General features: G+C 49.5%; 2 protein-coding genes and 1 non-coding gene across 8 annotated transcripts; 2 read left to right on the forward strand and 1 right to left on the reverse strand.

The window, feature by feature from the left end:
- Positions 1-36,986: 36,986 nt before the first annotated feature.
- Positions 36,987-208,176, forward strand: Megf11 (multiple EGF like domains 11). Of its 6 annotated transcripts, XM_048332641.1 has the most exons (25): positions 36,987-37,073; positions 41,977-42,078; positions 46,115-46,215; positions 67,266-67,358; positions 144,724-144,970; positions 146,454-146,574; positions 153,274-153,410; positions 156,638-156,850; positions 164,318-164,492; positions 175,573-175,693; positions 176,170-176,333; positions 177,820-177,922; positions 180,376-180,522; positions 182,844-182,978; positions 186,709-186,837; positions 187,959-188,087; positions 188,476-188,604; positions 189,375-189,503; positions 190,543-190,779; positions 191,786-191,904; positions 193,791-193,857; positions 194,447-194,548; positions 197,596-197,652; positions 204,405-204,611; positions 205,225-208,176. In XM_048332641.1, exons 1-25 carry the CDS (start codon positions 37,021-37,023, stop codon positions 205,383-205,385), a joined length of 3,378 nt encoding a protein of 1,125 aa, XP_048188598.1. In that variant the 5' UTR covers positions 36,987-37,020; the 3' UTR covers positions 205,386-208,176. The 6 variants fall into 6 exon arrangements, with proteins under 6 accessions (XP_048188598.1, XP_048188600.1, XP_048188599.1 ...); XM_048332643.1 differs by lacking the exon at positions 187,959-188,087; XM_048332642.1 differs by having other exon boundaries at positions 204,405-205,364.
- A 3,951-nt stretch (positions 208,177-212,127) lies between these two features.
- Positions 212,128-236,832, reverse strand: Rab11a (RAB11A, member RAS oncogene family). Its single transcript, XM_048332265.1, has 5 exons — positions 236,675-236,832; positions 227,244-227,439; positions 226,107-226,300; positions 224,350-224,430; positions 212,128-213,862 (listed from the first exon to the last, which is right to left on the reverse strand). The coding sequence occupies exons 1-5, from the start codon at positions 236,712-236,714 to the stop codon at positions 213,723-213,725; spliced, it is 651 nt and encodes a 216-aa protein (XP_048188222.1). The 5' UTR covers positions 236,715-236,832; the 3' UTR covers positions 212,128-213,722.
- Positions 236,833-237,154: 322 nt separating this feature from the next.
- Positions 237,155-237,226, forward strand: Trnaq-cug. Its single transcript has one exon. It is a non-coding gene; the product is annotated as a tRNA-Gln (tRNA).
- The last annotated feature ends 6,567 nt before the right edge of the window (positions 237,227-243,793 follow it).

The raw sequence follows: 243,793 nt of genomic DNA on the forward strand, positions 1-243,793 counted from the left end.
GAGGTCTGAAGATCAAAGTTCAAAGTCAGCCAGGGCAGGAAAAGACTCTTAGCTCCAATTAACCACCAAAAAAAAAAAAAACAAAGCCAGAAGTGACTGGGTGCTGGTGGCTCACACCTGTAATCCTAGCTACTCAGAAGGCTGAGATCTGAGGATCATAGTTCAAAGCCAATCTGGGCAGGAAGATCCATGAGACTCGCATCTCCAATTAACCACCAGAAAACAGGAATTGGTGCTGTGGCTCAAAATGGTAGAACTCAGGGACAGTGCCCAGGCCAGGAGTTCAGGCACCTCGACCAACAAGCAAAAATTAAAAAAAAAAAATTAAGAAGCCAGAAATGGAGGTGTGTCTCAAGTGGTAAGGCACTAGCCTTGAGAAAAAGCATCCCAGGAACAGCACCTAGACCCCGAGTTCAAGCGCCAGTACTGGCACCCCACCCCCACCCCAATCAAGTGATATATGCATTCCTAGATGGGTTAATCTATTGAGGAACTCATTGGCCCAAAGTCCCATCAACTGGCTAGCACAGCTTTGACACAGGAGTCCTTAGCACTTCTGGAGCGAAACAGGGAGATTTCCTCTGTTCTCACCTTCTTCTGTATTCCCCCATGTTTTTCTCCTGGCTTAAGCTGGTCCAGGGACATGGTGGAAAAGCAGGGTGACCAGAGGCTGAGAGAGAGAGAGAGAGAGAGAGAGAGAGAGAGAGAGAGAGAGAGTGTGTGTGTGTGTGTGTGTGTGTGTTGAGGGGAAGGTGACAAGCCGCTTGTTCTGCATTCTCGTCTCCTCTCTTTCCTCTTGTGGAAGAGGCTCTAGTCACCAGTACCACCCCCACACTTACATCCGGGGCTTTGATGGTTCATGAGACTGACAGATTGACCCTGGTTGGACATATCCCAAGAGTGAAAGTTCTGGAAAATTAATTAGTGGCAGTAGACATTGACTACCCAGAGGCTGTGGGAATTTATGGGGGTTTTGTTTCCTTTTTGTCATGAAATAAGTTATCAGCATGTGTGCTGATTGATTTCCTGCTAAATTCTCCCCTGTTTGAAACAAAAAGAACCCAGCTCTCTTGAGCTGGGAGCCCCCTGAAGCATTCCAGTGAACCCCCAACCCCTGACCGCTCTCAGTATCGGCATGGCTACTCTCCCCTGCTTCTGACTGACTTCCAGACCTACAAGGGGGCTGGGAAATTTAAGAAGGTGAAGCTTTTCCAGTATGTATGTACAGAGGGGTCACCAGAGATAAAGGGAGCCCTTCCATTCTGATGGCCCTGACCAGACCAGATGGCAAGGTCTTTTTGACCTTGACCTTGCTTTCCTGATAGCGGAGGGGGCCATTCTCCCTCAGAGGCAGCAGGAGGAGCTTCGGGTGCTTGAATCAGAATCCCAGCCCTGTGCCAGGCGTCGTGACACACACCTAGCATCCTAGCTACTCAGGAGGCTGAGATCTGAAGATGTAAGATTAAAGGCAGAAATGGCCACGTGATCCTTATCTCCAAGGAAGCCAGAAACAAGCTGAAAGTGGTGGTATGGATCAAGTGGCAGAGCACCGGCCTTGAGTGAAAAAGCTATTTCATAGTGCCTAGGCCCTGAGTTCAAGAAACACACACACACACACACACACACACACACACATGCACACACACTCTGAAAGAATCCGCTGCTTGGTGAGTGGGCAGAGTGTGAACAGGCCGCACCCTGCACTGTTTTGATAGGTAGAGGACACGGAGGCTGCGTGCTACATTGACCAAGATGGGATTGGACAGCCGTTCAGTGGCCACTTAATCTGACCTCTTTGGTCCCAGAGGGAGATTCTGTCCCCAGAGAAATGCCCGTAAAATGGAAGCTAAATTGGGGCCCAGATCGGGGCAGGCAGGGCTCCCTGCAATGATTTTTTTTTTTTTTGAGCCGATGATATTTACAGGACTTCAGGGGAGGTGAAATTGGAAAAACAAAAACACTGCTGTTGCTAATTTAAAAGGTGCTATTGCCTTCCTGCATCCCAGCCCCTGGAAATTGATGAGAGGCCTTATTGAATCTGTGATACAGGCGGAGAAACATTACTGTGCATATTTAGCAAAGACAAGAGTGATTACGAAATACAGGATGCAAGTAAGAGGAGACCATCACCACAGAATTAGATACAGAAAAATGCTGTGGAAAAACAATTATTGTCTATATGTTACAGGCATAACATATGATAAGTTTACTACTTTTAAAAGATTCTTGAGGGGCTGGGAATGTGGCATAGCAGTAGACTGCTTGCCTAGCAGGCATGAAGGCCTGGGTTCGATTCCTCAGCACCACATACACAGAAAAAGCCGGAAGTGGTGCTGTGGCTCAAGTGGTAAGAGTGTGTTAGCCTTGAGAGGAAAAAGCTAAGGGACAGCGCCCAGGTCCTGAGTTCAAGCCTCAGGACCAGCATATGCATGGGTGTGCATGTGCATGCATGAGCGCACACACACACACACACACACACACACACACACACACACACACACACACACCTTCCTGTAATGTTCTGGGTAATCCATTTAGCTGTCTGGTTAGGTAGGTAAGAAGACATTTTCTTAGCCTTCCACGCCTTGTAGACGTCCCCCAGCTATTCTAGGAATGGAATGATCTCTGTGAAGGTGAGGACTTTGTGAAGTGGTGAGGACTTTGAAGTGATCTCTTGGGTATTCTGAGTTTCCTTTGGTTGTGCTAGCAAAAGTCTCCCAGATTCAGAATGTTCTCTGTGTTTTTCTTTTCCCTCCATTTAGCTGTGACATGGTGGGTGTAGCCAGGGGCAGATCAAATGGGGGACGGGACATATGAGGAGGTGACTTTTCTTATTGTCCAGAACAACCTCTTTCTCCCTGGTGCTGGTGATTTCTGGCACCATTGTGTCCTTTCTATGCTCTGGGGGACACTGAAGTGACCCGAATCCCTGTCTCACTTGGGGCTAGGCGCCTTCTAAAATCCCTTGGAGTTTTCCCAGAGCAGTGGGATGGAGAAAATGGGCTTTCACCATGAGAGAGCAATAGAGGACAGAAACTTAGCTTCCAGGCAGCTCTTTCCTGTGTTTCTCTCTCTCTCTCTCTTCCTTTCTTTATTTCCTTCTTTCCTTCCTTCCTTCCTTCCTTCCTTCCTTCCTTCCTTCCTTCCTTCCTTCCTTCCTTCCTTCCTTCCTTCCTTCTTTCCTTCTGCAGATCCTGGGACTTGAACTCAGGACCTGGGCACTGTCCTTGAGCTTCTGAGGCTCAAGGCCAGCACTCCACCAACTTGAGCCACAGCACTACTTCCGGCTTTTTGTTAGTAGTTTATAGGAGATTAGAGTCTCAAGAACTTTCCTGCCTCAGCTGGCTTGGAACCATGATCCTCAGATCTCAGGCTCCTGGCTTCCTAGGATTGCAGGTGCGAGCCACGAGGGCGTGAAGAAGATGTCATGGCTGTGCCAGTCGTGGTGTCGACGACGGCGGCGGCGAGTCCGTGTCCTGTGCCACCACCGTGCACTGCAGGGCCGGTGTGACAGGATCTGAGGCTTCAGTTTTATTGCTCTGATCACTTTAAAGAGCCACCACCGAGGGCTACAGCTTGAAAGAAGGTGGCCTCCGGGAGGGAGGAGGGGGGCAGGGGGAGAGGCCTCATCTGCAGGATTGGGGCCTTTGTCTCCCTTTGAGCAGCTCCTCCCACAGCTCTGGGGCCCAGGAGGGGGGCAAGGCTTCCAGTCCTGCGCAGGTGGAGGGGCCAAGCCAGCTGAGGCAGGAAAGTTCTTGAGGCTTTGTGGGGTTATGCGCTTCCAGAGTGCAGGGCCTGGGCCTAAGATGACTCTTGTCCTTCTCCCTGAAAAAGCAGCCACTTGAGCCAGCTCCGCCCTTCACAGCATGGGGGGGTGGGGTGGGGTGGGGAACGCTCTGGAGTTATGTCTCCCAACTCCCAAGCCAAAGGTCCCCACATATAAGGCCTCAGTTCACCAGGTAAACCCCTTTCTCCTCCCTCCTCTCCTCTCCCCTCTCCCTTTCCTTCCCTTCTATTTTTTCTCCTCTTCTTCCTTTTGTTTTTGTGCCAGTCAAGCCCCAGGATCTGGATACTGTCCCTTAGCTTTTTCATTCAAGGCTGTCCCTCTACCACTTCCAGCTTTTTGCTGGTTCACTGGAGATAAGAGTCTCATGGACTTGCCCGCCTGAGCTGGCTTTGGACTGCGATCCTCCCATCTCAGCCTCCTGAGTAGCTAGGATGACAGGCGTGAGCCACCCGTGCCCAGCTTACCCTTGGGGTTTTTTCCTGGGTTGCCAGTCTTTGTGGAATCACTGAGACCACGTCAGGAGGGGATGCCAAGGACAGACACGAAGCCCTGAGTGGGATGACCTGCCCGGCAGCAGGGAGATGAAACATGAGAGCCAGGGTCTCAGGCCACAGGGGAGGATGTTGTGTTCTATGCCCAGAGAGAAGCCTCAAGCCATCCCAAGAATGTGGGCTGGGAGGTTGGTTTGTGAGAAACTGCCATCACCAGATGTCTGCAGAACTGTCCAGGGCTCTCTCTGCTGAGTGATGGCTCCGTGAGTCTGGGGGCTTGGGCCTGACAGGTCTTGAGTTATCCTAGTAGTCCCGATGGCCTCTTCCTGAGGACTGGGAGAGGGGGAGAGGGCAGGGCAGGGAGTGGTTCAGGAATGAGATAATCTTTCCTTGTGTAGGATTTCACAAAATCCTTTTGGTAGAGAATTTAGGACCCCAAAAGCACTGATTCAGTTGGGATTTGCTTGTGACCTAACACTTGGCCTGTTCAATAGGAGGGAGCCGTATGTTGGCTCTAGGAAAACAAACAAACAAAAAGTCCCACCAGGTACTAGTCACTCACGCCTAGCTGCTCAGGAGGCTGAGATCTGAGGATCACAGTTCAAAGCCAGCCCAGGCAGGAAAGTCTGTTGAGATTCTTATCTCCAATGAACCACTAGAAAACTGCAAGGGGCGCTGTGGTTCAAAGTGGTAGAGCACTAGCTTTGAGCAAAAGAGTTCAGGGACAGCGCCCAGGCTATGAGTTCAAGCCCCATGACCACCAAAACAAACACGTATCCCAGGTCACAGAGCAGGCTTCAGGCAGACACCCTAATATCTGGAAGATGCGCTGCAGAGGGAGCAAGCGGTTGAGGCACCCCGATTGGTCGCTGGGCAGAGTGAGTTCTCTGAGCCCCAAGGGCACCTGGTCGGTGAGTCATGTCTGTGGTTAGGTAGTTATACACGCAAGATCTGGAGCCAGCCCTGCCATGACCTGGTGTGATGCTGGTCAAGCGCCATGTCCCCTGGGACACAGGTGGCACACTGGAGCTAGGCTATTTGAAAGGAGTTGGATAAAGAGATGGTTAAAAAGGTATGGCAGAGGGTAAGGGGAGCACATAGGGGGCTGCCTTCAGTCCTGAGCTGAAAGGGTAGAAGAAGGAGCATTAGAAAAGAAAAGGACAGGGCTGGGAATGTGGCCTAGCGGCAGCGTGCTTGCCTAGTATACATGAAGCCCTGGGTTTGATTCCTCAGCACCACATATATAGAAAAGGCCAGAAGTGGTACTGTGGCTCAAGTGGTCAAGTGCTAGCCTTGAGCAAAAAAGAAGCCAGGGACAGTGCTCAGGCCTTGAGTTCGAGCCCAGGACTGGCAAAAAGAAAAGAAAAGGACAAGCCAGGTGCCACAAGAGTGCCTGTAATCCCAGCTACTCAGGAGGCTGAGATCTGAGGATCAGAGTTCAAAGCCAGCCTGGGCAGGAAAGTCTGTGAGACGCTTCAATGCAATTAACCACCAAAAAGCCAGAAGTGGAGCAGTGGTTCAGCTAGTAGAGCACTAGCCTTGAGCAGAAGGAGCTCACAGATAGTGTTCAAACCTTGAGTTCAAGCTCCAGGACTGCCACACACAAAACAGAGCATTGCCAGCCCACAGTGGCCCCTCCAAGCAAAGCTAGTGCACCAATCAGCCAGCCTCACTGCTCCCCTCTGGCTGAACGCAGACAGCATCAGAGGACCAGCCTGCCCCTTCTGCTGTCTGCACTGATCTGCACCCAGGTGGTAAGATGGGAGACGGCATCATGGAGTCCCCAAACCAGTGGACCAGGTGTCTGTCCAGTCCCAGGCTGGCAGGGCCAGGCAGGCCTTCTTTGATTTCCTGCTTGGTGTCCTGGGTGTCTCTGATTAGAGGTGGTGGTCATTCTCCCTCATGGGCAACTTGTGAGTCCAGTGCAGTCCTGGAGGACGGTGAGGGCCGTGTCTCTCCCTCACCATGCGGTCCACCCCTGCCATCCGTCACTCTGCCAGCCGCGTGCAGTAATGATAGATTAGTGTGCATTAGGCCTCCCATCCTGCAGGCCTAAAAGCCAGGGCCTTAACCAATCAGTGTGGGGTGCGGCAGGGGTGAGGGAAGTGGGGTTCACACGGGGAGCTGGAGGGACTGGGGAATTAATAAGCACTTGGAGACAGCCGGGATATTGAACTCATTCCTTAAATCAATCCTTAACCAAGAAGGATGAGGGAATGAAATTTTGGACAATTAGTGGGTAATGATGATCTTGTGAGGAAAGCTATCGATGGAGCAGGGTGGGGAGAACTGGAGAAACTCAGATGGCTGCTGAGGGGGGTGGGGGAAGGAGATGTATGTGTGTGTGCGTGTGCGCGTGCGTGCACACTCATGTACAGGTGTGTGTTGTTTTTTGTTTTTGTTTTTGCCAGTCCTGGGGCTGAACTCAGGGCCTGAGCACTGTCCCTGGCTTCCTTTTTGCTCAAGGCTAGCACTCTACCACTTGAGCCACAGCACCACTTCTGGCCGTTTTCTCTATATGTGGTACTGGGGACTTGAACACGGGGCTTCATGTATGGGAGGCAAGCATCAGCCCCTCACGTACAGGTTAATTGGAGACAAGAGTCTCTGAGTTTTGTCTGCCTGGGCTAGCTTCAAACTGCAGTCAGCAGATCTCAGCCTCCTGAGATTATAGAGGTGGGCCACTGGCTCCTTTCCTTCCCTCCCTCCCTAGTCCCTCTTCTCCCTTCCCCCTCTCTCCTTCGTTCCTTTGCTTCCCCTCCCTTTCTCTTTGTGCTGGTATTGAGGCTTGGATTTTATATATATTTTACGTAGAATATCCACAACAGGGCAAGCCAATAACTGCTCTAAAAAACTCCTGTAAGCCTATCATATGCAGTATAGATTTTTGGTATTGTGGCTTGGAAGGCAGGGCCCCCTGCTCTTGTATGGCTTTTTTGCTTATGGTTGGTACTCTGCCACTTGAACCACACCTCTAGCCCCCACTTCAGTTTTTTGTTTTTTTTTCACTTCAGTTCTTTTTTTGGTAAGTTGTAGGGCTTGAACTCAGAGCCTGGCCACTGTCCCTGAGCTCTTTTGCTCAAGGTTAGCACTCTACCACTTTCAGCCACAGTGCCATTTCTGGTTTTCTGGTGGTTAATTGGACATAAGAGTCTCACAGACTTTCCTGCCCAGGCTGGCTTTGAACCATGATCCTCAGCTCTCGGCCTCCTGAGTAGCTAGGATGACAGTCCTGAGCCACCAGTACCTGGCTCCCACCGCATTTCTTGACTCCCCACTGCTCCCTTATCCCCGCTGAGTTGTTCCTTTGATTGTGGCCGGCACACTGCTGTGTCTTAATGCAGCTTTCCTTTTCCTTTTCTGGCAGACAAGGAAAGGAGCCATTTGTAATTTAAAATGACAACTTCACTTTCTTTCTGGATTTGTTGGGGATGGGCAGACGATCTAGTAGCAAATTTCCATTTGACGACCCCAAATACATGGAGCCTAAGATGTGTGTGATGGGGAGGGGGCACAGGGAGCTTGGCTGCAGATGGGCTAATGGCAGGAACTGGTGGGGTGCAGCTCACGCAGGGAGCGGGGGGGGGGGGGTTGCCACCTGTCACATCCCCGTGGCCTATGGCTAGGGAGATACCAGGCGGCCCCTGCGGAGCCCAGGAATCTGTGTGGGGTCGGGATGGAACTCTGCTGGCCTCCAATGCTGTTTTAATGTGAATCTCAACCTGAAAGGACATAGAATGGGCCAGGAGGCTTCCGATAAGGAAGCAAGGACGGGGCCTCTTTGAAAGTTTTCCCAAAGGAGCTGTCAGTGCCGGCTGAGGCCACCGCGATTTACTTTAGCTATTACTATGGGTGAATAATTACAGGCAAGGTAGTTGAACGGTGGGTTCACAGCAGGTTAATTGGGAATAATGGGTTTCATTCCCAACCGTGAAAAATGATATTTCACAGAATGAGAGAGAGAGAGAGACTGACTCTGCTGTCGTGCCTGAGAGCCAGGGCCGGTCTCTTCATGGTGCACGGGGCCCCGGCTGGCCATAGCCAGGCCCTTGCAGGACAGCCATCGGGACTGGGTCTTTGTTAGGCGGGGGATGGTGTAGTCAGGTGGCTCATTTATGCCACTTGCCCTCCCTGAAGCCAGGCTGGGCAGCCTGGCCTGGGAGTCTTCCAGAAACATTCATTGGGTAAGGCGTGATGGGCAAGGGGGGAGAAGAAGACGCCCCCCCTTAGTGCCGTAGGTCCTCTCCAAGGTGTATGGGGTGAGCGTGCACAGGAACTGTGGCATAGCCCTGCAGACTTACAATACCAGCCACATATGTAAGTCATGTGTCACCAGCCACAAATGCAAGCCACGTGTCACTTTAAAGTTTCGAATAGATACATTAAAACAACAACAACAAAAAAGAAAAAGTCGAAGCTTGGTACCGGTGGCTCCTACCTGTCATCCTCACCATACAGGAGGCTGAGGTCTGAGGATCGTGGTTTGAAGCCAATCTGGGCAGGAAAGTCCTGCGAGACTCTTATCTCCAACTCACCAGCAAAATGGAAAAAAAAAAAAAAAGTTCGAAAGTGGAACTGTGGCTCAAGTGGTAGAGTGTTAAAAAAAAAAAAAAAAGTTAAGAGAGAGTGCCCAGGCCCTGAGTTCAAACCCCAGGACTGGCACTAAATTGAATAAATAAATGTTAGAGAAGCTAGGTCTGTGTGCAGTGGTTGTTGCCTGTAATCCCAGCCAGGTGGGAAGCCAGAAGTAGGAGCGTAATAGTCTAGGCTAGCTGTAGACAGAAATCCTATCACTCAAATATCAAATTTCCAAAGGTCTGGAGGTGTGGCGTAAGTGATAGAACCCCTGTCTAGGAGATACAAGGTGCTGAGTTCAAGCTCTAGTACTGCTACCTTTCCCCCTAAATGCTGTTCGTCTGCAAGAAGTTTTTAATTAGTTGTGTGGCTTGAACTCATGGCCTGAGAGCTGTCCCTGAGCTCTTTAGCTCAAGGCTAGCGCTCTGCCACTTTGAGCCACAGCGCCACTTCTGGTTTTCTAGTGGTTCATTGGAGATACAAGTCTCACGGACTTTCCTACCCTGGCTGGCTTTGAACGGCAATCCTCAGATCTCAGATCTCCTCAGTAGCTAGGATGGCAGGCATGAGCCATCGGCACCTGGCTAAATTTCCATTTTTAATATGATATCTTGTTTTGCTCAGTACATCAAAGATGAAGGGACAGAGGAGGCGCTCTAGAACATTAAGGGTTTCTTTCGCTGTGTCTTAGGGCCTGATATCCTTGCCCCTGCCCGTGGTAGGAGTCATGAACCTGTTTGCCCCTCTAGAACCTCCAGCTCCTCTGTGACTCTGTTCACTGGAGCCACATGGCCGAGAAGGTGTCGGGTTTTATAAATCGTGGGGGACACTCGGCTCTACGCGCTTCTCCCTCCGGCAGGAGACCAGAGCGTGTCCCGATTGAGACTAAGTGGAGATGGGGATCGAGCTGGCGAAACCACCCATCCCCCAACCCCCCTTTTGTTTAAGAGCAGACACTGGACACGGAGGTTTCGGGGAGCTGTGTGGTGGACTTCTGTTTATTTAGGGGGAGGGCAATTGCATTTATTACAGTGATGACGGCGGGAAGGAGAGGGACTTGGGGCGCCTAACTAGGTACTAGCAATTGGCTGACGAGCTGCTCATCATAGTGATGTCACAGAACTTCCTCTATGGGCGGAGATCATGGCCCACAGAACCGCCTCCCCTGGGCTCGGCTGGCGCCATGGTGGCACACGTGCTTACAGATGGAGGGTAGGAGTGGATAACAGCCAAGCAGCCCCAGGGCAGGAGAAGGAGCCTGTCTCTTAGGTATAGCCAGACTCCGACAAGAAGGGACCAGAGCATTGACTGTGGCTGCTTAGGGCTGTGTCCAGTTCCGGGTTGCATTAAGAAGGGTAAGATCACACCTTCTTTAGGTACACATTTATCCAGGCGGCCTTTTATCAGTGGCATGCCAGGCAGTAGGATTCTGACAGGATGAGGAAACAACTTGGGGGAAACAACTTGAATGATAAGGAGCCAGGCATCGGTGGACCCGGGAAAGTTTTGCAAGCTGAGTGGGAAGCATGCGCAAAGGTCCTGAGATGGAAATGGCCGCACGTGGAAGGCCTTCTTGGCTTTTATTTCATGTGAATGGAAGACACTGGGAAGTTGGCTGTCCAGCAGTGTCTTCGGCAATGTCCTACAAGGACGGGGGATACGATGCTATCCCAGCTAACACCAAGGATGATCCCTGGGGTCTGGGTTCAGCCAAGGGCCTTGCTGGGGCCCTGCAGAGTTCACCTGGCAGGGCACCTCACATCTGGTACAGTTGTGTGAGGGAACATCATCCTGGGATCCCCTTCTTGATGTTTGGTCTTGAGACCAACCTCCCCCGCCCCCCACCCCGGCCTACTCTGCAGGCAGGCTCAGTCCCAACCCAGGAAACAAAACCAACGTTGTTTCTAACATGAAGGGGTCCTGGTTTGCAAGGCTGAGCCTGGCATGCTCAGAGAGGGAGCTCAGCGCCCCTGGCAGCCCCCCACCTGCCGAGATACACTCGCCACGCTGCATCTCCCCCCGCAGGTGCCCTCCCCGGTGGCCCCGGCTGTGGGCGCCATGGCTCCTTTCCGGCAGGAGCAGATGGCCTTGAGTTTCAAGAGCAGCTCCAGTTTCAAGTAGTCCCTTTGGTAACCAGATAAATACACTGCTCTTTAGCTAAGAATTGCAGAACGCTCGATGAGGAGCCACTCAAATTCTGTCCATCTCCAAAGCTCCGGGCGCTCCCCCCAAAAGAAGGGTGGCCATTATTTCAAAGGACTGGCGCAGAAATGAAGCTGGGGTCTGGGTGGACCCTGGAAGAGCCCTGGATAGAGACTGTTCTCTGTCTAAAACCCACCAAGTTCCCAGGAGACATGGCCGGCCGGTGCATCTGCATAACGAAGGCTTTGAGAAATGGAACACTTGGCCAGGGATCTTGGCAGGACAGAGGTGGAAGCTTGAATCTGAGCCTGGGGCCCCTAACTCTTTGCTCTTCGTGTTGTGTGCGTGCGTGCATGTGTGAATATGTACACATGTGTGTTAATACTGGGATCTGATAGTAGGACCTGGGCGATGTCCCTGAGCTTCTTTGCTAAAGGCTAGTGTCCATGACTTCTGGCTTTTTGTTGCTTCATTGGAGTGAAGAGTCTCATGGACTTTCCTGCCCAGGCTGGCTTTGAACCCCCATTCTTCAGATCTCAGCCTCCTGAGTAGCTAGGATTACAGGTGTGAGCCACTGGTGCCTGGCTCAGAGCGACATTTGAAATATGAGTGACTTTTGTGCATCGACAAGGAATCTTTGGGCTCTGCCACCACGCGCACCGTCAGCGCATTTGTACGTCTGTCACACCAGCCAGCAGCATCTCATCAGCCCCGTGGACGGGCTGCTTTCCCCTAGAATAGATCCACACAATTCAGAGGTGCGTCAGCGGCAGGTACATCCGGAGATTAATTTACAATCAAATCCTCTTCCCACATTCTGATTGCCAACTACCCGTAGAGCTGGGCGTCTATGCACAACCTCCCATCATTCTTTTCTTTAACATTAAGAAATAAATAAACTTCCATACGTTGCAGCAATCGTTTCACCTTGGCTTTAGAAATGAGCCCCCAAAGGGTCAAGGGCTGCTGGCCCGTCCATTTCCTGGGCTTAGCTGGAGTGGAGAGAAGCAGACTGGCCCTGGCTTGTCAGCTTTGCCTAGACAATTCTATAAGTTTCTTTGTTATGCAGGTTGCTGTGTAGTCTAAATATATTTATCTTCCTCCGTCAGGCATCTGGGAGGGTGGGTGCCTGCGGGGGGGAGGGGCTGCAGTCTTACTCTTGTACCTACGACAGCGTAGGAGACTGACACGAAGGCAGCGGGTGGAGGCTGGGCACTGGTGCCTCATGCCTGTCATCCTAGCTACTCAGGAAAGCCTTGGAGACTCGTATCTCCAATGGATCACCCAAAAGCCAGAAGTAGAGGGTGTGGCTCAAGTGGTAGAGTACCAGCCTTGAGCAAAAAAAAAAAAAAAAAAAAGGTAAGGGACAGTGCCAAGGCCCTCAGTTCACACACACACACACACACACACACACACACACACACTCATGGGGCACAAAGCCTTATACCCAACTGTGGCTCAAGCCCTGCCCTGAGAGGTGACTTCCTGTGTGACCAGCTGCAAGCCCGAGGTGGCCTCTGGGCCCTGTGGGTGGGGACTAGCAGCGGTTAGGACACCGGAAATGTGAGAGGATGGGGGCGGGCCCGGCTCTTGTACTTCCTTACTTAATTTGACCAATTAAAGCAGAGTGGGTTTTTCTCTCCTCTGAAAGGAGGAATACCTTCCTCCTGCCAGTTGTGAACCAGAAAGTGTAGAGGCTGGATGGTCCCTTGGAACAGAAGAAGGAGGGAGGAGGGGCGAGGGATGAGGGAGGAGAGAGGAGGGAGAGGGAGGCCGGCCAAGCTGGCTCTAGAGAGGTCGATGTGTATGTATGTGTCTCGTGCCATATGGTATGGGAATACAGCCTGTTTGCTAGTAGCCTGTCTGTGGACCCATTTATTCCCCTCTAAGGACTGAGATGCAGGGCTGGGAACGTGGCTTAGTGGTAGAGTGCTTGCCTAGCATGCATGAAACCCTGGGTTCGATTCCTCAGTACCATATACACAGAAACAGCCAGAAATGGTGCTGTGGTTCAAGTGGTAGAGTGCTAGCCTTGAGCAAAAAGAAGCTCAGGGACAGTGCCTAGGCCCTTAGTTCTGGCAAAATAAATAAAGAGAAAGAAGGAAGGAAGGAAGGAAGGAAGGAAGGAAGGAAGGAAGGCAGGCTATGGGATTCATTGGTCCTTTCCACAAATGGAGGTGTGTGTGTGTGTGTGTGTGTGTGTGAGAGAGAGAGAGAGTGTGTGTGTTTGTGTGTGTGTGTGTGTGTGTGTGTGTGTGTATACTGGGCTTGAACTCAGGGTCTCTAGCTCTTGCTTGGCCTTTTCCCCTCAAGGCTTGTGTTCTACTGCTTGAGTCAAGCCACAGCTCTGCCTCTGGCTATTTACTGGTTAATTGGAGATAAGACTGTCATAGATTTTCCTATCTGGGCTGGCTTTGAACCTCAGTCCTTAGATCTCAGCTTCCTGTGTAGCTAGGATTACAAGCTTGAGCCACCTGTGCCTGGTCACAGGCATCCTGAGGCTCCGGGTCTCTCCCGTTGGGCTGGTGAGGAAGGAAGAGCTGAGTTGGCCCCCCTGCCACCCTGGCCTTTGTGGGACTGCCCCCACCACAGGGCACCAGGAGCCACTGGAGCTGTGACTCTAGTGACTCAGTCTTGAGAGGAAGAGTTAAGGGAGAGTGCCTAGGCCTTGAGTTCAGTACCGGTGCGCACGCACCTACATTTTAATTGTCATCCCAGCACTCATTTGGGGGGTACACCCATCTGCCCGGGCACTCAAGAGTGTTTATCAAAGCCAGGAGCCAGGTGCTCACCCCTGCAATCCTGGCTCTCTGGTTTGAAGCCAGCCCAGGCAGAGACATCCATGAGATGCCTATCGGCAATGGATCAGCAATACAAGTGGACCTGTGGCCAAGTGGTGGAGCACCAGCTCTGAGTGAAAAAGTCAAGCAAACAAGACCCCGAGTTCAAGCCCCAGTGCCAACCTTAAAAATAAAATAAAAAAACCCAACAGCAGTGCCAGGCCTGTGAGCCTGGGCCCTTCATGGGGGTTTAGAGCCTGGGTGGGAATCAAGGCAGGAAAGGTGGGGTGTGGCCCAGCTCCCACGAGAGGACTGAGGACGGGGAGGGAGGGCTGGACGCAGGAGGAGGATCCGGGGCGACTGACTGACAGCACCCCAGGCAGGGCAGTGGTGGGGTGATGTAAGAGCCCCGAGGGTTGCTGTGGGGGGGGGGGCTCAGGAGTCCCGCACCCCACTCACTGCTGTCCCCTGCACTGACCCCTGCTGCCAACCATGTCCTGTGCATCCACAGGCACCCCAGGAACAGGGGGGAACCCCCACCTGTGTGGGAAAGGCCCAGACAGAAGCAGGGTTGTGTCAACCACGCCGCTGGACTGAGGAGGGGGCTCTGAAGAGGGTGAACCCCACCCTGCAAATGGTTGGGGGGGGAGAACTCCAGGCAGGAGCCCTTCCTCCCCCTATAAATCAGGGCCCATTCTGGGGTTCTGAGTAACCAGGCTGTAGAATAGCTTCTCTTTCCTCCACCTCAGAAGGTGGTGCTATTTGAGCTGGAAGTGGGGGACCTGGGGGGCATGCCAGCTCCCCTCTCCACCAAGAAACCCTTCACACCCTCTTTCTCTGTGGAAAACTCTGTGCTCCTTTTTCCCTCTGTCCTTCCATACTTTCCCCCAGTGGCAGACCCATTGTGTTCTGGGACCCAGCCCTGCCTAGTCTGGACTGGAGCAGGTGACATGCAGGTACTGCTGAGCTGGCACCCCTGGGGTACCAATCCAGGAGGCCGTGGGGGGCCACTGAGCCTGGGGCAGTGGGAGAGGGAAGGCCATGGGGAACCCTGGCACCCCCCGGGCCTGTCTCTCAATGCCCGTGATTGCCTTCCGTTGCCAGCCTAGTGCTGATGAGCTCTCGGGCGGTGGGGGGTGGGAGGCGGCCAGGCCTGCTCCTTCCCCAGAGCCTGCTGGCACCCCTTGCTTCCCAGGAGAAGGGGAAGCGGGCTGACCCCCTCCCCCACCCCCAGCTGCAGGAGACCAGCTCAACCCGAGCAAATGGCCTGTACTCCAGGGCCCTGGTATTTGCTGTAGGATGTAGGGAATCAAGGGAAACTGAGGACCCCTCCAAAAATGAGGGGCCTGGGGGTTTCTCTCACTGCATCAAAATTCAGGGACTGACAGGATACGGATGGACGTGGCGGGGACTCTACTGGGCTGAGCTAGCTACCGTCACATGCCAAGAAACAAGGCTCCATAATGGATGTGGTGGTAGATGCCTGTGATCTTAGCTAGTGAAGGTAGAGACGGGAGGATCAAGATGGAAGGCCTACTCCAGGCAAAGTTAACTTGAGACCTTATCTGAAAAAGGAACTTAAAGCCAAAGATGTGAGGTCAGGGGTTCAATTCCCAGTATTTCAAGGAAGGGAGGGAGGCAGGGAGGGAGGGAAGAAAGAAGGAAGGACCGTCAGACAAGGGACGTGCAGCGACCTGCTGTTGGGCTCCAGGGTCCTGACCCCCATCCCAGGCCTGTGCTGTGTCAGCATCTGTTCTGGATCCCACAGGTGGGGGAGGGGCTCCCTATCCTTAGTGTCACCACAATTGGAGGGACCCTGTCCCAGCTCCGGGGCTCCTCAAACAGTATTAATTATTCTCCAAGGATGTCTTCCTTCCGAGTAGTTCCCTTTCTCTGGTAATTAACATTACATGTCATTAACAGTCAGGGAACATGGTCTGATCAAAGGCAGTATAATTCGTAGCAAGATTCAGAGGAACAGCATCATATTTGTTAATTATGTTATTGATTCTTATGGGTTTAGATTGCCCTAATTATTCTCCAATCCCAAGTGGACTGCTGCCACGCCTGCCAGGCTAGCTTTGAACCACCGCTCTCCCTCTGGGTGGCGCAGCCCCCTGCTCCATCAGTTCTACTGTAGCTTGTGAAGGAATTGGGGGGGGGGGTCTGTGTCTCCCCCAGGCCACATGAAAGCAGAGCCACTGGGATCCTGGGCTCCTCTCCAGCTCCCATGAGTCAAGGAGTAAGTGTAATGGGGCGCTTTAATTAGCCGGATGGTGTTAATTGGGGGGCTCAGCAGGCGCTTCCTTCTGAAGTGCAGGGCTGGGCCAGGCCGGGAGCATTTGGGTGACCTCCCCATGGGCTCCGGGCTGCTGCCGTGTGGGCCGGTGGCATCATGGCGAACAAAATAAAATAACACACCAATGCTGCGTCTTCATCTGCTCCCTGCGTGGGCCGGCTCCCGCCTTCTTGTTGAATCTCCTAATTAACCTTTCGTCCTCGCGTGACAGCCCACTTCCCACTCGGCAAGTCTCTGAGCCCCAGTGGGTTGCCTCCGAGGGGTCGCTGGCTGCAAGGAGCGTTGGGGAAGTGGGGAGACGAAACCACCCTGATGGTTAAACCATCGCTGCCCTGGGCGGGGTTGAGGGAGAACCCCAGCTCATCCTGCCCTCCCCCCTACAGCCCTCCCCCCGCCCCCACAGTAGAGGTTGTTAAGTGTTCCTCCACTTTGCAGATGGGGAAACCGAGGACCGAGCAAGCAAGTGATTGTCAAGGTTGAATGGCAAGGGAGAATCCAAAACCAAGCATAGCTAGCTGGGCTGTGTTGGGGGCCTGCTGGGCTCTGAGGGCTTTCCTCGGTGACCTTCAGGGACACCTCACTGCTGGGTTTATGATGCCACTGGATGACCAGGTTGGAAACAAGGACTGAAAGAGGGGAGAGGGAGGGAGAGAGGGGCTCCATCTTGGCCTGGCCTGGCACTCTTGCGTGCCTTTTATTGTTTTGCTTTTTGGTGCTCTTTTCTTCCCTTTTAAAAAAAAATTTTGGTCTTGGGGCTTGAACTCAAGGCCTGGGTGCTTCTCCTTGAATTTTCTATGCTCCTGGCTAGTGCTCTTCCACTTGAGTCACAGCTCTCCTTCCATCTTTCTGGTGGTTAATGGGAGATCAGAGTCTCACAGACTCTCCTGCCCTGGCTGACTTTTAACCGCAGATCTTCAGCTCTCCTGGGGAGTTAGGATTACAGGCGTGAGCCACGGTGCCCAGCTGTGTGCTTGCCTTCTCTGCTCAGTTTTCTTCTAGCATCTCATACAGCGCTAACACCCTGGTCCAGGAACCAATCACTATTCAGTGTCTTGGGGGAGGGGAGAGGTGGGACAGATGGTTCTCATCTTGAGCGGCCTTTACTCTAACCAGGGATGGCACCCTCAGACGGGACATTTGTGGAAAGAGACCATCCAAGGCTGTTCGAGTGGTGGCGGGGGAGGAGGGAGGGAAAGGAGCAGGACGCGGTGACTCGGTGCGTACCGGGTGCTGCTCAGACCCTAGCGTGGGTATGGGGCTGGGAATTTGAGCCCAGAGCAACACGATGCCCCAGGCTCCTGGAGGCAGACCCTCCATCGTGCTGCTCCAGTCAGCCCCATTGAATCCCTTCGCTCTGTGAGTCTGAAATGGTGGACATTCTGGGGCCACTGCAAAGGAGCCTGGGAATGGCTACCGTCCAGAGAATTCTAAACTGAGACCCGGAGGTTTCCACACAAATGATGGTAGCTCATAAATAAGATCAGCTCATACTCCATTTTTAGGGAACTTGTTGAAGGTTTTTCCCTCCACTCATGCTCTCTCTTCTTTCCTCTTCATTGTGCCCATCCACTCAGGGAATTCCTGCCAGCGTCTTTGTATAACATGCAGCTGCGCACATGGCCACACACACACACACACACATACACACACACGCGCACACACACAGAGGCAATTGTGAGCTTTGTAAAAGTAGGATTATTCACCTGGTACTGGTGACGAATGCTTGCAGTCCTAACTACTCAGGAGGATGAGATCTGAGGATCACAGTTCAAAGCCAGCCTGGGTAGGAGGGTCCTGGAGACTTTTACCTCCAGTGAATCAGCAAAATGATTAGGGGAAGGGCAAAGCATTTGTTTCTGGAAGGAGCCTGTTGGAGACCCTGGGCTGGGCCGCACGGAAGGTGCTAGTTGGAATGGAGACTATGTTAGAATTTAGGATCATGGCCAAGTTGAAGCCAGGTTGATGTGGGCTGCGGAGGGCCAAGTTTGACTGGGGACATAGAAAATACCTGAGGGTTGGGTCTCAGTGACAGCCAAAGAGACTCGTGGGCGGGAGGCATGAGGACCTCCAACCACCCCCAACCAGGAAGGGTGCCCACGTGATGCCCGCTTGGGGAAGGAGTGGGGTGAGTGTTCAGGAGGGCAGGGCACTCCATAGGAAGATGCCCAATGGTAGAATGGCATGGGGCCAAGGCCTGGGCTTGGGGCTGCCCCCCCCCCCACCTTCCAGCTACTCAGAATGCGCCTCCTAGCAGCAGATGCTGGGTCTGCACAGAGATGGGAAGGAAGGACCAGGCCCCTGTGGGAGAGTGCGGAAGCTGAGCCCCAAGGACCATGTGACAGAGTCCCCGAAGTCAGACTGAAGAGCAGGCCGGGTCTTACTGGAGATGAAAGACAACCTGTTGTTTGACAAGGGATGTACTCATTCCCTTACATATGTAACTGTAACCCCTCTGGACATCACCTTGACAATAAAATTAAATTAAAAAAAAAAGAAAGACAATCTGTTGTAGGATTTACCAGGAGTAGGAAGACTTGAATTAAAAGTGGTCACTTGTCCAGTGATGGTGGCTTTGAACCTCCATCCTCAGATCTCAGCCTCCTGAGCCAGCCCAGGCAAGAAAGTCTGTGAGACTCTTTTTATCTCCAATTAACCAGAAAAGAAAAAAAAAAAAGCTAGAAGTAGAGCTGTGGCTCAAGAGAGAGTGTTAGCCTTGAACACAAGAGCTCAGGGACAGTGGTCCTTAGTGCAAGCCTCAGTACTGGCACACACACACACACACACACACACACACACATACACACAGAGTCACTTGTGTACTCTTGTCTGAAAGAAATGTGGGCTTTTTCCTGCAAAGCATTGAGGAAGGCTATCTTCCCCTCAATGCCTTAGACAGAGCTAGCCAGAGCTTTAGCAGCCTGCTTTCTGGAGGTGAAATTGTACACACACACACACACACACACACACACACACACACACACAATTTTGTATACTCAGGTTATGTTTACTTGCATTGTCTTTTTGATCTTTATAACCACCCTAAAAGTCGATCAAAGTACCAAAGTTATGCCAATTTCCCCAAATTGCTCAGCAAGTTTTAAAAAAACAACAACAAACAACCCAAACAGCCAGGCTATAATGGCTCATGTTTGTAATCATAGCTACTCAGGAGGATATAAGATATAAGAATCCATGTTTGAAGCCAGCTGGGGGCAGAAAAGTCCTTAAGACTCTTATTTCCAGTTAACCAGCAAAAAAAAAAGCCATAGGTGGAGTTGTGGCTCAAATGGTAGAGCACCAGTCTTGAGTAAGAATGTAAGACCCTGAGTTCAAGTCCCAGTACCAGCAGAACAAAACAAACAAAATAGAAATGAGAGCAAGGGGGTGCTTTCCAGCGGCTAGAAAGAAGGGAACGAGGGAGCCCCAGAGATACTCAATAAATGATAGCCAGCTCTATTGGATGAGTTCCTAGAAGATAGGTTAGCGTGTATAATTATCTCCTCCTCCGATTTCTACCATGGATATCATTGTCATTCCCGCGCTCGGGTGAGGAAACGGAGCCTGTGAGAGACGAGCCGTCGTGAGCTGAGCTGGTGTTCCATTCAAACCAGCCGGGACTGCGGAGCGCATCTTCGAACCAAGCAGCACAGCTCTCTGCACATGGGAATCGCCCAGGTGGAAAGATTCCCCACCTTCTAGCCACACAGCGAGGGGAGCTTTGCTTTCCCTTCCTTCCCAGCCACGATTCTGTGGCCAGGCACCCCCCCCCCGTCCCCCGCCAGGCAGACAGGGTGTGCGAAGGAGGGAGCACCCACACACTGGACCTAGTTTGTATCTGCGTTCCCCCTCCCTCCTCCACACACACACACACACACACGCACACACACACACGTGCGCGCGCGCGCGCACACACACACACACACACACACACGGCTCCGCGGGCAGCGTCTCCAGTTCAGCACCTGCAATAGCTAATTACCAACATCCTGGCCGCCACCAGCTCCTTACTGTGTCATGCCACCGGGAAGATTTATGGCCACTTTGCAAGTGTTGAAATGAGACAGAACTCAATATTGAATTTTTTTTTCCCTCTGCTTTTCCCTCTGGGATGTTAAGGCCTATGAGATCAGCTTTCCCCCATTAGCATATTTCTAAGGAGGGCTTGGTAGGGCGAATGTCACATTGGAGTAAAGTTCAAGTTTTCATTAGAAGAGGGAGTAGAAGCTGAGGTGCTAGCCACTCAGGCGGCTGAGATGGTGGTTCGAGACCACCGTTTCCAATGAACCAGCAAAAAGCCGGAAAGCGGAGCTGTGCCTCAAGTGGTAGAGTGCTTTGAGCAGAAAAGCTCCGGGACAGGGCCCAGGTCTTGAGTTCAAACCCCACGACCGGCGCACACACACAGAAAAGGGGTGGGACAGAGGGCCTCCTGTGGGGACCCTGGGATTCTGAGGCCGTCTGTCCTTGGCTCTCGCCTCTGTCCTCTCGGTGGTGGGGTGTAGTTCCTTCTAACGCTGCTTTCTGCTGTGGGGCTGGCTCAGGGGAGCACAGAACACAGGCCCCATCCCGCACGCTTAGCAGGCCTGAAGGCCTGCCCACGCCAAGCAGCCGCAGTCCCCACCTCTGCAGGGGAAGACTCGAGAGACCCACTCAAACTCGGTGGGGAAGGGAGGTATCCCTTTGTATGTGTGTGTGGATGGGGGGGTGGGGTGGGGTGGACTTGGGCTTGAACTCAGGGCCTGGGCCCTGTCCCTTTGCTTTTGTGCTCAAGGCTAAGTGCCAGTTTGAGCCACAGCTCCACTTCTGCTCTGTTTTTGCTGGCTAGTTGCAGATGGAGTCTTGCAGGTTTTTCTGTCCAGGCTGGCTTTGAACTGTGATCCCCAGATCTCAACCTTCTGAGTAGCTGGGTAGCTGAGTAGCTGCGTGAGCCACCACACCGGGCTCTGGGGGGGGGGGGTCTCTCTCTGAACTGCTTCTCTCAGCGCTGGTCTGGGCACTGAGCTCCGGACATCCTCGGAGGCCCTGAACAGCCTTGTCAGCAGGCTCTGTCCTCTCAAGGCGGCTCCCTCCACAGCTGTGTCCAGCCAGCAGTCCTCTTCCCCCATTTACACACCACACCACATACACACGCAGCTCTACCATTTGGCTTTAGTGATTGCTCCGCGGTGGGTGAAATTGGCTTGAAATAAATGTCTCCTTTGCCTTCCCTTGGGCGATTTTATCCTCATCTGCACTCTGTAGAATGATCCAGAGGCTGGCGGGCGCGGACTGTCTAGCTCTGTCCTCTTTGATGCAGAGATGTTTTCATGGCCACTGCTGAGCAGAGATGTCCTGAGCCATGTGGACGGGCCCGGGCCCTCCACGACTTGCCTGGGGACCTGGCGCAGCATCTTGGGGCTCTGCGAGCCGAGTTTAAGGCTAAAAAGGGCTAGGAGGGCTCTTGCTTTGTAAGGGATCTGAGTATTTTCTTGCTGGGACCCAGAGTCCAGCATGGCTCATCATAGAAATGTACTAGCCCTCTAAAAATTTTTTATTGTTATTATAAAGGTGTGATGTACAGAGGTTAGAATTATATAAGCCAGGTAAAGAGCACATTTCTTTCTGTGTGTGTGTGTGTGTGTGTGTGTGTGTGTGTGTGTGTGTGTGTGTGTGAGAGAGAGAGAGAGAGAGAGAGAGAGATAGAGAGAGAGAGAGAGAGAGAGAGTATCCTGGGGCTTGAACTCAGGGCCAGGGCTCTGTCCCTGAGCTCCTTTAGCTCAAGGCTGGCACTCTACCACTTGAGCCACAGCTCCACTTCTGGCTTTTTCTGAGTAGTTTATTGGAGGTAAGAGTCTCACGACTTTCCTGTGTGGGCTGGCTTCAAACCACAATCCTCAGATCTCAGCCTTCTGAGTAACTAGGATTACAGGCACTCAGCTGAGTGCATTTCTTTTTGGATAATATCACCCCTTCCTTCATATTCTGGTTTTTCCATGGCCCTTTTATAATGAAATAAATTCCATCCTCTGACTGCAGGGGACAGACCAGGGACTATGCACTTAATTATTGAATGTTAGGTTCATTTTTCTTGATCTCTGGCTAGTTATTTGCCCCTGGCCTTCAGGAAGTGGCCCATTAGTCCCCCCAGCCTAACTTCTCAGAGCTCACTTGAAGTCCTCAAGACGGGCACCAGTGGCTCATGCTTAGAAACCTTAGCTACTCGGGAGGCTCCGATCTGAGAGAGGATCAAGGTTCAAAGCCAGTCAGGGCAGGACAGTTTGTAAGACTCTTATCTCCAATAAACCACCCAAAACCAGAAGTGGAGGCATGGCTCAAGTGGTAGAACACCAGCCTTGAGCCAAAAAGCTTAGGAACAATGCCCAGGTCCTGAGTTCAAGAAGCTCCAGGACCAATGCACGCACGCGCACGCGCACCCCCCCCCCCCCACAATGATTGGAGGGAAGCATACAGGCAGGATGAAATTCGTTAACCTGGTCCAAGAGGTGTAGCGTCCTCAGCCCTGCAGGACTGTGCTCAGACGGTCACCGTGCCCACTTCCTGCAGCCTCTCTGTTTCTTGAGGTCAGAGCCACAGGGACCTTGGAGACCTTCTAGTACTTTCTTAGTCAGGTTGGAGATTTTGTTGCCCTTCAGATCCAGGTTCTCTGCCACGTGGGAATCTTCGTGATACCAGTACAGCGCCCTTCACTGGAGTAGGATATAGGCACTGGATCACTTCCTGGCTTTTGGGGTTCAGGAAAGGGGCCTGGCTGGCAGACTTCCTCTTAGCTACCCTGGGACAGTGCAGCTTCAAGGAAGCCTCGAAGCTGATTGAAGCTGACCCGAGCTTGTTCCCTGAGGCTTTTTCTCTCCCCCTCAGACTTTTCTGTTTTCTCACGGTGGCACTGTCTTTCATCTGCTGCTCAGATCTTGTGAACTTGATGAAGCTCCGGATGGAGCTTCCCACAGCTACCCCAGTGCACACACGTGCACATGCGTGCATGCATATACAACGTGTGCATGTGTACATGGTGTGTGCACGCATGTACAATGTGTGCATGTGTGTATACACCAGCACACAGGGGCCTCTGAGCCCCAGAGGGCAGAGACCTATCTGGGAGCAGAGTGATGGACAAACAAGTAGGAAGTCCTGAGATTTTTATGGGGTCCTCCAGTCCTACCTATGAACCTCCATTTCTTCCCTCACAAATGGAGAACATGGCACCCACCTCCTGGAGTTATGGGAGGGTTGGGTGGGATGGGCCAACCCAGGAGCCCCACCCACTGCAGGCCTGTGGGTTACCCTCTGCCCTCCTGGACCCCTGGAGTTCCCTGAGATGCCAGGTGCCTGTGGTAAGGATGTTAGTGCAGTAGCCAGTGCCCACGTGGACTGGCAGCCGGGCTTCCTAGCCATCGGTGCGAACCTAGGGCAAGTGCCTGCTCTCCAGGCCTGGCTGGCACCTACCCCAGTTCCTTTGTCCTTTTTCTTCCCTCTCAGCACTAAGATCTGTGTCCGAGGCCTGTGGGGAATTCACAACTCTGGCCTGCCTCTTGCTCTCCCAACTCCACTGAGTCCCCCATTGTGTTCCTGACAAACTCAGACATCGGTGGGCATGCCACAGAATTAGACTGTGGGGGAAGGAAGGTTTAGACTTGGAGGAAGTTCCCTTTTCTATCTGCTGGTGATGCGGTGTTTCAAGGTTAGTGTCTCCTGGGCCAGGCCTGTCTGGGGAGGAGCTGGAATCTGGTAAGAAGCTGGCAGGAGAAGTGGGAGGCATGGCTCAGTGGGTAGAGCACCAGCCAGTGAGTGAAAGCATCAGGTACTGAGTCTGAGTCCCAGTCTCAGCCCTAAAGAAGAAAAACAGAATCACTGGCAAGAAACCGGAAGCTCTTGAGGAATGGGTGATTCAAATCACTGAATTTCCTATGGTGCTGGAAGTTACACTTAACGGAACTTCCCATGAGATTAAATCCCTTTGGATTTATTATGACATTAGAACCATTATGCCTAAAGGACTTAGGAGTGGGCTTGAGGCGGGGAAAGAATTAAGCTAATGAATGGTCAGCATAGAAAGCCAGCCTTGGAGAGAGAAAGAATGGCTCTTGCTGGCTTTCGGGGTGCAGGTGCACTGGTGAGATTCACCTGGCTCTCGTAGGCATGGCCAGCTACTCTGCCCCCCCCCACCTTTGGTTAATTGAAGGTTCTGGTTACCTGGGGGTGGACGTGTCGTTTTCTCTGAATCCAGGTACTCAGGATGGCTAGTGCCTTGCTGGGCCCAACTAGGAATATGGCTCCACCCCACCCTCGACCTGCCACGCCTCTTGCCCGCCTCCAAGTGCTTCCCTGGGCTCTGTGCCACATAGCAGTCAAAAGGAGCTCTCCTGACATACTTAGCTTTTTAACTTAGCACAACGTACGTAGATACCCCAGACAAAACAGAATTGATTTATAATCCTCTTAATGGAATCACAAGCTTTTGTTGCTTCAGGAGTAGATCATTACCTCTACCACCTTTTGGACATTTTCTCTCTCTCTCTCTCTCTCTCTCTCTGTGTCTCTGTCTCTGTCTCTCTCTCTCTCATCCTCACTGTGGTCTAATATATATATATAAAATATGTATATTATATATACATATATATGATGTTTCATTTCAGACTTTTCTCATAACCCACTAAATGCCAGGCGTTTCTCTTCAGACATTTAATTTATAGTGTGTTTGTTCAGGCTCTCTTCATTAATTAATGTTCTTCCTGGGCCCTGTGACAGGGGCTTTGTGTAATGCTCTCTTACTGTAAGCAGGTGCTTTTATCCTTAATGAACAATTTCCTGGAAAATACTGAAATAAACAACGAATAATCCAGCCAGGAAACACAATCTGGGACTTGTGTGCTATCAGGTGAATTAAACCTGGGGACGAGACTGAATGGTCTCGTGACACTGTTTTAGGGGGTCTCTTCTTGAGGAGGTCCCTCTAAAGCTAAGGCAGGAAGTTCTAGAAGGTCGGCCAGCTGCTTTGTTCCTCCTGGAAACCCGAGTTTGGCGCAGTGGTTTGATCACAAACGCTTGCAGCTGGAGAGAAGGCTGCAGGCGTGGCCTAGGCCAGAAACTCGGCCAAATTGGCCGTGGGTCCAGACTCAGTATCATCGCTGGCTCCCAGTGCGGGTCAGCAGGGCCTGGCCCGGGCAAACAGCAATCTCATTGAGATTCTTCTGCAGTCCTGTTGGCTCCCTCTGCCAGACTTGCCCCAGTCTAGGAAGGCAGCCCAGCTCAGGCCCCAGCCCCTCAGCCACTAGTTCTTCCCATGTACCCCCCCCCCCCAGAGTATTTGTACTGCCCTTGTCCCCTGATCTAGGGCAGCGTGCAGCTGGGCACTGGTGCTCACACCTGTAACCCTAGCTGCTCAGGAGGCTGAGATCTGAGGATCACAATTGGAAGCCAGCCTGGTCAGGAAATTCACAAGACTTCTATTTCCAGTTAATCAGCAAAAAGTAGAGATGTGGTTCAAATGGGGGGTGGGAGTGGGGATGAGCAGAAAAGCTAAGATACAGTGCCCAGGCCCTAGGTTCAAGCACGCACAGACACAGACACAGACACAAAATGGATGCCCAACCCAGGGAGGCTGAGAACTTACCTCATGCTCTACTGCTCAAAGGCTCCTGTCACAGTCCTCTTCCCTTTCCTTCCTCCCTCCCTCCCTCTCTCCCTCCCTCTCTCCCTCCCTTTTTCTTTCTTTCCTCCTTCCCTTTTTGGATCATATTAGAGTTTGCTATGCAAGCACTCTGTCATTTGAGCCACATGCCAACCTCTTCTTTGCTTTAATTATTTTTCAGTTATGGTCTCAATTTTTCCCTCCTAGGAGATACTTTTATCCTCTATAGCTGGGATTGCACACCTGAACCACCACGCTTGACTTGTTTTATTGAGGTAAGGTCTTACTAGCTTCCTGCCAAGGCTGGCCTTGAACCTTGAATCTCCCTCCCATCTTCTGTGTGAGGATTATAGGCATGAGCCACCACGCCCAACTCACAGCCTTATTTCTTTACCTTCTTGTGATCCTGTGAGTCCATTTTTGTTGTTGTTGTTTTTGCCAGTTCTAGAGCTTGAACTCAGGGCCCAAGCGCTGTCCCTGAGTGTCTTTTTGCTCAAGGCTAGCACTCTACCACTTGAGCCACAGCACCACTTCCGGCTTTTTCTGTGTACGTGGTGCTGAGGAATCGAACCCAGGGCTTCATGCGTGCTAGGGCAAGCACTCTACCCCTAATCCACATTCTTGGCATTCCCATATTCCAGTTGAGGAAGCCGGGCCTCTCAAGATGAAGCTACCTGCTCAAGGTGACAGTTGGTAGGAAACAGAGCTGGTTTGGGTGCAGTGTTGGCCTGGCTCCTGAGCAGAGGCCCGGGTGAGCCTGGAGAGAGGTAAAGTGACCAGCGGGGCCAGACTGGCCAGGCTCCGAGCCAGAATTCATCAGTGTCACACACAAAGGACCACAAGAAATGGCTTTAAAAACCCGAACACCTGATTCATTTATTAGAGCGAATAGAGCTGACAACAGCCCACATTATCCACTCCTTTTTCTGTGTGGGAAGATCATTCTGGGCTTTTGGAAATGACACAATGTTGTTCATCACAGGGCAGATAGCCTGCCAGCACGGACATATGCCATCCAATTTCAGGGCCAGGTGTCCCCCAGCTGGGGCGTCAAGGAGCTCCACAGTGGCTGGTGCCACGGGGGGGGGGGGTGGCAGGTTCAGGGCTGGGGCCCTGTCTAAACCCCTGTGCTTTGGGGAAAGGCGGTCCCGTGTCAGATCCATTCTCTGTGAGCTCACATCCACACTCAGTGCTTGATACACATGTGATCGCTTTTGTGCTGCTTTGTGAGCTGCGGCTTGGATGTAGTTAGACATCAGGGTCATCTTTCCATGCCAAGGGAGCATGTATGTAGAGGTTTTTGGTGGTGTGTGTGTGTGTGTGAGTACTGGGTTTGAATTCTAGGGTTTGTGTTCTTGCTTAGCTTACTTCCTCTAGTACTTTACCACTTGAGCCTAATCTCCTCTTAGTTTTTTGCTGGCTGTTTTGCTGGGGCACTCTACCACTTGAACCACACGTCTAGTCTGGCTTTTTGCTGGATGCTTTGGAAATCAAATCGAATGGCTTTTATGCCCAGCGGGCCTCAAACTTCAATTCTCAGGTTGCAGCCTCCTGAGTAGCAAGGATTACAGGCATAAGCCACTAGCACTTAGTTTTTATTTTGTTTTATTTATTTGTGGTTTTTTTTGGTTTTTGGTTTTTTTTTTGGCCAGTCCTGGGGCTTGGACTCAGGGCCTGAGCACTGTCCCTGGCTTCTTCTTGCTCAAGGCTAGCACTCTACCACTTGAGCCACAGAGCCACTTCTGGCTATTTTCTGTATATGTGGTGCTGGGGAATCGAACCCAGGGCCTCATGTATACGAGGCAAGCACTCTTGCCACTAGGCCATATCCCCAGCCCGTTTTATTTATTTGTTTTGCTAGTCCTGGGGCATGAATTCAGGGCCTAGGTGCTGTTCCTCTTTGTGCTCAAAGCTAGTGCTCTACCACTTGAGCCACAGCACCACTTCTGGCATTTCTAAGTTTATTGGGCTGGCTTAGGTTGGTGATCCTCAGATCTCAGCCTCCTGAGTAGATAGGATTACAGGGGTGAGCCACTAGCGCCTGGTGGCATTTAGCATTTATGTGTGTCATTTTATATGTCTCATTTGCTGACTGAATTGCTGATAATACTGACTGTAAGAAAAAGCTTCCCTCTGGCTTTTTTTTTTTTTTTTTTGCCAGTTCTGGGGCTTGAACTCAGGGCCTGGGCACTGTCCCTGGCTTCTTTTTTGCTCAAGGCTAGCACTCTACCACTTGAGCCACAGCGCCACTTCTGGCTTTTGAGAGGTTCATTGGAGGTAAGAGTCTCAATAATTTGTCTGCCCAAGCTGGCTTTCAACTTCAGTCTTCAGATCTCAGTCTCCTGAGTTCCTAACACTGCAAGTGTGAGCCACTGGCACCTAGAGAGAACTGTGTCATCCTCCCTCCCTCCCTCCTTCCTTCTTTTTCTTTAATATATATTTAAAATTATAAAGGTGATGTACAGAGGGGTTACAGTTTCATGAGTCAGGTAGAGTACATTTCGTTTTGGACAGTGGGCAGTATTGAGAACAGTCCCCAGGAGCCGTTGGGGGCCTGGGGGAACAGCGTACTTATTGAGAGTTTGTGAGTAGAGCCGGGATGGATGCTGGGACATGAGGGCCTGGTGGCTGGGGGCCGGGAGGGGAGCTGGGTGCGGTGGTAGTGCCGTGGTTGGGGCAGTAGCGAGAGTCCAGGCTGATCTCTGGGCTTGGCCAGGCTGTAGGCATGCTCCTGATTTGCAAAGAAATAGAAAGCTGGGCTGGGAATATGGCCTAGTGGCAAGAGTGCTTGCCTTGTATACATGAAGCCCTGGGTTCGATTCCTCAGCACCACATATATAGAAAATGGCCAGAAGTGGCGCTGTGGCTCAAGTGGCAGAGTGCTAGCCTTGAGCGGGAAGAAGCCAGGGACAGTGCTCAGGCCCTGAGTCCAAGCCCCAGGACTGGCAAAAAAAAAAAAAAAAAAAGAAAGAAAAAGAAAAGAAATAGAAAGCTGAGGATAATTGCAGTGTGAGAAATGGAAGGACCTAACAACACTGATCACTTGGGGCCTCCGTCTTTGTCTTGGGCAGGGCCAGAGGCTGGAAGGCCCATGCTGTGTGCCCGGCTGCACAAAACAACAGCGCAGGAGGAGAACACTTGATTAGTTTGGTGGCTTCTCACGGCCGCAGGGGATGTCAGTCCTCTCTCGCCTGGCCGAGGTCAGGGCTACTTGCTTTCAGCGAGGGGAAGGGGACAGGAAGCCTGTGGATCCTGATTAATGTCACTGCAGACCTCCACAGGAGCTAGTCTCAAGATTTGTAGCCAGAAGCTTCCGGCAAGGGAAAGCAGGATTGATCAGAGGAAGGCATTTAGCTCATTCTGCGATTCCCCATGATTTAGTTCTTGGGGCAGGTACCTAGCCGCGTGCTAAGACTCTCTGCCTCACTTCTGCAGGGAGAGGAGCACTCTTACAGAGATTAAAAGCCATGGGTCTATTATTTACTTAAATATTTATTTAGGATTGGTACTAGGGCTTGAATGCAGGGCTTGGGTGCTGTCCTTTAGCTTTTTTTTTTTAATGGCATAAATGTGAAATGTATGTTGTTCTATTCTGAAGGAAAAACAATTTCCATTTTTTTAATCACAGGGTAGATCACACACAAAGAAAGTAGTATCTCTTGACCACACTTAAACATTACAACAAAGAATTTAATTTAAAATTAAGTATTTGTATTATTACTACAAAGGTGGTGTACAGAGGGGTTAAGTCAGGTAAATAGTACATTTATTATTATTATTATTATTTGCCAGTCCTGGGTGTGGGCACTGTCCCTGAGCTTTTTTTTTTTTTTTTTTTTAAGAAAATTTATTGTAAAGGTAACGAACTGGGGGATTATCGTTACATAAGTAAGGTAATGAGTACATTTCTTTTTGAGTGTCACCCCCTCCCTCATGTTTTCCCATTTATCCCTCCCTAGTCCCTTCCCCCGCTCCTTTAGCTTTTTGTTCAGGGCTGGGAACTCTGCCACTTGAGCCACATCTCCCCTTTCAGATTTTTGGTAGCTAATGGGCCATAAGAATCTCTGGGACTTTCCTGCCTGGGGTGGCTTTGAACTGTGACCCTCAGATCTCAACCTCCTTAAGTGAGTAGAATTCCAGACGTGAGCCACTGGCTCCTGGCTGGTGGATTTGTCTCTTAAAGTCCATCCCCCTCCATTCACCCCCTTTAAGTGGAGGGAGATCACAAAGCATGGGACATCAACCCAGTTTCTGGTGGGCCTGCAGGGTGGCGGCTGGAGCATGGTGCCAGGCGTGTGTTTCATCATTATGGGGCCGTCCCAGCTCCTCTTCTCATGGTGCACTAATCAGACCCAGGCCAGGCCGGAGAGCAGACAGGGGCTGGGGGCCGGCTGAGAGCAGCGGGCAGAAGGCCAGCTAGATTGAATGATAACCTTGGCATTGACCACACGGTGTGGAAACTTGGCTTTTCAGCTTATTCAGAAAAAAGTTAATCTGTTTGTGTGTGTGCTCTATAAATAGAATAGAAATTCTCTCTCTCTCTCTTCTCTCTCTCTCTGTCATGTGCTCTCGCTCACTCTCTCTCACTCTCTCTCTACATCTCCACCACCTATGTTCTGGGAGGGATGTGAGGCGTTTCTATGGTCAGCCTGGGTTTGGGGTTTGGTTCTGCTACTTTCTGAGCTGAGAAAACGTTTTTTGGTGTGTGTGTGTGTGTCTGTCCTGGGGCTTGAACTCAATCCTTGGGTGCTGTCCCTGAGCTTTTTTCTTCCTCAAGGCGAGTGCTCTACCACTTGAGCTCCACTTCCAGCTTTTTGATGTTTCATTGGAAATAAGAGTCTCATGGTCTTTCCTGCTTGGGTTGGCTTTGAACCGAGATCCTTAGATTTCAGCCTCCTGAGTAGCTAGGATTACAGGCGCCTGGCTGAGAGATGGTTTTGTAAGCTGTTCGTTCTATTACAGCATGAACTGTTGCCTGGGCTTTGGTGCTTACCCTTGCAAGCTCCTGGATCAGACACGCCTGGTCCTGCTAGGGTCCTGGTGGGGAAGTCAAGGCAAGAGGCTGTGGATTATGCTCAGGACCTCAGGTGCCCATTGTATCGAATGTCAAGAGGTTGGGGTCCATGTGACTCAATGTTACTATGGTCCCAATGACCTGTGAAGTGTGATTTGCTGTCAGGATGGGGTTTTGGTATCAGGTGAGGCTCAAGCAATGTCACTGATACCAGGGTGTGGGTTGGAGGAGGCTGGTGGTAGAGGTGACACCTAAGCTGGGTGCTGGTGGCTCACTCTTGTAATCCTAGCTACTCAGGAAGCTGAGTTCTAAGGATCATGGTTCAAAATCAGCCTGGGCACAAAAATCTGGGAGACTTTTATCTCCAGTGAGCCACCAAAAAAGCTAGAAGTGGCGCTGTGGCACAAGTGGTAGAGCCATACCCTTGAGCACAAAAAAGCACCCAGGACAGCACCCAGGGTCTTAGTTCAAGTCCCAGGACCCTCACCAAAAAAAAAAAAAAGTTGACAAATATGTTACTACAGTGAACGCAGAGATGGCGTGAGGGTGAAATGGGAGGATCCTAGCTGGAAGCCAGCCCAGGGCAGGAAAGACTGGTGCCAGGATATAAAAGTGACTTACAGGTCTCAACACCCGAGGGAAGTCGAGGCCACAGCAGGTGTTCATTCTATGAAAGCTATTTCCAGAGTAGTGGCATCCCTAGGGGCCACAAGTGTACCGACCTCTGCTCTCCTTCTCTGGCCCAGAGGCTGTGACCACTGTCACCCGTCGACATAGCACGCTTTCCACTTGGCCCCGTTCCCAGCATGCATTGTGAGCGGCCACTGCAAGATATCCCCATGGTTGTAGGGCAGGAAACTCTCACTACCACCACCACCACACCTGTCACCAGAGCAAGTGTGTGGAGAAAGGGTGCACAGAGAGCCGGTGCCAAACACAGCTCAGGTTGCCTGTGGACTCCAAGATTCCGGCATGGTGCCGAGGGATGACAGGTCCCAGGCAGAGGCCATCTGCTTGCCAGTCTGCCCTCTGCCTGAGCGCCGTGTGCATGCTGGCTACGGTGAGCAGTTGGTGGTTGGCCAGAAGTGCTGCTCCCTGGGAGACAGCTGGCTGCTGGAGCCCTAGGGGGGAGGCAGGGCAGGGGTCTCCTGAAGTTGCCACTCTCTTCAGAGTCTGCTTCACTGCGGTACTAGCCCCGGCCAGAGCAGCAGCTCCAAGCTAGAAAGAGGAACCTAGGGGCCGGGGATATGGCCTAGTGGCAAGAGTGCCTGCCTCGGATACACGAGGCCCTAGGTTCGATTCCCCAGCACCACATATACAGAAAACGGCCAGAAGCGGTGCTGTGGCTCAAGCGGCAGAGTGCTAGCCTTGAGCGGGAAGAAGCCAGGGACAGTGCTCAGGCCCTGAGTCCAAGCCCCAGGACTGGCAAAAAAAAAAAAACAAAGAAAGAGGAACCTTGTTTTGGGGAGAGGAGGGGATGCTGGTGGTATTGGAGCTTGAACTCAGGGCCTGGGTGCTTGTCGTCCTTTAGCAGTTTTTCTTAAGGCTCTACTACTTGAGTCATAGCTCTTCCTCCTCCTCTTCCTCCTCCTCCTCCTCCTCCTCCTCCTCCTCCTCCTCCTCCTCCTCCTCCTCCTCCTCCTCCTCCTCCTTTTGGTGGTTAATTAGAGATAAGAATCTCATAGACTCTCCTGCTCAAGTTCAGTTCCTCCCCCCCACCCCCCCCCCCCCGAGCTAAAATGAGCCACTAGTGCCTGGCTAGTCTTGTGAACTTTTATGTCCAGACTAGCCTTGAACTGGGATCCCCAATCACTGCCTTCAAGGTAGTGAGGATTACAGGCTTTGCTGACTGTGCTGAGCTCTACTGGCTGCTTTTAGCTTCCCGCCTGGATGACAGCCAAAGTGTGTTGTTTTTCTGCATCTCCACAGCATGAAGGGGCTCACACGGGGTGCCCCAGGAGTGTGCCTCTGATTAGTTCAGGCCACAGCATGTGTGAGGCCAGACTTGGGGTGGGTAAGACTCCCTCCCCTTCCACACTGCCTCCAATCACTGCTAGCCCCCAATCCATCTGCTTCCTTCTTCAGTTCCTCAAGTGTGTAGAGAGGGCACAAGATGAAGAACCAATAGTGGGCTTATTTATATGCTCCCTTCCTCTCAAATGGTTTGGGGGCATGTTCTCAATTCATTAGTATTATCATTATCATCGTTATTATTACTGTTGTTTTTGTGCCCATCCTGGGGCTTGAACTAGGGCTTGGGAGCTCATCCCTGAGCTTTTGTGCTCAAGGCTAGTGCTCTACCACTTGAGCCACAGCTCCACTTCCACTAGTTTTGGTAGTTAATTGGGAGATACACGTCTCACAGTCTTTCCTGCCCGGGCTGGCTTTGAACTGTGATCCTCAGCTCTCACCCTCCTGAGTAGCTAGGATGACAGGTGTGAGCCACCAGCTCTGGCTCTTCATTCATTATTGGTGCTTCAAATGAGAGGGCATCTGAGATGTTCACCTCTGTCACTCCTGATAGAGTCAGCCTAATAACCAGGTGGCAGGATTGATTTTTCCCTCCGTCATCTCATCAGCATATGTCTTTGGAACCCATCGGTTCAAGAGAGCTGGGAAGTCCCATTGAAGTGACTGGGTGGCAGATGTCACCCTAAGGTGGTCACACCTCCTTTCTGATTGCTCCTGTCTCTTCCCCGGTAAAGTGTCTCTGACAAGCTGAAATGGTTTTTTGTCTAAGATCAGTTTCTGAAAGGGCAGCCTGGGGCTCGACCCCACCTCGGGGTGCTTACGACTGTGTCAGAAAGAAAAAGTAAGCCTACTGGGAAGGTGTCATGTAAGATGTCTGCTACAGCGGCCCAGGACACATCCTGTGCGTCCAGCCCTTTGCCAGTCCTTGCAGTTGAGTCGAAGGTATTTGGCTGCTCAGAGCTGAACACAGAAGCGCAGGGAATGGCGCGAGCCAGGCTTCAGGCGGATAGGGAGCAGGAGTGGAGCCCTGGCTGGTAGAAAGGTGGTGTTGCCCGGTGCTGGTGGCATTTGCCTGTAAATCCTAGCAATTTAGGGCGTGAACGCTGAGGTTTGACCAAAGTTCAAAGCCAGTTTGGGCAGAAAAGCTGAACGTGGAGCTATGGTTCAAGTGGAAAAGCACCAGCCTTGAGCAAAAAAAAAATGTTAAGGGAGAGCCATCCAGGTCCCGAGTTCAAGCCCCAGGACTGACTTTTGGAGGGTTCATTGGAGATAAGAGTCTCATGGACTTTACTAAGTGGTCTGGCTTTGAATCATGATCTCAGATCCACTGGTGCTGGGCTCTGTTGCTCATTTCTAAGTGTGATGCTTGAGCACCCTGACTTGAACCTCTCCTTGGAGATGGGGGTGGCTTGCTGACTCTCCCCAAACTCCATGCCCTGCGGTGGGCATGCAGCTTCTCCTCTTCTTGTTTCTCCTCCCAGAGGAGAATGGAGTGATGTAATTACTCTGGGGACTTCACTGGTGAAGGGAAACTGAGGTCTGGGGCAGCGTGAGTCCAGGCAGGGCTGGGGGCCCAAGAGTGGCCATGCTTTCTGGGCTCTGTGTGTTGGGTAGGAACTCTAGAATCTTTCTTTTCGTGTGTGTGTGTGTGCGCGCGCGCGCGCGCGCGTGCGCACATGCACACCAGTCCTGGGACTTGAACTCAGGGCCTGGTACTGTCCTTGAGCTTTTTTTTTGCTAAGGCTAGCCCTCTACCATTCGAGCCACTGCTACCCTTCTGGAGTTTTGGATACTTCATTGGAAGTCAGAGTCTCACAGACTTTCTTGCCTGGGTTGGCTTCGAACCTTGATCCTTAGGTCTCAGCTTCCTGAGTAGCCAGGCTTACAGGTGTAAGCCACCAGTGTTAGAATCTTCTTTCTTTCTTTCTTTCTTTTTTTTTTGGCCAGACCTGGGCCTTGGACTCAGGGCCTGAGCACCATCCCTGGCTTCTTCCCGCTCAAGGCTAGCACTCTGCCACCTGAGCCACAGCGCCCCTTCTGGCTGTTTTCCATATATGTGGTGCTGGGGAATCGAACCGAGAGCTTCATGTGTAGGAGGCAAGCACTCTTGCCACTAGGCCATATTCCCAGCCCTAGATTCTTCTTTCTTAATGGGCTGTAGAATGCATCTGAAATGGGGCAAAATATGCATTTAGCTAGCTAATTTCCAGATTTCCAATAGCAAGTAAAACCTCATTAATCATGAGTTTAGCCCCCCCATGGTTATACAAAATTTGTGACAATTTGTCTCTGATAGAGCAGCTCAAGAAAGAGTTTAACAAGGAAATTACTGGGGTGGGGAGGAGAGCAATTTAACCTTGCCGTTAAAGTGGTGCAATGTGTCTGGGCTCTAGGCATGTGTGCACACGCATGCATGTAACCTGTGCGTGTACATGTATGTGTATGAGAAATACATGCCCTATTATCCATCCCCCCAACAATGTGAGTATGCCTTATTTGGGAACTCGGGGGTCAATGGTCTAGGTTACCCATTTCAAACCCAAGATCTCTTTCCAGTGTCAAACTATTATCTCCAACACCCCCGGCCCCAGCCCCCATACAGAGATGGTGCTGCTTAGTTCCTTGGCTAAAGAGATAAGCCATTCTGACTTCCCTAAAGCTTTCAAGTAAATTAAAATAGCATCTAGGTACACAGGCAAAATCAGCACCATCTGGGCGGGTCGTGGTGTGTGTACATTCATTCTGTAGATGGCGTAGGGACTCCTGGGTCCCCTAGAGGGACCCCCTCCCCCACCCCCCTGCCCCTTGCAAGGAAAGCAGCCTAGCAGATGGGAATGCTTGGATTTGACACAACTCTCTGTGTGTGTGTGTGTGCATGTGCGCGTGTGCGCATACAGGTGTACCAATAGTGGGGCTTGAATTCAAGACCTGGGTGCTGTCCCTTAGCTTTTTCACTCCATGCTGGCACTCTACTACATGAGTCACAGCTCTTCTTCTGGCTTTTTGGTGGTGAATTGCAGATAAGAGACTCACAGACTTTCCTTCCTGGGCTGTCTTTGCACCGGGACCCTTCGATCTCAGTCTCCTGAGTAGCTAGGATGATGGGTGTGAGCCACTGGTTCCTGGCTTAGAATTTGTTATCTGAGCTGGAACCACAGGATCCCAGAGCCCTCGGTCACTGCCACCCGAATGATGCTCTGTCCTCTTTGAGGAATCCTAGGTCAGCGATCCCCCATTTAGGGAATGAGGTTAGCATGGCTGTGTGCGCACTGTGCATCTACCACATGCTGGCACTTCAAGGAATTGCACCGGACCCGAGGAGCCCCTTCCTGAGCTGTCTCAGCCTCCCGTGCCATCGTGGGGATAGTACATGGTGACACGCGGTGGCTGCGACGTTCTGAGTGTGGGTGGTTGATATCCCGCGGGAGGCAGCAAAGGCAGGGGCTAGTTTGCCCGGCAGCTAGCAACCAGCACCGCCTGGAAGGGGCAGATGCCCTTCTACTGTTCTTTGTGGCAAGAGGGAGCAGGGAGAGGAAGTGCAAGGTCAGGCTTGTCAAGGATGGGGGAGCCAAACAGGGGAGGGCTCTGCTTTTTAAGGTAGCCAGATTCAGGGTTTCTGGGTTGAGGATAGACGCAGAGTCAGTGCTGGTCGCTCACGCCTGTAATCCTAGCTACTCTCAAGAGGTTCTGAGGATCAAGGCTGGAAGCCAGCCTGGACAGGAAAATCTCAAGAGACTGTGATTTCCAATTAGCAACAGGCTAATGGGAGCGTGCTAACCTTTTGGGCATAGAAGCTCAGGGACAGTGCCCCAGCCCTGACTGAGTTCAAGCCCTGGGGCTGGCACCAAATAAAAAAAGAGAAAAAGCAAAAGCAAGATGGGTTCAAACTCTCTGAAACTATAGCCAGATTTGTGCATGTGGACATTTTCTTAATAAGGAGAAGCTCTATGGCTTGTGGTAGATTTCAAAGTAGTCAAAATGCTTTGGGCATCCTTGGCCTAGAATTCCTGACCCCCTCCACCTCCCCCGTGACCCCCTACCCCTGACCCCTGACTCCTGACCCCCACGTCCTACTCAAGCTTTCTCCTGTGCAGTTAGTTACTCAGAACTGGTGAGCCAGCAGATGTAGAAGAGCAAATGTGTGTGTTCCATCTCGGGGATGGGAAACTTTGTGTGCTTAGTGAGCCTGCCTCGCCTTACCCCAGGACAGGCCTTAGCATCCAGTAGCTGCCTGGACACGGGTCTGGTCTGAGTAAGACACTGTCTTCTTTCTCCTTCTCTACAGGCCCTGATGGCGCGCCCTGTGGCCAGCCCGCTTGTTGTCTTTTTCCTGCCAATGGTCCTCATGCTGAACCCCGAGGACCCCAATGTGTGCAGCCACTGGGAAAGGTAAGCTGTGGGCCTCAAGCTAGGAATCCCTAAGGGAGCTTGCATGGGCGTGGCCCTCTGGGGACAGAAGCAGAGTCTGGAGAGGAAGTGGGTGGCCTGCAGGGGCAGCTTAGATGCTAGAGGACAGGGCCAGGCCAGGAGCACTCGTCTGAGATCTGCAGTTGTTTCTACTCATTGAACTTGACCTGTGCCTGTGATCGTGCTAGTAACTCGGCCTTGAACTCGGGGCCTGGGTACCGTCCCTTAGCTTTTTCACTCAAGGCTGGTGTTCTACTACTGGAGCCACAATTCTGTTTCTGCCTTTTTTGCTGCTTAATTGGAGATAAGAGTCTCACTGACTTTTTTTTTGGGGGGGGGTGGCTTGGATTGGATTTGAACCATGATTCTCAGCTCTCAGCTTCCTGAGGATTACAGACATGGAGCCGCAGATGCCTGGCAGCTCGCTACCCATTTTACAGATGAGGAAGTAGAGGCCCCGCTCACTGTCAGATGAGGAGCAGAGGACTCGGGTCTCAGCGGTGCTCTCTGATGCTGGGATGCTGGTCCCTCACGTCTGGGATGGGCATCCACGTGGCAGCTTGGCTGAGATGGAGGGTGGAGGAGGGCTCTCCTGCTTCTGATCTGCTAGGCACTGGGCCCTAATCAAGGAAGGGGTCGTTGAGGCCGCAGCGGAAGGAGAATTTCCTGCATTCTGGCTGCGGCACTACGTCCTGTGGGAGGAGACTGGTGAGGTCCTTGCAGCTGGTCTGACTTTGAAGCACAAGGTGAAAGTATTGATTTTTGGTGAGCAGTAAGACAGTGACCAGAGACCCAATCAGAATAAAAAAGGAAAAAAAAAAAAAAACCCAAACCAATCAAACCCTGGAATTGATTGGCTATGCTGACCAAGATGACTCTGCCACTTAGATGCTAATAAATCGAATGAATAAAATTAAGTGAAGCCTTGATGGGGGGCAGGGGGAGGGCAAGGGGGTAGTAGAGGAGGAAGGCAAGTGGGGTCATCATCTATCATGCCCAAGAGGGCGAGTGGCCATCCCCATGGCAGAGAAAATACCTCATCCAGTCAGGACTGGCTCTGGGGGGTGGCCTGGACTCTCAGTGAAATTGCCCCCACTGGTGTGGTCTTTAGTGATTTTTGTGTTTTCTGGTGCTGGACCCGGGGCTTGCACTCAGGGCTTGAACACTGTACCTGAGCTTTTGTGTTCTAGGCTAGTAGCTCTACCACTTGACTCGCAGCTCTATTTCTAGCTTTTTGGTAGTTCATTGGAGATAACAGTCTCATGGGCTTTGCTGCCTGAGCTGGCTTTGAATCTTGATCCTCAGATCTCAGCCTCCTGAGTAGCAAGGATTACAGGCGTGAACCACTGGCTTCCCCTTTAAGTCAACTTCACATACAAACTTGTCCAACATGAATAGGCGTGGGACCTAAAATATCGGGGGAGAGCTGATCCTTCTTGGGGGCTGAGGGCCCTCGGCGGGGATTGTGGTTGAGATAAGAGGACTGAGAATAAAAAGACAGTAAAACCAAGATCTAGGGTCCTCTGGGCACCCCCTGCCTCAGAGAGGCCCCCGGGAGGCTGACAGATACCAGCTTCCTCCTCTTGCCTGGCTCTTCTAAGGGAATCCCTCTGCAAGTTGCACAAAGATGGATCTAGCTTTCGCCATTCACTCCCCATTTCAGAGACCCCCCATAGGGCAGAGTTCCTGGATGGATTTGCGCCTCTATGGCAGGCTCCTTGTTAATGATCCCCTGCCACCATAAAACCCAGCGCAGCCCCTTTCCTGGGATGGCAGATTCATCGGCCCCTCATTAGCATGTTGGCAAATGCGCAGTGTTAACTCACCCAGCCGTGAAATCGGGGCGCAGGCTCCAGGTCACAGACTTGCAGTTGGCACAGGGCCCAGTTGGCAGACTGGCTCCACCCAGGGAATCCTGCAGAAATAGGACCCTCAGGAGCCCGCCATCCCGTCGATGGACTGCCTCCTTTTCTAGGCACCCACTGTCCTTGCCAGTGGTAGACGTGGAGACCGAACCCCCTCAGTGCCTAACAAAGATGGGGAGCCCATTCTGTACACCAATCTTGCTCTCCCCTCCTTCCTTCCCTCCTTTCCTTCTGTCCTCTTTCCCTCTGTCCCTACATGGTTGGGAGGAAAAATCATGCAGTGCCTAGATGGCAGGTGAGCCTTGACCTGTCATCGAGTCACAATGGCCAGCATCTATTAGACACCTACTGAATGCTGGATAAGCACTTGATATCAAGTGCACTCTTTGGTCTTGCCGCCACTCTGACAGGTGTCTTAATTCTTGTGATAGCCACGTGAATCACCGGTCTTTATCATAGGTCTGCATGCGAGGACATGGGGGCTTAGAAAAGTTAAATAGCACATTTTAAGCCAAGGTGCCAGTGGCTCACGCCTGTAATCCTGACTGTTCAGGAGAATGAGATCTGAGGATTGCAGTTTGAAGCCAGCCAGGGCAGGAGAGTCCATGAGACTCTTATCTCCAATGTACCAGCAAAAAGATGGAAGTAGAGCTGTGGCTCAAGTGGTAGAGCACCAGCCTTCAGCAAAAAAGCTAAGGGACAGTGCCCAGGCTCAAGTTCAAGCCCTAGTAGTCACACACACACACACACACACACACACACACCCAAGTTATGTTCATAAGAGACAGGCTTCAATGTTGGCCCTGTGCTTTTGTATCCCAGGGCCGGGGCACTCTGATGAGCAGGCTTTGGGGCCCTCTCTGTGCCTCTGGGGTTCATCTCTGGTGTGCTTATGAATGGAGGTACCCCCAGAACTCTCCATCCATCCTTAGTGTCTCAGACAGAATTCTTCAAAACTTGGGTCCCTGAGTACCACTGATGGGTGTCCAGCCTCCTGCTGGACTCCAGGCCTCTGACCTTAGAGACTTCAGAGCGCCAGTGTGGACCCATGCATGCGCAGCTGCCTTGCCATCGAACCAACCCGTTCTCCAGGCACAGCAGATGGGCTTTTACAGCCTGGACCAGGCCATCTGGCCTAGGTCAGCCAGACAGCCTCCAGGGGGAAATAGAGCCAACCAGAAAATGACTTTCTGAGCCCGCAGCTGAGGTGCTGTTGAGTGTGCATGAGGGGGGCAGTGAGGTGGGCATGGGGGTTCACTCCCTGCTTTAGCCGTGCCCAGGCCTCTGCCAGCGCCCACCACCCTGCCGGGAAGCAAGGGGAGGCCCACGCGGTCACAGCTGAGCTCTGCTTCCCCAAGGCTACTCCCGGCCCGGTCAGCTGCCCAGCCAAACGTAGGATGGTCATTGTCCTTTCTGGGTTGTGTTGTTTATTTATTTTTGAAACTTGGACTCAAATTTGGTAGCTGATGCTTTCGCTCCTTAGCTGGCACTCTACCACCTGAGCCATGCCTTCAACCCCTGAAAGGTTGATTATTATTTGTGATGGTTGGTTGTTTTTGTTTTTGGCAGTCCTGGGGCTTGAACTCAGGCATTGTTCCCTGCGCCTCTTTGTGCTCAGGGTTAGCGCTCTACCACTTGAGCTACAGATCCACTTCGGCTTTTTGTGAGTAGTTTATCAGAGATAAGAGTCTCATGGACTTCCTGGGCTGGCTTTGAACCACAACCCTCAGACCTCAGCCTCCTGAGTAGCTAGGATTACAGGTGTGAGCCACTGGTACCCAGCTTGGTTTTTGTTGTTGTTGTTGTTGTTTGCTTATTTGTTTGTTTTTTTAAGGTAATTACTCTTTCTACCAGGAGGTCTGGGGCACATCCTCCATGCACCCCAATTGTACTAAGAAGCAGAACAGACCAGAAGGTTCTGGGGTGAGCTTAGGGAAGTCATTTATTCTATCGGATGCTCCATTTCCTCCTTTATAGAGTGAAAATAATAATCCCAGGACTTTATGAGATGGGCTGCAAATTAAAAGGAGCTAGACAAGCTGAATAAACATTAACAGTTCTAGATAGCAGCTGTGTGAGCCGGGCAAGCTGCCTCTCTCCGCCTTGGGTTCTTCATTCTTCACCTATAAAATGGGACTGTGTGACTCCATTTGAAGACCGTTAAGATCCAAACAAACAAAGTGGTGTGCCGGTGGCCTATACCTGCCATCTCAGCTATTTGGGAGACCGAGGATGGGAAGACTTCAGTTCAAGGCCAGCCCTGGCAGAAAAATCTGCGAGACCCCCCCCCCCCCTTCTAAATCTATACTTGAGTGCAATGGCACATTTGGTGGCTGGGGTTGGGAGGATCATGGTTCTAAGACAGCCAGGGCAGAAGAGCCTTCAAGATGTCCTCTCAGTGGAGGGAAGCCGGACACGGTGACATTTCATCTCGGTGGAGGGGAAGCCGGACATGGTGACATGTGTCAGTCCCCTGAGCAACTAGGAAACGCTTAAAGTTGGCATACTTCTATTCAGGAAGTCAGACCCTATCCAAATTAACCAGCAAAAAAAATTGGGCTGGAGGCGTGGCTTTGTGGTAGAGTACCTGCCTCGGTTGCCCAGGTTGAGACCGTGAGTCCACTTCTGAGCAGCAGGGACTATAGGGGTGTACTGCTGTGCTGGGCTAACATGATATATTTTAAAACTTGCCGGCGGTACCTTCAGAACCTACCTTCAGAACCACACAGCGGAAGCTTAAATCCTCCTTTACTTCCTCTCTGATAAATGAAGTAGAATTTCAGAAAATTAGCAAGATAGTGTCCCGAGTCCAGCCTGGGGTCAGGAAGGTCTTGTGCTTGGGAGTGTGGGGGGGGGTGTCTAGGGCAGGAAGTGGGCATCGTGGAGGAGGAGGACAGAGCCTGGTCTCCGAGCTGTGTCCTGGACGAGACTGGAGGGGGTGGGGTGGGGGGAGGCATGTCCTGCTGACCAGCTTGGCCTGTCTGGTGCTGACCGTCATTTCCATCTCCTCTGGCCCTCAGCTACGCCGTGACGGTTCAGGAGTCCTACGCTCACCCCTTCGACCAGATCTACTACACGAGATGCACGGATATCCTCAACTGGTTCAAGTGCACGCGGCACCGGTCAGTACCTGTGTCTAAAGATGGGGTGGAGGGTGCCAGGCCCCGGTGGCACAGGCCTGGAGCTAGGATCTTTGGGGTATCCTCCCCAGGTGACAGACGGGGAGTTGGTGAATGAGTACCCCACCTTCCTCATCTTCAAGGTGAGGCATTTTTGTTTTGGGTGCCAGTTCTGGGGCTTGAACTCAGGGCCTGGGTGCTGTCCCAGTGCTTTTTCACTCAAGGCTGGCGCTCTGCCATTTCAGCCACAGCTCCACGTCCAGCTTTTTTATTTTTTTTTTCCTGGTGGTTAATTGGAGATAAGAGTCTCACATACTTTCCTGCCAGGCTGGTTTTGAACCATGATCCTGACATCTCAGCCTCCTGAGTAGCTAGAATTATAGGTGTACCTTGGTCTGCAGCGCTCCTGAAAATCATGACATATTGTCATGGGGGTGGGGGGAAGGAAGAGAGGATATATCTGGAGGGATGATCCTGGACAGGTCAGTGTGTATGTGTGTGTGTGTGTGTGTGTGTGTGTGTGTGTGTGTGTGTGTGTGTGTACATGTATGTGTATGCACATCCTGGTCCTATGGCTTGAACTCAGGTGCTGTCCTTGAGCTTTTTTGCTCAAGGCTGGTGCTCTACCACTTGAGCCACACCTCCCCTTCCAGCTTTTTGCTGGCTAATTGGAGATAAGAATCTCGACATTCCTGCCCAAGCTGGTTTCCAAATGTGATCCTCAGGTCTCAGCCTGGTGGGTAACTAGTATCCCAGGTGTGAGCCACCAGCACCCTGCTAACTTTCTCATTTGCCTTCTTGTTAACTCAGCCCATTCCTGGGGGCTCGGGTGGCATTCATGGTGGACCTCACAGTGGACAAGGAAAGTTTCTTGGATATTTTCTGCTGGCTATCTGTGAGACATTATCATAGCTATAATAGTGTACTTTAAAATTCTTGTCTGCTAATTCCAGCATCTGGCTCTTCTCATGGTGGGTCTTCATAGACTTCCTTTTTCTGTTGTATAGTTAATATTTTCCACTTTCTTCATGTATCTAGTAATTGGGGATTATATTCTAGACATTGTAATATGACGTATGTAGATATGGGATGCTGTCATGTTCCTCCAGAAATTAACTTGGCTAGACTCAAACTCCGATCTGAAGGTTTAGGAGTTTGTTTTTTTCAGCTGTAGCTGGTGGTCTTGGGATCTGCCCCTCAGGCATGTAATTCAGGGGCTTGGGGATTCAGCCGATTTTTTGAAGAATTTAGGGATTTCTCTTCATGGCTCTCTGCTTTTTTTAGATTTCCCTTTCTGTTTGACCATTACTGGGTCCAGCCTCGATTTTTCCCTTGTTTCTTCAAACCAGGATGCTTTGTTGTTGTTGTTGTTGTTGTTTAATTTTGGTGTGTGTGTGTGTGTGTGTGTGTGTGTGTGTGTGTGTGTGTTGCCATTACTGGGACTTGAACTTGGGACCTTGTGCTCTCACTTGGCTTTTTCACTCAAGGATGGTACTCTACAACTTGAGCCACAGCTCCACTTCAGGCCTTTGGCTTGTTAATTAAATTTAAGAATCTCCCAGACTTTTCTGTCTGGGCTGGCTTCGAACTGTGATTCTCAGATCTCAGCCTCCGGAATAACTAGGATTACAGATAGGAGCTACCAGCACCCAGCTTGCTTGTGTTTTCTCTGAATGGCACCCACCCAGGGCATTGTTGGGTGACTCTGCCAGGGCCATCCCCTTCTTTTAAATACTTACTTTTCCCTACTGCCTGCCCATGTTCATTCCTTCTCTACTGCCTGCAGGGAATTACTGTGTGTCTTTTGCTCTAGGTTTTCATAGTTGTTGGAAGAGCCACTCAGCCCTCATTTCATCTTCCTCTCTTCCTCTGGTACAGAGCAGAGGTAGGGCCAGAGATTCCCTTCTCCCCTCCTCCAATTTTGCCAGCATTACTTGCCTATGTCCCTGGCTAGAGACAGCAGAAAGAAGCATGAATGCTGCCAGGGATGGGTGGCTCATGCTGGTAGCCCTAGCTTCTCAGGGGGCTGAGTTCTGAGGATCATGGTATGAAGCCAGCCTGGGCAGGAAAGTCTTGTTCTGAGGGATGACTACATTGGATTTTTTTTTTTTTTTTTGGAGATGCGAGCTGCCGTCCATCACCCCCCGGACTGGGAGAGTGCACGGCTGCTTATTAAAATATGCTGTATTCCTGGAACATGAGTTATTTGACTAAATTATTGAGTCTGTGCCGCTTTCCTGATGACCCAGGGAGAGCATTGCTGACAACACCGCCATCCGTCAGCGGCTTCTTTCAGCATCTTCCATCCTAGAGCCCAGAGCCCCGCCCTGCCTCCTTCTGCTTCCTGTACTGGGGGCCTGGGGTGGGGAACAAGGCTGGGTGAGCCAGAACAGGTGTGTGTGTGTGTGTGTGTGTGTGTGTGTGTGTGTGTGTGTATGTGTGTGTGCCATCTCTCTCCTGAACGATGCTTGGGATGCCAAGCCCACCTCCCCTGTTGGAAAACATGGGGGTGGTCCTGCGTAGTGCAGACAATGAATGGGCTGATGACCTCTGCGTCAACTCCAGTCATTCTTCACCCGAGAGGTGACCAGATTCCTGAGCGCAGGAAATAGCCTCTCAGCCAGGCCAGCTTCCCTGCCATTATGGGCTTTTGATGAAGTAGAATGACCTTCCCTTTCGTGACAACTGCCACACATAGCACCGATTTCCCCAGGGGCCTGTGCTGTCATTTGTCATGAGGGTGTTGAGGATGGGGAGGTGGCTCCAGCCTGTGCAGGAGGGTCTGCCCGCCCCCCACCCCCACCCCCATGACCTTCTCTGGGAGGCAGGGAGAGGCCCTCGGGCCCCAAACTGCTCCAGTGAGGGGAAGGAAAGAGCTCTTGCCTTCAAGGCAGAGAGGATTTGGGGAGCATGCTGGCTCTCACCTGGAGTCCTGGCTTCTCAGGAGGCTGAGACCTGAGGATCGTGGTTCAAAACCAGCCTGGGCAGGAAAAGTCCTTGAGACTTGTATCTCCAGTTAAACCAGCAAAAAGCCAGAAGTGGAAGTATGGCTTAACTGGAAGAGAAGCAACCTTGAGTGGAAAAGTTAAGAGACAGGGCTCAGACCCTGAATTTAAGCCCCAGTAGCAGCACCAATACAAAACAAAGCAATACAATACAATAAAAAAAAAAATACAGGGGGCGAGGCAGGGATGTGGAGAAATAATATAAAATAAGAAAAAAAAACCTTTCAAAATGCAATAAAAGAATATGGAATCCACAGAGCATAACAGTGGAGATTTCTGGGAGAATTTTGTTTTTGTTGGTCGTGGGGCTTGAACTTGGGGTCTGGGCACTGTTTCTGAGCTCTTTTGCTCAAGCCTAGCACTCTACCACTTGAGCCACAGCGCCACTTCTGGTTTTCTGGTGGTCAATTGGAGACAGAGTCCCACAGACTTTCCTGCCTAGGCTGGCTTCCAACCACGATCCTCAGATCTCAGCCTCCTCAGTAGCTAGGATTACAGGAGTGAGTTACCAGTACCCGGCAGGAGCCACTATTTTCTGGTGGGCGGAAGATTAATCTAGGATCAAATTGATTCAGAGGTTCTTTTCCTGCCTCTGCACCCCATTTTCAAGGGGGCAGCCAAATGCCCCCAGACTGGAAATGGTGGCTAGGTGGGGAATGGTTGGGGGGTGGGCGTAGAGCTCTTTACCCCAAAACCTGGTCATTCTAAGGACCCACACTGAAGCCCGCAGCCAGCCCCCCTCCCCCCCCCACACACACACCATGTTACCCCAGCTGGAATCTCCCTGAACCCTTCTCCCTGTAGGAGACTGGAAGTCAGCAGATTTCTCAAACCCCATGTTGGGTAATACATTCTGTGTCACAGCGGCCCACATCGATTTTTCTTTATTGTGCTCCTCCAAATTCAAAGGCGCCATGCATTTTCAAGTAATTATTGAATGGCATCCTCGATAGAGCTTAACACAAATATCATTCTAAACGGGACGGATTGATTTTCCAATATTTTTCAAGTGCCTCTCTCCCTTGTGTCTGTAGGATCAGCTATAAGACAGCGTATCGGCGCGGGCTTCGGACCATGTACCGGCGGCGGTCCCAGTGCTGCCCCGGCTACTACGAGAATGGAGACTTCTGCATTCGTATGTAGGGGCTGTCCCATCACAGGGTGGGGGGAGGGAGGGGACAGTGAATGGGGTGTAAGTGACAGTGATGTCATCCAGGTCCCCCTGTCCAGCTTCGGCTCACCCCAGATGTCTCTGCTCTTCCTGTACTCAGATGGAATCATGGGTTTGGGGAGGGTGGGGGGTGGAGGTGCAGTTCAGGTGGTAGAGCATCAACCAGTGAGTTTGAGCTGGGTTTGGGACAAACATGTTAGCTGGGGCCTGGGGGTAAGATCAACCTCTCCTGTCAGCAGGATGGGTAGGTAGCAGCTGGGGTCCTAGGGCCTGATGGGGGTGGGGAGACTCAGATGCTTCTGGAGAGGACTGTAAGGATCCAGGAGGAGAGGAGGAGGCTGCACCACGTGCCTGGATTGGGGCTCACCCACTGGGGCTGCTCTGGCGGGCTTGGCGGGGTGGAGACAGAAGAAGGAAGGCAGGCTGCATTGCAGGATGATAAAACCACACTCCTTGCGCAGGGAATGTGCGGGGAGGGAGGTCCTGGTAGGCAGGTCCGTGAGGTTGGTAGCTGAGTTGCCGGTGGCTGTAGGTCCTGTAGTCAGGGGGAGTAGGGGTGAGTAGGGACAGGGGAAGGGAAGCAGTATGGTACAGCAGGAGGCACCTCGGGACCTGGCCTCGCTTGCATTGGGCCAGTCACTGTGCCTCTTGTGGAACTCCACCTTGGAGGCCCTATTGGAGCCTGAGAGATCCCACTCACAGCAGATAGATGGAATTAGGCCCATGGGGACTTTGCCATGGACATTTTGTTGTTGTTGTTTTTTAGGGGTGTGTGTGTGTGTGTGTGTGTGTGTTTGTGTGTGTGTGCTTGTGCCAGTACTCAGGCTTGGCCTCAGGGCCTGTGCACTGTCTGTGAGCTTTTTTTTTTTTTTTTTTTTTTTTGGCTTAAGCTTGCTCTATCACTTGAGCCACAGCTCCACTTTTGGCTTTTGGCTGGTTCACTGGAGATAAGATTCTCAAATCTCATGGACTTTCCTGCTGGGCTGGGTTTGAATTGGGATCCTCAGATCTCAGTCTCCTGAGTAGCTAGGATTACAGGTGTGAGATAGGAATGCCCAGCTAATAGTGATGGTTTGTAGGCAAAATATAAAGAAAATCACCTATCGCTAATCCCAAAGGCTGTGGGGTCTTGGGCAGGATGGGTCTTGGTCACTGAGTAGCTAGGATTACAAGGTTACAGGTAGACTCTGGGCACCAGGGATGGAAACAAGGCCAGCACTGAACTAGCTAGCTAGCTTGCTTGCTTGCTTGCTTCCTTCATTCCTTCCATTTTTTTTTCCTTTTGGTTGGTTGTAGGGTTTGAACTCAGGGCCTGGGTGCTCCCCTCGAGCTCTTTATGCTCAAGGCTATCAATCTACCACTTTGAGCCACAGCACCACTTCTGGTTTTCTGATGGTTAGAGATAAGAGTCTCACAGACTTTGCTGCCCTGGCTGGCTTTGAACTGCTATCCTCAGATCTCAGCCTCCTGAGTAGCTAGGATGACAGGCGTGAGCCACTGGCTCTTGGCGCTCAGTCATGGCTATTAATTGCTCGAAGATGTCCATGCATACTTTCCCTGGGAAAATGCACACCTGTGCATACGAGTCTACGCACAGGCCTGTGCACGCACGCGCAGAGTCCTCCGCACGCGATTTGTTTTCAGTGTGCTCGTGGAGATCTTGAAACTCTGACGAGGTCCTTGGGCCCTGGTGAGTAATTTGTGCCATATGCTGGTGTTGCCCAGTCAGCATATATTTACTGCTCCCTCTGTGCAAGACGTAGGAGAACGCGCATACAGGTGATAGATGTGGCCGCCCTGGGGAAGCCTGCAGACCAGTGAGGGAAGAGCTTTGCTGTGTAAAGCATGCTTAAACCAGAAACAGAAAGGGGTGTGTGTGTGTGTGTGTGTGTGTGTGTGTGTGTGCACATTTATGCATGCATTTCGACTTTAAAAGAGCTTTTTGATGGTACTGGGGTTTGAACTCAGGGCCTGAAGCTTGCTAGGCAGGTGCTCTACCACTTAAGCTATACCCCCAGCCCTAAAGTTCCTTTTCTTCTTTTTGTGCTGGAACTGGGGCTTGGACTCAAGGTGTAGGCGCTGTCCCTGAGCTTTTTGTTTGCTCAAGGCTAGCGCTCTACCACTTGAGTTATAGCTCCACCTCCAGCTTTTTGATGGTTAACTGTAGAGAAGAGTCTCTTAGATTTGTCTACCATGGTTAGCTTTGAACCTGGAGCCTCACATCTCAGCCTCCTGAGTAGCTAGGATTACAAACATGAGCCACTGGCACCCAGCTAATGATAGATTTTAAATGATGCTCCTGCCATAAAACTTATAGTTCACTTATTCATATTTATTGCGTATCTATGCCAGGCGCCCGTCTAGGAATAGAGGTACCATTTATGACCCTATCTAAGTTCTGGCCCTAAATATTGGTACACGTGCGCATGCACACACACACACATATACACACACGCACACACATATGCACGCACACACACACGTTAGGGGGCCTTGCAAGGGGGCCTCTGTGGGGACTGGGCCACTGTCTGAAACCCTGAGGCTCTTTTTCTGGGGAAGTGCTGAGCTCTGGGCTGTGGAGTGAGCAAAGTGGGTGGAAAGAGGATTCCTCAGGCTGTGCAGGCTGGTGCACCATCCTTGGCTCTGGCCTCTGTAGCAGAGATGATTCTAAAGAACCACCATTAGCGGGGCTGCGTGGTGGATGGGCACATCAGACCCCAAGTCACCACTAATGCTTGCTCTTTGATTAAGGGCTGCTGAGTGGCTCCAGAAGGGAGACAATGACGGCTGTGAGCCTCCCTCTGCCTCCTGCTGGCCCTTTCAATGTCTTTGAAGAGTGGTCTGTGAAAGGCCTTGATCAGCTGCCCTCCTTCCCCAGATGTGGGGGTGAGGCCTAGTTGGGAGAGCGGTGCCTTCATGCCCTGTGAACCAGGCATTGCCAGAACCCGTGGAGAGCCTGAGAGCCACGTTGCCTGTTATAGGCACACATCCCATTGTCTCCATTTTGTCTTTACCCTAGGGTAAGGAGAAAAATGCCCAACTTCCTGTTTGGCCAGGAAGTGAGAGGGCAGTGGGGGCTGGAGGTTCCCTGGGATGTTGGATTATGGGGAGGGGTGGGCAGGTGCGGGGTGGCAATCACTCAGCAAGGAGAATTTCCATGCTTGAACACATACATAGCCTTCTTCTACCCAGTCTAAACCCTAGCTGAGTCAGGTACTGTCAGTGGCTCACACTTGTAATCCTAGCTACTCAGGAGGCTGAGATCTGGGGATAGTAGGTCAAAGCCAACCTCGGCCTGAAAGTCTGTGAGATGCTATCTCTAGGTAACTGCTAAAAAGCAGAAGTCGAGGTGAGGCTTCAGTCGTAGAGTATCAGCCTTGAGCGATAAAGCTAAGGGATAGCACCAGGCCTCGAATTCAAGCTCCAGAACTGGCACCTTCAAAAAAAAAACAAGCCTTAGTGAACTGGAACCCCCGGTTCTCCCTGATCACCTGAGGAAGGGCAGTCCCGTACCAGGTCTGGCTGTGTGTACCTGTGTGTGGACATGGGATAGAGGTTCATCTGGGCACATAGGTCATGTCAGATTACATGAAGGCCAGTAGCATAGCTGCCCACTGCCTGTGTGACTTTGGGCAAATCACTAAGTGCCTCTGTGTATACGCAACTGTAAAATCGGGTAGCAGAAGCACCTCCCTGGCATTGGTGATGGTGATTGGTGCAGACTGAATGAGAGAACGAATGCAGGCGAAGAGCTCAGGGCCAGGCACGTGTGCCAGGTGGGCATTCAGAATCATGCCCCTGTCTCTGTAGCTACTGGTGCTGGCAGTGTAGCAGGAGCCCCTCTGCTCCCATGTGAAAGCTGCAAGTCGGGTGTACGTAAGCAGCCTGCCGTATTCAGCAAGCCTCCTCCAATTCAATGAGTTCACTGAATTATATCACCCAGGGAGCCAGGTTAGTTCCTTTGCTCCTGGGGAAGAAGAGCAAAGAGCACCAATCCATCTCCTTCCCCAGAATGAAGCTGGGTTGGCACCCTGGGCAAAGCCAGACCGGAGGAAAGCTGCCCCTCTGCTCACCTTTGCCCTGCTCTGAACAGAAAAGACAGGATAAACTCCCAAAGCAGAGGGACAGTGTTCCCAACCTTCCCTCCCTTTGGTGTGGCTCCGCGGAGGGGATCCAGGCTCTGGCCTCTGTTTATTCATAAGATTCCATCTGCCAAACAAACTGTGGGAACCTGATAGTAAATCAGCCTGATTTAGAGCTCTCTGTTTGTTTGCTCAGCTAAGCCTTTGGCAAGGTAAATGCATAAGCTGCAGAAATCTCTTTGAAACAGCCTTAAAAGTTCAAACGCCCTTCAGTCCTCTATCAAGGGTTCTCCAAATTATATGGACTAGATTAATATCTCTGTTCCATAAAACCATTGTGGTGCCTGCTCGGGGGCTTTGAGAACAGAATCGCCAAGATGGGGCTTTTGTCCTGGTGGTCTTGCCAGTACATCCGTAATGGAAGATTCCCCTTTAAAAGTGTGTCAGGTGGAAAGACCTCCTAATTTACTAAGTGGAAAGGCCTTTGTTAGGGAGAGGATGCTTTGTTCTGCCCGTCCCTTTTAATCTTGTTTCTGCACAATGGACTGGCAGAAAGCACTATCAGTGCATGGATACTGAAGAGGAAGCAAGCCCTCCTTCCCCCCGCCCCCCACCTCCCTCCTCCTCTTCATCTCCTGTTTTCCCTCTCCTGTCTATCTGGGTTCTAGGACTACATACAGGTCAGGGGCAAGCCCTAGAGCAAACCATGCAGCTTGGTACAAATCCCAACCCCCACCCCCCCACTCCCGTTTTTTGTTGTTTCCAATCAGGACACCTGTGTCAGAAAGCCCTGGAGGCTGGATTCAGGTTTGGGGCTATGTTCTCTGCCAGTTGCCAGATTGGTGTCTCGCCGAGGTCTTCAGCCCCCAAAGTCAAATGCCATCTGGTGCCTGTCATGAAAAGTTTGGGAGTGGGGTTGGGGAGGAACCTCGGTGGTTCTGCTCAGGAAGCTTCACCAATGTTTATCCTTGGAGATAAGCACTTGGTGCCAGGAGGAGCCATTTTTTTCCAGGTGTTTGTTTCCCTAGGATATGTATCTTTGTGTGTGTATGTGTGTGTGTGTGTGTGTGTGTGTGTGTGTGTGTGTTGCTCATGGGGCTTGAATTCAGGGCCTGGGCGCTGTCCTTGAGCTTCTTGCTCAAGGTAGTGCTCTGTTACTTTTGAGCCACAGCTCCTCTTCTGGCTTTCTGGTGGTTAATTAGAGATCAGAGTCTAGAGGACATTCTCTTCTGGGCTGGCATTGAGCTGCGATGCTCAGATCCAAGCCTCCTGAGTAGTGTGAGCTGCTGCTACCTAGAAATGTATCTTTTGTTTGTTTGTTTGTTTACCGGCCCTGGGGCTTGAACTCAGAGCCTGGGTGCTGTCCCTGAGCCTCTTTGTGTTTAAGGCTAGTGCTCTGCCACTTGAGCCATAGCTCCTCTTCTGGCTTTTTCTGAGTAGTTTATTGGTGATAGGAATAGGAGTCTCACAGACTTTGCTGCCCAGGCTGGCTTTGAATTGTGATCCTCAGATCTCAGCCTCCTGAGTAGCTGGGATTACAAGCGTGAGCCGCTGTGCTTGGCCAATGAACCTATCTATCTATCAATCAATCAATCTATCTATCTATCTCCTTTCTCAGTTTTTCAGAGCAACTAATTGTTGGGGGCTAGCAGGCAAAGTCAGATGGAGAAAGCGGCTCTTCTTTTTCTTGTGCTGACTGGTAGATACTGCAGCTTTTGAAGGAGTGCAAGGGTTAAAACAAAGAGAGTGCTTCTATGTTTGTAAACACACCGTTTCTAAATTCCTGGCTGCCGTTCACCATGCCTTATTTCCCCTGACCTATCCTGCCTCATTTTCTTCAAAAACAACTTTGGTCCCTTAATCTTAAGGGAAGTTAACGGGTGAAAGATCAGTTGTTTCCCCTCCTCTATCCTGCCTCAGTCCTGGGCCAGGTCTGGCCTTTGTGGGTCTGACGGTGCAGACTTTGGATTTTGAGGAGTGAGGGCTGCCGGCGTTCTCATGGAAAGGACTTGGCTTTTGTCTCTGGCACAGAGCCACCCCCTTTGGGCTTGCGGCCACCTGCGGTGCTGTCTGCTGCAAGCCCTGGGCTGGCTGAGGGAGCGGTTGTTCAGCATTCCTGTGGCCGCTGGTCTCATGGAACTGATGCAGGTTCCCCTTCTCCGGGCCTCTGTCTCTCATCTATAAGGGGAAAACCTTGGGTTCAGAAGTTCTGGGACGTAAGCCAGGTGTTCATGCCTGCATTGCACTAATCAGGAGGCTAAGACCTGAAGACCATGGTTTCCTGGGAAGGAAAGTCAGTGAGACTCTCATCTCCAATTAACCAGTTTAAAAAACAACAACAACAACAAAAAAAAAAACAACCGGAGTGGAGGTTGTGGATCAAGTGGTAGGGTACATTGCTTGAGCTAAAAAACAAACAAACAAACAAAAAACCCAAGGGGCAGCACCTAGGCCTGGAGTTCAAGCCCCCAGCCCTGGCACATATATACACAAGAAATGTTCTGGGAAATGCATTCAAAGTACAGCTCCACTGTTGAGGACCATGGTAAAGGTCACAAGAACCCAAGGTGAGTGGAACGGTTCCATGGAGAGCTGCCTCGTGGGTCTTGTAGAAGGAGTTGGAGGCGCCCAGAGATGCAGAGGGAGAGAAAGGAATCCAGAGGCAGAGAAGTGTGTGCATACATAGGTGACGTGCTTCTTTAGGTTTCCTGTAGGTGGCGCTGTGCAGATCTGTAGCATTTCTTCATTAAGTGTCCTGAGCTACTTCCGGGCCCCAATTCCAGAATGGAATCACAGTGCAGAGCCAACCCTGGGTGGGGAATCTTGTACGGTACACAGGCTGGCAGATCTGGAACAGATTCAAATGTCCACCCGCCAGGAGGGAGTGGAAGAGACTCTGTTTGTGTCAGATCCTCATGGAGTGGTAGGATTGTTTTGTGTTTGTTTGTTTGTGCCTGTCCTGGGGCTTGAACTCAGGGCCTGGGCACCATCCTTGAGTGCTTAATACTCAAGGCTAGTGCTCCACCACTTGAGCCACAGCTTCACTTCTGCCTTTTTTTTTTTTTTTGATAGTTCATTGGAGAGAAGAGTCTCACAGACTTTACCTGCCTGGGCTGGCTTTGAACCACAATCCTCAGCTCTCGGCCTCCTGAGTAGCTAGGATTACAGGCTTGAGCCACCAGCACCTGGCTGGGACACATTCTTATAAGCTCGTAGGACGAGATCATACAGATGTGTCACTGCTGGGAAGGAGGCAGTTGTGGGAAGGGTCCCTGAACAAGCAGAAGGTTGGAAGGCGGACCCCATGGGCTCCTCTCTGCCTTCCTAAAGAAATGCTCAGAATGGAGCAAATAAATAAGACGCGGCTTGTAAGCAGTGGGTGACCTGTGCCCTTGACTTCCCACTACAGGTCAGTATTTGGAGGGCTTTTCTTCATGCTATTGCCTTCAATGAAGAGGTGTGTATAAGACTTATCCATCTCGGGTTGGACTGGTGGTCCAGTTGGTAGAGTACCAGCCAGTGAGCAAAAGCATCAGGTACTGAGTTCAAGTCCTGTTCTTGAACCTGAAACAAAGCTTTGTTCCTCTCGCATCTGTCTGGGAACACACAAATCCCTGGGAAGGTAGGAATGTTGGGTGTGTCTGGCTGAACACGGAAGTCTGGCTAGCTCACTAGGCCCTGCCATGGCAGAAGGCAGAGCCAGCCAGCCTCCTCCCGGTGCTCGGCCTGGGTCTAGATGGAGCTTTAAAACCCGGCTTCTGATGTGCGGACAAACCCCAGAGCAGCACTGTCACAGCTGGAGGTCTTAATTACTGCGCAGAACCCAGAGTTGGGTTCTGCGGGGTGGGCGAATTGCTGGCGGGAAGTGGTTTTATTTCCCAGGGTGGGGTGCAGAGCAAGGGGAGCATATGGCCCAGCGGTGGAACAGCTGTCTCTGGAGGAGGAGCCATGGGGGAGAGGGAGGACCCGGGGAGGTTCCCACCATCTGGGTGAATTACTAGGCTTGCAGTTCTCAGGCATATGTTACAGCAAATGAAGCATCCAGCAGTCAAGTAAATCTGAGAGGAAAAGAGAGGGAAGAGCCCCTGCTCCCCATCTGCCCCCAATACGGGGATCCCCACCCCCACCCCCTTCATGGCCATCCCAGCCCAAATCACCAGCCTCAGGATCACCTCTTGAGCCTCTCTGTCCAGATCAGGGCTTGGCTGTGGCTAGTACCCAGGCCAAGCCTCCTGTGGGACTCCTGCCTAGCAGGGGGTGAGGGGAAGGGGGAGGTGAGGGGGGAGGGGGAGGAGGAGGGGCTTCCGCTTCCTCCAGGAAATAGACTTGTTATTCCGTGAACCCGCAGCCTCTTTGGCAGGGCTGTGGGAAATGGAGTTGAAGAGCGCCTTGGTGGTTGAGGGGCTGTTATATGTTCTCTGCTCTATGATCCATGCTGGGTTCAAAGGGCCAGAGCAGCATCTCCTCCCCACTGAAGATAACTCATGCTGGACAGGCTCCCTGTGGGAGAATTAAAGGTGATAAGGGACTTCTCCTTCCCTGCAATTGATCTCCGCGTCCTCTCCCCCTCCCGGCTGCTGCGGGGACTAGTGGAGAGATTTGCAGCGAGCTCCCCCTGCACAGAGGGCGCCCCGCGGTGGGACTGTGACGTACCAGGCTCCTGTGAGGGTCGCTAGGGTCCCCCACCCCCACCCCCATCTCATTAGTGCTTTCTGGTGGGGGTTCTGTGAGTCTCCGTTCTCAAGTAAGGTAAGCAAAAAGATAAGCAAAGAGCAGAGAGATCAAGAAATAAGCTTAAACTGGGCGCTCACGTTTGTGAGCCTAACTACTTAGGAGGAGGAGAGCTGAGGATTGGGATTCAAAGCCAGCTGGTGCAAAAAAAAAAAGAGCTGGGAGACTCTCATCTCCAATGAACTACTCAAGGAAAAAACTAAACAACCCCACAAAGCTGGAATTAGAGCTTTGGCTCAAATGGTAGAGCATTAGCCTCGAGTAAAAGAAGTTCAGTCCTGAGTTCAAGTTCACTCAGGACTGGCACCAAAAATAAAGAAAGAGAGCGAGAGAGGACAAAAGCGTTAGAGGCCCACACTTACAAGCTGAGGCGCAGTTTTCTTTTCTTTCTTTCTTTTTTTTTTTTGTCAGTCATGGCGCTTGAACTCGGGGCCTGGGCACTGTCCGTGAGCTTCTTTTGCTCAAGGCTAGCACTCTACCACTTGAGCCACAGCACCACTTCTGGCCTTTTCTGTTTATGTGGTGCTGAGGAATCGAACCCAGGGCTTGATGCATGCTAGGCAAGCAGATCTACCGCTAAGCCACATTCCCAGCCCCTTCATCACAGTTTAAAAGGTATTCAAAGAATGGAATCCCTTTTCTCTTGCCCTCCAAAAATTCCTTTCCAGAATAAATATCATTTATTGACTTAGCAGTCGATTTCCAAGTACCTCTATGTATCAGTGTCTGGACTGAGGTGCTGGAGAGATAGGAACAAACACAATAGCTATTTCCCTTCCCCTTGGGTGCTCACAATCTAGTAAAGCCCCTACTTTCCTCTTCAGCACAGGAGTGGCTGCAGGTCTGGCTTGATCCAGGCAGATGATGACAACCCTGCTTTGATTTCCATACTTCTATGAATGTCGTGACGCTGGACAAATCCCTTAACCTTCCTGTGACTCCTGAGGCTAACCCTTGCCCGTGTATTCTCCTGGGATATATGGCTTCCCACATGGCCTGGATTCTCTCTGTGTCACACCACAGGCGGTCCCATGGGAGCTGAGCACAGGGAAAGAAAGGTGCTTATTCGGGTGGTGTTCATATGACAGTAATTACTCCCCCTTTCTACCCGTTCAGCAAATACACACAGGAGGCTAAGCAACAGATTCACTTACTTTTTGTTGGGGCCACATATTGAGTGGCTGCTATACTCTGGCTCTGTGCTAGGGTTGGAGGGGATAACACATCAGGGAGCAACAAAACGGGTAGGGTGTCTTGGGGTAGGGTGTCTCCCCCCATCAAGCTGACAGCCCATTGGGACCCAGGCTTGCCATAATTCTCCCCGGATAAATAAAAAACAAATGAGCCTTTTGTAAATGTGTTTCCTAGTTCTGGTGCTTGAAATTAGGGTTCTATATTCTCACTTGGCTTTTTCACTCAAGGCTGGCCCTCTACTCCTTGAGCTGTACCTCCGCTTCCAGCTTTTTGCTGGTCAGTTGGCTATAAGAATCTCACAGATTTGTCTGCCTGGGCTGGCTTTGAACTTTGATCCCCAGATCTCAGCCTCCTGAGTAGCTAGGATTATGGCATGAACCACTGGAACTGGGCTAAGAAGGACTGTTTCTTTGTGTGTGTGTTTTTCTTATTGGTCATAGGGCTTGAACTCAGGACCTGGGTGCTGTCCCTGAGCTCATTTGCTCAAGGCTAGTGCTCTACCACTTTGAACCATAGCTCCACTTCCAAGAATGACACTTTTGATAGTGGCCATAAGAGAAAAGAAGAGAAAGGGTACTGAGAGCTAATATTGGGGAGATTTCTGCCCACCCCCCATTTGAGATGGAACAATGGAGAAAGGCTATGGAGCTGAGGCACCCAGAATTTATAAGTGAGGGCCTGGTGGTGTATACCGGTGATCCCAGCTACGTGGGAGGCAGAGAGAGGAGGACTGTAGTTCAAGGCCAGTCAGAGCAAAGTTAGCTTAAGGCCCTATCTCAAATACAAAGGCAGAGCAAAGGGACTAGGTGTGGTGAAGCAGTCAAGAGACCCTGAGTTCAATTCCTAGAGGGTCAGGGTGGAACTTGGGGCAGAAAGGGAGATCCTGGCAGAACAGGCCCGATGGAAGAGGTGACTGTGGCTGAGCCCCAGGGGACTCTGTCTCCCTTCCTGCCAACAGGACTCGTGCTCTGAGCCTATCTCTGTGTAAACCCAAGGCCAGGCATACACCGGTCCCTTCTATTCTCCCTATAATACCAGCCAGGGCACTGGTAATCTCTTCCTGGGGGCCATTCCAAACTCTGGGAATTGAACTCAAGACCTCTTTCCCACTTAGTCCCCCAGCCCCAGCCCCCTCCAGTTCTTTTGCTTTTTCTATGGTTTTCAGATAAGGCTTTAAGCAGCCTTTCCCCAGATTGGCCTCAAACCGTGATCCTCCTATCTCTGCCTCCCAGTAAAATGAATACCTATGATGTTGGCATGTGACTTCAGACAACTCCCCTTACTCTTTTGAGCTGCTTGGGAGTCACACCCATCTGTGTTTATCCCCTGCCCTCTTTCCTTGTCCTCCTTTGCCTACTAAGCCACTTACATACAAGGGGAAAGGGGGTAACAACAAGGCACCCACAACACTGACTTGCCCTGGCAACTACTTACTGGTCACCAGGCTCCTAAGAGGTGGATCAGAATGAGCACCCTGGCTACTCAGGAGGCTGAGATCTGAGGATGGCGGTTGGAAGCCAGCCCAGGTAGAAAAATCTATGAGATTCTTATCTCCAATTAACCAGCAAAAGGCCAGAAGTAGAGATGTGGCTTCAATGGTAGAGCACCAGCCTTGAGTGGAAAAGCCAATCAAGAGTTGAAGGAGGCTGGGAATGTGGCTCAGTGGTAGAGCACTTGCCTTGCATGCATGAAGCCCTGGGTTCGATTCCTCAATGCCACATAAACAGAAAAGGCCAGAAGTAGCACTGTGGCTCAAATGGTAGAGTGCTAGCTTCAAGCAAAAGAAGCTCAGTGGCCAGGCCCTCAGTTCAAGTCTCAGGATTGGCAAAAGAAAAAAAAAAAGAGTTGAAGGCTCTGAGTTCAAGTCTCAGTACTGGCACACACACACACACACACACACACACACACACACACAGTTTGAACCCTGGAATCCCAACTGCTGATCGCCTGATCTAATCGCTTTCTTCTGCCTCCCTATGTACTGTTTGTGCAGAGCTGACGCGTGAGGCTCTCTGTGTGCCCGTGGCAGCCCGTGGCACATTCTCCACTCCCAGGTGGTGAAGCGGGCCCAGGCAAGGCCAGCTCACCCCAGGCTGCTTGGCCGGCTCTCTGCTCGGGACCTGTGATCTTTCTTGCCTTAGCTGTGGTCCTGGACGAGGCTGAGTGAGGCTCTGGGTACAGTGGTTCCACCGGGGGCGGGGGGGGGGGGGTAGACAGCCTGCAGACCATTGGACTACAGCGGATGGCTGGTTTCTAGGATGCTTCCAGAAACTCCATAGCAACCCACGGCATCCCTTTGGGGTCTGACTGTTGCTTTTGTAAAAGACTTTGTTCCCAGCCTGCCACGCGTGCTCTCTGGGGCAGCAAGGGGAAGAAGAAACAGCATTTGTAGTTAAGGGGTTCATTTACTTGTCACCTTAACTATTTTGTCTTCCCTTTGGTGGGGGGGATGAAAGAGCTCTTTACAGAATTTCTGGTTCATGGGACCATGGCTGCTCACTGGGGTGCCCTCTCCACAGGTGGGGTGGGGGGGGCTAGGCTGGCATCCCCCAGCCCAGCGTGCAATGATGAGGGGGTTTGGGCCGAGTGCCTCGGTGACCCCATCTGTAAGTGGGGATACTAACAAGCTTGTCGTGCCTGCTTGGAGACACTGGGGGAGTGAGTGAAATGAGAAATGCGCTTTAGATGCGCTTTAGATCTTCCAAAGCTTCCCGTGAATAGTGATTAACATGTGCTCGGGAAACAGGGGCAGAAAAGTGGTTTCTTTAAAAAAAACAAAAAACCTGTTAAAAATTGTTATTATAAAGGTAGTGGACAGAGGGGTGACAGTTACACAAGTCAGGTAAAGAGTCCACTTCTTTTGGGACCATGTCACCCCTTCCTTTACTCTCTCCCAGTTTTTCCTCTCCCATCCTTACCCACAAGCTGTATAGTTCATTTACCACACCTAGTGAGTACCACTGCTGCATTTGTTCAACCTCGCCCCTCCATTTCTGTGCCCCCACTTGCCCTCCCAAAGACAGAGAAATGAACAAACAAGACAGAAAGAAAAGAAAACCAGCAATAAAGAAATAAAAACACCAACCTCTTGTTTCCACTTCCTGGAGTTCATTTCATTACGTATTATTTTGTATGATCAGATGCACAAAGGCACTGCACCTCTGTTCCTCTCCTGAGCGAATGGTTTGGCCTTTCTTTCCTTCCTCCCTCCTTTCTTTTACCTCCTTCCTTTCCTTCCCCTTCCCTCCCTCCCTGCCCTGCCTCCCTTCCTTCCCTCCCTCCCGCCCGGCCCATAGCTGGGAGGTGTGGTAGCTACTTTGCCAGGCCCCCTGTGATGTTAACGTGAATTCACCACAGAGCCAGGCCACGGTTAGAGATGACATGCAACTCTGACCTTGGCAAGAAACCAGGGCAGCCTATGCTTGTGATTTGGAGGATCAGTCCACAAATGCAGACCCTCTGACAGTGCAAGGGCAGGTGCTGAGAAAGAACACAGCGGCCTCCTCTCATCCACTTTATTTATTTTTTTTTTGGTGCCTCCACTGGGCCTTGGACTCAGAACCTCCAGCTCTCCCTTGGCTTTTTCTGCTCAGAGTGTGAGCCACGCCTTTCCTTCTGGCTTGGGGCTGGTTAATTGGACATAAGAGTGTGTTGGGTTTGTCTGTCTGGACTGGCTTTGGAATAGTGATCCTCAGATCTCAGCCTCCCGAGTAGCTGGGATTGCAGCCACCCACCCTGGCCTAGCCTTGTTTTCCCATTGTTTTTTTTTCAGCATAGAGTCTCCCTCTTACGTTAAGGTTGGCGGGAATGTGACCCTTCTGTTTGTTTGCCCTTCCCTTTTCTGTTGAGATAGCAAGCAGGTGACACTATGCCCAACTATTGATTAAGATGGGGTCTGGTCTGGTGAACCTTTATGGCCTGCTGGTCTTGAACTGCCATCCTCTTATCACAAGTAGCCGGCATGACAGGCTTGAGCTACTGTGCCTGGCATTATTAGGAGGTGCCACCCCGGGTGTGTCCCACTGATATCCACATGTGTAAAGCATGTCCTATTGGTTGTGACAAGCGACCAGCTCCTTGGCTTAGGCGAAGGCAAGTCACCAGGCAGAGACGGGATGCATTTATTTTTATTTTATTTTTTACGCTTTACGTTGTTGGTTTTATGTTTTGACTTGAACTCAGTCCCTGAGCTGCTTTTGCTACCTCTTGAGCCACCCCGTCATTTCCAGTTTTCTGGTGGTTAAAAATCGGAGATGAGGGGCTGGGGATATAGCCTAGTGGCAAGAGTGCCTGCCTCGGATACACGAGGCCCTAGGTTCGATTCCCCAGCACCACATATACAGAAAAAACTGCCAGAAGCGGCGCTGTGGCTCACGTGGCAGAGTGCTAGCCTTGAGCGGGAAGAAGCCAGGGACAGTGCTCAGGCCCTGAGTCCAAGGCCCAGGACTGGCCAAAAAAAAACAAAAAACAAAAATCGGAGATGAGTCTCAGGGACTTTCCTGCCCAGGCTGGCTTTGAACCGGGATCCTCAGATCTCAGCCTCCTGAGTAACTAGGATGACAGGCGTGAGCCACCAGTGCCTGGTTTGGGGATGAGTTTCTAAAATCAAAGCATCAAAGGAAAGCTTGACAAGCCTTATGTTTTGCTTTCCTTGTAGGTGGTAAGGATCAATTTTCCAAAGGGGAGGGGGAAACAATCAATCAGTTGGAATGTGTCTTTCTGGAAAAAGTCTGGCATCTGTCAAATGGGAGGGGGGAACAAAAAAGCCCTAGAAAGAGATTTTTTTGGGTCGTGTGCTGCGGGCTGCTGACTCAGGCCGTATGTTCCAGCATCATTAACAAGTTGAAAAGCTGTTGCTCGTTGCAGGAGCATGGGATTGCTGTCTTGGTTTGAACAGCTCAGCTGGGGTAAGGGGAACAGAGCTGGGGGCCTGCTGCATTGACTCGAGGCATTGACTGCAACTCGGGGCTTTTATCAGGTCCCCTGGTCTGAATGATTGCTTTATGGGGGAGCCTGATAGGAAGGTTCTGATGCGTTGGCACTTTTAATTGGTAAACAATGATCACCAGTTAAGCGGTGCTGTGGCAAGTCAGGCAGATCGGAATACAAATGGACATTTCCCCAGTGGGGAGCTGTCACCTGTCACTGGCATAGCATGACAGATGATCCCCAGGTCCACATTTTTTGGGGGGTGAAAAGGTCCAAGAAACCCCAGAGGAGGGCTCTTCCTGTTGGGTTCTGTCAGCTTGGAAAGATACTGGCATCTTTCTGAAGGGAATTTTTCTGTCCCATCATGGAGAGGGATAGACTTAGGCGGGGGGTGGGGGGGTTGTTTACCCAAATTATGTACTGGGGCTCTGGATGGGGCGGGGGAGGGGAGAGAGCCTTTGCAGATCCACGTGTACTGGGTGGAGTTGCGGGGAGATGGGCTGTGGCCTGCGGGGCACGCCAGGTGTTGTGGAAGTAGGGAGGAGCCTGGGTCTACCCGGGTGGGGACAGGGCCCCCGGGGCCAGGAGGAAGTGGTATTTAAGGGAATGTGATAGAGAAGCCCAAGCCAATGGCATGTTATGGGAAGTCCAGGCAATATGGAGGCCCAGTGGGGGCGGAAGCGCACGGGCTCATCTGCAGTGCTACAGAGGAGAGGCTCAAGGAAGTAAAAGAGGCCAGGCTCTTGTTCTCACACAATCCTAAGAAGCTAAAGTTCCCTGGCCCAGTGGTACAAGGGGAACAGAAGGTTGGGTCTGTGGGTGGGGTGTCCAGGAAATAAACGGGACACCAAGCGGAGCGTCACCAGCTCCTTGAAGTCCTTTCTGTATTCTTTCATTTGTTGTTTTGCAAGTCATGGGGCTTGAACGCACACAGTGTGCGTCATAGTGAACAACTTGAAGCCAGCCTGGGCATGGGGACCATTGTACTGTGAGCTGCACTCATCTCGTAGGGGGTGGCCCTTTAGCAGGGGAACTCAGCACCCACCTCAGAGATCTAGACCCCAGCAAACTTGGGGTCAACCTTGGGGGCTTCTCTGCAAATAAACCAGTGCAACCCTCTAAGCTAGACTCCGCCAAAGGCTCCTGGGCAGACCCCGCCCCCCTTGTGGAGAACCCCTGAATCATTTCTTCCTTCTATTAGCATTCCGCACAAGACGACCCTCAAGTCCCCAAGGGTTCAGGGTAATATATTTTGCCTGGTGGCTTGCAAATGGTCTCACTAGTTAATGGAACTATAAAAATTACTCACATGGAAAGGTCAGGATAAATAAAAATGACACGGGTGCATGCTCCTTGTCAACAGGGAGAACAAAAGATGGGCTGGGATCTGGAGGGGGTGGAGCTTCTCCCCACCCCGCCCCCCCACTTCCTGTGATGTCAGGGTCACCTCAAACATGGCTTAAATGAGCCAGAAAGTCACCTGCCTGGAGCACATGGGGACATTCTCATCGTGTCACTTAGCCCTCCCCAAAATGGAGAAACCGAGGCTCAGAGGGTTCGGAAAGGGCAAGTCAGTGGCAGACCTGGCATTATGACCTGGATGGCAAGGCAGATCCGTTCTGCATCAAGCACCGGTGGGTTCAAACCTTCACAAGGCCCTGGGTCAGTTAGACTCCCAGCAAGAAATGAATGACACATCGGAGAGGTTTGAGAATTTAATAAAATGCTGATTTATAAAGGCAAAGGCACACAGTGTATCTGTGGTACATGATTTTTTTTTTCTTTTTTCTTTTTATACCATTACTAGGACTTGAACTCGGGGGCATAAGTGCTGTCCCTTAGTTTTTTGTTTTTTTTTTTTTTTTTGCCAGTCCTGGGCCTTGGACTCAGGGCCTGAGCACTGTCCCTGGCTTCTTTTTGCTCAAGGCTAGCACTCTGCCACTTGAGCCACAGCGCTGCTTCTGGCCGTTTTCTGTATATGTGGTGCTGGGGAATTGAACCCAGGGCCTCATGTATACGAGGCAAGCACTCTTGCCACTAGGCCATATCCCCAGCCCCCCCCCCCTTAGTTTTTTTGTTCAAGGCTAGCGCTCCACCACTTCAGTTACAGCGCCACTTCCTGTTTCTTGGTGGTTCATTGGCAATAAGAGTCTCACGGACTTTCTCGCCTGGGCTGGCTTTGAACCGTGATCCTCAGATCTCAAGTTTGTCCCGGTGAGGCCCTACATGAATTCCCTGAGGAAATAGGACACCAGTGCCCCTTTGGGTGGCATGAAGAGTCAACATCACTGGCTTTGATTGCATTCAGAGCCTTTTTCTTTTTTTAATTTAGCACCAGTACTGGGGTTTCAACCCAGGACCTTGTGCTACTCTTTAGCTTTTTTTTGCTCAAGGCTGGCACTTTACCACTTGAGCCACAGCTCCACTTCTGACTTTTTCATTGGTGAATTGGAGATAAAAGTCTCCTGGGTTGGCTTTGAACCACGACCCCCAGATCTCGGCTTCCTGAGTAGCTAGGATGACAGGCATGAGCCACCAGTGCCTGGTGCTATTCGATTTCCATGGGAAGTAAGGATGAGATAAAAATATCTCAAAAGGTTTCCGGGGATGAGGGCCTTTGAAAAAGAGCGGGGGGGGGGGGGGTAAGCACAGTCTCTTGTACTCATCACCTAGGCCTTGCTGAGGCCCATTCCCTGTGGCACAGGAACAGGCAAAGGATGTTCCAGAATGTTCCTCAGTGTCTAGTGAAGAGGAAGGACTTCTCACATGGCCTCCTTTCCTTTTTTAGCCACCTAGTGTCACCTGAGCAACTCATTGATTGCAGTGTGGAGTGCTCTGAATCCTTCTTCCCAGTCCTTGTCCTTGTCGGGGTTGGGGGGAGGGGGAGGGACGGGAGGCTGAAGCAAAGTGCCGAGTCAGCACCGTGGCTGCCGCAAGGTTCAAGACCCAGCCAGATCCCGGGTGGACCCGAAACACCACTGTAGAATGCAGGGCCGGCACATTTGGGGCCTGGTCTGACTGGAAAGCCAGCTGTCCTTGTCATCTAAAGACACATCCACCTCGGACACAGCAAGACCCCACCTTCTGGGCTCTCTCCTAGTATCTGCCATCTGTAACTTCCGTCTCCTAGAACCTCATCTTCAAGCTCCTGCCTTCCTAGCTACGGGGTCTCTCACCTCCGTTTCTCTGTGCACCAATCAAGTTAAAGGGGTTGGATGTGATTTTCTTTGAGGTCTCCTCTAGCTCTGACATTTTGCTCTGTTCTTTCACCATGGCAGACACACACACACACACACACACACACACACACACACACACACACACACACACACACACACACCCCAAGCTCTTGCAGTCAGAAAGTGAACCATTGGAGGTGTCACGGAGTGAATCTAATAAGCTGTAATGCAGACAGACCCAGCGAGGGAGTGTGCAGGGGTGGGGGCGGGGAAGAGGGAACAGCCGGGGTCAGGGCTGTTGCCGATGGGCCAGGATGCTGGCATCTGGTGGGAGAGAGAAGGTGGACACCTAGAATCCTAGGGGCACTGGCGCCTTTGGACTTACTTGGAAAGTCCAGTGGGAAGAGGGGCAGCCAGGGGTGTCTGGCTGGGGTCTTGCCAGCACTAAGTATTTTATTGTGGCCCCCGGTTCGAGACCAGGACTGGAACTCAGTTTTTGCCTCTATTTGTTCATTGGCTAGCACCCTACCAACTGAGCCACACATCCAATCCCAGTGGTGTGTGGCTCTGAAAAGCTACCCTTCTCCTCCCCACCCCCCCAAAGCACTTTGTATCAATGGCATATCTTTTTTGGTTTGTTTATATGTGTCTGAACTGGGGCTTGAACTCATGACTTCCCACTCTTGCTTCCCTTTTTCACCCAAGGCGGATGCTCTGCCACTTGAGCCATAGCTCTACTTTGGACTTTTGGGTTGGTTTGTTGGAGATAGGAGTCTCATAGATTTGTCTTTCCGGGCTGGCTTTGAACCACAATCCTCCCATCTCAGCCTCCTGAGTAGCTAAGGATTACAAACGTGAGCCACTGGTGCCTTCGGTCTCCAGCCCTTTTAGATCCACGAGACGGACTGGCTGGTGCATCTGAAATGGTTTGGGGGGTGGTCTGATCACCTGGGGGCCTGCATAAAGCCCAGGCAGCAGCTACAGGGGTGCTGTGATATGGGGGGGCACCTGGAGGGGGCTGAGGTCTCACCTGACTGTGGTGTCCCAGTGGGCTTGTTCAGCGAGGCAGGCACACTTTGGCACTGAGGCAGCCCTTCCAGGTGCACTCTGGTCGGGGGGGGGGGTGCTCCCCATCCAGGCCAGAATACACAGAGAAAAGGTCTCTAGATGCTTCATGAAAAAAAAAAAACAACCTCGCTGGAGATCCCATCTGAGGAACTGACCAGGCTAAGCTGGGGGCCGGTGGCTCGCACCTGTAATCCTAGCTACTCAGGAGGCTGAGATCTGACCACTGTGGTTCAAAGGGCAGGAAAGTCCGCGAGACTCTTATCTCCAATTAACCACCACGAAGCCAGAAGTGAACACGTGCCTCACGTGGCTGGAGTGCTAGCCTTGAGCACAAAAGCTCGGGGGACAGCGTCCAGGCCCTGAGTTCAAGCCTCAACGCTGGCCCAAACCGAAACAAAACAAAAACCTGACAGGGTTAATGGGAGCTGCCGATATCTTGAGTTTCCGAAGTTGTTGGGGGTGGAGGGTTGTAGTAATCCTTCACTGATGAATGAGATGGTGGGGGAGATCTCTCAGGAGTAAGGATGACCTTGAGAAAATGTGGATTCTGTCAAAAGAAGAGAGAAATAATCTCCCTTCCTCACCTTGCTGTCAATGCCTTCTCCGGAGCAAGGGAGCCAACAAGGTGCAGGGCGTGTGGGAACTTTGCTCATTGCTTAGCCTGCTGGCTCGGGAGGCTGTAGCATTTGACTGCATGATAAGAAATTGCCAGACGCTTTCTAATTACAATTATCATCATCGTGGATGTCTCTCTTAATTACTTTCTTATAATTAGCCTTGCCTTTTCCCTCAGCATTTGTATACTTTGCAGATTTGCTGACATTTACAAACCCCAAAATAGGGACCTTTGGGGAGGGGGTGGTAGGAAGGTAAGGGCAAGGGGCCTGTTCTTTTAAGGGAGGCTGGTACATTTTGGGGGGAGTAGGAGGGCTTTGTACAAGGAAAGTAGGGCAAGCAAAAGATGGGACACACAGGCAGATGGGACAAGAGCGTGTGGGGTTAGATGTGGGGGCTGTGGTTTACAGGGTGGGGGATACGGGTTTAAATATTGGTGGTAATTTCCTTTTATTTTCTTGTGCCGGGACTGGGGCTCAAACTTAGAGTGCTATCCCTTAGCTTTTTCCACTCGAGGCTGGTGTTCTACCACTTGAACCATAGGTCTATTTCTGGCTTTTTTTTTTTTGGCTGCTTCATTGGAGATAAGAATCTTTTTGGATTTATCTGCCCGGGGTTAGCTTTGAACTGTGTGTGACCCTCAGATCTCAGTCTCCTGGAGTAGCTAGGGTTCCAGGCGTGAGCCGCGGGTGCCTTGTAGATGGAATTATTCTTTTTTTTTTGGCCAGTCCTGGGCCTTGGACTCAGGGCCTGAGCACTGCCCCTGGCTTCTCTTTTGCTCAAGGCTAGCACTCTGCCACTTGAGCCACAGCGCCACTTCTGGCCTTTTCTGTATATGTGGTGCTGGGGAATCGAACCCAGGGCTTCAAGTATACAAGGCAAGTGCTCTTGCCACTAGGCCATATCCCCAGCCCTGGAGTTATTCTTGTATGCCACCCAAGCGGCCTTTCCTCCAGGCTGGATTTTGTTTTTAGGATGTCCAACCGGGACATCATACGTTTTGTTTTTGTCTTAAACCAGATCCAGTTCAGAGTGAATTGAGTTTTACCTCCCCTCCCCCGCCCCCGCCCACCCTGCAGGCCCTGTGTCCTGAGCAGCCTCAGCAAGGCGGGGGAAGCTGTGAAAAAGGGGGGCTTTCCTTCGTGCCCCATGGTGTGTCCTCACTGTTTGCCCTGTCTCTCTTCCTCCTGCCCTCCCCCACCCCCGCCCCCCTCAGCCCTGTGCACGGAAGAGTGCGTGCATGGCCGCTGCGTCTCGCCGGACACCTGCCTCTGCGAGCCAGGCTGGGGAGGCCCCGACTGCTCCAGCGGTGAGTTTTGGGGACTGGACTCTTTGGGGATCGAGGAGGGGGGGCGGTGTCTGTGGTTCCACTGGCCCTGACTTACCGTGGGCACCGGAAGCACTCACTTGGGGCACACCAGTGGGGAGGGATGGAGGCGGGTGGTGCGTGGGGGCGTGGCGTGTGCGCGGGCATCGTGGGATCTCTGCTGGTAGACGTGTCGATGGGGCCTTTGAGAGTGGACCGTGAACCTGAGATGCCACCCATGGGCTTGGGTCTGAAGGTGATGGTGGCGGTGGGTAGGCCTCGTCCTTCGCTCGGTTTCACGCATGCTCATCGAGACCGACCGTCCCCCCAAATGAAGAGCGTGGGGGCACTCCTGGGGACAGGGTACTGCACCCCTGCGTCTCTGAGCATGGTGGCTCATAGTCTCCAGAGCAGCCGTCCTGGTGTGTGTGGCGGGGGGCGGGGGGGTGTATACTCTGGACTGAGGCGTAGGGTGTCATCTTTACTGGGGGATGCTCGTCACGAGGGAGGTACAACTGCTAGCAGCTTGGGGAATTCTTTGCCAAATCCTTTCTCTCATGTGCAACTCATTTGCTCCAAATATTCTCAGGTGACCCCTTTGCGCGGGTAAGTTCTGGGCTGTTTCAGAGGTGTAGAGTGACATTTTGGGAGGGAAAGGGGGTAGGGGTGCCAGTCCTGGGGCTTGAACTTGTGAGCTAGAGGCGCGGCCCAAATGGTAGAATGTGCATCTAGCGAACAAGGTGGTGAGTTCAATCCCCAGTACCACTAAGAAACAAAGCAAAGCAAAATAAAAGGACCACCATTACTTCCCTTCCAAGCCTTACTCTTCTGAGTTTTTTCTTTTTGTCAGTCCTGGGTTTTGGACTCAGGGCCTGGGCACTGCCCCTGTGATCTTTTTGCTCAAGGCTAGTGCTCTACCGCTTGAACCACAGCTCCACTTCTGACATTTTGCTGGTTAATTGGAGATAAGACTCTCTCAGATTTACCGGCCTAGGTGGGCCTTGAACCAAGGTCCTTAGCTCTTGGTCTCCTGAGTAGCTAGGATTACAGGTGTGAGCCACCGGTGCCCAGGTTTGCATTGATCATTTTCAAGATAGGGTCTCACTTTAGGTTCAGGTAGGTCTGGACTGTGATCTGGACCTACTTGTGCTTCCCTTTGCCTAGCCATTGTGCTTCCTTGGTTTCTGGGATTGCAGACGTGTACCACTGCACCCAGCATTGATTGAGTTGGGGGTCTTACGTACTTCTTTTTGACCTGACTGGCCTCAAACTTGGATTTTCCTCAGCCTCCCCTCCTGGGTAGCAAGGACTACAGGCTTGAGCCACGATACCAAGCTTCTGATTCTTAAGTTATACCTGTTCATGTGAAAAAGAAAAGGCAGAGTGTACCAAGAGTATAGACAAAAAAGCTGGGGACGCCCCTCCCTGGCAGCGTTTCCCCCATGGCAGCGGGCCTCTGTTCTTCTGTCATTTTCTCTGCAGATTTTCAGGAGGAGCTGGCTTTGGACGAAACATGCTTGCCATAGCTAGTTTCTCAGTGTTTCCGTCAATACACTTTAATCTCTTTTTAGTGCTTCGTGGCCTGTAGAATTTCATTTTGTAGATTACCAAATGCATTTTGCTAGCCCTTGGTTGGTAAGCATTTAGGTTGTTTCTGAGTCTTCCCCCCCTTTATTATTATTATTATTATCTTATTGCCAGTACTGGGATTTGAACTCAGGGTCTTGGCCCTGTCTCTTAGCCTTTTCTTTTTTTTTTTATTTTATTTTTTTGTGGCCAGTCCTGGGCCTTGGACTCAGGGCCTGAGCACTGTCCCTGGCTTCTTCCCGCTCAAGGCTAGCACTCTGCCACCTGAGCCACAGCACCCCTTCTGGCCGTTTTCCATATATGTGGTGCTGGGGAATAGAACCGAGAGCTTCATGTGTAGGAGGCAAGCACTCTTGCCACTAGGCCATATTCCCAGCCCTCTCTTAGCCTTTTCAAGGCTGGTACTCTACTGCTGGAACCACAGCTCCATTTCTGGCTTTCTGGTAGTTGGAAAGAAGAGTTTCACAGACTTAGCTGTCCCAGCTGAACCGTGATCCTCAGATCTTAGACTCCTGAGTAACTGGATTACAGGCTGAGCCTTCCCTCTTTTTTTTTTTTTTTTTTGCCAGTCCTGGGGTTTGAACTCAAGGCCTGTGCACACTGTCCCTGAGCTTCTTTTGCTCAAAGCCTGTGCTCTACCACTTGAGCCACAGCACCACCTCTGGCTTTTTCTGTGTATGTGGTTACTGAGGAATCAAACCCAGGGCTTCTTGCATGCTAGGCAAGCACTGTACCACGAAGCCACGTTCCCAGCCTGAGCCTTCCCTCTTATGAGCCCATATCATCCTTTACCCAAGACCCTAGGAGGTGTTGCTTTCAGAATTCGCAATGTGTCACAGTTTAGAGAGCCTGCGAAGACAGTATGAAAGATCCGGGCAGCCCCGTGGGTCAAACAGTCATATTCTCAAGTGGCATAGGATGACATCTAGGGACATGAAGACAATGCACAGCCCCACAGCAGCACCTTACAGATTTACTTCCACGGGAATTGTGGCCCTCAACTGCACAGACATAGTTTTGGACCTTTTCCACAACTTTTGGGTTACAGATGTAGGCATGGGAGTCTGTGACCCTGAGGGAAAATGTGTTGGTCATTCTTCTTGCACGTATATCTTTCCTTGCTTGCCCCAATTTCTCATGAGGATAAATTCCTGGAAATGGAAGGATCTATCATACTGTTACCTGCTCGCCCAGGCCTTTGTAGTTGCCAAGGGATTTACAACTTGGACAGTCACGCATGAAGGGGACAAATGACTATGGGGGAAGGGAGAGGGGACTTTCCATTCTTTCAAAGACTTACGTGCCAAGCCAGGCCCCAGTGGCTCATGCCTGTAATCCTAGCTACCCAGGAGGCTGAGATCTGAGGATGGAGATTTGAAGCCAGGCCAGGCAGGAAAGTCCATGAGATTCTCATCTTCAAATAATCACTAGAAAACTGGAAGTGGCGCTGTGGCTCAAAGTGGTAGAGCGCGAGCCTTGAGTGAAAAAGCTCAGAAACAGCGCCCAGGCCCAGAGTTCAAGCCCCATGACTGACAAAAACAAAACAAAACATCCTTAAATCCTGTAGCCTAATTTCTTAAAAGCTGTCCCTGATTTCTTTCGTTCAATTAAGGCAGGATACACACATACTAGCTTGATAGTTCTGAGCTTTTTCTCTAAGTGATATGAGGAAATGGAACAGTTGTATGTTTGGTCATAAACCTTCCTTCATCCCATTGAATAATAAAGAGTAAAATGGATGAAATGTCAGTTTCTACTGAATAGAGACGAGAGTGACTCTTATTAAATTGCTCTAATCTCACAAGTGGAGATAAAAAGGCAAAAAAAAAGTTTCGTATATTGAATATCTAGCTTTTTAAAGTAATTAGGGATATTAAAACACTGACAATGATTGAGATAGAAACATTATTCATAACTTTTATTTCCGTCCTGGGCAACGATCCAGTATATTTCATTTATGAGGTTTGAGCTGTAAGGAGAAGGATGGGAGCCAATTCCTAAATTAAATATGCCCTGTTAACTTTTATAAATGATACCCAAGAATTAACTTGGAAAATTTAAGCTTTCATTGTATTGTTTAATTCGTGTGTTTCCTGGTTCTGCCTCCCTGCCCTCATGGGCCTTGATTGGATTTCAGGTTTGGTCTCAGGATACCACAAAAAGAGTGGAGTTGACCTGAGAATGCATCTCCTCTTACCATCCCCACACCCCCATCCTCCATTTTGTCTTCAAGCTCTCCAGACCTGTCCCATTCACGTGCACAGGAGGAATTGGCAGGGGGGGGGGGCGGGGCAGTGTCCCTGCTCAGCAAACCATGATCCTCAGATCCCACCCTCCTGAGTAGCTGGGATAACAGGCATGAGCTGCTGACGCCCGGCTTAGAGATGTCTTTTAAACTTGCGAAGCTTAGCGTGCACTTTCTGTCTTAGCCAGAAGTGTGTACTTTGGGGACATGAGTACCTTTGTGTTGTTGTATGGCCGTCACCATTACAGCGTTTCATCCTTCCCCAATGGAAACTCTGAATTCCTTAAACATGAACACCCCCCCCCCCCCCGCCCCTTCTAGCCCCGACCCTCAACAATGAATGTTCGGCTTTGTCATTGTGAATCTGACTACTCTGTACATCACAGAAATGGAATCGTCTATCCTTTAGTGGCTGGTATGGTTCACTTGCATGAGCTCTTCTAGGTTCATCCATGTGTAGCCTGGGTCACAAATTCTTTCCTTTTATAGGCTGTGTAATATTCTTTATGTTCAACTTACCTGGCAACCGATGCTTGAGCTGTTTTTCCTTTGGGCTATGGTGGATATGAACACAGGTGTACAAATGCTTTCATTTCTCTGCTGGACATAGGATAATTCTGTGTTTAATTATTAGGAATCCACTATGTAGTTCTCCATCAAGGCCATGCGTTTCACATTCTTGCCCACAATGCATGAGGATTCAGATTTCCCCATATTATCTCTAACACTTGCTATTTTTGTGCTAATTTGTGTGTGTGTGTGTGTGTGTGTGTGTGTGTGTGTGTGTGTGCATGCGTGCCTGCTTGCCAGTACTAGGGCTTGAACTCAGAGCCTCATACTCTTACTTGGCGTTAAAAAAATTGTTATGGGCTAGGAATGTGGCTTAGTGCGTAGAGTGTTTGCTTAGCATGCATGAAGCCCTGGGTTCGATTCCTTAGTACCACATAAACAGAAAAGGCCAATAGTGGAGCTGTAGCTCAAGTGGTAGAGTGCTAGCCTTGAGCAAAAGAGGCTCAGGGACAGTGACCAGGCCCTGAATTCAAGCCCTAGAACTGGCAAAAATAAATAAATAAATAGTTATTATAAAGTTAATGTCCAGAGGGTTACAGTTACATAAGTCAGGTAATGAGTACATTTCTTTTTGGACATTGTCCCCCTATGTGGCTTTTTTGCACAAGACTCTATCACTTGAGCCACGCTCCACTTCTAACTTTTTTGCTGGGTAATTGAAGGAGAAAATGAGTCTCACAGGGGTTGGAGATGTGGCTTAGTTGGTAGAGCATAAGCCAATGAACAAAAACATCAGATCAAGAGTTCAAAATTTTGGTTTCAAAACAAACAAACAAAACAGCAAAATCAGTCTCAGATGTGTGTGCTTCAAACCTCAATCTTCAGATCTGTCCCTTCCGAGTAGCTGAGATTACAGGCATGAGCACCAGCACCTGACTACCTATCCATTTGAAGAGTCACAGAGCCTGCTTTGGGATGCTGAGAAATGTGGTGTCGATTCTAGTCTCCAAGGTCTCAGCAGCTGGGCTTGGGTGGGGGGACTCAGGGCTTGTCTGGCCAACTTTATTTACAGATAGCAAATAGAGGCCCATGGAGGAGAAGGAAGTTTCCTGACATCAATCATGCAGGCAGGTAGCAGTGGAGCCAGAAGTAGATGGAGGGACCCTTTCATGGGGATAGGTGGCTATAACAAAGATCTTTCTTTCTTTTTTTTTTTTTGGCCAGTCCTGGGCCTTGGACTCGAGCTGAGCACTGTCCCTGGCTTCCTTTTGCTCAAGGCTAGCACTCTGCCACTTGAGCCACAGTGCCACCTCTGGCCATTTTCTGTATATGTGGTGCTGGGGAATCGAACCCAGGGCTTCATGTATACGAGGCGAGCACTCTTGCCACTAGGCCATATCCCCAGCCCACGAAGATCTTTCTTATCGGGCCTCAGTTTTCTCTTCTGTGAAGGGGGAAGGTTTAAAAACTGAATATCCCAACTTGAAAATTCCCTGTGAGCCAGGCACTGGCGGCTCCTGCCTGCAATCCTAGCTACTCAGGAGGCTGAGATCTGAGCATCAAAGTTTGAGGCCAGCCTGGGAGAGCGAGTCCATGAGGCGATTGGCAGTTAACCAGCAGAAGCCACAAGTGGAGCTGTGGCTTCCTTGCATGGCCCTTCCGGTGGTCTGTCTTTGTCCTCAAGCAGGAAGTGGGTGGGTGGCTCTGGTGGAGAAGCAGTCACGTGACACATTCTTCACTCCCCAAGGTAGGGGCTTCCAGGGCGCCCTTGTTGGCCTAGGCATCTTCTGGTGCTGGGGAGGGGTGGGGTGGGTTGGGGGAGGGGACACTGTCTCCAGGAGGCCACAGTCCTCTCCTGGGTTGTGTTTCTCATCTCACCGAGCTGCTGTCAAGGTTAAAGCAACTTTAGATAAATCACTGCGAAGCAATTACACTTGCTGTTGCTCACGCTGCGCTGCCCGGCCCGCGGCCCCGCGCAGACCCGCCAGGGCGGCCTTCTGCTGGCATCTGGTGCGCCTGGGGGCTGCCCCGGGAGGGAGGGCCCCGCGGTGGCCCCCCGCACTGGGGTGCAGCCACTGTAACGGGGACAGAAGGGAGCTGCAGATGCCTGGTAAATGCTTTTTCAAGGTCTGTGAGCAAGAGGCGCTCTCTTCTCCTTCCCCCCAGCCCCCCCGAAATTCCAATGTGGAACCAAAAAGGATTCTGGTCTTGACAGCAGGGCGTGTTCCAGCCTATAGTTCCATCTAATGCACAGCTGCTGAGCGCCGGCGGGCAGGGCTGGGGCTCAGGATGAGGAAGGTGCAGCCTTCATCATCATCATCATGGGGCAGGGGCGGGGGCGGGGGGGGGGAAGAGAGCATGAGAGCGTGCTTGGAGCTGAGGCAGAGCCCCCTGCACAGATAGGAAAGGGAAGGGAGAGCAGAAACAGAGTCTCTGACTTGGACTAGTGGGGGACCTTAAAACCGTCCTGGGGAGCTAGGAATGTGGCTTAGTGGTAGAGGGATTGCCTAGCATGCATGAAGCCCTGGGTTCAATTCTTTGGTTACCATATACACCAAACATAAATAAAATTGAAAAAAGCAAACCATCATGGGAAGCAGAAGGAAGCAGATGATAGAGGATCCAAGCACACGCTATAGTCTTCATTTTATTTTGTTATTTATTTAGTTTGTGCCAGCCCCAGGGCTTGAACTCAGGGCCTTGCACTCTTCCCTTGGGTGTTTTGTTGTTTTGTGTTTGTTTTTTTTTTTTCACTCAAGGCCAGGACTCTTCCACTTGAGCCACAGCCCCACTTCCGGCTTTTTTGGTGGTTAATAGGTGGTAAGACTCTCACGGACTCTCCTGCAGATCCTCAGATCTCAGCCTCCTGGGTAGCAAAGATGACAGGTGTGAGCCACAGGGCCGCTGCCAGGCATTATAGTTCTCATTTTAGAAGCAGAAATCGAGGCACAGAGAAGGTAGGCCCTGAGTTCAAGCCTCAGGACCAGTGCGTGCACCCACGCATGCGTGCACACGCACGCACACACTACACGCACACACACAAAGGGGGTGTTGTTGATGGCTCAGCTTTAGCCATCTGCTCCCTACGAATGGCATTCGTAAGAGAAATGACATGCAAAGAGGCTCAAGAACTGGCGAGGGGGCGGGACGCCAGCCTAGAAAGTGCAAGAAGCGGCCTGGCAGGCGCTGAGCTGGCAGCCTCACGGAGGGCTGGCAGCCGTGCCCGAGGTGGGCAGGGAAAGGACGTGACACCCCCAGCACGCTGGGCACCCAGGGGCGCGTGGGCGGGGCGCTGCGGGAAACGTTATTCCTCCAGGGTGGGAGTCACGAGCTAAGATGGGCGCCTGCCAGCCTGGCTTTGCCAGGGAAAGGAGAGGCGTGTGGGTTCCCCCTGCCAAGAGGAGCGGGGCATAAAGGATGGTACTGCCCCCCAAGAGTAGTGTTCAGAAGGGTGGGAAAACCCCAACTGCACCCACAAGAGTAGACCCTGGGCGCTGTCCCTGAGTTTCGTTTGCTCAAGGCTAACTCTCCACCACTTGAGCCACAGCGCCACTTCCGGCTTTTTTTGAGTAGTTTATTGGAGATCAGAGTCTCACAGACTTTCCTGTCCGCTCTGGCTTTGAACCTCAACCCTCAGATCTCAGTGTCCTGAGTAGCTAGGATTAGGATTACAGACCTTGAGCCACCGGCCCCTGGCTCCTGGGACTCCTGTGGTAAGGGCGCCAACCCGGGGTACTTGGCCATTATCCAGGTGCTTGGGTGTTCCAAGATGTGAGTTCTTTGGGTGGATTTTGGCTAGAACGCAGAACTGAAAGGAGAAGGGTGGACAGGTTGGGCTCCACCCGGGCTCCTCTGCCCTCTGCCTTCTTCCCTGACCTCCCTCCCCACGCTGTCAGGGTAACTCATCCCTGACACCCACATCTTTCAGACGGGGGACTGAGATCCAAGGTCATTATAGCTCATAAGTAGCAGAGCCAAGACTTGAACTAGGCGTCTGTCTCACACAGGTGACCCTCAGGTCAACGCCTGCTTGCTTGTAGCACGTTCTGAACGTTCTTCCTCAGTGGCTGCTCCCCTTAATCCATCGAGTCATGGCTCCTTTGTTCTCAGTGGCCGTCTCTGCTGGGAGGAGCCCTCCGGACTCCCCTAGGCCTCGGCTGGGCACACGGCCCCTCCGGCCCTCTCTTCCCCACAGGGCAATTGCTTGGTCACAGTTGCTCTCTTCCATCCTCGCCCACTGAGACCTTCTCCATGGCGGGCTCGGATCTTATTTGGCTCTGTGACTCTCAACTCCCTTCTGTGCCTGGCACATGGTGGTACTCGGTATGAAACCGGGTTTTTAAACCCCAGGCCTAAAGTCCAAGAGTCCCCAGTTAGGTCTGACCATTCACTCCCACAGGGCAAGTAAACAGACAGGGTGCAGGGCAGAGAATGGGGATTGTTGACGTGGCAGCCATGGGAAGACAGCACTTCGGCGCATCTTCAGGGGTTCAGGCATTGGCTTTAGGTTACTTGGGGGGAACTGAGGGCAGGGATGAGAAAGGCATGCAGAGTTTTAACAGTCCCAAATCACAGGTGAGGCCCGGTGCACCGTTAGCTCAGTCTCAGTTCCTGGAGTTCCGGAGTTACCACCTTACTACTGCAACAGACTGGGAACAAGATGGTCTCCTGCGTTTTGGGGTGTTTGCTTTAAGATGATAAGAAGAAGGCATCGCTGGTTTGAGGGGCAATTTGCTTTCTACACAAGATGGTTCTCACAGAATCGGTGGTCTTTCTTGGTGATTGCAAAGTTGACTGTATCAGAAAATAGTTCGTATGAAAAGGCACAGATAAAGCTCAGGGACAGCGCCTGTAGGCCCTGAGTTCAAGCTCCAGGACCAGCATCAAAAAAAAAAAAAAAGGCACAGATGCAAAGTTGGGGGACTTTTAGTGAATTCATAGGACCCAGCAAAAGCATCTTTCAGTGGCCTTTTACTAGCATAGGGTTATTGGGAACCAGCCATTTTGCTGTCGCTTCCGATCACGCCTCTTGTTCCTCCTTGATGGTGCCCTCGTGGTAGGCTGGTTCTGAGGGAGAGGCGGGGTCTCTATCGGACACAACTCAGAGCCTTGGTGCTTGATCTTCCGAAGTGTTACAACTTGACGCCCCAAGGTTGTCATGTGAGCAACAGTCACACTGACCTTTCAGAAGACGCAGAAATCACAGTGGTCTGGAGAGTTGGGAAAGATGCCAGGAAGGCGAGGAAGCCGCATGTCAGGACGGATGCAGTTTGCAGTGGCTGTAGCCAGAGACTGGAAGGAGAGAGAGGGCTGTCTTTGCAGGTAGACCCCAGAAACAAAGGTTGCGCTGAGTCGCGCACCCCAGTGTGGATGAAACAGGAGGTGCCAGAGGCCTGGGAGCCCCGTTGAAGAGGCAGGCCAGGCAGACCCAGATGGTATGGCTCTCTTACAATGGGAGCTTGGACATGGCTCCATGGGCCCCAGGTAGCCCTTGGTAGGTGCCTTTATTCATGAACTGAGTCTTCATTGTTTCCTGATGGGTGAAACCCCTCTCTCTTCTCCCTGGTAACACGTGATCAGATCTTTTTTTTTTTTTTTTTTTGGCCAGTCCTGGGGCTTGGACTCAGGGCCTGAGCACTGTCCCTGGCTTCTTTTTGCTCAAGGCTAGCACTCTGCCACTTGAGCCACAGCGCCACTTCTGGCCATTTTCTGTATATGTGGTGCTGGGGAATCGAACCCAGGGCCTCATGTATATGAGGCAGGCACTCTTGCCACTAGGCCATATCCCCAGCCCACGTGATCAGATCTTGACCCAGGTATGGGCAAAGGAGACTGCTGAAGGCTCTGATCCACCCCTGCGGTCCTGGCCCATCCTTTGAGTCCAGCTGGGCTATGTCCCCTTCCTCCAGTTCCTGATTGGAGGTGACTGAAGGACATATGGCAGGCTCTCTTGGCATTTGTCAGGTAGCAGATTGGATGAGAGGAGCCTGCTGTGATTAAGAGTTAGTGAATGGATCTGGGCAGGGGGTGACCTATAGAAGCCAAGCGGGCATGTCTTGGCCTGACACCCTTTTCCCTCCCTAGCTGGATGGACTAAGGAAGGCAGGCCTGACTGGCAGTGAGATGGCTAGGGGAGCACTTAGAATAGCCCTTCTATCTCCAGCCCACCTCTAGAGGTCAACCCTGTCCTCTACCCCTGGGCCTTAGACCACAGTGGGTCTCCTTAGCAGGCAGCTTCTACCCAAGAGTGCTACAGAGGCTGAGGCAGCCATAACATTGGGGAATCTGTTATGCTTTAATAAGGGATGCCCATTCTGGCAGGCTGGGTAATAGGCCTCAAATGGAATAATTAATAAAGTTATAAAAGTGTGTCTATGATATGACCAGAATAATTCAGTTCAATTAGAGGCAATTATTTCTTGTAGTTCTGCCACTTAGAATTTTTTTTATGAATAATTGTAGTACCCAAGATAAGATAGCCATGTTTGGCTGCCTGCTTGCAAAGTTCTATTGAAACCAACCCTTCTATAAGGCCTTATCCAGTTAGGAAATAGTCATCTACCCATCTATTATCCCAAATATCTGTTCAGCCAGCTATCGATCTAATCATTTATCATTTTATCCACCCACCTGCCCATCGTTTTGTCTGTCCATCCCTTTATCCATCATCCATCCATCTTAATCCATCCCCTAATCCAGCCATTCATCTGCCTGCTCATCCCTCTATCCATCTGAATTATCCATTCATCTACACACTCATCCATCCATCCATCCATTCACCCACCCACCCACCCACTCATCCACCATCCACCCATCTATCCACTCATCCATCAATCTTCCCATCCATTCATCCATCCACCCACCCACCCACACATCCATCCACCCCCTCATCCATCCACTCATCCATCCATCTGCCCACTCATCCATCCATCTTCCCATCCATCCATTCACCCACCCATGCATCCATTCACCCCCTCATCCATCCACCCATCCATCCATCTGCCCACTCATCTATCCATCTTCCCATCTTCCATCTTCCCATCCATCCATTCATCCACCCACCCACCCCCTCATCCATCCATCCATTCATCCATCCATTTAGACATTTCTTGAGTCCCTGCAGAACTAGGCTAGGTTCTGAACATAAGGAGATGAATGAGCCCTGTCCCTTCCCTCTCCCAAGGAGACTCCAGCCCAGGCAAAGTGACCTCTGAGTCACAGAAACTTGTTTCTGGTCCCTCATGACAAGTCCTGCTGAATGTGACTTTTTTTACCCTTCATCTATTCCCTTTCACTCCACAAATGTATAGGTAAATATTCAGGTTAAACCTGACCTTAAGCTAAGGAATAAACCACCTCTTCTTGAGGTGTCAGAAAGCTTAGGGATCTGCTGGCTTCAAAACACCCACTGTAGCCAGGTGCTGGTGGCTCATGCCTGCAATCCTAGCTACTCAGGAGGCTGAGATCTGAGGACCATAGTTCAAAGGCAGCCCAGGCAGGTAAGTCCATGAGACTCTTTGGTTAACCACCAGAAAACCAGAAGTGAAACTGGCTCAAAATGGTAGAGCAGTAGCCTCAAGCAAAAGAGCACGGGGACAGCAGGGACCAGGTTCTGAGTTCAAGCCCCACAACCCACAAAATAAACAAAAACACCCAGTGTTCTGGGCTTTGACTTTTTGTCAGGTGGTAGTCAGGGGATGAGGGATCTGACTCCTCCCAGGGACCAGGGAAAAGACATTTGACTTTTTCTTGGCTCATCTATAAAGTATAAACAATCACTGTTCCCATGGATGATGAGAATCAAGAGGCTTTGGGCTACTTGTGGGAAGCCAGTGATTGCTTCTAGAACATTGGATAGGAGTCTAATTCTGACTTAAGTAGGCATCCTGCATAAAATCTTCATCTGTGCTGGCCTAATCTGACGGAATGTTTTAGTGAGCTATTTAATGGGTCCCTTTGCCTCATGGTGGCCAAGGTCGTTTGACTCTATGCAGAGTGAAAAGAGAAATCACAGACTGGGAGAAGACATTTGCAGTATGCATACTATTTAAGGGTTAATTCCTGTAAATGAATACAATCAACCTAATTGAAATACTGGTTTAAAAAATATTGACATATAGCTGGATAGTGGTGGCTCATACCTGTAATACTAGCTACTCATGAGGCTGAGATCTGAGGATCCCCGTTTGAAACCAACCTGGGCACGAAAGTCCATGAGAAGCACTGGGAATGTGGCTTAGTGGTAGAGTGCTTGCCTAGCATGCGTGAAGCCCTGGGTTCGAGTCCTCAGTACCACATAAACAGAAAAGGCCAGGAGTGGTGCTATGGCTCAAGTGGTTAAGTGGTAGCCTTGAGGAAAAGAAGCCAGGGACAGTGATCAGGTCCTGAGTTCAGTTCCCAGGACTGGCAAAATGAAAGAAAGAAAGATAGAAAGAAAGACAGAAAGAAAGAAAGGAAGGGGGCTGGGAACATGGCCTAGTGGCAAGAGTGCTTGCCTCGTATATATGAAGCCCTGGGTTCGATTCCCCAGCACCACATATATAAAAAATGGCCAGAAGTGGCGCTGTGGCTCAAGTGACAGAGTGCTAGCCTTGAGCAAAAAGAAGCCAGGGACAGTGCTCAGGCCCTGAGTCCAAGGCCCAGGACTGGCCAAAAAAAAAAAAAAAAAAAAAAAAAAACAAGAAAGGAAGGAAGGAAGGAAGGAAGGAAGGAAGGAAGGAAGGAAGGAGAAAGTCCCTGAGACTCTTATCTTCAGTTAACCAAAAAAAAAAAAAAAAAAAAAAGCTGGAAATGAAGATGTGGCTCAAATGGTAGTGCTTCAGCCTGGAGTGAAAAAGCCAAATGAGAGTGTGAGGCCCCGAATTCAAGTCCTGGTATCAACACACATCCACACAAAACAACTCCCAGGAAAATAATATGTTGATAAGCAATAGCATGTATGCTCACCTCTCTCATAATCAGGGATATCCAAATTCAAACTGACAGATTCCCCCAGACCATATGCAACAGATTGGGGAAAATTGATTTCCAATCAAGCCATCATGCCAGTAAGGATACAGTCGATGGACAGTCTCACGAGGCTGGCGAGGGTCTGAGTTGGCAGCGTAAGTTTAGTCATCTGAAGCAATAAATATAAAAATACCAGCCCATAATGCCGCACTGGATGAATAAACACATTCTGTGGTATGTTCCAGCAGGTGTGGGCGCACGTGCATGCACACACACACACACACACACACACACATACACACACACACACACGACATTTAAAAGTCTCTTAAATTTGTAATCCTAGTTACTCAAGAGGCTGAGGGTCATGGTTGGAAGCCAGCCCTGGCAGGAAAGTCCTCATGAGACTCTTAAATCTAATTAACTACCAAAAGTCAGGAAGTAAGGAGTATGGCTCTGATTGGTAGGACCACCAGCCTTGATCAACACAGCTAAAGAATAGTGCCCAGGCCCTGAGCTCCTGCCTCATATAGTGACAGTGCTCTCTCTGTCTCTCTCTCTGTCACACACACACACACACACACACACACACACACAATCTCTTTAAGTTTTAAAATGGTTGTTTTTAACCTATGATATATTTTTTATGACGTTCCTCTGGGGTTAGAACCTGAAATTTGTTCAGAGACCCTCTCTCCCTCCCCAACACGCGCAGCCCTGAATCACTATTCAAATTGGGAAAATCTGCAGTAACATCTCGCGCTCCCTTCAGAGGGAAATGGATAAGTTGTAATCTATTCCCACGATGGCGTCTCCAGAGCTGTTACATAAATGAAGAAGTGCTGTACCTGTCTTGCAGGCTGAATCTCAAATACATCACAGCGGGTGGGAGCAGAGGGCTTCGATCATTTCATACAGTTCCGTCTGTGGACGATTACAGGCATAGGAAATAAGGGACGTGTTGTTTATCAGTATGTCTGTGTGTAGTACACAGCAAACAACAGACCCATACCCCCCCCCACCAAGTCAGGTTTAGCTCCCGCCTCCCAGGGGTGGGAGCCGTGGGACTCGAGGGGTACACTCACTGTGTGATGTTTACATCTGAAGCAACACAGCGATGCAGCTGTAGAGAGTGTGAGCCAGGCAACGCATGCCTGTAATCCCCAGCTACTCGGGAGGCTGAGATCTGAGGATCGAGGTTTCCAAGCCTGCCTGGGAGATCCATGAGACCCTTCGCTTTGATTACCCATCAGAAAAGTCACAAGTGGAGCTGTGGCTCCAGTGGTAGTGTGCTAGCCTTGAGCCCCACCGCCCTCCCCCACTAAAAGCCAAGTAGTAGTGTGAGGGCCTGAGTTCATGTCACAGCATACACACACAGAGAAAGAAAAAGCAGACAGCCATCTTTGTTATAGGGAGAAGGAGGAGGTTCTGAATCTGTCTCTCCAGGGAGGGGGACACCTGAGATGGGCCTTTGACAGATGGGTAGAGATCGATGTGTTAGAGCCGTTGGAAGAATTCGAACCTGGAGCTCCCTGGTGTGCTGGCAGAAAAGGGGACCAGGCAGTCTGAATTTCCAAGCTGAAAGACTGCAGTGGAGTTAGACACACCTGGAGGGAAGTGCCCACCGGAAGAGCAAAGAGGAGGGAGAGGGAGGCTCTAATAGAGATGAGCCTAATTGATCATGGACATTTAGAGGAGCTGGGAAGAAGCTGCAGGAGACTGGTGACCACCTGCCTGTCCAGGAAGTATCTTCCCCCACCCATCCTCACCCCACAGGGAGGAGAAGGTGACAAACGCTCGCTCAAACACCAGACTGCAAATTTATTTGACCAGCTCCCAATAAATTCCTCATGCCACAGGCCCGGCCATCCATCTCGGGGTGCGGCACGGAGGCGGCGGTGGGGTGGAGGGCAGAGGCGCTGTCTGTCTTCCATTGCTGGGGGACATGGCCACATGTCTTGCTAGGAGGCAAGCCCCTAAATCCTCCTCTGACTGGCTTCCCTCCTAGTAAATCTGAATAGTTTAAAATAACTCCTTCTGACCTTGAGGCTGGCGCCAACTTTCTGCCATCCATCAGCCCCGGCTGCTTTCTTATTAAAGTCCGGCTGTTGCCTGGGAAAAGTCGCCACCTTAAATCACGGGGCCGAGAGGGCAAAGGAGAGGCAGGACCTGCAGACAGGGGGGCGACGGCAAGGCAGGAAGATGAGGTCCCAGCGTGCTGCCGGGGTGAGCCTATGACCTTTGGGGGGCACCGGATCTGCAGAGCTGGCCCCCGGGGTGACGGGCAAGCTGCAGAGCGCTGAGACAGAACAGAACGCTCAGGAGAAAGGCTCCTAGGTGAGTCGTTTCCCTCCCCCCACCCCCCACCCCCAGCTCTTTCTGTCATCATCAGGGACGAGGGCTCGGGAAGGCGAACTCAGTACTGACAGCATCATTCATTCACTTAGTAACTCACCCTCTAGGGATTGCAGGCTACTGATGATAAAGTTTGGGTCTCCTTCCTTCCTTCCTCCCTCCCTCCCTCCCTCCCTCCCTCCCTCCCTCCCTTCCTTCCTTTCTTCCTAGCTCTTTTCTTTCTTTTTTTGTGCCAGGCCTGGGCCTGAACTCAGGGTCTGGGTGCTGTCCCTGAACTTTTGTCAAGGCTAGTGCTCTACCACTTGAGCCACACCTCTCCATGGCTTTTTTTGTTTTTGTTTTTGTTTGTTTGTTTGTTTGTGGTAGTTACTTGAAGAGGAGAGTCTTGTAGACTTTCCTGCTCCAGGCTGGCTTTGAACTGTGATCCTCACATCTCAACCTCCTTAGTAGCTAGGATTACAGGCTCCAGGCTCATGGAGTTTGGGGGAAGAGGATCTTTAGATCTCAGACTCCTGAGTCGCAAGGGTTACAGGTGTGAGGCACTGAGGCACCAGTGGAGATGGGCGAGAGAAGGTAGTGCTCCTACAGTGCTCCCGATCCGTACGAAAAGCAGGCAATTATCAAGCATGCAAAGGAACACCATCATTTCAGTGATGTAAGTGCTGGGGAGAAGCAAGACAGTGTGGCAGGGTAGAGTCAGTGACATGGACCCCAGCAACACACACACACACACACGCACGCACACACACACGCACGCGTGCGCACTTCCCCTGTCTCTTGATCTGCGCGTCCCTCTGCTCTGGGTCACAGTTTGCATATAGGAAGCAGGGCCCTGGGCACACAGGTGACAGGGGTGACAGGTCCCTGATGCCACTCAGGACGTCTTCCCGGGAGACCACACGCCAGCCTGCGGCAGGCCTGCTGCTGAAAAGAGCAAAGCCTCCTCCACCAGTCAATACAATTTGCTTAGCAAATAAAGATTAGCAGGGCTGACTCCTCCGGGCTTGCCCTCAGTGCTAAACTTGTCCTGATGTCAATCGCAGCAGCAGGGCAGAGGATACCAAAGAAATGCGGCGATGCTGCGTGCTTCAGGAGCTGGATGGTGGTTGTGTTCCCAGGTGGCCGTGTGGCTCAAAGAGTAGAGCAGTAGCCATGAGCACAAAAGCTCAGGGACACTGTCCAGGTCCCGAGTTCAAGCCCCAGGCCTGCACAAACACACAAGGGACCGAGGGAACCATAGAGAGGAAGCAGGAACACGAGAGCCTGAAGACACGGCTGGTGCTCTTCTCTTCTGAGTGCCGGGTGGGAGGGAGACTGGCGAGAGGGAATGGTTCTCTAACATGGATCTTTGGTGCATTTTTTCCTCTCTCCACACCTGTGCAGTGCCAGGCAGAGACCAGAATAAAGAATGCGGGTGCCTTGGTCACCAAGCTGGACCAAGAAAGGCTGAAATGAGTGACCCCATCTTTTCTTAGTTCCTTGGGGTAGGGAAGGGAGATCACGCCAAAGCTGATGGAAGTTTTCTCTCAATTTTCTTTATCTTTCTAAACCCTTCCTATAATCTTTGATTTCTGCAACTGCGTAACAGGGGATGGAAGTTCACAAAGCATCTCCTATATGGAAGGGTGGGGGCTGGGCACTAGGACATTGGCCTTATCTTATCCTCCCAATGTTCTTGCAATGTGTGTGTGTGTGTGTGTGTGTGTGTGTGTGTGTGTGTGTGTGTGTGTGATGTGGAAGTACTGGGCAGGGAGGAATGTGGAGTGGGAAACAACTTTCTGTTCAGAATTTAAGCCACACTGGTGGTTCATGCCAGTAATCCTAGCTATTCAGGAGACACGCACGCACCTACGCATGCACGCACACACATACATGCCAGTACTAGGCCTTGAATCCAGGGCCTGGGCACTGTCCCTTAGCTTTTTTTTTTTTTTTTTGCCAGTCCTGGGCCTTGGACTCAGGGCCTGAGCACTGTCCCTGGCTTCTTCCCGCTCAAGGCTAGCACTCTGCCACCTGAGCCACAGCGCCCCTTCTGGCCGTTTTCCATATATGTGGTGCTGGGGAATCGAACCGAGAGCTTCATGTGTAGGAGGCAAGCGCTCTTGCCACGAGGCCATATTCCCAGCCCTGTCCCTTAGCTTTTCTGTTCAAGCCTGGTGCTCTACCACTTGAACCACACCTCTACTTCCAGCTTTTTGCCGAGTAATTGGAGCTAAGCATCTCAAGGACTTTCCTGCCTGGGCTGGCTTTGAACCCTGATCCTCAGCTCTCAGCCTTCTGCATAGCTAGGATTACAGGAGTAAGCCACTGGCGCCCGGGCAAGGTGAACAGTTTTTTAATTAGAATACATGTGTAATGAGAATTGGAGATAAGAGTCTTATGGACTTTCTTGCTCAGGCTGGCTTTGAACCCCTGGCCCTAAGATCTCAGTCTCCTGAGTGAGATTACATGGTTGCCAGGCAGTATTTGTGATCTTTTGTTGTTCTTTTTCTTGTCTGAGATAGCGTCTCCTTGGATAGCCCAGACTGGTCTTGAACTCGCCTCGGCCTCTCAAATGGATTATAGGTGTGCACTACCATACCTGGCTTGCACTTGGGATCTTCAGGTAGCTGCTATTTTCGTCCCCATTTTACAGATTGAGGAGCTAAGGTTGAGAAACAGTTTCCAAGCACAGAGAGCAGGACTCAGGGCCAGACTGTCTGACCCTTGAGCGCCCAGTATTGGAGCACCCCGCCAGTCACTGGCTCCAAGTAGGTGCCCAGGCTTAGGAGAAGTCACGAGGGAGATGAACCTTCGGAGCCAGCCAGCGCTGGTCTTCACCCAGTCTGGGGCAGAGGTGGCGTGGCTTTGTCTCCTGGGTAGCAGCCTCCCTCCTGGCCAACCTCCCATTTCAGGATAGTTCCCCCCTGATTAAACGGACAGAGGGACAGAACAGGAACTGGGCGCTTGAAGGAGCCACGGCCCGAGGGGAGGGGCTCTGACAAGGAGCCACTGAAGACAAGGAAGGAATCAGGCCATGTGAGTTTGAATCCAGCTCTGCCACAAGCTTGCTGTGCGACTTCAGGCAAGTCGCTCCTCCTTCTCTGAGCCACAGCTTGCTCCTTTTTCCAACGAGGATATTCGATTTCAATGGCTAGGAAAGGCGCCCTACAGGGAGCATTTAATAATGAGAAAATTAATGAGAAAATGAAGATGATAATCAGCTGGGTGCCAGTGGCTCACACCTGTCATTCTAGCGATTCAGGAAGCCGAGATCTGAGGAACTCAGTTCAAAGCCAGTCTAGTACAAAGAGTCTATGAGACTCTTATCTCCAATTAATCACCAGGTTTGTTTTTTTTAAGCCAGACATGGAAGTATGGCTCAAAAGCCAAGAAAGTTCAAGGCCCTGAGTTCAAGCCCCAATGTTCTCTCTCTCTCTCTCTCTCTCTCTCTCTCTCTCTCTCTCTCTCTCTCTCTCTCTGTATTAGCCACCTGCTAGTAAATAGTTAATACACAGTCCTGGGGCTTGAATTCAGGACCGACCACTGTCCCTGGGTGTTGTTAGGCTGGTGCTCTACCACTTGAGTCACAGCTCCACTTCTGGCTTTCTAGTGGTTAATTGGAAATAAGAGTCTCATAGACTTGGCTGCTTAGGCGGGCTTTGAACCACGATCCTTGAATCTCAGCCTCCTGAGTAGCTGGGATGACAGGTGGTAGTGGTATTTTTTGTTTTGTTTTGTTACTGGGAGCCACGCCCACCCCTCCACATCTGCCCGCCACACAGGGAGACAGGCCAGACAGCGTGGATGGCTCCGGCCCTGTAGCCTCTTTGTCATTGGAACCATTTAGCGAACTGGAAAAGGGCCTCATGACTATAAACCAGCCGGTAATGACCTGACAGGCAAAGGGGGCTGAAGAAGTGTTAGGGCTACGGAGACATTAATCTGCTTCTAACCGCTGCTGCTTACAGACATTTGTTAGTGCAGTTCTGGGAGCCATAAAAGACTATTTGACCATGGTCCCCCCCCTACCACAGAGCCCCTAGGCAAGGAGGAAGGGGTTGTGGGGGGCTCAGGTGTTGGGAGTTTTACTAGCTGGAAATAAAAACTCCCACCTCAGGTAGGATGAAAGTGGGGCTGCAGCAGGAGGCCTGGATTCTGGTCCCCCCCGCCCCCACTTCTCTAAAACAGCCCCAAGGTCTCCAGCAAGTCCCACAATTACTCTGGGCCTCAGTTTATTCGGCTGTAAAATGGAGCTAGCCATGTGTATTTCCAAGGGCTGTTTTGAGGCTCTCTCTTCTACAGAGCAGTTAAACATTATTACCACTTATGGCCACCAAGAGAGGAAGAGAGGTTTATTCATTCATTCATTTATTTACTGTTGGGTTTAGTGTGTGTGTGTGTGTGTGTGTGTGTGTGTGTGTGTGTGTGTGTGTGTGTGTGTCAAGCCCCAGCTTGGGCCTCATACTCTCCCTTAGTTTTTTTTCACTCAGGGCTCTACCATTTGAGCCACAGCTCCACTTCCAGCTTTTTGGCTGGTTGGAGATCAGAGTCTCGTAGACTTTTCTGTTTGGGCTTTCAAACCTTGATCCTCAGATCTCAGCCTTCTGAGTAGCAGGGATTACAGGTGTGAGCCACCAGCACCTGGCTTGTTCTAAGTCTCTTCATCCTCACATCAAATCTGAATTAATGAAGTTGTGAGTGAGTGTGTGTGTGTATGTCCCAGAGCTTGAACTGAGGGCCTGGTGCTCTTGTTTTTTTTTTTTTTGCCAGTTTTGGGGCTTGAACTCAGGGCCTGAGCACTGTCCCTGGCTTCTTTTTGCTCAAGGCTAGCACTCTACCACTTGAGCCACAGCGCCACTTCTGGCCATTTTCTATATATGTGGTGGTGGGGAATTGAACCCAGGGCTTCATGTATACGAGGCAAGCACTCTTGCCACTAGGCCATATTCCCAGCCTGTGCTCTTGGTTTTTTGCTCAAGGCTGGTGCTCTACTGCTTGAGCCACACTTCAACTGAGTTGAGAATGAATTATTATTTGTTTTATGGAGGATGAAACTGAAGCCCAGAGACACAGGGTTGGCCGCTTGTGCTCTGCCCTCACACATCTGTGGGAACTAGAGTGGGTTGCGGAGTGGCTGGCAGACGGCACAGCTCCACTGTGCTCCAGATTGGGAGACAGGGGGTCTCCACGGCCCCCAGGCTTCCTCCAAGGAAATGGTGTTGTGCGCATGGGCTGGGGACCTTCCCTTTGGGAGCCAACGCCAAGCCCTAGTTCAAGTTGTGGATCCCAATAAGGGGACGTTCAGGTGACACCAGAGGAGACACACAGCCCCTCAGAGGCCTGGAGCTCAGTACAACCAAGGCCATGCGGTGGCGAAGGTCCCCACCTAAGAGCAGACTGGATGCGGGAGAGGGCAGCTCCTGCGTGGATCCTCTGTGGTCCACCGCACGGGGTGTCCATACTTCAGATTTGTCATTCTAGCTACTCAGGAGGCGGAGATCTGAGGATCGTGGTCTGAAGTCAGCCCAGGCAGGAAAGTCCATGAGACTCTTATCTCCAATGAAGCACCAAGACAGCCAGAAGTGGAGCTGTGGCTCAAGTGGTAGAGCACTAGTCTTTAACTCAGGGATAGCACCCAGGCCCTGAGTTCAAACCCAGGACTGGCACCCCCCAAAAAACAAACAAAAACAAAGGATTATCAATGAGACAGATAGTTTTAGAATTCTAGGGGGTCTCCTAGTCCCACTACAGACATGCTGTCTCAGGTGAATCCTGGTCCTGAGGGCCATGAAGAGACGTGGTGTTGGGGGAGGGGGAGGGTCGGCATCTGATTGGGGTCTCTGAGGTAGTGTTAGGGGTCTTAGGTGTACCCCCAACTCTGCGCCTCAAGGCCCTGGTGGCTCAGGGCCTCCTCTCCTGTCCCCTCGCCTACTTCTGTCTCCAGAGAAACGTCACCCCTCACGCTTTGCTTCTAGCATTCCAAAAGTGCCTAGGCCAAGGCCTTCCCTTCAAGTTCACTGTCCCTTCCGATCCTGCTCAGAACCTTCTGGAATGAGCATTGGATGAAATGGCCTCTGTCGTCCTCATCCTTGTGAATTTGGGGTATCTGTGGAAACAAAAGCCTTCTCCCCCTACCCCCAACACCCAAGGCAAGGTCCTAATCCCAGGCCCAAAGAAGGAGAAGAGGGGGCGCCCAGCTGCTCCCCCACTCACCTGGGCCCCCCTCCACCCCCCTCCACCAGTGAACCATGAAGGGAGATCTTGGTATTTGCCTAGTGGAAAAGATGGGAAAATCAATAAGGGGGGGTGGTGCTGATCTCATTTTCAGGCTTCTAAGCAGGGATTGCAATCAATAATGCAAAGAGCAGCAGGAGGCCATTAAGCCACATGGGGGACGGGACCAGATGTGGGTACACAGGAACAGGACCCCAAGGTGCTCAGCACCCCTAAGAGTTACCCCCAAGTGGACAGGACCTCTCTGGATTCTCCATGAGGAGAGCTAACCAGCCCCGGAGGGCCAACTGGGGTGTCCCCTGTGTCCCTAGCCCAACCTCCGAGTCCCCTACTCACTCTCTAAACCCCCGCCAACGCCATCCTTCTGACCCTGGTCCCACTTCTATCCCGGCCCTATCTGTCCCTGTCACCATCTTTCTCCCTCGTCCTCATCTCTCTGTCCCCTACCCTGTGTCTCTGTCCCTGTCCCATCTCCCTGACTCTGACGCCATCTTGTGATCCTTCCCCCACTCTTGGTCCTCGGTTCCATCTCTCTGTCCTCTTTCTTTGTGCCAGGGTCCCAAACCCCAACACCTCCACCCCCTCCACCCCCACCCCCACACCTGTCCCTGCTAGGTCCTCCCTCAGATTCCCCACAAGCCCGACTTCCCCTGTGTCGGGGCAGGGTGGCATGATCCCTTTTTGAACAAGAGAACAGGTCCGCCCCGTTTCCAGCCTGTTTGTTTTGCTGTAATTAGGTAAATAAATCAGCACGTTAGCTCCCCTGCTTGGGAACCGGGTGTCTTCTAGAAGGAGTTGCTTTGACACACATGCAGAGGGGATGGGGTGGGGGGGTGGGGGGTCCCAGCCCTCTCCCAGGCCTGGTGCATGGCTCCCACGGGTCTCCCTCCCCCATCCCCACCACCCTGAGCCCACACCCCATCCTCCAAGGGCCTGGGGGTCGCTCATCCTGCACTGCTCTGGACCTGAGCAAGGCGAGCCGCCGGTAATGAGGGGCAGGTGTTGTTCATTAAGCCACCCGCCCCTGACGTCCCCACCTAGAGTGGCGTCTGGTCTCCCCTGCCCAGGGCCATTAAAACCCAATTATCAGAACGAGGACTGCCAGGCAGAGCTTTGCCTTCCTCTATAGGGAAGCAGGGGTGGGGGTGGGGGTAGCTTTCCGAAGGGGTGGTGGGGCAAGATGGAACTTACCAGAAAGAGGAGTCCAGAAGCAGCAAAAACTTGGGTTAGAGCTGGGGAGGACTTCCTTGAGGTGAAGATGGTGGCTGGAGAATGGGAGTAGTTCCTGCTTGGGCTCATGTGACTGCCCCTCTCCCCCCCCCCACCCCAGATGAAGGGAGGAGCCTAGTCTGGTGCTGGCTCCTTCAAGGTCACTCAAGGTGATGGGCCTCATATCCATAATGGCAGGTAAGATGAGGGATTCTGACCTAGCCAAGGCCAAACCCCTTAGCTTGGCGTTGTGGAGGGGAAGGGACTGGCCAGCCCCACTGTGGGGCGGTGGCACTGGGATGGACGTCACTTAGGATTGTACCATGGACCAAGGTGAGCCACTCCTCCAAGCCCCACGGGAGATCAGAAGCAGCCACTGTCCCCTTCTCCTTGGCTGGGGGAGTCCCCGAGGCACCACGGAGCAGGAGACAGATGGAGTGACCTCTTGCAGAGATGGAGTGGTGGCTAGACACCCAGAGGCACTTCCCTCCCTTTCCCAGGGCCTCTGGAACTGCGGGAAAGTTGCAGGGGGATGTAGACAGCAGCACAGGCCAATCCTATCACCCATACCCCGCATCCGCCACCACCTGGCTAGAGCTGTCCCTCACCCCGTCGGAGGGCTGTTCCTGCATCGGCTTCGGAAACTGCCTTGTCAGCAGCAAGCTTGTCTTCACCTAAGTGGGCCTTTGGATTTATTCGTTCTGGTGGGGGAGAGTGGTGGGAAGCAAACAGCTTCTCGCAGAAGTATGTGTAATGCTACATTTCAGACCTGCAGGCTTGATTGAGATGGTAGTTAAAACATTTCCAGGCTCTTAGGGAAAGTTGCGTTTACCTTCAGTACCGCTTAGATTCCCCGGTAGTCTCCTTTTTATGGCGGTGCCCTGCAAAGATTGCTAGAAGTCATGCTGTATTGAGATTTGCAGGGATGGGGGCCTGTCCAGGAACCTATCCTATCAAAACCACCAGGAAGGAAGAATAGAAGAACCAGTGTGCTTTTTCTTTTCTTTTTCTTTTTTTGCTTTTGTTATTGTGCCGGTACTGGGGCTTGAACTCAGGACCTGGCTGCTCTTACTTATTTGCTCAAGGCTGATGCTCTGTCCCTTAGGTGACACCTCCACTTCTGGCTGGCTAATTGGAGATAAGAGTCTTAGATTTATCTACCCAGGCTGGTTTTGAACCGTGGTCTTCAGATCTCAGCCTCCTGAGCAGATTGGATGATAGGCACATGTGAGCCACCGGTGTCCCGCCTACACGTGCATTTTAATTAAACCTCTGCACACACAATCGTGAAGATGCTGATATTAAAAATCCTTTCCACTTTGTGGGAAGCTGGGGTATGTGTTTCCCATGTCGTTTTTATATTCCTTTTGTGCAGCAATTAATATTTAAACTCCTGGGAAATAAGGCTGCCACCTGATACCATTTTTATGGTCTTGCATTAAAACAACTGCTCCTGATAAACTATTGTAATAAAGTCTTGGGAAGACCCTGCTCCAAGAGGGTTTTACACAGGTATTAATTCTACTCAATGAGCTAGGTTCTAAATGGGTCTTTTTGTTGCTATTCTTCCAGTACTGGGGCTTGAACTCAGGGACTGGGCACTGTCCCTGAGCTTTTGTGCTCAGGGCTAGCATTCTACCTCTTGAGCCACAGCTCTTCTGGCTTTTTGGTGGTTAGCTGGAGATAAAAGTCTCACAAATGGTCCTGCCCAAGCTGACTTTGAACCTCAATCCTCAGATCTCAGCCTCCTGAGTAGCTAGGATGACCCCGCCCCCCCGGCACTCAGCTCAATGAGTGTTTTTCCTATCCAGGTAGCTGCAGTTGGCATGACCGCTGAGTGTCTATGGCACAAGAACTTGACCTTGCTCTAATACAGCCCCTGAAGCCACAGCAGCTCCTTGAAGGTGAAAAAACAACACATTTGTAGTCCAGTTGTACATGTTTAACGGAGAGACCTAACTTGAGTTTACACGTGATTACAAGCAGGCCCCACGGGACCCTGCTTACCAACAAATTCTCAAATACATTGCAAAACAGTGACGAATGAACTTGTTATGCTGTCAAAATCACTTATCCCCGAAGACAGCTTCACTTTCTTGGCTCTTTTCAGAGTCAGCCTGGCTACCCTGTACCCTGGAAGAACTGATCAAGGTGACCTGTTGGTCCCAGCCACCTGTTACCCATCCCCTGGGGCACCTAGTTTTGCTGAAGCATCTGTTTTGATTTGGGCAAAAGTGAGCACTCTGGAGCAAGGGGTGGAGTCAGGCTGAACCCCGCCCCTTCTCCTCATGCCACTCTCTCCCAAGAAAGCTGAAGGGAGAGGGAGGGGAGAGGGATTCTTGCTGTAACTTTAAGTAAGATAAACATCTGAAGCCCCCACCCCCACCCCAAATCTTGATTTTTGCAGTATTGAGTGGAAGAGACCATTTATAAATGTTGCCTTAATATTTCTGAGACAGATTGGCTGGTAATTTATAGACTGCAACAGTGAGGGCTGAAATCATTTTTCAGTGAGCAAAGTCTGGTACAGGCTTGGGATGAGAAAGCGCTTCCATTGGGCTGGGAGTATGGCTTAGGGAGTAGAGTGCTTGCCTAGCATGCATGAAGCCCTGGGTTCGATTCCTCAGCACCACATAAACAGAAAAAACCCGAAGTGGTGCTGTGGCTCAAGTGGCAGAGTGCTAGCCTTGAACAAAAGACGCTCAGGGACAGTGCTCATGCCCTGAGTCCAAACACCAGGGAAGGAAGGAAGTAAGGAAGGAAGGGAGGGAGGGAGGGAGGGAGGGAGGGAGGGAGGCAGACATCACCAGGGCACAGGCACAAGCAGTCATGTGTGGCTAGAAGAGTGAGCCCCACATGTGAACCTGGCACAAGAAAGGGGATAACCTTGTCACCTTTAGTACTGGGTGACCCAATGACACCCCCGTTCCTGAGGGTCAGCGTTAGCTCTGCTTGGCCCCAAGGCCTCCATCTTGAGGCCTCTGCCCAGGATTTTTCTTGACATCAGCTCAAAGCAGAGGAAAAAAAAATCCCCCATTTCACCAACACCCCCAGGCTGTCAGTCAGCCTAACATCTAGCCTGTACCCCAAATGAAGGCAAGCTGAATCCTTAGATACCCCCATACAACCCTACCCCCAAGAAGACCCCGCCTCACTTCCTGTCACCTGTGGGCAGTCAGTCCCCCTCCTTTATGCCCTTTCCATAACCCACTTGTCTTTCCTTATTAAACCCTATGGTGGGGGACTGGGAATATGGCCTAGTGGTAGAGTGCTTGATTCGTATACACAAAGCCCTGGGTTCAATTCCTCAGCACCACATATATAGAAAAAGGCAGAAGTAGCGCTTTGGCTCAAGTGGTAGAGTGCTAGCCTTGAGCAAAAAGAAGCCAGGGACAGTGCTCAGCCCTGAGTCCAAGCCCCAGGACTGGAGAAAGAGAGAGAGAGAGAGAGAGAGAGAGAGAGAGAGAGAGAGAGAGAGAGAGAGAGAGAGAGAGAGAGAGAGATGCTTGTTCTAAGAGATCCTATGAAGACTCAATCCAACCTAAAAGCTAGATAAGAAAGTAAGATCAGGGACCCCAACTCTTCTTTCTCACTGATGTTGTATGTCAAGGCTTTAGAAGGGAAATGACATTTAGCATACCCAAGGCTATGGTGTACTAGTACTATGGGGGGCGGGGAAATGAGTCATTGAAGTGAATTATTCCCTATGGGTTAAAAGAAAGTGGAAACATGTATCTGCTGCATTTTCTTTCTGCCCTTTCTCTCCATCTCTTTTTATTATGGTGCTGGGGATTAAACTTAGCACTCTACCATTTGAGCTGTGTTCCTGAGGCTTCTACTATCCTACATTAAGACAAAAACAGAAAAGAAAAAAAAAAAAAAGACAAAAACAGGGCTAAGGATATGGCCTAGTGGCAAGAGTGCTTGCCTTGTATACATGAAGCCCTGGGTTCAATTCCCCAGCACCACATATATAGAAAATGGCCAGAAGTGGCGCTGTGGCTCAAGTGGCAGAGTGCTAGCCTTGAGCAAAAAAGAAGCCAGGGACAGTGCTCAGGCCCTGAGTCCAAGCCCCAGGACTGGCCAAAAAAAAAAAAAAAAAAGACAAAAACAAAACTTGCTTCTTTTCCAGTATCTTTCAGTGTCATTGGTAAGATATTTTCCTTTGGTTCATAACAGATTATATGAAGGTAGTTCATTTCTTATATCCACTAGTAAAATAGCAATCCAGTTGCTAGCTAAACTCTTTTTTTTTAATTTTTATTTTATTTTTTTGGCCAGTCCTCAGCCTTGGACTCAGGGCCTGAGCACTGTCCCTGGCTACCTTTTTGCTCAAGGCTAGCACTCTGCCACTTGAGCCACAGCGCCACTTCTGGCCGTTTTCTGTATATGTGGTGCTGGGGAATCGAACCCAGGGCCTCATGTATACGAGGCAAGCTCTCTTGCCACTAGGCCATATCCCCAGCCCTGCTAGCTAAACTCTTATATTTGTAGAATATTGATTATAAGCATGCCTAAGACCAAAACCAACAAAAGACGAATTGTTTTTTAACATTTATGTTTGCTTCCTTCTCAAAAATAGGTCCTCTTTATATAATGGCTTCAGATAGCTCTAGGCTAAGCACCTTCCAATTTAGTAATTAAGAGGAAAAAGGAGAGAATGAGAATTCTTCTTTAGAGTTCTACCATGGTCCTAGAGTTGCTTCTCATTGTATGGACATGGGCCAAGCACCTATCACAGAGGGAGGAGATAGAATATTCAGATTAATACTGACTTCAGTATTATCTATGGGGTGGCCATGGGAAATGGATTGATGTTAACTTCATGAAGTAACATTGAGGAGATAGAGTGTATTCCACTAGAAGAGAAAGCTATTATCAGAAGGCAGAAAAGGATCAAGCCAGGGAAAAGCATTAGTTATTCACAATACACTGTCTATTCCTAACATAGAAATAACCTAAATGCCCTTTAGTAAACTTATATGGCATCTCATATGGTGAGATGTAACTATTAAATACATGAGATAAATCTATGTGCTGATATCAAAAAGTGTCCCTATGTACCATTAAGTCAAGTATAAACGTATAGTACAATGTTCTTAGTCACATGTCCTTAAGATGTAAAGGTTTTCCTCATATATTTTGAACTGCTTTTGTTTTTTTTTTTGTTTTTTGTTTTTTGTTTTGCCAGTCCCGAGGCTTGAACTCAGGTCCTGAACACTGTCCCTGGCTTCTTTTTGCTCAAGCCTAACACTCTACCATTTGAGCCAAGGCGCCACTCCCAGCTTTTTCTGTTTATGTGGTGCTGAGGAATCGAACCCAGGGCTTCATGTATACGAGGCGAGCACTTTACCACTAGGCCATATTCCCAGCCCTGGTTTGTTATTTTGATTATTTAAATAAATAAATAAATATACACACACTCACTTATACCCTTTATTATCCCCCCCGTGTATGTGTGTTTGTGTGTGTGTGAGAGAGAGAGAGACAGAGAGAGACAGAGAGACATACACAGAGAGAAATTTCCCTTAATTAAAAGTAATACACCAGGGGGGCTGGGGATATGGCCTAGTGGCAACAGTGCCTGCCTCGGATACACGAGGCCCTAGGTTCGATTCCCCAGCACCACATATACAGAAAAAAACGGCCAGAAGCGGTGCTGTGGCTCAAGTGGCAGAGTGCTAGCCTTGAGCGGGAAGAAGCCAGGGACAGTGCTCAGGCCCTGAGTCCAAGGCCCAGGACTGGCAAAAAAAAAAAAAAAAAAGTAATACACCAGCTGGGCCTTGCTCCAGGCCAAGGACTGCTGATGGAAAAATAATAAATAAAGTAGACTGGGTGCCGGTGGCTCACACTTATAATCCTAGTTACTCAGGAGGCTGAGATCTGAGGACCTCAGTTCGAAGCCAGCCTGGGAAGGAAAGTTCCCATGAGACTCCAACAAACTACTCAAAAGAGCTGGACGTGGCGCTGTGGCTCAAGTGGCAGAGCCACTGGCCTTGAGCACAAAGAAGCTCAGGGACAGTGCTCAGGCCCTGAGTTCAAGCCCCAGGGCTGGAAAAAAAAAAAGGAAGGAAGGAAGGAAGGAAGGCAGGCAGGCAGGAAGGCTTAAGACTAGGGCTAGACCACTTTGAGCCTCAGCCCACTTCCGGGTTCGAGACTCCTCCTAGCCTCAACCCACTTCCAGGGTGGAGACAACTCAGAGCCTCAGCCCATTTCAAAGTCAGCCCAGTCAGAAAAACCTGACAGGCTCTTATTTCCAGTTAACTAACAGAAAGCTGGAGGTGGAGATGTGGCTTGAGTGATCAGGGACTCGCCTTGAGCAAGCAAGATCGCAAGCCCTGAGTTCAAGCCCCTGTACCAGTACACACACACACACACACACACACACACACACTCAGAACTGAATGAGAGGTTTCTAGTGAGGGGAACACTGGATTGGGGGGCGGGGAGCTGACTGGACTGGTACTTCTGATAATATATAGCACCTATGAATTATCTAGGGATCTTGCTAGAAAGCAAAATTCCATTCAATAGCTGGGTGAAGGGGACTTTGGGGGCGGGGCTGAGTTCTGTACTAACACTAAGCTCCCTTAAGATGCTGGCCCCACTGAGGGTGTTACCCTCGGAGCTGCCTGCCCCGGGTAGCTGGCTCCCTGGGGCCTGTCTTCCCCCAGGTCTGGCTGTCACTCGCCCTTGCTGCTAGCAGGGCCTTCTAGCCACCCGATTGTCACACCCTCACTTTTGAGACTTGGCGCTGGTTTTGCCTGTGCATTGCCTGTGTGTCGTTCTAGGGGAGAGATAAAAACCCTTCCCCAAAGCCTCCCAATCCGTGTTGAGGCTACTCTGTCTCACCAGTGGAATTTAACAACCAGGAATTAAACAACCCATCAGTCCCTCACATTTCCTCCCTCCCGAAACTTCAGAACATGCTTCAGGGTCACGCTCTTCCTTGTGAAAAGTGGAGTTGTGATCTGTATGTCACCATTATAAATAGCACTCTTCAGTAGTCAGGCGCTGGTAGCTCACACCTGTCATCCTAGCTACTCAGGAGACTGAGATGTGAGGATCATGGTTCAAAGCCAACTTTCCCAGGAAAGTTCATAAGACTCTTCAATTAACCAGCAAAAAGCAGGAAGTAGAAGTATGGCTCAAGTTGAAGAGTGCCATCTGTGAGCAAAAAAAAAGCCAATGAGATCATGAGCCCTGTGTTCAAACCCCAATGACAACAACACCACACACACACACACACACACACACACACACACACACACACACACACATTACTGCAGTGCCGTGCATACTTTCAAACGAGGCATCTCTTGTCATTATGGTTGTAGCTCACGTCTGAATATCTCCTTGTACATGACATTTACGAAGAAAAACACTTGCAAATTAAATGTTTGATTAACATTACATCTCGTGCAGCTTAAAATGGGCGAGCATAATTGAAAGCTGCATTAGCTAAAGACTATGAACTTTCTATGAGCTTTATCCCAGGCCCGTGAATTTCGATAGTTTTATTGAATCTTTAGTGCCAATGGCCCGTGGTATGTATTCATCACATTGCACACAATCCTGTACGGGGTCATTAGTTTTCAGGCTTATCAGGGGAAATTGGTGCCATTTGAGCATAAACCTTGTCAAAGGGCAATGAGCAAGTCCTGTTGGAATTTTGGGTTGTAGCTCATTGCAGGAGGGTGTCTGCCCAGCTATCTGTTTACATTTGCCATAGTCCCCGATTCTGGGTCTGTGCCAAAAATACCCCTCGCTTTTTTCATTGCCTGCTTCTAGATAGTATTGTCCCTTTTCTTCTTCTTTTTTGAGAATATTTTTCTTCTCTTTTGTATAACTGTTCTGTGTGTGTGTGTGTGTGTGTGTGTGTGTGTGTACATGGGTTGGTTCCGGGGTTTGAACTCTAGCCTGTCTGGACTGAGGCTCTCAGCAGGTTAACCATCTGCCTCCTTGCTTGGTCCTGGGGCTTGAACTCAGGGCCTGGGTGCTACCCCTTAGCTAATAACACTTGACCATTGGAGCTACAACTCCACTGCCATGTTTTGCTAGTTTGTTGGAATTTCCCCAACATTCTTGCTGGCTTGGAATCACGATCCTCAGATCTCAGCCACCCGAGCAGCTGGGATTACAGATGTGTGTGCCTGGCACGTAAGGAGTTTCAAACGACCACTTTGCTCTGATTAAGAAAGTAATGTCTCTCTTCAAACTGGAGTGTGAATGCAAAAGTGGGGATGATGAATGCCAGTTCCCCACTCACATAAATCTCACCTGTGAGCCTCTGTTGCCTCCTCCTCAAGATGCACGTATGAGATAAATTCTCCCAATCTATTTCTGTGCTGTTGCCAGCAGTCTGCTGATAGAGTAAATAAGAGTTATAGACACCATAATGGCATCACTTATGAGAACTAGGGGTGGGGGGAGAAGCAAACATGTCTGCATGGTCCTTATAAATCTATTAGAAATGTGGGCTTGAGTTTTCCAAGGAAGTTCCACTAGATTGCTCAACTCAAATCTCCCAGGAGTCTGAGTGAGTGACTGCAGTGGGTAGGGGCCTCGTGGCGGCCTGAAATGATCTGGCGAGCTCTTCCTCGCTTCCTGCCTTCCCTGAGTCCTGTGTCAGCCACACAGATCCAAGGAGCCCTGACCCCAAAGCTCCAGGCCCTGCAGGCCGGAGGCTATCCCTTACTAGCTGTGTGGTCCAGCTCTGGCATAGCATAGCAGACAGCAGCCATCTTCTCCCTGCTTTCCTCAACTTCTCAGGGGGGAGTTGAGCTGTTGGTCCTGGGATAGCACAGGCCTGAGTCACTTCCTGAAGGTCTATAGGTTCCTGCTGTTTCCTTGCTTCCTGTCTCACCGCAAGGGAGAAGGGGAGCTTAAATGTGGAGGGCAGTGAGTCCCCGGTCCTCTCCCTCCCATGCTTATCTCCAAGCTGTTATTCCATATATTTACTCTCTGGCCTAAGCTGAGGCCTCAGTTTCGTTGCCTGCAAAATGGGTATGGGAAAACAATCCTGAGCTCTAAGCTGCTGGTAGTTCTGAGACACCCCTGAGTGAAGGCAGGTGACAGTACTGTGTCACTATGCTCTAGTCACTGTCCTCTGTAGCTTGATGACAAGGGGAATACCTGAGCCCAGCTTCTCTGGACTTGAAGCCTCAGGGGTTCTGCTAGAGGATCCCCACCGAGTGTGTCTGGATAAGGCAACGTTTTCTGTTTGGGCATCTTCTTCTTCTTCTTCTTCTTTTTTTCCATGTGTGCTGGTCCTGGGGCTTGCACTCAGGATCTAGGTGCTGCCCCTCAGCTTTTCTGTTCAAGGATAGTGCTCTACCACTAGAACCACAGCTCCCCTGCCACCTTTTTGCTGATTAAATGGAGACAAGTGTCCCATGAACTTTCCTGCCTGGGATGGCTTTGAACTGTGATCCTTTGAACCAAACTCCTTCTCCTAAGTAGCTAGGATTACAGGCATGAGCCACCAGCCTTGGCTGTGCTCAGGCATCTTCTAACCCCAGAGCAGTGTCAACCTCGGGACTGGTCCAGGAGTCCCAAGGTCTGCCCTTGGCACACTGGATTTCCTCTAATGGTCAGCCCGGACCCTAATGCAGACTTGGACTCAGCTTTTCCAGGGTGCTGCAGTAACTGTTCACCTGAACCCCACCTCGGGCTCCTTACTGCTCTCCATCCTTTCTCTGCAAACCCCTACATCTTCCTCACCGGCTGCCAGAGCAGGCCTCTCAAAGCACTGGCAGATCGTGCCAAGCCTGGGGCTCCCTGTCATGCTCAGAGCAAGTGCCAAGGACTGGATGGAGGCATTAAATGTCCTGTGTGCTGGCCTGGTCAACACCAGCAGCACCAGCTTCCTTCCCAACCCACTGGACACAGCTGGTTCTCCTGGAAAGCTCAGAGCTTTGCCTTGGCTATTTCTTCTAGCTTCCCATGGCTCAATACATTTCGCTTCACATCTTGGCTCAAGGGTGGCTCTTGCTAAGGCTTTTCTTTTCTTAGGACTCTATCAGAGGTGTAGTTCTCCACCCCTTCCTCATTGTGTTACTCTCCTAAGCTTGTTGTAGAATCCATACTCCGTGCACTGTGCTTAGTGATTTTGTTTATTCTCTGTCTTCTCCACTAACACGGGGCTCTGTGCAGGCCGAGATGGGGGCGTCTGTCTTATTCTCTGCTGAATCCATGGCACCTAGAACAGCGCCTAGCACATAGTCCTTGAGAAGTGTTAGTTTATGATGAATGGATGGAAAAATAGATGAGTACATGGGTGGGTGGCTGGGGAATAAATGGATAAATGAATGGTAGATGGGTAGATATGTGGATGGATAATGGATATATAGATAAATGGGTGGGTAGAGGGGTAGATGGATGGATAGGTGGATGGGTGGATAGATGATTAGATGGATGGATAGGTGGATGGATGGATAGATGATTAGATAAGTAAATGGATGGATGATGGATAAATGAGTAGGTAGATGAGTGGATGGATGGATAGATGGGTAAATGGATGAATGAAGGATGATGAATAAATGGATAGGTAGATGAGTGGCCGGCTGGATAGTGAATCAGTATTGTCATTGTTGTTGTTGTTATTATTATTGCTGGTCCTGGGGCTTGAACTCTGGGCCTGGATGACACTGTCCCTGAGCTCCTTCTGCCCAAGGTAAAGCATCTACCACTTGAGCCACAGTGCCACTTCCAGCCTTTTCTGTGATTAATTAAAGATAAGAGTCTCACAGACTTTCCTGCCCGGGCTGACTTCCACCCATGATCCTCAGATCTCAGCCTCTCGAGTAGCTAGGATGACAGGCGTGAGCCATTGGAGCCTGGCTGTTAATGAATTATTGAATAGCTGATGGAACGGTCCGAGAGGCACGGGGCATGCTGGACATAGTAGCTACTGGAAGTCAAGGCCTGTCTAGGAGGAGGGTGGATTTCTGGCCATGAGGCGGAAAGGGTAAAGGAACCTTCTCTTCTCCCCCTAGATCCTAAGTGGGGAGAAGGCCCGGGCTCAACCCTGGCCTATGTCTCTCTTTCTGCCTCCTCTGCAGGAGGAGGTACTAAAGCTGGAAAGCATATGTATACCAATTCACAATCACTGACACTCGCTTTCCCAGAAAGCTAACAGAGCTGTTAAAATGCAGCCGACCTATACTTGGTAAAGTATGCAAATGGCACTGAGGGGGCTGAGGAGCAGAGCTGATCCCCATTAAAAAAACATCGCCTCCCTCAACTGTGGCACTTGGCTTGCAGGTTCCAAATGTCAGTGGTTCCCCCAGTGGTGGCAGGTAGAAGGTTGAAAGGTTATCCCTTTTAAGATGCTAATTGCCATCAGTAAATCAGAACTATGAACACACCAGCCCTTCTCCTCCATCACCTCTCCCCCGACCCTGGCCCTGAATCCAGCCCAGGGGCCCCAGGAACAACACAATTTAAACCCCAGAGCTGAAGCCTGTATAAAGTCTTTTCCGTGATGAGGAAATAATGGAGAATAAATCTCCATTCTCTTTGGATTAAGTGGATCCTGGTGTCGTTTGTAACCTGCCCAGGAACAAAAGGCCAATCTGGAAATCACCACTTACCCATTTCAAAGGCAGGTCTCTCTGGCATGTGTTCTGATGAGTGTAGGTGGAGGCTTTGTGACTGGATCCCCCAGAGACACCTACCTTGCCCTCCCTTTCATCCCTCTCTCTGAGAGGAATTGGCTATTGAGACATACAAGTTGTTTGAATAGGAGGATGGGTGATGGATGGATGGATGGATGGATGGATGATAGATGGATGGTGGAGGGGAGGGAGGGAAGGAGGGAAGGAGGGAACAAAGGAAGAATGGGTGACGATGGATGAACAGATGAACAGAACCAAGAATCCATCCCTGACCACAGACTTATTTGACCCCAGCTTCTCCAGCTATAAAGTGGGGTGAGGATAGCACTCCCCACAAAGCTATCTCGAGGTCTGCAGAGTGCCCAGAAGTTCATCAAGGACATTGATTAGGACTCACCTGCTCCTTCTGGTGCTGCCGAGAGATGACAGTGTCTGCTGTGAGGTCGATCAGCTTCCTTCCCGTGGCCTCCCTTTGCCTATCTGGGACTCTCAGAAGGGGCCGGATTGTCCTCTTCCAGTTTGCCATCTTCTAGATCAGGCCAGACACTGGGCATCAGTAGAGCAGCCCACCGAGGGCCTCTGCGGTATTGTTGTATGTATCATGGTAGTATGTATGTATCATGAATTGAGGCAGATGTTTGAGGGGTTCAGAGGCAGGACGCTCGGGTTCAGAAACCGACACCCACGGTCATATGGCTGCCGGGCCCCTCTAGGCTGTAGAAAGGCTCTTCTTTCTGGTTCTTGCCTTTTCACCTCTCAGAGCAGGGGACCCTCCAGACCCCCTCCTTGGGGGTGGTACTCGGGAGCTGTGCACCTCTGTCCTCTATCACGAAGGGAAACTGAGTGAGTGAGTGGGGCAGGGAGAGAGAGAGAGAGAGAGAGAGAGAGAGAGAGAGAGAGAGAGCACCCATACTTTCTGAGGCCCATAGAGATGACTTAGATTCTTCCCAGGCAGCTCTGCCCAAGAACCAACATGGCACCCTCTGTTTCAGGCCCCAGTGGCTGGAGGGGCCAAGAACTAGGCCTCAGCCTGGGGCTGAGGGGCAAGGATGCCCCCACCTGCCTCAGCCAGCCTGACTGGCATCGGGAGCTGCTCTGACCTGCATGCCCAGCCTTGCCAAGCTCTCCACCTGCTGCCATGCCTCTCACTGTCAGCTTTCCGAACCGCTTGTGGGTCAGGGGAGGGAAAGGCAGAAATTGGAGAAGACATGAAGGAACTGAGCGAGGTGTCTAGTTTGGGCACTGTTTGTGGAGTAGAGCAGGCCATTCGGGATCAAAAAGGGTCACAGAGAAGAGAGGCAGAGTTTATCCTGGTAAGTGTTGTATGACTTCATGCTTAAAATGTGCCTGTGGGAGGGGCTAAAATCTATTGCACCATTCACTTTCTCTCACTTTTTTGCGCATGCAAGTGTGCTCTCGACTCCCTTCCTCCCTCCCTCCCTTCCTTCCTTCCTTCTTTCTTCTTTCTCTCTCCCTCCCTCTCTCTCCCTGTCTCTTTCCTTCTGTCTCTTCTCTTCTCTCTTTCTTTCTCTTCTTTTCTTCCTCCAGCACTGGCCTTGAACTCAGATGAGCCCTAGATCACAACCTCCTCTGGGAAGCACTGTAAACTCTTCTTCTACCCTACTCCCCACTATGCTTGATCCTCTTTGCATTTGAGTTTTTCTTTCTTAAAACTCTCACTGCACTGGGAGCAGAGGCTCACATCTGTAATCCTAGCTACTCAGGAGGCTGAGATTTGAGGTTTGAAGCCAGCCTGGGCAGGAAAGTCTGTGAGACTCTTACATCCAATTAATCAGCAAAAGAGCCAGAAGTGGAGCTGTGGCTCAAGTGGTACAGCACCAGCCTTGAGCAAAAAAGTACAGGGACATCACCTAGGCTCTGAGTGCAAGCCCCAGGACTGGCTAAATAAATAAACAAATAAATGAAACAGTAAGAACAAAAGTGGGCCTAGGGTGTGGCAGAGAAGGAAAAAACACTTGCCTAGCAAGCTCAGGGATCGGAGTTCAAATCCCAGGGCAACCCTCTTCGAATAAATACAACACACCTGTGATTGTGGTGTATTTCAAACACAGTCATGCATGGCTGGATGGCAGGGACGGGTACTGAGAAATGTCACTAGGAGACCCTCACACACAGGGCAGCTGTGACATCACCAGGAGCTAGGTGGCTGCCGCTGTGGCATGCGCCCTCTGCCATCGACTTAACTTCTTGTGAGAGGTGTGAGATGGTACCTGCAAGAGTCACCTGAGGGGCTGGGAATGTGGCCTTGTGGTAGAGCGCTTGCCTCCTATACATGAAGCCCTGGGTTCGATTCCCCAGTACCACATAGATAGAAAAGTCCAGAAGTGGCGCTGTGGCTCAAGTGGCAGAGTGCTAGCCTTGAGCAAAAAGAAGCCAGGGACAGTGTTCAGGCCCTGAGTCCAAGGCTCAGGACTGGGGGTGGGGGGGGGAGTCACATAATCCAGTGAACCCCATGCCATCACCCACAGCTTCCACAAGCCTCAGCCTGTGTCCTCTTTCCCTCCCCCTCCCCCGGCCCCCCTTCACGGGTGCTGACTTATTTCTGTGTTTTTCTTTCCTCTTCGGAGGCTGGCAATGGGACCGTTTCCATTCTCAAATTCCCAATGCGCCACTGACTGGAAGCTGCTCAGGCTGTTTGCCGACTGGACAAATTATTATTAAGCCTAACGGGCCACACGGGGGTTCCTGGTGCCTATGTCTGTCCCCCAGTACAGCTCCTGAAGACTCTGGCTTATCGGTGGGTCCTGGGCCCCACCGGGTTGCACTGTGGGGAGAACCTCTTCGTGGCAGCCATTGGGGACTCTCCGGGGAGCTCCTAAGACTTTCTCAAACATGGATTCTTTTGTGTCAACATCCCGCGGGCATAATTACATTAGCTGTGCAAACACACAGTGAAGGCCACCGGGCTGAGGAGAAACTGGCATCGTGTGGCCTCAGCCCAGACGTCCCTCAGAAGCCCTGCCAGTATGGCAGATGGCACCGGTTTAGGACCCTCCTCCTGCAGGATGCCCCTCTCCCCCCGCAGCCCAGCTGCCTGGCAGCCCAGCTCATTTGCATGTGACTTCACTCCCCCCCCCCCCCGCCCCACCCCACCCAAAAAGCTTCTGTGTCCGCCAGCCCTGGGGCTCTGTGGTCCTGTGGTCCCTGTTGCGCCAACAAAGGCATGGAGAGACAGTTTGATAAGATCAATGGGTTACAAGCCAACCACTACTGAGCACCTACTGTGTACTAGCTCCTGCTGGAATCAAAGGGAAGAGGACTCAGCCCCAAAGAGCTCTCATTCTGGTGACCAGGAAAGTTCTAGAATAGGATGTCTTCGGTGAGAGCAGTCCAGAGTTTGGCCCACCTAGATTGACTTCTCTTTTTTTTTTTGCCCTCTGCCTTTGGCTGGCTTCTGGATTCAGAGACGGATCAATGGGGTGAGACAAGCCCAGTGGCTCACCCCTGTAACCCTAGCTACTCAGGAGGCTGGGATCTGAGGATTGTGGTTCCAAACCAGCCTGGGCAAGAAAGTCTGGGAGACTCTCATCTCCAGTTCACCTCAGTCCTCAGATCTCAGCCTCCAGAGTAGCTAGGGTTGTTGGCATGGGCCCCTGGTGCCTCGCCCATCAGTCACTTTGAATTGGGTAGTCAACCTCCTCTACTCCAATTTGACCTCACATTAACTTAATTATATCTGCGATGATCTTATTTACCAGTGAGGGGCTAGGGATAATGGATGTTCTTTTGAGGAGACACAGTTCATCCCGGAACAGCAAATGTCTACCCTGCATTTTGGTTTTGTTTTGGGGGCGTGCGTGCGTGCGTGCGTGCATGCTGGGGCTTGAACTCGGGGCCTGGTGCCGTCTTTTAGCATTTTCTCTCAAGGCTGGTGCTCTACCATTTGAGCCATACCCCCATTTTGAAGTAATGAATTGGAGATAAGAATCATCTTCCCAGGCTGGCTTCCTTCTGCCTGAAGGACCAAGTGCACACCCAGTCCCAGTGTAGCACATTTGCATTAATGTGTGTGATTACAAGGTAATTGTAGAATGGAGGCATTGAGAAACATCTGGGATGGCGTTAGAGTCCTGACAAAAAGAGTCTGCAGTCACTGTTACCCCTGGCACTGGATCTGAACCCCAAAGACACCTCCCTCTCCCCTGTGACTGGCCAGCTCACCTGGAGGCCTGCCTGCCCCGCCCCCAGCCGCCCCAGCCACACTTCTCATTGGCTTTCAGCTGTCTCCTGAGTTGACTCTAAGCCCCCTGACTCCCCATTGGGCAATGTCAGCCAATAGAAACCTCAGTGGGCCTTAGAGGCAGCACCTCTCTCACCTGTCCTGCCATCTGGAGGCAGTTAGAAAAGACTCTGGTCTCCCATTACCCATTATCCCCAGGACCCTCAGCAGGTGGCTCTGCTCTCCCCTCTCTGGAGGAACCAGGCTTTAAGGAAGGGTGGGCTTCTTGGCTGTTGCAGTCCAAAAGAGAGGGCAGGGTTGGGGGCTTTGAACTCATTGAGACCAACGGGTGCCAGTGGCTCACACCTGTCATCCTAGCTACTTAGGAGGCTGAGATCAGAGGATCGTGCTTCCAAGCCAGCCCAGGGCAAGAAAGTCCTTGAGGTTCTTATCTGCAGTAAGGCACCAAAAAAAGCCAGAAATGGATCTGTGGCTTAAGTGGTAGAGTAGTGCTAGCCTTGAGGGGGAAAAAAAAAAGCTCAGACAGGCCCCAGGCCCCAAGTTCAAGCCCCAGGACACACACACACACACACACACACACACACACACACACACACACATATTAAGATCCTGTTTCCTCGGTTGGCCCACTGAAGCCTGCCTGCTTAAGGACTTGGCTTTTCAGTAGAGTGAATTTTCATATCCCTACAATCCCATCCCATCCAAGTCAGCCACCCTGCTACCTTGTTATTGTTGTTTTGTTTTTTGTGGGGTTTTGTTTTGTTTTGTTTTTTTGGCCAGTCCTGGTCCTTGGACTCAGGGCCTGAGCACTGTCCCTGGCTTCTTATTGCTCAAGGCTAGCACTCTACCACTTGAGCTAAAGCACCACCTCTGGCCATTTTCTATATATGTGGTACTGAGGAATCGAACCCAGGGCTTCATGTATACGAGGCAAGCACTCTTGCCACTAGGCCATATTCCCAGCCCCCTTGTTGTATTGTTTTTGCTGTTTATCATTGGGCACATGGCCTTGGACTTTGCCTTAACAGCAAGCACATGGGAGCAGCTCATGCGGGCCCACGCTGCCGATCTGTGTTCCACTCAGGACCCCAGCCTCGGCCACGCTAGCAGTCCTGTGTGCCGTGGGCATCCTGTCGGGCCCCATGGGTACTGCGGGTTAAAGCCTTCCTGCTGCTTCTGCTTCGCCTCGCTCCTGGTTTGCAGCCAGGTGCCGCTTGGCACAGGTGCCAGGGAGACCAGGTGATTGCATTAGCGATCTTGGCTCAGCTGCCTATCATCTGCTCCCACACGCAGCATCTGGTGGGAAGAACACGGGCGTCAGAGGGAGAACCGGGGCAGCTTGGCTCTGCCTCACCACACCGGTGACCTTGGGCTGCTCCTGACATGGGGACAAGTGGCCTTGCTCACCTGGGCCTCAGTTTCCCCTCTGTGAAAGAGAGATGATGCCAGTCTCTAGGCCCACTTCCTATGTGTTTATGGGAAGTGTGTGTGTGCTCACACATGTTCACATCTGTCAGTACTGGGACTTGAACTCAGGGCATGGGCCCTATCCCTTCGCTTTTTCACTCGTAAAAACTGGAGCTCTACCACTTGAGCTCTACTTCCAGCATTTTTGGGTGTTGTTTTGGTGGTGAATAGGAGATAAGAGCCTTATAGACTTCTGTGCCCAGGCTAGCTTTGAACCCTGATCCTCAGATATCTGCCTCTTGAGTTACTAGGATTACAGGTATAAGCCACCAGTACCCGGCTTGGAAGTTTCCATTAGTAATTGTGTTAATGACGAGTCTCTCTCCTCCCTTTTGTTCTGGGCTTGTCTCCTTTTCTGCCTCTCCAAGCCAAGACTGAACCAATAAAAAAAGTTTTATTACATCTAAAACTGCCTTGGTAAGTGCTACCATTAGCTGATGATAAAACAGGTTTTTGGGGGGAGATTTGCAACAAGTTGTTTTTATATCTCCTGCTAGTCAAGCAACCACATCATGGGGTTGAAGAGCCTTTGCCCTTGTCCCCATGGCTGTCCTCCACTGGAATTTGAGGCTACCGCCAGGCCGCAAGAGTGCTTTTGGCCCCAGGGCACCCTCACTCTGATAAGAAAGATGGTTTTGCCTCTTCCCCATGGTTCTGCCTTTGGAGGCCCCCCCTCCCCCAGGATGACAGGAGACACTGGGAAGGGGGCAGGATTTGCCAGCCGTCAGGGCTAGCCCTCCAGAAGTACTCACTGCCCACCAGCGCTGATCTCAGAGCTGGAGTGGGATTACTGCATAAGTGGGTAGATGGACTGACAGGGATGTGTTCCAACCTGTTCGTTTGTTCTATGGGAGGCTGTTGTAGTAAAAGTGAGGTCTGGCTATGTGGAACAAGATGGGTAAACCCCCCTCCAAACAAAGGGGGAGTAAACCAGTACTGTGTTAGGGTGTGTTTCCTAAAGATTGCCTGTGAGCCCAGTTTCTTGGGGAGCCAACCAGGAACAAGGGGTTCAAGGGGCCAACAGAGACACAGGGAAGGAAGAAAGCTAGGAATAGTGGGGGGCTTTGCTGAGCTGGGTGCCTGTGAGAAACCACATACCATGCACATGAGAGGTGGCTTTAAAGGGATGGGGGCCCCCCAAGGCCAGCCACTAATGGGTCACACCTGTAAGCGTAGCCTCTCAAGAAGCTGAGATCTGAGGATCGCAGTTCAAAGCCAGCCTGGACAAGAAAGTCTATGAAAATCTTACCTCCAATTAACCAACAAAAAAGCCAGAAGTGGAGCTGTGGTTCAGGTGGTAGAGTGTCGACCTTGCTCAAAAAGGCTAAGCAAGAATGACAGGGCCCTGAGTTCAAGCTCCAGGTCAGCACCCAAGCCCTGAGTTCAAGTCCCTGGACTAACATGTTCAAGTCCCTGGATTAACAAAAAAGGGGATGGGGAAGATGCCTGATTGTTCACAGCCCTTGTCCCCTGCTAGTTTAGGATTGTCTGCAAGAAAGCCATACCCGCCCCCCCCCATCTGCTCCTGGACAGGCAGAATCACTTCCTGGTCACAAAGAAAGACCTGGGGCAGGAGAGAGCAGAGGCTCTACGGGACTGATGTGGGCAGCTGGTGGAGTACCTCTCCCTGCATCTGGTGGGGGCAGGGGGCGTGCATGCACACAGTTCCTGGGCTTGAACTCGGCCTGGGCACTGTCCCTGAGCTCTTTTTGCTAAAGTGCTCTACCACTTGGAGCCACAGCACTAGTTTTCTGGTGTTAAATTGGAGATAAGAGTCTCACAGACTTTATGTCCCCAGCTGGCTTTGAACCGCAATCCTCAGATCCTAGCCACCTGTATTACAGGCGGGAGCCACCGACACCTGGCTTTTTTTTATTTTCTTCCTCAAGGCTAGCACTCTACCTGTTGAACCACAGCTCTGCTTCCAGCTTTTTGGTGATTCGTTGGAGACGGAGAATCTCATGAGCTTTACTGTTCAGACTGGCTTTGAACCAAGATCTTCAGATCTCAGCCATCTGAGTAGCTAGGATGACAGGCGTGAGCACCAGTGCCTTTCATCCCTTTCTGTATGTTGAAGACATTTCTTGCTTATCACCAACACCAGAGAAATACACCTGGAAGGGCCTAGAAGGACCATGGAGGGGCTGCTGGTGGGGGAGGGGGAGTTGCATCAGGGTTTTGGCCTTGGGAGAGGAGGAAGATTTGATTGGAGAGAGGTGGGAGCAGGACTTCCTGGATGAGACTCGGGGGTGGAATAGAGCCCGTGGAGCCCTGACTCCTGTTGGGGAGATGAAGGTTGAATGTGCAGGCGGAGCCATGATATGGAGAAGTTTGAATACAATCCCAATGTCTGAGTGACCACAGCAGGGCTGAGGTTTGAAGAGAACTAGGAATGCCCTACAAGCATGGGCCTTCCCTCAAGCAACTAAGCTTCCTGTGCCAGGCACCATGGCTCCTGCCTGCTACCTGAGCTACTTGGGAGGCTGAGAAGGGGAGGATTGCAGTTCAAGGCCAGCCTAGGCAGAATCATCCATGAGACCCCCCCCATCCTTCCTCCCCTTCCCAACCCAGAGCTGGGCATAGTGGTGCACAACTGTCATCGCCAGCTGTGGAGGCGGCTGAGATTGGGGAGGGTTGTGGTTCTAGGCCAGCCTAGACAAGAAAAGTCCAAGAGACTGTGTGTGTGTGTGTGGTGTGGGCAGGGTGGGGGGCGGGGTATGTGCCAGGGATCTCAGTGACAGAGCCTGAAAGTAGGCGAATCATAGTTCCGGCATATGTGGGGTGGGGGACAGGGGGATGAGACTCTATCCTAAAACCAGTGACAATTAGGACTGGAGGCGTGGCCTAGCGGTCTCACACAAGCCTTGCAAGTGCGAAGTTCAACACATACACACCCCAATAGTGTAAAAGAGAACAAGAGAGCAAAGCAGACAGACAGACACGCAGAGGGGTGGAGCCATCCTCACCTTGAGGATTTAGAAGGCTGCACAGGAAAAGCAGCTCCCTCCGCTCAGACAACAACACATCTGCCCTTCTCCTCTCCATCCCCTGCTTTGAATCCAGGGACCAGGCAGACAGGAACACGTGGGCCCTAAGTCCTACCAGCCGGCGTCCAAGACCTATTAGCTTCGTATTTTATTTTCCCTGAATGGAAATCGGGCCATGGGTCAGGTCCTCAGGCCAAATGTGGGAATTAATTAGGCCTGTAATACTCATTAGCAATAATGAATGTTCCTCCCCAAGTCCTTGCGCAGCACAGCACAGCACAGCGCAGCTCTGTGGGGGACATGATGTCTGGGGTGAAATGGAGCATTGATCTCGGAGTGGACATTCTTCTCTGGACATCGCCGGCTTGAGCCCCAGGCTATGGGGCTGTCCCATAGAGGGGTGTTTTGTGGGGGTGTGGAATGGATGGATGCATGGTCAGTGTACACGTGGGGGAATAGTGCCTGAATCCACCCGTGAGTGTGGGCTGGGATGCCCCGGCCTGAAGGGCTTTTTTCACTGACAGAGCCATAGATTCCTGAGAATTCCCATGACAGAGGGCAGAATTATGATCCCGCTTAGCACTAAGATAACACTGGTTAGCGAGCAGACAGGTGACAAATGTCCTCAAAGAACAGAGAGAGGAATTCCACTGGCTCCGCACTTGCTCGCTGGGGCCGGGGCAGACTGATTAAAATCTCAGCCGTGACGCCGGTGGCTCACACCTGTTATCCTCAATACTCAGAAGGCTGAGATCTAAGGATTGTAGTCCGAAGCCAGCCCAGGCAGAAAAGGTCGTGAAACACTTACCTACAATAAATGACTCAGAAAGAAAGCCAGAAGTGGCGCTGTGGCTCAAGTGGTAGAGTGCTTGCCTTGAGCAAAAAGAAGCTCAGCGGCAGAGCCCAGGCCCTGAGTTCAAGCCCCAGGACCAGCAAAAGGGGAAAAAAAAAAAAGGAAAATCTCCAAAGCTCAGTATAGGAAAAGGGACAGGTGTGGGGAGCAGGAAGCCCCTAGAGAGTTGCTTATGTTGCTGGGAAGATGAAGGAAGAGTCAAGCCTGAGAAAGGGGAGCACAATGGCCTCGTGGGAGTTAGGATGGGGTGCAGGGAGGACCCATGGAGAGCATTCTTTTTGTGTGTGTTCCGGTACTGAGGCTTACACTCAGGGCCTGGGCACTATCCCTTCTGGGTTTTGGATTTGGTCTTGTTTGTTTGCTTGCTTTGTGTGGGGTTATTTTGGTGCTTAGTTGGAGATGGGAATGTCACGGACTTCCCTGCCTGAGCTGGCTTCAAATGGCGATCCTCAGCTCTCCCCACCCCTGAGTTAGCTAGGATTACAGGCGTGAACCACCAGTGCATGGCCATTCTGGTTTTGGTGGTTTTTTTTTTTTTTAATTTCACTTTCTCATCTTAAGCATTTTCCCTTGTAACAGTTTTCATCAATATTTCAAATGGCCACAAAATGGTTGCGTTTATATGTTTAACACTTAGATGGTTTTCTGCTTGGGGCTGTTACAGGCAATGATGCAATGGACATCTTCAGCCTCACCTAGCAAGTGTAACGTCCTGGGTTCATTTCCCAGTACCGAAAAAGAAAAGACAAAAATAAAAAATTTAAGAAACCACAGGTAAACAAAAAACAAAACCCAACAAGTCAGCCGCACTGGTGGCTCCTACCTATAATCCCTACTCCGAAGCTGAGAGCTGAGGATCACGGTTCAAAGGCAGCCTGGGCAGGAAAGTCCATGAGGCTCTTATCTCCAATTAACCACCAGGAAACCAGAAGTGGAGCTGTGGTTCAAAGTGGTTGAGCACTAGCCTTGAGCAGAAAAGCTCAGGGACAGCACCCAGGCCCTGAGTTCAAGCCCATGACTGACCAAAAATAAAATCAGTTCTTGCCAGTCTGGGCAGACCAATCTGTGAGGCTCTTATCTCCAGTTAGCTAGCAAAAACAGCCAGAAGTGAAGGTGTGGCATAAGTAGTAGGATGCCATCTATAAACAACAACAAAAAAAACACAAAACAAACAAACAAAAAAACCCAAGCAAAGTGCAGGACCCTGAGTTCAAGCCCAGACAGTACTGGCACCAAAAAAAAAAAAAAAAGATCTGGGGCCTGTCTTTGGTCCAGGTGTCCCCCCAACTTCCTTCCTCCTGCCCCTGCCCCTTTTCTCCTAGGCTGGAGACATGCCTGTTATTGAGCATATCCAGGAAGTAGATGGGCCAGAATTCCCCACCTGTGTGGAGTTTACAGCGATTGGGCCCAGAGCCTGGGAAGCAGGTGCCCGGATGTAGGTCAGCTTGGACCGGTGTAAGCCCGCCTTGGGCTCTAGGAAGGCTTGGAGCAGAGACAGTTGCATCAGTAAGGATTCCCACAATATGGCAGTGCATAGATGCGAGGCAGGTCCCATTTTCATTCCCATATAACAACAGATTTAGAAATCGAGACTTGCAGATTCTTAAGTTTTTGTTTATGGTCACATAAGTCTGTAAGATCTGGGACTTGAAGCTAGGTCTAAGTGTTTGGGGTTCCTTTCTCCTATAGAGATGAAAGAGGACTCCTAGCCAAATGCCAGTGTTCGTGCCTGAAATCCTAGCTACTAAGGAGGCCGAGATCTGAGGATCGTGGTTGGCACCCAACAGGGCAGGAAAGTCTGTGAGACTTATCGCCAATAAACTACCAAAACCAAAAAAAGGCTGCACGTGGAGCTGTGGCTCAAGTGGTAGAGTGTTAGCCTTGGGCAAAAAAACCTCATAGATAGTGCCCTGGCCCTGAGTTCAAGCCCCAGGACTGGCACCAAACAAATCAAAATGGGGAGGGGACACCTAAAGGAACCCACTGGGTCAACCTTCCTCCATCCGAGGCCTCCTGTCCCCCTCCCCCCCCCCCCCAGCTCGAGTCTGGCCAGGATCCAATCCCGCCTGAGCATCAATGAGCCAAGCTAAACTTCGTGTGGAGACCAGGCTCCGGCCCAAGAGGCCGTGGGGACCAGCCCTCCCCCAACCTCGTGGCTGCAGAGGGCAATGGGGAGGAGGAGGAGGAGGGAAAGAGTGGACAAGCATGCACGTGGGCGTGTGTGCCCCCTTTCTTGGGCACCAGCCCAGGTTTTTGCATTTGCTTGGCTGGAAGAGAGAGTTACATTTGGCCCCGATCCAAACTCCACAGTCACCAAACTGCCATCTTTATTTAGGGAACAGTTCTTTCTGGGCAGACCTGGCTGGGAGTCATCTTCTTTCTCCTGTGAGGGCCTCCCTCCCCTCCAAGCCAGGCTTTGATCTACCCGCAGCAGCTGAAAATCTCCTCTTGCAAATGGTTTTCCCTGAAGGCTATTAGCAAGGGCCAGGGGAGGCTGAGTGTCAGGGAGAGGCTAGAACTTTCTCCCACCAACACAGGCCCCAGCCCCAGCTCTACCCAGCCCAATGTCTGTCCACCTCCAACAAGCCCCAACTCCTCTCGGGCCTTGGCTTAGCTCGAAGAGGCTGTCATTTTGGTTTCTTCCTCCTTCTGCCCCTACCGTGTCCCTTGTCAGGCTGCGCATAGATCAACAGCCACCAGAGAAGCACTGTATAAAAATCCCTTCTTTACATTTGATTTTATACAAAGGCTAAGCCAGATTCATGAGGGTTCTAACTGCAGCTGGCTACTTACACAGTGACCACAGGCCATTGGGCTTCACCCCCCCCCCCCCTTTCCACCTCTGCAAAAGGTACTGGTGGCACCTGCTTCTGCCCTTCTTCAAAGGAGTCCACGACATGATGTGTGCAAGGGTCTAACAGTGTCCAGCCCTCATGGGCCGCTGGCTGGCACAAACGCCTCCTCCAGGCAGGCATTGTAGGTGAGCAGGGCAGGTGAGGCCCGTGGAGGAGCTGAGCTTGCTCTGTGGCTTTGGGTACAGAGTCCTCCCTTGGGAGGCCCTGTGGTGGCATCTGAGGTTACTATAGCAACAAATGGACTCGGGTATCTCATGCTTAGGCACAGCTGGGCGGATGGTAGGCCCAGATTTTCGGGAGCTCCTCTCATCTCCCTTCTTCTCCCCTCCTCTGTCCTCTCTTCCCATCCTCTCCTCTTCTTCCATCCTCTCCTCTCCTCAGCCAGGACTGGGGCTTGAACTCAGGACCTGAACACTGTCATTTAGCTTTTCTGTTCAAGCCTGGCCCTCTCTCACCTGAGCCATACCTCTATCCCCCGTCTTCTTTCTCATGGTGGGTGACCTCTCCTTCCTTCTGGCTCCCCCATGTTCTCCTGCCCTAGTCGGAACCCAGCCTCCTCCCCTCCTATACAGCATGCAAGGCCTCCAGATTGGACTGCATTCCTCATGCCTGCATCCCAGCCCCGTTCTTGGCTGCCAGCCCGGCCTCAGGCCTTTCTTTCTCTGTAGGCCGCGCCCCCAGCTGGTTTTAATCCCCTGTGATTGGCACTTGCTCTCTGCCCAGGCTGGGGAAGGAAGGGCTGTTTGGTGTGAGCCACTGGCCCTTCCATGCTATTATCAGCCCGGGGTGCGGGGTCTGTAATCCAGCCCATTGATTCCGCCGCTTTTCTTCTTCTGCACACTCTCCTGGGTGTGCTGACCCCACGTGGATTTGCCCACAGCCAGCAGGGACAGAGGGGCCTTTTCACAGTGGGCTGCGAGTGTTTGAGAAGCTTGTCCCTTCCGAAAGGCCAGAGAGAAGGGATTCATAAAGTGCCTCGGGAACCCAAACAGAATGCCTTGTGTTCCCCCAGGGTGCTGCTCTGGCTGGCTTCCTCGCACCTGACCACCCATGAATCTGCCTTTTAACTGGGTCTGCTTGTGGCTGCGGCACAAGGTTCCTGTCTCCAGGCCCAGCTGGGCTTCCTAACAAACTGGGTCACCCTGCAGAGCCAGCTTTAGTAGTTAGGAGATAGCGTCCTGCTTTCTCCAGCCTGGCTCCAACCCCGGGCTCCTGACCTGACCTGTCGGGCAGTTTCAGTTGCAACCTGGGATTGAGAACAAAGCAGCGACTGCTGGTGGCTAGCCAGAAGGTGGAGGAACACACAGGAGCTCTGTCTTTGCTTTTCTATTTAGCCCAGAGGATTTGGGGGGGGGGGGGGGGGGGAAAGGATCAGACATAATCCTTGTAGGGTTTTGAAGTGGGGATTGAACTCAGGACTCCCTTGCTTGCTAGGGCAAGCACTCTACTACCTCATTCAAATTCCCAGTGCCCAGAGATTTCATTTATTTTTTTCCCAGTCCTGGGGCTTGAACGCAAGACCTGCTGTTCCTGAGCTTTTCTGTCTAGTGCTCTACCACAGCTCCACTTTCAGCTTTTTTTTGGTGATTAATTGGAGATAAGATGGTCACAGACTTTCTTGCCCAGGCTGGCTTTGAACTTGGATCCTCAGCTATCAGCCTCTTTCTCGGATAGCTAGGATTATAGGCATGAGCCACGGGCACCCAGCCTCAGTTTTTTTTTTTGCTCAAAAGCTGGCACTCGGGGCTGGGGATATAGCCTAGTGGCAAGAGTGCCTGCCTCGGATACACGAGGCCCTAGGTTCGATTCCCCAGCACCACATATACAGAAAACGGCCAGAAGCGGCGCTGGGGCTCAAGTGGCAGAGTGCTAGCCTTGAGCGGGAAAAAGCCAGGGACAGTGCTCAGGCCCTGAGTCCAAGGCCCAGGACTGGCCAAAAAAAAAAAAAAAAAAAAAAAAAAGCTGGCACTCTACCCCTTGAGCCACACCTCCACTACTGACTTTTAGGTGGTTAGTTGGAGGTCAGAGTCTCATGGATTTTCCTGCCTGGGCTGCCTTTGAACCCTGATTGTCAGAGCTCAGCCTCCTGAGTAACTGGGATTACAGGGCTGCCTATAGTCACCTGGCTGGTTTTGACCTCTTAAGCCTGCCTCTGGGGAAGACTGTAGACTGGGATAAGTCAGCAGAAATCTCCAGCATTTCTTCCACCTGGATGCCCCTCTTTCTCTGGATATTTCTCTGGAGAGGACCTAATCCTAGCTACTTAGGAGGCTGAGATCTGCGCATCGCAGTCTGAAGCCAGCCCAGGCGAGGAAAGTCCGTGGGATTCTGCTCTCCAATGAACCACCAAAAAGCCTGAAGTGGAGCTGTAGCTCAAGTGCTAGAGCGCCAGCCTTCACCAGAAAAAGCCTAGGGACAGCATCCAGGCCCCAAGTTCAAGTCCCAGGACTGGCACCAAACAAAACAAAAGGAATGTCACAGGCTGGAAGAGAGGGCTTAGCCCAGGACTCAAACCTGGTTCTGCGTCCTCGGCCTTCGTGCTTGATGCAGTGCCAGGAGCTGGCTGGCTGGTGGCGGCTGGGAGATTTGTCGGGCTGCCATTTTCTTCCCGTCCTCCGGGCAGGCGGCTCAGGTGGCTGCGGTGGGGGCCTGCCCTTGCGCCGAGGGGAGGGAGGACAAAATTGGCCTGCGCCCAGCACGCAGCCCGGCCATGTCTTGCCAATGAAATATTCATGATGGTTATTGAATCAAGTTTTATTGGAATAAAAATACACTTGCTGAATACATTTATTTCCCCTGGTTCCTTTCAACCCTCTTCCTTCCTAGAGTGATTTGATTTGGGGAACCAGAGAAAGTTGGGTTCCCCCCACCCACCGCATGCAAGTAAATTGCACTTAGGTCAGCAAAAGGAGTATGGAGTGGGACAAGAAAGAAGCCCTCTGGGGGCTGTGAATGACCCTGGGGACTGGGAGATGGGGAGTAGAGGGGCAGATTGTGCCTCCCACATACCCCCAGGGCTCCTATTTTCCCCTAACCTCAGTCCCAAGGTAACCCTCCAATAGTCTAGGGCCCTAATCCAGGGGAAATAGATGGTTTTAGCCAGGTGCGAGTGGCTCATGCCTGTAATCCCAGCTACTCAGGGGGCTAAGATCTGAGGCTCACAGTTCAAAGCCAGCCTGGGCAGGAAAGTCTGTGCGCCACCGCTTTCCAGTGAAGTAGCAGGAGGCTGTGAGTGGAGATGGGGCTTGCGTGGGAGAGTGTCAGCTTTGAGTGAAAAAGCTCTAGGACAACGCCCCGGTCCCAGCACCAGACTCTGCCCTCCGCTGAGACTTTGTCCCTTCTTCTCACAGTCTTCTTCCTCCACCCAGCTTCCTGTGTCTTTTCCCTCTCCATCTCCACACACCTCCATTTCTGGTTGCCGCGATCCTGTGATTGCCCGGCTGCTGTGAAGGTCTCTCTTTTTTTGGTGCCAGTCTTGGGGCTTGAACATAGGGCCTCAGTGCTGTCCCTGAGCTTTTTTTTTACTCGATCCCTTGACTCCACTTCCGGCTTTGTAGATGTAAAGGAAGAAACGGGCTCAGCCCACCGAGGCGCGCAGTGAGTGGCAGTTGCTATAGTTACTGTCACAGCGCATCCCGAGCGTCCTTGGGTACCAGCGGAGCCCACCAGCCAGTCTGTGTCTAGCAGGCCCCACATGCTGCTGTCTGTCTTCCTGAGACAGCTCCATCTTAGTGCTCCCAACCCGGCTGTTAGTGCTCCTCCCACCCCTGCTGTTTATGATCATTGAATTGATTGAACACCCAAGGCTGTGTGCTGCAATTCTTGGCTTAACTCAGGAAGGAAAGGAAAAGAAAGAAAGAAAAAGAACCACTGGTGAAATCCCTGTAATTAAGAAGTTTGGCTTTTCCCTGAGTTCAGATGACTACCATTAAAAACCAGAGAGATGTGCAAAGGGTGTCCTTGTATTGGGGTGTCAGGGAGGAAAGACCCTACCCCCTGCCACCCCCAGATCTCCTTTGGGAAGGATTTCCGGTCTCTCCAGGTTTCCCTTTCCTCACACATAGGGAGCAGGTAATTAAAGGGTAAAGAAGATTTCTTCATTGCTCATTGCTGTATGGTGGAAACCAATTTACATTCCTGTGCAAAGGAAGGGAGAGAATGAAAAAAAAAAAAAAAACGGGGGTGGGAGGGATAAGGAAACCCTTAAATACTTGTCTAGGACTTTCTGTGTAACTAGACAGCCTTTTGAGCCCTTTTACAAATAATAACTCATTTAAACTTGTGGCTTTGAAGGTGATACTTGGCTGTCAGCCTGGATTTGTAGCTGGAAGCTTTGTAAAAGAAGGCTACCAGGATCAGACACAATGTGTCAATGTTGCAGGTTGTCAAGGGCGTTGCTAAGCTGAGTTGCTGTGTTTAAATGTTGTTTAACTCTTTGCTCCCAGGAGAAGAAATTTGGATAGATAGGAAGATGATTCTTTGTACCCACAAGGCTGAGCCTGCTGCTCTGGGCTGGCTGCCTCTGGCTCACACCTGTAATCCCAGCCACTCAGGAGGCTGAGACGTGAGGATCATGGTTTGAAGCCAGCCAGGGCAGAAAAGTCCACGAGACTCTTATCTCCAATTAACCACTCAAAAGCCAGAAGTGGAGCTGTGGTCTAAGTGGTAGAGCCACCAGCATTTAGCCAAAAAGCTCTATGACAGTGTCCAGGCCTTGAGTTCAAGCCCCTGTACTGGCCTGCACACACACATACACACATACACACACACACACACACACACACACACAGAGTTAACTAGAATAAAACAATAATTGTACCAATAAGCCCCACATTATCTGCCCTGTCTCATTCCATGATGTAATGACTAGAAATGTGGAAGAGTCAGCTTCTCTCTTTTAAAATAAATTTTTGTTATTACAAAGGTGATGTGCAAAGCGATTATAGTTATATAAGTCAAATAAAGAGTCCATTTCTTTTTATATATATATTTTTTTTAATGGTACTGGGTATTGAAGCATTGCACCTGCTAGGCAAGCACTTTGCCACTGAACTACACCCCAGCCCAAGAGTCCATTTCTTTTCGGACCATGTCCCCCCTTCCCTTGCTCTCTCCCAGGTTTTCCCTCCCATTCCCACCCACAGGTTGTACAGTCCATTTCCAACATGGTGTCCAGTGAGTACCACTGCTGCAGCTCATTCCTGTAACACCATGATGATCTCTTGCTAGACACCCCAAAAGGATGGGCTCCGAGGAATCTTCCAGAGCGCCTCCCTCCTAAATAGATGTTGTGGGGATAACTGGGTTCAGGGTAGGGAAAAGTGGGACGCTTCCTGACAAACTCTCAGGCTTCAACCCAGGGCTGTGTTGCAGCTCCGGGGTGCCTAGCTTAGGCCCTGCCCACAGCTGGTGTGTGTCCCGTCCACACAGTGAATCAGCTCACCAGTCAGTCAGTCAGTCAGCCGGAAGGCCTGCCACAGCCCTGCCTCCTCCATTTGAGGACTGCTAGTTGCTGGGTCCTGAGTCCCTGTCTGTTACTGATCCTGGGTTGAACACTTTCTGTGTGTTTTCTTTTGATTTTCTGGGGGTAAATTCCTTGCTCTATTTAGATGAGGAAACTACTGATGTGTGTGTGTGTCTGTGTGTGTGTGTGTGTGTGTGTGTGTGTGTGTGTGTATCAAGACTAGCACTCTATTTCTTTGAGCCACAGCTCTACTTCTGGCTTTTTGGTGGTTCATTGAGGATAAGAGTCTCATGGACTTTCCTGCCTGGGATGGCTTTGAACCATGATCCTCAGATCTCAGTTTCCTGAGTAGCTAGGATAACAGGTGTGAGCCACTGGCATTGGGCCAGGCAAGGACCTGTGCAGCTCCGCTCACCCTGCCCGCCCGCCTCTTCCCCATCCCCACCGCCCAGGCTCAAGGCCTTGGTAGCTTGTACCGGCCCAATGCACTCGCTCTCCCTGCTTCTGTGCTTCCTCTGGCCTCTTCCCTCCACAACTCACCCAGGTCAGATCGGCTGGTCCGGAATGGCCAGTCCACACAGCCTGCCTCCCTGCTCAAGGTCTCCCCTTCACCCCAGAGTTCAGCTTCTCGTTAACCCTCATCCCGCCCCATGACCTGGCCCAGCCTCCCTCTCCCCAGCCATCTGTGGCCAATCTGAAGTGTCCCTGGCCTGTTCCCCAGACGTGACTAACTTTGTAAAGTTCCAAGTTTCCCTCTTCTGTGTTTTGACCCAGAGTCCTCTGAGAAGGGCCCGCTGCTTTTCTCAGCAGCATGCAGAGACAAGGGCCCAACCTGGGGGGCCCCAACCTAGGGAGGCAGGGCCCAGTCTGTGGAGCCCAAGCTATGACTCCAGGATGGCCCGAGTCTCCCTGTCCCCTGCTTTTCAAAGAGGCTTGCAGTGAGAGAGCGGGCCTTGACTCTGTGCCCTCGTTTTCTGTGCGACTCCCTCCTACACGCCTCCTCGTCCCTTCCCTTGCTCCGCAGTGAGCTGTCGGGTTAGACCAGGTCCTGGGTGGGAGGTGTCAGCAGAAAAGGTGGTCAGGAAACAGGGCGGGGGGTTCGTCTGGGTCCCCAAGACTCGGAATTACAGATGTGTGACAGAAGTCACCACGATAAACAATTCCCTGGAAACAGAAACATGTTTTTTGAGGGGACGGGGGTGGGGGCACGTTCATGGATGGAGGGATGTCATGATACTTCATGTACATGCGTGAAAATGGGGCCAGGTGACTCGAGGGGATGAGCGGGGTGGGGAGAGATGAGGGAAAATGCTGGAAGCGGTGCCATTGATCAGGGTGCATTAGACTCATAAATTGATATGTTGAATCAAAACCCCTTTGTACAAGGACTTCAAGGTAATTTTTATAAGGAAAATAAAAAGAAGCCAGATGCTGGTGGCTCACGCCTATAATCCTAGCTACTCAGGAGGCTGAGATCTGAGGATCCAGCTTTGAAGCCAGTCCAGGCAGGAAAGTCCATGTGATTCCTCTCTCCAACTAACTGCCAAAAAGCTGGAAGTGGTTCTGTGGCTGACGTGTAGCCTTGAGCAAAATAGCTCAGCAACAGTGCCCAGGCCCTGAGTTCAAGCCCCATGACCAGCACCAAAAATTTAAAAAAAGAAGAAAAGGGTAGATAATAAAAATGAGAGAGAGAGAGAGAGAGAGAGAGAGAGAGAGAGAGAGAGAGAGAGAGAGAGAGAGAGAGAAGCTGGGGCAGCAGGAGGTAGGATAACGGAGCCCTGATTCTCCAGACCAGGGAGGAAGATGAGAAGAGAGAAGCACAGGACCAGGGGGAGGGAGGGCAAGGCCGGACAGGGCCCTCTCGCCCCGCCCACTGTCGGGTGTCCCCGCTTGATGGTGACCTCCACGGTATGGGACAGAGCTGTGTCTCTGCCTCATCTCCCCTGGCTCTGCTTCCCTGTGGGTGGGAAAAGGTTGGACAAGACCTTGCTTCTTCTTGGGTCTCCGTTTGCTTATCTGCAGAAGGACAAGGCATGGGAGGAGAATCCCTTATGTTGTTTTGGTTTGGTTTTTGTAACTACAAGAAAATGACAGCAAGGGTAAAGGCACTCATGCCTGTAATCCTAGCTCTTCGGGGCCCCAACATGGCCCTGAATCAAAACCCTAGTAAAGCCAGAAAAAGGGCACCGTGAGATGGGAATGCCTCCCCCACTCCATGGATATACAACCACGGATTCTAAACCCGTGCCAAGCAAAGCTCAGTCCCGCAGGAGGGTCCTTACTGCACCGACCCTGCGCAGGGCTGGCCCACCTTGGTCACCGGGACTGAATTCCAGGGCTCCCAGGGGGCAGCACTGCCACCTAGTGGCCAGGGCAGCAATGGCCGCTGGGTGGGTGCCCACGGGTGGTCAAGGTTTCAGGGCCCAGTTTAGGGCTGTGAGCGTCAGGAGGCTGACAGCCGCATCTGCCCTCCCCGTGTATTTTCTTATTTGTTCCCAGCAGGAAATCGATGGTGTCAGAAACTGTGGGATAACTCTGCAGCCCCAATCAATAGACCCTGATTAATTCAGTCATGGCCGCTGGGTAAATTTGCTGCATCATAATTAGAATTATTAATTAAAAATAGGAAATCGATTGACACAAATTAAGCAAAAGAGGAGTCAGCTGGACCACGTTGACATTGCTGGGGAAGTATTTGAAATGGGACGTTTGTGCTAAGTTCTAGCTTGGTGGGGAGGGTCCACTGTCCACCCTCCTGAAAACCCAGGGCTCCCTCACTCTGAGAACTAGCCTCCAGGGCCTGGGACTAACATAGGGGGCCGAGAGAGCTTCTAGGTCTCCAAACATCAGCAATGGAAGTTCCCAGGAACCTTAACGTCTGTGTGTGTGTGTGTGTGTGTGTGTGTGTGTCTGTGTGTCTGTGTGTCTGTGTGCCTGTGTGTGCACCCATACACCAGTACTGGGCACTATCTCTTAGCTTTTCTATGCAAACCTGGTGTTCTACCACTTGAGCCACAGCTCTACTTCCAGCTTTTAGATGGTTCATTGAAGACTAGATGCTCAAACTTCCTTGCCCAGACTTCTAGGATTATAGGAGAGACTTCCAACCCCCATGGCTTCACCTTTATTCTTTTAAACTGAAAAAAATAGTTGTGTTTTTTCAATGCATTTTTTCTTCCCGTTGTTTTACCTTCTCTCTTCACAAGCAAACCTTACCCCATCATCATAAGATCTGCATGGGTATGTGACAGCGTGTCTTTCCCCCCCACCCCCTTAACAGCGGGGCACAATCATTCTTTCATTTGCCACATAATTATCTTTTTAATGACTGCATGGTATTCTGTGGGTATATCATCATCTGCCTAGGCAGTGCCCTGCTGTAGGCCATTTAGGCTGATTGGAGATTATAAGGATGATGATGACTGCTTGCATTCGCTACAACTGCCCCCCCCCCCGCTGGCACTGTGGGGTTCACATACATAGTTTCCTGACACACGGAACTCTCATATCCCCTCTGGATGGGGAGACTTGAGGGGGTGGCTTGTCCGGGTGATCTATGCAGAGTTCACTGAGGCTTGCTGGGGCGGGGTGGGGGGGGTATCGGATGCTCAGGACCGAGGTGGGCTGTGTGGGGCCCCGCGTGTGCATGCATCAGCAGGTGACTGCACACCGCCAAACATTGTTTTTCGAGCTCGGTTTCTCTTTTCCAAAATGTCATTTTCGCACATGAGGAAACTGCAGTCTTCAGGGATGAAGAAATTTGGCCCGGGTCCACTCCTACCCCTACCCCTCCCCCCCCCCGCCCCCGGGCTGGGCAGTGACCCAGCCACCAGCTTCCTCCTTAGTCCCCACCCTCCTGGTGTGTCTTCAGAGGTCACCTCTGGGCACGGCGATCCCCCTCTGGTTGCAGAGATTGGAGCCATGAGAAGAACAAAGCCACCCCGCCCTGCCGGCATACCTGTGCCATTCCTGCCAGCACCCAACTTTACATGCACTGCACCCCCCTAGGGTACCGGTGGACCGGAGAACCCTGCTTTCCCCTCCCACCCTTCCCACGGCACACCTGTCCCAAAGCAGGTGCTGGAGGCGCACGCCTGTCATCCTAGCTACAGAGGAGGCTGAGATCTGAGGATCACGGCTCCATCATGCCAGATCAAGCAGCAAAACCAGGAGACACTTAGCTCCAAGTAACCAGCAAAAAGCCAAAAGGGAGCTGTGGCTCAAGTGGTAGAGCACCAGCCTTGAGTAAAAAAAAAAAAAAAGCCATGCAAGAGCACCAAGCCCTGAGTTCAAGCCCCAGCACTGGCTCTTTCTACACACACACACACACACACACACACACACACACACACACACACACACACGTGGGCGCACACATCAGCCATCTGAGAACATCCACATAGGTGTTTTTCTCAGTCTCCCACTGAGATGAAGGGACACGCACTCTCTCTCCCTGGGCCCCGATTCTGTGGACAGGCGGTTTGTGGTCCCCGAATCCCACCCTTTCTCTTCTGTTTAGGAAAACATCTAGGCCTGAGAGTGACAGAGGGAATTTACGCTCTTACAACACTTCTGCTATTTAACAGGAAAATAAATTATTCGCCAGCATGGCACCATGTTAATAGCAAATCACTTGTGACCAACTTTACCGTCTATTGTGTTTGGTTGATAATGATAATAATAATAATAACGAAATTATACACAGCCGCAGCCAAGAGCACTTAGGCTAAAATATAGATTGCTCCACACTGGCACCCAAAATTATTTTCTAAAATAACTGGAGATGTGTACAAAGTCCTTCAAGCCTTCCCTCCCCCTTCCCTCTTTGTTTAGAAAATCAAACATGGCCAGCGTTCTTGCTTAATAGATGTGGCGCAGCCGTCCTGCCCCTGCCTAGGAACTGCCCACCTGCACCAGGGGCGCAGGATCGAGGGGGACATGGTATCAGCTGCTCACACTATTTCATGTTCATTCAATCTGCATCCAGTCCCTAGGAAGGGGTCCCTAACTCTCTGTCTTTGCAGAATGAGGTTCCTGGTCCCCAGTGACCATGAGGAAGTATTGTTAAAGGATTGGTGTGTGTGTGTGTGTGCACATTTGTGCACATGCACACAAGTCCTGGTCTTCGACTCAGAGCCTGGGCGCTGTCCCTGAGCATTTTTTGCTCACGGCTGGCACGCTAGCCCCCCAGCCACAGCTCCACTTCCGGCTTTTGCGTAAGTGCTTAATTGGAAATAAGAGTCTCATGGATTTCCCTGCCTGAGCTGGTTTTGAACCATGATCCTCAGATCTTAGCCTCCTGAGTAGTTAGGATTACAGGCATAAGCCACGGACACCCAGCAGGATTGGTCTTTCTTCCGCTGGTAATTTACAATACTCGTGTTTAAAAAAATAATAATAAAGTTAGCTTGAAGTGTTCTTTAACCAACTTAATTACTACGAGTCTCTTTCCGAAAGATCGTTCTAGCTAGTTGAATATTAATCTGGAATTCAACGAGTCCCCAGGCGCAGATTGCAAGATCACGTACACGCAAATAATTAAGACGGTGAGCAGACAGACTCCAGAGAGCCAGGGAGTTCCTAAAAGATCCCAGGAGTGGAAAACACTGAGGAGCTTCAGGTTACCGGGTGGGGGGCCTTCCCAGTCCCCAGCTCAGCAGCCGCGCTGGGCCTGGCTGGCAGTTCAGGTTTTGATGCTTTACGGCCCACGGTGACCTTGGGGGAGCACTGGTCTGAGAGTCCAGAGACCTGGTTTATCATCCCAGTAACAGACCTTGTGCAAGTCCTACCCCTCCACACACGAAAGCATCCTTCTCTGTAAAAAATAGAAGCTAGCTGGGTGTCAGTGCTCACGCCTGTCATCCTAGTTACTCAGAGGGCTGAGAGCTGAGGAACAGGGTTCAAAGCCAACCCAGGCAGGAAAGTCCAGGAGATCCTTATCTCCAGTTAACCAGCAAAAAGCTAGAATTAGTGTGGCTCATGTGGTCGAACGCTAGCCTTGAGGGAAAAAGTTAAGGGATAATGCTAAAGCTCTGAGTTCAAGCCCTCATACCAGCACAAGACAAAAAAGAAAGATTGAATGAATGAATGAGAAAGGAAGGAAAGAGAAAGAAAAAAAGCAAGAGGGAAAACAGGAAGGAAAGGAAGGGAGGAAGCGAAGAAGGAAGGAAGGGAGGGGAGGGAGGAAGGAAGGAAAGAAGGAAGGAAGGAAGGAAGGAAGGAAGGAAGGAAGGAAGGAAGGAAGGAAGGAAGGAAGGAAGGAAAATAAGCTGAAGGGAAAACCTCAAAACAGGTAGGTACAATGCATGTGTTGAAGTGCACCCTATATGAAAGAGTGGGGTGCCTGTGTTGTTTGCAAGGCTGGACCTGCGGCCAGAGCTCCCCTCCCCCGCAGGAAGCCTCCCCATTGTTGCGGTTGGATTTCCTGGAGACCAGGCAGCGGCTGCAAAGCTGTGCGGCTCCCTCCCGGCCCCAGTGCGCTCGCTTGCTCGCTCTCTCGCTGCTCCAGTCTTTTTACAAAGAGCTTTTATATACAGGTCATTTAATGTCACTCAGATATCTTATTCCTGGGATATAAACTGGAACAAAAGGCAGAATGACAACAGCCATTAATTTTCCTGTCCAGGATGCCAGCCACAGAGAGAGTCAGGCCAGAACCATGATGCTCAACAGAGCGCCAAGACTAGAAATGTGCAGCCGGCCTGGGCCGAGCTCAGCCGCACGTTGCAGGGGGAGGGGGGTTCTCTTTCCTCTGGATGTTTGGCCTTTCCCGTCCAAGATGAAATGGAAAAGAATAGTGTGTGTTTGCCCTTTCCTCATCCATGTCGGGAACTCTTCGCCAGCACTGCTATGGCTCTGTGGGCCCGGAACACTCATTAGGCAAAGGCGCTATGTTTGGGGACCCAGGGCTGCGGGTGACCAAGTCCCATCCTTTATTTTCCAAGTGTGGACTGTCAAGGACCTGGGGCCTGAGGCCTTGCGCTCTACGGTGCCCCCATCTTGGAAACGAGAGCCCCAGTGTCTTGTCCTCCAAGCCAGCCTCTCCGCACGGCCGCGCAGGCCTCCCATCTTCCCTCTTACTATTGTATTTTTTTTTTTTTTTGCCAGTCCCGGGCCTTGGACTCAGGGCCTTAGCACTGTCCCTGGCTTCTTTTTGCTCAAGGCTAGCACTCTGCCACTTGAGCCGCAGTGCCACTTCTGGCCATTTTTTATATATGTGGTGCTGGGGAATCGAACCCAGGGCTTCATGTATACCAGGCAAGCACTCTTGCCACTAGGCCATATTCCCAGTTCCCTTACTATTGTATTTTTTAGCTTGGAGACCACAACTCAACCTCAGTACCTGGTGCTTTTGCTCATTGGCTAGTGCTCTGCCAACCAAGCCTCACCTCCAGCCTCCCTCCCCTTCCATGAAGGTCTCCATTCTGTAAACGCTAAGGTGCAGAAAGAGGACCGCATGCCAGGTGCCAGGGCCTTTAATCCTGGCTACTCAAGAGGCTGAGATCTGTGAGGATCAGGGTTCAAAACCACCCCGGGGCAGAAAAATCCTTGAGACTTTTTAACTATCTAACCAAAAGCTGCAAATGAAGCTGTGGCTCAGGTGGTAAAGATCAGCCTTGAAAAAAGTTTTTAAAAAAGCTAAGGGAGAATACATAGCCTTGAGTTCAAGTCTCAGTACTGGTACAGGAAGGGAGGGAGGGAGGGAGAGAAGAAGTTTAAAACCAACAAGTATTAGTGCCACAGGTAGGCTACCTTCTTGTTACCTATTTGCATTGGACTTCATTCTCATAGGCAGGTTTTATTTATGTATATTTGCCAGTCCTGGGGCTTGAACTCAGGCCCTGGGCACTGTCCCTGAGCTTCTTTTGCTTAAGGCTAGCACTCTACCACTTGAGCCAAGGCACCACTTCTGGCTTTTTCTGTTTATGTGGTACTGAGGAATCAAACCCAAGACTTTATACATGCTAAGCAAGCACTCTACCACTAAACCACATTCCCAGCCCCACAAGCAAGTTTTAATGTATTCATTTTTTCACCAGAGAAAACAGCTTGGGGAAGTGAAATGACCTTCCCAAGACCATCCAGCTAGTCAGTGGGTAAAGTGAACTTGAGCCCAGCTCCATTTCACCGTGTGAAGAGTGAGTGGCTGAGCTAGGACCAAGCCTGGGCTCTGACTGTTTGTTTATGTGCTAGTAGCTAGAACTCTGGACCTCAACATTTCTCCCTTGGCTTTTGTGCTCAAGGCTGGTGCTCTACCACTTGAGCTTTTTGTTATGAAAATGGAGATAAGAGTCTCACAGACTTGGAGCTGGGAATATGGCCTAGTGGCAAGAATGCTTGCCTTGTATACATGAAGCCCTGGGTTCAATTCCTCAGCACCACATATATTAAAAAAAAGCCAGAAGTGGTGCTGTGGCTCAAGTGGTAGAGTGCTAGCCTTGAGCAAAAAGAAGCCAGGGACAGTGTTCAGGCCCTGAGTCCAAGCCCCAGGACTGGCAAAATAAAAAAAATAAAAATAAATTGTCTCACAGACTTGTCTGCCCAGGCTGACTTTGAATCATTATCCTCAGTTCTCAGCCTCCTGAGGAGCTAGGATTACAGGTGTGAGCCACTGGCACCCAGCTCACCCTGCCCTTTAAACCACCCCGGTGAGCAGCCCCTTCTCCTGACTCTTGAGTCTGCCCCAGCTCAATAAGATGAACCACACCACACCACCCTTCCTGCTGCCCACCTACAGGTGCAAAGCCTGTGGGGTTACAAAGGTCACTGCATACCATCTGAAATGGTTTTCATTTACCCACGGGGGAGCCAACCCAACCTTTCCCTGAACACATGCTCATGGCTTGGTTCAGCTTCACATGGGCTCAGCATCTTCCTTGCTCCCCACCCTGAGATGTCATGTTACCTCCTCTTACTGTAGCAGGAGCCATGCTAGCATTAACCCAGTATTGTTAATGTGTGTGTGTGTGTGTGTGAGTGTGAGTGAGTGCTGGTCCTTGGGTGTGAACTCAGCTACTCTGGGTACATCCCTCAGCTGTTCTGCTCAAGGTTAGCACTCTACCACTTGAGCTAAAGCTCCACTCTGGCCTTCTGGTGGTTAATTGGAGATAAGTCTCTCAGACTTTCCTGTCCAGGCTAGGTTCAAACTGCAATCCTCAAATCTCAAACTCCTGAGTAGATAGAATTATAGGCATGAGACACCAACACCAGGCCTTTTGTGTGTGTTTGTGGGGGAAGGGGGGACTATGAGGAGGCAGAGGTGGGGGAAGGTGTCTGTCATTTTGAGGTGTCATTTCCCCTGGAAATTAACATTTATTAGTATCTTAGACAAGAAGGAAAAGAAGCTGGGCACTGGTGGCTCACACCTGTAATCCTAGCTACTCAGGAGGCTGAGATCTGAGGATCACAGTTCAAAGCTAGCCCTGGCAGAAAAGTTCCCCTGAGACTCTTCATCTCTCATTCACCACTCAAAAACTGGAAGTGGCTCTGTGGCTCAAAGTGAGCAGTAGCCTTGAGAAAAAGAGCTCAGGGACAGCCCCCAGGCCCTTAGTTGAAGTCCCACAACTAAAAGGAAAAAAAAAGAAAAAGAAGAGAAGGAAAAGAGCATTGCTGTGCCTCCCATGGTGAGTTAAAAAAATCTCATGGCTTGACTTCAGCACCATGGACAGCACCTACAGCCCTGAGAACCATAGCCCTGGCATTTCAAGGTCCAGAGCCCGCTGAGGTCCGTGGTATATGTCTGTGACCCCAGCTCCACAAGAGGTATAGGTAAGAGGACCACAATCCTAAGCCAGCCCAGAGAAAAAGCATGAAACCCTAGTTAAGGGAAAAAAAAACTGAAGCAAAACAGGCTGGGTGCATGGCCCAGCCGAGAGTCCCTACACAGCAAGTTCAAGGCTCTGAGTTAGAGAGAGAGTAAAAGACTCCAAACTTCTTCCATTGCTTCCTCTATATGTATACCTCTTTGGCCTTTGAAAATAACACCTCCAGTTATAAGCAGGAAGCCAGTCATCAGGAAATTTAGCACTATTAATTGCACACAATAATAGAGAAAATAATATATGAAACCAACCATCACTCAGGCCAGACGAATATGAACATTCATTGCATTTGACTTGGGTCATACATCAAGAAAGTATTACAAGACAGGGTCTGGTGGTGCACACCTGTAACCCAGGCACTGAAAAAGGAGGATTGTGAGTTTGATGGCAAGTCTCAGGTACATAATGAAGCCTTGTCTCAAAGCAAACAGAAAAGATGAAAAAAAAATATTGAAAGACAGAGAGCATGGTTCAAATGGTAATCTGCCTGCCTAGCAAGCACAAGGGTTCAATGTAGAATTCGTATTCTTATATTAACTTATAACCATATGTAATTTACATACGTTATATATTAAACATCTTTGCATGATAAATATAGTGTTATTAGTAATAGTATAAAATAATGTATAAATGATATATCAACATTTTAATATTTATTATAAGTGAATACATTAATAATAATTTGATAATGATACTTTGTTATTGATTTGTATGGTATAGGTTAACATATATAATATAAGTTAATAACATATTCAAAGACACCTCTGTGCTAATGGAATTCTCCTGCTTTCCTTACCTGCATCTAAGGCCTGGAAAAACCAGGTGCTGGTAGCTCATGCCTGTAATCCTAACTCCTCAGGAGGATCTTGGTTTGAAGCCAGCCAGGACAGAAAAGTCCCCATGAGACTCTTATCTCCAATAAAACACTCACAAACTGGAGGTGGCTCTGTAGCTCAAAGTGATAGAACAGTATCCTTGAGCCACAGGGAGGGGACAGTGGCCAGGCCCTGAGTTGAAGCCCCACAACCAACAAAAAACAAACAAGCAAAACAAGGCCTGGGAGGAAGCCTGGCTTTCTTGGTGGACCTCTTGTGTTATTATCTTCCAATGAATTTTATTCCAGTTTAGGAATTTGTTTAGGATGGGACATGCGTTGATTGGCATATCTGTTTTAAAAGTCTTTTGTAGCTGTCTTTTAAGCTCCCTACTAAAGAGTCCACAAAAATCACTCCACCAGAAAAGCCACAGCTGGAATAATTCCTGGACTTACCCATATTCCACATGAGAAATCTGATTCAGGGTCAGGGTCACTGAAGAGAAAGAGCACGGGTGAGCACTGGTGACTCACACCTGTGATCCTAGCTACTGAGGAGGCTGAGATCTGAGGATCACGGTTCAAAGCCAGCCAAGGCAGGAAATCCATGAGACTTGTATCTCCAATAAACTACTTTTTTTTTTTTTTTTTGGCCAGTCCTGGGCCTTGGACTCAGGGCCTGAGCACTGTCCCTGGCTTCTTCCCGCTCAAGGCTAGCACTCTGCCACCTGAGCCACAGCGCCCCTTCTGGCCGTTTTCCATATATGTGGTGCTGGGGAATTGAACCGAGAGCTTCATGTGTAGGAGGCAAGCACTCTTGCCACTAGGCCATATTCCCAGCCCCAATAAACTACTTTTAAAAAGCTGGAAGTGGAACTGTTGCAAGTGGTAGGGCGCTAGCCTTGAGCAAAAGCAGCACCCAGGCCCTGATTTCAAGCCCCAGGATTGGCACAAAGAGAGAGGTGTGTCTGTGTGCGGCAGAATCAAATTGATGAGGCTGGGTGGAGGGTAGTCTAACATGGGATTGTAAAGGAGGAGAAAGGGCCAGGGTCATGGATTTGAACCTGCGGAGCTCCAGGCAGAGCGATAGACTGGCAGGGACCACATACACGAGGTTGGTCACTGAGAAAAGTCACTCTGGAATTAGGCAGAGGAGGAATGGAGGCAGGCTAGAATGAGGCTCTGCATGGAAGTTCATTAGAACCATCTGGAACTTCCCGCAGTTCCTCCCAGCACTGTGGGACTTGGAGACAGATGGAGCAACTGTCAGGGCCCTGTGGCTTCTCCTGGGCCAGGTCCACCTTCACGCCCCACCCTGCCACTCCCACGGGCAGAACATCTGTTTGGTGAGACTTGAGCGGATAGGAGGGAGTGCTCTAGTGCCTGCCAGAGGGGAAGGCAGCCAAGGGAGGCATTGGGGATGGTGGTTTTCTGGCCCTATGCCCTGTGCCAGCCTCACCATCCCCTCCCCCACATCATCATGTGCCTGGAAAGAATCGCACTCCCTTGCGGAGTCTTTGCTTCCCCTTCAAGGGGAAAATGGGATACACTGATAGCAAAGGGGCCTCTGGTACTAACGATTTATACTTAGGTCCTCCTCTTCACCCCCTGTCAGTCATCTCTGGGGCTCTTGTGTGGGGTGTGGGTGTGTGTACGCATGTGTGTGGGTGCCATTACTGCAGCCTGGACACTGTTCCTCCAGACTGGTGCTCTACTACTTGAGCCACAGCTCCAATTCTGGCATGTTGGCGATTCACTGCAGATAAGAGTCTCATGGGCTTTCATGTCCAGCTGGCTTTGAACCATGATCCTCAGGTTTTCATTTTCTGAGTAGCTAGGAAGACAAATGTGAGCCATCAGTACTCAGTCTCTCTGGTATTCTGAAATTCCAAGGTCTACAAATCGTCTTCCCTGCTCATAATTGCTGCAATTAATTGTGTCTTTGTGTGTGTGTATGTGGCTGTAAGTACTAATGTGATTTTATTTCCTTACTACTATTTCCTTACTGCTCAACTCTGTGTGTGTGTGTGTGTGTGTGTGTGTGTGTGTGTGTGTGTGTGTGTGTGTGTGTGTGTTTTCCTATTAGGGACTGAATTCAGGGTTTGGGCATTGGTCACATAGCTTTTTGCTTAAGGCACTTTACCACTTGGAACAGAACTCCCCTTCTGGCTTTTTGGTGGTTAATTGGAGTTAAGTGTCTCACAGGCTTGGCTTTGACCTATGATCCTCAGATCTCAGGCTCCTGAGTAGCTAGGATTATAGGCACCAGCACTCTGGCAAAGGCTGTTGTTTTTATTTTACAGTTGGAGGAACTGAGACACAAAAAGTTCTAATCACTCTGCAGGACCAGGACTTGCAACTCGGTCTGTGGGTCTTTCTAGCATGTCTACACCTTAATTAGTGCTTTGCCCACGTTCAGTTTGGGCCTGGTCCCATGGTAGCGCCTTCCAAGTTTTCCTTGGCTCACATGAGCTTTGTGGGTGACCAGAGCCACCCACCCCAGAAAGCTCTGTGGAGGAGGCTTCCCCCTCCCTCGTTTGCTCATTTTAGGAAAGCTGTCTCTCTCCCGAGCCTGAGTGGTGACAGGTAGCCAGCTAGAACTAATGACAATGTTAACTTTTTCCCTTGAAACCCTCCCAGGCTCCCTAGCTAGAGACAGCGTGAGCCATGAGCTCATTAAGGACCAGAAGCTGGTCTCCCCGCTGCCCAGATGTGCGCCAGAAAATCCGATCGCTTGCTTTTACATCTCCAGCAACTGGATTGCGAGCCCCCATTCCACTCCCAGTCTTTCCTGGTATCCAATTAGCTGCCAATTAGGTATCCAGGCATTCCCCCCCATCTCCTGCCAGCCCCCCACTGAGGACGAAGAGAGGACCACAGTGCTTCCAGCCCAGGTTCAAAGGCATTTTTAACTCTGTGCCTGCGTTTATCCTGGCTCCTTTCTCAGAGACATGGATTCCTTTGAAAGTGAAATACTAAAAGAAAGAAAGAAAGATGGAAAAGAAAACCCCACACATATTGGGGGAGACCTACCTGGGACCCATTTAATTCAGATACCCAGGCACCGAGCCACTGAGGGAGGGAGATGAAAGAGCTGGGTGGGCCAAGGAGAGAAAGGTGAAGGAAGAAAGACAGCAAGCAGTGCTGGAAATGGAGGCGAGGGGAGGAGGGAGGGACGCCAACGACAGCCGCGTCTGCTTCTGCGTCTCCTGTTTTCCTACCACACCACCGAGCTTCAGAATGACAATGACCTTCCTAGTACTCAGCCTCCTGGGAAAGCTGGGGGTGACAGCGTCTTCTCCTGGGCTCTGGTCTTCTGAGGCCTGAGGGGATCCCAGGTTTTTCTAGCCTGAGGAGGTGTGCTTCCTTGTGTAGTCTCGAAGCCCCCATCTCTGTTAGGCCAGCCTGTCAGAGTTGTTCCGCGCAGATGTTCAGGTAGGGCAGGTAGAGAAACTTTTATGGACGCACATGGGTGTGTAAAGGGACTCCAACCCACTGAGCCATGTCCTCAGGAGCAGGGAGCCTCTCTTGAATTCATGAGCTCTGTGTGTGTGTGTGTGTGTGTGTGTGTGTGTGTGTGTGTGTGTAGTCATGGGGCTTGAACTCAGGGCCTGGGCACTGCCCTTGAGCATTTGTGTTCAAGGCCTGTGCTCTACCACTTGAGCCACAGCTGCTCCACGTCTGGCATTTTGGGAGGGGGTTAATTGGAGAGAAGAGCATCACAGACTTTCCTGCATGGGTTAGCTTCAAACTTGGATCCTCAGATCTCAGCCTCCTGAATAGTTCATTTTACAGGCGTGAGCCGCCGTTGCCTGGCCTTGAGCCACTTCTCAGTGAAGCTCATTCGATTCCCTCCAAAGGCCCAAACCCCTAAGAGCTCAGAGGAGCTTCCAGAAGCATTCAGTGTGGATGTTCTGTTGCATGAAGCTGCTTGCCGCAGCCAGCCATGCCTGTGGTCATCAGAGCTTCGAGGGGTCATTAACCCCACCTCCTGCTCACGCACTGTCCCGCTGTCCCGTTCCTGGCTGAGTGGTGCAGGGGGGGGGCCCCACACCCACCTCCTCATCTTCCCCTCCCCCCCCCAGCCTTTAGTGATGGTGCACACAGAATCTGGGAGTCATCGCTTGACGCAGAGCCATGAAGAAGGAAGGGCGCTATATTTAGCAAGGGCCCCGCCTTTCCTAAAGAGGAGCTCTGTCATTTATGAGGTTGCAGTTTGTATACAAGTGCCAACATATTTTTGGAGTCACCTGGATGCCAAGGAACCTGCAAGAAGCCTGTTCTCCATGCCGGTCCTGCCACCCCATAGGTGTTCATCAGATCTGGACATGCTGGGAGCAAGCCTGAGAGACAGAAGGACTGGGGCGTGTTTGCAGTCCTTCCCTGCCTCCTCCTTCTCCTCCTTTCTCTCTTTCTCTCTATCCCTGTCCCTCTTCCTCCCCTCTTTTTATTTATTTGTTTTGTTTTTGTTGCCAGTCCTGGAGCATGGACTCAGGGCCTGAGCACTATCCTTGGCTTCTTTTTGCTCAAGGCTAGCACTCTACCTCTTGAGCCACAGCACCACTTCCGGCTTTTTTCTATATATGTGGTGCTGAGGAATCAAACCCAGGGCTTCACGTATACGAGGCAAGCACTTTACCACTAGGCCATATTCCCAGCCCTCCCTCTTTATTTTTATTTTGTCAGTCCTGGGGCTTGAACTCAAGGCCTGGGCACTGTTCCTGAGCTTTTCTGATCAAGGCTAGCACTCTACCACTTGAACTATGGCACCACCTCTGGTTCTCTAGTGGTTAATTGGAGATAAGAGTCTCACAGACTTTCCTGCTTGGGCTGGCTTTGAACCGCAATTCTCAGATCTCAACCTCCTGAGTAGCTAGGATTACAAGCATGAGCCACCACTTGGCTTTCTCTTTCTGTCTGTCTATCTGTCTGTCTCTGTCTCTTTCTGCTTCCCATCAGGACAGTGATGGGCTACAGAGAGAAGCTGCCTCCCTACTGGCCCACAGTTACAGGTCCTGTTATGGGGAAGTCCAGCTTAACTACTATGTGTGTGTGTGTGTGTGTGTGTGTGTGTGTGTGTGTGTGTGTGTGTGTGTTCACGCATGCATGTGTGTATTAGAACTGAGGTTTGAACATAGAGCCTGGGCACTATCTCTTAGCTTTTTCCACTCAAGGCTGGCACCCTGCTGTTTAAGCCACAGCTGCACTTCTGGTAGTTTTTCCTGGTTTGTTGGAAGAATTTGCTGCACTTTTCTGCTTAGACTGGCTTTGAACCTAGATCCTCAGATCTCAGTCTCCTGAGTAGTTAGGATTACAAGGGTGAGCCACAGGCACACTGTTTACAGGCTTTCTAAGGGATAGAAAGTGGCTCTACATGAGGAATGAGGTAGATCGCGTGGCTGAGAGGTGAGGAGCTGCAATCGGGTTCGTGAGCAGTGAGAAGCACTACAATAGTCCATACATACCGACTTTATGAAAGTGATTAAGTAGAGTTGGTGTGTGGCTCGGTGGTAGAGTGCTTGCCTAGCAATGGTGAGGTCCCAAGTTCAAACCTTACTGCCATCAAAACAAACAACAAGGAAAGGAAAGAATGGAATACCATTGACTCACACCTATAATCCCAGCTACTCAGGAGGCTGAGGTATGAGGCTCTTGGTTTGAAGCCCGCCAGGGAAAAAATGTCCATGAGCCTCTTGTCTCCAATTAACTAGCAAAAAGCAGGAAGTAGAGGCGTGGCTAAAGTAGTAGAGGATGGGCTTTGAGTGAGGTCAAGTGAGGATTATGAGGCCCTGAGTTCAAGCCTCAGGATTGGTACACTCATGAAAAACAGGCATCGATTGCATAATATCAGATAGAGCTGAACAGGAGAGAGACAGAGAGAGAGAGAGAGAGAGAGAGAGAGGAGGAGAGGAGAGAGAGAGAGGAAGAGGAGAGGAGAGAGAGAGAGAAGAGAGGAGAGAGAGAGAGAGGAGAGAGGAGAGAGAGGAGAGAGAAGGAGAGAGAGGAGAGAGAGAAAGAATGCCCAGGGGATGGCAGGGAGGCTGATAATCCAAGAAGGCTCCACAGAAGTGATTTCTAGGCAGAGGCCATGGCTACAGGCCTTTGCTTGCTTATGATATTCTCTGCTGCTGGGCTCCAAGAAAGAAGTGCAAGGACATTTCTCCCCCTGACAATCCCTAAGGGCTTTGCACATTGTAGGCATTTGATAAAGGTTTTTTTTTTTTTCTTTTCTTTTCTATCTTGGAGCTGGAACTCAAGTCCTAGACTCTGTCCCTGAGCTCTTTTGCTCAAGGCTAGCACTCTATCACATTGAGCCACAGCGCCACTTCCAGTTGCCAAGTGGTTCATTGGAGATAAGAATCTTGTTACAGGGTTTGAGGGAGGAGATTCCATGTCCCTCCAAGAGTCCACTGCTCAGAGACAGCCTCACGCAAAAAGATGGATTTATTGGGGAAGCAAAAGGTGAACTGACCGGCCAGGGACACAGTGCAGACTCAGGCACTGACACTGAGACCCCGAGCAGTCCTCAAATTGGGGTTTATAAAGGTTAAAGCATAGCACAGATGTAGGAGGTTGATACAGGGGGTAGAGCACGCAACAAACAAGTTAAGCAAGCCATTTACAGAAGCAGAATTTGGGGGTCAGGTTGACCTAATATTTTACTTCATTTTCAAAATGGAGTCAGCTCTACTCCCCCCAACATTTACTACCTACATACAACAAATCTCATGGACTGGACTGGCTTCGAACCACAATCCTCAGATCTCAACCTCCTGAGTAGCTAGGATTACAGGTGTGAGCCACCAGCATTGGGCCGTGATCATGTTTTGTTAAGTGAATGAACAAATAAATGATGAGTTAACCAGACCTCCCTGGCTGCCGTAGATCTCAGGAGCAGCCAGGGCTCATCCTTGGATAATAACTCTTGGAAGAGCAGATGGTCATTTGTCATTCACCCTCGAGCCTTTTCTCCAGGGAAACCAGAGGTCAGCCCCATCAGTGATGGACGGGGTATCCGCTGATTGACAGGCCAAGCCCCTCTCCCACTCAGGGACCAATGGAGCATGACACAAGTGACATCAATAATAAGGCAGAGATGAGCAGAAAGTTGCTTTAGGAAAGAGACTTGGCATCCTGCTGAGCGCTGAGCCCTGTACTAAGTGTCTGCCCTGCAGAACTGGTGTCCGGAGAGGGGGTGGGTTGAAACCTAGGATCGCCACTCTTCTGCCAACTCAGCCAGGAATTGCTGCTTTCATTCCCTGGGTTTCCCTTTGTCTGTGGGGGCAATGGGGGCACCAAGCTTTTGCTTTGGGGAGCTCTATCATGGACTGGGGGAGGAAGGGGTGGTAGGTCAGAATTCGTCTATTGAGCTGGGTGCTGGTGGCTCACGCCTGTAATCCTGGCGACTCAGGAGGCTGAGATCTGATGATCATGGTTGGTTTAATCTTCGATTAACCACCAAAAAGACAGAAGTGGAGCTATGACTCAAGTAGTAGAGCCCTAGCCTTGAACCCAAGAGCTCAGGACACTGCCCAGGCTCTGAATTCTAGCCCCAGGACTAGCATGCATATGTGGATGCACACACACACACACACACACACACACACACACACACACTCCTCTTTTAATGCACAAGCTTGTTCTACATAGCAAGTTTCCCATAGAATCTAAAAGGTAACCTGGGTTGGTGGTGTAGTTCAAGTCATAAGGGCAAGGTCCTGAGTTCAAACTCCAGTACCAGCAAAAAAGAAGATTCAGTTAATAAATAAGGCAAAATAAAACCAAATGAATGGAGCCAGGCACTGGTGCCTCACATCTGCCATCCTAGCTACTCAGGAGGCTGAGATCTGAGGATCCAGGTTCCAAGCCAATTAACCAGCAAAAAACCGGACGTTGGTGTTGTGGCTCAAGTGGTAGAATGCAGCTGTGAGCACATTGCCAAGCGAGAGACACATGGCATCTGACCCTACACTCTGCTTTTGCCTTTAGAGGTGATTTGGATGTCCCAGTGATGTCAGGAGGCGGCGGGGAAGGCTACAGGCATGCAGTGGGTAGAGGTGTAGGGCCGACAGTACACAGGACAATCCCACAACAAACATTCTGGTTCCTGTAGGGTGGGAGCCAAGGTTGGGAACCCTTGCTTTGTTATTTAATGGGATATGGAGATAAGATCTGAATACGTAGCTTGGAAGGGGGGCAGTAAGAGAAGTGGGTATGGAGGCCCAAGTGACACGAACCAGCCCCCAAACAGGCATTGGGGCCAGAATTAGTTCCCCCTGCCTTTAGGGGACCCTGCCCCTTGTTCCCTTTGCCCTAGAGGATGGAGGTACATGGAGGGACGTGGAGGCACGGCTGCCAGCGTGGGGGTTAGAGTAGCTGTAGTTGATACGTAAGTAACACAGCAGAGGTAAGAAGGGTAATAAATAGATCACTAAGAGCTAATGATGCATCACTGGAATTCTGAGTCGTCAGCATCTTGCAGACTTAGGCATGGTGTCAGGAGATTTGGGTTTTAATCTACAGCACCTTGGTCTATGAATATTTAATTCTGACCGTGGGAATGGGGGAGAGATAGGGAAGTGAGCGATGGCTCCATTCAGAGCCTGGATAACTGCCTGGCATTTGTCTTTTCCACACAGACGAAACATTTGCCTCTCACCCCCCAGTCCTCTGGTCCATTTCTCAAGTGGAGGCAGAGCAGAGGCTCCTGGTGTCAGGACTAGGAGACACCCCCAGCATTTGCCTTCCAGCGTTTCTTCCTGGGGATACCCACTGACACTCAGCCGCCACTGCCTTCCCCTCCTTTGTGATGTCCGGACCCTGCCTCCATTTCCAGGCACCCTCTTGAAACATGTCCCCTTCTCCAGGCAAGAACCACCAGCCCACATCTGCCATTTTACAGATGTGAAAACAGGCAGGACATGGCTTAGGATGAGGACTTTCCACTCAGCCTCTCAAACTTCACTGCCACAAGCCACGCCTCCTCCCGTGGACTCCGCTCTGTGCAATAGGAAGGACCATCCTTCTCTCCCACTCCCTCATTGGCCCAACACCAGGAGAAGCAGTAGGAGGAGACAGTCCTGACCTAGAATTTTTTTTTGCGGGGGGGGGGGGGGGGGGTCAATCCTGGGACTTGAACTTAGGGTCTGGGTGCTATCCCCCTAGTTTTTTCACTCAAGGCCAGTGCTCTACCACTTTGAGCCATGGCTTCACTTCCAGTTTTCTGGTGGTTACTTGGAGATAAGAGGCTCACGGACTTTCCTACCTGGGCTGGCTTCAAACCACAATCATCAGATCTCAGCCCCCTGAGTAGCTAGGATGACAGGCGTGAGTCACTATCACCTGGCTGGCCAAGAGCTTTCCACAGGTCTTCTGCTCCTTCCCAATCCATTTGGTCATTGAGTTTAAATCAGAATGGGCAGGGCTGAATCAAAAGGAATGAGTGCTTCTTATTCTTTTTTCCTCTTTCCTGTGCCAGGCCTGGTGCTTGAACTCAAGGTGTGGGCACTGTCCGTTAAGCTTTTATGATCAAGGCTAGCACCCTAGCACTTAAGCCACAGCTCCACAGACTGTCCACAATTTGAACCTTAATCCTCAGATCTTAGCCCCTTAAGTACCTAGGATTACAGGTATGATCCACTGGCCTGTGTTTTTTGGAAATAGGGGTCTCACTATGTAGCCCAGGCTGACTTTAAACTCACAATCAATCCTGAGTACTGGGATTACAAGGATATATCATGATACCCAACTAAAGTATCAGATATGTATCAAGGAAGGTTTGTATTTGTTTTTCTCCTTCAATCTTGGGATTGAACGCAAGGCTTTAAGCATGCTACGCAAGAGCATTACCACTGAGCTACCTCTCTAGCCATATCTCCAGGTTTTATTGGGTCCTTAAAAACATGTAACAGCAGCTCCGACACAGTGGGAAGCCATGCAAATAAACAGAAAACATTTGTAGATTGAAAAAGCAAAGCTACTTGGAGCTCATATCCAAACGGACAAGAAAAGGTCACACTCCATTTAAAATACTCTGATTAGGGAAGCAGGGAAGCGTGTAGTGTGATTCAGAGAAATTTCTCCCCAGAGTGATTAAATGGGGGGAAATGTTAGGGTTCATGAGGATAAACGTCAATTATGTAGCAAATTTACTTAAATCATGTTGGGCATGTGGGGGGGAGGGGGCTTCTGTCTGTAATCCTAGCTACTCAGGCGGCTGAGATCGAAGATCATGATTTAAAGCATTCAAGGACAGTTTGTGAAACTATCATCTCCAAATATCCAGTAAAAATCCAGATGTGGAGGTATGGTTCACTGGGAGAGTGTGAGACTTGAGGAAAAAAAAAAAAAGCAAGAGTATGAGGCCCTGAGTTCAAGCCCCAGTACCAACACACACACACACACACACACACACACACACACACACACACAAGCTGGGCACTGGTGGTTCACACCTGTAGTCCTAGCTACTCAGGAGGCTAAGATCTGAGGATCATGGTTCAAAGCAAACCAGGCAGGAAAGTCTGTGAGACTCTTATCTCCAATTAACCACCAGAAAACCAGAAGTGGCGCTGTGGCTCAAGTGGTAGAGTGCTTGCCTTGAGCTGAACAGTTCAGGGTCAGCACGTGGGCCCAGAGTTCAAGCCCCACAACTGACAAAAAAAAATTAAAATTAAATGAATAAATTTTTAAAATCCCATTCCCATTCCCCAGCAGTGACCGTGAGACAGAGCTGCAGTGAATCACATATCCACTGTCCTCAAGGTGAAGGAAAGGGTCAGGACCATAATAACAACAGGTCTTGATCATCTCCAACCTATACAGTCACACACCCTGGCCAGTTTGGCCTTGGACTGTCACCTCTCACACAGCTCTGTCTTCCTGTCACACCTTTCCCCAATTATACTTGCCTTTGGCTGACCTCCAGGTACCTGTGTCTTCTCTGGAAAGCTGCTAAGGGATTCAGGGCACCCAGAGGCTAAGCCTGGCAATTTGTTGCTTCCTCCCTGACCCCTCCAGGCTTTGGGGTCCCAGCCTTGTCCTCACCTTTGACCTCCCATAGACAAGCTTTTTGATTTGTAGCTAGGGTCGATTGAGCAGTTAGCGCGTGCCAGGCCATGAGATAAAGGTACAGTGGATTTTTTTTCTCATTTATTATAGTGGCTGTTGTTTGTATGAGGAAGAGAAGCACAAAGTTACAAAACTTACTCCAGTCCCACAGCAAGGAAGTGGCTGGAGCCCAAGCCTCTAACACCTGCTTGTCTTGCCAGTGGTGGTGTGGTGTTGGTGGGAGACAGCCTGGGATGCTGGCAGCCAGCCTGGGCTTCGGCAGCTGTCCTTACTACTGCACCGTGACCCAGTACCTGGTGGCCTGAGCCAGGGGTCCATTTATGTGTGAGATGTCATCCCGGGCTACACAGAGTTGATGGCATTTCCCACAACTTTATCCTCTTTAGTTAAGATAATTTGGTTACTAATCTATTCCATTTTGTGGAAAGATACATCCCAAGCCAGGCGTTTGGTGTCTCATGCCTGTAATCCTGGCTACTCAGGAGGCGGAGAGCTGAGGATCACGGTTTGAAGCCAGCTCAGGTGGAAAAGTCTGAGACTCTTATCTCCGATAAACCAGCACAAACAGAAAAAAAAAACAAACAAACCAGAAGTGGAAGTATAGCTCAAGTGGTTGAGCACTATCCTTGAGCAAAAAAGTAAATTAATAAAAGCCAAACTAGAGTGTAAGGCCCTGAGTTCAAGCCCTAGAGCCTGCACAAAAAGAAACAAATGAAAAACGGAATAGATGTGCCTATGCGCGTGCGCACACAGTGTGAGAGGCCATTAGTGCCAGGCTTTGCAAAAGTGTGTGTACATGCACGCTCGCTCCAGTGCCACACCAGATTGTTCACCCCAAGAGGGAGGTCACCTCTTAGCTCTAGTAGGTGCTTGGGCAAAGGTGAGTGGACAAGTAGAGTAATGGAAGTTGCAGGGACTAGAAAGCATGTTGGTTTCCTCTTGGGTCTGGCCAGGCCAGGCAGAATGTTGGTCCCTTGGCAAGCCAAGCATAGCAGTATCCCCTGGGCTGCACCGAGGACAAACTGGCTTCAGATTCTTTTTTTCCCCCTTTCTTGCTTTTTCTGTGTCTTAAATCAAACCCAGGGCTTCATGCATGCTAAGCAAGCACTCTACCACTAAGCCACATTTAGTGTAACACTTCATTTTTGCTTTTCTGTAATCCAGGCAGGAAGTGCAAGGTACGGCCCCCCCCACCCCCACCCACCCCGCCTCAGTGTGGCATCAGTTTCTGTGTGTGAATATTTGGGGTACAGATGAAGAAGGGATGAGGCAAAGTGTGTGTGTGTGTGTGTGTGTGTGTGTGTGTGTGTGTGTGTGTAGGGGATTCTGGGACTCAGTAGTTGTGAGTACTTACAAAGATAGGCAGGATAGGAAGGATAGATAGGATAGGATAAATAGAAGATAGGAAGATAAGCAGGCTGTATAGGAGTGACATACATGACCCAGTAAGCCAGTAAGAGGGACTTCCAGGAGATTGATACACCAATCCTTTAACTGCCAAAATAGTGCCACTCTATCTTTATCCACAATGAGCCTACTTACCCCAGTGACACCTTCCACCCCCACCTGGCATTTCTTTTCTAAGTGCCTAGACCCTAGAAACCTAGAGCATGGAGAGCCACCTCAGGCTACAGGTAGAAGAGTCACTAGCAGCCTGTTCCTCCCTCCTCCCCTGCCCAGGACTGATGGGCTTCTGGGAATGGGGCATGTTCTCTGCTGAAAGCCAGGTACCAGTGGTTCACACCTGTAATCCCAGCTACCCAGGAGATTGAGATCTGTGGGTCACGTGTTTTAAATGGTAGAATAGTAGTCTTGAACAAAACAAAAAAACTAAGGGACAGGGGCTGGGGATATGGCCTAGTGGCAAGAGAGCTTGCCTTGTATACATGAGGCCCTGGGTTCGATTCCCCAGCACCACATATACAGAAAATGGCCAGAAGTGGCGCTGTGGCTCAAGTGGCAGAGTGCTAGCCTTGAGCAAAAGGAAGCCAGGGACAGTGCTCAGGCCCTGAGTCCAAGGCCCAGGACTGGCCAAAAAAAACAAAACAAAACAAAACAACAAAACAAAACAAAAAACTAAGGGACAGTGCCCAGGACCTGAGTTCAAGCTCTAGTAACAGAACATGTACACACACACACACACACACAGAGCAGTCTATCAGACTTTGAAGTGAGCCAATCCTTAAAGCCCATGGCCCTGCCTTCTCTTTCTAGAAATCCTTGCCTAGTCTCCATCATTTGGGCCCTTCTTTCTATACCTGCTCTCCACATTGAACCTTTCTCCAGAATTCCAGTGATTGGGGCCCTTAGTTTGCAACACCTTGGTCCTAGGTATTCTATATGCACTAGGAGGAGGGCAGATGGCTGGGCAGCCCTCCCCTAGCACTGTCATTCTGTCCCTCTCTACAGCTGCACAGTTAAGTTTCTGCAGGCCAGCTTCACTATCACTCTTGGAAACATTTAATTACAGGCAAATATCTCAAAGGCTGGTCTGTTAACTCCAGGGAAACATTTCTTTCTTCTGCTCCTTGAGATGCTGGCTGCTTACAGAGTAATGCAATTAAACTGAACAGCAGACAGCCAAAGGCCCAAGCACTGATGAAAAAGGGAGAGACATGGCGGGGGGGGGGGGGGCTGGGATGGACTGAGCAGTGGGGTCACAGAAAAGAGGGGGGTGGCAGAAAGGGTCCGGCTGAGGGGAACAGAGAAAACCACCAACCCTGAAAAGGTTAGTGAAGAGGCAGACCTTGGGACTCCAGCATTGCAAACCTGCAGAGAAGGGGTTGGAGGTGTGGTTCAGGTGGTAGAGAGGCCGCTGGTGAGAGAAAGCATCAGATGCAGAGTTCTAGTCTGAATGGGGGGGGGGGGATAAACTTGCAGAGGAGGCGTTGGAAGGGAACGGTGGGGCTAGGAGACTGTGAGATCTTCAGCCTGGACGAGCACTTGGATGTGGGTGGCGAGGTGTCAGCGCTGCCACGCAGACCCCCCCCCCCCCCCACACACACACCCTGCAGCCTTGTTGGGTCTCACCGGAGGAGGGATGGGAAGCCCGCGTGGACTTCGGGTCCAGACCCCTGGTTCCAGGGCCAGCCCACGGGGAGCCTGCAAGCCCTGACTGTGCCCCCGCCCCCCCCCCCCCTGTTGCAGGCTGCGACAGCGACCACTGGGGTCCCCACTGCAGCAACCGGTGCCAGTGTCAGAACGGCGCCCTGTGCAACCCCATCACCGGCGCCTGCGTGTGCGCCGCCGGCTTCCGAGGCTGGCGCTGCGAGGAGCTGTGCGCGCCGGGCACCCACGGCAAGGGCTGCCAGCTGCCGTGCCAGTGCCGCCACGGCGCGGGCTGCGACCCGCGCACCGGCGAGTGCCTCTGCGCTCCGGGTTACACCGGCGTCTAGTGAGTAGCGAGGGGCGGGGCCGGGCGAGGGGCGGGGCCTGGGGTGCCTACAAACGGGTGAGGATTGGTGGAGTCGGCAAATGGGGCGGGGTTTGCGGGGGAATGGAGGTCGGCGGGCGGGGAGGGGCCTTGCGAGGGGCGGGGTTTGGGTGGAGCCTGGGCCTGGGTAGGGCTTGCGTGAAGGGGCGGGGATTGGTGGTCAGTAAGAGGGGGCGGGGCCTAGTGAGGGGCGGGGCTTGGGTGGAGCCTTGTGAGAGGAGCAGGATTGGGATGGAGTCAATGGCCGTGGGAGAGCCTGGTGAGGGGCTTTGGGAAGGGGCGTGGTCTGAGCGGACTGGAGGCCGGCCTGGTTGCCCCACCGCAGTTATGCTGGCCCCTTCTGTGTTCCTAGGCCCTTAGCTCAGTGTGGTGGGAGCAGGAGGAAGGTCTAAACAGTCTGGGCCATCGCCATCTGCATTTGGACTCCAGGCCTAGCAATCTGATAGGCCCAGGCCTGGCCCACCCACGGTCTCAGATCTGTACTCCGGGGTCACTAGTGTCCTCCGGAGACTGCATGGGTGGCAATTCCCAAGACAAGAGGAGCTCATCGAACCACTCCCAAAGGCTTTTTCCGGGCAAACTGCCCAGACTTCAGCTGGGAATTCTTGACTTTAACCCCTGAACCACTGTTCAGTTGGGCCTGATTGATCTTTCCAGGCTTAGAAAGGGAGGAATCTAGAGCCCTCGCATTTGCCCCGTGCAGATTAGAAGCTTACTGTGTCTGTTCTCCTCTCCGCCCCTCCCCCCGCCCCACTTTCTCTGGTCAGACCCCAAGCAGCCTCTCACCCCAGGGCCCTGGAGAGTCCTCATTGTCTGGGAACCTCCAAAAGCACCTCCGTTGATCCCTGATTGAGGTTCTTCTAGGTCTGTTTTTGGCTCCAATATCTGCCCTCAGATCCCAGGACAACTGTGAGTTCTAACCTAAGACCAAAACCCAGGCAGATTCTGCCTCACCCCTCAATAGTGCCCAGAGATCACCCCATGGCAGCTAGCTAGGAACCTTCCAGAGCTTGGAGGACACATGACTTGGATTGTTCCCATCTGAGCATAGGAAAATCCTTCAAGGCAAGACCTAGCACCTTGGCTTGTGCTGTTCCTTCTGCTGGACATACCCTTCACGCTCAGTGAAGTTAACTTTGCCTTCAAGGCCCAAATAAATTGTCTTCCTCTGAGGCAAGAATTCTCCAGCCTCCTCCACAGAGGACCATTACACAAAGAACTTGTAGGTCAGCCCATCTAGATCGCCCCAAGCACTGCTCCACCCCAATGTGTTATAGATAAGCTCTTCTGCCCCCCGCTGGCCTAGAGCAGTACTGTGCCTTACTTGACTGATGGAGTTCTTGCTGGTGGGTGCACCAGTTCTTGGTCCGGGGCCTGGGGACTGGTAGCCCTGGGCCGCGATGGGGATGCAGCTGTCTGGCTGATACCTTGCTTCTCCCTGCAGCTGTGAGGAGCTGTGCCCCCCTGGAAGCCACGGAGCTCACTGTGAGCTGCGCTGCCCCTGCCAGAACGGGGGCACCTGTCACCACATCACCGGCGAGTGTGCCTGCCCTCCAGGCTGGACGGTAAGTGGACTTTCAGGTCTGAGCGGCCCTCACACACACCTTCAGAGGGTAGATTCCGTTCCCACCCTGAATGCTCCCACGCACGCGGAATCACAAGGCCCTGTTAAACACCGGGCAGTAGCACCATCAGTGGATGCTACTAGGGGCTGTGTTGCCTAAAGCAAGTGACTAAACCTCTCTGAATCTGTGGTCCCTCACAAGCAAAGGAGTTGAATTTGTGTAACAAAACTGGCTCCCTCAAGCCAGGCACCAGTGGTTCCCATCTGTCATTCCAGCTACTAGGAGGCTGAGATCGAAGGATCAAGGTTTGTAAGCGAGTCTGGGTAGGAAAAATCCAAAGGAGTTTTCATCTCCAACTAACCACCTAAAAGCTGGAAGTGGCGCTGTGGCTCAAATGGTAGAGATCTATCCTTGACCAAAAGGAGCTCAGGGGCAGGGCTCAGGCCCAGAGTTCAAGCCCCAGGACCGACAAAAAAGAAAAAAAAATGGCTCTGTCTTTAGGTACTCATCTGAGCTGCCAGATATGACAGCAAGAACTGGGGAAGGAGGAGACACCACCACAAAATAGAGTTCACTTGAATTTACACAACACTACCCTCTCCTCTCACACATATTCTGATTTTGTGGGGCTCAGAATCTGTATTTTCTCCACTTCTCCAAGTGCTTCTGAGTGTATACTCGACCCAGCTGTCTCCATGCGGGGGGGTTCCCCACGGGGGAGAAAGGGCAGGTGAAATCACAACTCCACCAGAGGCCCAAACTCCAGGGCTTAAAGTCCAGTGCTGACTCTGTCAGAAGTTTCAGTGTCTCTGGTCTCTGCCTCTCCAGTTTAAACTAGATCTAGCCACAGCAAGACCTTCCTCTGTGTGGCTGCCTTGGTGGTTGGGAGCTTAGAGACTATGCATGTCTGAAGTGCTCTAAAGACACTCCGAGTTTACAACTGTTTTATTTATTTTTATTTTTTGTCAGTCGTGAGGCTTGAACTCAAGGCCTGGCCACTGTCCCCGAGCTCTTTTTTCTCAAGGCTGGTGCTCTACCATGTGAGCCACAATGCCACGTCTGGTTTTCTGGTGGTTCATTGCAGATAAGAATCTCACAGACTTTCCTGCTGGGGCTGGCTTTGAACCGCGATCCTCAGATCTTAGCCTCCTGAGTAGCTAGGATGACAGGTGTGAGTCACCAGCATCTGGCACAACTCTTGGTTCTGTAGCCATGGATATCACCCACTCACTACTCATACGGGCCCCCATTTAGTCCCCCTGTGTGTGTCTCTCCGGCAGACCCAAGACTCTCAGAGCTGTGCGGCCACCCAGGCTGCCTTCTGGGCTGTGGCTCTGTCTCAGTGTCCCCTGCGATATGCCTCCCTGCAAGGCAGCCTCTGGGACACACCCACCTGCCTCCCCAGGGCTGAGAACAGGCTGCCCAGCAGAGAAGGGTATTTCTGGAGGCCGTGGACACCAGAATCTCAGAGCAGCTAGGAGAGATGTCTACAGGTTCATGGAAGCAAGCTCAAATCTGGCAAGAAATGACCTTGAAGATCCTCTGACACAGTGTTGCCAGATCTGAATACAGAGGGGGCGGGGCAGCTCTCGCAGGGCCTTCTGGGATCTCAATGTAATAAGCTCCCCAGATGACTTGGAGGAAGGCTGTGCGGCTACACTGGAAGTAATTGATCAAGACCAAAGGATTTCTTGTGCTCCCCATGGATGCCAACGGCTCCTTAGGGGTGAGTGTGGGGGTATGGAGCCTAATAATTAGCATGCTGGCTCCCATCACACCCCCATGGCTCCATTTTAATCAATTTTCTGTATGGAGACTTTTAGGTAACAGTTCTCATAAAAACGAGCTCTCCTACCCACCTACCCCCCACCCCCAAAAAGGCTTGGACAACACTGGTCTGTCGTGACCTTTCTCAGATGAGGAATTTGAGGCCAGCAGGGGCTATTGATGTAGGCCAGGCTACTCTGTCAGTTAGAAATGTAGTGCAGCTTAATTCAAATATATGTATATAAATTTTTTTTGGCCTGTACTGGGGCTTGATCTCAGGGCCTGGGCACTGTCCCTGAGCCTCTTTGTACTCAAGGCTAGCACTCTACCATTTTGAGCCACAGTGCCACTTCTGGCTTTTTCTGAGTAGTTTATTAGAGATAAGCCTCTCACACACTGTTCTGCCCGGGCTGGCTTTGAACGCTGGTCCTCCGATCTCAGCCTCCTGAATAGCTGGGTTATAGGCATTCGCCACTGGTGCCCAGCTTGAATCCATAGCTTTTTTTTTTTTTTTTTTTTGCCAGTCCTGGGCCTTGGACTCAGGGCCTGAGCACTGTCCCTGGCTTCTTCCCGCTCAAGGCTAGCACTCTGCCACTTGAGCCACAGCGCCGCTTCTGGCCGTTTTTTTTTTTTTTTTTTTTTGAATCCATAGCTTTTGGTTCCCAAATCCCAGGCTTTGTCTATCTTTTTTTGTGTTTGTGTGTGTGAGTGCTGGGGCTTGAACTCAAGAACTTGAGTGTTATCCCTAGCTTTTTTTTTACTCAAGGCTGGCCCTTTACCACTTGAGCCATACTTCCACTTCTGGTTTTTTACTGGTTAAGATAAAAGTCTTACAGAAGGGCTGGGAATGTGGCTTAGTGGTAGAGTGCTTGCCTAGCATGCATGAAGCCCTGGGTTGGATTCCTCAGCACCACATATACAGAAAAAGCAAGAGGTGGCGCTGTGGCTCAAGTGGCAGAGTGCTAGCCTTGAGCAAAAAGAAGCCAAGGACAGTGCTCAGGCCCTGAGTTCAAACCTCAGGACTGGGGGGAAAAAATTTAAGTCTTACAGATTTTTCTGCCCAGGCTGGCTTTGAACTATGATCTTCAGATCTCAGCCTCCTGCATAGCTAGGATTACAGGCGTGAGCACTGGCACCTGGCTCTTCTGAAGAGGACAGAGGAGCTGGTGGAGAGCTGAGTAGCTATCTGGAAAGGCCCAGGCCTCTCCCACCAGTGATCCACAGCCTGGCGGGCTGGGTCTTGGAGGTAGGCAGTGAGGTGGGATGGGACAGTGGTGGGGAGCAGCAGCAGGTGGCAGTAAACCTGGAAAGGCGTCTCTGGAGAGGATGCTATGGGCAGGTCCTGGGCAGAGAGGGGAGCGGGAGGAGGCCAGCGCAGAGAGACACTTGTCATCCCCCCCACCCCGACACCGAGAGAGATTTGTTCTTCCAGATGACGAGAAAGTCTGTCAGTTAGAAACCTTCCGATGTGAGGACTTTATGCTTTTAATTTTATTGTAGACAATCGCATTTCTATTTCTGACATAGCATTTAACTTGCAAATGTGCATGAATGATTAATACCCCTGGTCTATGCCGAGTCACGGTATAATGAAGCTACAGCTCAGGCCGGAGGCACTTCCCAGGGAGGACCAGGGCCAGGGAGGGGAAGTACTAGGGGCTTCTGTCCTCTCCATGGTCTCATTTCACCTGTAGCTCCCATGGAGCTTCCACACCACTCAGAGGCCTGGAGGAGTAGGGTTGCTTCCCCCCACCGTGCCACTCCCTAAGGACTGAGGTGCAGAAGAACTGGAGAGGAATTGTCAGGAACTCTGGTCCTCCAGGGTCCCCAGTGAGTCCTTGCTAGGAGACCCTCTATCTAGAGCTTGAGCAAGGCACTGGTAGCACTCGCCTGTAATCCTAGCTACTCAGGAGGCTAAGACACGAGGACAAGTTTGAAGCCAACTTGTGCAGAAAAGCCTGTAAGAGCCTTAATCTTCAATTACCCAGAAAAGGGATGGAAATGCAGGCATGGCTCAGGTGGTAGAGTGCCTGCCTTAGCAGAAAAAGCTAAGGAACAGTGCTTAGGCCCTGAATTGAAGCTCCAGTACTGGTGCATGCAACACACACACACACACACACACACACACACACACACACACACACACACACACACACACACCCCAAGTCTCAAGGTTTCTGATTTCTCGGGAATGCTGAATATACTTTCCTACTGATGTGACTCAGAAGTACTGCCTGGGCCAGGAATCTGCAGCCGTCCAGCCAATCAGGATGGATGAGACCAAAGAGGAAGAGGAGGAGGAAGTGCATAAGAGCTCCATACTACTCAAGGTGGGGGGAGGAGGGGAGGAGGCATAAATACAACCCCCTCAAGCTGCCTTAGAATGTCCCCAGCGTTATGTTAGAAATCTCCACGCAGCTCCAACCGACTTGAACAGTAGCTAGAAAAAGATTGAGCACTGGCCTCCTCTCCCCTGGCCGCCCCCGGCCCCACCCCCAGCCCTGCCCTCAGCCTCAGGTCCCTGTAGGAAGAAGCCGAGCTGAAAACCTCCCATTCATCCATTCCAACTCAATTGCCTGATGGTGACAGATGACTAGCCTGGCAGGCTTTCTCATCAAGGGTTGGTGGTTTGTTGGTGCTTAATAATCGTGTGTTGAGCTGATTGATGAATTCATCAGAGGATGATCCTTGATCTCCATAAGAGAAATGATCATTACTGGTGAGGGAGGCAGAGAGGGGGGCAATGGACCAGAGTAGACACGATGTCTGATAAAGATGGTATAAACAGAGTGAGTTACAGAAAGCCCCAGGCTAATACTGGAGAGAGAGGGCAAGGGTTAAACAACCCTACCCCACGCACACACTCCTCCAGGCAGCCGCTTCCAAACCTCCTAGATGTTTTTGGCACGTGCCTCCATTTTTCTACATGTCAAGCTTTCCTTTTTTTGGCCAGTCCTGGGGCTTGACTCGAGGCCTGAGCCCCTGGCTTCCTTTTGCTCAAGGCTAGCACTCTGCCACCTGAGTCACAGCGCCACTTCTGGCCATTTTTTTCTGTATATGTGGTGCTGGGGAATTGAACCCAGGGCTTCATGTATACGAGGCGAACACTCTTGCCACTAGGCCATATCCCCAGCCCAAGCTTTCCACTTTTTACATTGCTTTCTTTGTGGGAATGTTGAGGCTTGAACTCAGCACGCCTGGGGGCGTGGCTTGTTCACTCAAGGTTGGCACTCTACTACTTGAGACTCAGCACCACTTCCCTTATTGTGCGGGTTAATCAGAGATAAGAGTCTAGCAGACATTTCTTTCTTCCCAGGCTAGTTTCAAACTGTGATCCTCAGACCTCAGCCTCCTGAGTAGCTAGGATTATAGATGTGAGCCGTCAGCACCGGAGCCTCTGCCATTTCTTGACTTTTTTTTATTTTAGACATTTGTAGAGTCTATTGACTTCCTGTCATGGGGTAAGATTTAGCTCTACATGAACGCATAAACAAAACACAGGCAACCCTTCTCCTGCCCCAGTGGAATTATAATTCTAAGTTTAAGTTAAACAATTTTAAATATTTATATTAATAGGCCCTGTATGTTTTGTGTTTAATTTATGGCTACAACTCTTGAACTGAAGTCCAAAAACTCACGGCAAACACATCAGTCATCTTTCTACTAGGTTCTCGATTTTGTTTGGGTTTGGAGTCAAGGCTGGACATCTGCTTCTGTTAACATCCTATTCCCTCCCTTCTTCCGTTAGGCTCTCTACTTCCTAGAATCTGTCGTTTGCTTTTCCTTGGATAGTTCTTTTTTTATTTTTGTCAGTTGTGGGCCTTGAATTCAGGGCCTGTGCACTGTCCCTGAGCTTTGGCTCAAGGCTACAGCTCTACCACTTTGAGCCACAGCCCAAAGTCCAGTTTTCTGGTAGTTAATTGGAGATAAGAGACTCATGGACTTTCCTGCCTGGGCTGGCTTCAAACAGAGATCATCAGATCTCAGCCTCCTGAATTGCTAGGATTACAGGCATGAGATGCCAGCGCCCAGCCTAGATAATTATTTTTGCTAGAGGGGAAAATTGTTGATGGAAGTTAGTTTTTTGAAGTTGTCCAAATCTAAGTATGTCCATCATTAAATCTCTCACTTAAGCCTGGCGGCTCATGACCATAATCCTAGCTACTCAAGAGGCTGAGTTCTGAGGGTCACATTTCCAACCCAGCCTGAGCAGGAAAGTCCATGAGACCCTTATCTCCAGTTAACCAGCAAAAAGCCAGAGGTCTTGAGCAACAAAGCCAAGTAACAGCAAGAGACCTCAGGTTTGAGCTGCCCAGTACCAAGGTCTCCATCTGCTTTCCTATCTCTCAGCATGGGGTATGGTGTCCCTCGCCTTATATTCCTGCGTGCTTGGCGACTTGTCGCTTTTTGGCCCCCTTCCTCTCCTAGGAGTGGGGTTTGGGGATGGAATTTAAATGAGCATTTGTCTCCAAACACTTGGGCTTGGGCTCACTCCCCATATACTGGGAGGACGGGGAATCAAGTCTTACTCATTTATTCTAACATCTAACACAGCATTTGGAATACAGCAGGCACTAAATGTGTGCTGAGTAGCTGATGAGCAAACTGGCCTTGGGGTTCCCCGGCGGTGGGGGGTGGGAGGGGGAGGAAGATGAGGGCTTCAGAGCCAGTGTGAGTGTGTGTTTAGCATTCTGTGCTTGGGGGAGGCGGGGAGTGGTTGAGGTCCCAGGCCTGCTCCAAGGGGCGTGGCCTCAGTTCCTGAACCAAGGGTCCCGACCTAGTGGGGCGTGGCCAGGGCGTGGCTTCCAGGCACATTCGACGGGGCGTGGCTTCCGGGCATGTTCAAAGGGCGTGGTCTCGGGGGTGTGGCTTCCAGGCCCGTTCGAAGGGGCGTGGCCTCCACGTGTCATCTCTGCTGTGTCTCTGTTCCAGGGAGCAGTGTGCGCGCAGCCCTGCCCACCAGGCACCTTTGGCCAGAACTGCAGCCAGGACTGTCCTTGCCACCACGGTGGGCAGTGTGACCACGTGACCGGGCAGTGCCACTGCACAGCCGGGTACATGGGAGAGAGGTAAGTTGAGGTCCGCTGGCCCCCCTGGCCCTTCGCTGCCTCTGTTCAAACCCCAGCCTTGTCTGTCAGCAGAAGATGTTCTGAGGCCTCCCGCCTGCGGGGGATCTGCCCTCACCCTGCCCTCACCCTGCCCTCACCCTCCTCCAGGCAGATGCCCAGGGTTTGCAGTGGCTTACCCGTGCTGACAGGAGCACATAGAAGCCAAGAGTGCAGAGCATGGGGCACCTGCCTGCCATCTCCGCTACTCAGGGAGCTGAGACCAGAAGATGATAGTTACAGGTTCACAAGTCCCCATCTCAACCCATATCCGGGTGTGGTCACTGTATACCTGCCATCCCAGCTACATGGAAATCCTAATTAGGAGGCTCACGGTCCAGGCCAGCCTGGGCATAATCACGATGAGACCCTATTGGAAAACAACTAAGGCGAAAAGCAGACAGGAGCCATTGGTGCCCAACTCAGCCTCTCTTCTTAGAACCGGGCAGGTGATCGTGGAACAGAGAAGCCTCCCAAACCAAGCAGCTCTCTAGCAAGCTCTGCCAATCAACCACTGTAGAGTTCATTCCAAGGGCCAGGTAGCATGTGGGTTTCCCATCCTAAATGGGCTGCCTGGTGTTTAATATTTTGTAAAATTGCCTCCATTAATTTTGTGGGTGACAGCAGTATTAGCCCACCCTCAAATCATCAGAAGCATATTACAGTTGAGCGAGTGTAATAACGCAGGCCTCCGCGGATAGGGAGAATCCAGTGCAAATTAAACACGAAATGTAACGAGGGTTTTTGCAGCTCGTTTTGTAATTTAATTGAGCAATGTATCTGGTTGTTAATGGCAATATCGGATGCATTAGACTGATATGTTGCAAAGGAAAGATGTTTAAGTAGAAGCCTAATTCCTGCTGTGATTACCCTTCTGTTCCACGGGCCTCGTGATTAGCGTGCTTTGTGTAAAATTCATTAGTAGTCATTGCTTGATCTCTAAATAAATAAGTTGTTTAAATTGTGAGTCAGGGAAAAAAATAAAAAGAGGCTGATTATGTAAATGGATTAGGTTGTCGATATTTCATTTCTAGATGGTTTTCCTGGAGGTGGCTGGGTGGAATGCGTCCTGCAGAAGCTTGTCCTGGTGAGAGGGAAGTTACTTCCTGTCCCGACATTGAAGACACTTGCAGACAGCAGGGGTGGATAAGTCAGACAGTGACTAGGCAGAGGGGTTTTGGTTTGTTTGTTTTGTGCCAGTCCGGAGGCTTGAACTTAGGGCCTAGGCACCGTCCCAGAGCTCTTTTTGCTCAAGGCTAGCACTTTACCACTTTGAGCCACAGCTCCATTTCTAGTTTTTTGGTGGTTCCTTGGAAATAAGAGTCTCTCACACACACACAAAAGAGTCTCACAGACTTTCCCACCTGGGCTGGCTTCAAATGGGGATCCCCAGATCTCAGCCTCCTGAGTAGCTAGGATGACAGACGTGAGACATGGGTGCTTGGTGTCTGTGTAGGCTCTTCACTGCTCTTGAGCCTTCCTTTCTGCCCTAGTTTCCCTCCTGCCCTCCTCCTTCCTGCTTTCCGTCTTCCATTCCTTCTCCTGATCTCCCTTTCCCTTCTTTCTGTCTGTTTTCTCTTCGTGAGGCTTCTGATGAGTTCACGCGCAACCCAGTTGGCAGGACGATGCCTTCTTAGCCACTTGCAGGACCTTGGGATGGCAGCCTCCCCTTCACTTCGCCCTCTTCAATTACACAGGGGAGGCAAAGGGCCTTCTGCTGTCTCTAAGAGCTAAGGACAGGGCTGGGATCCAAGGCCGCCAGATTCCACAAAGGGGGTTTCACAGACTGCAGGGAGAGACCAGCCCTGCATCGAGGGGCTCCCTGCTCCCTGGAAGGAAGAGGAAATCAGCCCTTATGTGGGGACTTCTTCCCCCCCCCCCGGGGGAGCATATACATCACCCAGTAGGAAGAGAGAGACTAATGTGGCCAAAAAAGTTCCCTCAAAACAGTAAAATCACCCCCCACTTTATCAAGCCTAAGATGCACCAATGATAAGATGCTTTGTTATTTTAGATACGGCTAAGAATGAAAAACACCAATAATTAAACTGTGTCCTGCCATCCGTTCTGAGACCTATCTGATTTCAGAGTACTTAAGATGCATTTTGAAGCCCACGGTTTATCGTTAATGGGTGGGGAGATTCAGTTTTTGATGATGAGAACATTGTGGAGATGGATGGTAGCGATCGTTGCACGACCGTATGAATATATTTACTGCTACTCAACTACACTTAATGGCTTCAAATGATAAATTTTCTAGGGTGTATTGTCTTAGTCTTGTCTGTGCTACTATGACAGAATACCTGAGGCTGGATCATTTATAAACACAGTTCTCCAGTTCTGAAGCCTGGGGCCTTGGGCTCAAGGTCAAGGTGCCGGCAGGTTTGGTGGCTGGTGAAGGCCTGGTCTCTGTCTCCAAGATGTTGCCTTGATTTCTGGATCCTCAGGCAGGGGAAGGGATGGAAAGACAAAGACAAGGCCTGTCTAATTCTCTCCGACTCTCCCATAAGGGCCTTAACCCACGATCCTTGTGACCAAACCATCTCCCAAAGGCAATGCCTCTTAATACAGTTGCATTAAGGTTAAGGCTTATTGTGAATTTTGGTGGAGCCATACATATTCAAGCCATCACACACTGTTCGGGGTGTGTGTGTGTGTGTGTGTGTGTGTGTGCGCGTGCGCACGCGCATGTGCGCGCACTAGTCCTGGAACTTGAACATAGCACCTCATACCCTCACTTGGCTTTTTCCCACTTTACCACTTGAGCCACAGCTCCACTTCCAGCATTTTCATTGATGAATGACAGACAGGAGTCACAGAGTTCCCCAGGCTGGCTTTGAACCAAGATCTCCCTATCTCAGCCTCCTGAGAAGCTAGGACGACAGGCGAGAGCCACCGGCACCCAGCACTGTCGCACATTTTTTGTTTAAATGAAAACAACAGATGAGGCTTAGCATCCCTGAAATCCAACAGCACTACCTCATTTTTGGGGGACCCCTTCCCTTATCCCCTAGGGGGACCTGGCAGGAGGGAGGACTGACTGATGAGCTTCTGGAAGTGGGGAGGGGATGGGGAGGCTCCCCAGGGGTGGAGCACATCACGCCAGGCCTGGAGGCCCCGAAAGTTGCACGCTGGGCAGAGGGAGCCGCGCAGATGGAGATTCGGGCTCAGCCCACTCTGCTGTCCCGCAGGTGCCAGGAAGAATGTCCCTTTGGGACCTTCGGCTTCCAGTGTTCGCAGAGCTGCGACTGTCGCAACGGAGGCCAGTGTTCGCCCACCACGGGCGCCTGCGAGTGTGAGCTGGGCTACAAGGGTCCACGCTGCCAGGAGCGGCTGTGTCCCGAGGGCCTGCACGGCCCAGGCTGCGCCTTGCCCTGCCCCTGTCATCCAGACAACACCATCAGGTACGACCGGGACCCTGAGTGCCCCCCGGGGCAAGGGTCAGAGCCTTCCTCAGACCCTGGCTCTCCTTCCACTGTGGCCATGTCTTCATTCCCTGCCTCCATACCCCTGTGGGGTCCCTGTCTCTACGCCCCTGTGGCTTGGGGACTCCTGGGCAGTAGCTGGAGCCCAAGCCTGGGAAGAAGAGGTGCAGGCCGCCCTCGCTGCCTCTCCCAGCGTTGTGCCCTGTTTCACTGCACCCACCAACCGCCACTGCCTTCCCTTAATACATGGGGGGGTCGGTGCTGGGCGCCGGTGGCTCACGCCTATCATCCTAGCTGCTCAGGAGGCTGAGATCAGAGGATTGCAGTTTGAAGCAGCTCAGGTAGGAAAGTCTGTGAGACTCTTATCTCCAATGGACCACCAAAAAAAAAAAAAAAGCCAGAAGTGGAGCTGTGACACAAGTGGTAGAGTGCTAGTCTTGAGCAAAAGAAGTTCTAGGATAGTGCCCAGGCCCTGAGTTCAAGCCCCAGGACCTGCATACATACACACACACACACACAGACACACACACACAATGGTGGTCGGCCCCATATAGATGTCTTCCTAGCCCAGGTTGTTAGCCTAGCTAATTCCTATGGTGCATTGGAAGGAACACCTTCATACATCCCCCTGTCCCCAGGCCTGTGTACAGCTCAGGAGGACTGGGCACATGGGGACTGAGATGCTGGCAGTGTAGACAGAGAAGCCTTTGCTTTTAGTCTTGGCACTGGGACAGCCAGAATTTCCTTCAGCCCTTCATTTGCATCTTTTTGTTTTGTTTTGTTTTTTTTGCCAGTCCTGGGGCGTGAACTCAGTTGCCTGGGCATTGTCCCTGGCTTCCTTTTTCTCAAGGCTACGAGCACTCTTACCACTTGAGCCATAGCGCCACTTCCAGCTTTTTCTGCCGAGGAATCAAACCCAGGGCTTCATGCGTGCGAGGCAAGCACTCTACCACTAGGCCACATGCCCAGCCCATTTGCAGCTTTTGATTGCTCACGAATCATCCTGGAGCTCTGCTGGCAGGGGCAGCTCGTTAGGCAGAGATGGCCCCCAGACCACAGAGCCGAGGGGTGCAGGCATGACACTAAGCCAGGGCAGCAGCTGGAAAGCAGACCGTGCAACGAGCTCCTACAGCCAATGACCTGGTGCACGTGTAATCCACGGATTCATTCACTCAGTCACTCAGCAAACACAGAGTTGCCCGTGCTCACCCCCAACTGAAGCACAGCTCTGCTCTCTGTCCTACTAAACAAGGGAAATTAAGCCCGGTACTCCTGTCTCATGCCTGGAATCCGAGCTGTTTAGGAGGCTGAGATCTGCAGGTTGAAGTTTGAAGCCAGCCTGGTCAGGAAAGTCAATGAGATGCTTACCTCCAATTGGCCAGCAAAACACTGCACGTGGAGGTGTGTGGCTCAAGTAGGAGAACACTAGCACTGAGGGGAAAAGCCAAGCAAGAAATGCAAGGCCCTGTGTCCAAGCCCCAACACACACACATCATCATCATCATCATCATCATCATCATCATCATCATCACCAGGGAAATTCTATCAGCTAGACTATGATATTCCACAAGAGACCGTGAGGCTGGTTGAGGAATGCCTCCTGAAGGAGGTGGCATCTGGGATGGGTGAAGGGCAAGGTAAGAGCCCCCCCAGGGCTCTAGACATACAGGGTCCCAACTGGCTGCTCTTCGGATTGGCAGCTGCCTCACACTACTGGAGAGAGGCTAGCGCTGGGATAGCCCACCCCTGCTGGGAAACTGAGGAAGGGCCCTCCGTGGGTCAGGAAGTCCAGCAACTACTGGGGCCCAGTACAAGGAGAATCTCCACCACAAAGAACCAGCCGAGCCCCAAATTAAAGAGCTATTGTTTTCCTCTGTGCCTGAGCCAGCGTGCCCTGCATAATTTATCTTCCTTGGAAGGAACCCTTGATGCATTATTAATCTGGACGGACTCCCTCCTCTCCGTCGCTAATCTCAGCCCATCCAATATTAATGGCTATTTGCTTTACTGTCTTTAACGCCTGTCATGTTTCAGGGGCTGAAAACTGTAGTGGTCCTTAGGACTGGAGCTTCTTGAGGGTGTCTGCCAGCCCAGTCCTGGGTAGGCTGCTCAGATTCTGCAGCCGAGCCCCTTTCAGGGAGGCTGGCCCCTGGCCTGGGCCTTCGGGGTGCTAATCATGTGGCATGTTCATCTCGGTTACCCTTCTCTCAGCCTGGCACAGAGTAGGCCTTCAGTAAAAACGCTCATTTGGGCTGGGAATGTGGCTTAGTGGTAGAGCACTTGCCTAGCATGCATGAAGCCCTAGGTTCGATTCCTCCATACCACATACACAGAAAAAGCCAGAAGTGGCGCAGTGGCTCAAGTGGTAGAGTGCTAGCCTTGAGCAAAAAGAAGCCAGGGACAGCATCCATACCTGCATCAAGCCCCAGGACTGGCAAAACAAACAAACACAAACATTCATCTGTGTATCTCTGTGTGTGTGTGTGTGTGTGTGTGTGTGTGTGTGTGTGTGTGTGTGTGTGTGTGTGTAGTGCTGGGCTTAAACTTAGGGCCTCCAGCTCTCAATTGACTTTTTAGCTCAAGGCTGGAGTTCTACCACTTGAGCCAGAGCTTCACTTCCAGCTTTTGGGTGGTTTATTGGCAGTAAGAGTCTCACAGACTTTCCTGGCCAGGCTGACTTCGAAGCACGATCCTCAGGTCTCAGCTTCCTGAGTAGCTAGGATGACAGGTGAGTGCCACCTAGCACGTGTGGTAAGTCTGCAGAGACTCAGTCACAGAGTCCCTGGGGCCTGTCCCTGCCCACCAAGCAATGCCCACTTCCCGGCCTCTTTACTCTGCTCCACGGAGATTGAAGTGATTGAAGGAAGACACTCATCAGGCCGGTGTGGGACACACACAAAGAAGCCATCTGCCTTCACAAAAGCCTAATCTTGGAGCCAGTACGGGGGTGTCAGGCCGCTTCCATGTCCCCTGCACAATTGCATTGTCATAGATGAGCTCCGGCAGCCACCAGCCTGGATTCCCTTTGAAAGACCTGAAGCGGCCCACCAGGCTCGTCGGTGATAGAAATCGCCAAGCAGCCCACAGAAAGGCAGGGGGGCGGGGGGAAATGCTCTCGGAAGAGATTTCCTGCATTGTGCAGCTTTCAGCTCCCATCTACTTGTGATTAATCTGTGTCTGGGCAAGGCAGAGACTAATGAACCAGCCTCGACACCTGCCATTGAGACTCCGGCCTGAGCCAACCCAGCCTGACCCACGGGAATTGGGAGCCTCACAGGGAGCAAACAATGCCTGGGGCGGCGGGGGGGGGGGGGGCGGTATAGATGCCACCGTGATCATTTTCAAGGCACTTCCAGCAGAAAAGAAACTACTGTTGAACTACTATTCGACCAGTAGAGAGGTATCTGAGGCCTCCCTGGGGCTGGGCAGAGCAGCCAAGACTTATTGGCTCTTCCTAGGGCAAACACGTCCATCTTTGTGACTGTGACTCAGTGGGTCCTTCTGATCCTGTTCCTAAATCCCAGAAGAGGCCTCCTCTCAATGGTTGGGAACTAGAAAGGTTATGTTGAAAGAAGGGAGTAGCACCCCTAAACAGCTAGGCGGAGGCACAGGAAAGCCAGAGGTGTGTGGCTGGGGAGGGGGGTGGGTGGGAGGGGGACCATGTCCCATGATGCACCTGCATGCCACTGCCCCTCCCCCTCCCCCAGCCTCATAGGCCTTGGAGCTCAGGGAGAAACATTTCCAGAACTGCCAAGGTTGGAAAGTGTGGAACACTTAGGATTTATACCCATGCTTCTCTGCTATACCCTTAAAATTTTAATGCTTTACATCTGTTTATGAATTTGGTAGGCACTGGGTGTGGGAAGGTTAGAGAAAACCGGTGGTTTTTTATCTTTCCTCCTGGTACTAGGGCTTGAACTCAGGGCCTCATGCTCCTTCTCTGGTTTCTTGCTCACAGCTGGTGCTTTCGCCACTTGAGCCACACCTCCAAATTGGTGGGTGTTTTTTTCTTCTTTTTTTAGCTGTTTAACTGGAAATAGAATCTTCTAGACTTCTCTGTCCTTAGTTCATTTTGAACCATGATCTTCAGATTTTATCCTCCTAAGTAACTGGGATTATAGGTATAAATCACCAGTGCCTGGCTATCTATAGACATTTATTATTTATTTATTCATTTGTTACTTTATTTTACCAGTCCTGGGCTTGAACCCAGGGCCTAAGCGCTGTCCCTGAGCTTTATTGCTCAAGGCTAGCACTCTACCACTTGAGCCACAGCTACACTTGTAGAAACTTTTTTTTTTTTTTTGCTAGTTAATTGGAAGACTTTCCTGTTTGGACTGGGATTACAGACGTGGTCTCTGGCAGTACATAGACATCTAAAGAGACAACAGGCATTCTCTTGTAACTGGTTCATTCTTCACCAATGTCTGTATTTTCCACATTTTGGGTCCTGGCAGTATGCAGTTTCCTGTTTTATTTCACATGATACCATTAGATATTCTGGAAAAGAATGACCTTTCTTCCTTCCCTTTCACTTCTCTTGCTTTCCTTTTCTTTTCTTTTCTTTCTTGTGCTGTACTGGGGCTTGAACTCAGGGCCTAAGCACTATTCCTGTGCTTTTTTGCTCAAGGCTAGTTCTCTACCACTTGAGTCATGGCTCCGCATCCGGCTTTTTTGGTGATTAATTGGAGAGATAAGAATCTCGTGGACTTTCCTGCTGGGGCTGGCTTCAAACGATGATCCTCAGACCTCATCCTCCAGAGTAGCTAGGATTACAGGCTCAAGCCTCTGGCACCTCGCTTCTATTTATTCATAATTCATGTAACAAGCAGTGTGTTGTCAGATGTGACACTAACGAGCAAGGAAGTGAACCAGGACAGACAGACCTGCTTGTGACCTGGTTGTTTGACACTGGGGTTAGTCACAGAACCTCCAAATGCCATTATGACATAGAGGCTTAAATTACTAATTAATCGGCTTACTGAAGATTAGAAATATGTGTGTAAGGTGCCTGGTGCTTTTAATAGCCTGCTTACATATTATTTATTATTATTCAAATTGCTTCCATTTTCCACTGTTATAAATAAGGCTTCAGGGAGCATCTCTGTGCATAAATCTTTCTCCACAACTATGATTATTTCCTTAGGAGAGATTCTTAGAAATGGAATTACAAGACAAAGGAATCGGAATAATATTGTTAAGCCTTCTGATACATAACCTCAAGCTGCTTCAGAAACCTTGGCGGGCAGTTTTTTAATCTTCGCTGTTTTGATAAAGTGTTTTCCAATTGTTGTTTAGGCTGTGTGTGTGTGTGTGTGTGTGTGTGTGTGTGTGTGTGTGCATGTGTGTGTGCTGGTACTAAGGCTTGAACTCAGGGCCTGGACTTTATCTCTTAGCTTTTTTGCTGAAGGCTAGTGCTCTACCACTTTGAGTCACAGCTCTACTTCTAGCTTTTTGGTGGTTAATTGGAGATAAGAGTCTCTTGGACTTTCTTGCCTAGGCTGACTTTGAACCACAATCCTGAGATCTCAGCCTCCGGAGTAGCTAGGATGACAGGCGTGAGCTACTGGCACCCAGTCCTGGTTTACACTTGATGTTTCATGAGATGAAACATTTTCCAAACTGACTGCCAGTTCCTTGCACTTACTATTCAAGACTCTTCTATTTCTGTCCACCCCCTCATTTGCTCTGAGAGAACCCCCCAAAGAGAAGTTGTGTGGCTGGGCTGTGCACAGTTAGTGTCCACTAATTCATCTGCCAAGTGTGCTCTGCTGGGCCCTGACGGTGACCCCAGAGGAGGGCCACCAGCCAGCAGGGCAGATGGGACAAACAGCGAAAGTGGCACGCACTCCCAAATAGGTAGCTGCCTTCTCTTGGGTCACCAGGCAGCGCCTGCCTCTAGCCCAGTGGCCAGGCAAGCCTGTTCTGTGCTTTAGATGGATGGGGCTGGGGGAGCGCTTGCTCCCTGGGTAGGCAGTGACTCTGGCTATCCATGGAGCACCTCCCATTTGCAGAGCCTCATATGTCAGTGTGTTTTCCCCTGCCTGTCCCCCCATTAGTTATCCATCTTGAGGAAGGCATGAGGCAAGCACTGGACCCCACCCCCAAAGAACTGAACAGGCCACCTCTGGTTTGGTCTCTAGATTTTTATAAAGAGCACAGTGGGTTTTAGCCAAGCGCCAGTGGCTCACTTCTGTGATCCTGTCTACTCAGGAGGCTGAGATGTGAGGCTCACGGTTGGAAGCCAGCTCAGGCAGAAGTTTTTTTACCTCTAATTAGCCAGCAAAAAAAAAAAAAAAAAGCTGGGAAGAAGAGGGTGGCCCATGTGGTAGAGCTCCAGCCTTGAGAGAAAGAAGGGAGGGAGGGAGGGAGGGAGAGAGGGAGGGAGGGAAGGAGGGAAGGACGGAGTGAGGGAGGGAAGGAAGGAGGGAAGGAAGGAAAGGAAGGGAGGGAGGGAAAGCCAAGTGAGAGCTGGGTGCTCTGAGTTCAAGCCCCAATCTCAGTACTGGTATTTTTTTTTTTATTGGGAACGAGAAGTTCTGGGTTCTAATCCTGGTCTTGCTATGTGACTTTACATGCATAATCTCTCTGATCCTCTGTGGAGAGTAATAAGATCATATACATGCCAGGCGCCAGAGTCTCCCACTTGTAATCCTAGCTATTCAGGAGGCTGAGATCTCAGAATCATGGTTTGAAGCCAGCCAGGCCGGAAAGTCCATGACACTCTTATCACCAGTTAACCCCCAGCAAACCACAAGTGGCACTGGACTCAAAGTGGTAGCAATAAGTCTCAAGGCCCAGGCCTTGAGTTCAAGCCCCATGACCGACCAAAATAAATAAAAAGATCAGGGCTGGGAATGTGGCTTAGTGGTAGAGTGCTTGCTTGCCTAGCATGCGTGAAGCCCTGGGTTCAACTCCTCAGCACCACGTACACGGAAAAAGCCAAAAGTGGCGCTGTGAGGGCTGGGGATATAGCCTAGTGGCAAGAGTGCCTGCCTCGGATACACGAGGCCCTAGGTTCGATTCCCCAGCACCACATATACAGAAAACGGCCAGAAGCGGCGCTGTGGCTCAAGTGGCAGAGTGCTAGCCTTGAGCGGGAAGAAGCCAGGGACAGTGCTCAGGCCCTGAGTCCAAGGCCCAGGACTGGCCAAAAAAAAAAAAAAAAAGTGGCGCTGTGGCTCAAGTGGCAGAGTATGCTAGCCTTGAGCACAAAGAAGCCAGGGACAGTGCTCAGGCCCTGAGTTCAAGCCCCAGCACTGGCAAAAAAAAAATAAAAAAAGAAGATCATACACATGGGCTTGGCATGTTTGATAAGCAGGAGGTTTAACCTCAGAGATCCTGCAATCCCACTACCTACGCAGACCAGAGTTGGGGTGGGCAGGGGGGAGGAACATTGCTGCATCCGTAACTATCCTGCCTTGCGCCCTTCTCCCCTCCGCTCAGCTGCCACCCGGTAACCGGAGCCTGTACCTGCCAGCCAGGCTGGTCTGGCCACCACTGTAACGAGTCCTGCCCGGCTGGCTACTTCGGCGATGGCTGCCAGCTGCCTTGCACCTGTCAGAACGGCGCCGATTGCCACAGTGTCACTGGAGGCTGCACGTGTGCCCCCGGCTTCATGGTAAGGTGGGAGGGGCCTCCCTTGGCTTTTCTGGCCCTCGCCACGCCCCTTCCACAACCTTCTGGCAGTCCGGAGTGTGGCCCTATATGCTCTGGAGACCGTGATTATAACTAGAGGAGGGGGGCCTCCCCATTGTTCCCCTCTACTGAAGCACCTCCTTGTGCCCGGTTCTGCCCTGTCCGTGTCCTGATGCACAGAGTCATTCAACATCGTAATAACCACAGCGCACTCAGCAGTTTTGCAGCCCGCTTTCTTCTGCACACATTTTTGGCGATGGAAGAAAGCGGAATGCAAAATGTAAGCTGCTGGAGCTTCTCATTTTAAATGGCTGCATGCCGGGTGCTCGCGGATGGCTCACACCTGTCATCTTAGCTACCCAGGGACGCTGAGATGGGAGGATGACGGTTCAGAGCCAGCTCACGTTGGAAAGTCTGTGAGACTCTTACCTCCAATTACCCACCCCAAAGCTGGAAGCAGAGATGTGGCTCAAGTGGTAGAGCACCAGCCTTTAGTGCAAAAGCCAAGCAAGAGTACAGGCCATTGGGCGCTGGTGGCTCCTGCCTATAATCCTAGTTACTCAAGAGGCTGAGATCTGAGGAAAATGGTTCTAAGCCAGCCCAGGCAGAAAAGTCTGTGAGACCCCTATTTCCAATAAACTACTCAGAAAGAGCTAGAAGTGGTGCTGTGGCTCACGTGGTAGAGCCTTGAGCACAAAGAGGCTCTGGGACAGAGCTCAGGCTCTCAGTTCAGGCCCCAGGACTGACAAAAAAAAATGCAAGGTCCTGAATTCAAGCCCCAATACTGGCATGTGTGTGTGCACACACACATATACACACAACTTACAGGGTTGTGTAACACTACGGGAGCTGATGAATCTCTAGTTTACTCAGCCATTCCCTTGTTGCTACGTAAACAGTTGTTTGCATGTGTCTACTCAATGCTACAGTGAACATCTGTGTACAAACAGTGCCCTCCCCACCCCCACCCCCCATCCCTTCCTCACCGTTGAATTATTTCCTTGGGGTGATTCGCAGGTCAGCGGGCACAACAGAGTCACAGCTCCTGATGGATGCGGCTATATTCCTTTCCTCCAGGGTTATATAAATCCATTGGGCATGCACCAGCTCACAACAATTTTGCTTTCTTCCTTTTTTTTTTTTAAATTTTTGCTAATGACTTAGGTAGAAAACGGCTGCTGGATGTTGCTCTAATTTGTATTTCTCTGATGACTACATTTCCCTCCACATGTTTGTTTGTCATGACTTCCTCCTAAGTTATGATCATTTTCATGAGGTGTGATTCTGAGGAACTTGACCCTGGGAGGGTGAATCCTGGTGAGAAATGGGGCCTGCCCTGTGGGCCCAAGCACCCCTACACTCAGGGGTTCCCCCTGCCACGCTAGGACTCTGTTTGCTTTTTGCTGTGCTGTGGGAAGTGGTCTGTGCAGTTGGAAGTCGGTGGTCTCTGGAGCCAGATGGAGGATCCTAGCTGATCTGCTCCCTCCACATGGCCTAGGACCAGCGGCCTTGCCTCCCGGAGTGTCCATTTCCTTGAGTTCTCATGAAATGAATTGTAACATCTCAAGATTGCTTCCACGGAGTTTGGGAATGTGGCTTAGTGGTAGAGTGCTTGCCTAGCATGCATGAAGCCCTGGGTTTGATTCCTCAGCACCACATACACAGAGAAAGCTGGAAGTGGTGCTGTGGCTCTAATGGTAGAGTGCTAGCCTTGAGCAAAAAGAAGCTCAGGGGACAGTGCCCAGGCCCTGAGTTCAAGCTCCAGGACTGGCAAAAAATAAAAAGATTGGGGCTGGGGTTATAGCCTAGTGGCAAGAGTGCCTGCCTCGGATACACGAGGCCCTAGGTTCGATTCCCCAGCACCACATATACAGAAAAAAAACGGCCAGAAGCGGCGCTGTGGCTCAAGCGGCAGAGTGCTAGCCTTGAGCGGGAAGAAGCCAGGGACAGTGCTCAGGCCCTGAGTCCAAGGCCCAGGACTGGCCAAAAAAAAAAAATAAAAAAAATAAAAATAAAAATAAAAAGATTGATCCCAGGCTGGGCACTCACTGGTGGCTCATGCTGTCATTCTAGCTACTCAGTAGGTTGAGCTGTTAGGATTGAAGTTCAAAGTCTGCCTGAGCAGGAAACTCCATGAGACTCTTATCTCCAATTAACCACTGAAAACCTGGAAGGGGAGCTGTGGCTCAAGTAGTAGAGTATCATCCTTGAGCAAAAAAGCCAAGCAAAAGTGCAAAGCCTTGAATTCAAGCTCTATTATGGCACAAATTTAATTTAAAAACAAAAAAACAACACAAAAACCTCAGCTAGCCACGCAGCGGTGGCTCATGCCTGTAATCCTAGCTACTCAGGAGACTGAGATCTGAGGATCATGGTTCAAAGCCAGCCCAGACAGTAAAGTCCATGAGATTCTTACTGCCAGTGAATCACCAGAAAACTAGAAGTGGAGCTACAGCTCTTGAGTGGTAAAGTGCTAGCCTTGAGCAAAAAGAGCTCAGGGATAGTGCTTGGGCCCTGAATTCAAGCTTCACTAGGGACCAAAAAAGAGAGAGAGAGAGAGAGCAGGGCGAAATGAGCAGAAGCAATGGTGTGGGTGCCAGTCATTCCTCTGGGAGCTTATGACTGGGGAGACATTGTTTCAGCACTTTGGACAGAGCCCAGGTGAGGGTGAGCGCCTGAACCTTGTACTGTGTCAGCAAACGGTGCTCCTCCTGGGGAAATAATAGTGAGGGGGTGTGGGCATCCATTGAGATGTCTTCGAGGGCTTTTTGATCCGATGGTGTATGTTGTCAGGGCTCCGCTGTGAGCCCCAATTCACCTGCTGATCACCGCTCCTCAGCAAGGGGGAGTCAGGGCGCTGGGGAGGCTTAGGGAGGCTTGCAGCTTCCGCTCAAGGCTTTCTAGTCTGGAGCCTGCCCCTAGCTTCCCATCTGCCCATGTAAATAACTGCCTGTCCTTGAACTCTGGCAGGAAGGGGCTTGATGCTGGGGAGTCCTGCCTTCCCGGGGCTCAGAACGAAGATAGATTGTGAGGCACACTGCCTCGTTGAGATCCCCCCTCCCACCAATTCCCATTCATTTTCCCTGGCTCAGCTCCCTAGAAAGGCTTTTCCTGAGCCATATTTGGTCATGGGCAGGATGCCGCTGAAGGTGGTCACGGAATGGACAATGAGCCCGGGGATCAGCAGTGGCTCCTGCCCTCCTCGCCTGTCTCCCCCCTCCCCCGACCCCCCCACCGTTCTGAATAAAAGCGACTTCCTGCCATTAGGCAGCTCTGGAGCCGGGGCAACCAGTCAGCAGCTCCAACTCAGCAGAGGCTCCCCACAGAGTGCTCCCACCCCCAGTCAGTAATAATTAGCAATGCCTTTGTCTGCTGGGTGGTTTGTAAATTGATCTCTGCTCATTTACTAAAAAGGTTTTACTCTGGGGAATTAGGGAAGGGCTAATTAAAAGAGCTGGTTTTGGAGACTTCAGCCTGGGCTTTGTCACCTTGGACCCGATCCTTCACCAAGCTGGGCCTCAGGTTCCGCCATGGTGCGATAGGTGGTCCTTACCTGCTGGGTTCGTCTCACCTGCTGATGGGTATGAGGAGCCCACGTGGCCGGATGGGAGGCTGCGTCCTCAGCTGTCCCCACTGTCCCCTCCCACCTGCCCTCCCTCCCCACCCAGGGCTGTTGAAGGAGCGTAATAGGGAAGCTTTAAGAAAGCAGAGCCTGGACAGTCACTGTGGCTCATCCCTGTAATCTTAGCTACTCAGGAGGCTGAGATCTGAGGACTGCAGTTCAAAGCCAGCCTGGGCAGCAAAGTCCATTATGAGACTCTTACTTCCATTGAGCCATCAGAAAACCAGAAGTGGAGCTGTGGCTCCAGTGGTAGAGTGCTGGCCTTGAGCAAAAGAAGCTCAGGGACAGCGCCCAGGCCCTGAGTTTGAGCCCCACAACTGACAAAAAAAAAAAAAATCTGGAACTGGAGTTTGATTCAAATGGTAGAGCCACCAGCCTTTTTTTTTTTTTTTTTTTTTTTTGCCAGTCCTGGGGCTTGAACTCAGGGCCTGAGCACTGTCCCTGGCTTCTTTTTGCTCAAGGCTAGCACTCTACCACTTGAGCCACAGCGCCCCTTTTGGCTTTTTCTTTTTATGTGGTGCTGGGGAATCGAACCCAGGGCTTTGTGCATGCTAGGCAAGCACTCTACCACTAGGCCACATTCCCAGCCCAAGAGCACCGGCCTTTGAGTGGAAAAAAGCCAAATGAAAGTTCTAGACCCAGCACTGGCACAACACAAACAAAAATAAATCCATAAGAACATTGGCCAATTAAACTCATTAGTATATGCAAAGCACTTAGAATGCCTTGTGTATGAATAATCTTCCAGCACGTGTTAGCTCTTACAACCATCTTTAAAATATGGATGCTCCTGCTCTTGCTGTTTGCCCCCTTGGGTGTCCTGCTTGAGGAGGCTGGGGAGATGGGGCCTAGTCGATTGGAGGCCCAAGTCCAAGTGGGGTGAGAGGAGCAAGCAGAGGGAGTTGGAGCCCCTCTGAGCTGGGAACAGCAAGGTTCCTGAGGCTCCTGGGCCACTGGGGGGGGGGGGCAAGTCCTATTCTCAGCCCCCCATAATCCTCTGCTCACCAGTGCCCCTCCCCTTAATTAAGGCCTCACCTGGGGGCCAGCCTGATGAGCCTCTTGATTGGTTCCCAGCATGGAGCCCCTGCAGCTGGGAGATAAAGGGACCTCAGCCTTCCTTCCTCCAGAGCCTCCCTCCAGCTCCGGCTGTAATGGGGACTGGGAGCCCGGGAGGTGGGGGAGAAGGGCCCAGTGCCCCCTCCTGGGGGAGTTCAGACGCCATATTTCTCTTCAGAATGACAGCATTTCTATTACCTTAAAGGGCTCATCTATTTATGCGGCAATTTTTTTTGAAGGCCTGTCTGCCATTATTGAACCCTGTTTGCTGGTGAGGGGAATGAGCACTCCATCACCCAAATGAACAAACTCCTTTCCGCATTTTTCCCCTCTCTTTCTCAGCTCCTGTCTGTCCATCGGTCATGTGCAAACGTGAGCTGGGAAGGCGGGGGCGGGGGGGGGCTAGGAAAGCTGGGATCCGTGAGGCGGTGATTGAAGTTCCACCACACAAGGTTTCCAGTGTCCTTTAAGGACATTTCCCCTCCTGCCGGCCTGCCATGGAGGACGGCGTGCGTGGCTGCCTCGTGGCCACCTCTCGGGGTGGCTTTTGAGCTGCAACCACAGAGAGAAGGCCAGGCGCAGCCAGGAAAGAAGGTGGGCAGGAAATGAGAGGCAGGTGATGGGGACCGGATGTGTGGGCACTTCCTGCTCTCATTCCGTTTCCTCATTCAAAGGAAGTCTGTGCACTGTTAGCCCTGAGATCAGAAAGCCAGCTTCTCATCTCCTGCCCCTTCCCTGTCACCACACACTCATTTCCTAATTATGATTGGAAAAGGTTTTCCTAGGTGCCGAGCTAGTAACCCTCTGGGCTGGGAATATGGCCTAGTGGTAAAGTGCTCGCCTCCTATACATGAAGCCACTTGGGCCACAGTGCCACTTTAGGTTTTCTGGGGGTTAATTGGAGATGAGTCTCCTGGAAGGCTGGGGATATGGCCTAGTGGCAAGAGTGCTTGCCTCGTATACATGAGGCCCTGGGTTCAATTCCCCAGCACCACATATACAGAAAACGGCCAGAAGTGGCGCTGTGCCTCAAGTGGCACAGTGCTAGCCTTGAGCGGGAAGAAGCCAGGAACAGTGCTCAGGCCCTGAGTTCAAGGCCCAGGACTGGCCACAAAAAAAAAAAAAAAAGAGTCTCCTGGACTTTCCTGCCTGGGTTGGCTTTAAAACATGATCCTCAGGGCTGGGAATATGGCCTAGTGGTAGAGTGCTTGCCCAGCATGCATGAAGTCCTGGATTTGATTCCTAAGCACCACATAAACAGAAAGTGGCACTGTAGCTCAAGTAGTAGAGCACTAGCCTTGAGCAAAAAGAAGCTCAGGGACAGTGCTCAGGGCCTGAGTTCAAGCCCCAGGACTGGCAAAAAGAAAAGGAAATCTCAGGCCCAGACCCTGAGTTCAAGCTCCACAACTGACACACAAAAAAACTAGAAATTAAAAAATAAAAATCTGTCATTCCAGGAACTATGAACGATTATTAACCTTATCATCCCAGACTTTTATTCCTGTCGTGAATCCTTAATTGGTGGAGCTGTGACTCAAGTGGTAGAGCATCAGGCTTGAGGATAAAGCTAAGGTACCAGCCCCCAGATCCCATGTTTGCCAGCAAACCGATGCTGTCTATGAATCTATAACGAGTGCCAGACAGCTCTACCGTTGTGCAGTGCCCACCATGTGGAGCTGCACAGGTGTCCTCACCTGTTCTTCAGGTCGCTGGTGGCCTATTCCACTTTGGACAGCTGTGAGAGTGTGTTGCAGGTGTTCTCAGTTTTTAACATCTGTTCCTTTCTCTCATCGGGGTGCCAGGCGGATGGCCCCACAGGCTGGGGGCTTGATCCCAGCCAAGCACAAGGAAGCAGGGTGGGGCTCCATGTGAGGTGACCTCTATTTCTCCCCGCCCCACCCCACCCCCTCTCCCACCCCCCTGGCTCTCTGCTCCTCGTGTCTCATGCAGAGTTTCTTTTCCCCAGCCTCGCAAATGCCATCCACAGCTGCTTTATCAGTGACACACTAATTAGGCCCAGCGAGGTTTGGTGTGCCTGGGAGAGGCCCCCAGGACTGCTGGCGGGCCAGGCGTGTGCTTCCTTGGCGGTGTGGCTTGTGCATCTCTTTCTCGGGAAAAACCATACACAAGGCTGGGCCTCAGAGCCAAGAGTGGCAGAGAAGGGAGGAGAACGGCAGCTGCTGGGCCCGGCAAGAGGGCTTTGCACACAGGAAAGCTTAACACACACACCTGCTGCTAGCACCAAGCTGACACTGGACCTCAAAGGTGGCGCCCTCTGGTGGCCACAAAATTCCAGGAGTCATAGGGGAGAGAGACCGTGGTGGAGGACACCAGACAGCGCGGCTCCCAGACCATTTCCAAGTAGGGAAGTCCCTTCACCCGGCCACCTACTAGTAAATCCAAGCTCTGTGCTCACCTGGTACCTTCTGGAGTAGCACAGTGTCTGACACACTAGTGCTTTAACACTGTGTCCTACAAGGCACTGGTGGCTCACACCTGTCATCCCAGCTACTCAGGAGGCTGAGATCTGAGGATCACAACTCAAAGCCAACCCCAGTAGACAAACCCATAAGACTCTTATCTCCAGTTAATCAGTCAAAAGCTGGAACTGGAGGTGTGGCTCAAGTGGTAAGAGCACCAGCTGTGAGCCAAAAAGCTGAACAAGAGCACAAGGCTGTGAGTTAAACCCCTCAATATCAACACACACACACACACACACACACACACACACACACACACACACACACGATTCCCTGATGTGTGAATTAATCCTGCACACATGAACCATGAACTGAGCACAGGTTACAGGCCAGGCATTGCCACCTGGGGGGCTGGTGAAGCCCTAGCCTCACCCTCCCAGAACTCACAGCTAGTGAGAGAGAGTACTGCAGTTTCCAAGTGATTCTTTTCCAAGAGTAGACGGTGCCACACAGGCGTGTGGGAAGGTGGGGAGATTTGAGGAACATGGGCACTGAAGAGAGCCTTGGTCTATCATGACAGTCAGCAAGACCCAAGGTTGTGGCAATGCCCGGCTGGTTGTCAATGCTCAGCACGTTTGTGGGATGGAGGGATGACTCGATGAATGGATGGATGCTGGATAGGTAGGCAGGTAGGTAGATAGATGGATGGTTGGAAGGATATGGATGGAGGGTGGTGGGTGGATGGAGAGATGGGTGGGTAGATGGATGGATGGGTGGATGGATGTGGATGGAGAGATGGGTGGGTGGATGGATGCTGAAACCCATGTGGTCTGACTCAGGCTCGGAACTGCTTCCTTCCTGACTTATCCTGCCTCCTCTCCCTGCTTGCGGGTCCTTATGTCCTCTCTGCCGATCTTCCGCTGGGCTGGCAGGTTGCTGCCTTAGCCAGGATCTAGAGAACCAGATCTGCTCCCTCCACATTGCCCCCTACTTGCAGACCGGAGCACACTTAAGGAAGCCCCAAATAAAACTTCCCAAATAGCCTCCTTCTGAGTGAAGAAGGGTCAAATGCTCTCCCTCCTCCTCCTCCTCTTCTTCCTCCTCCTTCTCCCACTCCAAAAGTCTGTCATTAACCTCCTGCCCACTGTAAGGGGCACCGTGATCAACAGAAGCCCAGCTGTTGATTAATTTTCCCAAACAGGAGCAAACTACAAAGCAGCATATTGCAGAGGAGAAAATTCAATAAACAACATTTGAAACAAATTTAATAGAACATATAACTCATTACCCACCGGGCACTACCTCACGGTGTGAGGAGGGAGGAAAGTGGGAGAAGGAGGAGAGATTTGCATCTCTTTACAAGGACTAGCTCCAAGGGTTCCGGCTGCCAGTAGCTCCTTCAAATCAAGTTCAGGGTGTTAATAGCCATTGCTGCATCTATAATTAACAGGTCTTTGAAAAGGGGGGAAGAGTTCACAGCCATGTCTTATTCACAGAATGAAGACACAGAGCAGGACTGGTAGGTGCAAACTCCCCCACCCCACCCCACCCCTCCCCAGTGACGGGCTGGGGAGATGAGATGGGATGGGATGGATATAGAAACCTCTAGATAAGCTGGGCTCTGGTGGCCCCCTAGCTACATAGGGCAGAGCTCTGAGGATCAAGGTGCAAAGTCAGCCTGGACAGGAAAGTCCATGAGACTTTGGTTGGTGGTGGTGGTTGTGGGGTTTGAACTTGGGGCCTGGGTACTGTTCCCAAGTTTTTCCACTCAGGGCTAGCACTCCACCACTTTGCATCACACCACCACTTCTGTTTTTCTGGTGGTTCATTGGAGATAAAGGGTCTTATGGATTTTTCTGCCGGGGCTGGCTTTGAACCACAAATCCTCAGATCTCAGCCTCCTAAGTAGCTAGGATCACAGGGGTGAGCCGCTTGGATTTTTCCCTTTTCTCCTCTGCCAGCAGCGTGTGCTTTTAGCTTGATGGTCTCTCCAGGAGGCGCAGCAGGTACTGGAGGCCGCGTGTCCTCTGGCAAGGCTGGGAAGAGTTCTCTAGGATCCCCATGGACAGACCCACGGCTGGGCCCACGAGAAACCTGGGGTGGGAGGGCACAGATGGGGCTGGGAGATAAATCCCTTTGTCTTCATCCAGAGGAAAGAGGCATGCATTGTGCCTACAGTTGAAACCCAGGCCGAGGCCCTCAAAGCAGGAATGTATTCTCGAGGTTTAAGTCTTGGAGAAATGAGAGTCCTCCAGAGAACAGGGGATCTGACAGACTACAGTCAGGCCTGGCGAGGGAAGGAGATGGGCTTGTGGTGCAGGCCTCTGTGCTTGGTGTTGAGATCTCCTCCTGGCCCAGCCTGTCTCTGTGATCCAGGCACACAGGGACAACTTACTGTGTGTGTCATGGAGTTGTTGGTAAGAATTAAACAAGATCAGGGGGCTGGGGATATGGCCTAGTGGCAAGAGTGCTTGCCTCTTATACATGAGGCCCTGGGTTCGATTCCCCAGCACCCCATATACAGAAAACGGCCAGAAGTGGCGCTGTGGCTCAAGTGGCAGAGTGCTAGCTTTGAGCAAAAAGAAGCCGGGGACAGTGCTCAGGCCCTGAGTCCAAGCCCCAGGACTGGCCAAAAAAAATAATAATAAAATAAAATAAAAAATAACTAAACAAGATCGGGAGGCCAAGAGTTAAATTCTGTGCTGCATGGACTCCTGGGGTCAGTTCCCTGGGTACTTTTTTTTTTTTTTAAACCAGTCCTGGGGCCTGAACTCAGGGCCTGGGCACTGTCCCTGAGCTTCTTTTGCTCAAGGCTAGCGCTCTACCACTTGAGCCACAGCATGACTTCTGGCTTATTTCTATATATGTGGTGCTGAGGAATTGAACCCAGGGCTTCATGCATGCTAGACAAGCACTCTACCACTAGGCCACATTCCTAGCCCCCCTGGGTACGTTTGGTAAGGGCTATTGTATTAGCTTCCCACGGTTGCTGTAACAAATTACCAAATATTTAATGGCTTAAGACAATATAAGCTAGGACTTGAACTCAGGGGCCTGGGCACTGTCCCGGAGCTTTTTTTTTTTTTTTTTAAATGCAAGGCTGACACTGTGTCTAAGTGGAGCCACACCTCCCTAGCTTTTTTGGTAATTAATTGGAGATAAAGAGTCTTACAGACTTTCCTACCTGGGCTGGATTGGAACTATGAGCCTTAGATCTCAGCCTCCTGAGTAGCTAGGATCATAGGCGTGAGCTGCTGAAACCAAACTTTGGTCATCTACTTCTTTTTTTCTTTTGTGCCAGTCCTGAGGGTCGAACTCGTGGCCTGGGAGCTGTCCCTGAGTTTCTTTGTGCTCAAGGCTAGTGCTCTACCACTTGAGCCACAGTGCCACTTCCAGATTTTTCTTTTTTTTTTTTTTTTTGGCCAGTCCTGGGCCTTGGACTCAGGGCCTGAGCACTGTCCCTGGCTTCTTTTTGCTCAAGGCTAGCACTCTGCCACTTGAGCCACAGTGCCACTTCTGGCTGTTTTCTGTATATGCGGTGCTGAGGAATTGAACCCAGGGCCTCATGTATACTAGACAAGCACTCTTGCCACTAGGCCATATCCCCAGCCCCACTTCCAGATTTTTCTGAGTAGTTTATTGGAGATAAGGGTCTCACAGACTTTTTTTGCCCTGGCCTGCTTTGAACCATGATCCTCAGATCTCAGCCTCCTTAGTAGCTAGGATTCCAGGCATGAGCCACCAGCACCTGGCTGATATCTACTTTCAAGGACTCCTGTGATTGCATTGAGTGCACCTGGGAAATCCCATCAAGTCCTCACACCTGCACATCTCTGCCCACCTGCAGAGTCCCCTGTACTATCCTGACAGGTCTAGGAAGAGGACATGAAGACATCTTTTCTGCTTGCCACAGCACCCAGCATGGGGCCACCACTGATCTCCAAATCCATGCCTTCTCTTTCTAGGGAGAGGTCTGTGCGGTCCCCTGTGCAGCTGGCACTTATGGCCCCAACTGCTCATCGGTCTGTAGCTGTAACAATGGTGGCATCTGCTCCCCTGTGGATGGCTCCTGCACTTGCAAGGAAGGTAAAGTAGCTCGTCTCAAGCCCCGCCCTCCAGCCCCGGTGATTGGTCTGCTTCAGGTCTTAGGCCAGGCAGTTCCTCCCCATCCTCCTCCCCCCACCCCTACAGGGCCAGGAGGCCACTACAGGAGACACAGCCATTGCCTTAGGCCTGGGCCTAGCTGGGTGGGATGGTATACACCTGGGATCTTAATACAGGGGAAGCTGAGACAGAGGATCTGAGTTTGAGACTAGCCAGGGCTACACAGTGAATGGTGCCTTATCTGAAACCCACAAAAGCAGCTGCTGCTCCCTCCCGGGGCCCTGCTGCCCGCAGCAGAACAGGAACTTCATGGGGATCCCTGGGCCCCAAGTTCTCCAGACCTGGGTGCTGTTTTCTCTGTGAAATGTGGGGAGGCAAAGGCACACGGGCCTGGGGAAGTGGACAGAAAGCCCTGCAGAGCCTGGAGAGGTGACCGCGCCCCCGTTCCGTCCCCCCAGGGTGGCAGGGCCTGGACTGTTCGCTGCCCTGTCCCAGCGGGACGTGGGGCCTGAACTGCAACGAGAGCTGCACCTGTGCCCACGGGGCGTCCTGTAGCCCCACCGATGGCTCCTGTGCCTGCACCCCAGGCTGGCTGGGGGAGACCTGTGAGCTGCCCTGCCCGGTGAGTCCCCCCCTGCCCCTTCCCCCGGGGCGGGATGGGGGGGAGATTCTGGGAAATGGACAAGAGAGCACTGGGCCCGGTGATGGAGTTTGCTTCAGGTCACAGCTGTTCTTCACTTCTGTGTAGGTTTTCCTCCCTTGGCCTCAACCTTCCCATCTGTAAACCGGCAAGTCTTGGGCAGACATGACAACCAGGCACCCCAATCCCCACTGCTTTAGGATCAGCACTGTTACCGGATGCAGTCCCAGGATCGTGCTCAGGAGAGCACAGGACAGTCCCCGAGCCAGCAGAGGCCCTGCCTCGACAGGCGATGTCCTGGCAATGTGTCTCAAGAGTCAGTACTTTCCTGATCCGGTTTTGGGGGTACTGTCCAGAAAGAACCACCCAGACTTACTCACTGGGGGGTCTCCATCATTTAAACCATCTGCCGTGAAATTGAGTGCAGTTGGACTCTTGCGTCCTGGATTCAGATCCTGACTTTGCATATCCTGTTACCTTATGAGCACATGACCAATGATGGCTATCATTTTCTCCCCCAGAGGCAAGGAATAAGCCATAGTCAACCCCCCACAGAGGACGTGTGTCACCTGTGTTATCGTTGACTGTTTATGATGGGCGTACTGGGGCCTTTTAAACTGAGGGCCTGGGCACTGTCCCCGGGCTTTTTCACTCCAGGCTGGCATTCTACCACTTGAACCATGCCTCCACTTTTGGCATTTTGGTGGTTAATTAGAGATAAGTGTCTCACTGCCTTTCCTGCCTGGGCTGGCTTTGAACTGTCATCTTCAGATCTCAGCCTCCTAAGTAGCTAGGATTACAGGCGTGAGCCACCGGCGCCCGGCTTTATTAACAGTTTAATATTAACTAAATTGTCATCATTCCATTACTAATTATAACACTAATCTTTATAGCCCTCTGCGCCTAGCCTTGAAAAGTGAGGCGAAATTATCGTCTTCTCCACACCCCATTCTGTTGTTAATATGACTAGTTATTTGGAGTGACTTTGACCATTTTATTTTATTTTATTTTATTTTTGTGTGTGTGCCAGTGCTGGAGCTTTGAACTCCCAAGTTTCACACTCCCCTTGTGTTTTTTTTTTTTTTTGGCCAGTCCTGGGCCTTGGACTCAGGGCCTGAGCACTGTCCCTGGCTTCTTCCCGCTCAAGGCTAGCACTCTGCCACTTGAGCCACAGTGCCGCTTCTGGCCGTTTTCTGTATATGTGGTGCTGGGGAATCGAACCTAGGGCCTCGTGTATCCGAGGCAGGCACTCTTGCCACTAGGCTATATCCCCAGCCCTCCCCTTGTCTTTTTTACACTCAAGGCTGGCACTCTACCATTTGAGCCTCACCTCCACGTCCAGGTTTTTGCTAGTTTGTTGGAGATAAAGAGTCTTCTCCGATTTGTAGGGGTTGTGGTTCAGGGTTGTCACCCTAAGCCCATAGCAGCCTGGAACGTTCTGGTCCTTTCTCTCCCCTCTGCTCCACAGGACGGCACATTTGGGCTGAACTGCACTGAACGCTGCGACTGCAGCCATGCCGACGGCTGTGACCCTGTCACAGGCCACTGCTGCTGCCTGGCGGGATGGACAGGTAACCTCCGCCCAGCCAGAGCGCCTGGGTCCTAGGGAACGGGTCCCCTGCACCTCTCGACTGTCCTTGACCTTTCTCCCCTTTGACACTCTTTGGTTGTTGTTGATTGTGGTGCTTGAACTCAGAGCCCGGGCTTTTGTGCTCAAGGCTAGCACTCTACCACGTGGAGCCACAGCCCGCTTCCTCCCTTGAGCCTTGGTTTTCTCAGAAAGAAAATGGAAGCTGGGCACCAGCAGCTCAAGGCCTATAATGCCAGCTACTCGGGAGACTGAAATATGAGGATCATGGTTCAAAGCTAGCCGAGGCAGACAAGTCTATGAGACTCTTATTTCCAGTTAACGAGCAGAAAACCAGAAGTGGAGCTGTGGCTCTAAGTGATCTCTACCACTTGAGGAAAAACAAAGTAAATAAATAAAAGAGCATGAGGCCCTGAGTTCAAGCCCCAGTTTTTGTTTGCAACTATTTCTTTTCTTTTTTTTTTGGCCAGTCCTGGGTCTTGGACTCAGGGCCTGAGCACTGTCCCTGGCTTCTTTTTGCTCAAGGCTAGCACTCTGCCACTTGAGCCACAGTGCCACTTCTGGCCGTTTTTTTCTGTATATGTGGTGCTGGGGAATTGAACCCAGGGCCTCATGTATACGAGGCAAGCACTCTACCACTAGGCCATATTCCCAGCCCCTGCAACTATTTCTTGAATAAACATAAAAAAATAAAGGCTGGGTACCAGTGGCTCATGCCTAAAATCCTAGCTACTCAGGTGCTCAGCTCGACTTTAATTTTTCATTGTCTCTATTTTGAGGAAGCTGATCAGATTTTAATGACATCAAGTACGATTTTTAAAGCATTAGACTTATGCCAACCCCTGATGTCCATCTAGGGTTTATCTCTCTGCTAACCTGAAATCCCACACAGTGAGCTCCATACATGGAACTGCCAGATTCTCACTGGGAAAAGACCCCCCCCCCCCCCCACACACACACACAACACCATCCCTCACCCCTGGAAGTCCCCACCCTGCTTCCCAGAGAGTAACAAAAACTGAACCATTCCTGGGAGGGAAGCCTGGAGAGTAAGCTGTGCCCTCCTACGCTGCCTCTCCCCACCCCCTTCCTCTGCCTCCCCTCCCCCTCCTAGCCAGGTGGGCCTGAGCATCAGGCTTCAAATTGGTCCCACTGCTACTCTTCTCACTACCGCTGCCTGTTTGCAGGGGCCTAAGTCTTTCTCCCTCTTTCTTTCTTGGGGCCTATGTCCTTATAACAAGGCAGACATGATTTTTAAACTAATTCTGCTCTTCTTAGAGCCTTAGATACTCATCTTCCAAAGCCCCAGTCTCCTGGGTCTCTGTTCCATTCATCTAATGCCTAGCAGGCAAGGAGCCTTTCTGCCTGCGAGGAAAACCCCCTCAGCCCTGGGCTTCCAGCCTAGGGCCTTTTAAAATTCTTTCTTAACTTTCAGGATGAGATTTCCCCTACTTAAGCTCAGAAGGACCATAGATCTTACCTTTGCCACAACCCCTCTGTGTGTGTGTGTGTGTGTCTCTCTCTCTCTCTCTTCCTCTGCCTCTCCCTCTCTTACTCCCTCCCCCCCTTCCCTTCTCCCTCTCCCTCTCTCCCTCCCTCCCCCACCCAGGTAATGGGGCTTGAATTCTGGGCTCCACACTTTTTGTTGTTGTTGTTGTTGACAGTCCTGGGGCGTGGACTCAGGGCCTGAGCACTGTCCCCGGCTTCTTTTTGCTCAAGGCTAGCACTCTACCACTTGAGCCACAGCGCCACTTCTGGCTTCTATCTATATATGTGGTGCTGAGGAATCGAACCGAGGGCTTCATGTATACGAGGCCAGCACTTTTACCACTAGGCCATATTCCCAGCCCACTGCACTCTTGCTTGGCTTTCTTTGTTCACCGTTGTTGTTCTACCACTGGAGCCTTACCTTTACTTCTAGCTTTTTGTTGCTTGATTGAAGATGACTTTCCACTAGCTCACCACCTTGTCACACAATCCTCAGATCTCAGCCTCCTAAGTGGCTAGAAGAATTACAGGTGTGAGCCATGCGGCATCTGGCTTATTTCTCCTCACTGAGACATTCTATCCAGGCCCTTCTTCAGCTGTTAACTGTCCAACTGAAGTTCCTTAAAATCAATCTGTTGGGTTACAACTCATTTAAAAAAAAATAACAATAGTGGATATATGGTGCAGCATATATGCATCATATTGAGGACTATGATGTAAAGATCCTGAAAGAACCCACCACGCTCTTAAGACCTGCCCAGGTGACTGCAACCGAGCCCAGCCAGGCCCCAAGCCCTCGGGCTAACACCAATGCTCCCCATAAAGGCACTCACTGCGCATGTCCGCTTCTCCCAGGCCTGGGCCCGTTAAGGTGGAAAAGGCAAGAGCCACCCCTTCTCCCCGCTCGCCCACGCTCCCCACTGACCCATGTCCGCCTCGGGCCCACAGGCGTCCACTGCGACAGCACATGCCCCCCGGGGCGCTGGGGCCCCAACTGCTCCATCTCCTGCAGCTGCGAGAATGGCGGCTCCTGCTCTCCCGAGGACGGGAGCTGCGAGTGCGCCCCTGGCTTCCGAGGACCCTTATGTCAGAGAAGTAAGTCTGAGCCCCCACCCCCTCCCCGCCCCAACCAAGGACCTCAAGACCTCAGACAGCGCCCCATTCCCCAGCCCTTCCCAGTGGGAGCTGGTAATCCTTGCTTCCTCCCCACCCCCTGCCACTTTCTGGTGTGTATGCTGATACTGGGGCTTGAATTTGAGGCCTGCTGCTCTCCTGTAGCTTTTTCCCTCCAAGGCTAGTGCTGTTCCGCTTGAATCAGCATCCACTTCCGGCTACTTGCTGATTCACTGGAGACCAGAGTCTCTTGGATTTGTAGCCTCAGATCTCAGCTTCCTGAGTAGCTAGGATGACAGGTATGAGTCACCAGTGCCTGGCAATCCCAGTTACTTGGGACACAGAGGGAGGGGGATCAGGGCCTGAGGTAGTCAAAGACTAAATTGCAAGACCTTGTCTGAAAAAAAAAGAAATTTAAAGCAGAAAGGGCTGGGAGCGTGGGCCCAAATGGTGCAATACCTGCCTAGCAAACTTGTATATAATATTTAAACTTGCAAAATAGTTGACAGTAATGTTGTGCTTGTTTACTAAAGATATACTTTTTCTTTTCTTTTTTCTTTTCTTTTTTTTTTTTTTGGCCAGTCCTGGGGCTTGAACTCAGGGCCTGAGCACTGTCCCTGGCTTCTTTTTGCTCAAGGCTAGCACTCTGCCACTTGAGCCACAGCGCCACTTCTGGCTGTTTTCTATATATGTGGTGCTGGGGAATCGAACCCAGGGCTTCATCTATACGAGGCAAGCACTCTTGCCACTAGGCCATATTCCCAGACCAAGATATACTTTTTCTTATAAAGTTCCTTAGGTGTACAAATAGAAACACATACCCACCAATTACTGCATTGAGAGGCCTGGGGTTTATGTTTCAGACCTTAGCTGAAGGTCCTTTGCAGTCAGGAAGAATATGACTGTTGTGAAGATAAAGAGTATTTCAGCAGCAAATATTTTTCTGTACCTTCCATGTGCAATTACACCCTTAAATTCCACTACACCAGGGCTGGGGATATGGCCTAGTGGCAAGAGCGCTTGCCTCGTATACTTGAAGCCCTGGGTTCAATTCCCCAGCACCACATATACGGAAAATGGCCAGAAGTGGCTCTGTGACTCAAGTGGTAGAGTGCTAGCCTTGAGCAAAAAGAAGCCAGGGACAGTGCTCAGGCCCTGAGTCCAAGCCCGGGACTGGCCAAAAAAAAAAAAAAAAATTCCACTACACCACATGACAGTAAATGGACATTCCAAAATATAGATATAATTATATGATCTTACTAATTATTGCTAATGCAATGATTTCTGAAGAATCACTTCTGCATTTTAGAGGATAATTCATTGTTTATAGGATGTTTTAGGTGACATTAGATGTGAATAACATTCCCAATAAATTTATATAGCAGTGAAAAAAAAAAAAAAACTTGTGATCTTCAATCCAAACCCCAGTACCATCACAAAACAATATTACTAATAAACGAATGAATTGGGCCTTCCAAGTAGAAGATGCAACTCTTTACACTGTGTGTGTACCTGTGCAGGTGCACACCAGTACTGGGGCTTGAATTCAGGACCTTGCACTCTTGCTCAAATTTTTTTTTTTTTTTTTTTGCCAGTCCTGGGGCTTGGACTCAGGCCCTGAGCACTGTCCCTGGCTTCTTCTTGCTCAAGGCTAGCACTCTGCCACTTGAGCCACAGAGCCACTTCTGGCCATTTTCTGTATATGTGGTGCTGGGGAATCGAACCCAGGGCCTCATGTATACGAGGCAAGCACTCTTGCCACTAGGCCATATCCCCAACCCTTGCTCAAATTTTCTTTGGGCTCAAGGCTGGTGCTCTATCTCAGGAGCCACAGCTCCACTTCCAGCCTTGTTTGGTTGTTAATTGGAGGTAAGAGCCACACGGACTTGCCTGCCTAGGCTGGCTTCAAACCTGGGATCCTCAGCTCCCCAGCTAGTTACAGGTGTAAGCCACAGAGCCAGGCTTCTTCCCACCCTTTTTTTTTGGGTTGGGGGGGGGGGCGACAGTCGTGAGGCTTGAACTCAGGGCCTGGGCTCTGTCCCTGAGCTTCTTTTGCTCAAAGCTAACACTCTACCACTTGAGCCACAGCGCCACTTCCAGCTTTTTCTGTGCATGTGGTACTGAGGAATCGAACCCAGGGCTTCATGCATGCGAGGCAAGCCCTCTATCACTAAGCCACCTTCCCAGCCCCTTCTTCCCACCTTTTTTGAGGACCTCCCTTTGTTGCCATATGGAACAGGAGGGGTGGCCAGCCTGGCTGGGGCTCCCACTGTTACTGATCACCCTCTCCTTCGCACCTTCAGTCTGTTCCCCCGGATTCTATGGCCATGACTGCGCCCAGCCTTGCCCCCTGTGCGTGCACAGCAGCGGGCCTTGCCACCACATCAGCGGCGCCTGCGAATGCCTCCCGGGCTTCTCTGGAGCCCTCTGCAATCAAGGTACTGTCTCCAGCCAGGGAAAGCACCGGGCAGGCAGGGAGGGAAGATGATGGAGTACCACATGGCATGAGACAACGCCATTGCACAGTGAAAGGGTGACGCGCAGAGAGGTGCAGTGACACCTATGCTCTCAGAGCTAGCAAGTAGCAGAAATGAATTTGGACTCCCAATGGGCTTAGCTAAAAGCAGGGAAAATAAGCTGGACAGTGCTGGCTCACACCTGCAATCCAGCTACTCAGGAGGCCGAGATCTGAGGATCGCAGTTCAAAGCCAGCCGGGGCAGGAAAGTCTGTGAGATTCTTATCTCCAATGAACCACCAGAAAACCGGAAGTGGTGCTGTGGCTCAAAGAAATAGAGTGCTAGCCTAGAGCAAAGAGCTCAGGGGCAGCAACAAGGCCCTAGGTTCAAGCCCCATGACCCCTACCCCCACAAAAAAAAAAAAAGCAGGGAAAATGACATGAACAGGAACCCAGCAGAGGAGATACCAGGTGGTCTGTGTTGAGTGTCAGGCACAGCGAAAGGCAAGAGAAGCATTGGCCGGAGACAGAATTCCCAGAGTTCCCTGGAGCTCAGAATGCTGCCCTGCCTGGCCCTTGAATCCTCCAGGCTGCCACCACCCTCAGCAGGAGTCGGACAGGGAGATAGAGCTCACTAGTATTGGGGTGCCATCACACCGGCCACCTATACAGAAACACTATGCTTGGGCTGGGAATGTGGCTTCATGGTAGAGCGCTTGCCTAGCATGTATGAAGCTCTCTCTGGGTTCCATTCTTCAGTACCACGTAAACAGAAAAGCCGAAGTGGCGCTGTGGCTCAAGTAGTAGAGTGCTAGACTTGAGCACAGAGAGGCTCAGGGACAGTGCTCCGGCCCTGAGTTCAAGCCCCAGGACTGGCAAAAAAGAGCCATGCTTTGCTTCTGTTTGGAGGGTATTTATTACAACATGTCAGTGTATGAGGACAGTGCATCTTGATCACTGTCACCCTGGAAATGCCATGCTTCGTAACACTTGCAGATTTCTGCAAGGTAAATATTCCCATCATGGCTTTAAGTGCTACTGGTTATTATTTAGTTAGTTAGTTAGTGATGCTATTTGAGGCTTTTCACTCAAGGCTGGTATTTACCATGTGAACCACAGCTCTTCTGGCTTTTTAGTAGTTAATTGAAGAGAAGAATCTCATGAATTGTTTCCTACCTGGGAGGGCTTCAAATGTGGGTCCTCAAATCTCAGCGTCCTGAGTAGCTAGGATGGCAGGTGTGGGCCAATGGCACCTGGCTATACTGGTGGTTTCTGTGTGTGTACGTGTGTGTGTGTGTGCGTGCTGGTACTGGGCTTGAACTCCGGGCCTGAACACTGTTCCTGAGCTTTTGTATTCAATGCTGGCATTCTACCACTTGAGCCATGGCTTTACTTCTGGCATATCTGGCAGCTAATCGAAGACTAGCGTTTTACAGACTTTCCTGCCCAGGCTGACTTCGAGCTAACCCTCAGATCTCAGCCTCCTGAGTATCTAGGGTTACAGACAGGAGCCACCAGCTCCCAGTGATGCCCCAAGTGTGTTAATAACGCCATTCACAAAGATTCCTCACCATGAGCAAGAAGTGGGAAGGCAAGAGCTGGCCCAACACACGCCCCTCACCGCTCACATGTGGCTACTTAGGCCCAGGCTTTGTGGACAGTCTGGGGAGTTGCAGTGTTCCAGCTGGGCTCCAGGCCTTGTGGGGGAAAGGCACAGCCTGGTTGAAGCTCAGTGACCGGACCTGAGCCTGCCGAGCCAGTCGTGAATGGCTGGTGATGGAAGGGGAAGCTGGCCGACCAATGTCGGCTGGGGCCTTGAGCACATCTTGGGCTCACAACCTTGAATACCAGCTGGAGGAATTCAAGGGCTCGGAGGTAAATGTAGAGCTCAAGGCAACTTGCAAGGTCACCTCAGCGAGGATCACATCTGGCCTCGGCTGAAATACTTCTCTTGATGGAGAGCTCACTCCCTCTCAGGGGAAACCCATTCTTTTGATGAATGATCCCTGCTGAGCTTGGCTATTTAAGTCGGGGAGGTCTGTTAATATGTATGAGTGGAAAGTTGATTCCGTGATGCATTGAGGTCATGGGAAGTTTGGACCCTAGGGAAACAGATGTGACAGTTTCATTTGCTTGAAACCCTCCTAGGAGAGCTTAATCATCACCTGGCAGGCTGAGGTTTACTTATTAAACATCAGAGACTCAGCCCGTCAATACAGCTAGGCCTGGTCTAAATTAGGGCCCAGGCAGCCAGAGGAGTCCCTCTCGCATCCTCGTTGTCTGATTTATTACCCACTGGCCTAATGAGTATTTTCCACATATAGATCTAATGGAGTTTGCTATTAATGGCAACTGCCCTGGTTAAGTCTCAAACCTTGTAAAAAATTGAACTGACACTTTTCTAATGACTGGCTTTCCAACGAGTTACAAATTACAGACACTACTTGTGCAGAATCATTAAACATAGATTAAATCTATAACCAGATGTTTTCTTTGCACGAGCCTTCTATCCCCAGCTGCCCTGCCCACCCACCCCTGCCTGGCTCTTGATTCAACTAAGAAGTCGACCAATTAATGTATTAGACTGATCGCATTAGCGGCTCTGTGGGTGAATTTGTCAGCCTTGTATATATGAGAAAGACTTAAAAGAAGAGACTGTCTTGATGGACAGCCTCAAGAGTCTGTTTTTTGGGGGTGGAGATTTAGGGGTGTGGGGGTAAGGGCGGCTCCAGCACCCACCCTGGCTCCCCATGGAAATGATTCTAGGGGACTTTTGATTTTTCTGGAAGCTTTGAAGGGTGAGTCTGGACTGCAAACAAGGATGGTGGGGTCCTCCTGTCAGTGGGAGCCTGTCTGCAAATCAGGGGACCCCTTAACCAAGGGCAGAGGGCAGTGCAGGATGGTTCCTCCCCCCGTTTCAAGGAGGGGGAAACAGCTGGGCTGATATGGCTGGCTCAGAAGTACTGAGCTGCCCAGGCCCTGGTGTCTGTAATCCTAGCTACTGAGGAAGCTGAGATCTGAGGATCCAGATTCAAAGAGCCAGCGTGGACAGGGAAAAAAAATCCATGAGACTCTTAATCTCCCATTAACACCAAAAAAGCCACAAGTAGAGCTATGCTCAAGTAGTAAAGTGTCAGCCTGGAGCGATAAAGCTAAGGAATGGCACCCAGGAACAAACACACACACACACACACACACACACGGGCTATGAGCCAGTAAGTTGCTAAACATCTCTGGTGCCTCAATTTCCCCATCTATAAGGCGGTGTGACCTATAGAGTAATGAGGCTATATAATAATGACAGCATTACAAGGTTAAGTGAACTACTATTTGGGAAGCATTTGCACAGCATCAGGGTGAAGCCCAGGGCCTCACCCAGAGTCATAAGGTACTCTTGTCACTGAGCTACACCCCCGGCCTATCCGAAGCCCTCTATCCATCATGGCTTGGGGGAGAGACAGCAAAATGCAGTGGAAAGCACAGGGACTGGGCTGTGCCCAGAGGAGCCCCACCCAGCCCCGCCACTTCCAACCCCTTCCTCGGTCAGAGCTCCCAACAGCTTCCTGCACGCTGCAAGGATGGATGTGAGGGGCACAAAGTGGTTAGGTGAAGAAGGACGACTGCGGCCGTGGCCCAGAACCCTCTGGGTGGGCGCAGCTGCGGGTGGCAGCGTGGGTGGGAGGGCAGGTGCCAGCATGCCCTGTGCCCGCAGTGTGTGCCGGAGGGCACTTTGGGCAGGACTGTGCCCAGCTCTGTTCCTGTGCCAACAACGGGACCTGCAGCCCCATCGATGGCTCCTGCCAGTGCTTCCCTGGATGGATTGGCAAGGACTGCTCGCAGGGTAAGCCCCCCCACCTCCAATGGCCACCCTGCAAATGCTCGTCAGAACCTCCCTGCCCTAGCACCTCCCGCTTCAGGGCTGAAACCTCCTTCTGCACATAGCAATGCCACCTGATTCCCATTTTGCTCTCTAGCTAATGTGATGGATTACTAAGACTGACCATGCACATTGTTAACTGCTGGTGTTAAAGGTATTGGTATTGTTGACAGTCCCAGTAACACTATTAATCCCAAGAATTAATACTCCATTAGCATCTGTGCAAGGAGCAGCCTGAGTTAGTTTGTATGGGGCAGAAGAAGGATCAAGATGTGGGATGCTGGTCCAGGGGTTTGAATTCAAGAGCCCCGGTGTTGTCCCGGAGTCCTTTTGTCCAAGACTAGCACGCTACCACTTGGGCCACAGCTCTGCTTCTGACTAGTGGTTCATTGGAGATAAAAAAAATCTCATGGAGGGCTGGGAATGTGGCTCAGTGGTAGGGTGCTTGCCTGGGTTCCATTTTGGAAAAGGCAGAAGTGGCACAGTGACTCAAGTTGGTAGAGTGCTAACCTTAAGCAAAAGAAGCTCAGGGACAGTGCCCAGGCCAAGTTTAAGCCTCAGGACTGGCAAAAAAAACAAACAAAAAGTCTCACGGATTTTCCTGCTGGGGCTGGCTTTGAACCACAGTCCTCAGCTCTCCAGCTCCTGAGTAGCTAGGATTACAAGTGTGGGCCACCAGCACCCAGCCATGCTGGAATTTTTTTTATGGATGATGATACATATTGATAGATGATGTCCTGGGCATTCCAGGCCTGGACGGTGGACCCTGTTGGATGCACAGATAACAACAGCCCCTCTGAAGGAACCCCAGTCTGAGGGGGAGGGGACCTAGTCTCCGCCCTGTGGAAAGGCTTATCAAGTTGGCACCCACAGTACACACACTGTAAGCCAGTGTTTACCCACACGCTTCCAGTCAGCCAGTCCTCCCAGAGGGGACACAGGAGCCCCGCTGGCTGAGCCATCGGCAGGCGAGTGAAAAGAGCCAGGAAAGGCCAGCAGGTCCCTCCTGGCGTCCTGGATCTGACGTGGGATTCCCCTTCCTCTCTCCACCTTGCCTTCACCGTCTGCACACCCACTCCTCGCAGCATGCCCCCCCGGGTTCTGGGGCTCTGCCTGTTTCCACACGTGCAGCTGTCACAACGGAGCCACCTGCAGCGCTGAGGATGGGACCTGCCACTGCACACCGGGCTGGACGGGCCTCTTCTGCACCCAGCGTAAGCCCCGCCTCCTGGCCGCCACAACTCCCAATCCTGTGCTGCGACCTACTGGCCATCTTGGGCACAGCCATTGCCTGCAGCCCTGTCCTGAGGGAGGGAAGAGGCTGGACTCCAAAGTGGAGGGAAGAGGGGCAGGCCTGTTAAGTACCCCAACAGTCAGCCAGGACAGACTCTCCATACACAGCAAGGAAGCAAGGAGATGGGGCCTGGCCTGGCCTTTGCTTCCGACGCCCCACCTGCCCTGGCAGCGTGGTGCAGAAGGCTCTGGTGCAGGGTCTCCCTCCCCTCCCCCATGCTCCCCTGGAGAAGTTGACAGGGACCCAGCTGCACCCTACACTTGTTCCGCCCCCTTTCGCCACTGTGACCCGAGACCTTGCTTCTCCAGGCTGTCCAGCAGCGTTTTTTGGGAAGGACTGTGGGCGCGTGTGTCAGTGTCAGAATGGCGCCAGCTGTGACCACATCAGCGGCAAGTGCACCTGCCGGACAGGCTTCACCGGGCGCCACTGTGAACAGAGTGAGTCCACCCAACCGGGTCGTGGAGCTGGGGGCCAATCCTGCAGCTCCTGCAAGACAGCTGCCCCCCCGACCCCAGCTTGCTTTCAACAATTGCCCCCTTAGCCTTGACTTTTGTGGCTACTGCTAAGGAAAGAGACGGACAGTTATGCCTGAAGAGTCACTTCCTGTACTCGGGGCTGGGGACCTTGAGGGCAGAGTGAAGATGTGATGAAGCACTAGAGGAAGGCAGGATTTCTTGGGTCATCTTTTTTTGATGTTGGTTTCCTTGGGTGGGGAGGGAATTCAGGGCCTAGGCCCCGTCTCTGAGTTTTTGTGCTCAAGGCTAGCCCTCTACCACTTGAGCCACAGCTCTACTTCTGTCTTTTTGGGTGGTTAACTGGAGATAAGTCTCTTGGACTTAACTTGCCCGGGCTGGCTTTGAACTTCGATCCTCAGATCTCGGCCTCCTGAATAGTTTGGATGACAGGCATGAGCCACCGACACCTGGTTCTTTGGTCTTCTTTAAAGCTGTTGGTGGCATCCAGTCCAGGGAGAGTGCTGGTTAAAGGTGGTGGAGGAAGTCATAGGGGAGAGGAAGTCCCGCCCTCTCCTGTTGCACCCGCCCCCAGGGCCATATACTCAGCTCACCCCATATGTCTGAGTGCAGCACCGTTGGGCTGTAGGTAAATAGGCTTTACTCGGAGTTGGATTATGCCTGTGGCCACCCCTCCGCAGAGCAGGAGGGGAAGACTGCTGCGTCTCACCGCCTGCCCTCTGCCCGCAACACAGGATGTGCCCCAGGAACTTTTGGCTACGGGTGTCAGCAGCTGTGTGAGTGCATGAACAATGCCACCTGTGACCACGTGACTGGCACTTGTTACTGCAGCCCTGGATTCAAGGGCATCAGGTGTGACCAAGGTAATGCACAGGAGGCCGAGCACCCGGGCAGGGGCTGCGGAAAGGATCCCGTGGGGATGCCAGGAGTTCCCACCACATGAGTGGGTCTCTAAAGACTCTTCCCTTTATTCACACTCAAGGGGGTGTGGGAGATAGACAGTCTAGTGTCGTGGCTGCACCATGGTCATCCCTGGTGAGCTCCCCTAAGATGAGCCAGGGCTCAGGAAGGACAGACTAGCAGCCAGGTTTTTCTTGTGCCTGGGAAGTATTCTTGGGCAAGCCATTTCCTTGAAGATAGTCACATCATAATCAGTGGGTCTGAATGTACAGAGGCGTTACAGTTACATCAATCAGGTAACAAGGACATTTCTTTTTCGGATGTCACCCCTTAACGTCCCTATCTTACAATTTACCAAACTGTGGGCAGTCCCACAGCTGGTAAGCAAGGAGAGAGGCAGTCTGGTTTTTCCTCACTGCTAATTATTGTTTGAACTTGGAAGAGTTACTTAACCATTGCCAACATTTTTTTTTTAAATCAATGGAAAAAGAAATCATTAAGGCCTTTGTGTGTGCGCCAATCCTGGGGCTTGAACTCAGGGCCTGGACACTGTCCCTGAGCTGCTTTTGCTCAAAGCTAGTGCTCTACCACTTCAGTCACAGTTTCACTTCTGGCTTTTTGATAAGTTTATTGGAGGTAGAGTCTCATGGACCTAACAACTGGGCCGGCTTTGAACTGTGATCCTCAGATCTCAGCCTCCTGAGTAGGATTATAGGCATGAGGCACTGGTACCCAGCTGTAAAGGCCTTTTTCATAGTGCTGCCCCAGCAGTAAATGAGTAACTGGCTTTCATAACAGTAAAAATGCTCCGTAGACATTCTGGTTTACATATGACTTCTTCCCCTTGTAGGAGTTTGAAGCAACCGAGGCACAGTGAGGGTTGGGGGGGGGGGTGTCCCATGGAGGATTAGAGAGAGCAGATCTTCTCACTCCAGAGGATCCAGGAGAGGGGAAGAGCAAGCAGGCTGGCCCCAGGCTCAGCTCCACCCTCTCCCCCCGCAGCTGCCCTCATGATGGAGGAGCTGAATCCATACACCAAGATCAGCCCGGCTCTGGGCACGGAGCGGCACTCGGTAGGTGCCGTCACGGGCATCGTGCTGCTCCTGTTCCTCATCGTGGTGCTCCTGGGCCTGTTCGCCTGGCGCCGGAGGCGACAGAAAGAGAAGGGCCGGGACCTGGCTCCCCGCGTCTCCTACACTCCTGCCATGAGGATGACCAGCACCGACTACTCCCTGTCAGGTAAGCTAGGCGCGGCACTCCCCACGCCCTGTCACACACATCCTGCAGAAGGGCCACACTGGGGGTATGGGGGGGTGTCACTGGGTGGATGGCAGGTCACCCCTGCTGAGTCTTCATGGGATAGGGAACAAGGTGTTTCCTGCAGCCTCAGCTCTGAGCAGCTGACAGAGGAGCTGTTAGTGGAATCAGGGTGGGCACCCACTTAGAAGTCTCAAAGGTTGACCAGCAGTAGGACATCGTGGGAGGAAGCCGGAGGGGGTCAGGGTAGGGTTGCTGGCCAGATGCTTCCTCTCGGATGAGCCCTGCGCTGCTACTGTGACAACAGGCTTCATATAAACAGTAGAGGGCAAGATGCTCTGAACCCTCGAGTCTTGGTCACAGGCGTCTGCGTGGGCCTGCCTGGGTGAGCACGCAATGTCGGCTCTCTCCAGCTGGCCCAGCCTCCTGAACCATTCCTACTAAGCGTCGCACGCTGTATACCATGCCAGGCGTGGCAGCACAGACTGAGGTGCCGCAAGGGCAGACCTTGCCTTCCCAGAGCTCCTGGCCCCCTGGGTTTCGGCCAAAGCCAACATTTGCCGTGCGTGCGTGCGTGCGTGCGTGCGTGCGTGTGTGTGTGTGTGTGTGTGTGTGTGTGTGTTGGGGTGTCCATCGATGGCTGTAATGAGAACAGAAGGATGGTTTCCCCATGCATCCCTGGGGCATTCCCCCAGGCCTGTGGAGGTTTTCCTGGACCCCTGAGGAACAGGCGCAAAGGACTGTGACCCCAGGAGGAAGCAAGGGCAAGAGTTCACCCAGACATGGAAGCCTGAGGAGCCCGCATTCCCCCACAGGAACGGAAGCACCCAGGCTCTCCAGACTGGGGGGCAGTGAGCTCCAGAAAGCTTGGGGGTAGGGGAGGTTCAGCTGTCACTCTGCAGGGCACTTTTACAAACAGCCCAGGTGGGTGGAGGGCTCATGCCAGGGCAGGCGTATGATGGAATATGGCACCTTGTTCTCTTCCTAGATTTGTCTCAAAGTAGCAGCCATGCCCAGTGCTTTTCCAATGCCAGCTACCACTCACTGGCGTGCGGGGGGCCTGCCACCAGCCAGGCCAGCACTCTGGACAGGAACAGCCCCACCAAGGTACCGGGTTCCCGATTCCCCAGCTTCCACCATTCTTTGAGCCCTCCCCTTTGCCCAGCAAAGAAATGCACCCCACTTACAAGCAGGGAGTCAGGCCAAGTATGCAGCCTCCTGGCCAAGGCCTTCCCCGGCAGCTCCCAGCATAACCTAGCTGATAACACAGCCGGATGTCCTTGGCCTAGTTGTCTCAGCCTGTATGTGAAGATAGCGTAGTACACCGTGTGCCAAAATCAGTATCAAGATGACTGAGAGGCTGGGGCATTACTTTTGTAGCCCTAGCTACTACTTGGGAGGATCAGGGTTCAGAAACCAGGCGAGTAGTAAAGTTCATGAGATTCCCCCTTCTCAACCAATAAGTGGGTGCAGTGGCACATGCCGATCATCCTAGCTACATGCCCAGAGGGAAGGGGGGTGGGGAAGAGGCTAGAGCTGAGTGCTGGTAGCTCACACCTGTAAGCCTAGCTACTCAGGAAGCTGTTAGCTAAGGATCACAGTTCAAATCCAGCCCAGGCAGGAAAGTCTGTGAGACTCTTATCTCAGATCACACAAAGCCAGAAGGAAGTAGAGCTGTGGCTCAAGTGTTAGCCTTGAGCACAAATGCTCAGGAACAGTACCCAGACCCTGAGTTCAAGCCTCAAGACCAGCAAAGTAAGATGCTGGAGGCATGGTTCAGTGTGCCTGCCTAGCAAGCACAAGGCCCAGAATTGAAATCCCAGTACTGCCCAAAAAAACCCACAACCCAAAAAACAAAACAGAAAAGCCACACAAGGTGTAATGGACGCATGCTGCACACCCCCATCTACCTATGCACATCACACGTGCACACACACTCCAAACAGCACGGCCACTGCAGGAGTGGCTTTCTGCAGCATCTCTCCTGGGCCGGGAGCATAGCTTTCCTAAGCCAGCTGCTCTGAAGCTCCTGGTGTGCCCTCTGGAGAATGACTCCCAGCACTAAACATCATGATTCCTGCCAGAGACGTGGGATTATTACAGCCTGAACCCCACAACAACAGTAACACCGACTCAAGGACAACCACAGTCAAGGGCAACACTTTGTGCCCACTGTCAGCCTGATTCCCCATGAAACAGGAGTGCTGGGTGCCTGGAAGCCCTCCTAAAGTGGGTGTTTGTCAGGCTCACTCCAAGGCCCACAAACCAGGCCTTAGGTCCCCAGGCAAGAAGTGATAGCACTGGGCTTTATATGAAGGGCAACTGTAAGAATGCAAGGAGAGGAAGAATTGAACTGGAAGCCTCCAGACACCCCCACTCCGGGGCTTTCCCTCTGCCACGAGGAGATTCACACTTCCCAGGTCAGGAGGCGGCACTGCAGGAAGCCTCGTGTGACAGCTGAAGAATAGAGAGCGGCCCCTCTCCTGAACCTGGGCTCAGCGGGCCTGCTTCTCCCCCACTTTCTTCGGGCATTCTTGGTTCTTAAGAGGCCCTGCTGCCAGGCACCGATGGCTCACACCTGTAGTCCTAGCTACTTAGGAGGCTGACATCTGCCAGCCCAGGCAGAAATATCCGAGAGGTTCTTACCTCTAATTAATCATGCATAAAAAAGCCAGAAGTGGAGCAGTTTGGAGACAACACCCATCCCCTGAGTTCAAGACCCAGGACTGGCACACACGCATGCACACAGAGGCCTGGCTCTTGTCCCCAAGCCCTTTGCCACACAAAGGAGTCTGGGAATCCCCTCACTTCAGCGCTGTTTGGATGGCCCAGGGGCTGGTCATGCAGTACCTGCTTCTCCTCTTCCCTCAATGGTCCAGGGCCTAGGGAGGCCAGGGTCACAGGGGTGGTTGATCTGGGGCTGGGCCAAGTGGCAGCTGGGGAGGGGCATTTGGGCCGGTAGGTTATTAATGGTTCTCCTACTCTCCAAACAGCTGAGTAACAAGTCCCTTGACAGAGACACGGCAGGCTGGACCCCCTACAGCTTTGTGAACGTGTTAGGTCAGTAGTGGTTTCAGTCTGGTCTTCCCCATCATGTCCTCCCCTGGTCTCCCCTATTAGGAGGCCCTGTCCCAGCTCCAAGGGAGAGGGTTACAGGTTCTTAGCAAGGGTTCCCCCCACGAAGAAGGGGCGTAGGGGGAAAAAAAACCCAAACCTCCCAAGCCCCAGTTTTGGCTGTCATAAGCAACTGAAGCCCAGGGCCGCCTCTATTTCTGTAAGACTACAGGGAATGGGTAGTTATGACCCAGAAGCTATAGGGGAGATGGCTAGGACTGGTTTATGAGGACTCCAGATGGAAAAGGAACTCCGACCCAGGCCTTTCCAAGGTATTCTTCCTTCAAGGGGCATCTTGCCCTGGTGGGCGCCCATTCTGGTGGAAGTGGAAGTGGCGAGAAGCAAGGCAGATGGCCTCAGCTGTGGCAGGTGCCATGAGCTCCTCTGGCCCAGGCTCCTCTGGGTGCTTAGCCAGAGGCCCTGATTCCTGGCAGGCTGCCTCTCCCGGGACCCTGCCTCCTGAGTCCTTCCTGCCCCTCTTCAGCCAGACCAGGCCCTGGGAATAATGGCTCCTCCCTGTCATTCCTCTCACTAGACTCCCATTTCCAGATCAGTGCCCTGGAGGCCAGGTACCCGCCCGAGGACTTCTACATTGAACTTAGACACCTCAGCCGCCCCGCTGAGCCACACTCACCAGGTCAGATCCCCAGCCCTCCCCTCCCACCACCCCCCAACCCCCCAGACCAGACCCCAGCACCGGCCCCACTCCCATCCCTGCCTCTTGGACCACTCCCATCGTCCCAGAACTCCTGCTGTTGAGCCCTCCTTCCTAACATGATCTAGTCACCCACCAATGCCCCATCCAAAGGAGGCAGCCTGAATGAAAGCTCCCCCATCATCCTCTGCTCTCACCCTGCAGGTGGGTGTGGATGAACTGAGCTACTTTCGGTGGAGGGCACAAGACACAACTACACTCCCTACAGATCTCAAACTGTGACCTAGAACCACTGATAAATGACAGGGATGGCGACACCTTTGGGGTTTCTCTGGGCCCGGTTGGTATGGGTAAGAGTTGGCTGTCTTGCCCCAAAGCCTAACACCCCCCAGAGAGACCCCTAGACTCACCAGTGGTCTAAGCTGAGCTCTCTCAAACACTGGCCCGGGTAGGGTAGTTGGGTAAAGATCTGGAGAACCTGATTAGGATCTATCAATCAGTTGCTCCTTGAGCTCCAACCTGGTGGCTTGAGAGAGATGCAAAGAGGACTCAGCAAGTCAGTCTTGAAATGAGGACAAAGGGGTAGAAGTTACAGAAGTAACTATCAAAGGAATGGATGCAGTGGGTGCCAATGGCTCACACCTGTCATCCTAGCTATTCAGGAGGGTGAGACCTGATGATAGTGGTTTAAAGCTAGCCCGGGCAGGTAAGTCCATGAGACTCTTATCTCCAGTTAACCACCAGAAAACCAAAAGTAGTGCTGTGGCTCAAAGTGGTAGGGCACTAGCCTTGAGCAAAAGAACACACAGGGACAGCAGCCCAGGCCTTGAGTTCAAGCCCCACAACGAACCAAAGAAAAAAGGAGAAAAAAAAAAAAAAAGGAATGAATGCCACAAATGAAGAATGTGGCTTTTCTAGGTCATCGGCCTGAGCTGAAGCACCAGCTGGCTGTAGAGCCTAGGAACAAAGTGAGCATCTCTGCTAACCCCTGCAGGTCCCTGGGGCCAGTAGCACTAGGAATCAGGGATCTGAATGATCTACTTTGGGGCAAGCATGGGAAGCAAGGCATTTGTGCCCAGGCCAAGCAGGCTGTTATTTTTTGTGGGTCCCTTGGACAATGGGGCACTCAATGAGGCCACACCTCAACATTGCATGGGTGTCTCTGGCCAGAATAGGAGCTCCTTTGGGCTCAGGCCAGATTCCTCTCTGCTTTACAGACCTCAGTCTGCAATGACCAGGGTCAGAGCACCACTCACTGTCATTTGTTAGCTCACACACAGGCAGGAGGCTGGCCAGTAGGACATTGTACTTGGGGGAGATCTGGGCTGCAACTCAACTTCACATTTGCTGGTACGGGCTTGAACACATTTCTAACACTTGTTTTGTAAAAAGGAAAAAAGTTAACAGAGCTTGGCACTGGTGGCTCACACCTATAATCCTAGCTACTCAGGAGGCTGAGATCTGAGGATTGTGGTTCAAAGCTAGCTCAGACAGGAAAGTCCATGAGAGTCTGATCTCCGATTAACCACCAAAAAGCTGGAAGTGGAGCTGTGGCTCAAGTAGGAGAGCACTAGCCTTGCAAAGAAGCTCAGGGACAGTGCGTAGGCCCCAAGTTCAAGCCCCAAGACCAGCACGTGCGCACGCACACACATGCACACTAAGTTATAACAGCCTAGCTGTCCTCCTTCAGGGAGGGCAAAGGAAGCCCTTGGACTACAATGAAGTGCCAAACTGATGGCAGCATTACAAACTGTTGCAGTCATTATTTCCAAAGCGTGCAAGAAGCCTATAGGCCTTCTAGAAAAACCTGGGCCTTGTTCTGCTGTGTAGTCACTCAGTAATACGTTGTGTAAGGCAGGTGGCTCAGCGTGAATCCCTGCAAACCAACTTGGGACTCCGCGTGGAGGAAGTATCCAGACAGCAGTCTTCAGTGTCAGAAACCTGGGAAAGTGCTGGGAAACTGTTCCTTAGTAAGCACTTGCTGTAGGCCTTGTTGGTATTCAGTCCTCAGTTCAAAACGGGGGGGAATAAACGAGGAAGGCAAGTGGCTTTGACCAAGCTAGTCACAAATGTCTCAACCTAGGAATGTCAGACTTTTGTTTTTCTGGGATCACCAGTAGCAGAATACAAGGAATGGCTCCAGCAGCTTCAATGCTCTGCTTCTTGCTGAAGCTCAGGACCATGCATTGTTGGGAGCCTAGGAAAAAACAGCACAGCACAGGGTAGAAAGGAGGTCTTGGAGCTGAAAACCATTGGTAATACCTTCCAAAGATGTAATATCTTTCAAAAAAACAAGCCTCGCCAGGTTCCAGTGGCTCACACCTATAAGCCTAGCTACTCAGGAGACTGAGATCTGAGGATTGTGGTTCAGAGCCAGCCTGGGCAGGAATGTCTCTGAGAGTCTTATCTCCAATTCACCACCAGAAAACAGAAGTAGTGCTGTGGCCCAAAGTGGTAGAGCACTAGCTGAGTGAAAAAGCTCAGGGACAGCGTCTAGGCCCTGAGTTCAAACCCCCCCCCAAAAAAAAGTCTAAATTATATGCAAATAGTCTGCTCCCCTCTCCCTAAATGGGCAAGTGAGTAAGCTGGCTGTGGATGAGAATGAATGTACTTCTCTTCCTGAGAACCTGGGTCACAAGTCGGCCTCTCTTTTGAGCCAAAGAGGAAGACTAGAGAGCTGAGGCGAGTGAGAAACACTGCCCCCACTTCTATTCCTAAATCCAACAGGACAGGATTAGGAACATCACATCCTTCCCTAATGTTAGAAACAAGTCCAGTTGCATCCGTACTCTGTATGGAACCTGGAACCTTGCTGTCAGTGACTGCAGGTGGCATCCAAATTTGTAGCTCCTGAAAGGTGCTCCCCCAAAGGGAAGGCTGTGCTAGGGAAGCTCATGTTAAGTCCTGTCTGCTCAAAACAATTAAAATTTTCTAGCAATAAACTATTTTCTGGATGTGTGTGGGGGAGACCCACAGCCAATCTCAAACTTTACTACCCCATTTTCTTCCTTTGTATGCTTTGTGTGCAGGTGCTTGTGGAATGGACAGACGTCAGAACACATACGTTATGGACAAAGGCTTCAAAGGTACAGTATCCAATCCTGACGTCCTATTACAAAGGGCTTAGCAAGACAAAGAGCACACAACTGAAAATGGCCAGAAATTCTACCTGAGAGAAACTGCGTATCCCAGTTCCCTTTCTAAAAAAAAAAAAACAAAAACAAAAAAAACCACCCCAAAATACAAAAACAAACAAAAATGTCAAAGACCACAGGACCTGGGGCTGCTGGGTAGCTCTGCCCACGAGGAACAATTGTAATATTATTGATGAACTCATCTTTCGATTTCAATCGCACTTCTTAGCAAATGCTTGTGGGGTTTCTTTTATAGATGCCAACTAAATGTCTGTGGAAATGTAGAGCGCCATTATCCAACCAATTAGTAGGAGTTAAATTGATTATAAAGTCTGAAATAAAGTCAGTCTACTTGCCCCCGGAGGCCTCCTGTCATTGAGCCGCACCTGCCGCCTCCCTGGAGCACAGGAATGAAAATGACACCCACAGTGAATAATGTGTGGCTCTGGCCCCCGAGCACAGAAAACCCGAGACAGATCCCTAACGCAGACGGTCACTTCAAGTTGGATGGATCATCCATCTAGAAAGTCCATCGGTGAAGCTAAAGTAAAAGATCAAGTCCTTCCCTAGTTTAGATCCTAGGGTTAAATGCTAGGAAAGAAAACAAGCAAGGGCTTTGGAATTCTGTCACTTGTTAACAGGGACGTAAGACTGTCAGCCACATGAAATGGTAACCCCTCCGTTCAACATCATAACAAAATTATATTAAATTAAAAAAAAAAAAAAGACCGTCATCCCTGGGGCAGTCTTCTCACAGACAAGGTTGGGGTAATTTTGCCAGTCTTACTCTAATGCCTGTCCGATTAACGAAGTGTCCCATAAAGTCACAGATAGGAAGGGTTTTTGTTTATTATAAAGGCAGAACTAGTGTGATGGAGATGTCCTAACTCTGCTTAAAAGTCTCAAACTAGATACAGGTGGCTCAGATCTGAGGCAGTATGGAGTGGGCTCTAGGCTCACCTGCGATGGCTACCTCAGGGCATCTTTACGCAGTTTCTTACCCAATTATTTAGAAAATACTAGTCTACACTGACTCAGATTTCCCAGGTTACTGTTCTGATCCTGCAGACCAACCTTAGCCCAAGACATAACCACTTTCTAACTAAGGCTATAACCCTTGGGAAGGCAGTTTTTAGAAGTAGGGTAAAGCCAAGTGCTGGTCTCACGCCTGTAATCCTACTCAGAAGGGCGAGATCTGAGGATTGCAGTTCAAAACCAGGCCAGGCAGAAGGGTCCATGAGATTCCTACCTCCAATTAACTACCACAAAGTGGCACTGTGGCTCAAGTGGTAGAATACTAGCCTTGAGCTGAAGAGCTCAGAGACTGCACTCAGACCCCCAGAGTTCAAGCCCCATGACCAGCTGTGTCTCAAGTGGTAGAGGGCTAGCCTTGAGCAAAAAAAAAAAAATCAAGGTCAGTGCCCAGGCCCTGAATTCATCCTTGAGCCAATGTACACACAAAGTGGGGTGAATAAGGGACAGCTACGGTGGTCAGAAACATGTTCTCAGCATTTGGTAGGAAATTCAAGCCCAAGAGAACTGTTTGAGGATAGGCAGTGACACACACGCTCCCAGCCAGCTGGTGGGTAGTTATTATTCCCTTGACAATTTTCTGGGAGTTTTGACTTAAACCATCCAAATGAAGGCAACCCCCCTTCCCGTACGTGAGGTGGCACACAGCAAGGACAGGTCTACCATTTCATCACTGTGACCTGGGACTTCAGTTTCTTTCTCCAAGATTGAAAGCCAGGCATGATGGCACCTGCCTATAATCCCAGCACCTTAGGAGGCTAAGGCAGGAGGATTGAGTTTGAGGCCAATCTACACTTCAAGGCCAGCCTTGGCTACATACCAAGACCCCATCTCAGAAACACAAAACAGAGCAGTGGGGATTTGCTAGAAAGATCTCTGAGGGCCTTCACAGCTCTGCGGATGTGCATGACTCATGTGGGATAAGCTCAGACAGGCCCAGACACCTAATAAATGAGCACACAGCTTCTGCATGTATATTGTCATCCTGTGGTTGGGATTAGGATGGTGGCTTTCCAACTCAAAACCATAAATGTAAAACCACGCTCAGGGAAGCAGGGCCCCAGTCTCAAACACCATCTCACACCTGTTCTACAGGATTGGACATCTGAGTGTCTTGTGTGTATGGGTAAGGCAGCCAGATTTTGTTTCACCACTCTGGCTATAATCACCCCTTAAATGAGAAAAGAGGATCTGTGTACCAGCAAGTATTAGGGGCCAACACATCAGAACAAGAGAATTGAAAAAGAAGTACTGAGAAGACACAGTGCTGATGCTGTTGCCTAACTGCTTTGCAGCACGCACTAAACCATGTCCTAAAGTTTCAAAGGCACACCAACTCTTAGAACTAAGAGTTTGAGTCCACAGGGGAACGCCCTTGCCTGGGAATGGAAGCGATCTGGGCGTGGTGTAGCCTAGGACACAGCGCTGTGTTTAGGGGCTTGGCTTCTCCCTCTTGAAAAAGGAAAGTGTTGTCTGGGCACAGAGGGCTCATACCTGGAATCCTAGCTATTTGGGAGGGTAAAATCAGGAGGGTCATAATTGAAGGCCAGCTAAGGTGATGGTGGGGGGAATTCAGTATACCCCTTCCCAACCAATGGCTGAGTGTGGTGACACACACTTATCATCCTAGGTAAGACTGCAGGAGGTGGGGGATGTAGTAGTTCTAGGACAGCCAAGTTAGAAAAGTTGGCAGACATCTCAACAAAAAAGTTGAGCATGGGCTGGGGATATGGCCTAGTGGCAAGAGAGCTTGCCTCCCATAAATGAAGTCCTAGGTTCTATTCCCCAGCACCACGTATACAGAAAACGGCCAGAAGGGGCGCTGTGGCTCAAGTGGCAGAGTGCTAGCCTTGAGCACAAAGAAGCCAGGGACAGTGCTCAGACCCTGAGTCCAAGGCCCAGGACTGGCACAAAAAAAAAAAAAAAAAAAAAGTTGAGCATGGTGATGCACAACAATCACCCCAGCTACAGAAAAAAAAAAAAAAAAGATAGGGATGTCGAGGTCTAGGCACACACCTGGAAGTGAGATCCCCTCCCTTCCCAATCTCAAAAACAACCAGTGTACAAAGGGCTGGAGGGATACTTCCCAAAGCAAGTACTTACACCATCTCTAAGGTCCCTGTCAGCTCAGACCGTCTAAATGCTAGTCGATGTCTACTCTTTTTCCTGTTACTCACGAAAGAACTCTACTCACTGTCCTGTGGAGACTGAGTGAGGCTATTTATACCACGAAACACCCTCCTGTCTCCCATTCTCCACTTTAGCACAGTCAATGAATGGCCTCATGTTCAGCTCTGGCAGGCATTTCCAAGTACTCTGGAGTAAACCCTCCATTGCTCTCCAGCACCTTTTCACAGGTGGCTGCCACTTTCCTCCCTGTATGTCTCTCCTTGAAGTAACCGTGGCTTCTGAGTTAGGAGCCCATAACTCTTTTGCAGCCAGTATTCTCCTTCTGACCCCAGACTACCTCCTCCCTCTCCTCATAGCCTGGCTCTCCATCAAGAGAAGGATGTTGATTTATGGCACTCGAAGGGAAAAGGCAGCGTGGCCTCTGGTACCCTAGAAGCAGGAGAACGATTTGGTGTCCGGGTTTCCCTCTTTAACTGTATATCAGTATGTAATTCTAGATTACCACTCACAAGGTGGTTTGGGGAAGTCATTTTCTCTCAGTTCATTTTGAAGGTCCTTGGGTCTTAGCATAGAACTACAGGTGTTTGAGCGGGGAAGTAGGAATTAAAGAGAGCAAAAGCCACTGCCTCCTCAGGACAAAGCCTTCAGATCTCACGCTAATTACAGGCCAGCAAGGAGAGAGACTCCAGGACCTAGGGTAGCTAGGGCGGAAGCTTCCCTTTTCTTTGCAAGATGCCCGGAAGGGCAGAGGCTGCATGGGTGTGGGGAGGTAGAAGGATGAAGAAGTCTCTAAACCAGCTGGTTATTCCTCTCTCACCCTGCCCTCCCCACAGGCTGGCAGGTAGCTGACTCAGCGGGAGGAGAGAGTGGCTTCCAGAGGTGGGGCTTTCCCACTGGCCAGGCCCTTTCCTACCTGCCCGAACTTTTTCTAGGCCACTCAGTCTCTCCACTGGTGCTAGTAGTGGAAGATGCTTCTTGAGCCTAAGCTCCATCCCCCACCTAGCTTTTTCTTAATCATTCAGGTGTACCTCCTTCTCTACGGCACAATTTACATTTCAGATCTTGAAAGCAGTCCTGGTGAATGCAAACAGGGCACCATCAGCTGGCGGAAGCTCTTTTAAGACTTTGGTCTAGAGCTTTAAGGAGCCCCAGCCACCATAGCTTAATCATTCCCAGGATATCCACAAGAAGGTGTAACTAAGGGCCCTCCCCCAGCTAGTGACCCATTCAGTGATAAGGAGTGAGCTCGGGGGTATCAAGATCCCTCCTGAGGGAAAAAAACATCTAGATTGTTTATCTGAGGAGTCTGCAGTAGAAGTCTAACTCCACTCCTTACTAACAACTTTCAGTAATAACATTCCTTTCTGCCCTGCCCAATTCACAGATACAAGTTGCAGGTGACTCATTAGAATGAAGACTAAATACAACACAAGAGTAAGCGATCACTATTCTGCAAATTTGGGAAAAAGAAAAAAGTATCCAAAATATCATGGCCTTTAAGTAACAGCTTTCAAACAAGGCCTGTGCCATTACTTCTTGGCTGACGAGTGCAGAGAACCCAAATTGAGATCCGTGAGCGATCTAGGAGATCTGAAATTACCACTGCTTTCTGCCACCAAGAAACAAATTACCTACCAAGAACCAACGTGACCTGGCTTGGGGCTGGCGGGCGCTCAAGGCCCCACATGACCCTCCACAAGCACCTGGCCTCTTCAGCCTCCTCTAGTCCTTGCTTGGAACTGAGGCTCCTATTCAACAACAATGCTCTCTCCTCTTCTCTGACACGTGCAGTAGAGGTGACCATCTACGACCAGACCCCCAAGCCAACATTTCCCCTACTTGTGGGATAGACCCTGTTCTAGCTCTTGTGGTGTGACCTGAGCCAAGTCAATTCTCCACTCATAAGCAATAAGGCAGGGGAAAGGGGAAATAATTATTGTTCTACTGTAGTATGGAGCATTGTGAACGCTTGGCGATACAAATAGGTGAACGCATTGTCTACAAGATTGAGGAAATACTGCTTGCTAAAATAAGCAATAGTCCAATAGACACCTACATGAACAGAAACTACATCCCCTCCCAACCAGACATGACAGAAACTCAGACTCCCTGTGGTATCACACATCTCAGCCACTCCAGTCACATGGGGTGCCACTCCCACGGCTCCCAGGCATATCTAGTTCCTCCCTAAGTTACATTACTTTAACTTCTAACATTTTCATTAGCCTCCCAAGCCGGAAGTGAAAAGTACAGATAAATTATCCACTCAAAATGTTTATTTATGGGGGCTTGCCTAGTGGCAAGAGTGTTTGCCTCGTATACATGAAGCCCTGGGTTCGATTCCTCAGCACCACACATATAGAAAAAGTCCAGAAGTGGCGCTGTGGCTCAAGTGGCAGAGTGCTAGCCTTGAGCAAAAAGGAGGCCAGGGACAGTGCTCAGGCCCTGAGTTCAAGCCCCAGGACTGGCAAAAAAAAAAAAAAGTTTATTTATGATAGTTCTAGTGGAAGATGGTCCAAAAAGTTTACCATCTACTCACTTTGACACATTTAGAGATGGGAAGCCTCTTTAATCACTCTTAACCGTCAAGCTCTTGTAATTCAGTGTCTGTTTTAGGCACCATCTGCCAAGAGCCTCATGTTTGAGGGTCAGAGCTGCTAGTCAAGTCTATTGCCTTTTCCAGGCAGGTCCTGCTTCACTTGGGGTTGTGTACAGGAGGCACTGACCTTCCCTAAAGAGGAAGGGTGTAGTGGTTAGAGAAGTCCCATTTCCCTCCATGACTCTAAGGGACCTTTTTTGTCTCATATTTGGGAACCAGTCTGCATCCTTTTGTATCCTGAAGCCTTGGATGTGATACTCAGAGAAGGGACAGGAGAGAAGAGGTTTCAGAGAGCAGTAATGAGAACTGGGGAGTGGTATTCACCACCTAAGCCCTGACTAGAAATAGGAACTTCCCCAGGGCTTGAGACTGAGGCTTTTTTACATCTTTACCATGGCTTCAGTTGCTCCAACGATAATGGGAGCTCCTGTTAGCAGGCAAGGATAGCACGGATTTTGCCACCTAAAAGTTGCTAAATTCCTGACACTGGCACTGAAACACATCTGCTAACTTCCTCTGAACCAAAGCTTCCTTCCTACTCATCAGAAAAGTCACTAGAAGAGCACAGAAAACACAGGCCAAGGAGTCACAATGCATGGGTTCAAGTCTTGGCACTGCTATTTACTACTTGTGTGCCTTTAGCCAATCACTTTTATCTGAGACTTTACGCTGTAAAATACAAACTGTCATTAGTAAACAATAAAAACCTCAACAGTCTATGTGAAAGCACACTATGAACATCTTGAATTTAAGTCTCTGTGGGAAAAGAGCTCTGACTCCTTGAGCAAGTATACCTCAAGACATTTAATAGGCAAGTGAATCATCCATTACCAGAGGCTCTTTGGGCTCCCAGAACCTAAAGACACTTGAACTCAAATGTCTCTGGTATTTAAGTGAAGACTTTTGTCCTGGCTTGTCCTAAGGAATCTCTCTTGCCTTACAGATTACATGAAGGACTCCGTGTGCAGTTCTAGCACTTGCTCCTTGAATAGCAGTGAAAACCCTTATGCCACAATTAAGGACCCACCCATCCTCACCTGCAAGCTTCCAGAAAGCAGCTATGTAGAAATGAAGTCACCTGTGCACAGGGGGTCTCCGTACACAGATGGGCCATCCTTGTCGACATCTAATAAAAATATATATGACATTGGTAGGTGTCTCGAATAAGTAACACAGTGCAAATCAGGACAATAGTGCAGCATCGAGTGCAAACCAGCCCTTTCCTCTCACCCTGCCTTGACATCACAACCTTTCCTTGGTTGCTTTCTCAAGGATCCCTAGGGGAAGGCTGTCTTGTCCAGGACTGCCCTCCCCCTAATGTAGGAAATCAAAATCGGGTGCCAGCTCCGCTGGTAAACAGCACCTAATCTGAAGCAGAAATAGTGGGTATGGAAAATGGGTACATACACTTCTATTGATATTCTGGTTTGAAAAAGAAAACAATCAAAACTGGTTGATTGCAAGTTTCTCACAATCACCTTCTATTACCTTCTCCCAGTTTAAACTATGTTTCTGGGCACATTGAGAAGAGCCTGCCTCTTAAGGAGTCCTGTTCTCTTGGGTGTTGACCTGAGGCTGGGATTCTAACAGCACATTCCCTTGGTTTTCCATCTCTTGAGCAAGCCTCAGCCCCAACCTTCCTGTTTGTCATAGATTCATAAACCCTTAGCTCTTCTCCCCACCAAGTGAGAACTCTCTTCACTCCCAGCAAGGCAACCAAAGCTAATCTGTTCTCTGAACTCATTTTTCACTATATTCCTTAGAGCCCACAATCAGTGTGGTCCAAGAAGGCCTCGGTCATAACTCCAGCTATGTCCAGAATCCATACGACCTACCTAAGAACTGCCATATTCCTGGTCATTATGACCTCCTCCCAGTAAGACAGAGCCCTGCCAATGGGCCCTCCCAGGACAAGCAATCATGAGAGGGATGAGCTGCTCTCTTGCAGTGTGCTCTGCTCAACTTTCTCTGACCCACGAAAGAAGACAATCCCTTGACTTGAAATAATGACGCAGATTGACTCCAGCTGCAGGTTAGCTATCACGTGCACCTGGAACAAAAGAAGAGCTTTCAAGTGGGACTGGGGTGACGGCTCAACGACGTATGTCCACAAGGGCAAATCCTCTCACCCATCACCCACCTGGCCCCAAATGCCCTGGATTTGATGACTTTCTTAAAGCATATAAGATACCGCTGCTCATCAACATCAGCTAAATATAGCTAACACATACACACAGATATATATATATATTTAATATTCGGAAACATGATGCTTATAAAGCATGTATATTAGAGGTTTGGGAGACCTTTCTAGAAGAAAAAGGGTATGGGGGAGGAGACAGAATCATTTTTAAAGCACCTGAACTGTGTATGTGCTTTTGGTTTGTGAACATTAATACCTGTTTCACTGTAGTTGGTTTAGAGCCAACAAGTACATAGCCATGAACTCTTCTAGTATTGATCCTACACTACCTGTATATCAAATTACAATGGCCAAGATCAGAAATTAAGGTTACAGTGTTGCTATCTTCCATTTTAAAAACAAGGTTTTAATAATACAGATTTTCTTCTGCCCCATCAGTGACAGTAAGAAAAATGAAAGGCCAGGGTGGGGGGGGGGGAAGAGTAGGAACTTCAAGTGCACTGGTTTCCTCCAGTCTACAGTGATTTCTAGTCCAGCACTACCAAACTTCGCATTTACAGTTCCAGAATATTTCAAGTTTCTCCTGACCTTGTCACATGGACTTAGTTCATCCAACACCTGAGTCATGAACGTGAAATAGAGCACTGAAGTGGAAGGCAGTCATGGGGTGGTCAGAATTACCTCTCCAAGTTTATTTAAGAGGCCTCCTTGCCTCAGAGAAGCACTTGTTTTCAGGCAATTCTTCATCAGTCTTGAGCGTGATGTAGTATGGGAACCTCAATTTGACAAATATAGACACAGCAAGTAAGTTTATGTTGCTTAATGTATATTATGCTTTTTGATGGAAATAAATGATCAAAGAATGCATTACAACCAGTTGGTAAGATGCAATGTCAAAATTATAGAAAACAGCACATGAAAGCATTAAGTGCTTCTACCTTAAAACCACCACCTTCTTAGCTAGCCAGATACGTATGTACTCCATGGAGCTCCAGATCCCAGTGTTCAGATACATCTGTGCTTTCTGTTAGGTAAACTGAGGCTCAAAGTAGTAGAGCACTAGCCTGAAGCAAAAAAGCTTAAGGGTAGTGCCCAGGCCCTGAGTTCAAGTCCCACAACCAACAAAAATAAAGGGCAAGCCAGAGAAACTAATGGCCACCCTGGGCTTTCTCTTTAAGAATCCCTTCTCTCATTAAAAATCCAGGCAGTGAACAACCACCACCGCCACTTTTTAAGTCTATAGAACATGAACTAAATGGGTGCAAAGCTGGAATACTGCTTTAGGAAGTGGGGGAGTTCTAAAACCCTTGATACAAATTGGGTCGACCATGGAACTCCACTAGTTCAGGTAATAATCAGCAAAAGCAAGAAAATAAATGAGCAATTCCTCACCCTGCTCCCACACTTTTCACTCAAGGCATACGGCAACGTTAGTTTTAGAGGAAACTATATAATGCTTACATGAATGCTGCATGTGTGCATGGAAGCGAGTGGTCAGCAATAGTAAATTTACTTTCCCAAAAGAAAGCCTTATTAAAATATAAATATTAGAAAAGTGCTTTATAGACCCAAGTAAAATGCTTCTCATCCATATGTGGAAATAATCTAGAATAAGAGACTTACCTCAGTATTTCAGGGCTGCAGTGAAAACAGGGATCAGCTAGGAGAAAGGCCATCTCTAATCCCAGGTCTTCTCTTCTTCCCTTACCCTGCATGAACAAAACTGCTGCCTGGCGAACTATAAACACTCAGAATCACTCACGTTTCACCTCTTTTGGCACCTGCCTTCAAGCAAAAGATATCCAGAAGCTAGAGGTAGAAAAGCCAGAGTACTGTGTGTCTTTAAGATTTCACAGCTCTTTATCCCCTGCCATTGCATGAAAAAGGGGAGAAGCAGAGCGATAAGGAGCTCTAACATCCTTCAGCTCTAGCGTTCCAAGAGTTTCAAAGTCATGTTACAATTCAATTAGGCAACAAAGGACAGGAAAGGCAGCAGGTGTGGTTACTGCATGGCTGCCTTCACTTTACCTATGAGTTAGTGGTAAGAAGACGTTTCTATTTTACAGAACAATGGTTGGAAACTTGTGTTTAGCAGTCACAAAGAGGGTGGGGTGGTAGTCAGCCTAAACTTGTGCACTGTGCTTTTTATTGGTGATTTGGAAAGATGTATTCAATTATTTTTCAGAAATTTTCAACCAAGTCAATCAATATGCGTACAATTCAAACAAATAAGGAAAACGCAATGATTGTACAATAGCATAAGAAGACTTATGAAATGGCAATACTTTTTTAAAACCACAGATTTGTAATATATTTGTTCACTTGCAGAGGGATGGTACCTGTACAAAAATAAAATGAATTTCTCAAATTTAAGAAGAATGCCTACTGTTGTGCTGCCAACTGAAAATGTGTCTATAATCTACACTTCAGGTTTAACCTGTATTTTTGTGATCAAATGAAAATTATCCCAGTAGAGGTTTGAAAATAAAGTGAAAAGGTTGCTTAACAAGGAAGTTTTGGGGCTAGGAATGTGGCTTAGTGGTAGAGTGCTTGCCTACCATGCATGAAGCCCTAGGTTTGATTCCTCAGCACTACATACACTGATAAGGCCAGAATTGGCATTGTGGCTCAAGTGGTAGAGTGCTAGCCTTGAGCAAAAGCTCAGGGACAGTACTCAGGCCCTGAGTTCAAGCCTCAGGACTGGCAAAAAGAAGAAAAAAAAGATCCAAGAATAAGATATTTGGAGGGAAGATGGAGGAAGCCCCTTAACCACTGTCACAACAGGAGATGGGATGGATTGATACATGGGGCCTCATTATGCTATTACTCATATTTTCATATGAGTCATTGTTCTGACAGGATTGTGGTGGAATTAGTGATGTAAATATGAGCAAGACATAGTTCCTATCCTTGTGGATCTTAAACAGAGGGCCCTGGTAATTAGTAGGTACTGACTATTTTCTTCCCTGACTTGCAGAGCTATAAAGACCGAGTAGTGGTCCCAGGCAAAGCCACAGAAGGTGAAAACTTTGGTCTTTAGCTTCAATTGTCAGAGCCCCTCCTCATTCTAACTTCTGCCTTCTAAGCCACTGTCTCCCTAGCAAAAATGGTCTACCCCAGAGTTTTGGGTAAAAGCCTGTGCCAGGACTTAAGATCTTACAAAGTACTATTATGTTAGGTATCATTACAATGTAAACAAAAAGTAGTTACTAAAGACCCTATCTCTCCTCTAGAGAGGCCCACCGAAACATTATTGCTTCATTTTAGACATTTATCCTCCTTTTGTAATATCCTTGGACCCATGTGACCAAAGGCTTTGGCAGAGAGGCCAGCATCAGGGCTAACAGCCTCTCAAAGATATGACAAGGGACCACACCACTTCCCTAGATACATCTGACAGAAATGCTGAGAGACCAGAGGTTGTTTGTTAATAGGGGAATGGGTGCTAAACACAGTACTCCTACTCGGTGGGATGGGAAAGGTAACGGGATCCGAGACTCTGTGCTTTGAAGAAAGACTAAGTTCCAGTGACTTAAAACATAGGAAAGGAATCCTATTGGCTACTAATTTCCACTACCACAGTAGGGTACTAGTAAAAGAGTACTTAACAGCCAAAATACACAACATTTTATATTCACATCTGTGTCAAGAACTATCAAGCCTACAGTTTAAACTGAATTCATATACTGCTTATACAATTAATAATTAGATCACACGGATACTCCCAAACTGTACTTTATAGCATGTGAGCACACATAAACATATACACTTGGGTTTAATCACTAATTCTCTTGGATAGCTGGTTCTGTGGACTCATCTACCTTCTTGTGGATTCCTATTACAGAGATCATTTAAAAAATTAAATACAAAATGCTTTTTTAAAAAGTTCTGTCCCAGGGCTGGGAATGTGGCTTAGTGGTAGAGTGCTTGCTTAGCATGCATGAAGCCCTGGGTTTGATTCCTCAGTACCATATACACAGAAAAAGCCAGAAGTGGCACTGTGGCTCAAGTGGTAGAGTGCTAGCCTTGAGCAAAAAGAAGCTCAGGGACAGTGCCCAGGCCCTGAATTCAAGCCTCAGGATTGGCCAAAAAAAAAAAAGTCCCAATATAAGTATATTTTAAAGTACACATTAAAAGCCAGCAAAGTTTTAACAATAGGAAACACAAAACATGCAGTTCTGAATCTACTGTTAACAGCTCCCTTCCTGGTCCAATGTGCCTCGAGCACATACCATACTTGGATACGTATCATTAAAGTTGATATTCTGCAAGTGTTCTGAAAACTTCATCTTATTTAATGGAACCAATGTGGGAATAAAGAACATTTTAATCTAGTTACTATAACAAAATCAAAAGCATTTTGCAAAGTGCATACTTATCTGTTAAATTTAAAAGCGGAGTCAGAAATCATAATTTGGCCTTCGACACCTGAAGAGGGCTCATTCAGAGAATTCCAGAATTTGAGTTGGGATGACCCCCACCACGATCTAACCCTCTTGTCCCTAGCTGGAAGGATATGAACTCAGAGATGACAAAAGCTGTGACTACAGTCAGTATGTACTAACTACTTTTCAGTATTTTTCACTCACATAGATTTTTAACACATTTTCAATGCATGCCAAGGATGCAGCATTCTTTCAAATATACTTTTTCTTGAACTCAATTCTCAGGAAAATGGGACACCCTCTATTAAAACGATCTCTGAGCCTAACAGTCTCCATACAAAAGTACCACAACAGTGGCATTGCCGAACCTATCACTTTGTCATCACCATCAGTCCACAGTCTGGAAGAACACAACCAGTTTAAATATTAGAATGACAACCCAGGTTTATTTGGCATAGTTACTGTACGGACAGGTGGGGAAGATGGGGCCTGTGTATCCTAAAAGGGGGCATGGTACCAGAACTGCCCTGACCAAGAGGAAAATGTGGTCTCTGTCTTAGAGCACCAGTGTCAGAGCACCCTCTGATGCGCTAATTCATTAATAACTCATGTGCTGCAAAAAAGGCCTTTCCATCTTTCTTCTGTTTCTTTTACACAGCAAATGGAGGCCTTATGCAACCCTAAACAAAATTTACATTTTACTTTGAGTTTTGTCAAATTTATGTTATGTATAAGATACCAATCATTTTTCTTTTTCTCCCATGTTAAAATAAAAACTTTTAAAACTCAGTAAATCAAAAACCTAGCAATCTAAATATGTCAGCAAAGACAAAAACTAAGATGTTCTTTTTCCCAGTGGTGAAAGAAAATATGACTGGCTCTGATGCTATCCAAACTTTTAAGAAGTGTAACTTTTATGTACATAGCAGAACCCTTCAGAACTTAGAAGATCTATGGCAAAAATCACCAGCTGGGGACTGGGCATGTGGCTTAGTGGTAGAGCGCTTGCCTTGCATGCATGAAGCCCTGGGTTTGATTCTTCAGTACCACATAAACAGAAAAAGCTGGAAGTGGCACTGTGGCTCAAGAGGTAGAGTGCTAGCCTTGAGCAAAAGCTCAGGGACAGTGCCCAGGCAGGCCCTGGGTTCAAGCCCAAGGACTGACAAAAAAAAAAAAAATCACCAGCTGGTACCTCTCTTTACAATTGTGATGTACCCCACTCAATGCAATTTCCCTTACATAGTGGCAACCATTATTAAAAGGAATAGCACAGAGTAGACATAGAGAACAATGACACAAATTGAAGTCAAACTGTAAAGGTTAACTGACTTTTTCAGGAGATGACAACAGGCTTGAAGAACTCAAAGTAACTGGAAAACTGATGGCCTGTAATCCTAGCCACTGAAGAGGCTGAGATCTGAGGATCATAGTTCAAAGATAGCCTGGGCAGCCAAGTCTCTGAGACTTATTCTCCAATAAACCACCAAAAAGCTAGAAGAGGACATGTGGCTCAAGTGGCAAAACACTAGCTTTGGGCACAAAAGCTCAGAGACAGTGCCCAAGTCCTGAGTTCAAGTCCCAGGACCAACACAAAACAGACAGACAGCTAGATAGACAGATAGATGGGACACACAGATAAAAATTTAAAACTATTCCTAGAGACAATTTATCTTCTGAGAGACTACTCAAAATAAACACTTGTTGAAATGCAGTCAGTCATTTTCCATACCTAATGTTACTTGGAATTCTAAAATCCAGCCATGATTAAGCAATATTTAAATCTATCCCTGGTAAAAATTCAAAGTTACTTTGTTCATTTGTGCTTTATTACGTACTTTCTCTTTTTAATTTCGTGGGAAAAAACACTAACAATTTTGAATAAAACAGATGAACCTTTTTCTGGGTCTGGTGAGATCATTAGATACACATAGACTTCTTCATTAATATTTCTGGTAATACTTTTCCCATGGAAAGCATACTTGAACTATAGGTCTAAAATCAAACCTGAATTCACACTGATGCCCCCAACTCAATGTTTACTCCATAATGCAATGACCTACATCCTTACTCATCAGAACAAAGTATGCCACAGCTATAACCAATGTACTAGGAAAAATATAATTTGACAACATAAGGAATAGTCCCCCTATAACTGTTTATTAGATGAGAATATATTGCAAATTAATAACTAAAAAATTAAGTTACAGAGCATGCATAAAATACAAAGTGGCAATTTACAAACAGACAATAGTATCTTTATAACCAATACACTAAAATAATAAAAGGACTACAAAAGAAAACTGGAATGACTGACTACAGCAATGCCTTCCGTGTGCCCCACACATCATGAGCACCGCAAAAGACAGGAGATTAATTAGGAAATGCAGCAATCTACGCAAGCCTACATGTATATATTTTTTCCTTGGATATTCCATCATCCTGAACAGTATCCCTACAGGTGACAACTTATAGAAACTGCAGATTAAGTGCTTAATATTATCCATAAGGAAGTAAAACTAAATGTTAGTGTGCACATTTCTGAATGAGAAACTAGTTACTCCATTGATTGCAATTATGTAGTGGAAAAGAATTATTTCAGGCCTCTACAATGCCTAAATGCATTCTATTTAACTCAAAGTACTATTTCATTTTACGTACTAAAAGAACACATGCCTTTAAGTGGTACCACTTAAGCATAAATTAACCTCTCACTATTCTTTAGACATAGTAAAACCAAAGATCTAACTGGACTATATCCCACGGTACACTGCAAAACTCAAATATTAGCATTGTTAAAATAACTATCCATGCTTGCTGGTGGGTATAATGATAAAAGTAGGTTGCATTTCACATACTAGAAAGGTTTTAAAAGAAAATTAACATCTCAAAATTTGATATTACTGGCATTAAGCCAGTTATTGTATGCGCAATAAAATGCCCCATAATCTACTGCCGGGAAGTGAGATCGGTTAAATAGCTCGGGCTGTTGAGCACTGCAGTAGTCATCTCGGATGGCATTCCACGGGTCTCTCCTGTTCCCAGCCTGCTAGGAAGGATTGTTTTGACTTTGGGCCCCATAACCATACCATTATCATAACCACAACAGACTTTGTGTTTGTTAAGGTAATTCTTGCCCAGAAGAAAAAATGCCCACTCTTTAATCGGCTTTGATGCTTACAAAAATTAAAAACCAAAATTTACTACATAAACTTATTAAGGCATTTTAGAAAGTGACTTCCAGACTAATGGAATATTTTCAAGCTCTCAAAATCCTGCTATGTTTATAGGGCAATTCTTGTATTTGTCAAAATATACACTGCACTGCACTGAGAAAAGTGTATTTACTTATCAGCTGCTTTGTGGCAAAATAGTAACTTGTTTCTAAGATCTTTGATTTGATCAAGACCAATGGGTCTAAGCTTCAAGTGATCAAGTTCTATTATGTCCTACAGCGACAGGCTTCCATGATGAAAAGTAAACAATAATTGAGGAATTCAAACATTCAGTTTATTAAACTAAGGCTACTGAAGCCATAGCATGAAAAACAGCTGCAGTCATTTGGGACAAAGTGGATGATTTTATAAAGCTAAAATCAAGAGACTTAAGACATGGAGAAATTCGTAAGTATGAGGAAGTAAGAACACAAAAGTGACCACAAGAATTACAAATATATTTAAATCTCAGACCTGGGAAATGGACTATACACAGCCTTCTAGGGGAGCAGAGGAATGCCTTAGATGTTCTGACAGCATTGCACCTTTGGCTTGTTTTCAGTGGTTGGTGGGACATGAATGGGAACCACATTGTTGCTTGGAGACATGTCATTTTCACGTCTGTCTGACATTTGCTTCTGAGAAACAATGCGGTATATCTCTGAATGAAAAGAAGAGAGAGAAATACTTAGTATGAATAAACCTATAAAGAGTTTGAGTAAAAAAAGAGAAGAAACACTGAATACAGAATATATACATTTTATTTTCAAATAGTCACTAATTAGAATCAGCCTATGACTTTAACAATTTTCATGTTAAGAAGAGAACTAGGGTTTTACAGCTTTCGAGGGAAAGGTTCTCCACTCAAATCTTGGTTTTAAAGAGCACTACAGTTGGGCGTCAGTGGCTCAGGCCTGTAATCCCAGCTACTAAGGAGCTCTGAGGATCATGGTTTGAAGCCAGCCCAGACAGGAAAGTCTGTCAGACTCTCATCTCCAATAAACTACTCAGGAAAAAAAAAGCCAGAAGTGATGCTGTGACTCAAGTGGAAGAGCACTAACCTTGAGTACAGAGAGGCTCAGGGACAGTGCCCAGAGTTCAAGCCCCAGGACCAGCAAAAAAGTTTACAGATCTGAATTAAGTTATAAAGGTATTTACTTATGAAAAATAAATAAGTCTACAATATCACATAAATAAGTTATTCAATATAAGCAATGTAACAGGTACTTAGAAGCGGCTTTTGGTGAAAAAATACGGACTCCTCAGTTGGGCCTGTAAATGTCTGAAGGGTCACTAGAAGAAGGATAAGGCTTGGCATCCTGCCTTCATTTTGTATCTGTGTCTCTCTGCAGTCACTTTGCACCTGTGATAGGAATGGAAGACCCCTCCCCACCTAGGTAATAAAGGTTTTCTTCAAGTAACAAGGCCCAGTCAGACTAATTCTGAGATAATGAGCAACTAGACCACTTCTGACCAGACCATACCTGTGACTCAACTGTTTAATCATTATACATAACTATCTTCTTCCCCTCCCCCTCCCAATTCTTCATCACTTATGCCTAAACCACATGTCTGCACAGGGAAGAAGGGCTAAAGTACCTACTTCGCCTCTCCCCACAGTTGCCCCAGCTGTAAATAAACCCCCCATTCCCTGCCCTCCACCACTACTCATCTCTATTTTGGTTTTGGGGCAAATGGACAGACATGACATGTGGAAACCTCAAATTTGGACTAGTGGACTAAAACCCCAGTTATAGTAACTTAAGATTTTTATACTCATATTGTGTGTTTTACTTTCTTGACACTTTTTTTTTAGTTTCTGCTCCCTTCCACTCAACATTAAGCTTTAGGACTAAAACTACCTTGTCTTATTCACTACTCTCTCTTCAGCACAGACGATAGATGTTTGAAATTAACTGCATGAATGTCATTACACTTCCCTACCACGTATGTATTTAACACATTTTATTTTATCTTAATTTTACATAGCCTGAAAATAGATTATTTGCTAGGCAGACATTCTACCACTTCAGCCATACCTCCAACACCTCCAGTCCTATAAACTCCTTAAGAACAGAGAAACTATCTTAATTATCTTTGTACTCCAGTATTTTTTCTAAAACAAAACCCCAAAGTAACCAAAAATTATCCAAAAGGTATATGAATTCTAAAAATGGGACAAACTTAAGTCTCCTACTATGATTACTAGGAGAGACATAATACATTCTTATTCACAGCACCATGTATTCTTGCCAATTAAAGTGAATTTAATTATGAGGTTATAAGTAAATCCAGATTGAAGTTAGGATAAATGTTCTAAATCTGTGCTATCTGTGTTAGTCACTTATTAAAATAGCATTAAAAACAGAACAAAAAACTGGGGTTTGAAGTGTGTTTGCTCAACAGGTTCTTTACCTAAAGCTGAAACACACCCTTCAACCTTTCTCTTTCCTCTGGATATGTTTGCTTCTGCCCAGGCACAGGCCTGGACCACAATCCCCTATTTTAGGCTTTCTGTCACGACTGAGATGATTTCTTGTGATGAGATGGAGTCTCTCAACCTGTTCTGCACAAAGCAGTGCTGGAATCAGGAGCCTCCCTAACTCAGTCTCTCAATTAGCTAGTATAACAGGAATGAGCCAACCACCCAGCTTAAGTAAATAACATATATAATCTAATTGCCAGCCATGGGTCATTCTGAGTAGCAACCTGTGGCCAGTGGCAATTCTATGCAATACTCCAGATATAAAACACTCCATCAATCCAATCTGTGATCCTTGACTTGGCCTTGGATTTAAAATTAAGGAATAAATTTAGGAAGAACATGAATATACTTGGAGAAATCTGAATAGGGACTACATATTACAAAATGCTGCATAAATGTTAAATTTCTTGGCTATAATATTTGCTTAAGTAGAAAAATGCCTGGCTTTTGTGAGAATAAATATTCATTAACCTAATATTCAGTGCCTAAATAGTTAGAAAGTCTATAACTTACTTTCCAAAGCTGAAAGGGAGTGGGGTATATACATAAGCACAGAAACATAAACCAAATGAGGTAAAAAATGAAAATGATTCTGGGTAAAAGATACTTGTTCATTATATTATTTGTAATAGTCTAAAGTTTTAGGGAAGAAACAGAAAATAGAAATGTGTTTTCAAATGTTCCAATAACATATCGACCAACTGTAATATATGAATATCTGAATTAACTAAAATTTAAGAAAAATTTCAGTCAGGAAACTTAAATATTGCTTGGGTGACAGACGATAATAAAGGAAATACTGCCAATTTTTTTTTCTTGTTGGTTGTGGGGCTTGAACTCTGGGCCTAGGCAACTGTCCCTGAGCTCTTCAGCTCAAGGCTAGCACTCTACCACTTTGAGCCACAGCACCACTTCTGGTTTTCTTGGTGGCTAATTGGAGATAAGAGTCTCACAGATTTCCCTGCCCAGGGTGGCTTCGTGATCCTCAGATCGCAGTCTCCTGAGTAGCTAGGATCACAGGCATGAGCCAAGGGTGCCGGGCTGCCAAATATTTTAGTGGTGTTATGTGCTTAAGTCTTAATATTTTAGATATACATCCTGAAACACATATAATTGAAATAGCTATCTGCGATTTATTTCACTACAGTGGGGGAGTAAGTAGGCAGAGGCAAGGCTATAGGATCTAGTAGTTGCTGTCAGGATCCAGTAGTTGTTGACAGCTGTCAACATGAGAGTATATACCATTCCACTTTGGGTATGTTGGAAACTTTACATAACAAAAACTTAAAAGGGGGGCTGGGAATATGGCCTAGTAGTAAAGTGCTTGCTTCGTAAACATGAAGCCCTGGGTTCGATTCCTCAGCACCACATATATAGAAAACGGCCAGAAGTGGCGCTGTGGCTCAAGTGATAGAGTGCTAGCCTTGAGCAAAAAGAAGCCAAGGACAGGGCTCAGGCCCTGAGATGAAGCCTCAGGACTGGGGAAAAAAAAAAAAACTTCAAAGGGGAATATATAGGGGCTGGGGATATGGCCTAGTGGCAAGAGTGCTTGCCTCATATACATGAAGCCCTGGGTTCAATTCCCCAACACCACATATACAGAAAATGGCCAGAAGTGGCACTGTGGCTCAAGTGGCAGAGTGCTAGCCTTGAGCAAAAAGAAGCCAGGAACAGTGCTCAGGCCCGGAGTCCAAGGCCCAGGACTGGCAAAAAAAAAAAAAAGGGGGGTGGGGTGGGGGGAATATATATTGATTGAATCACATTTCCTCTACAGCAAGTATTAGTGAAATTAATATGTAAATTAACAAAAAAAAACAGAAATGTACCTTTTCCTACGCTTGTTAGGAGGGAGGGAAAGCTAAACTTCATGTCTTTTATTTTATTTTTTTATTATTATAAAGGTGGTGTACAGATAAGTTACAGTGACACAAGTCAGGTAATGAGTAAATTTCTTTTTGGACAATGTCACCCCTTCCCTTCCTCTCTCCCAGTTTTTCCATCCTGTCTCCAACCACAAGCTATATATTCATTTAACATAGTATCCAATGAGTACCACTTTCATCCTTTGTCCTTCCATTTTTGTGGCTCCCTTTGCCCTCCCAAAGACAGATTAATGAACAAACTAAACTTCATGTCTAAGATGGTTGAGGATGGTTCAAATATCTAGAAGTTTTGGTAGAAAAACTAGAGTATAGTCAAAACAAGCTATTGATGAAAAGTCCAAAAAACAAAGCATACACACAGAGGGTCTATACAGGTATTTTACTTTAAAAAGCTGGATGGAGCTGGTGCCTGTGGCTCAGGTTTATAATCCTAGCTACTCAGGAGGCTGAGATCTGAGGATCATGGTTTGAAGCTAGCCAGGGCAGGAAAGTCCCTATGAGACTCTTATCTCCAATTAAGCACTCAAAAACTGGAAGTGGTGCTGTAGCTCAAGTGGTAGAATGCTAACCTTGAGCACACAGAGGCTCAGGGACAGAGCCCAGGCCCTGAGTTCAAGCTCCAGGACCAGCAAAAAAAAAAAACCTGGATGGGAGTGTGTCAAGGGCAAAGAAAAAGACTTACCCTTCAATCTATCAGGCCAGTGGCAAAGGGACAAAGATAATCATCAACGAGTGTTGCTAAACTACATCATTCTTTTCTTAAAAAGAAAACGTCATTCTTTTCTTTTTGGTGTTGGGGATGGAAGCAAGGGCCTCACACATGCTAAGCACATACTCCTCCACTGAGTTAGACACCCCCCTCCAGCTTTTTTTTGTTGTTGTTGCTGTTGTTTGAGGTACTGGTATTTAAACATTCATTCATTCTGTTTTCTAATATCAAACAGGTCATTTCAAGGATAACTGATTAAATATGTGACTACAAGTTTTAAGTTCTTTACAAGTTGTTTTGATAAGCTAGAAGAACTAAATAATTACTAACAGGAAAAGCAAATACATATACAAGAGGCAAAGTCAGACCTCAGAGAATGTAGAAGTAAATAATTAAAGAGATCCCATTACAAAGCCAGACATTTGAGCAGTGTTGTGTAACTCTGCGAGTACTGCATGCTTTTAGAAATAGATTACTGCTGCATTTAGTTTCCTTGCCAAAAGGATGTCTGCTCATTTAAAAAAAGAAAAGCACAAGCAGGGCAATAAAGAGGAAAAAATTGGTCAGAAAAATCAAGAACATTTTTTTTTCTGGGTTGAAATAGCTCTAAGAGATTCCATAATTAAGTCTCCTGGCAAGATGTGTCCAAAAAAATGATAATAGGAAGTGGGCATCTTCTAGTTGCTGTCTGGCTACAGAAGGTTATTTCATAACTTGCTAAGTCAGAAGCAAGTACAGTATTTCCCTCTGTCAAAGTGTGTTTCTCCAGCAGGACCAAGTAAATGTAATAATTCCTATGTTGTACTTTTTGCAGGATGTCTAAAGATTAGATATGCTTAGAAACAAAAGGACCCAAGCTTTATCATTCTCTTGTAAGAGATCTCTTTATCAGGATCTCTTGTAAGAAATTTAACTATGAAGTAAAACATTAATGCAAGACAGCTTTGAATGCAATGAAATAAAAAGGACATATGCCTATTTCTCCTCGAATGGGAATATGGATCAAGGAGCAAACAAATTCTAGGGAGATCAAATGCAACTGTTCCAAATTAGGAAAGTTCTCTTTACAAAAAGTTAAAATTGTTAGTGTAAGGTCCACCCCCCCCCCAGGACTGCATGCAGACGCCCCCCCACCTGTTTGTGCCCAGTACCTGAGTTACCTAGGTAACTGGCACACCTGGAGGCAGTTACCACCTCTTTCTCTGAGATCACAGCCAATCCACCGGGCCATATCTTCCACCTTTTCCTATATAATCCGGCTCAACATGGTCCCCAATCTTTCCTTTTCTCTCTTTTTCCCTTCTTCCTTCCCCTCTGTCTCCCCACGCCTCCATCTTGCATGGGTTGGCAGTTTGCTTTCTCCCCAATAAACTCCTTTCTGTTTGAACTATGTGGCGGGTTTTCTTTCTGGAGAACCTTACAGTTAGTCCCTCCAAAAATGGCAAAAATAGCACTAGCTTTAATTATTCCACTACTAGGTAGAAGTTCTTCATCTGTTAGATTTCTCCAAGCCTACTGATCCCAATGTATTTGAAGGAATGGGCCAAGAATAAAGCAACTATTATCCTTAATTAAAAGACTCACTAGTGGAATAAAGTTAGTTCCTTAAAACCTTAGCCACTTCTAAAAGAGCCAAAAGGCTAAGAGAATTAAAACTATTTTAGCCACAGAATTAGAATGTAAGTCTTAGCTGCACGGCTTGCTCATGCCTGTAATTCTAGCTATGCAAGAGGCTGAGATCTGAGGATTGCAGTTGAAAGCCAGCCCAGGAGGAGTCCGTGAGACTCTTATCTCCAATGAACCACCAGAAAATTGGCAGTGGCACTGTGGCTAAAGCTACAGGATAGCTGAATGAAGCATGATCTGTTTCCAGACTTTTTGTTGTTGTTTTCGCAAATAAGGATATGAGTGGAACAATAGCAAAATCTGAGTGAGGTCCATAGATAAACACTGTGGCATTATTATCTATCTGATTTTGATGGTTATGAAAGAATATATCCTTGTTTTTGAAAAATACATCCTGAAAAGTACTTAAGGATAAAAGGGCAACAATATTGTATATGCCACTTACTCTTCCATGGTACAAGTGGGAAAATAAACCAAGCATACTTAGAAAGGAGAAAAAAAGCAAATGGTAAAATAATACTAACATTGAAAAATATGAGTAAAGAGTGTAAGTTCTTTGTACTATTACTGCAGTTCTCATTAAGTCTAAAAGTGTGAAAAATACAACGTTTAAAGAAAAAGAAAGAATACTGAAAATAATGCAGATGAAAAAATATCCCATAGGACTGAGGATATAGGTCAGTTGATAGAGTAGTTATTAAGCATGCTCCAGGTCCTGGCTTTGATCCTTTCTACTGTATAAAACAAAACAGACCTCATACCTGAAATCCTAGCTACTCAGAAAGCTGAGCTCTGAGGATCAAGTTTCAAAGCAAGCCTGGGCAGGAAAGTCCATGAGGCTCTTATGTCTAATTAACTACTAGAAAAGGGCAGAGGTGGAGCTGTGGCTCAAGTAGTAGAGCAGCTCAGGGACAGTGCCCAGGCCTAGAGTTCAAGCACCAGGCAGAGAAAAAGGTGTTTTTGTGTGTGTGTGTGTGTGTGTTTGAAATTAAATGGTGTGTTTTCTTCTAGCAACATCAAAACAACAGGTAAATGCTCCCCTAATACTGTTGAATTTAAGATACAATTAACTCCCTGGAATATTATGCCTTTTCCTGTCTTTTCTTTTCATAGGCCTATTAGAGGAAGAAAAGTTCAGAGCAGGCATCCTAACATCTGCAAAACAACATAGAAGTGTACTGCCACTGGGATTTAGGGAGGAAGCAGAAGTGACTGAATACAATAAGCAAAGTAGCTCTAAGTGACACAATCAAAGGTAAGCAGAAACAAAAGCCTCATCTTCAAGGACAGAAGAGCTTATTAAACTTTAACATGTATCATTGCTGTTTAGGGTTTGTGTTTGAGTGAACAAAAGTTTGTTGTTAAAATGATACATCCCATAGTTAACTAGGGACTTGGCCTTATCTTGGTATCATAATAAGTAGGCTAGAAATTTGATCAAAATAAATAGGCTAAAGTGAGAAGGTTTGGCTGAACATTAAAAATAATCTAAACAATGGCCAGGTGCTGGTGGCTCACACCTAGAATCCTAATTATCTGGGTGCTGAAAACAGGAGGATCACAGTTGGAGGCCAGCCTGGACAGAAAAGTTCATACAACTCCTTCTCGACTCCTAACAGTGGCACATCGGTGATTTGGGAGGCTGAGATTGGGAGGAGTGTGGTTTGAAGCCAGCACCAGGCAGAAACCTTCAGGACTGCCTGGACAGAAGGGAGAGACTAGTCACAGAGGCACAAACCTGTGACCCCAACAATACTAACACTGAAAAAAAGCAGACTGCAGCTCAGGTATGGCTCAGAAGTACTGTGGTAGCCTAGCAACTGTGAGGCCCTGAGCTCAAACCCGTAGTATCACCACTAAAAAAAAAAAAAAAAAAAAAAAAAAGATTCGAACACTGATGACTTCCTAAAATGTTCCCTTCCTTTTTTGTTTTTGTTTTCTTTTTCCTTGAGATAGGCTCATTGTATGTAGGCTAGAGTGGTCTTGAACCTACTATCCTCCTTTTTGCCTCCTGAGTCCCAGAATTATAGATGTGTGCCACCATTCTCTTCCTCCATTCTTCCTTCCCTTTTTCTGTTCCACATGTATCTATCTATCCATATATATTTTTTATAAGTTTTACAGTGCTAGTGATTACACATGCAAAAAAATAAAATAAAATAAAAGGTAGAACCTAGAAAATATACCACTAGTAGGCAGGAACAGGAGGGAAAAACTTGGAGAGAGTGAAGGAGTGATATTGTACCAAAAGAAATGTGCTCATTACCTGACTTATGAAACAGTAACCCCTCTGAATACCACCTGAATTAATAATACAACTAAAAATGTTTTTTAAAGAAAATAAACACCTAGAATTCCTGGGCCTCAATCTACTACTGTGCACACTGACACAACCAAATCCACATAAGATGTTACAAAGAAAAAACAGTAGGACTTGCAGAAACACTGCATAGTTTATCAAATCTGCCCTGCTTGAAACAAAGCACAATGAAGCCCTATAGAGAAAAGATATATATATTTATTTATTTGTTTGTTTGTTTGTTTATTTATTGCCAGTCCTGGGCCTTGGACTCAGGGCCTGAGCACTGTCCCTGGCTTCTTTTTGTTCAAGGCTAGCACTCTGCCACTAGAGAAAAGATTTTAAAGAAGAGCTATTGTGTTCCAAAAACTGTTCATTTGAGCTAGTTCTTTTAGTTACTGCTCTGATAACAGGAAACAATTTTAGCTGGCTGCTATTGGCTCTAGCCTGTAATGCTACCTATTCAGAGGCTGAGATTTGAGGATTGGGATTTGAAGTCAGCCCAGCCCAACAGAAAAGTCCATGAGCCTCTAACCTCCAATTAACTACGAAAAAGCCAAAAGTGGAGCTGTGGCTCAAATGGTAGAGCATCAGCCTACCTAATAAAATAGGTATGTAGTAGAGTTCTAACAAGATTTTGTTCAGGCTTTATCATTTCGCCACTAATATCCAAACCGTGAAGGCAGAGAATTAAGGACTTGACAGCCACTAATTTTTGGAGTTTTGGAGATGTCTCAGCAACAGGTCATTCTTTTCAGTGGATTTGAGACAAAACACAAAACAAAAACAAAATGAGCCAACACAAAACAAAACAAACTTTAAAGTAGCAATTGAACATGTTCATCATATCACATCAAATCATCTCTCAAGACACAAGCCCTTTCCCAAAGTGAAAATAACAACTCCCCAAAATACATTTGAATCTTATAAGGAAATTAAGACCTCAATGGAGTAAGCAATGTGTAGAGGTAGACCAGAACCCATGCCAAGCTTAACTCCTAGGCTTTACTCCTTATTCCCCTGCCTCCTATCAGGGGCTAACTTAAACTCAGGGCCTACCTTGCTCACTTGGCTTGCTTGCTTGGTGTTCTATTACTCGAGTCATACCTCCAATCCAGCATTTTGCTAGTTCGAGATAAGAGCCTCACAGACTTTTTTGGCCTGAGCTGGTTTCAAACCTTAATCCTACAAGTCTTAGTCTCCTGAGAAACTAGGATTACAACAGTGCCTGGCAATGTTTTTACAGTAAAATAAGTTTTTAAAAAAATATGTTCACTAGTGCTACATACAAAAACTAAAACTTATATTTAATTATAATTAGAAGCACTAACAATTCTACATACAGAATTTACAGAACGCCACATAAATCATGTTGACTATCTTCTATCTGGCAAGTTCTTAAAAGTAATGTATCAATGTACTTTTAGGGACTGGAATTGTGGTTCAAATGGTTGCACACATGCCTTGCAAGTTCAAGGGCCTGAATATAATCCCCAATATCACAAAAATAAATAAATAAACTGAATTTATTGATAATTTGCTCATTCCAATAAAGTCATGGTAAATATGGGTCACCACAAAGCAAGCATGCTCTTATCCAGAAGACTGACCTGGTTACACATATTCTACAAAAGCATGAACTTTAACCCCTTCCCATTAATGATTAGAACTTTTTGGTATGCAATCACAAGGTGATCTTATCTACATAGGACATTTTGCTTCTTTTATATCATAGGAGAATTTCATTTTTGTTTTCACTTACATTTTTAAAAATATATTTGCTAGGTTTTTACTTACTTGATTTCAGAAGGACATTTAAGTCTTTCTATATCTGTAATCTCGAAAGCACATTGAAAAAATAAGTAGATTAAAATGTAACTTGTATCTCTGACAATGAAGTACAGAATACATGTGGGAATAAATGCAAGCAAGCAAACTACTTTTAAAGAATCTTCCCCTCTATACAACCAGGTGAATTAGAATGACTAAAGCACAAAGGTTGCAACTAATTTTGCACTCTAACCTACTCTTGTTATTATAGCTCTTAAGTCATTCTCAGAGGGCATGTCTCCTAATTAATTTCACTTCCTAAAACTTCCAGTTCTCCGTGATTCCCACTATCACAACCTAACCTCTTGAGTCTTACCTGTTAGAATTGTCTGAAAAGCAGCTTCTACATTTGTAGAGTCTAGAGCAGATGTCTCAATGAATGATAAACCATTCTTTTCTGTGGGGAGACACAAAAATTTTAGTTTTGTCGAGTCTTGTGGCTTTTTTTGTTGTTGTTTTCTGGTGCTGCAACCCTGTGCCTTGCACATGCTAGGCAAGCACTCTTATCACTGAGCTACATCCCCAGCTCAAGATCTGTATATCCAGCAAGAAGTCAACAATTTTACTCAAAGTAAAGCAGGCACTCCTCTCACTGAGCTACTTCCCCAAATTGCTCATCTCTTCCAAAGTTGTTTGTTTTTGTGCTGGTTCTGAGGTTTGAATTCAGGGCCTGGGTGCTGTCTTTGAACTTTTGTGCTCAAGGCTAGTGCTCTACCACTTGAGCCACAGTTCCATTTCTGGCTTTTTGGTAGCAAACTGGAGATCAGAAGCTCACAGACTTTCCTGTCCAGGTTAGCTCTAAACCATGATTCCCAGATCTCAGCCTGAGAAGCAAGGATTACAGCTGTGAGCCACTGGTGCCCAGCTTCTTGCCAGTTTTAAAGCAGGGAATGTGATACACTCAAGACCACATGGGGGAGATAAAATTGGTCATAGTGGTACACACCTGTAATCCCAGCTCATGGGAGGCTGAGAAAAGAGGATCATAGCTGAAGCAAGCCTGGGCTACACAGCCAATCCAGATAAGCCTGAGCTATACAGTTAAGACACTAAGTTCCTTCTCTCCTCCCAACCCCCAAAAGTAGAGAACCTAAGATGTCCTCAACATCTGAGATAGTAAAGGCACTATTTTACTTATACTTGGAACAGATTAAGAATAGCAGTGACGGGCTGGGGATATAGCCTAGTGGCAAGAGTGCCTGCCTCGGATACACGAGGCCCTAGGTTCGATTCCCCAGCACCACATATACAGAAAAACGGCCAGAAGCGGCGCTGTGGCTCAAGTGGCAGAGTGCTAGCCTTGAGCGGGAAGAAGCCAGGGACAGTGCTCAGGCCCTGAGTCCAAGGCCCATGACTGGCAAAAAAAAAAAAAAAAAGAATAGCAGTGAGAATTTTTCATTGGTTTAAAATTTAAAAAACTGTTGCATCTAAATATATCTAGCAATGAGTGATACTACTCAAAGTGTAGTAAACTTATTGCGTACCCCATTTCCATCTTTTATTGTCCTTTCCAGCACAAAGAATGTTATGTCTTGCCTGAGACTTAAAAAAAAAGTCCTAGAAAAGTATGCACAATATAATCACTAGTGCAAGAACACAACTTACTAGTGAGGAATGCACAATATTGCTTTCTGGTAGCAGTCCAACCAAAATGCCCCTACCAGATAGACAAGAGAAGGGCAGATACTCTATTAAGTCAAAATCTTATAGCTCCTAAGAAGCTGGTTTCCTGTTGTCCCCAACACTCACTGGAACACTGATTTTCATAATCACAGAGAGTAAAGAGACATAAAGGAAAAAGAGACAAAAAACATGGAATAAACTGACAGATTTTACCTCTTCAAAGAAGAAAAAAGTGAACAATGCTTATATTCAGTTTTTGGTAGCAAAATTCAAAAAAACTAGTGTTTTGTTAACTCAAACTTAAAGCAAAAGAGCTATAGAGCCATCATAACCAGAAAACACTTCTTGCCAAGTTAGCTTTCAGAAACTATTATAACTCACTATCCTCACTGGTGTATCTCAATAAGAAACATAGAATCACTGTACTGTTATGGAACTCCTATTACTGACCGGCAAAAGCTCTTGCTTCATCTGTTGGAACTGCCCTGAGATGACGTAGATCACTCTTATTGCCCACAAGCATAATGACAATGTTACTATCAGCGTGATCTCTCAGTTCTTTCAGCCATCGCTCCACATTTTCATATGTGAGATGCTTAGCAATGTCATAGACCAGTAAGGCACCTACAGCTCCACGATAGTATCTGAAAACAAAAACACGAGTAGCTATCAGAAAATGATCATGAGATGGAAGTGAACACCAAGAAGAACTCAAGACTTGGATCATATATTTAAAAAAAAAAAAAAAAAGACACTTATAAAGAATTCCGAGCCAGGTGCCAGTGGCCCACACCTGTAATCTGAATTACTCAGGAGGCTGAAATCTGAGAATCACGGTTCAAAACCAGCAGGGGCAGGAAAGTCCATGAAGCTCTATCTCCAATTAACCACTCTAAAAAGCCAAAAGTGGAACTGTAGCTCAACATGGAAGAGTACTAACTTTGAGCAAAAAAGCTCAAGGACAATGCCCAGGACCCGAGTTCAAGCCCCATGACTGACCAAGAAAAAAAACAACAACAAAAACCCTAATTCTAGACTTCAAAAGAAAAAACAATTTTTAATGGTACTGTAGTCCCCTTTATATGCAGTTTTGCATACCATAATCTATCATTTTCAGTCAGTCTCTACAAAAATACTAAATGAAAAATTCCAAAAATAAGCAATTTCCCCCTTTTAAATTGGAGCTGTTCTGAGCAGGATGAAATTTCTAATGACTCTGCTCCATTCAAGCCAGAATATGACTCCTCCCTTTGCATATCCACACTGTATGAACCACCTGTCCATTAGTCACTTAGTTATCAGATTGACTATGATGGTGTCACAGTACTTGTCTTAAGCAACTCTTAAGTAATTACGTAATCTGATGGCACCTTATTTCACAAAGCTTGCAGATTGAGGTGGGCACAATTGTACACACCTATAACCCCAGCACTTGGAAAGCTAAGGCAGGAAGATCACAAGCTAGAGGCTAGCATGGGCTATGCAGTGAGTTTGAAGCCGGCCTGCATGACATAGCAAGACTCGGGATAAGTAAATAACCAACCAAACTAACAAAACCTTTACAAAAGATGAAAACACAAGACTTACGCTGATGTTATAGCTCGGTATCGCTCTTGCCCTGCCGTGTCCCATATCTGTGCCTTTATTGTTTTCCCATCAACTTGGATGCTTCTTGTTGCAAACTCTACTCCAATGGTGCTCTTGCTTTCCAGATTAAACTCATTTCGAGTAAATCGGGACAAGAGGTTACTCTTTCCAACACCAGAATCTCCAATAAGAACAACTGAAAAGACAAAGAAATTAATGTCCAATGAAAGAGACAAACACATTTGGAATACCATCAGAATGGTAGTTTGGCTTCAGAATAAATCAGAAAAGATAGGGCATCTGATTTTCACAAAGAGATGAGGACATATGTTTGAATAGTCCATGGTCTTCATCTGTTACCCATTTATAAAACCAACTCATTCTTTAATGTTCCCACCTATAGAGTGACTTCCACACACCATCTGCTTAGCACAGAAAGAGTACTCTGTCCTAACCCCTATTTTGGAGGGCTGGAATCAAACCTGGGGCCTCACATATGCAAGGAATTGCTCTATTACTGAGCTGCATCACAGCCCTGAGAAGCACAAGTTTAATCAGAGGTATACTAGGGAACTTGATAACAGAATTAATTACCTTCAATACTAACCTTATGACCTTAGAAGGTAATAACATGAAAGATAAATCTTAAACTAAATGAACAATTTGTGATATTAAAATGTATCAGAAAACCAGGAGCCAGTGGCTCATGCCTATAACCCAGGAGGATCTGAAATCTGAGGATCACAGTTCAAAGCCCAGGCAGAAAAATCCCTGTGAGATTCTTAGCTCCAATAAACTTACTAAAATAAATAAATAAATAAATAAACAAACAAAACTGGAAGTGGAGCTGTGGCTCAAGGGGTAGAGTGCTAGCCTTGTGCACAAAGAAGCTCAGGAACAGTGCCAAGACCCTGAGTTCAAGCCCCAGGACCACCCCTCCCCCCCAAAAAATATCAGACATAAAAATAAAGGATGTTAGTGGGGTTGGGTGAGAATAAATGTTCTAATTAGTTTAATCAAAGACTAAGCATGATGTGAGGGCTGATACAAAAATAAGAAACCCATCTAAAATATAAAGTATCTGGTCTATAAACTGGCTGGGATACAGAAATTTACAACAACCTTTGACAGTTGTACCTCGTATACTGCCATAACGCTATATGCCCTTCCCCCCCAAAAAAAATCAGTTCCACTTCACTAAACAGGAGCCCTAAGAAGCTATTAAGTGTACATACTGTTAGTCAAAGTCAATGCAAGGAGGGCTTATGCTTTCACTATGACCATGAATTAAAAACAAAACAAAACAGGTTCTGATTAAAAAATTCAAGTCCTGTGGTTTCTATATGAGGCAGGTTACTGTAAACTTTTTCTTTAAAGAAAGTAATGTTACACTCTTTTGTGTGTGTGTGTGTGTGTGTGCGCGCACCAGTCCTGTGGCTTGAACTCAAGGACTACAGCTCTACTTCTGGCTTTTTTGGAGCAGTTAATGGGAAATAAAGAGTATCTCAGACTTGTCTGCCAAGGATGCTCTGGCTTTGAACTGTAACCCCTGGGTTTCAGTCTCCTGATTAGCTAGGATTTACTAGTATCAGGCTGATATCACACTTTTAAGAATTTCAAACAGAGGGGATTACTCTGATTAAAATATAACAAAATATATACAACAAAACATATAAACAACATATATAATATAAACATATATAATAAATACATAAAACAAAATATATGTAAAATAAAGGTTTCAAAAACAGTGGGAAATCAGACATGAAAGTTGTTTTAAAGCATTTTTCTATGTGAATTTAAAGATCAGAATGGCTTCACAGATTTACAGAATCTGAGCTAGACAATTTTACCATTTTTCCCATTTATTGGCATTTCAGAAACATATTTCTACCTTCTGCTAACAACTAGTGCTTCTTATCTAAACTAGCTTTACTTAGACTCCAGGACTGGAAAATCAAACATGCCAAGAGAGTAAGACTATGTCTTACTCAGCAGACCGGGATGTGGTGGGGCAGCAGGGGAGGGAGGTAAAAACCAGGAGAGCTCCCTGCAATTCTGACCAGAGGGAAAAACAAGTCCATTATGCATTCCTTTTCACAGGAAGGGCTACAAGCTGGCTTCTGGAAGGGAAAGTACATTATCAAATGCATATCATTTCTGGCTTCCTCCATCAGCTGATTCAGCAAAAAAGAAAAAATCAGGCAGCAGTGACTCCATGCGGCAAAGAACAATTATTTCTAACTATATAGTCATTTAGAGGCTGTCAAGGGTGTGGTGACAAACACAGATATATCAAATGCTTTCATTTGGAAACTAGGGAATAAAATATAAAAGTCATGAAAGCAATGAACAAAACAATACACTTGAATCTTTTTTTTTTAAATTTTTATTGTCAAACTGATGTACAGAGGGGTTACAGTTTCACTCCTTAGACATTGGATACATTTCTTATACTGTTTGTTACCTCCTCCCTCATTCCTTCCTCCCCCTACGCTTGAATCTTATATGGTAGTTAACTGATAGGTTTCCAAAGTCCTCTATTATAAAGTTAAACCTTAGTTCCAATCATTCTGTCTAGGCACCAGTGTTTCACACCTGTAATCCCCATTACTCAGGAGGCTGCGATCTCAGTTGAGGCTAGACCTCCATCTCAATAGAAAAAGCTAGACATAATGGTCATTTCCACTATGGTGAGAAACATGAATAAGAGGATCAAAATTCAGGCAGGCCCAAGCAAAGAGCAACAATAAAAGGGATGAGAGTGCCAGTGACTCATCCTTGCTACTCAGGAGGCTGAGATCTGAGGATTCTGGTTTGAAGCCAGTCTGGGCAGGAAGGTCTCTGAGATACTTATCTCCGATTAACCACCAGAAAAGGCAGAAGTGGATCTGTGGCTCAAGTGGTAGAGCACTAGTTTTGAGTAGAGAAGCTCAAAGACAGAGCCCAGGCCCTGAATTCAAGCCCCAAGATCAGCACAATAAATAAATTGACTAATTAATTAATGGGCTCAAGAGGTAAAGCCCTTGCTTAGCAAGGGCAAAGCTGAGTTCACACCCCAGCTACCAAAAAAATAATCATCATCACAATAACGTAGTCTACCATAGGTTACATTCACTACTGCTCCTTAGTACAAGAGGTCAGATGATTTGTTTTGAATGACTTCTGGCTCCACCCAAGCACTGAATATAAAATACTCACTAGAAGTGTGAACAGGTAGAAAAAAAACCCAAAGGATTAGAACATAGCTACTTCATAGACACTCCCACATCAATCAGCAATTCAGGAGACAGTCATACTGAGCACCGACAGAGAGTGAAGGTAAGCAAGACATCCAGAATGATGCCACCTTTGGAATATTTAAAAGCAAACCCAAACCCCCCAAGACATACCCTCCAAAAACCCCAAACCTCAATCCAGCACTTTCAGGTTTTGATTTCCTTCCTTCTGACTTTCACTTTAAAAAAAAAATTTACTGTAAAGGTGACCTACAGAGGGGTTTACAGTTACATAAGTCAGGTAATGAGTATACTTCTTTTTGAACCAGTATTACCCCCTCCCTCATTTCCTCCCCCATTTTCCCCTCCCGGTAGCCCTCTTCCCTTGACTTCAATTCTTAATGATAAAGTTCATTTTCTCGTCAACCTCATCTTTATGCCATAACAAAAACACTAATCAGTGAAGTTTTTTTTTTAATCTCAGTGTAACCAACTAATTTTTATGTAATTTAAAAAAAGTAGCACTCATCTCAAAATCACTCAAAATTCATAGATGTTTTACACAGAATGTAAGTTATCTCAATAAAGCATGGACCAGATCACCAGAACCAACCTGTTAAAGGAAATAACAGAAGGCCCTGGTTCTGTAGAAGTGGTAGTGCACCTGCCTAGCAAGCATGAGACCTGGAATATCACCACAAAAGAGAAAAAAAAACCCAAAAAAAAACAGAAAAGAAAAGACAATAAGAGTAGTGCCAAAAACATGCTGAGAAGTGATGCAATAAGGAAAGCTACATCTATCCATCTACCAAATGAAAGACCAGAACCAGGTAGGCTGGCTAGATGAATGGATAGAAAGGAAATGAGCTAAATTGCCTAAGCAACATAAAATAATTCACTTGGCTATGATTTTTTTTTAAATTTTTATTGTCAAACTGATGTACAGAGAGGTTAGTTTCATACGTTAGGCATTGGATACATTTCTTGTACTGTTTGTTACCTCCTCCCTCATTCCCTCCTCCCCCCTACCATTTTTTTTTTTTAATAAAGAAAAACTAAACTTCATGGACTTTTCTTCATAGCTTCAAATCAATAGTTTGTCTCACTGAGTTGACAATATCTAGTTGCTGTTGTTATTCTTTCTCTTTGCTTTGTGATGGTGTGGAGCTCTCACCCAGGGCTGGGAATGTTCTATCACTGAGCTGCACCTCCATTCACTTAATGGTTTTTTTGAAATGTAAGAATCTGTATGATCATATCTTACAATTCAAGAAAGGAATCTGCAGTAATTTTTCTTTCCCTTTTCTTACCCCTCCCCCCCCACCCCCACAATCCTGGAGCTTAAAAAATCAGGCCTGGGCACTGTCCTTGAGTTTCTTTTTGCTCAAGGCCAGCACTCTACCACTTGAGCCACAGCACACTTCTGGCTTTTTCTGTTTATGTGGTATTGAGGAATCAAACCCAGGGCTTTATGCATGCTAGTCAAGCACTCTACCACTAAGCTACATTCCCAGCCCTCCCTTTACTTTCATCTGAAGATTTAGCAAAGGTTTATTTAATAAAGCAGGGCAAAAGGAGAATTAGAAAGGGAGAAGGGAGCAACCCTGACATTGAAGGAGTAGACTCCAGCAACTTTTCTATGTTATCCATACTAGTATCACATTAAAAGTATTTCCATTTAAGCATTTATAATTACCACCATCTGTATAAAACATATATGCTATTATATATACTAAATAGCATATAGCTGTAAGGTAAAAAACAGCATCTATACACTGATCATTAAAATCATTAAAAATAATCTGAAAATATTACCACTTGCTTACTCGCATATGAATTGTAATATCTCTAATACCTAATACTAAATGTGTCTATATATACCAAGTATCAAGTTGTTAAATACTATAAAATCAGAATATGCATATTATACTATTTAACTGAAAGCTTGACCTCTTTATTTTTTTCCTCTGGAAAACTACACAGTGTATCCGCTCTAACAGTTATTAACTGAAAGAACAGCTGATCACTTTCATATTGGTTTTCAGAAGTTTGAAGGTATTCCTACTCTCTATACTATAGTCCAACCTCACCAAGTCTTTAAAACAAAATGTATTCAATAAGGCTAAAGTCTAGACAAGTTTTTCAGATTCAGCAAAATACGAGTTGCTCAACCCCAAGTTGTAAAAGACCAACTGTCAAGATTCAAGATAGGGCTATTTCTACTGACAATCAGCTGATGGTTAATTACTACTAACCCTCAATGAAACTCAAAAGAAAATGCTCAAAGCAACGGACGATGCATCCAGACACTCAAAAAACAGGACTCAAGAGTAGACTGGTATCCACCACAGTAAGAGCTACAATAATTCTTTCTTCACCTGTGCTCCATACAGCCTTAGCCAACCACGGTGTGCATATTTACAGAATTAAATCTGGCATGCATTTAAACAAGAAATATGCCTCCACAACCCACCAGAAGTTAAAAAATTGAATCTTCAAGTTGGTATCATGGGGCTGGGGATATGGCCTAGTGGCAAGAGTGCTTGCCTCTAATACATGAAGCCCTGGGTTTGATTCCCCAGCACCACATATACAGAAAAATGCCATAAGTGGCGCTGTGGCTCAAGTGGCAGAGTGCTAGCCTTGAGCAAAAAGAAGCCAGGGGGGCTGGGGATATGGCCTAGTGGCAAGAGTGCCTGCCTCATATACATGAGGCCCTGGGTTCGATTCCCCAGCACCACATATACAGAAAATGGCCAGAAGTGGCGCTGTGGCTCAAGTGGCAGAGTGCTAGCCTTGAGCAAAAAAGAAGCCAGGGATAGTGCTCAGGCCCTGAGTCCAAGCCCCAGGGCTGGCCAAAAAAAAAAAAAAAAAGTAGCCAGGGACAGTGCTCAGGCCTTGAGTCCAAGGCCCAGGACTGGCAAAAAAAAAAAAACACGGTTCAAAGCCAGCCCCAGTAGGAAAGTCTGTGAGACTCTTATCTCCAATGAACCACCAAAAATCCAGAAGTAAAGCTATGACTCAAGTGGTAGAGGGCAAAAAAAGTTGAAGCACGGAGCCTATACCCTGGAGTTCAGGCCCCAGAACCAGCAGGCTCATGCACTAATGTATGCATACTCACACACACAAAATTTATTCAAGAGCAAATTACATAGTTTAGAATAGTCCTGCTATCCCAACATTTATTTACCCAATTTATACTACCCTATCTCATACTGATAAGAAAAAAATCCTTTATGTGAGTAAATCTGTAGAATGTGATTTTAAAATAAAAGTTTTGTTGCTTCATTTTAAAATAATTGAATAAATTTTAAAATATTATATAAGTAAGTAATCAGCATTGAAGTTCAAAAATAAAGTGACTTGGCTGGGTACTGGTGGCTCATGCCTGTAATCTTATCTACTCAGAAGGCTGAGATCTGAGAATTGGGCTTCAAAGCCAGCCCAGGTGGGCAAGTCAGTGAGACTCTTATTAACTCTCATCAACTACCAAAAAGCTGAAATGGAGCTGTAGCTCAAGTGCTAGCCTTGAGCAGAAAAGCTAAAGGACAGTGCCCAGGCTCTAAGTTCAAGCCCTACAGCTGGCACAAAAAAATAAAGTGACTCATATCCTGTAGAAGCTTTAAAGAAAAAAAAAGTGGAAATCCTTCTCAGCAGAATTTCTTAAACACCATATTTTAAATGGCAAAATGTAACAAAATAAAACCATAACCTATGTAAAGACTTCAGAAGTTCCATAGTTTTAAGCTGCTTTACAAATACTTAACTGCTCTAGTAATTTATATTTAAGGCTAAAAAATGCCTACTAAGTACTGGAACTTCTTTTACATTGTTACCATATATTGAGTCATCTCACTCCTGCCAACAGTCCTGGGAAGCAGCTATCACAGTACTTCCTTGAATTTCCTGAAGAAATTAGACTCAAAAAAGAAAAAAGTGTATTAACTGTCTCAAGGTCAAAAAGCAAATATTTGATACCTGAGTCAGGATTTGAATCCATGTCTATGTAATTCCAAAGCTGTGTTCTTACTGTTAAATTTAAATTCCGTAAGCCAACCCAAGAGGAATGTAATACCCTTAGGAGAAAGAAAGAAGTAATTTTCTATAACAGGCATTCAAGTTCTGAACAGGAGAAATACCTAATAGTCTATCTTGTTCAAATGCGTGCCTTGGTGGAACATACCCTGTACTTGAAAGGCAGTTTGCACAAAGTTTGCACTTTGCAAGGCAGAGGCCAGAGGATCATAGGGCCAGTAGTCCCTACATAACTAGACTCAGCGTACAAAAAAATAAGGGTGGGAGTGTAGCTCAGTAATAGGGCATTTGCCTAGCAGGCAAAGGCACTATGTTAGGTAGAGAGGTAGACAGAGATCGGTTGGTAGAGGACTCAACATCAAAGGAGGCTGTCCACTGCTATTACACAGTATTTAAAAAAAATCATCTCTTTAAACTCCAAAGTTTCCCAAGAGTAAATTTCACATCACTTCAGTAAACAGTATAAAAACAACCAGATCTCCTTTTTGTATTTGTAAAATTAATTAGGTACTTTCTTAGCTGTGAATCACTTTCTAATATCAGGTTGGGGTGGTATACTGAAAATGCCCTTAAGCATTCATCTTAGAGGAGTGTCAGTGGAGTATATATCCATGTTAGTATAGCAAGTATTGGTAAAGGAAAACAGGGTTTTCTGCCTGATTTAATGAATCACCCAATGGCAGTCAGAAACATCCTCAAGTCTTTACACTCCACCCTCCACAGTAGAGCTTTAATCGCAATGGCTTCTTCCTCCCTGGTAATGATCTTTGTTCAGACACACTACTGATGGCTGCCCTTCTCGTTCAGCAGCAGAGAAAAGATTACTCAAGTGAGAGCACATTCACCGAGCCAAAAGAAAGGAATTTACTGTACTCTTTTCTTACTGCAAGCAGTATCCTGCCTCTTTGTTGATTAAAAGGAAAGAACGGGGTGGGGGTGGGGGACTTGGATTCTTCCAAACTCAGTCAAGTAAGCAATTCTTTCTATCCACTCCCCATCCTTCAGTATGTTTTGTTCAAGGGCACGACGTTTCCCTACCTTATAGTAAATGTTTAATTTGACCCAAAGAGCACACAATCCCCTCCCCCTTCCCACCGTTTGGGAAAGGTTGTGGCCAACCAGAGCTCTTCCCTTCCTGTTGGATCCTCCCAACGTTGCAGCAGGAAGCAACCGGCCCATAGTGATAAGCAAGCTAGTATTTGAGCAGCGCACAACCTTTCCTGTTCGGGAACTGGGCCTTCAGGTCTGGCAAGGATAACAGCCACCACCCATCCGCAACCCTTCTCCCAAGCCGAATAAAAAAGAGTTACTCCGGGTTTGTAAGAGACAGCTGGGGAGAGGCTAGGTGGGGAGTCACCACCAGCCTGCCGGGTCACTGCGACAAGTGCGCGCGCGTGGGTGACGGACAACCCTCCCTCACCCTCCCTCCCTTCCTCCCTTCCTTCCTTCCTCCCTCCCTTCCTTCCTTCCTCCCTCCCTCCCTCCCTCCCACCAGCCGGGGTGGCACTGGGAGACACGGGAGCTCCAAAACACAATTTGAGGAGGGAAAAGGATAGCCCAGAGTTGGCAATCGCCGGGAGGGAGGGAGGGAAGGAAGGGAGGGGCAGTGAGAGGTCAATGACCGCGAGAGCCGTGGGGATGGGGGTGGAGCCCCCGCCCCGGGACGCCCGAGCGTGGCCCGGGAGTAGGGGGGGAGAGGGGGAGGGGGCGTCCACCTGCCTGGGACGCCCGCGGAGGCCGGCAGGGGGCCCGGGGCCTTCGGAAGGGTGCCCGGAGCGGATGCGAGCGGAAGAGAGGCGCCGAGTCCCAGGGCATCGACGGCAGGAGGGGGACAGGAGAGGCCCCCCCCCGCCCCCCAGCAAAAAGCCCGGGGAAAGGAATGACACGATTTTAGAGTCGGCATTCCCGCCGAGAGCGAGACGCACGGCGAGGGGCGCCAGGGCTACAAAGGCCTTGGGGGAGGGGGGCGGCTAACAGACGTGAGGTGGGACACCCCCCCCCCCGTACGTAGGACGGAGACGAGCTCCGTAACGGGGGACACCCCCAGAGGGAAGGGCTGAGGCAGGGCCACCTCCGCGCCGCGATGGCCGGCACTCGGGTCCCCCGGGAGCGTCCCGGGCCGCCCCCCACCCCGAAGAGCGGGGGTTCCGCGGGCCGTACGCGAGCCCACGGCCTCACCTTTGAAGAGGTAGTCGTACTCGTCGTCGCGGGTGCCCATGGCGCGGCCGAGGAGCGAAGGGGCGGGAGCAGCGGCGGGACCGGGGGGACCAGGGGGCGTCGCTGCAGGGAGAACCAGAGAACCTAGCTTCAGCTGCCGGACCCGGAGGAGAGCCCCGCCCTGCCTCTTCGTCACTTCCGGAAAGCCCCAGCCCCTCACCGGAAAGTACTTCCGGGGGAGCGGTGCCCCGCCCCCGGGGTCTAAAACGGTGGCCTGCGCCGGAGACGGCTGTCACTCCCGCCTCCCCAAGGGGGGAAATTGTGTTTTAGATTCGCAGTTGATCTCAGTTATAGGGGACCCTGACTCGTCCTTTCACTTCCATTCCCGGAAAGAAACAAGACTTCTGGAAGATTCCCCTCGCTTCTTCGTAGCGTGGTTCGCGGATAGGGCGGAGACGGGTTAAGGATTAGAGAGTGGAAGGCGGCCACCTCACGCGTGGTGGTTCCATGGTGTAATGGTTAGCACTCTGGACTCTGAATCCAGCGATCCGAGTTCAAATCTCGGTGGAACCTATACCTTTTCCTCTTTCTCGGCCTCATTTCAATTCAGATATAACATTTACTAAGGAACGGTGGCATTTCTTGCCCTTGAGTAAATACAACTGCTGCCTATTGAAGACTTCCCAAATTTCCCCTATGTGTACTGTCTGCAGTTTCAGTACTGCCTTCCTCTTGGAGATTCGGTCATTACACTCCACACACACTTTTTCTTTAAAGTTTAAGCAGAAGCTTCGACGCATTTCTTGGTTTTTCCTGCAGTCGGGGGCTTCTCACAGACTCTTCCGTGGAAAGCTCCCAAACTGTCTCCAGATGTCATCACAGAACTTCGCCCACCCTCCTCATCAAGATGCAAGAACTTCCTGAGTCCCCTTGGTTAGCCTCTAAACTAAGCTATTTACATAATTATTTAACGTACAAATGATGACAATTTTCAGAATTGACACTGCCAAGACTCTTGATTTCTTTTGACTGACTGGAGCTAATCATTCAAATGATTTGCTAAAGATCATTCTGTACCTGGGGCCTCCTTGTATTTGAAGGAAATTTTCTAATCCCCAAGAGCTTTTCCCCCACTTAATGTCATATGCTAACTACATGCTAACTCTCAATTTAGACTTTTGGGCAAGACTGCCTGTAGCAGGCAGAATTAAGGCCCCACCATGCCTGGCCACCACCATCACCATACAAATGTCCACTTTCCACTTCCTGGAAAACAATTATTAGATTCCATAGCAAAGGGAAATTATGCTTTCACGTGAAATGAAGGTTGCTAATCATCTGATGCTAAATGGAGACATTATCCTTGATTGTGTTATTAGAATGAGCCCAATACTTCTGCAGGGGTCCTTTAAAATAGGAAAAGAGGTGCTGGAGATACAGCTCAAGCAGTGAACCCCTGAGCTCAAACTCTTCTATGGGGGGAAAAAAACACACCTGTAAATGTGGGGCAGAAAGGATCAGTTGGATGAGATAGGAGAAAACTTCAACCAGCCATCCAAGCCTCTTTGCAGGTAGACAAAGGAGACAGGAGCTTAGGCATCCAGAAATTCCTGGAAGCTGGGACAGGCTCCCAAATAGATTATTCCCTAAGACCCCTGGAAGGAATTGTAGAAGTGAGAATCTTTGTCAGAATGGTTGATTGCCATTTCAAGGACAGCTGCCATCTTACAAGAAGCTATTTTGGTCAAGCCGTATCCCTTTATCCCAAACAAGTTCCTGCTTTGGCCAGGAATCTTGGTGTTGGTTGATTGTTCAGATAAACTTTTAAAACCTTTTCAAACTAGCCAATTTCACAAGACTGTGAACTTATTCGAACAAGGGGCAATCATGAGTTAGAGATAAAACCTGGGCAGGCTGCTCACCCAAGGGTACTTGCTTAGTGGGCTCCCCGACAATAACATGACCTTCTGCAGAAGTAAATTCCTGCTTTGCTGAGTTCCTTTCAAGTTAGTGCCCTTATACCCCAATATCCCAAGACGTTTCCAATACAACACAGCTCTCCTTGATTTTAGCACAGTGAGACCTATATGTGGTTTTTAACCTCTAGAAATATAAATAATGGGGCTGGGGATATAGCCTAGTGGCAAGAGTGCCTGCCTCGGATACACGAGGCCCTAGGTTCGATTCCCCAGTACCACATATACAGAAAACGGCCAGAAGCGGTGCTGTGGCTCAAGTGGCAGAGTGCTAGCCTTGAGCGGGAAGAAACCAGGGACAGTGCTCAGGCCCTGAGTCCAAGGCCCAGGATTGGCAAAAAAAAAAAAAAAAAAAGAAAAAGAAATATAAATAATGCATTTCTCATACATGTAATCCTAGCTACTCAGTAGGCTGAGATCTGAGGATCACAGTTCAAAGTCAGACCTGGAGGGAAAATCTGTGAGACTCTTGATTCCAGTTAATCACAAAAAAACTGGGAGTTGAGCTGTGGCTCAAATAGTAAAGCACTAGCTTTGAAAATAAAAGCTCAGGGACAATAACAAGGCCAAAAGTACAAGCCCCAGGATCAGCAAAAAAAATAAAACAAAAAATAATTATTATTTTATTTTTATCAGTCCTAGGGCTTAAACTCAGAGCCTAGGTGCTCTCCTTGAGCTTTCTCATTCAAAGCAAAAATAAAAATAAGAAAATAAATAAACAGTGTCATTTCTAGTTTTCTGGTGGTTAATTGGAGATAGTCTCACCTCCTTTTCTGCCTGGGCTGTCTTTGAACTGTGATCCTCAGATCTCAGCCTCCTGAATAGCTAGGATTACAGGCGCGAGCCATCAGCACCCAGCTTGGGTTCATTCTAATAACCAAGTTTGCGACCCTTTGTTATGACAGCCATAGGAAACTAATATAGTGTGCTTTTTCTGCCTGCATAAAGTGATAGAAGTCTCATCTAAGATCCCCTGTGCCGGCAGTCAGTGTTCACATTGGGGCAGATGTGCAATGTTGTGGAAGCAGCCAGGTGTTTTTGGAATACCTATGGGTGTCTACAGCTAATCAGATAAGCCCAGCACTCCTCAGGCTGTGGAGATTTAATGGGTCTACAAAACAGAGATTCAATAACTAGACAGGTTCAGGAGTAACTAAGTAGAATTCTGGTTTAAGTGCTGCGCTCAGGGGAGCCTGCAATAATTAGGAAGAGGAATTAATGCTGACTTCTGGAAGAAGCAAGGAAGGAAACTCATTTTAGGAAGTGGGAGAAATTAAAGTGTAAGAACATGTTGAGCAAGGCCATTGATGACTGAAGAATTAGTCTTCCCCTTAGCTTATTATTTCTCAATGTGTATTCTCAGAAGGACAATAGGGTTCCTCAAAAGAAGGGCTGAATGGAAAATAAGCTGAGGGGGAAGGACTGCACCCTGTCTCCTCTGTAAGAGGTTCCCACTTTAGGACACTGGCATTTTAAAGTCCTATAGACTCCAGTTTATGATGTTTGAGTACTTGTATATACTGTACTTTGATCATACTGATCCTTGTTTTTGTTGTTGTTGTTCAGTGCAAGGTATTGGGGCTTGAACTCAGGGTCCAGGTGCTGTCCCTCAGCTTCTTCATTCAAGGCTCTTCAGCTCAAGGCTAGTGCTCTACTTCTGGCTTGGAGATAAGAGTCTTACAATCCTGGCACTGGTGAGATCTGAGGAATACGGTTCAAAACCAGTCTGGACAGGAAACGCCCTGAGGCTCTTATCTCCAATTAACCACCAGCAAAACTAGAAGTGGCATTATGGCTCAAAGTAGTAGAGCACTAGCCTTGAGCTGAAGAGCTGAGGGACAGTGCTCAAGCCCAGAGTTCAAGCCCATGGCAGACCCCCCCACAAAAAAAAAAATGGGAAGAAAAAAGTCTTACAAACTTTCCTGCCTATGCTGGCTTTGAACCCTGATCCTCAGATCTCAGCCTCCTGAGTAGGTAGGATTACAGGCATGAGCCATCCAGTGCTTGGCCTCATTCCTTATTTCTCTCTTTCTCATTCCCTTTCCCTACTCCCTCTTTTTCTCTTCTATATCTTTAACAGTTCCCCTTCTAATCCTATGTCTTTGCCTCTCATTTCCACACATAAGAGAAAACATGTGATGCTGGTCTGAGTATAGCTTGATCACTTTATTTTTTTCAAACAACTTAATTTTGTTCTTTATAACTGAATGAATTCCATATGCAGCCAGGCATGTGTGGCTCAGACCTGTAATCTTAGCTACTCAGGAGCACACGAATCCAAAAGACTCTTCTCTAGCTAGCCAGCACAAAGCTGGAAGCAGAGGCGTGACAGAGTGAAAAGGCTAAGCAAATGCATGAAGCCCCAAGTTCAGGTCCCAATACTGGCATACACACACACACACACACACACACACACACACACACACACACACACACCTTCATCTGCATATATACTACATTTTCTACCACTTGGTTATTTTTTTTTGGCCAGTCCTGGTCCTTGAACTCAGGGCCTGAGCATTGGCCCTGGCTTTCTCTTTTGCTCAAGGCTAGCATAGCACTCTGCCACTTGAGCCACAGCGCCACTTCTGGCCGTTTTTTATATCTGTGGTGCTGGGGAACTCAGGGCTTCATGTATATGAGGCAAGCACTCTTACCATTAGGCCATATTCCCAGCCCTCACTTGGCTACTTTGAATAGTGCCACTATAACATGTGTGTGAAGTCTGCTGAACTTGATTTTTCTGGATACGTAAGAAGTGGGTCACATTGGAGGGTTTTTGGTTTGGTTGGTTAGTTAGGTTGGTTGGTTTAGTTTTTGTTTTTTGTATGGTAGGAATGGGTCTTTTTAACCTAAAGATCTTGCGCTCCCAGTCAGTTTATTTTGCTCAAGAGTCCTACCTTCCCTTTCAGTAATTTTTTTTGGGGGGTGCCAGGCCTGGGGCTTGAACTCAGGGCCTTGTACTCTTGCTTTGCTGTTTCACTCAAGGCAGGTACTATACCACTTGAGCCACACCTCCACTTCTGACTTTTTGCTGACCAGCACCTCTTGGATTTGTCTACCTAGGCCGGCTTCAAACCTTGATCCTCGGATCTCAATCTACTGAGCCGTTAGGATTGAAGGCAAGAGCCACTGGTGCCCCCCATTTCTTCTTTACCCATTTGCCCTATAGAGACTAGATAGGCTACAACTTTTTTATTTTCCCAGAGATAACCCGCTAGAAGCGGCCACATGGGACAGTCCTGCCCCAAACAGACTAGCCTGAGTCTAAGGAATCTAGAATAGCCTTTATTTAGCCAGAGAGATAAGATGAGATGAGAGGGGCTTCCCCTTACTTTCTCTCTTTCTTCCAGCTGTAAACAGGATGTGGTCTCTACAGCTGTGATGCTGCCCTTTCCCCAAGAGGAACAGTCTAAAATAATTGACATGGTTGAGTTCTAAACCAACACCAATAGCCACTTACCAGTGACTCACACTGAATTCTGGCAGAATTTGTATTTTGTGCCCATCTAATGATTTGTCACTTCTGGGATAACTATTGAATGTAAACGTGTGTGTGTTGTTTATTTTTGTGTGTGTGTGCCAGTCCTGGGGCTTGGACTCAGAGCCTGAGCACTATTCCCAAACTTTTTGCCCAAGGCTAGTGCTCTACCAATTCAGCTGCAACCTCACTTCCAGAAGTTTTTGTTGTTGTTTGTTTGTTGCTAGTTAATTGGAGATAAAAACTGCTCAGACTTCCCAGACTGGGCTGGTTTGGAACTATGATTTTCAGATCTCAGACGTCTAAGGTTACAGGTGTGAGCCACCAGTGTTGGGCTAAGTTTTAATTTCATCAAATCTTCCTCAGTCATTTCTTTGGCAATTCCTGGATGTTGTAATTGACAGAAGTCCTTTTGGTATTAAGTTGACTTCAAAGTTTTGATTTGTTTCTTCAAATATATGTATGTATATATATATATATATATATATATATATATATATATATTTTTTTTTTTTTTTTGCCAGTCCTGGGGCTTGGACTCAGGGCCTGAGCACTGTCCCTGGCTTCTTTTTGCTCAAGGCTAGCACTCTGCCACTTGAGCCACAGCGCCACTTCTGGCCATTTTCTGTATATGTGGTGCTGGGGAATCGAACCCAGGGCCTCATGTATACGAGGCAAGCACTCTTGCCACTAGGCCATATCCCCAGCCCCTCTTCAATTATTTTTATAACTTTTTTCCCCACCTGGATTCTACTTACAATGGGGATTGCATGAAATAGGGATAGAAATTCTTTCTCAATGGCTAGACAATTATTTCAACATCATTTTTCTGAATAGTCCCTTTGGCCCCTCTGATCTGAAAGATCTAACTTGTTATCAGTGAATTCAGACATGTGAGTCTTTTCTACCATTCCTCTGGTAGCATTCAAAGCATACTGATCAGGTGACCCTTCCAGGGAGAGTCAGCTGTGAGAAGTCCATCTGTCTATGATTCATTGTCTAAGATTCATGATGAGGCCACGCCCTCTGTAGGTTGTCCCCAGACACAGAGATTAAACACTGTGGCCATGCTAGTACTGGACCCTGCCCTGAGTGGTTAGTCTATTTATCTGTCTGTCTATCTATCTATCTATCTGTCTGTCTATATTTTCAGTCCCAGGGCTTAAACTCAGGGTTTGGGCACTGTCCCTGAGCCTCTTTGTGCTCAAGGCTAGCGCTCTACCACTTGAGCCACAGCACCACTTTCCCGCTTTTCCTGAGTGGTTTATTGGACTTCCATGCCTCAGCTGGCTTTGAACTGTGATCCTCAGATCTTAGGCTGCTGAGTAGCTAGGATTATAGACATCAGCCACCAGTGCCCAGCTTAAACTTTGACTATTTTAAAAGACTTTCTCTTTCATATGAACTACAGACAGCCACCAGTGCCCGGCATAGACTAAGCTTCTTAAGACCCATAAAGATTCAAGTTGGAACTTTGGTTAGAGATTCGTTACTAATCACTAAATACATTTTTTTTCAAAAATGAAATGCCAATAATTGGACCCATGTACAAAAATATAACATTGTACCTATGGAGATGTCACCACAGAAAGAGAAATCTGAGGTTGAATCTCTATTTAGGAAAATGATCAATAGAAAAAAGGAAGTGAAGATAAAAATAAAACAGAGAAAGATAAAAAATGC

The sequence above is a fragment of the Perognathus longimembris genome, chromosome 23 (assembly GCF_023159225.1).
Source record: "Perognathus longimembris pacificus isolate PPM17 chromosome 23, ASM2315922v1, whole genome shotgun sequence".
Classification (NCBI taxonomy): domain Eukaryota; kingdom Metazoa; phylum Chordata; class Mammalia; order Rodentia; family Heteromyidae; genus Perognathus; species Perognathus longimembris.

Bases quoted from the DNA above. Each gene is read 5' to 3' on its own strand.
- Megf11 (XM_048332641.1), top strand. From the start codon at position 37,021: ATGGTCCTCATGCTGAACCCCGAGGACCCCAATGTGTGCAGCCACTGG. The intron at 186,838-187,958 runs GTAAGCCCCCCC...CACTCCTCGCAG, and splicing joins TGGCAAGGACTGCTCGCAGG to CATGCCCCCCCGGGTTCTGG. The intron at 197,653-204,404 runs GTACAGTATCCA...CTTGCCTTACAG, and splicing joins TATGGACAAAGGCTTCAAAG to ATTACATGAAGGACTCCGTG.
- Rab11a (XM_048332265.1), bottom strand. From the start codon at position 236,714: ATGGGCACCCGCGACGACGAGTACGACTACCTCTTCAAAG. The intron at 227,440-236,674 runs GTGAGGCCGTGG...TTGTCTTTTCAG, and splicing joins GTACGACTACCTCTTCAAAG to TTGTTCTTATTGGAGATTCT. The intron at 226,301-227,243 runs GTAAGTCTTGTG...TTTTGTTTTCAG, and splicing joins TACCGAGCTATAACATCAGC to ATACTATCGTGGAGCTGTAG.